General features: G+C 40.3%; 11 protein-coding genes and 2 long non-coding RNA genes across 13 annotated transcripts; all 13 read left to right on the top strand.

Annotated features, from left to right (window-relative positions):
- Window positions 1-64,732: 64,732 nt before the first annotated feature.
- LOC147335402 (obscurin-like) lies at window positions 64,733-71,928 on the top strand. Its single transcript, XM_086278811.1, has 12 exons — window positions 64,733-64,854; window positions 65,096-65,128; window positions 67,204-67,476; window positions 68,460-68,741; window positions 69,096-69,386; window positions 69,528-69,788; window positions 70,041-70,289; window positions 70,450-70,569; window positions 70,822-70,884; window positions 70,965-71,024; window positions 71,354-71,416; window positions 71,635-71,928. The coding sequence occupies exons 1-12, from the start codon at window positions 64,815-64,817 to the stop codon at window positions 71,757-71,759; spliced, it is 1,860 nt and encodes a 619-aa protein (XP_086134937.1). The 5' UTR covers window positions 64,733-64,814; the 3' UTR covers window positions 71,760-71,928.
- A 4,928-nt stretch (window positions 71,929-76,856) lies between these two features.
- LOC147335400 (Fc receptor-like protein 5) lies at window positions 76,857-104,450 on the top strand. Its single transcript, XM_086278853.1, has 6 exons — window positions 76,857-76,916; window positions 77,202-77,234; window positions 99,199-99,459; window positions 100,367-100,633; window positions 103,215-103,490; window positions 104,080-104,450. Exons 1-6 carry the CDS (start codon window positions 76,880-76,882, stop codon window positions 104,433-104,435), a joined length of 1,230 nt encoding a protein of 409 aa, XP_086134979.1. The 5' UTR covers window positions 76,857-76,879; the 3' UTR covers window positions 104,436-104,450.
- On the top strand, window positions 81,319-85,214 carry LOC147335401 (uncharacterized). Its single transcript, XR_015126749.1, has 3 exons — window positions 81,319-81,414; window positions 82,540-82,675; window positions 83,959-85,214. It is a non-coding gene; the product is annotated as an uncharacterized LOC147335401 (long non-coding RNA).
- A 48-nt stretch (window positions 104,451-104,498) lies between the features above and the next one.
- LOC147335398 (Fc receptor-like protein 5) lies at window positions 104,499-132,981 on the top strand. Its single transcript, XM_086286062.1, has 16 exons — window positions 104,499-104,510; window positions 104,552-104,807; window positions 118,934-119,206; window positions 119,977-120,249; window positions 122,212-122,478; window positions 124,052-124,324; window positions 124,430-124,696; window positions 125,654-125,926; window positions 126,128-126,392; window positions 126,876-127,159; window positions 127,275-127,550; window positions 127,753-128,052; window positions 128,200-128,457; window positions 128,712-128,959; window positions 129,118-129,247; window positions 132,914-132,981. The coding sequence occupies exons 1-16, from the start codon at window positions 104,499-104,501 to the stop codon at window positions 132,979-132,981; spliced, it is 3,723 nt and encodes a 1,240-aa protein (XP_086142188.1).
- LOC147335399 (uncharacterized) lies at window positions 105,420-106,967 on the top strand. The gene is made up of 7 exons (XM_086278866.1): window positions 105,420-105,551; window positions 105,994-106,104; window positions 106,205-106,220; window positions 106,312-106,403; window positions 106,531-106,581; window positions 106,666-106,722; window positions 106,837-106,967. Exons 2-7 carry the CDS (start codon window positions 106,080-106,082, stop codon window positions 106,965-106,967), a joined length of 372 nt encoding a protein of 123 aa, XP_086134992.1. The 5' UTR covers window positions 105,420-105,551; window positions 105,994-106,079.
- Window positions 132,982-145,267: 12,286 nt separating the features above from the next.
- On the top strand, window positions 145,268-198,773 carry LOC147335394 (basement membrane-specific heparan sulfate proteoglycan core protein-like). Its single transcript, XM_086286061.1, has 26 exons — window positions 145,268-145,304; window positions 145,651-145,686; window positions 145,896-146,162; window positions 146,950-147,216; window positions 147,339-147,617; window positions 148,850-149,122; window positions 149,321-149,585; window positions 150,067-150,350; window positions 150,443-150,708; window positions 156,520-156,526; window positions 167,753-168,016; window positions 168,139-168,417; window positions 171,105-171,387; window positions 171,851-171,909; window positions 185,081-185,359; window positions 185,466-185,732; window positions 186,111-186,383; window positions 188,321-188,587; window positions 189,944-190,243; window positions 190,415-190,672; window positions 190,917-191,165; window positions 191,332-191,451; window positions 197,442-197,504; window positions 197,612-197,671; window positions 198,001-198,063; window positions 198,278-198,773. The coding sequence occupies exons 1-26, from the start codon at window positions 145,268-145,270 to the stop codon at window positions 198,400-198,402; spliced, it is 5,190 nt and encodes a 1,729-aa protein (XP_086142187.1). The 3' UTR covers window positions 198,403-198,773.
- On the top strand, window positions 151,441-153,907 carry LOC147335397 (low affinity immunoglobulin gamma Fc region receptor III-like). Its single transcript, XM_086278663.1, has 8 exons — window positions 151,441-151,711; window positions 151,953-152,200; window positions 152,371-152,491; window positions 152,630-152,645; window positions 152,725-152,816; window positions 153,196-153,258; window positions 153,355-153,414; window positions 153,761-153,907. Exons 1-8 carry the CDS (start codon window positions 151,441-151,443, stop codon window positions 153,862-153,864), a joined length of 975 nt encoding a protein of 324 aa, XP_086134789.1. The 3' UTR covers window positions 153,865-153,907.
- Window positions 164,963-172,797, top strand: LOC147335396 (uncharacterized). Its single transcript, XM_086278687.1, has 7 exons — window positions 164,963-165,061; window positions 171,826-171,936; window positions 172,037-172,052; window positions 172,142-172,233; window positions 172,361-172,411; window positions 172,496-172,552; window positions 172,667-172,797. Exons 2-7 carry the CDS (start codon window positions 171,912-171,914, stop codon window positions 172,795-172,797), a joined length of 372 nt encoding a protein of 123 aa, XP_086134813.1. The 5' UTR covers window positions 164,963-165,061; window positions 171,826-171,911.
- Window positions 188,792-189,749, top strand: LOC147335395 (uncharacterized). Its single transcript, XM_086287772.1, has 3 exons — window positions 188,792-188,876; window positions 189,071-189,349; window positions 189,466-189,749. The coding sequence occupies exons 1-3, from the start codon at window positions 188,792-188,794 to the stop codon at window positions 189,747-189,749; spliced, it is 648 nt and encodes a 215-aa protein (XP_086143898.1).
- Window positions 198,774-210,438: 11,665 nt separating the features above from the next.
- On the top strand, window positions 210,439-223,626 carry LOC147335393 (Fc receptor-like protein 5). Its single transcript, XM_086286060.1, has 9 exons — window positions 210,439-210,475; window positions 210,731-210,763; window positions 220,167-220,433; window positions 220,917-221,195; window positions 221,296-221,571; window positions 221,774-222,073; window positions 222,577-222,834; window positions 223,054-223,302; window positions 223,463-223,626. Exons 1-9 carry the CDS (start codon window positions 210,439-210,441, stop codon window positions 223,624-223,626), a joined length of 1,863 nt encoding a protein of 620 aa, XP_086142186.1.
- Window positions 223,627-249,234: 25,608 nt separating this feature from the next.
- On the top strand, window positions 249,235-250,926 carry LOC147335392 (uncharacterized). Its single transcript, XR_015126729.1, has 5 exons — window positions 249,235-249,342; window positions 249,961-250,026; window positions 250,317-250,379; window positions 250,624-250,689; window positions 250,795-250,926. It is a non-coding gene; the product is annotated as an uncharacterized LOC147335392 (long non-coding RNA).
- Window positions 250,927-261,647: 10,721 nt separating this feature from the next.
- Window positions 261,648-272,294, top strand: LOC147335391 (basement membrane-specific heparan sulfate proteoglycan core protein-like). Its single transcript, XM_086278649.1, has 11 exons — window positions 261,648-261,684; window positions 261,989-262,021; window positions 264,558-264,830; window positions 264,968-265,228; window positions 266,785-267,057; window positions 268,656-268,907; window positions 270,570-270,686; window positions 270,782-270,797; window positions 270,877-270,968; window positions 271,094-271,144; window positions 271,605-272,294. The coding sequence occupies exons 1-11, from the start codon at window positions 261,648-261,650 to the stop codon at window positions 271,730-271,732; spliced, it is 1,533 nt and encodes a 510-aa protein (XP_086134775.1). The 3' UTR covers window positions 271,733-272,294.
- Window positions 272,295-280,378: 8,084 nt separating this feature from the next.
- Window positions 280,379-288,013, top strand: LOC147335390 (obscurin-like). Its single transcript, XM_086278637.1, has 12 exons — window positions 280,379-280,557; window positions 280,799-280,831; window positions 282,655-282,927; window positions 283,847-284,128; window positions 284,464-284,754; window positions 284,896-285,153; window positions 285,404-285,651; window positions 285,811-285,931; window positions 286,185-286,247; window positions 286,329-286,388; window positions 286,717-286,779; window positions 286,999-288,013. Exons 1-12 carry the CDS (start codon window positions 280,518-280,520, stop codon window positions 287,121-287,123), a joined length of 1,857 nt encoding a protein of 618 aa, XP_086134763.1. The 5' UTR covers window positions 280,379-280,517; the 3' UTR covers window positions 287,124-288,013.
- The last annotated feature ends 345 nt before the right edge of the window (window positions 288,014-288,358 follow it).

Raw genomic sequence — 288,358 nt, 5'->3', positions numbered from 1 at the left:
TTGAATGTGACATTTTGGCTCTGATTTTACCGTTTCCATGCCTCGAACTTTAACGAACTCCTCCTTGGGGGTTGATTTCATAACCTTCATATTTGGTCAGTGCCAACTACACCCTTATGCCATGTTAAATTGCGGAGCTTTTGAGTTTTCACAATACCATGAGGCCGTGGCGCCACGGCGAATTTCGATGACTCGCCATGAAAATCTTATTGCCTCTCATTCTGTCATACATTTTCTGACCTTGACCAAAGTGAACACATATGATAAAGCTCCACCCCTGAACATATTACAACTGCCATATTTTACATCAGGGACAGCGCCACCTAGTGGGAACAGGAAATGTCATGTTTTACACTTTGGGGTACAGTATTGTGATGGGTGACATCTGCAGCCTCAAATTTCTCCAGGAAAGCCTTAAGGAGTTGGTCTTGGGTTACAGTGAAAACTGTGAGTTTTCGCGAAAGGGTGTGACCCCAGCAGCATGGCGAACTTTGATGTCACGCCATGAAGAAAGAAATTAGTATAACTCAATGAAATCCAGTCTGATCAGTACCAGACTTTACAGGCATGATGTCAGACCCACCCTGAACAGATTGATGTGCCCATTGTCGGAAATACGGACAGCGCCACCTAGTGGCAACAGGAAATGTCATGGCTTTAATTTTGTTGTACTGATTTTCACAGGTTCATCGTGGCCACCTCAAAAGCGGTGAATATCAACATCAGTCCCTCGTGATGCTTCAGTGCAAAAATTGTGACTTTAAACTGAACGGCGCACTCTGGTGGTAACGCGGTTCACCATGAAAGATGAAGTGGCTTTTGAGGGGCTTGGAAAGTTTATAGAGGCTTGGAATTTGGCACACACCTCCAAATGGATGAAGGCTTTGTTGTCATGTGATCATTTTCATTGAATAGCGCGAAATTGCTCCACAGCGCCCCCTACAAAATTTCAAAACAACAGCCCCTGCTCTGTGTTTCATCTATGAGTCTGAAACCTGGTAAGCTTATAGGAGATATCAAGATGTACAAAAAAGTCTCTTGGTGCAATATCCCAAATCCAACAGGAAGTCAGCCATTTTAATATTAATGTGTAATTTTGGCAACATTTTCCCCTCTTTCCAGGCACCGTTCTTTGACGAACTCCTCCAAGGGATTTCATCATATTGAACCAATCTCCAGTGTGTGGAATCTAAAGACCTTTGTGATGTTAAATTGCGAAGCTTTTTACGTTCAGTGAAACGGGGTGGTTATGGTGGCACTTAGAGTTTGAATCACTCGCCAAAAAGCAGTAATCTGCTGTCACTCAAAAACACAATGTTCAATCTCTCCCAAAGGTCACAGGCGTGATGAGACTCGAGCTAGGAAATGTTTGTTATGCCATTTGTCAGTAATGGTTAGAGCTCCACCTAGTGGGACAACTATAATCATGATTGAATGAGATGAATTGTTAGCTGGTGGTTAAATGCATGAATTCCATCAATGTGACATCAGATCGGAGGTGCTGGTTTTAGGTGTTGGGCGTGGCTCGACGCGCCGGGGGTGCGAGGGCCCTCATAACGCTGCTTGCAGCTTTAATTATTATTATTATTATTATTATTCAGGCGAAACAAGGGCCTTTTTGAGGGCCTAAACATGCTCAAAAACTCATGAAATTTTGCACACATGCCAGGTCTGGTGAAAAATTTTGTATTTTAATGGTTTTACATATGAGCACTGGGAAATGGCTCTACAGCGCCACCTATGCCTTGTTAAATGCAGCCCTACGACCACATCGTTTGAGCTACATGTATGAAATTTGGCACATATGTGTATCATGCCAAGACGAACAAAAAAGTCTGTGGGCCCATTGACGCAAACCCAACAGGAAGTCCGCCATTTGGAAGAGAAGGTGACATTTTGGCTCTAATTTTGCCATTTCCATGCCTCGAACTTTTGCGAACTCCTCCTTGGGGTTTCATTTCATAACCTTCAAATTTGGACAGTGTCAACTACACCCTTGTGCCATGTTAAATTGCGGAGCTTTTGAGTTTTCACAATACTATGAGGCCGTGGCGCCATGGCGAATTTCGATGACTCGCCATGAAAATCTTATTGCCTCTCATTTTGTCATACATTTTCTGACCTTGACCAAAGTGAACACATATGATAAGGCTCCACCCCTGAACATATTTCAACTGCCATATTTGACACCAGGGACAGCGCCACCTAGTGGGAACAGGAAATGTCATGTTTTACACTTTGGGGTACAGTATAGTGATGGGTGACACCTGCAGCCTCAAATTTCTCCAGGAAAGCCTTAAGGAGTTGGTCTTGGGTTACAGTGAAAACTGTGACTTTTCGCAAAAGGGTGTGACCCCAGCAGCATGGCGAACTTTGATGTCACGCCATGAAGAAACAAATTAGTATAACTCAATGAAATCCAGTCTGTTCAGTACCAGACTTTACAGGCATGATGTCAGACCCGCCCTGAACAGATTGATGTGCCCATTGTCGGGAATACGTACAGCGCCACCTAGTGGCAACAGGAAATGTCATGGCTTTAATTTTGTTGTACTGATTTTCACAGGTTCATCGTGGCCACCTCAAAAGCGGTGAATATCAACATCAGTCCCTCGTGATGCTTCAGTGCAAAAATTGTGACTTTAAACTGAACGGCGCACCCTGGTGGCAACGCTGTTCAACATGAAAGATGAAGTGGCTTTTGAGGGGCTTGGAAAGTTTATAGAGGCTTGAAATTTGGCCCACACCTCCAAATGGATGAAGGCTTTGTTGTCATGTGATCATTTTCATTGAATAGCGCGAAATTGCTCCACAGCGCCCCCTACAATATTTCAAAACCACAGCCCCTGCTCTGTGTTCTATGTATGATTCTGAAACCTGGTAAGCTTATAGGAGATATCAAGATGTACAAAAAAGTCTCTTGGAGCAATATCCCAAATCCAACAGGAAGTCAGCCATTTTAAAATTAATGTGTAATTTTGATGACATTTTCCCGCCTTTTCAGGCCTCATACTTTGACGAACTCCTCCAAGGGATTTCATCATATTGAAGCATTCTTCAGTGTGTAGAATCTAAAGACCTTTGTGATGTTAAATTGCGAAGCTTTTTCCGTTCAGGGAAACGGGGTGGTCATGGCGGCACGTAGAGTTTCAATCACTCGCAAAAAGCAGTAATCTGCTGTCACTAAAAAACACAATGTCCAATCTCTCCCAAAGGTCGCAGGTGTGATGAGACTCGAGCTTGGAAATGTTTGTTATGCTATTTGTCAATAATGGTTAGAGAGCCACCTAGTGGCATGACTATAATCCTGGTTGAATAAGATGAAATGTTAGCTGGTGATTAAAAGCATGAAATCCATCAATGTGACATCACATCGGACGTGCCGGTTTGAGGTGTTGGCAGTGGCTCGACGTGCCGGGGGTGCGAGGGCCCTCATAACGCTGCTTGCAGCTTTAATTAGGGCCCGAGCACTGACAGTGCGAAGGCCCTATTGTAATTGCTCTGTTTATTATTATTATTATTATTATTATTATTATTATTATTTCGGCAAATGAATTGGCCGTTTAAGGGCCTAAACATGCTCGAAAACTCATGAAATTTTGCACACGCGTCAGGTCTGGTGAAAATTTACGTATTTTAATGTTCTCAGACATGGCCAGGGAAAATTAGCTCAGTAGCGCCACCTAGAAAAATGAAAAACGCGAGCCCCCGGTATGGGTATGACCTACATGTTTGAAAGTCGGTACACCTATATAACTTTCAGAGTCGAACAAAAAAGTCTATTATGGCAATGTCCTAAACCCAACAGGAAGTCCGCCATTTTGGATTGAAGGTGACATTTTGGCTCTGATTTTACCGTTTCCATGCCTCGAACTTTAACGAACTCCTCCTTGGAAATTGGTCGTATAAGCTTCATATTTGGTCAGTGCCAACTACACCCTTGTGCCATGTTAAATTGCGGAGCTTTTGAGTTTTCACAATACTATGAGGCCGTGGCGCCATGGCGAATTTCGATGACTCGCCATGAAAATCTTATTGCCTCTCATTTTGTCATACATTTTCTGACCTTGACCAAAGTGAACACATATGATAAGGCTCCACCCCTGAACATATTTCAACTGCCATATTTGACATCAAGGACAGCGCCACCTAGTGGGAACAGGAAATGTCATGTTTTACACTTTGGGGTACAGTATAGTGATGGGTGACATCTGCAGCCTCAAATTTCTCCAGGAAAGCCTTAAGGAGTTGGTCTTGGGTTACAGTGAAAACTGTGAGTTTTCGCGAAAGGGTGTGACCCCAGCAGCATGGCGAACTTTGATGTCACGCCATGAAGAAACAAATTAGTATAACTCAATGAAATCCAGTCTGATCAGTACCAGACTTTACAGGCATGATGTCAGACCCACCCTGAACAGATTGATGTGCCCATTGTCGGAAATACGGACAGCGCCACCTAGTGGGAACAGGAAATGTCATGGCTTTCATTTTGTTGTACTGATTTTCACAGGTTCATCGTGGCCACCTGAAAAGCGGTGAATATCACCATCAGTCCCTCGTGATGCTTCAGTGCAAAAATTGTGACTTTAAACTGAATGGCGCACCCTGGTGGCAACGCTGTTCAACATGAAAGATGAAGTGGCTTTTGAGGGTCTTGGCAAGTGTATAGAGGCTTGAAATTTGGCACACACCTCCAATGTGACGAAGGCTTTGTTGTCATGTGATAATTTTCATTGAATATCCCAAATAGCTCCACAGCGCCCCCTACAAAAATTCAAAACCACAGCCCCAGCTCTGTGTTTTATGTATGAATCTGAAACCTGGTAGGCTTATAGGAGATATCAAGATGTACAAAAAAGTCTCTTGGAGCAATATCCCAAATCCAACAGGAAGTCAGCCATTTTAAAATTAATGTGTAATTTTGGCAACATTTTCCCCTCTTTTCAGGCTTCATACTTTGACGAACTCCTCCAAGGGATTTCATCAGATTGGACCGATCTGAAGTTGTGGAATCTAAAGACCTTTGTGATGTTAAATTGCGAAGCTTTTTACGTTCAGGGAAACGGGGTGGTCATGGCGGCACTTAGAGTTTCAATCACTCACCAAAAAGCAGTAATCTGCTGTCACTCAAAAACACAATATCCAATCTCTCCCAAACGTCGCAGGTGTGATGAGACTCGAGCTCGGAAATGTTTGTTATGCCATTTGTCGGTAATAGTTAGAGCGCCACCTAGTGGGACGACTATAATCATGGTTCAATGAGATGAAATGTTAGCTGGTGGTTAAATGCATGAATTCCATCAATGTGACATCACATCGGACGTGCTGGTTTTAGGTGTTGGGCGTGGCTCAACACGCCAGGGTGCGAGGGCCCTCATAACGCTGCTTGCAGCTTTAATTATTATTATTATTATTATTCACCCCAAACAAGGGCCTTTTTGAGGGCCTAAACATGCTCAAAAACTCATGAAATTTTGCACACATGCCAGGTCTGGTGAAAAATTTTGTATTTTAATGGTTTTACATATGAGCACTGGGAAATGGCTCTACAGCGCCACCTATGCCTTGTTAAATGCAGCCCTACGACCACATCGTTTGAGCTACATGTATGAAATTTGGATCACATGTGTATCATGCCAACACGAACAAAAAAGTCTGTGGGCCCATTGACGCAAACCCAACAGGAAGTCCGCCATTTGGAAGAGAAGGTGACATTTTGGCTCTAATTTTGCCATTTCCATGCCTCGAACTTTTTCGAACTCCTCCTTGGGATTTGGTTGTATAAGCTTCATCTTTGGTCAGTGTCAACTACACACCTGGGCCATGTTAAATTGCGGAGCTTTTGAGTTTTCACAATACGGTGACGCCGTGGCGCCATGGCGAATTTCGATGACTCGCCATGAAAATCTTATTGCCTCTCATTTTGTCATACATTTTTTGACCTTGACCAAAGTGAACACATATGATAAGGCTCCACCCCTGAACATATTTCAACTGCCATATTTGACATCAGCGACAGCGCCACCCAGTGGGAACAGGAAATGTCATGTTTTACACTTTGGGGTACAGTATAGTGATGGGTGACATCTGCAGCCTCAAATTTCTCCAGGAAAGGCGTAAGGAGTTGGTCTTGGGGTACAGTGAAAACTGTGACTTTTCACGAAAGGGTGTGACCTCAGCAGCATGGCGAACTTTGATATCTCGCCATGAAGAAACAAATTAGTATAACTCAATGAAATCCAGTCTGATCAGTACCAGACTTTACAGGCATGATGTCAGACCCGCCCTGAACAGATTGATGTGCCCATTGTCAGGAATATGAAGAGCGCCACCTAGTGGGAACAGGAAATGTCATGGCTTACACTTTGTTGTACTGATTTTCACAGGTTCATCGTGGCCACCTCAAAAGCGGTGAATATCAACATCAGTCCCTCGTGATGCTTCAGTGCAGAAATTGTGACTTTAAACTGAACGGCGCACCCTGGTGGCAACGCGGTTCACCATGAAAGATGAAGTGGCTTTTGAGGGGCTTGGAAAGTTTATAGAGGCTTGAAATTTGGCCCACACCTCCAAATGGATGTAGGCTTTGTTGTCATGTGATCATTTTCATTGAATAGCTCGAAATTGCTCCACAGCGCCCCCTACAAAATTTCAAAACATCAGCCCCAGCTCTGTGTTTCATCTATGAGTCTGAAACCTGGTAAGCTTATAGGAGATATCAAGATGTACAAAAAAGTCTCTTGGAGCAATATCCCAAATCCAACAGGAAGTCAGCCATTTTAAAATTAATGTGTAATTTTGGCGACATTTTCCCCTCTTTTCAGGCTTCATACTTTGACGAACTCCTCCAAGGGATTTCATCATATTGAACCATTCTCCAGTGTGTGGAATCTAAAGACCTTTGTGATGTTAAATTGCGAAGCTTTTTCCGTTCAGGGAAACGGGGTGGTCATGGCGGCACGTGGAGTTTCAATCACTCGCCAAAAAGCAGTAATATGCTGTCACTAAAAAACACAATGTCCAATCTCTCCCAAAGGTCGCAGGTGTGATGAGACTCGAGCTTGGAAATGTTTGTTATGCTATTTGTCAATAATGGTTAGAGAGCCACCTAGTGGCATGACTATAATCCTGGTTGAATAAGATGAAATGTTAGCTGGTGATTAAAAGCATGAAATCCATCAATGTGACATCACATCGGACGTGCCGGTTTGAGGTGTTGGCAGTGGCTCGACGTGCCGGGGGTGCGAGGGCCCTCATAACGCTGCTTGCAGCTTTAATTAGGGCCCGAGCACTGACAGTGCGAAGGCCCTATTGTAATTGCTCTGTTTATTATTATTATTATTATTATTATTATTATTATTATTTCGGCAAATGAATTGGCCGTTTAAGGGCCTAAACATGCTCGAAAACTCATGAAATTTTGCACACGCGTCAGGTCTGGTGAAAATTTACGTATTTTAATGTTCTCAGACATGGCCAGGGAAAATTAGCTCAGTAGCGCCACCTAGAAAAATGAAAAACGCGAGCCCCCGGTATGGGTATGACCTACATGTTTGAAAGTCGGTACACCTATATAACTTTCAGAGTCGAACAAAAAAGTCTATTATGGCAATGTCCTAAACCCAACAGGAAGTCCGCCATTTTGGATTGAAGGTGACATTTTGGCTCTGATTTTACCGTTTCCATGCCTCGAACTTTAACGAACTCCTCCTTGGAAATTGGTCGTATAAGCTTCATATTTGGTCAGTGCCAACTACACCCTTGTGCCATGTTAAATTGCGGAGCTTTTGAGTTTTCACAATACTATGAGGCCGTGGCGCCATGGCGAATTTCGATGACTCGCCATGAAAATCTTATTGCCTCTCATTTTGTCATACATTTTCTGACCTTGACCAAAGTGAACACATATGATAAGGCTCCACCCCTGAACATATTTCAACTGCCATATTTGACATCAAGGACAGCGCCACCTAGTGGGAACAGGAAATGTCATGTTTTACACTTTGGGGTACAGTATAGTGATGGGTGACATCTGCAGCCTCAAATTTCTCCAGGAAAGCCTTAAGGAGTTGGTCTTGGGTTACAGTGAAAACTGTGAGTTTTCGCAAAAGGGTGTGACCCCAGCGGCATGGCGAACTTTGATGTCACGCCATGAAGAAACAAATTAGTATAACTCAATGAAATCCAGTCTGATCAGTACCAGACTTTACAGGCATGATGTCAGACCCGCCCTGAACAGATTGATGTGCCCATTGTCGGAAATACGGACAGCGCCACCTAGTGGCCACAGGAAATGTCATGGCTTTAATTTTGTTGTACTGATTTTCACAGGTTCATCTTGGCCACCTCAAAAGCGGTGAATATCACCATCAGTCCCTCGTGATGCTTCAGTGCAAAAATTGTGAGTTTAAACTGAACGGCGCACCCTGGTGGCAACGCTGTTCAACATGAAAGATGAAGTGGCTTTTGAGGGTCTTGGCAAGTTTATAGAGGCTTGAAATTTGGCACACACCTCCAAATGGATGTAGGCTTTGTTGTCATGTGATCATTTTCATTGAATAGCGCGAAATTGCTCCACAGCGCCCCCTACAAAATTTCAAAACATCAGCCCCAGCTCTGTGTTTCATCTATGAGTCTGAAACCTGGTAAGCTTATGGAAAATATCAAGATGTACAAAAAAGTCTCTTGGAGCAATATCCCAAATCCAACAGGAAGTCAGCCATTTTAAAATTAATGTGTAATTTTGGCGACATTTTCCCCTCTTTTCAGGCTTCATACTTTGACGAACTCCTCCAAGGGATTTCATCATATTGAACCATTCTCCAGTGTGTGGAATCTAAAGACCTTTGTGATGTTAAATTGCGAAGCTTTTTACGTTCAAGGAAACGGGGTGGTCATGGCGGCACGTGGAGTTTCAATCACTCGCCAAAAAGCAGTAATATGCTGTCACTCAAAGACACAAAGTCCAATCTCTCCCAAAGGTCGCAGGTGTGATGAGACTCAAGCTCGGAAATGTTTGTTATGCCCTTTGTCTATAATGGTTAGAGCGCCACCTAGTAGGACGACTATACTCATGGTTGAACCAAATGAAATGTTAACTGGTGGTTAAATGCATGAATTCCATCAATGTGACATCAGATCGGACGTGCTGGTTTCAGGTGTTGGGCATGGCTCGACACGCCGGGGGTGCGAGGGCCCTCATAACGCTGCTTGCAGCTTTAATTAGGGCCCGAGCACCGAGAGTGCGAAGGCCCTATTGTATCTGCTCCGTTTCTTCTTATTATTATTATTATTATTATTATTATTATTATTCAGGCGAAACAAGGGCCTTTTTGAGGGCCTAAACATGCTCAAAAACTCATGAAATTTTGCACACATGCCAGGTCTGGTGAAAAATTTTGTATTTTAATGGTTTTACATATGAGCACTGGGAAATGGCTCTAGAGCGCCACCTATGCCTTGTTAAATGCAGCCCTACGACCACATCGTTTGAGCTACATGTATGAAATTTGGCACACATATGTATCATGCCAAGACGAACAAAAAAGTCTGTGGGCCCATTGACGCAAACCCAACAGGAAGTCCGCCATTTGGAAGAGAAGGTGACATTTTGGCTCTAATTTTGCCATTTCCATGCCTCGAACTTTTGCGAACTCCTCCTTGGGGTTTGATTTCATAACCTTCATATTTGGTCAGTGTCAACTACACCCTTGTGCCATGTTAAATTGCGGAGCTTTTGAGTTTTCACAATACTATGAGGCCGTGGCGCCATGGCGAATTTCGATGACTCGCCATGAAAATCTTATTGCCTCTCATTTTGTCATACATTTTCTGACCTTGACCAAAGTGAACACATATGATAAGGCTCCACCCCTGAACATATTTCAACTGCCATATTTGACACCAGGTACAGCGCCACCTAGTGGGAACAGGAAATGTCATGTTTTACACTTTGGGGTACAGTATTGTGATGGGTGACATCTGCAGCCTCAAATTTCTCCAGGAAAGCCTTAAGGAGTTGGTCTTGGGTTACAGTGAAAACTGTGACTTTTCACGAAAGGGTGTGACCCCAGCAGCATGGCGAACTTTGATGTCACGCCATGAAGAAACAAATTAGTATAACTCAATGAAATCCAGTCTGATCAGTACCAGACTTTACAGGCATGATGTCAGACCCGCCCTGAACAGATTGATGTGCCCATTGTCGGAAATACGGACAGCGCCACCTAGTGGCAACAGGAAATGTCATGGCTTTAATTTTGTTGTACTGATTTTCACAGGTTCATCGTGGCCACCTCAAAAGCGGTGAATATCAACATCAGTCCCTCGTGATGCTTCAGTGCAAAAATTGTGACTTTAAACTGAACGGCGCACCCTGGTGGTAACGCGGTTCACCATGAAAGATGAAGTGGCTTTTGAGGGGCTTGGAAAGTTTATAGAGGCTTGAAATTTGGCACACACCTCCAAATGGATGAACGCTTTGTTGGCATGTGATCATTTTCATTGAATAGCGCGAAATGGCTCCACAGCGCCCCCTACAATATTTCAAAACATCAGCCCCTGCTCTGTGTTTCATCTATGAGTCTGACACTTGGTAAGCTTGTGTAAGATATCAAGATGTACAAAAAAGTCTCTTGGAGCAATATCCCAAATCCAACAGGAAGTCAGCCATTTTAAAATTAATGTGTAATTTTGATGACATTTTCCCCCCTTTTCAGGCCTCATACTTTGACGAACTCCTCCAAGGGATTTCATCAAATTGAAGCATTCTTCAGTGTGTAGAATCTAAAGACCTTTGTGATGTTAAATTGCGAAGCTTTTTCCGTTCAGGGAAACGGGGTGGTCATGGCGGCACGTAGAGTTTCAATCACTCGCAAAAAGCAGTAATCTGCTGTCACTAAAAAACACAATGTCCAATCTCTCCCAAAGGTCGCAGGTGTGATGAGACTCGAGCTTGGAAATGTTTGTTATGCTATTTGTCAATAATGGTTAGAGCGCCACCTAGTGGCATGACTATAATCCTGGTTGAATAAGATGAAATGTTAGCTGGTGATTAAAAGCATGAAATCCATCAATGTGACATCACATCGGACGTGCCGGTTTGAGGTGTTGGCAGTGGCTCGACGTGCCGGGGGTGCGAGGGCCCTCATAACGCTGCTTGCAGCTTTAATTATTAGGGCCCGAGCACTGAGAGTGCGAAGGCCCTATTGTATCTGCTCCGTTTCTTATTATTAGGGCCCGAGCACCGAGAGTGCGAAGGCCCTATTGTATCTGCTCCGTTTCTTATTATTATTATTATTATTATTATTATTATTATTATTATTATTCAGGCGAAACAAGGGCCTTTTTGAGGGCCTAAACATGCTCAAAAACTCATGAAATTTTGCACACATGCCAGGTCTGGTGAAAAATTTTGTATTTTAATGGTTTTACATATGAGCACTGGGAAATGGCTCTAGAGCGCCACCTATGCCTTGTTAAATGCAGCCCTACGACCACATCGTTTGAGCTACATGTATGAAATTTGGCACACATGTGTATCATGCCAAGACGAACAAAAAAGTCAGTGGGCCCATTGACGCAAACCCAACAGGAAGTCCGCCATTTGGAAGAGAAGGTGACATTTTGGCTCTAATTTTGCCATTTCCATGCCTCGAACTTTTGCGAACTCCTCCTTGGGGTTTGATTTCATAACCTTCATATTTGGTCAGTGTCAACTACACCCTTGTGCCATGTTAAATTGCGGAGCTTTTGAGTTTTCACAATACTATGAGGCCGTGGCGCCATGGCGAATTTCGATGACTCGCCATGAAAATCTTATTGCCTCTCATTTTGTCATACATTTTCTGACCTTGACCAAAGTGAACACATATGATAAGGCTCCACCCCTAAACATATTTCAACTGCCATATTTGACATCAAGGACAGCGCCACCTAGTGGGAACAGGAAATGTCATGTTTTACACTTTGGGGTACAGTATAGTGATGGGTGACATCTGCAGCCTCAAATTTCTCCAGAAAAGCCTTAAGGAGTTGGTCTTGGGTTACAGTGAAAACTGTGACTTTTCGCAAAAGGGTGTGACCCCAGCAGCATGGCGAACTTTGATGTCACGCCATGAAGAAACAAATTAGTATAACTCAATGAAATCCAGTCTGATCAGTACCAGACTTTACAGGCATGATGACAGACCCGCCCTGAACAGATTGATGTGCCCATTGTCGGGAATACGGACAGCGCCACCTAGTGGGAACAGGAAATGTCATGGCTTTAATTTTGTTGTACTGATTTTCACAGGTTGATCGTGGCCACCTCAAAAGCGGTGAATATCACCATCAGTCCCTTGTGATGCTTCAGTGCAAAAATTGTGACTTTAAACTGAACGCCGCACCCTGGTGGCAACGCTGTTCACCATGAAAGATGAAGTGGCTTTTGAGGGGCTTGGAAAGTTTAAAAAGTCTTGAAATTTGGCGCACACCTCCAATGTGGTTAAGGCTTTATTGTTATGTGATCATTTTCATTGAATATCCCAAAATGGCTCCACAGCGCCCCCTACAAAATTTCAAAATCACAGCCCCTGCTCTGTGTTTTATGTATGAGTCTGAAACCTGGTAAGCTTATAGGAGATATCAAGATGTACAAAAAAGTCTCTTGGAGCAATATCCCAAATCCAACAGGAAGTCAGCCATTTTAAAATTAATGTGCAATTTTGGCAACATTTTCCCCTCTTTTCAGGCATCGTTCTTTGACGAACTCCTCCAAGGGATTTCATCAGATTGGACCGATCTGCAGTTTGTGGAATCTAAAGACCTTTGTGATGTTAAATTGCGAAGCTTTTTACGTCCAGGGAAACGGGGTGGTTATGGCGGCACGTGGAGTTTCAATCACTCGCCAAAAAGCAGTAATCTGCTGTCACTCAAAAACACAATGTCCAATCTCTCCCAAACGTCTCAGGTGTGATGAGACTCGAGCTTGGAAGTGTTTGTTATGCCATTTGTACATAATGGTTAGAGCGCCACCTAGTGGAACGACTAACTAATCATGAATGAATGAGTTGAAATGTTAGCTGGTGGTTAAATGCATGAATTCCATCAATGTGACATCAGATCGGACGTGCTGGTTTTAGGTGTTGGGCGTGGCTCGACGTGCCGGGGGTGCGAGGGCCCTCATAACGCTGCTTGCAGCTTTAATTATTATTATTATTATTATTATTATTATTATTCAGGCGAAACAAGGGCCTTTTTGAGGGCCTAAACATGCTCAAAAACTCATGAAATTTTGCACACATGCCAGGTCTGGTGAAAAATTTTGTATTTTAATGGTTTTACATATGAGCACTGGGAAATGGCTCTACAGCGCCACCTATGCCTTGTAAAATGCAGCCCTACGACCACATCGTTTGGGCTACATGTATGAAATTTGGCACACATGTGTATCATGCCAAGACAAACAAAAAAGTCAGTGGGCCCATTGACGCAAACCCAACAGGAAGTCCGCCATTTGGACGTGAAGGTGACATTTTGGCTCTAATTTTGCCGTTTCCATGCCTCGAACTTTTTCGAACTCCTCCTTGGGATTTGGTCGTATAAGCTTCATCTTTGGTCAGTGTCAACTACACACCTGGGCCATGTTAAATTGCGGAGCTTTTGAGTTTTCACAATACCATGAGGCCGTGGCGCCACGGCGAATTTCGATGACTCGCCATGAAAATCTTATTGCCTCTCATTTTGTCATACATTTTCTGACCTTGACCAAAGTGAACACATATGATAAGGCTCCACCCCTGAACATATTTCAACTGCCATATTTGACACCAGGGACAGCGCCACCTAGTGGGAACAGGAAATGTCATGTTTTACACTTTGGGGTACAGTATTGTGATGGGTGACATCTGCAGCCTCAAATTTCTCCAGGAAAGCCTTAAGGAGTTGGTCTTGGGTTACAGTGAAAACTGTGACTTTTCGCAAAAGGGTGTGACCCCAGCAGCATGGCGAACTTTGATGTCACGCCATGAAGAAACAAATTAGTATAACTCAATGAAATCCAGTCTGATCAGTACCAGACTTTACAGGCATGATGTCAGACCCGCCCTGAACAGATTGACGTGCCCATTGTCGGAAATACGGACAGCGCCACCTAGTGGCCGCAGGAAATGTCATGGCTTTAATTTTGTTGTGATGATTTTCACAGGTTCATCGTGGCCACCTCAAAAGCGGTGAATATCACCATCAGTCCCTCGTGATGCTTCAGTGCAAAAATTGTGACTTTACACTGAACGGCGCACCCTGGTAGCAACGCGGTTCAACATGAAAGATGAAGTGGCTTTTGAGGGGCTTGGAAAGTTTATAGAGGCTTTAAATTTGGCACACACCCCCAAATGGATGAAGGCTTTGTTGTCATGTGATCATTTTCATTGAATAGCGCGAAATTGCTCCACAGCGCCCCCTACAAAGTTTCAAAATATCAGCCCCTGCTCTGTGTTTTATCTATGAGTCTGAAACTTGGTAAGCTCATGGAAGATATTAAGATGTACAAAAAAGTCTCTTGGAGCAATATCCCAAATCCAACAGGAAGTCAGCCATTTTAAAATTAATGTGTAATTTTGGCGACATTTTCCCCTCTTTTCAGGCTTCATACTTTGACGAACTCCTCCAAGGGATTTCATCATATTGAACCATTCTCCAGTGTGTGGAATCTAAAGACCTTTGTGATGTTAAATTGCGAAGCTTTTTACGTTCAAGGAAACGGGGTGGTCATGGCAGCACGTGGAGTTTGAATCACTCGCCAAAAAGCAGTAATATGCTGTCACTCAAAGACACAAAGTCCAATCTCTCCCAAAGGTCGCAGGCGTGATGAGACTCGAGCACGGAAATGTTTGTTATGCCCTTTGTCTATAATGGTTAGAGCGCCACCTAGTGGGACGACTATACTCATGGTTGAACCAAATGAAATGTTAACTGGTGGTTAAATGCATGAATTCTATCAATGTGACATCAGATCGGAGATGCTGGTTTTAGGTGTTGGGCATGGCTCGACACGCCGGGGGTGCGAGGGCCCTCATAACGCTGCTTGCAGCTTTAATTAGGGCCCGAGCACCGAGAGTGCGAAGGCCCTATTGTATCTGCTCCGTTTCTTATTATTATTAGGGCCCGAGCACCGAGAGTGCGAAGGCCCTATTGTATCTGCTCCGTTTCTTATTATTATTATTATTATTATTATTATTATTATTATTATTATTATTATTATTATTATTATTATTATTATTATTATTATTCACCCCAAACAAGGGCCTTTTTGAGGGCCTAAACATGCTCAAAAACTCATGAAATTTTGCACACATGCCAGGTCTGGTGAAAAATTTTGTATTTTAATGGTTTTACATATGAGCACTGGGAAATGGCTCTACAGCGCCACCTATGCCTTGTTAAATGCAGCCCTACGACCACATGGTTTGAGCTACATGTATGAAATTTGGCACACATGTGTATCATGCCAAGACGAACAAAAAAGTCTGTGGGCCCATTGACGCAAACCCAACAGGAAGTCCGCCATTTGGAAGAGAAGGTGACATTTTGGCTCTAATTTTGCCATTTCCATGCCTCGAACTTTTGCGAACTCCTCCTTGGGGTTTCATTTCATAACCTTCAAATTTGGACAGTGTCAACTACACCCTTGTGCCATGTTAAATTGCGGAGCTTTTGAGTTTTCACAATACTATGAGGCCGTGGCGCCATGGCGAATTTCGATGACTCGCCATGAAAATCTTATTGCCTCTCATTTTGTCATACATTTTCTGACCTTGACCAAAGTGAACACATATGATAAGGCTCCACCCCTGAACATATTTCAACTGCCATATTTGACATAAGGGCCAGCGCCACCTAGTGGGAACAGGAAATGTCATGTTTTACACTTTGGGGTACAGTATTGTGATGGGTGACATCTGCAGCCTCATATTTCTCCAGGAAAGCCTTAAGGAGTTGGTCTTGGGTTACAGTGAAAACTGTGAGTTTTCGCGAAAGGGTGTGACCCCAGCAGCATGGCGAACTTTGATGTCACGCCATGAAGAAACAAATTAGTATAACTCAATGAAATCCAGTCTGATCAGTACCAGACTTTACAGGCATGATGTCAGACGCGCCCTGAACAGATTGATGTGCCCATTGTCAGGAATATGAAGAGCGCCACCTAGTGGGAACAGGAAATGTCATGTCTTACACTTTGTTGTACTGATTTTCACAGGTTCATTGTGGCCACCTCAAAAGCGGTGAATATCACCATCAGTCCTTCATGATGCTTTAGTGCAAAAATTGTGAGTTTAAACTGAACGGCGCACCCTGGTGGCAACGCTGTTCACCATGAAAAATGAAGTGGCTTTTGAGGGGCTTGGAAAGTTTAAAAAGTCTTGAAATTTGGCGCACACCTCCAATGTGCATAAGGCTTTGTTGTTATGTGATCATTTTCATTGAATAGCGCAAAATGGCTCCACAGCGCCCCCTACGAAATTTCAAAACATCAGCCCCAGCTCTGTGTTTTATGTATGAGTCTTAAACCTGGTAAGCTTATAGGAGATATCAAGATGTACAAAAAAGTCTCTTGGAGCAATATCCCAAATCCAACAGGAAGTCAGCCATTTTAAAATTCATGTGTAATTTTGATGACATTTTCCCCCCTTTTCAGGCCTCATACTTTGACGAACTCCTCCAAGGGATTTCATCAGATTGGACCGATCTGCAGTTTGTGGAATCTAAAGACCTTTGTGATGTTAAATTGCGAAGCTTTTTACGTCCAGGGAAACGGGGTGGTTATGGCGGCACTTAGAGTTTGAATCACTCGCCAAAAAGCAGTAATCTGCTGTCACTCAAAAACACAATGTCCAATCTCTCCCAAACGTCTCAGGTGTGATGAGACTCGAGCTTGGAAGTGTTTGTTATGCCATTTGTACATAATGGTTAGAGCGCCACCTAGTGGAACGACTAACTAATCATGAATGAATGAGTTGAAATGTTAGCTGGTGGTTAAATGCATGAATTCCATCAATGTGACATCAGATCGGACGTGCTGGTTTTAGGTGTTGGGCGTGGCTCGACGCGCCGGGGGTGCGAGGGCCCTCATAACGCTGCTTGCAGCTTTAATTATTATTATTATTATTATTATTATTATTATTATTATTCAGGCAAAACAAGGGCCTTTTTGAGGGCCTAAACATGCTCAAAAACTCATGAAATTTTGCACACATGCCAGGTCTGGTGAAAAATTTTGTATTTTAATGGTTTTACATATGAGCACTGGGAAATGGCTCTACAGCGCCACCTATGCCTTGTTAAATGCAGCCCTACGACCACATCGTTTGAGCTACATGTATGAAATTTGGCACACATGTGTATCATGCCAAGACGAACAAAAAAGTCTGTGGGCCCATTGACGCAAACCCAACAGGAAGTCCGCCATTTGGAAGAGAAGGTGACATTTTGGCTCTAATTTTGCCATTTCCATGCCTCGAACTTTTGCGAACTCCTCCTTGGGGTTTCATGTCATAACCTTCAAATTTGGACAGTGTCAACTACACCCTTGTGCCATGTTAAATTGCGGAGCTTTTGAGTTTTCACAATACTATGAGGCCGTGGCGCCATGGCGAATTTCGATGACTCGCCATGAAAATCTTATTGCCTCTCATTTTGTCATACATTTTCTGACCTTGACCAAAGTGAACACATATGATAAGGCTCCACCCCTGAATATATTTCAACTGCCATATTTGACACCAGGGACAGCGCCACCTAGTGGGAACAGGAAATGTCATGTTTTACACTTTGGGGTACAGTATTGTGATGGGTGACATCTGCAGCCTCAAATTTCTCCAGGAAAGCCTTAAGGAGTTGGTCTTGGGTTACAGTGAAAACTGTGACTTTTCGCAAAAGGGTGTGACCCCAGCAGCATGGCGAACTTTGATGTCACGCCATGAAGAAACAAATTAGTATAACTCCATGAAATCCAGTCTGATCAGTACCAGACTTTACAGGCATGAAGTCAGACCCGCCCTGAACAGATTGATGTGCCCATTGTCGGGAATACGGACAGCGCCACCTAGTGGGAACAGGAAATGTCATGGCTTTAATTTTGTTGTACTGATTTTCACAGGTTCATCGTGGCCACCTCAAAAGCGGTGAATATCACCATCAGTCCCTTGTGATGCTTCAGTGCAAACATTGTGACTTTAAACTGAACGCCGCACCCTGGTGGCAACGCAGTTCACCATGAAAGATGAAGTGGCTTTTGAGGGGCTTGGAAAGTTTAAAAAGTCTTGAAATTTGGCGCACACCTCCAATGTGGTTAAGGCTTTGTTGTTATGTGATCATTTTCATTGAATATCCCAAAATGGCTCCACAGCGCCCCCTACAAAATTTCAAAATCACAGCCCCTGCTCTGTGTTTTATGTATGAGTCTGAAACCTGGTAAGCTTATAGGAGATATCAAGATGTACAAAAAAGTCTCTTGGAGCAATATCCCAAATCCAACAGGAAGTCAGCCATTTTAAAATTAATCTGCAATTTTGGCAACATTTTCCCCTCTTTTCAGGCATCGTTCTTTGACGAACTCCTCCAAGGGATTTCATCATATTGCACTATTCTTCAGTGTGTGTAATCCAAAGACCTTTGTGTTGTTAAATTGCGAAGCTTTTTACGTTCAGGGAAACGGGGTGGTTATGGCGGCACGTAGACTCTCAATCACTCGCCAAAACGCAGTAATCTGCTGTTACTCAAAAACACAATGTCCAATCTCACCCAAAGGTCGCAGGCATAATGAGACTCGAGTTCGGAAATGTTTGTTATGCCATTTGTACATAATGGTTAGAGTGCCACCTAGTGGAACGACTAGCTAATCATGAATGAATGAGTTGAAATGTTAGCTGGTGGTTAAATGCATGAATTCCATCAATGTGACATCGATCGGACGTGCTGGTTTTAGGTGTTGGGCGTGGCTCGACGCGCCGGGGGTGCTCGGGCCCTCATAACGCTGCTTGCAGCTTTAATTATTATTATTATTATTCACCCCAAACAAGGGCCTTTTTGAGGGCCTAAACATGCTCAAAAACTCATGAAATTTTGCACACATGCCAGGTCTGGTGAAAAATTTTGTATTTTAATGGTTTTACATATGAGCACTGGGAAATGGCTCTAGAGCGCCACCTATGCCTTGTTAAATGCAGCCCTACGACCACATCGTTTGAGCTACATGTATGAAATTTGGCACACATGTGTATCATGCCAAGACGAACAAAAAAGTCTGTGGGCCCATTGACGCAAACCCAACAGGAAGTCCGCCATTTGGAAGAGAAGGTGACATTTTGGCTCTAATTTTGCCATTTCCATGCCTCGAACTTTTGCGAACTCCTCCTTGGAGTTTCATTTCATAACCTTCAAATTTGGACAGTGTCAACTACACCCTTGTGCCATGTTAAATTGCGGAGCTTTTGAGTTTTCACAATACTATGAGGCCGTGGCGCCATGGCGAATTTCGATGACTCGCCATGAAAATCTTATTGCCTCTCATTTTGTCATACATTTTCTGACCTTGACCAAAGTGAACACATATGATAAGGCTCCACCCCTGAACATATTTCAACTGCCATATTTGACATCAAGGACAGCGCCACCTAGTGGGAACAGGAAATGTCATGTTTTACACTTTGGGGTACAGTATAGTGATGGGTGACATCTGCAGCCTCAAATTTCTCCAGGAAAGCCTTAAGGAGTTGGTCTTGGGTTACAGTGAAAACTGTGACTTTTCGCAAAAGGGTGTGACCCCAGCAGCATGGCGAACTTTGATGTCACGCCATGAAGAAACAAATTAGTATAACTCAATGAAATCCAGTCTGATCAGTACCAGACTTTACAGGCATGATGTCAGACCCGCCCTGAACAGATTGATGTGCCCATTGTCGGGAATACGGACAGCGCCACCTAGTGGGAACAGGAAATGTCATGGCTTTAATTTTGTTGTACTGATTTTCACAGGTTCATCGTGGCCACCTCAAAAGCGGTGAATATCACCATCAGTCCCTTGTGATGCTTCAGTGCAAAAATTGTGACTTTAAACTGAACGGCGCACCCTGGTGGCAACGCTGTTCACCATGAAAAATGAAGTGGCTTTTGAGGGGCTTGGAAAGTTTAAAAAGTCTTGAAATTTGGCGCACACCTCCAATGTGCTTAAGGCTTTGTTGTTATGTGATCATTTTCATTGAATAGCGCAAAATAACTCCACAGCGCCCCCTACAAAATTTCAAAACATCAGCCCCAGCTCTGTGTTTTATCTATGAGTCTGAAACCTGGTAAGCTTATAGGAGATATCAAGATGTACAAAAAAGTCTCTTGGAGCAATATCCCAAATCCAACAGGAAGTCAGCCATTTTAAAATTAATGTGTAATTTTGGCGACATTTTCCCCTCTTTTCAGGCTTCATACTTTGACGAACTCCTCCAAGGGATTTCATCAGATTGGACCGATCTGAAGTTTGTGGAATCTAAAGACCTTTGTGATGTTAAATTGCGAAGCTTTTTACGTTCAGGGAAACGGGATGGTCATGGCGCCACGTGGAGTTTGAATCACTCGCCAAAAAGCAGTAATCTGCTGTCACTCAAAAACACAATGTCCAATCTCTCCCAAAGGTCGCAGACATGATGAGACTCAAGCTCGGAAATGTTTGTTATGCCATTTGTCATTAATGGTTAGAGCGCCACCTAGTGGGACGACTATAATCATGATTGAATGAGATGAAAGGTTAGCTGTTGGTTAAATGCATGAATTCCATCAATGTGACATCAGATCGGAAGTGCTGGTTTTAGGTGTTGGGTGTGGCTCGACACGCCGGGGTGCGAGGGCCCTCATAACGCTGCTTGCAGCTTTAATTATTATTATTATTATTATTATTAGGGCCCGAGCACTGACAGTGCGAAGGCCCTATTGTAATTGCTCTGTTTATTATTATTATTATTATTATTATTATTATTAGGGCCCGAGCACTGACAGTGCGAAGGCCCTATTGTAATTGCTCTGTTTATTATTAGGGCCCGAGCACCGAGAGTGCGAAGGCCCTATTGTATCTGCTCCGTTTCTTATTATTATTAGGGCCCGAGCACTGACAGTGCGAAGGCCCTATTGTAATTGCTCTGTTTATTATTATTATTATTATTATTATTATTATTATTATTTCGGCAAATGAATCGGCCTTTTGAGGACCTAAACATGCTCGAAAACTCATGAAATTTTGCACACGCGTCAGGTCTGGTGAAAATTTACGTATTTTAATGTTCTCAGACATGGCCAGGGAAAATTAGCTCAGTAGCGCCACCTAGAAAAATGAAAAACGCGAGCCCCCGGTATGGGTATCACCTACATGTTTGAAAGTCGGTACACCTATATAACGTTCAGAGTCGAACAAAAAAGTCTATTATGGCAATGTCCTAAACCCAACAGGAAGTCCGCCATTTTGGATTGAATGTGACATTTTGGCTCTGATTTTACCGTTTCCATGCCTCGAACTTTAACGAACTCCTCCTTGGGGTTTGATTTCATAACCTTCATATTTGGTCAGTGCCAACTACACCCTTATGCCATGTTAAATTGCGGAGCTTTTGAGTTTTCACAATACTATGAGGCCGTGGCGCCATGGCGAATTTCGATGACTCGCCATGAAAATCTTATTGCCTCTCATTCTGTCATACATTTTCTGACCTTGACCAAAGTGAACACATATGATAAGGCTCCACCCCTGAACATATTACAACTGCCATATTTAACATCAGGGACAGCGCCACCTAGTGGGAACAGGAAATGTCATGTTTTACACTTTGGGGTACAGTATAGTGATGGGTGACATCTGCAGCCTCAAATTTCTCCAGGAAAGCCTTAAGGAGTTGGTCTTGGGTTACAGTGAAAACTGTGACTTTTCGCAAAAGGGTGTGACCCCAGCGGCATGGCGAACTTTGATGTCACGCCATGAAGAAACAAATTAGTATAACTCAATGAAATCCAGTCTGATCAGTACCAGACTTTACAGGCATGATGTCAGACCCGCCCTGAACAGATTGATGTGCCCATTGTCGGGAATACGGACAGCGCCACCTAGTGGCAACAGGAAATGTCATGGCTTTAATTTTGTTGTACTGATTTTCACAGGTTCATCTTGGCCACCTCAAAAGCGGTGAATATCAACATCAGTCCCTCGTGATGCTTCAGTGCAAAAATTGTGAGTTTAAACTGAACGGCGCACCCTGGTGGCAACGCTGTTCAACATGAAAGATGAAGTGGCTTTTGAGGGGCTTGGAAAGTTTATAGAGGCTTGAAATTTGGCACACACCTCCAAATGGATGAACGCTTTGTTGGCATGTGATCATTTTCATTGAATAGCGCGAAGTGGCTCCACAGCGCCCCCTACAAAATTTCAAAACCACAGCCCCTGCTCTGTGTTCTATGTATGATTCTGAAACCTGGTAAGCTTATAGGAGATATCAAGATGTACAAAAAAGTCTCTTGGTGCAATATCCCAAATCCAACAGGAAGTCAGCCATTTTAAAATTAATGTGTAATTTTGGCAACATTTTCCCCTCTTTCCAGGCACCGTTCTTTGACGAACTCCTCCAAGGGATTTCATCATATTGAACCAATCTCCAGTGTGTGGAATCTAAAGACCTTTGTGATGTTAAATTGCGAAGCTTTTTACGTTCAGTGAAACGGGGTGGTTATGGCGGCACTTAGAGTTTGAATCACTCGCCAAAAAGCAGTAATCTGCTGTCACTCAAAAACACAATGTCCAATCTCTCCCAAACGTCTCAGGTGTGATGAGACTCGAGCTCGGAAGTGATTGTTATGCCATTTGTACATAATGGTTAGAGCGCCACCTAGTGGAACGACTAACTAATCATGAATGAATGAGTTGAAATGTTAGCTGGTGGTTAAATGCATGAATTCCATCAATGTGACATCAGATCGGAGGTGCTGGTTTTAGGTGTTGGGCGTGGCTCGACGCGCCGGGGGTGCGAGGGCCCTCGTAACGCTGCTTGCAGCTTTAATTATTAGGGCCCGAGCACTGAGAGTGCGAAGGCCCTATTGTATCTGCTCCGTTTCTTATTATTATTATTATTATTATTATTATTCAGGCGAAACAAGGGCCTTTTTGAGGGCCTAAACATGCTCAAAAACTCATGAAATTTTGCACACATGCCAGGTCTGGTGAAAAATTTTGTATTTTAATGGTTTTACATATGAGCACTGGGAAATGGCTCTACAGCGCCACCTATGCCTTGTTAAATGCAGCCCTACGACCACATCGTTTGAGCTACATGTATGAAATTTGGCACACATGTGTATCATGCCAAGACGAACAAAAAAGTCTGTGGGCCCATTGACGCAAACCCAACAGGAAGTCCGCCATTTGGAAGAGAAGGTGACATTTTGGCTCTAATTTTGCCATTTCCATGCCTCGAGCTTTTGCGAACTCCTCCTTGGGGTTTCATTTCATAACCTTCAAATTTGGACAGTGTCAACTACACCCTTGTGCCATGTTAAATTGCGGAGCTTTTGAGTTTTCACAATACTATGAGGCCGTGGCGCCATGGCGAATTTCGATGACTTGCCATGAAAATCTTATTGCCTCTCATTTTGTCATACATTTTCTGACCTTGACCAAAGTGAACACATATGATAAGGCTCCACCCCTGAACATATTTCAACTGCCATATTTGACACCAGGGACAGCGCCACCTAGTGGGAACAGGAAATGTCATGTTTTACACTTTGGGGTACAGTATAGTGATGGGTGACACCTGCAGCCTCAAATTTCTCCAGGAAAGCCTTAAGGAGTTGGTCCTGGGTTACAGTGAAAACTGTGACTTTTCGCAAAAGGGTGTGACCCCAGCAGCATGGCGAACTTTGATGTCACGCCATGAAGAAACAAATTAGTATAACTCAATGAAATCCAGTCTGATCAGTACCAGACTTTACAGGCATGATGTCAGACCCGCCCTGAACAGATTGACGTGCCCATTGTCGGAAATACGGACAGCGCCACCTAGTGGCAACAGGAAATGTCATGGCTTTAACTTTGTTGTACTGATTTTCACAGGTTGATCGTGGCCACCTCAAAAGCGGTGAATATCACCATCAGTCCCTCGTGATGCTTCAGTGCAAAAATTGTGACTTTAAACTGAACGGCGCACCCTGGTGGCAACGCGGTTCATCATGAAAGATGAAGTGGCTTTTGAGGGGCTTGGAAAGTTTATAGAGGCTTGAAATTTGGCACACACCTCCAAATGGATGAAGGCATTGTTGTTATGTAACCATTTTCCTTGAAAAGCGCAAAATGGCTCCACAGCGCCCCCTACAATATTTCAAAACATCAGCCCCTGCTCTGTGTTTCATCTATGAGTCTGACACTTGGTAAGCTTGTGTAAGATATCAAGGTGTACAAAAAAGTCTCTTGGAGCAATATCCCAAATCCAACAGGAAGTCAGCCATTTTAAAATTAATGTGTAATTTTGATGACATTTTCCCCCCTTTTCAGGCCTCATACTTTGACGAACTCCTCCAAGGGATTTCATCATATTGAAGCATTCTTCAGTGTGTAGAATCTAAAGACCTTTGTGATGTTAAATTGCGAAGCTTTTTACGTTCAGGGAAACGGGGTGGTCATGGCGGCACGTAGAGTTTCAATCACTCGCAAAAAGCAGTAATCTGCTGTCACTAAAAAACACAATGTCCAATCTCTCCCAAAGGTCGCAGGTGTGATGAGACTCGAGCTTGGAAATGTTTGTTATGCTATTTGTCAATAATGGTTAGAGCGCCACCTAGTGGCATGACTATAATCCTGGTTGAATAAGATGAAATGTTAGCTGGTGATTAAAAGCATGAAATCCATCAATGTGACATCACATCGGACGTGCCGGTTTGAGGTGTTGGCAGTGGCTCGACGTGCCGGGGGTGCGAGGGCCCTCATAACGCTGCTTGCAGCTTTAATTATTATTATTATTATTATTCAGGCGAAACAAGGGCCTTTTTGAGGGCCTAAACATGCTCAAAAACTCATGAAATTTTGCACACATGCCAGGTCTGGTGAAAAATTTTGTATTTTAATGGTTTTACATATGAGCACTGGGAAATGGCTCTAGAGCGCCACCTATGCCTTGTTAAATGCAGCCCTACGACCACATCGTTTGAGCTACATGTATGAAATTTGGCACACATGTGTATCATGCCAAGACGAACAAAAAAGTCTGTGGGCCCATTGACGCAAACCCAACAGGAAGTCCGCCATTTGGAAGAGAAGGTGACATTTTGGCTCTAATTTTGCCATTTCCATGCCTCGAACTTTTGCGAACTCCTCCTTGGGGTTTGATTTCATAACCTTCATATTTGGTCAGTGTCAACTACACCCTTGTGCCATGTTAAATTGCGGAGCTTTTGAGTTTTCACAATACTATGAGGCCGTGGCGCCATGGCGAATTTCGATGACTCGCCATGAAAATCTTATTGCCTCTCATTTTGTCATACATTTTCTGACCTTGACCAAAGTGAACACATATGATAAGGCTCCACCCCTGAACATATTTCAACTGCCATATTTGACATCAAGGACAGCGCCACCTAGTGGGAACAGGAAATGTCATGTTTTACACTTTGGGGTACAGTATAGTGATGGGTGACATCTGCAGCCTCAAATTTCTCCAGAAAAGCCTTAAGGAGTTGGTCTTGGGTTACAGTGAAAACTGTGACTTTTCGCAAAAGGGTGTGACCCCAGCAGCATGGCGAACTTTGATGTCACGCCATGAAGAAACAAATTAGTATAACTCAATGAAATCCAGTCTGATCAGTACCAGACTTTACAGGCATGATGACAGACCCGCCCTGAACAGATTGATGTGCCCATTGTCGGGAATACGGACAGCGCCACCTAGTGGGAACAGGAAATGTCATGGCTTTAATTTTGTTGTACTGATTTTCACAGGTTCATCGTGGCCACCTCAAAAGCGGTGAATATCATCATCAGTCCCTTGTGATGCTTCAGTGCAAAAATTGTGACTTTAAACTGAACGGCGCACCCTGGTGGCAACGCTGTTCACCATGAAAGATGAAGTGGCTTTTGAGGGGCTTGGAAAGTTTAAAAAGTCTTGAAATTTGGCGCACACCTCCAATGTGGTTAAGGCTTTGTTGTTATGTGATCATTTTCATTGAATATCCCAAAATGGCTCCACAGCGCCCCCTACAAAATTTCAAAATCACAGCCCCTGCTCTGTGTTTTATGTATGAGTCTGAAACCTGGTAAGCTTATAGGAGATATCAAGATGTACAAAAAAGTCTCTTGGAGCAATATCCCAAATCCAACAGGAAGTCAGCCATTTTAAAATTAATCTGCAATTTTGGCGACATTTTCCCCTCTTTTCAGGCATCGTTCTTTGACGAACTCCTCCAAGGGATTTCATCATATTGAACCAATCTCCAGTGTGTGGAATCTAAAGACCTTTGTGATGTTAAATTGCGAAGCTTTTTACGTCCAGGGAAACAGGGTGGTTATGGCGGCACTTAGAGTTTGAATCACTCGCCAAAAAGCAGTAATCTGCTGTCACTCAAAAACACAATGTCCAATCTCTCCCAAACGTCTCAGGTGTGATGAGACTCGAGCTCGGAAGTGTTTGTTATGCCATTTGTACATAATGGTTAGAGCGCCACCTAGTGGAACGACTAACTAATCATGAATGAATGAGTTGAAATGTTAGCTGGTGGTTAAATGCATGAATTCCATCAATGTGACATCAGATCGGACGTGCTGGTTTTAGGTGTTGGGCGTGGCTCGACGCGCCGGGGGTGCGAGGGCCCTCATAACGCTGCTTGCAGCTTTAATTATTATTATTATTATTATTATTATTATTATTATTATTAGGGCCCGAGCACTGAGAGTGCGAAGGCCCTATTGTATCTGCTCCGTTTCTTATTATTATTATTATTATTATTATTATTATTATTATTATTATTATTATTATTATTATTATTCACCCCAAACAAGGGCCTTTTTGAGGGCCTAAACATGCTCAAAAACTCATGAAATTTTGCACACATGCCAGGTCTGGTGATAAATTTTGTATTTTAATGGTTTTACTTATGAGCACTGGGAAATGGCTCTAGAGCGCCACCTATGCCTTGTTAAATGCAGCCCTACGACCACATGGTTTGAGCTACATGTATGAAATTTGGCACACATGTGTATCATTCCAAGACGAACAAAAAAGTCTTGGGCCCATTGACGCAAACCCAACAGGAAGTCCGCCATTTGGAAGAGAAGGTGACATTTTGGCTCTAATTTTGCCATTTCCATGCCTCGAACTTTAACGAACTCCTCCTTGGGATTTGGTTGTATAAGCTTCATCTTTGGTCAGTGTCAACTACACACCTGGGCCATGTTAAATTGCGGAGCTTTTGAGTTTTCACAATACTATGAGGCCGTGGCGCCATGGCGAATTTCGATGACTCGCCATGAAAATCTTATTGCCTCTCATTTTGTCATACATTTTCTGACCTTGACCAAAGTGAACACATATGATAAGGCTCCACCCCTGAACATATTTCAACTGCCATATTTGACACCAGGGACAGCGCCACCTAGTGGGAACAGGAAATGTCATGTTTTACACTTTGGGGTACAGTATTGTGATGGGTGACATCTGCAGCCTCAAATTTCTCCAGGAAAGCCTTAAGGAGTTGGTCTTGGGTTACAGTGAAAACTGTGACTTTTCGCAAAAGGGTGTGACCTCAGCAGCATGGCGAACTTTGATGTCACGCCATGAAGAAACAAATTAGTATAACTCAATGAAATCCAGTCTGTTCAGTACCAGACTTTACAGGCATGATGTCAGACCCACCCTGAACAGATTGATGTGCCCATTGTCGGGAATACGTACAGCGCCACCTAGTGGCAACAGGAAATGTCATGTCTTACACTTTGTTGTACTGATTTTCACAGGTTCATTGTGGCCACCTCAAAAGCGGTGAATATCACCATCACTCCTTCATGATGGTTTAGTGCGAATATTGTGACTTTAAACTGAATGGCGCACCCTGGTGGCAGCGCATTTCACCATGAAAGATGAAGTGGCTTTTGAGGGGCTTGGAAAGTTTATAGAGGCTTGAAATTTGGCACACACCTCCAATGTGATGAAGGCTTTGTTGTCATGTGATCATTTTCATTGAATATCCCAAAATGGCTCCACAGCGCCCCCTACAAAATTTCAAAACCACAGCCCCAGCTCTGTGTTTTATGTATGAATCTGAAACCTGGTAGGCTTATAGGAGATATCAAGATGTACAAAAAAGTCTCTTGGAGCAATATCCCAAATCCAACAGGAAGTCAACCATTTTAAAATTAATGTGCAATTTTGGCGACATTTTCCCCGCTTTCCAGGCATTGTTCTTTGACGAACTCCTCCAAGGGATTTCATCATATTGAACCAATCTCCAGTGTGTGGAATCTAAAGACCTTTGTGATGTTAAATTGCGAAGCTTTTTACGTCCAGGGAAACAGGGTGGTTATGGCGGCACTTAGAGTTTGAATCACTCGCCAAAAAGCAGTAATCTGCTGTCACTCAAAAACACAATGTCCAATCTCTCCCAAACGTCTCAGGTGTGATGAGACTCGAGCTCGGAAGTGTTTGTTATGCCATTTGTACATAATGGTTAGAGCGCCACCTAGTGGAACGACTAACTAATCATGAATGAATGAGTTGAAATGTTAGCTGGTGGTTAAATGCATGAATTCCATCAATGTGACATCAGATCGGAGGTGCTGGTTTTAGGTGTTGGGCGTGGCTCGACGCGCCGGGAGTGCGAGGGCCCTCATAACGCTGCTTGCAGCTTTAATTAGGGCCCGAGCACTGACAGTGCGAAGGCCCTATTGTAATTGCTCTGTTTATTATTATTATTTAGGGCCCGAGCACTGAGAGTGCGAAGGCCCTATTGTATCTGCTCCGTTTCTTATTATTATTATTAGGGCCCGAGCACTGACAGTGCGAAGGCCCTATTGTAATTGCTCTGTTTATTATTATTATTATTATTATTATTATTATTATTATTATTATTATTATTATTATTATTCCGGCAAATGAATTGGCCGTTTGAGGGCCTAAACATGCTCGAAAACTCATGAAATTTTGCACACGCGTCAGGTCTGGTGAAAATTTACGTATTTTAATGTTCCCAGACATGGCCAAGGAAAATTAGCTCAGTAGCGCCACCTAGAAAAATTAAAAACGCGAGCCCCCGGTATGGGTATGACCTACACGTTTGAAAGTCGGTACACCTATAGAACGTTCAGAGTCGAACAAAAAAGTCTATTATGGCAATGTCGTAAACCCAACAGGAAGTCCGCCATTTTGGATTGAAGGTGACATTTTGGGTCTGATTTTACCGTTTCCATGCCTTGTACTTTAACGAACTCCTCCTTGGGATTTGGTCCTATAAACTTCAAATTTGGACAGTGTCAACTACACCCTTGTGCCATGTCAAATTGCGGAGCTTTTGAGTTTTCACAATACTATGAGGCCGTGGCGCCATGGCGAATTTCGATGACTCGCCATGAAAATCTTATTGCCTCTCATTTTGTCATACATTTTCTGACCTTGACCAAAGTGAACACATATGATAAGGCTCCACCCCTGAACATATTTCAACTGCCATATTTGACATCAGCGACAGCGCCACCCAGTGGGAACAGGAAATGTCATGTTTTACACTTTGGGGTACAGTATAGTGATGGGTGACACCTGCAGCCTCAAATTTCTCCAGGAAAGCCTTAAGGAGTTGGTCTTGGGTTACAGTGAAAACTGTGACTTTTCGCAAAAGGGTGTGACCCCAGCAGCATGGCGAACTTTGATGTCACGCCATGAAGAAACAAATTAGTATAACTCAATGAAATCCGGTCTGTTCAGTACCAGACTTTACAGGCATGATGTCAGACCCGCCCTGAACAGATTGATGTGCCCATTGTCGGGAATACGTACAGCGCCACCTAGTGGCAACAGGAAATGTCATGGCTTTAATTTTGTTGTACTGATTTTCACAGGTTCATCGTGGCCACCTCAAAAGCGGTGAATATCACCATCAGTCCCTCGTGATGCTTCAGTGCAAAAATTGTGACTTTAAACTGAACGGCGCACCCTGGTGGCAACGCTGTTCAACATGAAAGATGAAGTGGCTTTTGAGGGACTTGGAAAGTTTATAGAGGCTTGAAATTTGGCACACACCTCCAAATGGATGTAGGCTTTGTTGTCATGTGATCATTTTCATTGAATAGCTCGAAATTGCTCCACAGCGCCCCCTACAAAATTTCAAAACAACAGCCCCTGCTCTGTGTTTCATCTATGAGTCTGAAACCTGGTAAGCTTATGGAAAATATCAAGATGTACAAAAAAGTCTCTTGGAGCAATATCCCAAATCCAACAGGAAGTCAGCCATTTTAAAATTAATGTGTAATTTTGGCGACATTTTCCCCTCTTTTCAGGCTTCATACTTTGACGAACTCCTCCAAGGGATTTCATCATATTGAACCATTCTCCAGTGTGTGGAATCTAAAGACCTTTGTGATGTTAAATTGTGAAGCTTTTTACGTTCAAGGAAACGGGGTGGTCATGGCGGCACGTGGAGTTTCAATCACTGGCCAAAAAGCAGTAATATGCTGTCACTCAAAGACACAAAGTCCAATCTCTCCCAAAGGTCGCAGGCGTGATGAGACTCGAGCTCGGAAATGTTTGTTATTCCCTTTGTCTATAATGGTTAGAGCGCCACCTAGTGGGACGACTATACTCATGGTTGAACCAAATGAAATGTTAACTGGTGGTTAAATGCATGAATTCCATCAATGTGACATCAGATCGGAGGTGCTGGTTTCAGGTGTTGGGCATGGCTCGACACGCCGGGGGTGCGAGGGCCCTCATAACGCTGCTTGCAGCTTTAATTATTATTATTATTATTATTATTATTATTATTAGGGCCCGAGCACTGACAGTGCGAAGGCCCTATTGTAATTGCTCTGTTTATTATTATTATTATTATTATTAGGGCCCGAGCACTGACTGTGCGAAGGCCCTATTGTATCTGCTCCGTTTCTTATTATTATTATTATTATTATTAGGGCCCGAGCACTGACAGTGCGAAGGCCCTATTGTAATTGCTCTGTTTATTATTATTATTATTATTATTCCGGCAAATGAATCGGCCTTTTGAGGGCCTAAACATGCTCGAAAACTCTTGAAATTTTGCGCACGCGTCAGGTCTGGTGAAAATTTACGTATTTTAATGGTTTTACATATGAGCACTGGGAAATGGCTCTAGAGCGCCACCTATGCCTTGTTAAATGCAGCCCTACGACCACATCGTTTGAGCTACATGTATGAAATTTGGCACACATGTGTATCATGCCAAGACGAACAAAAAAGTCTGTGGGCCCATTGACGCAAACCCAACAGGAAGTCCGCCATTTGGAAGAGAAGGTGACATTTTGGCTCTAATTTTGCCATTTCCATGCCTCGAACTTTAACGAACTCCTCCTTGGGATTTGGTCGTATAAGCTTCAAATTTGGACAGTGTCAACTACACCCTTGTGCCATGTTAAATTGCGGAGCTTTTGAGTTTTCACAATACTATGAGGCCGTGGCGCCATGGCGAATTTCGATGACTCGCCATGAAAATCTTATTGCCTCTCATTCTGTCATACATGTTCCGATCTGGACCAAAGAGCACACATATGATAAGGCTCCACCCCTGAACATATTTCAACTGCCATATTTGACATCAAGGACAGCGCCACCTAGTGGGAACAGGAAATGTCATGTTTTACACTTTGGGGTACAGTATAGTGAAGGGTGACATCTGCAGCCTCAAATTTCTCCAGGAAAGCCTTAAGGAGTTGGTCTTGGGGTACAGTGAAAACTGTGACTTTTCGCGAAAGGGTGTGACCCCAGCAGCATGGCGAACTTTGATGTCACGCCATGAAGAAACAAATTAGTATAACTCAATGAAATCCAGTCTGATCAGTACCAGACTTTACAGGCATGATGTCAGACCCGCCCTGAACAGATTGATGTGCCCATTGTCGGAAATACGGACAGCGCCACCTAGTGGCAACAGGAAATGTCATGGCTTTAATTTTGTTGTACTGATGTTCACAGGTTCATCGTGGCCACCTCAAAAGCGGTGAATATCAACATCAGTCCCTCGTGATGCTTCAGTGCAAAAATTGTGACTTTAAACTGAACGGCGCACCCTGGTGGCAACGCGGTTCACCATGAAAGATGAAGTGGCTTTTGAGGGGCTTGGAAAGTTTATAGAGGCTTGAAATTTGGCACACACCTCCAAATTGATGTAGGCTTTGTTGTCATGTGATCATTTTCATTGAATAGCGCGAAATTGCTCCACAGCGCCCCCTACAAAATTTCAAAACATCAGCCCCAGCTCTGTGTTTCATCTATGAGTCTGAAACCTGGTAAGCTTATGGAAAGTATCAAGATGTACAAAAAAGTCTCTTGGAGCAATATCCCAAATCCAACAGGAAGTCAGCCATTTTAAAATTAATGTGTAATTTTGGCGGCATTTTCCCCTCTTTTCAGGCTTCATACTTTGACGAACTCCTCCAAGGGATTTCATCATATTGAACCATTCTCCAGTGTGTGGAATCTAAAGACCTTTGTGATGTTAAATTGCGAAGCTTTTTACGTTCAAGGAAACGGGGTGGTCATGGCGGCACGTGGAGTTTCAGTCACTCGCCAAAAAGCAGTAATCTGCTGTCACTCAAAATCAAAATGTCCAATCTCTCCCAAAGGTCGCAGGCGTGATGAGACTCGAGCTCGGAAATGTTTGTTATGCCCTTTGTCTATAATGGTTAGAGCGCCACCTAGTGGGACGACTATACTCATGGTTGAACCAAATGAAATGTTAACTGGTGGTTAAATGCATGAATTCCATCAATGTGACATTGGATCGGAGGTGCTGGTTTCAGGTGTTGGGCATGGCTCGACACGCCGGGGGTGCGAGGGCCCTCATAACGCTGCTTGCAGCTTTAATTATTATTATTATTATTATTATTCACCCCAAACAAGGGCCTTTTTGAGGGCCTAAACATGCTCAAAAACTCATGAAATTTTGCACACATGCCAGGTCTGGTGAAAAATTTTGTATTTTAATGGTTTTACATATGAGCACTGGGAAATGGCTCTACAGTGCCACCTATGCCTTGTTAAATGCAGCCCTACGACCACATCGTTTGAGCTACATGTATGAAATTTGGCACACATGTGTATCATGCCAAGACGAACAAAAAAGTCTGTGGGCCCATTGACGCAAACCCAACAGGAAGTCCGCCATTTGGAAGAGAAGGTGACATTTTGGCTCTAATTTTGCCATTTCCATGCCTCGAACTTTTGCGAACTCCTCCTTGGGGTTTCATTTCATAACCTTCAAATTTGGACAGTGTCAACTACACCCTTGTGCCATGTTAAATTGCGGAGCTTTTGAGTTTTCACAATACTATGAGGCCGTGGCGCCATGGCGAATTTCGATGACTCGCCATGAAAATCTTATTGCCTCTCATTTTGTCATACATTTTCTGACCTTGACCAAAGTGAACACATATGACAAGGCTCCACCCCTGAACATATTTCAACTGCCATATTTGACACCAGGGACAGCGCCACCTAGTGGGAACAGGAAATGTCATGTTTTACACTTTGGGGTACAGTATAGTGATGGGTGACACCTGCAGCCTCAAATTTCTCCAGGAAAGCCTTAAGGAGTTGGTCTTGGGTTACAGTGAAAACTGTGACTTTTCGCAAAAGGGTGTGACCCCAGCAGCATGGTGAACTTTGATGTCACGCCATGAAGAAACAAATTAGTATAACTCAATGAAATCCAGTCTGTTCAGTACCAGACTTTACAGGCATGATGTCAGACCCGCCCTGAACAGATTGATGTGCCCATTGTCGGGAATACGTACAGCGCCACCTAGTGGCAACAGGAAATGTCATGGCTTTAATTTTGTTGTACTGATTTTCACAGGTTCATCGTGGCCACCTCAAAAGCGGTGAATATCACCATCAGTCCCTCGTGATGCTTCAGTGCAAAAATTGTGACTTTAAACTGAACGGCGCACCCTGGTGGCAACACGGTTCAACATGAAAGATGAAGTGGCTTTTGAGGGGCTTGGAAAGTTTATAGAGGCTTGGAATTTGGCACACACCTCCAAATGGATGAAGGCTTTGTTGTCATGTGATCATTTTCATTGAATATCCCAAAATGGCTCCACAGCGCCCCCTACAAAATTTCAAAATCACAGCCCCTGCTCTGTGTTTTATGTATGAGTCTGAAACCTGGTAAGCTTATAGGAGATATCAAGATGTACAAAAAAGTCTCTTGGAGCAATATCCCAAATCCAACAGGAAGTCAGCCATTTTAAAATTAATGTGCAATTTTGGCAACATTTTCCCCTCTTTTCAGGCATCGTTCTTTGACGAACTCCTCCAAGGGATTTCATCAGATTGCACTATTCTTCAGTGTGTGGAATCCAAAGACCTTTATGTTGTTAAATTGCGAAGCTTTTTACGTTCAGGGAAACGGGGTGGTTATGGCGGCACGTAGACTCTCAATCACTCGCCAAAACGCAGTAATCTGCTGTTACTCAAAAACACAATGTCCAATCTCACCCAAAGGTCGCAGGCATAATGAGACTCGAGTTCGGAAATGTTTGTTATTCCATTTGTACATAATGGTTAGAGTGCCACCTAGTGGAACGACTAGCTAATCATGAATGAATGAGTTGAAATGTTAGCTGGTGGATAAATGCATGAATTCCATCAATGTGACATCGATCGGACGTGCTGGTTTTAGGTGTTGGGCGTGGCTCGACGCGCCGGGGGTGCTCGGGCCCTCATAACGCTGCTTGCAGCTTTAATTATTATTATTATTATTATTATTATTATTATTATTATTCAGGCAAAACAAGGGCCTTTTTGAGGGCCTAAACATGCTCAAAAACTCATGAAATTTTGCACACATGCCAGGTCTGGTGAAAAATTTTGTATTTTAATTGTTTTACATATGAGCACTGGGAAATGGCTCTACAGCGCCACCTATGCCTTGTTAAATGTAGCCCTACGACCACATCGTTTGAGCTACATGTATGAAATTTGGCACACATGTGTATCATGCCAAGACGAACAAAAAAGTCAGTGGGCCCATTGACGCAAACCCAACAGGAAGTCCGCCATTTGGAAGAGAAGGTGACATTTTGGCTCTAATTTTGCCATTTCCATGCCTCGAACTTTTTCGAACTCCTCCTTGGGATTTGGTTGTATAAGCTTCATCTTTGGACAGTGTCAACTACACACCTGGGCCATGTTAAATTGCGGAGCTTTTGAGTTTTCACAATACGGTGACGCCGTGGCGCCATGGCGAATTTCGATGACTCGCCAAGAAAATCTTATTGCCTCTCATTTTGTCATACATTTTTTGACCTTGACCAAAGTGAACACATATGATAAGGCTCCACCCCTGAACATATTTCAACTGCCATATTTGACATCAGTGACAGCGCCACCCAGTGGGAACAGGAAATGTCATGTTTTACACTTTGGGGTACAGTATAGTGATGGGTGACATCTGCAGCCTCAAATTTCTCCAGGAAAGCCTTAAGGAGTTGGTCTTGGGTTACAGTGAAAACTGTGACTTTTCACGAAAGGGTGTGACCTCAGCAGCATGGCGAACTTTGATATCTCGCCATGAAGAAACAAATTAGTATAACTCAATGAAATCCAGTCTGATCAGTACCAGACTTTACAGGCATGATGTCAGACCCGCCCTGAACAGATTGATGTGCCCATTGTCAGGAATATGAAGAGCGCCACCTAGTGGGAACAGGAAATGTCATGTCTTACACTTTGTTGTACTGATTTTCACAGGTTCATCTTGGACACCTCAAAAGCGGTGAATATCACCGTCAGTCCTTCATAATGCTGCAGTGCGAATATTGTGACTTTATACTGAACGGCGCACCCTGGTGGCAACGCTGTTCACCATGAAAAATGAAGTGGCTTTTGAGGGGCTTGGAAAGTTTAAAAAGTCTTGAAATTTGGCGCACACCTCCAATGTGCATAAGGCTTTGTTGTTATGTGATCATTTTTATTGAATAGCGCAAAATGGCTCCACAGCGCCCCCTACGAAATTTCAAAACATCAGCCCCTGCTCTGTGTTTTATCTATGAGTCTGAAACTTGGTAAGCTCATGGAAGATATTAAGATGTACAAAAAAGTCTCTTGGAGCAATATCCCAAATCCAACAGGAAGTCAGCCATTTTAAAATTCATGTGTAATTTTGGCGACATTTTCCCCTCTTTTCCGGCTTCATACTTTGACGAACTCCTCCAAGGGATTTCATCAGATTGGACCGATCTGAAGTTTGTGGAATCTAAAGACCTTTGTGATGTTAAATTGCGAAGGTTTTTACGTTCAGGGAAACGGGGTTGTCATGGTGGCACGTGGAGTTTCAATCACTCGCCAAACAGCAGTAATCTGCTGTCACTCAAAATCTAAATGTCCAAATTCTCCCAAAGGTCGCAGGCGTGATGAGACTCGAGCTTGGAAATGTTTGTTATGCCATTTGTCAGTAATGGTTAGAGCGCCACCTAGTGGGACGACTATAATGATGACTGAATGAGATGAAATGTTAGCTGGTGGTTAAATGCATGAATTCCATCAATGTGACATCAGATCGGAGGTGCTGGTTGTAGGTGTTGGGCGTGGCTCGACGCGATGGGGTGCGAGGGCCCTCATAACGCTGCTTGCAGCTTTAATTATTATTATTATTATTAGGGCCCGAGCACTGACAGTGCGAAGGCCCTATTGTAATTGCTCTGTTTATTATTATTATTATTATTATTATTATTATTATTATTATTATTATTAGGGCCCGAGCACTGACAGTGCGAAGGCCCTATTGTAATTGCTCTGTTTATTATTATTATTATTATTATTATTATTATTATTATTTCGGCAAATGAATCGGCCTTTTGAGGACCTAAACATGCTCGAAAACTCATGAAATTTTGCACACGCGTCAGGTCTGGTGAAAATTTACGTATTTTAATGTTCTCAGACATGGCCAGGGAAAATTAGCTCAGTAGCGCCACCTAGAAAAATGAAAAACGCGAGCCCCCGGTATGGGTATCACCTACATGTTTGAAAGTCGGTACACCTATATAACGTTCAGAGTCGAACAAAAAAGTCTATTATGGCAATGTCCTAAACCCAACAGGAAGTCCGCCATTTTGGATTGAATGTGACATTTTGGCTCTGATTTTACCGTTTCCATGCCTCGAACTTTAACGAACTCCTCCTTGGGGTTTGATTTCATAACCTTCATATTTGGTCAGTGCCAACTACACCCTTATGCCATGTTAAATTGCGGAGCTTTTGAGTTTTCACAATACTATGAGGCCGTGGCGCCATGGCGAATTTCGATGACTCGCCATGAAAATCTTATTGCCTCTCATTCTGTCATACATTTTCTGACCTTGACCAAAGTGAACACATATGATAAGGCTCCACCCCTGAACATATTACAACTGCCATATTTAACATCAGGGACAGCGCCACCTAGTGGGAACAGGAAATGTCATGTTTTACACTTTGGGGTACAGTATAGTGATGGGTGACATCTGCAGCCTCAAATTTCTCCAGGAAAGCCTTAAGGAGTTGGTCTTGGGTTACAGTGAAAACTGTGACTTTTCGCAAAAGGGTGTGACCCCAGCGGCATGGCGAACTTTGATGTCACGCCATGAAGAAACAAATTAGTATAACTCAATGAAATCCAGTCTGATCAGTACCAGACTTTACAGGCATGATGTCAGACCCGCCCTGAACAGATTGATGTGCCCATTGTCGGGAATACGGACAGCGCCACCTAGTGGCAACAGGAAATGTCATGGCTTTAATTTTGTTGTACTGATTTTCACAGGTTCATCTTGGCCACCTCAAAAGCGGTGAATATCAACATCAGTCCCTCGTGATGCTTCAGTGCCAAAATTGTGACTTTAAACTGAACGGCGCACCCTGGTGGCAACGCCGTCCACCATGAAAGATGAAGTGGCTTTTGAGGGGCTTGGAAAGTTTATAGAGGCTTTAAATTTAGCACACACCTCCAAATGGATCAAGGCTTTGTTGTCATGTGACCATTTTCCTGGAATAGCGCAAAATGGCTCCACGGCGCCCCCTACAATATTCCAAAATATCAGCCCCTGCTCTGTGTTTTATCTATGAGTCTGAAACTTGGTAAGCTTATAGGAGATATCAAGATCTACAAAAAAGTCTCTTGGAGCAATATCCCAAATCCAACAGGAAGTCAGTCGTTTTAAAATTAATGTGTAATTTTGGCGACATTTTCTCCTCTTTTCAGGCCTCATACTTTCACGAACTCCTCCAAGGGATTTCATCAGATTGAACTATTCTTCAGTGTGTCGAATCCAAAGACCTTTGTGTTGTTAAATTGCGAAGCTTTTTACGTCCAGGGAAACGGGGTGGTTATGGCGGCACGTGGAGTCTCAATCACTCGCCAAAACGCAGTAATCTGCTGTCACTCAAAAAAACAATGTCCAATCTCTCCCAAAGGTCGCAGGCGTGATGAGACTCGAGCTCGGAAATGTTTGTTATGCCATTTGTACATAATGGTTTGAGTGCCACCTAGTGGAACGACTAACTAATCACGAATGAATGAGTTGAAATGTTAGCTGGTGGTTAAATGCATGAATTCCATCAATGTGACATCAGATCAGAGGTGCTGGTTTTAGGTGTTGGGCGTAGCTCGACGCGATGGGGTGCGAGGGCCCTCAAAACGCTGCTTGCAGCTTTAATTAGGGCCCGAGCACTGACAGTGCGAAGGCCCTATTGTAATTGCTCTGTTTATTATTATTAGGGCCCGAGCACTGACAGTGCGAAGGCCCTATTGTAATTGCTCTGTTTATTATTATTAGGGCCCGAGCACCGAGAGTGCGAAGGCCCTATTGTATCTGCTCCGTTTCTTATTATTATTATTATTATTATTATTATTATTATTATTATTCAGGCGAAACAAGGGCCTTTTTGAGGGCCTAAACATGCTCAAAAACTCATGAAATTTTGCACACATGCCAGGTCTGGTGAAAAATTTTGTATTTTAATGGTTTTACATATGAGCACTGGGAAATGGCTCTACAGCGCCACCTATGCCTTGTTAAATGCAGCCCTACGACCACATCGTTTGAGCTACATGTATGAAATTTGGCACACATGTGTATCATGCCAAGACGAACAAAAAAGTCTGTGGGCCCATTGATGCAAACCCAACAGGAAGTCCGCCATTTGGAAGAGAAGGTGACATTTTGGCTCTAATTTTGCCATTTCCATGCCTCGAACTTTTGCGAACTCCTCCTTGGGATTTGGTTGTATAAGCTTCATCTTTGGTCAGTGTCAACTACACACCTGGGCCATGTTAAATTGCGGAGCTTTTGAGTTTTCACAATACTATGAGGCCGTGGCGCCATGGCGAATTTCGATGACTCGCCATGAAAATCTTATTGCCTCTCATTTTGTCATACATTTTCTGACCTTGACCAAAGTGAACACATATGATAAGGCTCCACCCCTGAACATATTTCAACTGCCATATTTGACACCAGGGACAGCGCCACCTAGTGGGAACAGGAAATGTCATGTTTTACACTTTGGGGTACAGTATAGTGATGGGTGACATCTGCAGCCTCAAATTTCTCCAGGAAAGCCTTAAGGAGTTGGTCTTGGGTTACAGTGAAAACTGTGACTTTTCGCAAAAGGGTGTGACCCCAGCAGCATGGCGAACTTTGATGTCACGCCATGAAGAAACAAATTAGTATAACTCAATGAAATCCAGTCTGATCAGTACCAGACTTTACAGGCATGATGTCAGACCCGCCCTGAACAGATTGATGTGCCCATTGTCAGGAATATGAAGAGCGCCACCTAGTGGGAACAGGAAATGTTATGTCTTACACTTTGTTGTACTGATTTTCACAGGTTCATTGTGGCCACCTCAAAAGCGATGAATATCACCATCAGTCCTTCTTGATGCTGCAGTGCGAAAATTGTGACTTTAAACTGAACGGCGCACCCTGGTGGCAACGCTGTTCACCATGAAAAATGAAGTGGCTTTTGAGGGGCTTGGAAAGTTTAAAAAGTCTTGAAATTTGGCGCACACCTCCAATGTGCATAAGGCTTTGTTGTTATGTGATCATTTTCATTGAATAGCGCAAAATGGCTCCACAGCGCCCCCTACAAAATTTCAAAACATCAGCCCCAGCTCTGTGTTTTATGTATGAGTCTGAAACCTGGTAAGCTTATAGGAGATATCAAGATGTACAAAAAAGTCTCCTGGAGCAATATCCCAAATCCAACAGGAAGTCAGCCATTTTAAAATGAATGTGTAATTTTGGCGACATTTTCCCCTCTTTCCAGGCATTGTTCTTTGACGAACTCCTCCAAGGGATTTCATCATATTGAACCAATCTCCAGTGTGTGGAATCTAAAGACCTTTGTGATGTTAAATTGCGAAGGTTTTTACGTTCAGGGAAACGGGGTGGTCATGGCGGCACGTGGAGTTTCAATCACTCTCCAAAAAGCAGTAATCTGCTGTCACTCAAAAACACAATGTCCAATCTCTCCCAAACGTCTCAGGTGTGATGAGACTCGAGCTCGGAAATGTTTGGTATGCCATTTGTCGGTAATAGTTAGAGCGCCACCTATTGGGACGACTATAATCATGGTTCAATGAGATGAAATGTTAGCTGGTGGTTAAATGCATGAATTCCATCAATGTGACATGAGATCGGACGTGCTGGTTTTAGGTGTTGGGCGTGGCTCGACGCGCCGGGGGTGCGAGGGCCCTCATAACGCTGCTTGCAGCTTTAATTATTATTATTATTCCGGCAAATGAATCGGCCTTTTGAGGGCCTAAACATGCTCGAAAACTCTTGAAATTTTGCGCACGCGTCAGGTCTGGTGAAAATTTACGTATTTTAATGGTTTTACATATGAGCACTTGGAAATGGCTCTACAGCGCCACCTATGCCTTGTTAAATGCAGCCCTACGACCACATCGTTTGAGCTACATGTATGAAATTTGGCACACATGTGTATCATGCCAAGACGAACAAAAAAGTCTGGGGGCCCATTGACGCAAACCCAACAGGAAGTCCGCCATTTGGAAGAGAAGGTGACATTTTGGCTCTAATTTTGCCATTTCCATGCCTCGAACTTTAACGAACTCCTCCTTGGGATTTGGTCCTATAAGCTTCAAATTTGGACAGTGTCAACTACACCCTTGTGCCATGTTAAATTGCGGAGCTTTTGAGTTTTCACAATAGTATGAGGCCGTGGCGCCATGGCGAATTTTGATGACTCGCCATGAAAATCTTATTGCCTCTCATTCTGTCATACATGTTCCGATCTGGACCAAAGAGCACACATATGATAAGGCTCCACCCCTGAACATATTTCAATTGCCATATTTGACATCAAGGACAGCGCCACCTAGTGGGAACAGGAAATGTCATGTTTTACACTTTGGGGTACAGTATTGTGATGGGTGACATCTGCAGCCTCAAATTTCTCCAGGAAAGCCTTAAGGAGTTGGTCTTGGGTTACAGTGAAAACTGTGACTTTTCACGAAAGGGTGTGACCCCAGCGGCGTGGCGAACTTTGATGTCACGCCATGAAGAAACAAATTAGTATAACTCAATGAAATCCAGTCTGATCAGTACCAGACTTTACAGGCATGATGTCAGACCCGCCCTGAACAGATTGATATGCCCATTGTCGGAAATACGGACAGCGCCACCTAGTGGCAACAGGAAATGTCATGGCTTTAACTTTGTTGTACTGATTTTCACAGGTTGATCGTGGCCACCTCAAAAGCGGTGAATATCACCATCAGTCCCTCGTGATGCTTCAGTGCAAAAATTGTGACTTTAAACTGAACGGCGCACCCTGGTGGCAACGCGGTTCATCATGAAAGATGAAGTGGCTTTTGAGGGGCTTGGAAAGTTTATAGAGGCTTGAAATTTGGCACACACCTCCAAATGGATGAACGCTTTGTTGGCATGTGATCATTTTCATTGAATATCCCAAAATGGCTCCACAGCGCCCCCTACAAAATTTCAAAATCACAGCCCCTGCTCTGTGTTTTATGTATGAGTCTGAAACCTGGTAAGCTTATAGGAGATATCAAGATGTACAAAAAAGTCTCTTGGAGCAATATCCCAAATCCAACAGGAAGTCAGCCATTTTAAAATTAATGTGCAATTTTGGCAACATTTTCCCCTCTTTTCAGGCATCGTTCTTTGACGAACTCCTCCAAGGGATTTCATCAGATTGGACCGATCTGCAGTTTGTGGAATCTAAAGACCTTTGTGATGTTAAATTGCGAAGCTTTTTACGTCCAGGGAAACGGGGTGGTTATGGCGGCACGTGGAGTTTCAATCACTCGCCAAAAAGCAGTAATCTGCTGTCACTCAAAAACACAATGTCCAATCTCTCCCAAACGTCTCAGGTGTGATGAGACTCGAGCTTGGAAGTGTTTGTTATGCCATTTGTACATAATGGTTAGAGCGCCACCTAGTGGAACGACTAACTAATCATGAATGAATGAGTTGAAATGTTAGCTGGTGGTTAAATGCATGAATTCCATCAATGTGACATGAGATCGGACGTGCTGGTTTTAGGTGTTGGGCGTGGCTCGACGCGCCGGGGGTGCGAGGGCCCTCATAACGCTGCTTGCAGCTTTAATTATTATTATTATTATTATTATTATTATTCCGGCAAATGAATTGGCCTTTTGAGGGCCTAAACATGCTCGAAAACTCATGAAATTTTGCACACGCGTCAGGTCTGGTGAAAATTTACGTATTTTAATGTTCCCAGACATGGCCAGGGAAAATTAGCTCAGTAGCGCCACCTAGAAAAATGAAAAACGCGAGCCCCCGGTATGGGTACGACCTACACGTTTGAAAGTCGGTACACCTATATAACGTTCAGAGTCGAACAAAAAAGTCTATTATGGCAATGTCCTAAACCCAACAGGAAGTCCGCCATTTTGGATTGAAGGTGACATTTTGGGTCTGATTTTACCGTTTCCATGCCTTGTACTTTAACGAACTCCTCCTTGGGATTTGGTCCTATAAACTTCAAATTTGGACAGTGTCAACTACACCCTTGTGCCATGTTAAATTGCGGAGCTTTTGAGTTTTCACAATACTATGAGGCCGTGGCGCCATGGCGAATTTCGATGACTCGCCATGAAAATCTTATTGCCTCTCATTCTGTCAAACATGTTCCGATCTGGACCAAAGAGCACACATATGATAAGGCTCCACCCCTGAACATATTTCAACTGCCATATTTGACATCAAGGACAGCGCCACCTAGTGGGAACAGGAAATGTCATGTTTTACACTTTGGGGTACAGTATAGTGATGGGTGACATCTGCAGCCTCAAATTTCTCCAGGAAAGCCTTAAGGAGTTGGTCTTGGGTTACAGTGAAAACTGTGAGTTTTCGCAAAAGGGTGTGACCCCAGCAGCATGGCGAACTTTGATGTCACGCCATGAAGAAACAAATTAGTATAACTCAATGAAATCCAGTCTGATCAGTACCAGACTTTACAGGCATGATGTCAGACCCGCCCTGAACAGATTGATGTGCCCATTGTCGGAAATACGGACAGCGCCACCTAGTGGCCACAGGAAATGTCATGGCTTTAATTTTGTTGTACTGATTTTCACAGGTTCATCGTGGCCACCTCAAAAGCGGTGAATATCAACATCAGTCCCTCGTGATGCTTCAGTGCAAAAATTGTGACTTTAAACTGAACGGCGCACCCTGGTGGCAACGCTGTTCACCATGAAAGATGAAGTTGCTTTTGAGGGGCTTGGAAAGTTTATAGAGGCTTGAAATTTGGCACACACCTCCAAATGGATGTAGGCTTTGTTGTCATGTGATCATTTTCATTGAATAGCGCGAAATTGCTCCACAGCGCCCCCTACAAAATTTCAAAACATCAGCCCCTGCTCTGTGTTTTATGTATGAGTCTGAAACCTGGTAAGCTTATAGGAGATATCAAGATGTACAAAAAAGTCTCTTGGAGCAATATCCAAAATCCAACAGGAAGTCAGCCATTTTAAAATTAATGTGCAATTTTGGCGACATTTTCCCCTCTTTTCAGGCTTCATACTTTGACGAACTCCTCCAAGGGATTTCATCATATTGAACCATTCTCCAGTGTGTGGAATCTAAAGACCTTTGTGATGTTAAATTGCGAAGCTTTTTACGTTCAAGGAAACTGGGTGGTCATGGCGGCACGTGGAGTTTCAATCACTCGCCAAAAAGCAGTAATCTGCTGTCACTCAAAGACACAAAGTCCAATCTCTCCCAAAGGTCGCAGGCGTGATGAGACTCGAGCTCGGAAATGTTTGTTATGCCCTTTGTCTATAATGGTTAGAGCGCCACCTAGTGGAACGACTAACTAATCATGAATGAATGAGTTGAAATGTTAGCTGGTGGTTAAATGCATGAATTCCATCAATGTGACATCAGATCGGACGTGCTGGTTTCAGGTGTTGGGCATGGCTCGACACGCCGGGGGTGCGAGGGCCCTCATAACGCTGCTTGCAGCTTTAATTAGGGCCCGAGCACTGACAGTGCGAAGGCCCTATTGTAATTGCTCTGTTTATTATTATTATTATTATTATTATTATTTCGGCAAATGAATTGGCCGTTTGAGGGCCTAAACATGCTCGAAAACTCATGAAATTTTGCACACGCGTCAGGTCTGGTGAAAATTTACGTATTTTAATGTTCTCAGACATGGCCAGGGAAAATTAGCTCAGTAGCGCCACCTAGAAAAATGAAAATCGCGAGCCCCCGATATGGGTATGACCTACATGTTTGAAAGTCGGTACACCTATATAACGTTCAGAGTCGAACAAAAAAGTCTATTATGGCAATGTCCTAAACCCAACAGGAAGTCCGCCATTTTGGATTGAAGGTGACATTTTGGCTCTGATTTTACCGTTTCCATGCCTCGAACTTTAACGAACTCCTCCTTGGGGTTTGATTTCATAACCTTCATATTTGGTCAGTGCCAACTACACCCTTGTGCCATGTTAAATTGCGGAGCTTTTGAGTTTTCACAATACCATGAGGCCGTGGCGCCACGGCGAATTTCGATGACTCGCCATGAAAATCTTATTGCCTCTCATTCTGTCATACATTTTCTGACCTTGACCAAAGTGAACACATATGATAAGGCTCCACCCCTGAACATATTTCAACTGCCATATTCGACATCAAGGACAGCGCCACCTAGTGGGAACAGGAAATGTCATGTTTTACACTTTGGGGTACAGTATAGTGATGGGTGACATCTGCAGCCTCAAATTTCTCCAGGAAAGCCTTAAGGAGTTGGTCTTGGGTTACAGTGAAAACTGTGAGTTTTCGCGAAAGGGTGTGACCCCAGCAGCATGGCGAACTTTGATGTCACGCCATGAAGAAACAAATTAGTATAACTCAATGAAATCCAGTCTGATCAGTACCAGACTTTACAGGCATGATGTCAGACGCGCCCTGAACAGATTGATGTGCCCATTGTCGGAAATACGGACAGCGCCACCTAGTGGCAACAGGAAATGTCATGGCTTTAATTTTGTTGTACTGATTTTCACAGGTTCATCGTGGCCACCTCAAAAGCGGTGAATATCACCATCAGTCCCTCGTGATGCTTCAGTGCAAAAATTGTGACTTTAAACTGAACGGCGCACCCTGGTGGCAACGCTGTTCACCATGAAAGATGAAGTGGCTTTTGAGGGTCTTGGCAAGTTTATAGAGGCTTGAAATTTGGCACACACCTCCAATGTGACGAAGGCTTTGTTGTTATGTTATCATTTTCATTGAATATCCCAAAATGGCTCCACAGCGCCCCCTACAAAATTTCAAAACCACAGCCCCAGCTCTGTGTTTTATGTATGAATCTGAAACCTGGTAGGCTTATAGGAGATATCAAGATGTACAAAAAAGTCTCTTGGAGCAATATCCCAAATCCAACAGGAAGTCAGCCATTTTAAAATTAATGTGCAATTTTGGCGACATTTTCCCCTCTTTTCAGGCTTCATACTTTGACGAACTCCTCCAAGGGATTTCATCATATTGAACCATTCTCCAGTGTGTGGAATCTAAAGACCTTTGTGATGTTAAATTGCGAAGCTTTTTACGTCCAGGGAAACGGGGTGGTTATGGCGGCACTTAGAGTTTGAATCACTCGCCAAAAAGCAGTAATCTGCTGTCACTCAAAAACACAATGTCCAATCTCTCCCAAACGTCTCAGGTGTGATGAGACTCGAGCTTGGAAGTGTTTGTTATGCCATTTGTACATAATGGTTAGAGCGCCACCTAGTGGAACGACTAACTAATCATGAATGAATGAGTTGAAATGTTAGCTGGTGGTTAAATGCATGAATTCCATCAATGTGACATCAGATCGGACGTGCTGGTTTTACGTGTTGGGCGTGGCTCGACGCGCCGGGGGTGCGAGGGCCCTCATAACGCTGCTTGCAGCTTTAATTATTATTATTATTATTATTCCGGCAAATGAATCGGCCTTTTGAGGGCCTAAACATGCTCGAAAACTCATGAAATTTTGCACACGCGTCAGGTCTGGTGAAAATTTACGTATTTTAATGTTCTCAGACATGGCCAGGGAAAATTAGCTCAGTAGCGCCACCTAGAAAAATGAAAAACGCGAGCCCCCGGTATGGGTATGACCTACATGTTTGAAAGTCGGTACACCTATATAACGTTCAGAGTCGAACAAAAAAGTCTATTATGGCAATGTCCTAAACCCAACAGGAAGTCCGCCATTTTGGATTGAAGGTGACATTTTGGGTCTGATTTTACCGTTTCCATGCCTTGTACTTTAACGAACTCCTCCTTGGGATTTGGTCCTATAAACTTCAAATTTGGACAGTGTCAACTACACCCTTGTGCCATGTTAAATTGCGGAGCTTTTGAGTTTTCACAATACTATGAGGCTGTGGCGCCATGGCGAATTTCGATGACTCGCCATGAAAATCTTATTGCCTCTCATTTTGTCATACATATTCCGATCTGGACCAAAGAGCACACATATGATAAGGCTCCACCCCTGAACATATTTCAACTGCCATATTTGACACCAGGGACAGCGCCACCTAGTGGGAACAGGAAATGTCATGTTTTACACTTTGGGGTACAGTATAGTGATGGGTGACATCTGCAGCCTCAAATTTCTCCAGGAAAGCCTTAAGGAGTTGGTCTTGGGTTACAGTGAAAACTGTGGCTTTTCACGAAAGGGTGTGACCTCAGCAGCATGGCGAACTTTGATATCTCGCCATGAAGAAACAAATTAGTATAACTCCATGAAATCCAGTCTGATTAGTACCAGACTTTACAGGCATGATGTCACACCCGCCCTGAACAGATTGATGTGCCCATTGTCAGGAATATGAAGAGCGCCACCTAGTGGGAACAGGAAATGTCATGTCTTACACTTTGTTGTACTGATTTTCACAGGTTCATAGTGGCCACCTCAAAAGCGGTGAATATCACCATCAGTCCCTCGTGATGCTTCAGTGCAAAAATTGTGACTTTAAACTGAACGGCGCACCCTGGTGGCAACGCGGTTCATCATGAAAGATGAAGTGGGTTTTGAGGGGCTTGGAAAGTTTATAGAGGCTTGAAATTTGGCACACACCTCCAAATGGATGAAGGCATCGTTGTTATGTAACCATTTTCCTTGAATAGCGCAAAATGGCTCCACAGCGCCCCCTACAATATTTCAAAACCACAGCCCCTGCTCTGTGTTCTATGTATGATTCTGAAACCTGGTAAGCTTATAGGAGATATCAAGATGTACAAAAAAGTCTCTTGGAGCAATATCCCAAATCCAACAGGAAGTCAGCCATTTTAAAATTAATGTGTAATTTTGATGACATTTTCCCCCCTTTTCAGGCCTCATACTTTGACGAACTCCTCCAAGGGATTTCATCATATTGAAGCATTCTTCAGTGTGTAGAATCTAAAGACCTTTGTGATGTTAAATTGCGAAGCTTTTTCCGTTCAGGGAAACGGGGTGGTCATGGCGGCACGTAGAGTTTCAATCACTCGCAAAAAGCAGTAATCTGCTGTCACTAAAAAACACAATGTCCAATCTCTCCCAAAGGTCGCAGGTGTGATGCGACTCGAGCTTGGAAATGTTTGTTATGCTATTTGTCAATAATGGTTAGAGCGCCACCTAGTGGCATGACTATAATCCTGGTTGAATAAGATGAAATGTTAGCTGGTGATTAAAAGCATGAAATCCATCAATGTGACATCACATCGGACGTGCCGGTTTGAGGTGTTGGCAGTGGCTCGACGTGCCGGGGGTGCGAGGGCCCTCATAACGCTGCTTGCAGCTTTAATTATTATTATTATTCCGGCAAATGAATTGGCCGTTTGAGGGCCTTAACATGCTCGAAAACTCATGAAATTTTGCACACGCGTCAGGTCTGGTGAAAATTTACGTATTTTAATGTTCTCAGACATGGCCAGGGAAAATTAGCTCAGTAGCGCCACCTAGAAAAATGAAAAACGCGAGCCCCCGGTATGGGTATGACCTACATGTTTGAAAGTCGGTACACCTATATAACGCTCAGAGTCGAACAAAAAAGTCTATTATGGCAATGTCCTAAACCCAACAGGAAGTCCGCCATTTTGGATTGAAGGTGACATTTTGGGTCTGATTTTACCGTTTCCATGCCTTGTACTTTAACGAACTCCTCCTTGGGATTTGGTCCTATAAACTTCAAATTTGGACAGTGTCAACTACACCCTTGTGCCATGTTAAATTGCGGAGCTTTTGAGTTTTCATAATACTATGAGGCCGTGGCGCCATGGCGAATTTCGATGACTCGCCATGAAAATCTTATTGCCTCTCATTCTGTGATACATGTTCCGATCTGGACCAAAGAGCAAACATATGATAAGGCTCCACCCCTGAACATATTTCAACTGCCATATTTGACATCAAGGACAGCGCCACCTAGTGGGAACAGGAAATGTCATGTTTTACACTTTGGGGTACAGTATAGTGATGGGTGACATCTGCAGCCTCAAATTTCTCCAGGAAAGCCTTAAGGAGTTGGTCTTGGGTTACAGTGAAAACTGTGACTTTTCGCAAAAGGGTGTGACCCCAGCAGCATGGCGAACTTTGATGTCACGCCATGAAGAAACAAATTAGTATAACTCAATGAAATCCAGTCTGATCAGTACCAGACTTTACAGGCATGATGTCAGACCCGCCCTGAACAGATTGATGTGCCCATTGTCGGAAATACGGACAGCGCCACCTAGTGGCCACAGGAAATGTCATGGCTTTAATTTTGTTGTACTGATTTTCACAGGTTCATCGTGGCCACCTCAAAAGCGATGAATATCACCATCAGTCCCTCGTGATGCTTCAGTGCAAAAATTGTGACTTTAAACTGAACGGCGCACCCTGGTGGCAACGCTGTTCAACATGAAAGATGAAGTGGCTTTTGAGGGTCTTGGCAAGTTTATAGAGGCTTGAAATTTAGCACACACCTCCAAATGGATGAAGGCTTTGTTGGCATGTGATCATTTTCATTGAATAGCGCGAAGTGGCTCCACAGCGCCCCCTACAAAATTTCAAAACCACAGCCCCTGCTCTGTGTTCTATGTATGATTCTGAAACCTGGTAAGCTTATAGGAGATATCAAGATGTACAAAAAAGTCTCTTGGTGCAATATCCCAAATCCAACAGGAAGTCAGCCATTTTAAAATTAATGTGTAATTTTGGCAACATTTTCCCCTCTTTCCAGGCACCGTTCTTTGACGAACTCCTCCAAGGGATTTCATCATATTGAACCAATCTCCAGTGTGTGGAATCTAAAGACCTTTGTGATGTTAAATTGCGAAGCTTTTTACGTTCAGTGAAACGGGGTGGTTATGGTGGCACTTAGAGTTTGAATCACTCGCCAAAAAGCAGTAATCTGCTGTCACTCAAAAACACAATGTCCACTCTCTCCCAAACGTCTCAGGTGTGATGAGACTCGAGCTCGGAAGTGATTGTTATGCCATTTGTACATAATGGTTAGAGCGCCACCTAGTGGAACGACTAACTAATCATGAATGAATGAGTTGAAATGTTAGCTGGTGGTTAAATGCATGAATTCCATCAATGTGACATCAGATCGGAGGTGCTGGTTTTAGGTGTTGGGCTTGGCTCGACGCGCCGGGGGTGCGAGGGCCCTCATAACGCTGCTTGCAGCTTTAATTATTATTATTATTATTATTCAGGCAAAACAAGGGCCTTTTTGAGGGCCTAAACATGCTCAAAAACTCATGAAATTTTGCACACATGCCAGGTCTGGTGAAAAATTTTGTATTTTAATGGTTTTACATATGAGCACTGGGAAATGGCTCTACAGCGCCACCTATGCCTTGTTAAATGCAGCCCTACAACCACATCGTTTCAGCTACATGTATGAAATTTGGCACACATGTGTATCATGCCGAGTCGAACAAAAAAGTCTGTGGGCCCATTGATGCAAACCCAACAGGAAGTCCGCCATTTGGAAGAGAAGGTGACATTTTGGCTCTAATTTTGCCATTTCCATGCCTCGAACTTTTGCGAACTCCTCCTTGGGATTTGGTTGTATAAGCTTCATCTTTGGTCAGTGTCAACTACACACCTGGGCCATGTTAAATTGCGGAGCTTTTGAGTTTTCACAATACTATGAGGCCGTGGCGCCATGGCGAATTTCGATGACTCGCCATGAAAATCTTATTGCCTCTCATTTTGTCATACATTTTCTGACCTTGACCAAAGTGAACACATATGATAAGGCTCCACCCCTGAACATATTTCAACTGCCATATTTGACACCAGGGACAGCGCCACCTAGTGGGAACAGGAAATGTCATGTTTTACACTTTGGGGTACAGTATAGTGATGGGTGACACCTGCAGCCTCAAATTTCTCCAGGAAAGCCTTAAGGAGTTGGTCTTGGGTTACAGTGAAAACTGTGACTTTTCGCAAAAGGGTGTGACCCCAGCAGCATGGCGAACTTTGATGTCACGCCATGAAGAAACAAATTAGTATAACTCAATGAAATCCAGTCTGTTCAGTACCAGACTTTACAGGCATGATGTCAGACCCGCCCTGAACAGATTGATGTGCCCATTGTCGGGAATACGTACAGCGCCACCTAGTGGCAACAGGAAATGTCATGGCTTTAATTTTGTTGTACTGATTTTCACAGGTTCATCGTGGCCACCTCAAAAGCGGTGAATATCAACATCAGTCCCTCGTGATGCTTCAGTGCAAAAATTGTGACTTTAAACTGAACGGCGCACCCTGGTGGCAACGCGGTCCACCATGAAAGATGAAGTGGCTTTTGAGGGGCTTGGAAAGTATATAGAGGCTTTAAATTTAGCACACCCCTCCAAATGGATGAAGGCTTTGTTGTCATGTGATCATTTTTATTGAATAGCGCGAAATGGCTCCACAGCGCCCCCTACAAAATTTCAAAACCACAGCCCCAGCTCTGTGTTTTATGTATGAGTCTGAAACCTGGTAAGCTTATAGGAGATATCAAGATGTACAAAAAAGTCTCTTGGAGCAATATCCCAAATCCAACAGGAAGTCAGCCATTTTAAAATTAATTGTAATTTTGGCGACATTTTCCCCTCTTTTCAGGCTTCATACTTTGACGAACTCCTCCAAGGGATTTCATCATATTGAACCATTCTCCAGTGTGTGGAATCTAAAGACCTTTGTGATGTTAAATTGCGAAGCTTTTTACGTTCAAGGAAACGGGGTGGTCATGGCGGCACGTGGAGTTTCAATCACTCGCCAAAAAGCAGTAATCTGCTGTCACTCAAAGACACAAAGTCCAATCTCTCCCAAAGGTCGCAGGCGTGATGAGACTCGAGCTCGGAAATGTTTGTTATGCCCTTTGTCTATAATGGTTAGAGCGCCACCTAGTGGGACGACTATACTCATGGTTGAACCAAATGAAATGTTAACTGGTGGTTAAATGCATGAATTCCATCAATGTGACATCAGATCGGACGTGCTGGTTTCAGGTGTTGGGCATGGCTCGACACGCCGGGGGTGCGAGGGCCCTCATAACGCTGCTTGCAGCTTTAATTGTTATTATTATCATCTCAGCACTGCTGTTTCTGATACATTATGTCTGCAGAATGTGTCTGAGGACTAGATAGATTCAGTGGCGTGTCTAGAAAATTTTTGTTGGGGGGGCCAGGTAGGGGCACAGATTTGGAGAAGGGTGGCAGATTTAATTGGCAGATAATGTTTTAAAAAAAAATTCTACCAACCCTTAACCATAATTCAATAATCCTATAAACCTAATAACCAAATGCACTTTTAACTCTTATTAGAATGAGATTTTAACCACTACGGTGCAAAGTTTTTAGATACTGCGTTGATAAAGTACAAGAGATACAATCAGTGCTTTGTCAGTGTTTACTCAGCATTCAAGGACAGCAATATTTGCATAGTATTTTTACTGACATATACTGCACATATGTTTTGGGCAAAAACATTTTTGAATATTAAAATACGAACATTTGTAGCAAACAATTGACAAATTAGCCAGTTCCAATGTAAAACTTTCTCTGCCTGTTAAAAAAAGAAGATAATCTTCTCACAAACTGGTGTTTGATTTTGAAACAGGAAAAAAGTGGAGAAACAACTGAAAAGACTAATATTTGAATAAAACCTGAAAGCAAGTAAATACTTTCTATGTTGCCTTATGGTAAACTTTGGTAATATTGATAAAGAACAACACTGGCTGATGATGAAATACATTCAGCTGGCATGGTGACACTGCCAGTATAACCTGCAGGGCTGGACTGGGACAGAAAATCGGGCATTTTGACTACACACCGACCCACCAGGTATTAAAGCCATAAAGCCTTTGAATGAAAACAAACCCTGTGGTGACAGTGATGTACAGTCTTTTTGGTATATGTATGATTTCTATACATTTTACGTCAGATAAAAACTTTGGTTGTAAGATTTAGATAATTATTTAATAAAAGCTAGATATTTTAAATGAGAATAAGAAAGAAAAGTATTTCTTTGTGCCCCCTTTCCCTGTTAATGCCCTACCTGGCCCCCTGGCAAAACTTTGCTAGACCCGCCCCTGCACAGTTACCAGCTGTCAGCTACATAAAAAAGGATCCTGGTGGGTGGTCTTCACGTTTCCCTCTCACCAGATATCCAAACCGACATCATGACCAGCAGCTTTACAGCTGTGGCTCCAGCAAACATCAGCTGATACTAGAAATTAATATTAAATAAATTCTAACAACAGCCGATCAAGCTTAAACGTGCTGCTGTTGTTTAGCGCGACATCTGCTGGTTTCGTCTTTCTGGCGCAAAGTGGGCGATAAACAAACAAGAGAGAAAAGCCGATCAGCTGATCATCGATCAGTTTCATGATTGAAGTAGCAACAGGAGAGGCAGGATGAGAGAAGAGGCAGCTGTGCAGCGTAAAGACAGAATAAATCCAGCTTTGTGTCTTTTTCCATTCTAGCTGAAGTTCGGGACAAACGTCTCTTCTCAGCTCAATACGAAACGTGTAATATTTTCTCTGATTGAGGGACCATTCCATTTTTTTAAGGAGCCGTTGGCAACTCTACTAACTAACCTTATGAATAAAATAAAGTTCACTATCAGTAACATCATAGCAACCGAACAGCTGTATAAAAACTCCAAGCTGGCTAGAACGCAGTATGAGTTATTGCAACTGACAGTAAAAAGTCAGCACAACGAAAATAAACTCCACCTAAACTTAGTTCATATCTGACCCAGATAGACTGCAGGTCATAACTTCTTACCTGAAGTTCAGTTCACCTGACACTCGGACTGGCGGCTGCCTCGGGGCTCTCCTCTTGCCTCCCCTTCCCTCATCCACCTGCTGCCTCTGTGGAAGCCCCGCCATAGCCACCACCAAACAACGGAGTTATTTCTACACATCGACCTGCATCTGGCCAATCCACCACCTCTCATTGTTCATGCCGTTACAAAAAAAATAAAAAATAAGTCAAATAAGCCCGATGGCCAGTCCAGCTATGTTAACCTGCAACCAAATTTGCAGCTCCATACAGCAATGTTACGACTTAGATTACATCTTATAACTCATAACTCTTATGTTAGCTCCCCTCTGTAGCATACTGTCTGAAATATTCCACGGCTGCAATAATTCTTTAAGTGTTATTTTTTCCTTGGTATTCTAATTTCGCCGAAGTTTACTAAACTCAACAAACTTAATATTACTTACCGGGACATTTATTCTGTCCTCATTTTCTTTCACCGAAAAATTGTTTCCTGTAGTGCCGTCTTTCGTGCTTGGCTCTCCTACCTTTGCTAACGTGATGCACATAGCGCAGAAGCGATGCTGCATTCACTTACACTCGGATATCTGAGCGTCACCGTGAAAACATAATCGGACATTTGATATTTGATTGAATTTTATTGTTTTGCCTTTGGGGTGGCACCTGGGGTGGCCAGTCTGGTTGGGGGGGTGGCCTGTGCCCCCCCAGGCCACCCCGCTGGACACGCCATTGGATAGATTTGCATGGCGATTGACTAACATTTATGTAGCTTTGGGCTTCAGAATGTTTATTTAGTATCCTTATTTCAGTTACTCTTGCGCCATCTTGTGTCAGTACAGAACGTGACATCACTGGGTGCTTGCTGCTAATACATTAGTTTATGTTAGTTAACTAATAACAGAACCAATAACTCGGTGCAATATGAGCAAACTAAAAATCTGTTTAAGGGGATCACTGTCACTGTCCCTGCCTGCAACAATGAATTTTATGTTAAGAAACTAAGGATATACTGTCCACTTTAACTCACTGTCTCTTAAGGTCCTTTGTGATTTGTCTGGCCTGTTAAGCCCCAAAGGGGTTTCGGAGCTTCCTGCTCGAAAATGAAATGCCCAAAATTAATTGACTATTTCTCTGCAATTACAAACCCTGAGTATACAATCTTGGTATCACAATAAAGCTAACACTTGTGAAAATTAATCAGAGGTGTAAATATTGTAACAGATATTACTGTGTCAAAGTTACTGAGACTGGAAGACAGAAAAAGTAAGTAGACTTTTTTCCTCTCCTAATTTATTTCTTTATTTTTTTTTAGCATATAACTCTTTTAAATTATGCTTCAGTTGAGATTTTATTCCAGAAATTCAGTAACCAACATGTAAACATCATCTGTGCAAAGATTTAGGTTTCTAAACTGAAACAGTGAAAAATTACAGCGCTGTCAATACATAAATATCCAGTCGTACAAAGATGTCCAATTTTGGCACACATTGGACACCATATTGAATTTTTTAGATATTAAAGAGCAGAAATGATTTAATTTTATTAACAGGCCTAAAACTGCATGTTTTTGAATATTTTTGAAGAATGAACCACACATTCACATAGCAATGGGCCTTTTGTGCTGTGCGCATGGAGCGTTTAATTGGCCTCTGAGGGGCTGTAACTTTGGTTTCTTTTGTCCAATGTGAATGATTGACACCTCTTTTTAATTGTTTGAGCCAATAGAATCACAGTAATGATGCCCATTCGGGTCACTGCAACCAATCAGAAGTTGCAAGGCCAAACCGCACATGGGCCCAAATTTACTGCATGTGACGTCTGCCCAGTCACGTGTCTGTAGCTGGATTTAAAATGTTTTTGAGAGAACTGGCTCTGATGCGGCTAGTCAGCCATGGTAACTGCTGATAATCACGGGGCTATTGGCTACCTACGAAAATAACGGAGATAATCGGGATGGTAAGCCAATTCCTGTCTTGACGTCTGTTTTCAAACTATTGCTGAAATAGATGCTCCCGCTAAGTTCTTCTTCAGTACGGAGACGAAAAATGGACAAAAGCACCTTATTCACTGTATTCAATCTGAGGATGGAAAAGAGCTGGAGATTATTTTTCAAAGCTGCATTTTAGTGAGTTTAGAGAAGATTCCGTGTCAACTGAAGAGTTTCTTAATAACTTGCCCGAGGTTTCAGAGCAAAGAAGAAAGGAGGATTGGAAATGCTTGCTGGCAGAGTTGCTGTCAAGTGCCAGACTGGAGACAACAGATTCTGAGTCACGCTTACAGAAGGCCTTCAAAATACAGGGAAGCAGAGCCAGTTGTTTATACCGAAATCTGCAAAATTGGATATAAACCAAATATAAATGTGAGGGGTAAGCGGTCGAAGTTCTCTTAGTCAAACTGATGGAGTGTTTTTATCATATGATACATGTTTAATGCACTAATGGAAGAACATGCGACACCATCCTGTCAGATCCCTTTGCTGTTTGGGGTCAGTGATGAATCAGGTGAGGAGGATTCAAGACTGAGCTGAGAGATAAGTTGGAGCCCCTAATGCTGGGTGCCTTTGTTTGGTTGGTGTGTTCTCCTGAGGGGACAGGCTGACGGTCTGTATGACCCAGTAACTGACCAAAGGAGGCAGACAGCTGAATTAGCACCGACTTGAGCACAGGACTCCACTTGAGGTAACGCAGAAAGCTGGAAAGGCTGAGTATCACACTGGATGGGAAGCTGTGCAAGCTGAACAAAGCGCCTGTTCTTTTGATTCACACATAAAATACGTTTGAAAGGAGGGATTTGTTAGGATTAAAATGATTAAATACATTTGTTTTTTATGATTTCTATATACACATTACTATGTACTCATTAAAGAGTCGGAAGCTTCATTCAGCTCTATGACTGAATTGAATTTTTGAGATTGACATGTAGAGTGCAGAGGGTTTTGCAACATGCTTACACATCATACTAGTTAGCAGTCTTGTCTAAAGTCGAGGTGGTAGCCAGGGGAGAGGAATGTTATTTTCATCTGGATCTAATGTTTTCAGTGGGAGAAACATTTGGTCATTCATCCAAGTGGCGTCTTCAGTCTCAGCTGACACCAGGTTTCCCTAACATTATAAACAGTACATGTGCATAATGACTGAAACCAGCCCACTGAATGAACAATGGGCTTTAAGGTCAGTTCCTTGATCGTTAATATGCAAATTGACATGACCATTGATCAACAATCACTGATCAAAGACCATTGATCAGTGGCTATCAGTACCATTCACAGAGAGTCGGAGAATGGCTGCAATCACAGCATTGTAAGATGGTGAGAGGAAGGTCTTTGCATCCTTGCTTGTGCTGTTGCACCTGCAACCCAGCCCTGGATAAGTGGAAGAGGCTGGATGGATGCGTGGATTAAGGAATAATAAATTCATCTACTTGGCTGGGTGTTAAATATTTCCCACACCTCTGATGGTAAGTGATAAAGACTTTGACTTCAGAATGTATTATTTGCATCATGGCATGTTACCATGTGATAAGTCTATTAAGTGAAGCATTATTTTGACAGAGTATCACTGAATCCTTACAGAATGGTTATGATTGGACTGTGTGAGCACCAACATCACTGTACAGAGTTTGTTTGTACCTCTTCACTGCAGTTTGATTCATCAAGAGAAAGTATCGACCCATCTGTGACATTAAAAGGTGGCCACGAGTATAAAATGAAGGCGAGTGTATTAGAGGAGGTAAAACATATTTTCAATGTCTGTGAGAAACTGAGGGCTCATGATTGAATCTAAGTGTATAAACAAGCTTTTGCACAACAATTTTTGTTGAGAGGGGGCTGAACACATACATACAGGCAATATGGAGATATTTTTTTGTCACTGGTGTAATGCAAAGAATGGTTAGTAGGAGGCAGTGTGGTTCATAACTGAAGCTCTTCTTCAGAGTTTGTCTTCTTTGAACTACACCCTTTCTGGGCTTCCTTCCTTTTAAACTTAAGTCAGCAGCTACAAGCTACACTCAGCTGTACACCGCAAACATATCAGCTTTTTTCTTGTTCAGACGTTTAAAATAAAACCATATCCTATTATGCTTCTGTAACTATTTTCAGATTTTGCCCAGTGTTCTTAAAACCACTGTGCCTGTCATGTGTGCTGTGGATTCAATAGTATGTGGATAAATATACTGTAAAGGCTTGCACAGTACAGTTCATCCTCTAAGTCTGCATGTAACCGGCTATGTTTTGGCTGTATGGCTATATCTTCTGATCAGATATATTTAATTACACAGTCTAAAGGCAGCATTTTAACCCTTGTGTGGTGTTCATATTTTTGTTACTCAGCCAGTGTTCACGGGTCTGGTGGACCCGCTAGAGTTTTGGCTTTCTAAATTAACACTATCAAACAATTTTATGTTAAATTACTCAACAGATGTTTACTTCATCCCAATTACAAGCCATATGAACAGCAAACATGGTTAATTTTTTCCCTTTACCTTTGTTAGATCACATTTATGAATTAATGTGCTTCTCGTTTTTTTTTTTTTTTTTTTTTTTTTTTTTCATAAAATGTTATAAAAAATTAATCAGTTATAATCAAGTGGAGTGAGTGGAAAGACACAACACATTTACATGTGAAGCAATATGTTTCACAACTAAATGGGATCAGCTGCTCATCAATTGTGACATTATGCCCAGGGTTGTAAAACAGGGGGAGGTGGTGCACACACTTATCCCACACTGTCCTGATGGCAGCTAGCTTGTCTCTCTGCCGTCGAGCTAGTCTGTCGTCTCTGTTATGAAAACGGATAATCCTGGAAATTTTGTGGAAGTTTTCCAGAGACATTGATGCACGGAAAGGTTCTTGCCAGTTTCTGCATCCCACAGGGATTCTGTGGATTCCCCTTTGGACCTGAAAACTCCTGCAAGGATAAGAACCCCAAAGTAGGCCTTTGGGGTTCTTAGATGAATTTGGTCTATCTCCTTCCACTTCTCTCCAAAAACACACCTTCCTTCTAGATTATTGCAATCCAGAATAATTTTCTGGATGGAATCTGTGATGAAAATCTCAAATGAAGACTTGATGTCCTGCACATGAGTAACTGTCAGCCATGTTGGCCCTGGCTTATCACAGTAACAGCTCTGCAGGGTGGCTCATTTCTTGGGCAAGAAGACCATTCAATTTCACCAGTTATTGACATCCATATTTCTTCACTTGCTGTCTGGTGGGCTTGTTCTGGTCCTGGAGCTGACTGCTGATGGGGTACTCGTCTTCGTTTTGTTACTAAATGGTGCTCAACCTCATCCTCTTCTTCAAAGTCCCTGTCAGACTCTGAATTTTCAGAAATGTGAAATATTCTGAAACCTCTTTGTCAACATCATCATCCGAAGCTCCTGTCTCTTCCAATTGGATGGCCCTCGCAGAAGATAATCTTTTGCCATCTTGATCAGTTGTGATAAAGAACCACACTGGCAAAGTCTTATTTATAGTATTATGCCCCTAATTTGCAGGTGGGACAGGGTATGAGAAAATAAAATTTGGATCCCTCAAGAAAGAGGGTAAAATGTGTGGGAATGTAAGAGCAGACGGTGTTGATAGTTGAATTTTCAACAATGTTGCAACTTTGTGCGCCAGCAGGAGGGGAAGAAAACACTATCAGCAGCACCAGAAAGGAGGAAGACAGAGTGTGGGAACACAGGACCTACACTTTCAACACTTTTACTAGACCTGGGTCCAGTGGACCCGAACACCTTGTATGTAATGTAAATGCGTGGGGGGAGGTACAGTATGAGGTCATTGAAAATTAGTTCGGATTTATGTTCTTCACAGAAAATAAGCCAAAGCCAATGAATTTCAGGTTGAAAAAATAATTCATTGTTTAATTTTTCTTTTGAAAAAAACTGAAAACGGGTCTCACAGACCCGAACACCATACAAGGGTTAATAACTGCATACAAAATAAATTGATTTGAGGATGGAGGCCCTAGATTAGACACTCTCAAGCTATTGACATTCAGTGGTGTGTTGCTGTTTTGACAACACAAAACCACATGCATTCATGGGAAACCTGCAGCAGCAACACAACAGACAGCAGCGACAAACACTATGACATAATCTGAGACAAAATTAGCGTGCAAACTCAGCGATGGGTGGCTATTTGTAAAAATACAAATAGGTGCTGGCAGGCCAAACAAGGTTAAACAGCACATAAGATTTCACGTTCGGATATGTACAGCAGGAGAGTTTCAGGTCCGCCATCTGCAGGTGCGGGATGACATCGAGATCCGCAACACAAAGCCTGAGGTTAGCTTTGTGGCCTGCCTGATCAGCACTGTGCTTCAAACTGAAAGCAGTTTCTATCAGTCGTTTGGAGAATTGTATTATTTATTCTTTTTCTGCTGCTGTGTTGATACACAGAGTGAGAGGATGAGACTTGATCTTGTTTCATAACATGTTTAATAAACAGAGCACAAAACAATGGAATAAAATTAACCTTTTTATCTTTACTGATCCATTATTTAGCACATTGGTACAGCAGCACTCATCCCTCCTTTTGAACATTAAACCTCACTTTACATGTTCTTTATTAAACCGACAGTATTTCCTTCATGTTTTGGTCTCACTCAGTCTCTGCACATTAATCAAAGCTCGGCTATACACAAAAGAGAGATCCAAAGCCACTCTCAGATTTACTCCTCTCTCCTTCATGATCAGCCACCAGATAATGATGATTATAATTCTAATTTTTATTCTTATTTGTTATCCTTTCACCAACTAATCAAGATGTAAATCCAGTAAACAGTAAACACAATAAATGTCGTAATGCTCTTTTAAGCAATAAATTGCAAAAAAAGTTAAAATAAAAAAAAAATAAAATAAAATAAAACTTAAATAAAAAATTAATGTTTAAGTTTTAAAAATATATATCAGAAGGTTCAATAAATGTTCCATTTAAAATAAAAAATAATTTTGTGGCAATTAATTTCATGATTCAAACTTGAAAGAGTTAAAGACAAATCTGGAACAAAATCAGGGTTTTTAAAATGTGAGGTCATATTTTGAATGATGGAGAAATTTGCTGTTGATATCAACTCGCACACTCAACAAAAACCTCAGTAGAAGATTTGGTAACTTTAAAGCTCTTGAATGAAGCCCAGCAGATTGTTTTTGACATATGTTGATGTCTTTGAATAAACTTCTTTGAAAATTGAGAATGTTGTACAATTTCTGACAGATGTAAGACTTTGAAAACATTTTTCAAACAAAAAAAAATCTAATAAATTCCAAGAAGGAATAAAAAAAATTCTATATTGGCCCGAGTAGCCTTTAAGACTTACATGTAGAACTTACGTGTTTTGTTTTGTGTTTTGTTTTGTTTTGTTTTGTTTTTTTGTCACAGGTTTGTTTTTATCTACTGAAAGATTTCTGGGCGGGCCACCAAGGAAAGAGGAAATGCAGCTTGTGGTTCAAGTCAAAAGTCTTCCGTTCAGCAGATGTCATGCTTTATGTTATCAGCACACAGCAGAGAGTTAACAAGGAACGCAAGCCAAATTTGACTTTGCTCTTTGTGCACATTTGTATATGATTTGCCTGTACTTGAATAATATTAATGATTTTTCTGAATTTATATTTATAAAGGACAAAAACAACTGACTGTGAAATGTAAACTGAGCCTGGCTGACATGAAGTGTCTCTACTTTTAAACTACTTTTAAACAGGACAATGATGCTGCAGCTCTGAAACCACAAAGACTAGTTTTTTATTTGAGTTTGGACAAAGGTCCCAAAAAAGAGATTGAATAGTATGATTAGGAAATAAAACTGTAAATAACATAAATAATTTAATCGAAACTAATATCTAAACTCAATCATGATTTGTTTTATTTTAAAAAAAATAAAGGTATAGGTATAGTATTCTACCAATAGTAAAAAAAAAAAAAATTTCTTTATGCTTTGTTCTCATTGTTTACATTAAAAAAAATTATTAACTGAACTAATGAAATCAAAACAAGAAGCATCGCTGAATAATTTATGAACATGAAAATAGACCCTTGTACATTATTGTCCTTTCAGATTCACAAGTTTTGAAACCATGATAATTACACTCAGTATCACCCAAATAAACTAATGTGCTAATATTTTTGTGTGGTATAACTGTAAGTTACCACATACCTACAAGCTTATCTGTACCATCTCTTCACTAGGCAAAAAAAATCAGATAACTTGCTTCAGAGTGATAACTGTTATCAGAGAGAGCTCGACTGCTGTACACATGAAACTCTAACCAACCATTCCCGCATGCAAGTAGTTTTATTAAAAACATGTTATATGAATTGTCTTCTCATTTATTAGGGTTGCATGATTATGGTCAAAATTATTTTCACAATATTGATGATTGATTGAACTGCTTTTATGTAAACATAAAACTGCTTTCACATTCATGTTGTGTCACATTCCTGTTAGTGTACAACTCTTAGCTTCTAAATACAAACACAGTTCTTAAAATGTCAGCACACTGTTTAAAATAGAAATGAAAAAAAAAACATAATGCTGTAATTTGCAAATCTCATAAATCCATATGTTCAAAACAAAATGTAGAAAGCGTATTAAATGTACCCACAAAGCTGGGACAGAGCCATGTTTACCACTGTGATGCAAATATCTGAATCTTGGATTGTCTCTAATCAAGAAGTCATACATGTGCACCAAGTTCCTGTTTTTTAGTCATGAAAGATATATGCTGTACAATTTCACCCTGGAATAAGAACAGTTCACATAAACAATTAAAAGGACAAAATTACCATCACAGTCATGCCGATGTATATAAAAGTGTGTAAACATCTGCCAATTGTAACGTTTTTTGGACTTTTTTCATGTCATTTTCAGGTTGTCTTTAGATTTTATGTCTTAATGCCATATGTTCCTTCAATAAGTTAAACTAGAAATTAGAAATTGAATGAATTTAAATGTTGCCTTTAGTTTGTGAAATATGAAAGTCTGCTGTTTCAGTTCAACCACACAAATTGTTATTTCCTGCGATTGGGGTGACAAACAAATTTAAAACAGGAGCTCAACCACAACATGATAAGATTTACAGATCTATGCTGAGGTTAAGGGAGCTTTGCTCACTATAGTACTGCATGATAATACCTGAGCTCACAGTGAAACACAATATAAGCATACATATTTGCATATTTCTCTGAAAATACAGGCTCCAAAGTAGAAACTCAGTCTAGCAAAGGTGCTATTGTTATTGTTATTCCAAATGACTGAAATATTTGATTGACACATTTCAGAAAGATGGAAAAAAGAAGAAGCATTTTGTGAACGACTAACAGCAAATCAGGTGGTATATAAATAATACACCATACTCATAAAATGAACCCAAGGACAATGTAAATATGAGGTCAATCCAGCTCTGAAACAGAGAGAGAAAACTTCAGACTAATCTATCAGTGTTAGGGAAACAAAGTGTCAGGTCAGACAAGAAATATGTCAGCTGGCAACACAAAAATAGAGAAATATAACAACACAAGAAACAAATGGCGTCCAGGTACACACCGGCTCACTCCTTGGCGGCCGTTTATCGGGGCCTGGAGCCTGGGGCTCGCTCGGGCCACTTCGGAGGTGGGGTGCCCCCGGCCTCTCGGCCTGGGGCTCGGTCACTCAGGCACGGCTGGCTGCCGGCGGAGCTCACGGGCGCGTCACTGCAACCCCCTCTGGCTTCTGCTCCGTGGCTGCTGAGCGACCCCTCATCAGGGACTCTCCTCAGCTACAGTGGCACGGCTGCCCCTCTGTTGGTCTTCCTTGGTCTCTTGTGTTCTGGGGGCCTCTGGATGTCTGGAGTTTTCATCTCCTCCATACCTGCTTCATGCCCTGGAGGACGGGGCAGTGGCCCCCCCACACCCTCTAGCAGATCATTACATGAAGGAACCTTTTAAAAAAAAAACAAAAAAAACAAGCGCGTCCATGCTCACAGGTGTACACACGGGTGATCACACCCACAAACTACACCCTTTTTGGCTCCTACCTCAAAGCACACTGTGTTCTGTTGATCTTATGTGCTGCACAATAATGTTTAACATTTAGTATTTACTGTCATATTCCCATAAATCATTGTGATGTTGTTTATTCTATTGCTCTCGTTTTCTTCTGCTTGTTTTCTTTTTTCCTTCTCAGCAGGTGATCCAGGTGATTGATATATGCATTTTTTTTCTTTTTTTTTTTCTGCCCATTCTGTTGGTTTTTGGTTTTTGCCCTTCTCCCCCGTCCCTCTTCTCAGCTGCTTCTCTTTCCCTCTTTCTTTCTCCCCTTCTTTCCCCCAGTCAAGTCTGTCCCGTATTCAGCAAGTGAAAATAAAATAAACAATAAAAGGTGAATCAAATAGACCATTATGGCAAGGCTGGGATGGTCAATTTGGTAAAGTAAATCCGTTGGGCATCTTTCTTTGCCTTTAGACAACAATTCTGATGGCAAAAGAGCCAAACGGGACAGGCAAAAAAAAAAAAAAAGAAACAAATGTTTATGCTTACAATAGACAGGAAATGCAAACACGTCACACAGCTGCTGTGGTCAAAGCTACAGAAGCTGTGTGAGGTTTGTATAAAAAAAGGAAGCACAGAGAAGCAGCAGCCAGAAGAAGAAGCTGAGAGCTCTGCTCTTGTCTGTATTAAATGCAGCTTCTCATCATTCTGCATTTTTTATTTATAATAAATATATTTTATATTAAGTAAACAGTCAGATTGAGATTGGCGAGGATCCAAGTGGGGCACGGCTAGATGTGAAGATGGGATACACTTTGCACTGCATAACGGGCTTATTATTGTGTAAGTACATTTCTAGCTTCGTTTGAATGGCACTAGTTAATAAAAAAAAGCTTCTAATCTGTGAGCATTATAGTCTATAACTGGTTAAAACGGTTTAATTTTATGATTCTTAAAGCAAAATGTTGCTGGTGCCTTTGCTCGGTTTAATCTGGAGCATTATGTTGGATACATGGTTGTTTTTATTGCTTGTCTTGTTTGATTTTCTAACAGTTTGATTCTGATGTTTCAATCTTTATTTTAGTGCTCAGTACACTCTTCTACATAAATGCTGATGGTGAGAAATTTATTTTTCTTTGCTTTGCATTTATAGAATATGCATGATATTGCTTTCCAGATTCACACCTCCTGTACCACTCTAAATGATTTCTTAACACATTTTTATACAGTTTATATAACATTTTAAAATACTAAAATCTGGTGCAGTTGCCAAAATTGTCGGGAAAAAAGACTATACATGAGATGGACAGATAACAAATAATATTAAATACAAATTTTCATTATGTTAAAATGTTGGAACACTTTAAACGTCCAGAACCAATTCAATTCCCTTTTGAACAGGCTCATAAATATTACATATTTAACTTTTCTGTGCAGTGTTGTTTCGGTATTTTCTTTAGTTGTGGGGAAATAAATAAAACACATAAGCAACAAAGTTTTTATGCTTCTATTTGGATTTGTAACTGAATATTTTTATGTGAACATTTGCTGTAAGAAGAATTTTGTTATAGAAATTATTACACATTCACTCAGTGATTTATTTGGTGCTTCTGGCACATTAGACTGAGTGTCTTCATACAAAACTACACTACAGATCCCCTCTAATTTATTCTTCGTCTATTCATAGACCACTTAAATCAATTCAGTTCAGTTAACAGTTAGTAAGGTAAAGACCCTAGAATAATAGAAAGTCTAACTAATCTGATGACACAGAAAACTGACTTTAAAGATCAACATTGCTTTCTAATCCACCAATGTCAGCTTGTAGTACACCTGTTGGATAGAGCAGTAACACTGATGGTCACATGCTCTACCAATAACAGAAATAGTACCTACAGTGTTCTGAATCTCCCTGTTTTCAAACAGTGTGTGAAATACTGTTTTTGTATTTTATGTGATGTTACTGTCATTTCCATATGACAAAGGCAAAGGGAGAGTAGGCTCTGTGCAAATATGATGCAGCCCCCACAGGAATAACAGACACCATTCAGTGTCATGTTACCTTTGAGTGTTATTAAAGGAAAATGTAGAGAGGACACAAAACATCTAAAAGTAATTTGTTTGTGTAACATTTGTCTTTGAATAGATGAAGAATAAATCAGAGGGCATCTGTAGTTTTTGCATGAAGACATGTGTCACATGCAAGTAAATATTTTCTATTTGGTGCTAGAAGCTAAATGACTGAGTGAATGTGTAAAGTGTGATCTTTTCTCAGAATACTCAGAGCTGACTATGGTCTTCTCAACATTCTTGTCCTTTTGGATGTGAGCTCAGCCTTCGACACTATCTCTCACGCCATCCTTCTAAACAGACTTTCCTCTCTTGGCATCTCTGACGCACTTATTCTCACTCAATATTGATGACTCCACATTTTCCCTTCACCTCAGGTTAAGAGCCTTGGTGTCATCCTAGACAGTTTATTATCCTATAAATCTCACATCAATAATCTCACTCATTCTGCCCATTTCCATCTACGCAACATTAACCAATTATGTCCTTCTCTTTCCACCCAGTCTTGTCCACAGTCTCATTACCTCCCACATTGACTATTGTAATTCTCTCTTGCATGGTCTCTCCCAAAACTCCCTCCATATGCTTCAACTGGTTCAAAAGTCCACTGCCCGCATTATTATTATTATTATTATTATTATTATTATTATTATTATTATTATTATTATTATTATTATTATTATTATTATTACCAGTACCCCCTCCTACCATCACTCCTGTTCTTCACAAACTTCACTTCCCTGTGAAATTCCGAATAGTAAACAAAATTCTTCTGCTCACCTTCAAGGCCCGTCATAACCTTGCTCCTCCATAACTTTCTAACCTGATAAGCACCACCTCTTCTGCCTGCTCACATCCGACTTGTTGTGCCTTCTTTTGATCTCAGCACCATGGAAACCAGAGCTTTCAGTTGATCTGCTCCCAGGCTGTGGGAATCTCTCTCTCTCTCTAAGTTGTTCTTCGTTTTGTCATTGTTCTCTTACGTGTTTTATTCTATTGTTAAGTGTCGTTAGGTGTTTGAAAGGCACTTTTAAAAATAAGTTGTTATTATTATTTCTATAACAAAGTTCTTCCTGAAGCGAGTGAAAATCTGATATTTCTCTTTTCCTGTAACCTCAACAGCAAGTAAACCCAGAGCCACACTGACAGCACAAAGTTCAATCATACCAGCAGGGGGCAGTGTGACACTAAACTGCTCTGTGGAGGGCTCTGCTGGCTGGAATGTTTATTGGTTCAGAAGTGATTCAGTCTCCTCTGAAATCCAGCTCATAAGAGAAGGTGAAACAAACAGAGTTATTAGTGTCTCACAAGGAGGTCTGTACCGCTGCAGAGGAGGGAGAGGAGATCCAGTTTACTACACAGAAGAGAGCAATGAAGTCACCATTACTGAAACCGGTAATTTCCAAAAGTAACAAACTGAAAGACCTGAATCTGTTTGTTCTGTTTCTAGAGTGGTCTGAGTTGAATTTTTAGTTTTCTGTTAAACTGAAATGGATCATTATGTGATCTGTGCTAACAACATTCTCTGTAAGCTGTGAGACCCTGGGTTTCTGTTCCAGAAAGACAGTTAACTTACCCTAACTCTGAGTTAGGTTACCAAGTTACCATGGTAACAGGCTTCTGACAGGTTTTCTTTAACAAACTCAGAGTTTCTCCCTGACTCATCCTCTTCTGCTCCAGTTGAACCAGCTGACTAACACTGGGTTTCATTTCCTCATTCACAAAATCAAACCTCAGAGTGGAGCCAGTTAATCTGCAGTAGTTTGTGTTTTTAAAAGCGTGAAAATCAGAATTCAATATTAGTTTGCCATTTTGTGTACTTATTAAGTGCTTTTACATTTATTCAGAATCTGAACATGTTTTCACTGAAAATCATCTATATCAGTGTCTCAACCCACATAACTGTGACACTGATCCAGATCTGTCTGAAGGTGTTATAGGCTCTGTAATGGAACAGAAAACTGGGTCTGCATCACAATGCATTTGTACAGCAGTTCGATCTAAAATGGATAAGAATGACAGATTCAGACTGGAAAGGGCCTTCTTTTAACACGTTTGTCTGATGCAAATTTGCATTAAGACTTGGAAAGCTGCACTTTTGAGCTAAATGTGAAAGTTACTATCTGTGAACTCTGACTATTAATGGTAACTTTCTTCTTCTTCTTCTTCTTCTTCTTCTTCTTCTTCTTCTTCTTATTATTATTATTATTATTATTATTATTATACAAATATATAAATAAATACATGGGTCTGCATCAGATGCTATTCACAAGGCAGGAAAAATCCAACACAGGACACAAAATATCTAAAAGCAATTTGTTTGTGCAACATTTGTATTTTGTGATGTACTGATGTACTTTTTCCTGTCACCTCAACAGCAAGTAAAGCCAAAGCCAAACTGACAGCACAAAGTTCAATCATACCAGTAGGGGGCAGTGTGACCCTGACCTGCTCTGTGAGCCCATCATCATCATCTGGATGGAAATACTACTGGTACAGAGATGAGAAATCCTCTGAAGCCCTGACCACACAAGATGCAGTTTTCCACTCAAATGGACAAATCAGTGTCTCACAGGAAGGACTCTACAGGTGCAGAGGAGGAAGAGGAAACCCAGTTTACTACACAGAGGACAGCCAGTCAGTCAGGATTGGGAAAACTGGTGAGTTTGTATTCACCAACAATGTTAAATAGATTGATGACTGAGGATTACTATGAAGGAAAAACAAAATTATATTTCACGGTAACCTCGTTGGCATTGTAATAATGCTCTTATTGGAAATTGTTGAACATGAACAGTCATGTAAAATGTAGAGTCCATGGGAACTGACTAAAAGTGCTCTCTAGTCAAGTAAAATATATTAATTTTCACAAGAATACAAATATGAAACATAAATATCACAGATTAACAGAACATAAAAGAGGGAAACGTATTGGGGGAAAAAAACACTGAGAAAAGCATTGAGAAAAAATGGAGAGTGAGCCTGACGAAATAATATTCATTACTTTCCAACAGGATCTGTCCTCACTGTGTCTCCATCATGGCTGAGTCCTGGAGCCTCAGTAACTCTGAACTGTGAGGTTGAACATCCGTCTGCAGGATGGAGCTTCTACTGGTATAAAGCTGTTCCTGATCTATCAGAGAAATCCTCCAGTTATGAGCTGCTACCTGATGGCAGTGGGACTGCACAGGACTCCTACATCATTCATGGACAGACACACACAGCAGGATATGTGTGCAGAGCTGGAAGAGGAGACCCAGAGTATCACACTGATCACAGTCAACCAAAGTTTGTCTGGTCTGCAGGTCAGTTTGTTTCTGTTTAATAAGTTGTGTCATCACTGTAATCCACCAAGATTCAACTCATCATTTTTTTTCTAATACTAATTTGACATTTTGAATGCTAACATCTGTGAGCTTTGTGTCTTCACTGCATGTTGTTTCCAGATGTTCATTCAGCAGCGTCTCTCACAGTGAGTCCTGACAGAGTGCAACACTTCACCTCTGACTCTGTCTCACTGACCTGTGAGGGAAACTTCACTGAGTGGAGAGTGAGGAAGTTCTCTGAGGACGGCCGACTGTACTCTGACTGTAGGAGAATGACTGGATCCACATGTGACATCAACACATCAAAGTCAGATACTGCAGTGTACTGGTGTGAGTCTGGATCAGGAGAGTTCAGCAGTGCAGTCAACATCACTGTACAGAGTATGTTATTATACATTTACTACTTGGATGTTAATCATTTAGACGTGACATGAACATTTGTCCCAGCTTTGCTGTATGTGAAGTCATTTCATGTGGAGAAAAATAAAACACATACAGCAATTTTTAAAGATACAAGATCAGATCTTCATGATGAACATTTGTACAATCTGTTCTTATTATTGTTTGTCAGCTTTTTCTAAGAATGTGCACCAGCTGATGTGACTGAAACAATTGTGTGTGATTGTGTCACAGATGATGGTAATGGTCCTATCCTGGTGAGTCCTGTTCATCCTGTGACTGAGGGAGCTTCTGTTAGTCTGAGCTGCAGTTTGAGAACACAAAAAATACTTTCCAATGTGTTTTTCTATCACAATGACAAACTTATTCAAAATGATACCCGAGGGGAGCTGAAGATCTCTGCAGTGTCAAAGTCTGATGAAGGTTTCTACAAGTGTCAGTACTCAGGAAGAGAGTCAGCACAGAGCTGGATGTCAGTTAAAGGTGAGCAGGATCAAAACATGCGATTGAGTTTTATAAACCAATGACTGAGAAGGAACGTTAGATTGTCTGATTTAAGTCTCAAAGTCACTTGGCTCCATTTTATGAATGTATTTATTCATAAGATTATAATTTATTAATTAATTTTTGTTTGTTGTTACAGTAACTGTGTCAGGAGCTGACAGCTCTTCATCTCCTGTGTGGTTGATGGTTGGACTGGTTTGTGGAGTCTCTCTCATTATTATTCTCTTGCTCTTGTTGTATCGCTGCAGACAGTCCAAGTGTAAGAGCCTCTTCTTTTCATCCTGTATTAGAGAGTTTATTTACTACACACACTTTAATTATTCACACATATACTAATACTACTGTTATCTTTATGTATTCACACAAGTTGAATACAGTGAAATTGGTGTACTCCAGTTTGAAAAGCACACAACAGCTAGATATGAAAAAGGTGTGAGATTTAAGAAGACTATCTCGTGATATGTTTATAAACATTTAACTTTTTCTTTGTCTTTTCTTTTTTTTATTGCAGTTCCAGATGAAACCCAAGATGTCACATATTCTCTCATTAAGCTTAAAGATTTTGAAAAGAGGAGTATGCAAAGCACACATTGTGTGGGGGAAAAAATTGTATTAATTATTTTCTTTTGTGAATTAATCTGATCATCTTAACAGGGAAGCATCACAAACCAAAGGAGTGTGTTATTTACTCTGAGGTGAAGACGGGAGCTGCAGGTACAGTCACAACAGTGTCATTCAGTGTTTGTACTTGAACGTGTCATCACATCATTATATTGCAGGTAATTATAGGTCAACATGGAGTTTAGTTATTCACTTACTAATCAGTGTTTCAGCTTTACTGAATCACAGCATCCACAGATTCTGACCCAGACCTCAATCACAAAACACACACCTGCAAAGCTGAAGTGTCACAGGCAACAAATGATTTTTACTTAGATTTCTTTCACTGTAGTTGCAAAAAGTTTAAAGTTCATATGTATCCAACATGTTTGTATCATATCTGTGCTGAACAAATGTGTCCTGAGCTCTGACGTCTCTTTTAGAGGACAGTCTGATGTATGCTGAGGTCAAACAGCCCAAAAAAGAAAAAGCCAAGAAAAACAAAGGTGAGCAAAGTCTGCCATCATCTCCACTGAATATTGTTCAACATGTTTATCTGCTCTTAAAATGTAAATCTGTTTATTTTATAGTTTATATTTAGGTATTCACAAGTATTCATTACTTGGATTATAAAATCTATCTTACTCTTTACATTAGTGGAGACATCAAGTTTCCTCCTGATTAATGATATTATTGTTTTCAATGATCTTCTCTTCATTCACAGGAACATCAAGTCCTGCAGCTGATGCAGCAGTTTATTCTGAAGTCACATCAGGAAGCTCTCTCAGTAATTCTGCTGCCATGCAGGCTGATTTATTCTTCACATTATTAAATGTCTTCAGCTCATAATATCTTTACATGTTGGAAATCACTTTGTCTCTTTGTGCTTGTCTTACAGGTCAGTGAGGAGAGCTGTAGCAGCAAAGCCAAGAAGAAGCTTGTTATGAAGCCACTCTTGCTCCTCTGATATTTTTTAATTTAAATCTATGCTCTCATTTTTATGAAGATTATATATTTTTAAAACACACTTTAAAAAAAAAATATTCATTGTTAAAGGTTTTGTATAAAACTTTGAATTTATCCTGTTCCAAAAGCTGCAAAATAAATAAATAAATACTTTGAAATATGTGATCATATATTTAGTTTCTTATATAGCGCAACTTAAAGTCAGAGTTGTTTGCCATGACTTTTGTTGCCATGAAAACAGGATACTGCTGGACTTCAAGCTTGCTCTGTCCATTTTACTTTAGTTATTTTTATTGTCCTGTCTTATTTTTATCATCTTTTGTTATTCTATTTGAGAAGGATTTATCTTTTAGCTCTTTTTAGAGTCATTTTATATATTGTGAATGAAATAAATGTTCTTATTTGCTACTCTATTGGGTGTAAAAGACTTTTATTGGTTACTTTCTATTTTGCCTCTGCCTTATTTTTATCAAGTGAAAAACCTCATGATTTCCCCAAAATGGGGAAACTAAGCATGCGGTTTCAGCGAAAAGCCTTCTGTTTATGAGATGTCTTTTTTCATGGTATCAGCACATAGCAGAGAGTAAACAAGGAGTTCAGACAAAGAGTACAGTGGAAATTTCTCTTTGATAATTATCACTGTTACATTTAAGTATGCAAGATACTGTGAAAAGCAATGAAAAATAATTGTGGTCACTGTCGTGTTGAGACATGGAAGGTGGAAAAAATCCAACAAAAAAAGTGACATGTTGTGAAACTGAAATTACTCACACTGAAACAGCCTGTATGAGTCTGTTTAAAATAAATACAAAAAAATAAATACTATTTCCCCATGTTTCAAGTTTTTATTTTTATTTTCAAACCTTTATATGTCAAAGCCACCCTGCTGAATAGCTATTGAAACTTGTATAGGCAGTATATAAAAAACAAATAATATACCATAAACAGCAGGTTACATTTAAATGTATTTCCCCATTTCTATTGTTGCCAACAAACAAACCCAAACATCACCAACAGCAAAAATCAGTATTTGGAAAATCTGTATGTTTCCGTCCCTCCTTTACTTGCTGGCAGCTGGATTGCAGGTTGTGTCAGATACCTCAGCTATTATTATGCCAGCAAGAACAGCACTTAAGTCAGTGAAGTATCATTTTGAATTTGTGTTTGAAAAGGACAAAAAAGAACACCACAGTGAAAAGCAAACTGAGTCTATCTGATATGAAGTGTCTCTACTTTTAACCTGGAAAATCTCCTGTTAAAACACTCATACAGTGATTTCTATGCCAGATTTCAGCCTTGTCCTTGTATGCAGAAGTTTCTACAGCCTCTCAATTAAAAAAAAAAAAAAAAATTATGTATTGTTATAATTAGAGATGGCACGATACCACTTTTTTATGTCCGATACCGATACCGATATCACAAATTTGGATATCTGCCGATACCGATATGAATCCGATATAATGTTTTTTAATCAACAAAACTGTTTTTTTAAATATCTTGCTGCATTTTGTATAAGTTCATACTCAAGTTTAAAACAACAACTACACTAAAGCTATAATAGTGCTGGAACTAGACGTTGTTACACATAAATCCTGATATTTGGTGTCTCCTTTAGAGTCGAGAACCTGGTGCTACAAAATATTTTGAAAGTGCAAACAAGGAACATGTGGACAAACGGTACATGGTAGAATATCGCAGAAGCATGGCAATCGGCTTCTTTGCTCTTCAATAGATTCAGTTGACAAAATGTAGTTTTCAACACAAACATATTGAGTATTGTGTTTTTGCATTTTATTTGGTGTATTTTCCCACCAAATTTATAACAGAAGCTGTAGCTATGCAATTTATAGCAATATATGTGTGATATCTTTGCTCTCTGGTCAGTGAAAAAAATCAGTGGTTCAGTTCTGCCACATAAATACTCTGGTCACAACCACCTTCTAACCAGAATTAAACCACAAGATGAAAACATTTACAGATGCATGCAGAAGTGAAAGGATGCTTTTCATTGTAATAATGCCAAAAAAAAAAAAAAAAAAAAGAGTTGAGCAAAAAGTCAAAATCTTTTTCTGCAGCGTAATGGGAGCATTCTTTAGTCAGATAAGACCAAACCAAGTGTGTTCATTTCAGCTAGGCCAGAGCATGTTTTGCATGAACCCTCTCAGGACTGTCAGATTCAAATAGCATGCTGCCATTCAGCCACAAATAAGTATGACAACAATCCATGGGTCACGGCAAAAATCTGAGTTTCAAAAAAAGAAAGAAGTAAATCTATAACCTGGATGAAAATGTTGCCTGAGAACAGTTTTTTTTACAGTTTTTCTCGATTGCTAAAACACATTTCTTGAAACTATGCCTCATATTCTCACAACAGTAAACACAAATCCATAACATCTCACTCAATTTCCCAAATATCCTATTTTCAGGTCAAAATAAAGCTCTACACTCAAAACTATTCACTCTTGCTGAAAAACCAAACTTTGCCCTCAGACATCAAACACAAGCCCTCAAAAACACACACACTACAACAGAGTTTTGCACACTGGTACAATTAATTCAAAACAATAGTTCCAAAACAATTAGGTTGCTTATGGTTCTCCCCTTCAAAAACCTTTTCACATGATAAACACAAAAGACGCAACCAATGTATGTACAGTGGCACATTTTTATTCATGTACTATACAGTACAACACACACCAAAAAACATTATTCCACCTCAGCATCTTGTCTTTGGTCTGGGTCAGGCCAGAGAATCTCATCCACATCACAGGCTATATTGGCCCTAGCCAGGCAGCGGGGGTAAAATCCTCTTGCATGCCTGATCCACCCCTGGCATGCATCTACTGATATGTCTAGGCAGGCCTCTTCCATGGCCTGAAGGAGGTGAACACGGACATAAGGTTCTCGGTCATACACTTTCCACCGCCATGCCGAAAATAACTCCTCTATCGGGTTTAGAAAGGGAGAGTATGCAGGCAGAAAGATATTAGAAAACCTTGGGTTATTGGTAAACCAGTCACGAACCAGAGCAGCGCGATGGAAGCTGACGTTATCCCACACAACAACGTAGTGAGGCTGCTCTGGCTGTGCTGGTTCCCTGTAGTCCAGCTGGAACATATGTTGTCTTAAACCATCAAGAAAAGCAAGGAGAAGCATAGTGTTATAGGGTCCTAGTACGGCATGGCGGTGGAGTACCCCTCGTTGGCTGATGGCTGCGCACATAGTGACATTCCCCCCACGCTGACCAGGGACATTTACAATAGCCCGATGGCCAATTATGTTCCTCCCCCTTTTCCTTCTTTTGGTCAGGTTAAAACCTGCCTCATCCACAAAGATTATTTCATGGGGAACAGGCCGTCCTTCAATCTCAAAGATTCTCTGCAAAACACATAACACAGTAGAGTCAATCGGTACCCTGAACCACAGTTCAAGAGTGCTGAAATGGCAGCATAAACTGCCATGCTGTGATGGTACACAATACTTTATACAATATCCAAACTCATACCTGAACATATTCCACACGTTGGTTTTTCACTCTGTCAGAGTTTCGTTCGAAAGGGACTCGGTATGCCTGTTTCATCCGGAATTGATTCTTTCGGAGGATACGGTCAATTGTGGAGAGGCTGATGGCATTTATGCCTCGAAAAAGATGGACATCCTCAATCACTCTCCTTTGAATCTCTTGCAGGCGGATTACATTATTTGCAATTACCATGTTTACAAGTTCCCTCTCTTGCCCCTCCGACAAAAGCCTTAACCTGCCTCCACCAGGTGGTCGTCTCTGTGTCCTACAAAAATAGAAGCACTCATTACTGTAACTGTCACACATTCTTTTTACAGGAAAATAATGGAAACATACTGAAACTCAAGAAACATAAGTTCAGTAACTTAAAAGTTACTGTACAAAGCAGTCTTACTGCAAGTACACCTACCTGTTTTCCTCCCTGAAGGTTCTGATGATGGAGGCAACAGTGAAGCGACTCAAATTTGGTTGTACTCGTTGCCCAGCCTCCCTCATAGTCATCCCATGGACAAGGACATGGTCAACTAAAGTGGCTCGAATTTCATCCGAGACTGACTGTCTTCTTGCCCTTGCTCTTCCCCTTCCTTGTCGCCGTCGTTCTCCACCTCCACCTCCTTCACCACGTCCTCCTCCTCCTCCACCTCTCCCTTCTCCTCCACCACCTTCCTGTTGTCCTAGACCACCTCCTCCTCCTCCTCTTTCACCACGTCCTCTTCCTCCACCACGTCCTCCTCTTTCACCACGTCCTCCTCTTTCACCACGTCCTCCTCTTTCACCATGTCCTCTTCCTCCACCACGTCCTCCTCCTTCAACACGTCCTCTTTCTCCACCACGTCCTCTTCCTTTGCATCTCTTTGGATCCATTGTTTCAAACCTGAATGAGCTGACTTTGGCCCTTTTATCTATCCATCGAAGGTTCTGATTGGTGTGTGATAAATTTTGACTCCTAGTGTTTCCACCTGGTTAATTGTGTGCTAATTGAGCTCAAGCTATGCTGACTTAAGTTAACATTATTGAATGCTAGTGCTTTCTAAATGACTACATGGTGTAAGCACTGAAAAATGTAGGGATTTGTGTGTAGAGTTTTGCAGTAACAGTTCACCAAATTTGACTCATGTGTCAAAGCAGGGAATAGTGTTTATAGTTCAGGGAAATGGGTGAGCTTTTTGAAAAATAGCGTTACGGTTTTGAAATTTTAGTTTAAAAGCCTGGTTATAGTGTTTAAGCAATCGAGAAAAACTGTAATAACACAGAGAAAGGGAACAACACAAGAAACATGCTTGTATATTCTGAACAGACAGGAAACGCAAACTCTGCTGCGGTTGAAGTTACAGCAGATGTTTGAGCTCAGTGTAAAAGGGAAGGAAGAAAGAAGGACGGTCTTAAGTACATCATCTCTTTCTTCTGCTTAATTATTTTTGAAAACCGAAACACTTAAAGCTTAGCTGTGGATCAGAGTGCAGCAGAGCTGGATGTGAGGATGAGGCGCTCTTTGCTCTGTGTACTGGGGCTATTCTGTAAGTACATAACTAATTGTAACTGTTTATATGGCACTGATTAAATAAAAAACTGTTTTTCATTTGTGTAAATTAGAGTTTTTGAGTGGGGGAACAACTTTGTCTAAGAATTTGATGCTACATTGTGTTCAATTGTTTTACACTACCAGTTTAAAGTCTAGAAAGCAAAGAAAATGGAGAATGAGCATGAGCTGTGTCATCTGAAAATTCACCTTTTTATAAATGTTTTAGTTCATAATGAGATGATTTTCTGTCACTTTGATGATGTTTCAATCTTGATTGTAGTGCTCAGAACATTGTTCTATGGAAATGCTGAAGGTAAGATGTGTTTTTTTTCTTTTGTTCCTCTTTATTGAATATTACAGTTTTTTAAAGACGCTAGGACACATTTCTCAATACTTAGGTCACGTTTGCAAAACTCCTCACACAGTGAGCACAACAGAAGTCTATGTGGGCTAAACTGAGGACCAGTTATCACTGTTTTGGCACAAAATGCATTCAATGACTACATCTCTCAAATTTCATGAATTATCTTCTCACTCAGACACAACTGCCAAAAATCTTTGTACGGACAGGACATTTTGCATGTGCTTACATACTGTTTTCAAAACTGTTAAACTTATGGCCAAAACAATAACACAATGCAAAACTTGAAAAGACAGCAAAATCCAACAGCAATATTTTATTGAAACATATTTTAAATCTAAAATTGCAGTTTAACCAGCCACAGCTTATTCTCATTGTAGATGAACATCTACACAGGTGTTACTCCTTCAATTTTTCAACTCCTTCAATTCTGGCAGCCAGAAGATTCTTTCCTAGGTGTATTGCCCTAGATGACATAAGATGTGATGTGGATGAGAACCTGTGGCCAAATGGAGGAGACTGAGTAGATTAGCATTACTATTGTATGTGTATCAGTGGATGGTGTGTATACAAATTCTTGTATTTTGGGATTACTTAGTGCAAAAACAATAAAAATACATAAACAAATATTAACGAATTCTGCATGATGTCTGATTCATTCCAGTAACATATATTGAAATTATAAAGAGAGATGTGTCCTTGTTTTACACAAGAAAACACTGTGTAATGCTACATGTTGTTAGTGTTTTTTAGGTCATTGTTTTGTGGGTGACAAAGTGTGTTTGTCGGCTGTCAACCTTTGCTAGTGTTCTGGAAGAATGGGTTTATTTGAGACCTGAATGAAGTGTTTTGGTAGTTGTAGTGCATTTTGAATGTGAAATGAACTGCTTTGCCAAGCTGACGGTCAGTTAGGAGGATTGTGTGAAGAGTTTTGCAAAAGTGACCTAAGTATTGAGAAATGTGTCCTAGCGTCTGTAAAAAACTGTAACAGTATTGATCTTCTATCTTCTATCTTCTGTAGCACTCAAAATTACTCTTCATTTTTATACTTTTTTGTCACACTTGAACCAAAACCCAGAAACAGAACACAACCAAGAACTTAAATTATCAGGCAGTATGTTTCTAAAGATACTAGTAACTGAGACAAATAGGTTACTGTGATAGTGTGTGATAGTGTGTGTGTGTGTGTGTGTGTGTGTGTGTTACAGCACATGTACATGTTAATACACATGAAGACATGCTATGTAAAGCTGGCTCTGTTTTAGAACAAATTACGTGTAAAAAATCTTAACTTTAAAAAACTGATGAATTGATGACTTTTTCAGTACTTAACATGCATCAACACTTTGGAAAAGTGGCAAGAGGGAATCTCTCTCTCAGATCATTTCATGCACCTTCGTGAGCAACATTTTAGACTTCCATCATAGCTAAAGGACACCTCATTACAGTTTTTTCTGATTGCTTAAGCCCTTTTTTTGCAACTATTGGCTAATTTTGCAAAACTCTTCACACAAATAAGAAAACCTGTCACCCAATCATCAAAACATTGTAGTTCTCTTGCAAAAGCAAACACAGCTAGATTAACTCTACACACCTTCGTAAAAATGGTGTTTCCGTATCAAACAGTACACACAAGCCATCATCTACTAAGCACACAATGCGCCAACTGCACACTGATGGTATGAATACAAAACACATCTGGCTTTTGCTTTCTCTGTGCACAAGGTAGGCTATGTCAGTTTGAGCTCATACTTCTGTCATAGATCCATAAGCATAGAGGGATCCAAACTTCAAGTACTGGTGTTTATTCAAACACATCAAAACAAACACAAGTGTTTATTTCCAAGTATAGGATTATTTGCAATCGCCATAATGACTATATGGGTTACTTGGTCTGCAGTGAACATGCTTCCTCTGCCCCCTCCTCGTCTACCTCTTGCTCCTCCTTGTCCTTGTCGTCCTCTTCATCCTACTTCTTCACCTCCACGTCCTCTTCCTCGGCCTCCTCTACTTCTCACTCTTTCTGCTCCCTCCATTGTACTCCGCACACACAGCTTACCTGTATTATAGTGCTTAGGCTGATTGCAAAGTGAACTAATTATCTAAGAAAGTCTTCACATGTGAAAGTGTGCCAGACAGTTGGCAAATTAGTGTTAATGATAGCCATACATGTGTGTACTTTTGCTAGGAGTGTGTTGGAAATTTGGAAATTGAGTGTTGTGCAGTGAATTCTGCCTACAGTTTTGCAAAGTGTGTGTTACGAAATTGCAAACTGAGTGCAAAGCAGTTTTTGTGCTTTTAGTTTTGCAAACTCAGTGAGTGGTTTTGCTATATGTCTGCATAGTTTTAGGAATTGTGCTACAGGAATCACAGTTTGGGTTTAAGCATTCAGAAAAAACTGTAATTTGATCGTATTTGATTCATGTCCTGGGATTCATCTATTTCCAGGATGATGACAGTGTGAAGTAATTCCTGGGCACATGGCTTTGGGTAACTTGCATCAAAAACAAAAAATGCTTCGAAGCAGCCATCAACAGGCCTTTAGATTGCTGCAAAAAAGCAGAAACAAATCTATCTTCTAGTACCAGGCAAGATGAACATTTTCTTGTGGTTCCTTTGGTGCTGAATTTATTTCCCTGTTAGAACAAAGCATTTTCCTGACATTGCATAGACATTCCTCCAGAAATCCAGTTGCTGGCCTATGAGTTCTGCCAGGGCTGAAATATGAAATCTTCTGAAATATAAGAACCTCTCCTGGTTTTAATGGCACTTTGGATTTCTTTACTTTCTGTTCCACTTCCAAACCCAAATAGATGCTGACAAGCTGACACAGTAACATGGAAGAGGGAAAGACGTTGCAAAGGACTACTACAAATAAACCTAATGCCTAACAATGAAAAGTGTAAAATAAGAACAATAATAATAATAAAGATAAAAGATGAAGTAACACGTTTTTAGTATTTTATTTATTCCAAATGATCATCCAGATGTCTGTGACATGTGATGACAAATACCATAATGGAAAGCCTTAGTCATCACATGCTTAAACTCATCATATATTTTTGCATATGCTGAACAGGTAGTCAGACATGCTGTAACTGTGTGGTAGAAAACAGCATGAACACCATACGGCAGGGGTCTCAAACTCCAGTCCTCGAGGGCATGGAAAAGTTGCATGACACTTTGACCCTTGAGGACTGGAGTTTGAGACCCCTGTCATATGGAGTATGACAGGTGTGGTTGAACTGCATGAAGACTCTGAAGTTTCTCTTCTCTTCTGGCAGGACAAGAATGTGGCCTTGTCCTGTGAGCCACTGTAAGGATGTACTTAGAGTAGAACTGGACTGTCACCGGCCTCAGGCTCTTCACCCTTTTCAAAGACAAAGCAGTCATTTAGATAAAATATTAGATATTGTTTACCTGTAAATGCACAAAGTAAATTTAGAAATGTAATTATTGTCAAGAGTGAACAAGCACTGATAGTGTAATCTACAGCTGTGGCCAAACATTTAGAGAATGAGAAGTGTTGTTTGCTTATTTACAAAGTTTGCTGTTTCAGTGATAGTTGTATATCACATTATATCACTTCAAACAGAGATGATCCAGTAATGCTGCACTAATGAATTAGACTAACTATTCACTTTAGCTAAAGTTATTAAGTTAGCTAAAGAGTTGGGATGCTGTGTAAGGCATAAATAAAGCTAAAATACAAAGGTTTGGGCACCGTTTTGCATGTTTCCCTACTGCAGGGGTCTCTGCAAGCATACAGAGGGGGTACTCTGAGAGGGTACAAGATGACAACTTTGGAATTCTACTAGAAACAGTCGATCATGTTTGTTTGTCAAAGCTGAATTCAGAGCAAACTACGCTAAATTACCGTTTTTAGCTAACAGCTACACTGTAAAAAAAATCCGTAAAAATACAGTACAATCTACTGTATAAACGTGAAGGAATTTTCCGTATTAGTCATTTACAGGTATTTTTCTGTATTTCTCAACTACTGCAATGCATTGTGGGAAAATGAACCTGAAAAGGAGGGAAAAGTAAGCGCAAGAGCAGCCATTAGGCTTCTTTCAGGCTTCATCTGGATTTTGGATTCTGAAGTTGGAGAAACTGCCTTCAAATTTCTGTGGTAAGTATTAAAACTCATGTTTCGTTTTATTAAAATAATGTTTTTCAAAAGACTCCGTGTTTTTATTTAGAAAGAATTGTTAATTTATTTGTTAACTGGTTTCGGCTGTCTCCAGACAAGTCAGGAATATTTTGCGGACTCATTTTTTAAAATAATTGTTATTTAGGTTTAACATGACTTAAGCTTTATTTTAGTTAATGTTAAAATAATTTTTACTGTGATACCACCAGTTTTGCCCTTCAGTGGCTGAACCAGTTTTCATAAATATTATAGTTAGCTGTCTGTGTCTCTCTGGGTATTACACAGCTGTGACTGCTAACTAGCTAATTAGCGAAAGTCAGCGATGTGGATAACTGGGAAAGTGAGAACTTCATGGTTCTAGAAATTATTCTAGGACTCTAATAAGTACTGTATCAATACCTGTGTTTTACAGTTGGCTCTACTGTACACTTTAAAGGGTTTCAGGCAAAGTTACACTAACCCTAGTTTAAGCCTCAGACCTTCCTGGCTGACGCTAGCAAATGCTAATGTTAGCCTCTGATTTGGGCTGCTAAAGTAAAGACTTTTAGCTAGCTGACCAGCATAGATTATTTCGGTGGTTAACAGACTGTAGTGGTAAAATTATTGAAAGTATAGTTTCACCTCAGCACATTTACAATTACAGTATGTCTATTTTGTAGCACATAGAAATGTTTAGTTAATATTTACAGACAGACACATTTTCCCTGTAACTGTGTTTTTACTCCAACATTTGTTGAAAATGTAATTTATGAAATGCTGAGCAGTATTTCTTGTATGTGGAATATTTTTGTCACCCCACTGTGCTAATGTGATTAAATACTAAAAATTATTACTAAAAAAATTCAATAATAAATCAATAATAACTATTTCTTGATTGAACTATAATGTACGTGCAGTGCTGGTGTGCAGGGGCTCTATATGCCTTGTCTATATCAAGCTTTTAGCCAAATATAAGCAGAGATATTTGTATCTTTCTTAAAAATCCAGATCCTTACAGATTATTTGAGAAATGGATCAACAGCTATCACTACTTGAAGCACTTTAAGTCCTGCAGTGGAAAAATATCCCTTATTTCACCTTTGATCACACACTTTGGTTTTCCAGTGCAGAGCAATGGCCAAGAAAAGGAAAGACTTCCCCTAGTGGAAAAAAAAGATGAAGATACAAGCTGGTGATGATCCAGAGCAGCTGGTCTCAGGAAATGAAGAAAAACCCTGATCACCTTCTCTACAAACACAAGGTGAGTTTAATGTTGTGGTTGATTTAGTTTTTCAAGGTATGTATGTTACTTTAATTATAAACTGCTTTTGTTGCAACAGAATGGTGTTATGTGTATGCAACTCTACGTGAATTATAATCCTTTGTAGGGCTGCGTGATATGACCAAAATCTCATATCCCAATATAAGACGTATCTCTCCTGATAACGATATATATCACAAAATAGTGCATTTTCTGTAAATTCTGTGATTCTCGGGCAACTCGACTTATGTGAAATGTTTTCAGTTGGGCGTCGTGTACCTGGAGTCGAGTGTTTTGACCGATGCATGAAACTATACATTTTTAGACATGAGTTTAAATGGCCGCCATTTTCTTTCTGAGTATTTATTACACGGCGTGCTGCAAGGAAAAGCCTGTTCTAACGTTTGAGTCTAAGGATTATTTTGAGCACCTGACGACTCTTTTTTGCTTTTCATTCGTAAACTCTCTCGAAACTCTTTCATGTGATTCTTGTGTAGGTGGTTAAAGAGGTTTGTCGTGTTCGAGTGGTGGTGGGGACCAGTTTGTGGCATAATTTGCATAGTACAGTTTTCTGGGGCGTGTCAGACTTTTCATAACCAAACCATGTCCATGCTACAGAGGTAGCCCCTCATTTAACAATAAGGTCCTCGATTTCTTTTGACTGGTCCTTCTGGTTCTGCCTCATCCTTGCTGGCCATGCTGGTATTCTCTGTGCCTTCGTCTGCGTGGTGACTGTAAGCGCCATTTATAGTTACTTGATGTTTTTATTTGAGGTCATTTGTTTGATGCATATTCTGAAATTTTATGTTTGAGAATAATGTATATAATTTCAGTTTAGTTTGAAAAGTCTCAACAGAAACTTGAGCTTTATTGTGAAAGGTTTATGTGGAAAATAAACAAGCGGACGGCGGAGCCACACGATGGTTTTATCCTCATTGTTGGTAACGAAAGTACGCGTAAAAACAGTCACTTGTCCGTCCATAGTGTGGTTATTTTAAGTATAAGAGAAGGAGAGAACTTTAAGAAATAATATAGCAACTACAGTGACCATCAAAACCATGAAAAAAATATTGCCGTAAACAGTTTATTTTGCAACACCACAAAACAAAGAATAGTGTATAATATGAAACGATAGACATTTTTATATCGTAATCTGATATATATCGTCATATCGCACAGCCCTAATCCTTTTTTTGTTTATGTTGTTTATGCTCTAGGTAAAAAAAAATTATAAAAATACAAACTTTTTAAAAATGTCTTGTTGTTTCTCTTTTTTTCCTCAGAATAAATTGCAACTAGTCTCAATGGCTGACACGGAGGAGCAACACAGCGACACGTTAACTCCGACTGCTGCAGTTCCTGTATGAACTGAGCAACTCTTAAAATCCAAGGAAAAGCTGAGTGTATTTTACTTAAAGCTCAGATGGACCTTGATGTACTAACATGCAGGCTGCATTCAGGACTTTGTCACACTGTTATATGAAGAGCGGTAACAAGACTTTGTAGTAATTTGTCTTACTATTGTCTTATTGTTTGTGATTTAGGGTCTGTGCGCACTAGCAGAGGTTTTTGTTTGTAACTGTAACCTCGTTTTCAGAGCCTTGTCTAACATTTAATGGTCATGAAATATGTCAGACTTTTTCCTCTACTTAACCAGCTTAGAGAATTTGAACACCGTGGAGAAAAAGGTGTGCATTAAGGATTTTGAACTATGATGTTTAAGTGTTGTCACTGCTGAGGATTCGTGGACACAGATCCTTATTCACTATGCTGCTGTTTACAGTTTAACTTTTCATCAGAACAAGCACTTCTAATTATACTTTGCTCCTCACTGACAAAACAAGTCCCGTAAATACACTTTTATCTTTAAGTTTGGGACAGTAATCTGTCTTAATTTATTATGTGTTGTAGTTATCATATGGGGAAAAGTCCTGTGGTTATCCATCAGTCCTGTTCGAATAAACCCAAAGTTCAGGAACACCTTCTTTAGATCTGTTCAGTTGTATTCATGTGGCACCACTTAAACAGTCAACAAATTTTGACTCAAGTATGTTATATTGTAAGGTAAAGAGCCCAAAGAGTTAATCTCAGACAAATGTTCACACAAATGTGAATTACATTCACTTCATTAATGAAGTGAATGTAATTCAGTAATCAAAGGTGTTTGGCTATAACTGACTACATGTGTATACTGTATCATAAGTGGACAGAGATGGATGTAAACCACACCTTAACCATTTGGCTGAGGCAAAACTACCACAAGGCAGTGATTCTAACTAAAAGGTACTCTGGATATTATTAAATGTGAACATGTCGTTAAATATGACATTTTTTGTTTGTCAGGTGTCCTGTTTGAAGAAAACACTTGGTAGCCACTTGAATGAATGTAAATAAACACATTTACATGAGGGCAACCTGATTTCAAGGAAATAAAAATGCTCAAATTTGAAAGCTTGTGAGTTATTTTGTTCATGTATCAGCTGTTTAGTAGTTTTATGACAAGATGGATGCTGTCATTATATTTTAGTATAGTGTTTGAGTTAAGGAGAATAAAAGAATATTTAACATTAATTGTACCAATGTTGTTGTGTACGAAGCACAAATTAATTTAAGTTTTAATTTATGAATTTTTGAGTACATGGTGTACTAGGTTGTAATTTCATAGAAATGTACGTTTAAGGATATAAAGAACTATATTTAATGAGTTACAGTGAAAAGAAGTGCTTGGAAATAGTAATATAAACAGAAATTTCAATTTTTCTATTAACGGAAAATATCAGTTAATGATACAGAAAATATACTGTGAATAAACGGAATTTTCTGTTTTATAGCTGAAGGAAATGTCCGTAAATAGTACAGAGAGTATACTGTAAATCTACAGAATTTTCCGTTTTATCATTTACAGAAAGGTCCGTCAAACCTCCGTAAAAAAACAGAAAATGTACTGGCAGAAAATTACCAGGACATTTTCTGTTTTTCTACGGAATATTTTTTTACAGTGTACAATAAGCATAACAGTTACTGTACGGCTATCATTTGTTAACATGACGCTTGTTCTTATACATGTAATACATTTATTACCAACCTGAGAGTTTATCCGCTGGTCATTCGACATGACGAATGACTTCTGAAGTCTTAATTCAGCTCAAGACGCTGTAGATTCCCGTCAGTAACACTTTCGGTCCGCTAGTAAAACGTAGTTCTATTAATCTGCGCTTGAACAGGAACCGGATGTAAGTTCCAAAAAACTGAATTTTGGAACTGAAATTGAATTGTAGAGCTGAAACTGAATGTTGAGAAGTGAAACTGAAATTATTCGAGAGCTGAATTTTTAAAGGATAAAATGCAGTTTCAAAGCAAATCAATTCATTTTCAAAATATAAAATTCAATTTCAATTTAGTGATGATCATTTTCAAACCATACATTCAATTTCAAATTAGACTAATTCAAATTCAGTTTTCAAAAGCATTTATTCAAGTTACAATTCAGATTCAATCTGAGCAATTCAAATTCAAATTGAACTTATTCAAATTCAGTTTCTGATGGCACAGATTTCTGCCCATACGGTGTGCTCTATTAAGCTCCAGTGGAGGTTGAAGTATTTCTTTGCCCAATAACTCACGTGGTTACTCACGAGTTACGTGGATGTTCTGATGCCTACTACGGCTCTCCAGGTCTGTAACTGATTTCTTTAGCTGGCTGTTATCTTCACGAACAGCGGCACACGTGCTTTCAAGGTCAGCGACTTGTTGGCTCAGGTCTTCAGTTGCAAGCTCCAAGGACGAAACTCTCTCGACCTTTTCCTCTAGGGCTTGTCGTACTTGGTCCAGTTTTGAATCGAGGGTGTTAAATGAGGATTTAAATTCAGATGCTAACTCATCTTGGTGCTGCTGGAGCAGGGTGGTGATAGCCTTCAGTGTTAAGCGAGCGTCCTCCTTTTTATTTGCTTTTTGCACACTTAAAAGCCATTGGAAAGCATAAAAAGTGTTCAAAACACAAGAAAAGTAGTTGCGAGTGTAAGCGACTTAATGGTGGTAATTGGAGGGGTGAAACTGGTTGAAGTGGAGTTAAATTCACCAGAGCAGTTCGTTCCTGCGTCTACTCAGGTCACACACTGACTGGAAGTCCTGGCCTGTTATTTTAGATCGTTTTTCACCTATTTCTCTACCTGAGCTGGTAAGATTAGTGAACTCTATGAAAGCATGCTTCTATTCACTGAACATTTTACCTGCATCTTTATTCAAAAATGTCTTGCTTTCTATTGGTCCCTGTGTGCTCACCATAATCAACACTCCACTGGTGTCTGGCAAAGTCCCTGCTTATTTTAAAAATGTTGCCATACACCCCCCTTTAAAAAACCAAAGATAGACCCTTCTCTAGCAGTTACAGACTGTTCTCAAAATTGCCGTTTATTGCTAAGATTTTCGAAAATGTTGTGGCTAAGCAGCTTACAGCAGTTTTGGACAAACACAGCATTCTTGACATACTTCAGTCTGGCTTTCGTAGAGCTCACTGTACTGAAAGGGCCCTTCATGCTGTTTCCAGTGACATTTTGATGCAAAACAATGCAGGAAAATGTTCTCTTCTGCTGATGGTGGACCTCACGTCGGTCTTTGATATATTTGACCACCACATTTCGTTTGAAAGGCTGAAATATTGGGTCGGTGTAACTGGATCTGCCTTAGAGTGGTTCTCCTCATTTGTCTGAACAATGCTTTTCTGTGGTGGTTTCTAAGTACAGGTAATGTCCCACTATGGTGTGCCAAAAGGTTCTGTGGGGCCTTTATTGTTTCTAATATATCTACTTCCTCTTCAGCATATTTTGAGGACATTTGCTATCACTGCTATGCAGATGACATTCAGTTATACGTTTCTTTTAGGCCCCAAGATGTTTCCAAGCTGCAGATTCTGAATAAGTGCTTAGACTCTATTAAAGGTTGGATGACTGACAACTTTCTCAACGTAATGAAAGAAAAACTGAAGTCCATCTATGTGCTCCTGACAGATTTGTACCTAAGATAATGAAAGCTCTTGGTCCCCTTGCAACATTTGTGAAATCGTCTATCAGAAGGCTTGGGGTAACACAGTGCCTCAGTGATTCACAAAACTGTTTCACAGATCACAGAACTATGTCAGGGTGTCACTTCGCAGGCAGTAATGTAGATAAAAATAATGAAATCCTGTTCCCCAAACAAGTACAAGAACCACAGAATAGGTTAAATATATAAAGGCATAGCTCAAGCTATGCTGACTTAAGTTAACATTATTGCATGCTAGTGCTTTCTAAATGACTACATGGTGTAAGCACTGTAAAATGTAGGGATTTGTGTGTAGAGTTTTGCAGTAACAGTTCACCAAATTTGAGTCATGTGTCAAAGCAGGGAATAGTGTTTATAGTTCAGGGAAATGGGTGAGCTTTTTGAACAATAGCGTTACGGTTTTGAAATTTTAGTTTAGAGGCCTGGTTATAGTGTTTAAGCAATCGAGAAAAACTGTAATACGATCAATATAAAAATAAAGCTAGTGTCTGTGGACAGTATGTTCAAAATAGTACAGGCACAACATAGCTATTAATCATAAAACAGCTCAAGTTATTTGAAAATTCTGAGGACAAAGAACACACAAGCACACAGTGCCTCAGTGATTCACAGAAGTATATCACAGAACTACATCAGGGTGTCTCATGCAGCACTTTCAGTGGGGTTGCATAGTTTATTTGACTCCTGATACCTGGCATCTTTTAGCTTTCACCAGCTCATCAATATCAGGCTTCACATCCTGAGCGGCAGCTAACTTCAGGATGTGATTCAAGTGCCTGTGCATGAGCCTTGAGCGCAGTTTTGTTTTATTTATGCTCATTACAGAGAAAACTTGCTCACAAAGATACGTGGTTCCGAACATGCACAACAGTTTCGCAGCGAGGGCTGTCAAGTTGGGGTAATCTGGCAAGAGATTCTGATAGAATGTGTTCAAGCCAGCTGCGGCAAATTTGCCCTTCAAATCCGAGTCACACTGCAAGTCTATTATTTCAATCCGTCAGGATCCGGACGGGCAGATCAAAGGGATTCACGGTGAACGGCGAGCAAAAAACTTTGAAGTCTTTCTCCAGCTCACCAAATATCTGGAATCGTTGCTCAAACTCTAGTAACAGTCCCGTTATTTTATCTTTAAACCGCTTCATATCTGCCACACTTTGGAAGTGAGCTGCATCACCACCAGCGAGCTGCGTCTCCCACAATAACAGCTTCAACTTGAAAGAACGTATGCTGTCATAATACTGCGTGATAGAGGTGGGAATCACCATACATCTCACAATACGATATTATCACAATACTTAACGCACTGTAGAGGCTAAGCCTACGCTTGAAGCCACTGAGGTGGTCGTTAACGGGGGTGACGCGATGTCACTGGTATGCATGAATTAAGTAAACAGTCCAATAAATCCAGCAGTATGCATCTTGTCATTTTTGGTCTTTATTCCGTATCAACTTAGCATAACAGCGCAACGGTCACAAACTGTTTGCCTTCTCAATGACACACCTGACGCCGATTACGTGCGTCTACCTTAAATACCGTTACATTACATAATCAAAAAGAAAAAGGTGACCTCTAGTGACCACATAAGGTATTAACCCAAGAATGGCTCCTACACCCCGGCCCCTAATTGCAATGGCTATCAGACATGGCAATTCTAATCACAAAGAAAATAAGGAGCCACTAATACGTCTACTTTAGACCTATACATTCACATAAATAAACATAAGTAACACACTTTTAGATCACAGTCTCATGTAACAAGCAAAGTTTAGTTACAGGTCTTTCCAAAATATTAGTCTTTGTTTTTAAACGTGCAGATCGCACAAGTCCTTTTTTGTCACGAATGGCTTCCAGAACTCTTCCAAGTGGCCAGGAACCACGTGGTGCAGAAGAATCCATTATAATGACTATATCTCCAGGTTTTAGATTCTTCTTCTTTTGGTTCCATTTTTGTCTCTCCTGTAACAAAGGCAGGTATTCGCGTATCCATCGTTTCCAAAAAAGATCTGAGATGTACTGAGCCTGTTTCCATCTTCTCTTCAGATACATATCCTGAGGGTCAAATAGTCCGGGTGGTAAAGATGGTTTTCCTTTCATCAGGAGGATGTGATTTGGTGTAAGTGGCTCTAGGTCTTTTGGATCATCAGAAAGCTTTGTGATGGGTCTGTCATTTAAAATTGCTTCAATTTCACATAGAACCATATTTAATCCATCGTCGTCTAACTGTTGTTGCTGAAGAACGGATCTCAGAATCTTTCTGATCATACGAATTATCCGTTCCCAAATTCCACCATGATGTGATGCTCCAGGCGGATTAAAACTCCATCTTATTCCAATGTGTCGCAAAGCATCCGCTATTTGGGTATGTTTCAGCAATTCAAGAGCCTCCCTTGACAAACCCTTTTCCTCTGTAACCCTTTCATTAAAGTCATAGTTATATTGACTTTTCAGCATTTCCTCCAGCTTACAAACGGATATCCTATTTACAACTGTTGGTGGGTGCTCGCTGTCCAAGTTGCTTTTACCATCTTCCATGGGCCCATTTATGACCCAACCCAATGCTGTTCTTATAGCATATGGGCCATTCCCCTGGCTATGAATGACCTCCCATGGTTCCAATAACTTGGGAGCGTTGCATCCAATCAACAGGTCCACATTAGCCATTATGTGGGGAATTTGAACCTTTGACAGATATGGCCACCTGATCAGATCTTCTTCCTTTACAAAGTTATCCGTGGTGACAGGCATCCTTTCCTGTGTTAGGAGTTCTGGAAGTTCATAGAAGGCATTGCTGCCTAAACCAGAAACTTCAAGACCAGTAAGTGAGTGGGCAGAGACTACCTTTTCTTGACTCATCGTTTGTAACAGGAAGTGAGTTCTTTTGCCCATATGTCTGTATGACATGACTACCTTTAACAGACTTTATTTGAACTGGCAGAATGGCAAGCAAACCGCTTTCTCTTCCGGCCCCTGTATGACCACAAGTTTTTACATTCTTTGAAGAGGAGGGCTCTCCATAGCATTCAGGGGTTATGCCATTGTTATCAATATGGAGGACAGTGGGATGACCTTTACCACACGTTCTACATATCAAACGCTTAGCACAGTCCTTGCTTATGTGCCCAGCACCTAAGCAACCAAAACACAGCCCTTTCTCCTTTAGAAAAAGCATTTTGTCTCTGTGCTTCTTCCGCTGAAACTGTTGACACTCCTCCAGTGTGTGTCGTTGAGTACAGCAGACACAAGATGGCTTTACTGTAAAGTCATGGCTTGTTGTAGTAATCAGCCTTTCCGTGCTGTAGGTTTTATTCATGTTCATGGGTGTGGCTGTAGCAGCAAAGCTGTTCCCTTTAATTTGTTTGCTTGGTTGTGACTTCAGTCTGTTGTCAACCTTTGAGACAGGGATTGTTGACGTTACATTCTGAATGTCCCCAAACAAAGGATCCGAAAGAATTTTCACCTGCCTTTCAATAAATGCAACCAAATCTTGAAACCGAGCTCTGTGTTTAGAGGTTTCCAATTTATCATATGCAAACGCTCGCCATTTCTCTCTCATTTTATATGGCGACTTACACAAAAAGATTTTCATGTTCACTGGCATGTCCAGTTCCTGCATATGTTGCAATGTTTCCATGACATTACAACTCCCACGTAAGAAAAGGGGATATGCTTGCAATGATTTCACATCTTCATTTTTAATTGCAGGCCAAGATAATGCCTTGTCAATGTAAGCAGTTGCAATTTTATATTCATTTCCAAAGTGTTCTTTGAGCAGTTGCTTTGCTTGTATATAGCCTTGTCCTGCAGCCATATGTTGACAACTGCGTACCAGCTCTCTCGGCTGTCCTGTTGTAAACTGCTCCAAATAATACAAGCAGTCCCTCTTATTGGCCTTTTCTTCCACTCCTTGTTCAAACGCATTAATGAAAGAGATGTACTGAAGAGGATCACCATCGAATACAGGTATTTTCCTGAATGGTAATAACGATGCACGCTGATGCTGAACAAGGGTTGCAGTTATTTCATTTTGTCTTTGTAAAATGGTACAAATGTCCTCCGACCGTCCTTCTGCCGCTGTAGGAATTGACCTGGGCGATGGAGGATCCACATTGTGAAAATGCGTTGTGATGACCGTTTGAGCTTGTGGCTCACTTTCAACTTCCGTTCCTGGCAGGATCATTGCAGATATGTTGCTTTCAGTCTGTACTAATTGCACTGCAGGTTTATCTTCATTGACTGGTGTACTAGGCTTGACTGTGGCTGAAGCAGCTGTTTTCTTGATTTCCCTTTCATAATATGAATTCATAGCATTGGACGATATGTTAGATTTACTTTGAACTTCAGCAGCTTGGAGAACCGCTAACTTTGCAGAAGAGGCAGAAAGCAACGCTTCAAGCTCAAGCTGTTCACGTTTCCTCCTTAGCTTTAGCTCTTGCTCCTCCAAAGCATGCTTCTCTTTTAAGACTGCCATACGAGCGAGATGTTGCCTTTTCTGCTTTTGCTTTGATTTTGGCAGAAGAAGTTGTGCTCACTTTATCACTAGATGAGCTTTTAGTGACTGAAGATTTACCAACAACATTTGAAACACTGTCCTCTGGCTTAACACCATCATCAACACCATGATCACCCTTTAAATGTAAATGTTCGCAACCTGACAACCATTCTTTCACTTCATAAGTGAACTCATCATAATGCATTGTTTTTGCTTTAAACCATGTTTCATGCTTTTCCCTTTCATCATCTGGTAACAAACACATCAATGAACCATGAATTGTTTTTGCTTCATTACACAAACCAACAAAATCATTGAACGATGCTTGAACCATAGAAGTTTCATTTTTTTCCATTGAGACCCTTTTAAATTATTAGCTTTATTTAATTTAGCTTTTCTATCACGTTGCAGTCTGTCTAGTCTCTCTGCAAGTGCCTTAGCAGTCAATTTCACCACTCGTTTTTCCTTTTCTGGATGTGTCCCAGCCTTGCTGGCGTTGCTACTTTGCACAGCTGATTCTGCAGCCGGGGGCCTGCCAGCAGCTTTATTTATGTCCATAGTTCAAATGTTCCAAAACTCAAATATTTATCAAGTATTGAGGGTTTGTGCGCACATGCGAAAGTTTGTTTATAAATCAGTTTTATTTGGGTTGACCACCAATGCATTGGAATTACGCCTTCTTAAATAAGTGTGCACACTTTTATAAATGGCCATTTATTAGTAGCGCTACTCATACCTTGCGTTGGGCGCCGTACTGATTCCGATGAAGAATTCTGAGTCCTCATCCAACATCCACGGAACAATCGCCAAGCATTCCACGTCGTCAGCTGACAGACCGCTAGTCCAGCTGTCCGCTCCTCGTGAACCCTCCACGGTAACTTTTCCAAACGGCATTCAGCTCTCCGCGGCGATCGATCACTCAGACTTTAATTGTCCTGTTTGCGACGAGTCTCCAAAACACCGCGGCGAAGTTGGCCCAAACCTTTCCCCAAAGAAAAGCAGTTTGTGACTCTAATGTAGAGGCTAAGCCTACGCTTGAAGCCACTGAGGTGGTCGTTAACGGGGGTGACGCGATGTCACTGGTATGCATGAATTAAGTAAACAGTCCAATAAATCCAGCAGTATGTATCTTGTCCTTTTTGGTCTTTATTCCGTATCAACTTAGCATAACAGCGCAACGGTCACAAACTGTTTGCCTTCTCAATGACACACCTGACGCCGATTACGTGCGTCTACCTTAAATACCGTTACATTACATAATCAAAAAGAAAAAGGTGACCTCTAGTGACCACATAAGGTATTAACCCAAGAATGGCTCCTACACCACGATACGATATTATTGCGATTTTTTTAAAATATCTGCGATATTCAGATTCTGTACATAAAGGTAAACTTTATCAGTATTCATTTTATCTAATATCAAAGTCTCACACTCAGTCTTTCTCTCATTTCAGTCAGTTTTATTGTTGACAAACTGAATGGTTTGTATTACAGTCTAGTCCAACTTAACTGAATGCAACCATCTGGTACAATTATAGCTATTCTGAACTATGCAATTTATGAAAACTATCCAGCCCCTTCAGCAAGTGAAGAATTTGAAAGTAAATTAAAACAAAATATAATTTTACATTAAATAAAAAAGTTTTAAACTTAATTAAAATAAAACATGTCTTAAATTAAAATAAGTAAACTGTCATGTTTATTGCTGCCAAAAACAAGTTAAACACATTTGGACAGTGAAGGAATGTCAGGATTCTTGCTCAGAAAAAGGAGCTGATCAACATGCTCTGAAGTCAGAGCACAAAAACCTTTTTTGTAACAAAATATCGATTTCTGCTGTCCCTGTATCGATACATTATTAGCAAACAAAATATCACGATACTACACAGTATCGATTTTTTCCCCCACCCCTACTGCGTGACAACTTGCAGCTGTTTGTTCAGGTGCTCTGTAACATCCACCATAAATGCAAGGTGCTGCATCCATTCTGCGGAATGAAATTCTAACACTGGTTTCCCCTTTTCTTCCATAAACTGTTCAATTTCTTCTCGTAAATCAAAGAAACGGCTCAGCACAGCACCTCGGCTGAACCATCTTACCTCAGTGTGGTATGGCAGGCCATAGATGTGGTCTTTCTCTCTGAGAAGACTGTCAAACTGACGGTGATTGAGGCTTCTGGATCGGATGAAATTAACAGTTTGGATGACCACCTTCATGACGTTATCCATTTTCAGTGACTTCCAACACAAAGTCTCCTGGTGCAAAACACAGTGAAAAGTCCAAAAACCACGTCCTCCATTTGCAGATTGCACTTTATCTCTGAACTTTTTTACAACGCCTGCTTTCTTCCCGATCATTGAGGGCGCACCATCTGTAGCCAGGCTGACAGCGCGGGACCAGTCCACTCTGACCCTGTCCAGTGCGACGACGAGTGCGGTGAAAATATCAGCTGCGGTCATTGAATCTGTCATTGGTACCAACTCCACGAACTCCTCGGTGATGGTCAATGTGTCATCAACTCCGCGGATGAAAATTGCCAGTTGTGCAACATCTGTAATGTCCGTGCCTTCATCAATTGCAACTGAAAACACAATAAATTACTTTATTTTTTGCTTCAACTGGCTGTCCAAATCCGCTGAAAGGTCAGAAATCCTGTCGGCAACTGTGTTTCTTGTCAGGCTGATATTTGCAAAGGACTGGCGCTTTTCAGGGCACACAATCTCCGATGCCTTCATCATACATGTTTTTACAAATTCACCCTCACTAAATGGTTTTGAAGCTAGTGCAATTTCGTTAGCAATGAGGTAGCTAGCTTTCACTGCAGCATCACTGATGTCTCGGCTGTGAGTAAACACAGACTGCTGTTTCTTCAGACCCGCCAACAGTTCATTCACCTTCTCTCTTCTCCGCTGTCCTTGAAAGTTGTCATATTTGTCGGCATGAAGACTCACATAGTTTTGACGGAGGTTATATTCTTTCAGCACTGCAACATGCTGGGAACACACCAAACATACAGCTTTCCCATTCACTTCCGTGAATAAATAGGAGGATGACCATTTTTCTTGGAACACTCTGCACTCTGCATCCACTTTTCTCTTTTTTTACAGAGACATATTGGGGCAATGAGGGTGCCAAAGCACATCAGGTTTAAATTTCGCGGGCAAAACAAAGTAGCTCACAATTGCTATTGCGCCATCCAATGGACACAATTGGAACAGCAGTTTCTTTATTGAAAAACTGCTGCTCAAATTTTATACTTTACAAAATCATCTCACGGGCCGGATTAAACCCGTTTGTGGGCCTGATCCGGCCCGGGGGCCGTACGTTTGACACCCCTGATCTAAGTAATCACGCGTGACACTGTTGCTAATACAGCTGCATTGGCTCCCTACTGAATTCAGTCCATTTTAAGATTCAGGTTCTGACTGCTCTTCTTGGACAAGCATTAGCTTACATTATTGAACTTCTACAATCCTATGTGATACCTACAAGTAATCAGTTGTAAATATTTAGTAATGTAAAAGGCATTGCGGTATTGCCCTTTTAAGTTAAAGTGATGAAGATGTAATTGCATGGGATCGCCACAAGGGGGAAGTAGCTATGAGTGCAATAGGCCATTGCAACGCTCTCGTACCTCAGACAAAGAAAAGCCTGCAGCCCAAAAGCAACTCATATTGGAGGCTGTTTCTCAATTCTCAAGTAGAGAACACAAGTCCATACTTGCGTTCTTGCTAGTGCGGACTTTGTAAGTTTGCACGGGAGTGCAAACATGAAAAAAATTAAACATGATGTAGTACATTTGTTAAGAAAAACATCATAATTTAGAAAAGTATCGTAAGCACTTTGGCAAAATTTGCTTTTATGTATCATCTGTTTCATAATGTCTATTAGGCTTCATACAGTTAAGCACAGTCACTACATGACTAAAACACAAGCTTAATCTCTCTATGAATAAAAATAGTATACACGTTTGCCTCAATAGAAACAAACAGTTGAGATGTTAGAACACTTTTATATTTATTTTAGTAGACACTCAAAAATTACAATAGACAACTGGTGGGGTTTGGAAGATAATGGAACAAATATTTAAAATATAATCTGATCATTTTTGGAGCAGCCTTCAGAATCTCAATGTATTAACATGTCGTTTTTGCTCCCAGTGAAAATGTTTTGTATTGAATTTAAATATTTTAATGTTAGATTTAATTCAGCTGTTTAAATAATTTTACATCAGCGGATATGACGTGTGAAACTCAAAATATATTGACAGCTCTGACCGACCAGTTTATTTTGTTTCCCAGAAACAGTAGTATTTCAAACTTTTTAGCCACTCTCCTCCACCATTGCCGCATTTGAGTTTTGGATGAAATGTATTCTGCTATATTTGGCTGCACCAGGTCCACACAAGTCACCACTGATGTATGCTCAATAAAACGGGAGGAGCAAGGACACATCCGTGAATTTTGAGCGTACTTGGCTTGATGAGTACTTTGAATTGAAACAGTACTTGGTCTGCGACTGATGAAGTATCACAAGTGCACGAGAACACACAAGTGTGCATATTGAGACATGGCCTCCTGTCTCTACTTTTCTGTATAAAACAGGTTATTAGTTCGAGTTAGCTAACTGCGATGCACATATAAAGGAAAGAAACCTTTTTCTGACTTAGTTTAACCCTTTAAAGCCGGTCGGAGTGGGCATGCTCTGTTTTCCATAACTATTTTTAAATCCCTGTAGAACCGGGAACCACGTAAGCTAGCACAATAATTTTTTTTGCATATGAAACCAGAGGAGTTGTACTTACATCTTATGCCATCAGCTTGTCCTAGGTCACGGTTTCCATCCACATATAGCTTTGTAAAAATTGCATAAAAAACACTTGCAGCAACAGAAACATAATATTCCAGAAACAGCTTTGCCGATCCGATCAGCTGTTCATAACACTTCCTATGTTGGAATAAATGTCAGTGTGAACTATTGCATGTCGGCCATTACCTGCCCGAAACCGGAAGTGATGTCATTTTTGCAAAAAATGTAGTTTTTTTTAGCCTCGGGACCTTATAAGCCTATACTGGTGTTTTTAAAAGTTATGTTTGACTTCATGCTTTTCTGAATAGTTTCTGGGATGCTTAGAACTAAAACTGCACTGCTGGAAATAGTTTATTTTGATGTACATGCTGGGTTTTTTTTGCAAATTTGCATTTTTCCTGCGGTATACAGAAATTGGTGTATCTCAAAAACAAACCTATGAAGACACTCAAAATAAATTTCCTGTTGTTGGAAACTATTTTGTACATCTTTTTTGTATTTAAAGTTTTGAGGGATAAACCTCTTAAATTTCTTTAACTAGAAATATATGTAAAAAAAAACAAACAAAAATGATTTTCAATTTTTTTGTACTTTATTGTACTTTTTTGCAATTTAGTTACTATGAACTTAATGCATACATATTATTAAAATTTGGGATATAACGGTTGTATTGATGTATAGACACTTGAAATGCTCCCAAAAAATGGCACTACAGCATGTAAAATATAAAGATAAGCTCTGGCGGATTTGTTCTATGGTAGGTCTTAAAGGGTTAAAGACCACAAATGTTGGAAGAAAGTGTGTTTTGACAGTTAGATTAAAAGGATGCAAACTCTCCCCCCATTTGTAATGGAATTTGCAATTCCACCTGTAGTGTAAAAAGGTAGCTGGTCTCATTACATATGTTTTATTTTGTTACAAATGTAGCTCTGAGACACACCTCTCTTATCCTGATGTTACTGGAAGGTTTAAAGTTGATAAAAATTATTTTAACATAACCCATTTCTTACTCATGTTGTTAAACGTAAGTAGTCTAATGTATACTGCTTTGCGGGCAAAAGGGGGAATGTTTGTTTATTGTTTGCCAATGCAATTTAAGGTTGAATCTGTTAAGGCATAAAGAGTTTACAATGGGACTGATAAGCAGGTTAATTGCAGTGTTGGCATTACTGCTCAGAAATATTGTTGAAGCTTGACAGCAGCAGAACTTAGTTACAGATGTATTGTAAATAAGGAGGCTGATATAAGACAATTATTTTGTAGATGTATACTTGTGAGAAAAACAAGTTAATCAATGGGTTTAACCTGTGAATCTGATTGAATGTGATATTTTTTGTTACAAGAGGAATGTGTCTGTCTAAACGAACAGAAAAGGATGGTGTGAAATTCTGTTTAATAAAACAGACAAGGAAGAGCCTGTAGACCAAATGCAACTTCCGTCTCCTGTTTCTACTTTTCTGTATAAAACAGAAAGCATAGAAGGCCTGTAACACCTATGTCCCTAGCAGGTCCCTGAGGTCATGTGATCAGGGCTTACTTGTTATACACCATACAAGGCTGAGAACTAAGGGAGACAGAGCTTTTGCCACAGTGGCTCCCAGACTGTGGAACACTCTTCCTCTGAGTTTAAGATCTGTGGACTAAGTAGTCTCTTTTTAAAAACAACTAAAAACTCACGTTTTTGGAATTGCGTTGGTTAATTTTTTGTCTGTTTTCTTTTAAATGCCTTGTGAAGAAGTTTGTGATGTTTGTTTTGTAAGGTGCTATATAAATAAAATTTTACTTACTTACACGGGATGCAAAGTAGTTACTTTGCATCCCGTGGGACTCCAGTCCCAATGCAGGTTCTCTTACTGAGCTCCTTGACAGTCTGACATGCAACCTAGCATTCGATCGACTGAATTTAGATCATGTGATTCCATCGATTGGGTGGCAATCAATTCCTTCATCCTCCAGGAACTGCCTGTATAGGCTCACTACAGGAAGTCAATCACTGTCGTGCACCAGACGGGAACCAAGACAAGGTGCACCCACACAGGGTCTGTTGCCTGGCCTTTAGAGTTCTGTTTGTCCCTTCATGGATATGCCTCCCATCACTGACACTGAAAAAGTGATATAACGTTATTCACATTTTATATTAAACAGGAAAATAATGTTGTATTTTGTTGCATTTCTAACTTGCAGAATTTGGAGGGAAGGCCACTTTGACAGCAGTCAACAGAACCCTACCAGCAGGGGGCAGTTTGACACTGACTTGTGATGTAAATGAATCTGCAGACTTAAAATATGAATGGTTCAGACAAACCTCATCTGAAAAGAAGTCCATAATAACTGATAAATCAGACGGAGTGATCTCTGTCTTTGAAGGAGGAAACTACACCTGTAGAGCTGAAGGGAAAAATGTCACCGTAATAGAAAGTGACTCAGTCACGGTTCAGGAAACTGGTGAGTTTAAACATTTCATTTGGAATAAAACAACAAAGTCTTGAAGAGCTCAGTTTGAAACTGTGTCTGTACAGGCACAGATGGAGGAGTTAAGTTTTCTGTCTTATTCTTGTTCAGTATATTTTTTAAACATTTGTTATATGTGTAGAAAGATTGCATAAAGTATTTATACACCTTTTCTTGTTACTGAAAAAACATTAAATCATATATCATCCAGTGTAATCATTGAATTAACAATGTATTCATGTATTGATCTGAACAGAAAAGTAAATAAATCAATAAAATACAATAAAACATAAAAATAACATATTCATTATAGATCCCTGCATCAGATCTTAAGTTAATAAAATAATATATAATAATAAGTGTTATGGAAACCTACGGAAGAGGATTAGGGCCACCGGAAAAAAATGAAAAGTGGGTACGTCGTTTTTCTTTCTTCTTTTCCTGAATTCTGAGAAACAAAGTCAGAATTCTGAGGAAAAAAAGTCAGAATAGCCAGATTAAAGTCAGAATTCTGATTTTAATCTCAGAATTCTGACTTTAATCTCAGAATTTTGAGAAAAAAGTCAGAATTCTCAGATTAAACTCAGTTTTTCTCAGAATTCTGGAAAAGAAGAAAAAAAAAGACGTACCCACTTTTCTTTTTTTCCCGGTGGCCCTAATCCTCTTCCGTAGAAACCATTTGTCTTTTACAATTTGCAATCACCTTGCAGAGGGACCATCACAGAGTCAGCAATAGCTTGTCAGAATGTTAAAGTACTTAAACAGCTGAGAGTCTGCACACTGAATTAATCCAAATATTAATATTTGAATTATTTTTTAAAGATTGCTGCACAACAAATCATTCTTTCACATAATTATTTAAAAAGTTGCTGCTGGAAATGGTGATGTTTTTCTTTCTTAGTTCGTAACAGGATCGAAGTGAATCTGCAGCACAGCTGGTCTCAGATATTCACTGGTGACACAATCACTCTCAGATGTGAGATTCAGGGAAGTGAAGGAAAGGTGTGGAAATATGAATGGACAGCACCCAACACAAACAGCCCTCCAACATCCAATGAATACAGGATCAGCAGAGTTTCAGTGTCCCACAGTGGAGACTACAGATGTCGGGGTAGCAGTGACTATCTCTTAACAGGATGGAGTGATGCCTTCAGACTGACAGTTTCATGTGAGTTGGACCATGATTCATGCTGACATTTCATGTTTTCATGTTTACATCTGTCTTAACAGGAAAACTCCAACAATGATCCAGCTGTCTGCAGGCAGCTCAGGACAACAGTTTTTCTCACTGTGCAAACAGAAAGGAGAGACACCATGGAGGCTCTTAAAATATCAGCAATGTAAAGAGGAATGTACAGAGATGACAGTTTGATAAGAGAATGATAAATCAGTGAAATCTTTAGCTTGTTAAATAGTCTAATGTGTCAAATACAGTAAACATTAATTTCTGTTTGATGTTAAACTTTAAAGGTTGATAATCATTTTGTCCTGAGACAAAATTATGATTACAATGTTTTTCTTTTTCCTCTAAACGCAGCAGGTAAATTTAGAGCCACACTGACAAATGTCACTTTTGATAAATCAACAGATAACCAAGACTGCAAATTACTGATGTGTAGCACAGAACAACTCTTTTATCCAGTCTTTAAGTCTGACGTAATTAGTCGTTTCCGGGTCCAACTTCAGCTTCAGGTCCCAAAGTCAAAAGAATACTGCAGCATCACTGAGAGTTACAAACTGATTACATTCTTTTATCTTTAATAAAATGATCAGTGTGGCTGCCCTACCAGGTGTAACAATTAAGTTTAACATCCAGCCATCCATGAAAACAGAATTTATGAAATTTAACGGAGTTGGAAGTTAGCAGGACGTTAGCTCCCTAGTTTCCACCTCAACATTATATACCATGTTCTATTTAATTGAATTCAATTCAGTTCAGTTTTATTTATATAGCACCAAATCACAAAAACAGTCGCCTCAAGGTGCTTAGTATTGCAAGGTAGGCCTACAATAATACATTCAGAGAAAAAACCCAGCAATCATATGACCTCCTATGGGCAAGCACTTTGGCGACAGTGGGAAGGAAAAACTATGAAGCCCATCTTTTTTTGGACACCACTCAGACAGACAGCAATTTAAGGAGAGCATGCAGCTAAACATGTCACTCCTGGTCTGATTGGGGAGGGGACCAGATAATGTTACAGTCTGACATTGTTTTGGCAAAGTTGCACACCAATTCAATATTGATTTGAGTGACCTCCGATTGGTGTAACCGGGTGTCATTACTGCTGACGTGAATTATGATTTTACTGAATTTGCATTTACCCTTAGCCAGCAGTTTTAAATTTCCCTCAATGTCGCCTGCTCTGGCCCCTGGAAGATAATTGACTATGGTTGCTGGCGTCTCTAGCTTCACGTCTGAGAACAGAATTGCCAATTACCAGAGTTTGATCCCCAGCGGGTGTGTCGCCGAGTGGGGAAAAACAATTAGACAGGTGAACAGGTTGGTGGTGTACCTGGAGCTTCTGTTTAAGACTATGCTTCCTCCTCACCATCTACCAGCTGTCCTCTTTACCCAGCTGCTTGGGGTCTGCCGGGGAACAGCTAGCGTGGCCTACGCTACCTCGGCTGCACCGGCTACAGGGGCCTGGCTAGCTACGGGTGTAACCGAGTCTCCAATTCAGTGGCTTCCAGAGTTTCTACATATATTATATGTATCATTACTGCTAAACGAGCCCAAAGAGTAACTAAACATCTGACACAATGAGCAGGAAAGTGCAGGAGAAATAAACGCGAGTCCATACTCGCGTTCTCCTGTGCATTCTCGGCAAGTCCGGACTCGCCGAGAATGCACAGGAGAACAGACTTGCGATTTGTACAATTGGAACACCAGCGTACTTGATGATGTCAGAGGTCTGGAGTTTTTACTGCCATCCCCTCTTAATTTAACTGTGATTAATAATATGTTATGAAGCTTAACTTTAATCTCAGCCAAACCGATTTACTCAGGAACAAATAAAACACGGAAATAAACCAAACATTGACATTTAGAAGTGATCTAAGTGACTTATATATCATGTTTAACCTCAGTAGCAAAATCTCTTTTAATAAAAATAATGTACATGTATGCCTTAATAAAAACAAACAGGTGAGATGTTAGAACACTTTTATATTCATTTTAGTGGACACTCACAAATTTCTATAGACAGCTGCTGGGGTTTTGAATTGATGGATTTCTTGATTTATTCATAAAAATGCACGACACAAAGACAAATAATTTACTGTAAACACCATTTAGATTTAAATAATATAAGCAGATGGTAAGAGGGAGAGAATGGTTGGATAAAATATAAATCAGTTAATAAATTTTGTCATGATTTAGCTACAGCAAATTGGTTCCAGCTGTGGTGTTCAATTTAAGGACTCAACAATTATAAAGTTTAGTAGTAATAGTAGTAGTATAGTATATTTTAATATGGATTTTTGTACTTTTACTTCAGCAAGGATACCACATGTGTAAAAAGTTGATAATCAGCATTTGATCAGAGCATCAGCAGTTTTACTAATAACTACAGATATGTGCCTACCAGAAACAGCTCTTTGATCTTGATCTTGCTCTTTATGAGCTGAATTTATTAATAACCAAGTATTCAAATTTATGAATTTAAAAAATGTTTAAAATGTGAAAAGTGTTTCACCCTGAGACAAAATAATGATTTTAATGTTTTACTGTTTTGTAAACTCAACAGCAAGTAAACCCAGAGCCACACTGACAGCACAAAGTTCAGTCATACCAGCAGGGGGCAGTGTGACACTGAGCTGCTCTGTGGAGGGCTCTGCTGGCTGGAAGTTTGACTGGTTCAGACGTGATTCAGAGTTTTCTGGAGCTCAGAAAATAGGAGCTGGAACATCAGAGCACACAATCAGTATTTCAGAAGGAGGCATCTACTGCAGAGGAGGGAGAGGAGATCCAGTTTTCTCCACAGAGGACAGTGCTGCAGTTACAATTCAGAAACAACGTGAGGGCTAAGTTTTGTTGTGAAGTAAAACAAATTCATGTTTAAATTAGAGTAAGACTTAATATATTTAAATTTATTTTTGCTCCCACTTGGTTTGTTTCTGTTTAATGTTTCTTTTTATTTGTTTGTTGAACAGTTTGGGCTGCTGTGAAACTGCATCCCAGCTGGTCTCAGATATTCACTGGTGAGACAATCACTCTCAGATGTGAGATTCAGGGAGGTGAAGGAAAGGTGTGGAAATATGAATGGACAGCACCCAACACAAACAGCCCTCCAACATCCAGTGAATACAGGATCAGCAGAGTTTCAGTGTCCCACAGTGGAGACTACAGATGTCGGGGTAGCAGTGACTATCTCTTAACAGGATGGAGTGATGCCTTCAGACTGACAGTTTCATGTGAGTTGGACCATGATTCATGCTGACATTTCATGTTTTCATGTTTATATTTGTCTACTACTCTTTGGTGTTCATTCTAAACTGAACTGGTATTTGAAGTTTGAATATTTATTTTCTTATTAATTAATTAATTTTGTTATTGTTATTTTCCCTGAACTAAATGATAACATGATGTATGTTTTCCTGTATCTTCAACAGCAACTAAACCCAGAGCCACACTGACAGCACACAGTTCAGTCATACCAGCAGGGGGCAGTGTGACACTGAGCTGCTCTGTGGAGGGCTCTGCTGGCTGGAAGTTTGACTGGTTCAGACGTGATTCAGTCTCTTCTAAAGCTCAGCTCATGAGAGGAAATGAAGCAAACGGAGTTATTAGTGTCTCACAAGGAGGTCTGTACCACTGCAGAGGAGGGAGAGGAGATCCAGTTTACTACACAGAGGACAGTAGTGACGTCACAGTTGTGGAAACTCGTGAGTTTAATTATTTTATTTCTGCCAAACTGAGAGATGTTTTTTTTTTATTCTGTGCTAACAATTTCATTCAACAACTGTGAGTTTATTAACCGTTACATGAGAGACAACTCCTGACAAATAGAAGAATTTGAATTTTTATCTTCATGTTTCTATTTGTCTCTAACTGGATATTTTTCTGTGAACAGTTCCCAGTAAGCCCACTGTGACCCTGCAGCCATCCTGGACTCAGATATACAGCGGTGAGACAGTCACTGTCAGATGTGAGATTCGGGGAGGTGAAGGAGCTCAGTGGACGTATGAATGGAGAGCAGCCAAGTTAAACACACCTCCAACATCCAATGAATACAGAATCATCAGAGCTACTGAGTCTGACAGTGGAGGATACAGCTGCCGGGGCAGAAGGGACTATTTCTTCTCAGAGTGGAGTGATATCATCACACTGACTGTATCATGTAAGATCTTTCATCCAGAATATCTAAATAAGGAAAAAGCACTTCTTCTTTCTTACAGCTTTATAACTGTCTTTCATGTTGGTCAGTAAAATGTTTTGTTTTTATTCCAACAACAAAAACCTGAACAGCAGCTTTTTATTCACAGTGAAGAGAACAAAACATATGAGAGTAACTTCTCTGCTGTCCAGCTCTAATACATGAAAGATGAAATGCAGAACAAATGCTGAATCTGTCTCAGCTGCTCCACCACATCCACTAAGAAACATTAAATCCACTGATTGTTCCTCATGTGTGTTTTTAACTTAGAAATGCAGCAAATTAAATATGAAAGATTAGTGTTGTATTTGTGTGATAGATGTACAGTTTGTTGTAGCTTCACCATTAAAGTTATGTGATATTTATTATTTCCATATTTCCACCAAGTTATTTCAACTGGTTTGATTCAGTCATTGACTTTTGTTCTTTTTCTAAACTGAACTGCAGATAAACCAAAGGCCAAACTGAGAGCTGATAACACAGCTGTTCCAGTAGGGGGCAGTGTGACCCTGACCTGCTCTGTGAACCCATCATCATCATCTGGATGGAAATACTACTGGTACAGAGATAATACCACAGTGGATGTTGTCCCCACATCAAATGGACAAATCAGTGTCTCACAGGAAGGACTCTACAGGTGCAGAGGAGGAAGAGGAAACCCAGTTTACTACACAGAGGACAGCCAAGAAGTTCAGATTAACACAACTGGTGAGTTTAGATTCAACAACAATGTTGAATAGATTGATGATTGAGGATTACTATGAAGGTCAAACAGGATTATATCTCATGGTAATCTCTTTGGAATTGTAATAATGTTCTTATTGGAAATGGTTGAACATGAATAGTCATGTAAAATGTGGAGTCTAGAGAATCAGTGTCAGGAATGTGATCCAAGGAGGGGAGACTAGGTGGGATTATGAATGTGAAACAATCATTTTCAGCAAATCTCCAAATCAACATAAATTCACAATTAGTTCTGTAACAACTCTACAAGTAACACAACAAGTAGTGTAGAACAGGAGTCACAACATCAAACCACAGAGCAGAGTCATGCTGACAGTTTCTGACAGGAAACAGAAAATCTCAATGTAAACATCAGTTTTTGTTTCTTTATATTAAGATTTCAGATCCAAAATCTGACATTTTCTAGTTTCAGGTTTTGGATGTGAAAGAAGTTCATTTATCGTTCCGTTCATCATCGGACTTGTTAGTGGAATTATTGTCGTGCTGCTGCTGATGTGTTGCTATAAACAGATAAAGGGTGAGAGACTTTCTGTTTGAAAATTTACAAGAAAAATATTTATTTTAATGCTGTGACACTTTTAAACAAACTGATGTAATAATCTTTGTGCTTTTTACAGAACCCTGTTGTAACAGGTTGGTGCAGCAGTTTAGTTTCATTTATATAACTTCAAATGAAGCTAACTTTGAATTATCCCTCATTAAACTTACATTTTTTTTGTTTCAGTCTCACTCAGTCTCAGAGCACCAATCAAAGCTCTGCTTCACAACAAACATCCAACCAGAATGAAGCTCAGGTTTACTCCTCTCTTCTTCATGGTGAGACCAGAAATTATTACCTTTCTCTTTAATACAGTTTTCAACACTCAGTTTTCCAGCAAACAGTGACAAAAACAAAAAGAAATAATATTTTTCTTCCTTCTTTCTTATTTTCAATGACTTGTAGGTGATCTTTCAGTCTATGAATCAATCAGAGGCTCTGGAAACACTGGAAGTGGTACAAACAGTATAAACTTTGATAATAGCAGAGCTGTAAGAAATGTAAATATTTATTCTGACTGATCAAACTTCATTATTTCAGCAGATGAATACAACAACGTCACATCTGGATTTCAGCTTGAAGGTCTTGATAAATGGAGTGAGTACAAGAAACATGAAATGTAATAATTGGTCGAATGTTTTTGTAACTTGTGTAATTTTAGAGGAAGACAGTCTCCATGTTATTAAACACAATAATCCATCATCACAACAGGCAGACATGATGGCACAGAGGAGAGCTCTGACTACAATAATGTGAATCCTGAATCAGCCTCAGGTACAAATGCGAAGTCTACACACACTGAATCATTAGTAATCAGATTACATGTGCAGTTAAATGTGTGACATCATTGCTAAAGTTTGTGGAGCTGATGAGCTGAATCACTTTTTATACGATTGGCTTTAGTTGTGTTCTGCTGCTGTTGTGATGTCTGAATAAAATAGATGAGATCAGTTCTGTGTGATTAAAGCATGAACGTGTAAAAGGTCAGAAAGCATCATCACATCTTTGGCAACATTATTTCTTTGTTTTTCACTTTCAAACTCGTATTTGTTCTGATTTTGTTTCAGGTCCATAAAAAGATTATTTCAACAAAACTCAAGACTCACGAACAACGTCAACAACGTCAGTGTAAACAATGACATGCTCTTGGTTTAATATCAACACTGGAAGACTGATTATATGGTTCATCTTTGTATTAAAATCCTATTGTGTTTATTTCTGTTGTAATAAGTGGAGGGTGGATGGTGTGGGACATTGTTTCCATCAAGACACAATTTCATGATTTGGTTCTGTGAGTTTGTTTCAGTCTCTTTGTTTTATTTCTATAAGATGTTCACTCACTTCCTGCTGAATTTTACATGTTATCTTTAAAGTGTAAGAATAGATTATTTTACTATTAGGGATTTAGTTGTATTAACGATAGTAAAGCATTATATTCGTTATTCATTTAAGTAGGCCATAGGTCAAGCTGCTAAACACTCACACATAGAGCAGACACACAGAATTGGGAGAATAAGTCAGAGGTGTATGTGAGAAGCAGAGGCGACAGAAAGGAGAACACAGTGTGCGAAGAAATGGGCAGCAAGGACACGAGAAAGGGAGACAGCAGATAGAGAGACATTAGTAGGCGCCTAGTTTTGAGAAGACAAAGGTTGTTGACCTGTTTGCGCTGTTGGGACTGCCCCAGCAGATTTTGATGATTGATGCTGAACTGTGAAAATCCCCATGTACATGTAATAAAATTAGTTGATCATTTGTTCTGAGAAAAAACAGGGATGAAATATTACACTGTCTTATGATGCATTATAGTGCTGATTTATAAGAACACAAAAACTTATTGTCAATGTTCAGATTTTACAATGTTATTCATGTCATCACTGAGGCCATGACAGAGAACATTTTGTGTGTGATCAAATTGTTTTCTGTAGGTGATGTTTGTGTCTTTTATGCTGTTTACAGTTTGATGTGTGTAAAATAATTGTGGTGCTTTTAAAAATAATCAAATAATATCACGACAAAACGACTTTGTTCTTCTGAGTGACCCGTGATGCTTATATGTGGATAAAAATGTATTTTCTAACTGTCTGCTATATCCTATTTATTAATCTGCTGAAAATGACTCATGATTTCTGCCTGAGCCCCCAGAAAAGAGGAAAAGCAGCCTGTGGTTGAAGAGAAAAAGTAAATGACTTGTTTTAGCAAAGAGGCAACAAGAAATGCAGACAATAACAGCACAGTGTTGTTCTCTTGACAGCTACATGCTGATATTGTCAGATATAAATATAAAGTATTTCCTTAGTTGAAGGGATACAAAAGTGTCAGGTGTGCCCCTGTAGCACTGCACTTGTTCTCTGTGTGGACTGCACATTTTATATGATCTACCTGTACTAGGAAAAATACCACACTGTGACAACTGATGAAAACTCTCATTTAGAAAAATATCAGACAAAAATACAGTGCCGAACGGTACAGACAGAAAACAGCAGATATCATTGTTCAAAGGTCCTTTAAAAGACCCTTTACCAGGTATCATAATCTTGGCTGTAAAAGTGTCAGAAATCATACTGTAAGTGACAGCTTTTGGCCTTTTTTTCCCCAGAAAATCCAAAGCTTTCAATACCTGGCAGTCGTTATACTTTATTGTATTCGTATGACAGTGGAACAGCAGTGGGGAAAAAACAGACTCTGTTTTTTCAGATTTATAGTTAAGTGGAAACAGATTTAACATAAATGAAATGTAATACAACATCAACTTTAAATATGAACTATACTAATACAAAAAAGGATTTGAGCCTAGCCCACTCATTTTTTTGTATATCCTTCTTTTTATATTGCAAATCTCTCTTTATTGTGGAGAGCCAAGTGCTCCATGTGTCATCATTACTTACCTGTGATTAGACCGTGCTTTCTAATGATGCACCGTAAAGTTTCGTAATGTTTTTCTTCTCATCTTTCAGTAACCGTTTCTCTCGAGCCCAACTAGTCGAGAGATACAGTAGTGCGAGTCACCCTGGTAAAACCAGCCGGAGTTGACTTTTCTGTGTTAAGACAGCGATAGCGTGTGATCTAGGGTAACCAACCGTCCTCTTTTCCCCGGACATGTCCTCTTTTCACGTTCTGTCCGAGGGGATTTTCGAGACTGATGAAAATGTCCGGGTTTTTCTATAGGCCTGCAGGTGTGACATCACAAATATGGGTCATATGTGTGATGTCACATGCCGAGCTGCTGCTTTGTGAGTGGTTGTTCTGCCTCACAGATGGAACAAATGATCTTTAAAAGATGCCAAAGCGCAAGTGCAGCTTTTCAGACGAACTGCAAAAGAAATTTCCCTCGTACCATCGCGGTACAGGTAATTTTTCTTATACAGATAAGGCCTTCTTTCTGTACCATTTTCTTTTAATTCCAGAGGTTTTTAAGTTATTTTTTGTTTTGCACTTCTTGCCTAAAAGCCTATATCACATTTTTTATTTCACCATTCATTGATCGCACAGAGAAGGCATCGTTTAAATATGTTAAAATTTTCTTTAAACAAACAGTATTAAGAAAATTCTTCATGACTGGGCGAAGTGTTTTGGAAATCAAACTATACTTACACCATTGTGATTGTACCGTAATACACCAAATATCCCTGTAAATCTCAGCTTCTCTTCTTTTCTAAACCGCATTCTCCGCTGGTGGGCCCATGGTAAATAAAGGTAAGTGTCAGTGTGGACATACAGATATAGTTCCTCTCCCATATTTCTCATGTCAGACTCTGAACACAGCTTCCAAGTACAATCACTTGACTGTGTTTACAGCTGGTGGCCAATAGAGGGAGACATTAATCCATTTATAATTTATTGTATCTGTCATAGTCTCCCAGTCCTCCTGGTCAACCAACACGTTCTTTTTCCTTACGAGTGTAATGAACTCGATACTTTACTTTCTGTTTCTTTCCTGTACGCACTGCTGCAGTTTCATCTAAGAAGCAACCTGGCTGTCTTAAAGGTCATGAACATTCATTCAGAATTAGCAACACTGATGATGGTAATTATTAAAAAGTATTGGTACTGGTATCAGTATCAGCGATATAGGCCTGGTCTTTACTTGGTATCAGATTGATACCAAATCTTGCAGTATTGCACACGACTAATAAGTAGTGATATTAAATTCATTAAACTGATATTATTTCAGCACCATGGACAGCACACAAGGTTTTCACTGCATGAGCTGTGCTCTCTAACACGTGACTGTTTGTAGTGGTGGACAAATTTAGCTGCATGCACACATAGCTCTCTCTGTGATAGGTTAATAATTTTAATTAAAAAATATATGTATATTGATTATTGGCTGAAAGTGATTAAAATTTTTAATATTGTGACACAGTGGGTCCGCACTCTGGAAGGGAGGGGAACATCCGAAGAGGCATACGCCTGCTGAATGGCCTCCACAACCCTGTGGGACAATCGAGACTTAGACAAGGGTCTGACCAGAATTCCATAGTGGAAGCTCACAAACGGCTGGTCTGACTTCCTGAACGGCCGGATAAGTAAGAAGTTCTGTGCCAAAGCACAGAGATGGCACAGGGCAACCTGGCTCCCAGCTGCCTCCTTGTGCAGGTCCCCTGTGAGGAATATTCATAACTCCACTGACTTGGACAGGTGAAATTCAGATGGGGTCACACAGGCCGCACACCAGGAGGCAAACAGCCCCCGAAGAAAGCAGTAGGCAGTCCTGGTGGATGGCACACAAAACTCCTGCAGCATTCTCACTTTTAGATCAGGCCAGGCATGGAGCCTCTCACTCTCAGGGTACAGGCTGTCACCCTGAGCCCTACTGGGAAAAGATGGAACAGTGACCCCCTCACCTGGGACAGGAGGTCCCTCAGAACAGGGAGCTCCGGGGGTGTCCTGGTCATGACTGGCAGGATAACTGAAAACTAGCATGTGTGGCCAAAGAGGGGTCACCAGGATCAACTCCTCGGTCTGGACCTAGTGAAGGAATAACTGGAGGAGGGGTATGGAGGGAAGGCACAGAGAAGAGCCTGTGGTGAGGAGTGCACCAAGTTGTCTGCAGGGAGAAGAACAGATGGCAATGTGTCGATTCTCTGGGGGAAAAAATCTTCTGCCCCTCTGAAGCGACTCCAGATCTGGTGGACCACCTCTGGATGGAGTCTCCACTCCTCTTGGATCGGGCTCCCCCTCAACATATTGTAATGTCCACTGTCACGTTCAATGGTCCTGGCACATAAACTGCTTTCAGTGAGTAGAACGGGGTGAGCCCACTGCCACAGTCTGGTAGCTATCGTGCAGAGGAGGGGAGACCCTCGGCCCCCTTAGCTGTTGATGTAGGCTACTGTGACCATGCTTTCTGTCTTGATGATAACATGGTACCCTAACAGTCATGACAGAAACTGCTTGAGTGCCAGGATGACAGCTTGCAGCTCCAGCATATTTATGTCAGAGACGCCCAATGACTGATATAACACCTATTGACCGTAGAGCCCTCAGCCTCAGGAGCTGACCCCACGAGTGAAGCCCAAATGGGTCTAGGCACACCCCGAAGGCCTGCTGTCAATTCGGGGTGAGGGACATGGAGGCTCTGTTGGACTCCACAGTCATGCCCAGAAATTATGTGATGTGGGAAGGCTGCACGTGACATGAGCAGAGCTACATGGCTGCAAAACTGTCCTTTAGTGCAGCAGAAGGATACGGCCCAATGCAGTGGGAGAAACTCTCACTCACTGGGTTAACAGCCAGTCAGCCACAGAGAGGACCCACTAGCCACGTGAATGCACTGACAGAGGTGTTCTGACTTTCATGCATGTTTCTCACACAGCATGCTGGTGCTCTTGGCTTCTTGGTCTTATGGGGTGCAGATGCTCTCTCAGCACAATTTACCACACTGCTGGGTGTTATATACACTAGTGTATTCAGCTTTGCTGTAATGTTTTGATTCTGGGTCTCATCATGATGCACTTTGCTGGTGTTTTTGATTATTGATTTTGATGTTATGAAGATTAAGGGCACAACTTCACAAATCTGAATACAAACACACACACAAAGAAGAAAAAAGGAGGGTGATGATGTTTCAGATTAATATTAATTGACAGATGCCTCAGCGTGTAGACAAGAGTACATATGACATGTGAACCTAGTGGTTCGGGTCACCCTTTAATTCTTTTCTGACCCCCCTTTGTTTCTCTGAGCAGACTGTGATGACTGCATGTGTGTAAAAGACTGTTGTAGGTTTATTTTTATCTGCTGAAAATCTGATACCACAAAATTTCTGTCTGGGCCTCCAAGAAAAGAGGAAATGCAGCCTGTGGTTTCAGCCTGAAGTCTAACGTTTGTCTTCTTTAATCTCAACACAGCACAGTGGAAATGTGCAGGTATGACAATGTGTGAAAACAGGTTAAAAGTAGCTTTATTGTGGTGATGACACATGCTGGACTAAAGGATAAATAAAGCATGTGGGCATCAAGAGAAACGGTGAAAAGCTTGTTTCTCACGCTCATGTCTTTAAGAGTCTCTGCATGGACGTGCTGTAAATGTTCATTTATCTCTGAAATAAATAAAATCATCCATCACTCTCTCTGTCCACAACATCATATACAGACATGTTTTTCTTCTTACTGCAACTTCCAAACAGGCCAGTTCCTCACAGTATAACACAAAACTCCAAAGTATAATCACTGCTTTGTAACCAGCAGAGGAGCCAGTAAATCATCTAAACCTACTGATACTAATGTGTCTGTTTGGCTGCTGTTACAGAAATGGTTCCTACACCTGTGATGATGACGTCAGTGTTTGACTCCAAACTGTCTGCTGGACTCTGCAGTATCACAGAGACTTCCTGTCTTCAAGCCTCATGACATATTGATATGTACTGAAACTTTTGCACTTATGTTTACACATAAACTGCAAATAACATAAAAACATGAAGTAACATCTTAATGTATTTTACCTTTCCCACAGAAAAGTGGAGGGAAGGAAAAACACACCTGCTGTTCAACAATCTAAAACACTTCGATATCAACATGTTTGTGAGTGTGTGTAGATGATACTGCAACAAACCTTAATCGAAGGTTATCTTTGTAAGAAAGTGTTTGACAGAATAAGGATAGATGCTGTGTGTGCAGGCTTTAACTATTACTAATATTATAGACTGTATATTGAGAATGAGAAGTGAGAAACTGAGGTACACCTTATGCTCATATGGAGGGGACTACCCAATTGCAAAGTTACCACACCTTAAAGCTTTCACTGCTGTGTTGTCCTTTTGGAGTCTAATGTGGGCGGAGCCTATAGTAGCTTTCATAGTGTGACAGATGAGGTCCAACTAGACAGGTTATGGAGAGACAGACAACCATTCATGTTCACATTCACACCTGCAGGCAATCACCTGAATCACCAGTTAACATAATAATATATGACTTTGGAGAGAACCCAGACAGGTGGAGGGAGAACATGCAAACTTCACACAAACAGCCCAGCTGGTGGATTCTAACCAACAACTTTCTTCCTGTGAGGCAACAGTATGAACCACAGTCATCCAGCTCATGGTGGTCTAAGAAGTTTGGAAGGAAAGTGACTAAACTTCTTTAGCTTTCTTGAAGACGTGTCACCTCTCATCTAAGAGGCTTTTTCATTTCTAAAAGCAAACAGTAGAGAGTCTCAGGTATTTTAACCTCAGTGAGGGTCAAAGGTAGGGATGGGTATTGATAAGATTTTAATGATTCCGATTCCATTTTCGATTCTGTTTAACGATTCGATTCCTTATCGATTCTCTTATCGATTCTTTTTTTTTTTAAAAGGAGAACACTAAAGTCGATTAGCTTAGAACTGTGTTTTATATCTTCTCTTTGAACAAGATAGAAATTTAGGAGTAACATGGCCTTACAAACCCAACAGTGAGATCTTAAGAGATCCACAGCCTACGGCTCTTCAATGGGGTGTCACAGGGTCCCCAGGAAAAAAAATGTATATGTAAAATAATAAAATAAATATTCTCCTGTAGCAATAACAAAGTTTAACATAAATTATTCTGTAGCAATTACACAAGAATATCCAGTAATGTCCTGCCTACAATTAAACACATTCACTTACCAAAGTGAAATCGGGGGCATCTGCTGTGGCAAATGGGTGCAAACCTTTGACCACAAACTTAGTCACTGCTCGGTGACATTCGTCTATCCTGGCCTGAAAGGAGACGCTAACGGTAGACTGCAGCGAGAACTGCCAGCATCTGAGCCAGCCAGACTCTGTCTCTCTCATCATGGTTCTCTAAATGCAACGCACAGTAATAGCAGGTTTTGTAATAAGGTAAATCGCGCTAACATAATATGCAATGCTAATTGATTAGTTACCTGCAGTATTAACGGGAGAGGACGTGGAAACGCTACCGCTGCTACTGGGTTGAGCTTCGCTAGTCCGGAGCGGATCAAAAACACGACATTCGTTGAAAGCAATCGCGTGTTTTTTGAGCAAATGCTTTTGCATATTCGTAGTGTTTCCTCCCTCTGATGAAATCTCTACTTTGCAAGTATTGCACGTTGCCCTGTTGTCATCCTTTTTCATAAAGTGTAACCAAACTTTTGAGCGTTTGTGCCGCTCAGGCGCCGTGTTTCCTACTGGGTAAAAGACGCTACTCAACGTGATGACGTCATTCGGGGCGTCTGGAATCGATAAGGGAATCGTTTTTAAAAGTGGCAAACGATTCCAAGGAATTGAAACAGTGGGAACCGGTTCTCAACAAGAACCGGTTTTCGATACCCATCCCTAGTCAAAGGAGCTTGCAGAGAAAAGCGTCTGGACTTCTTTAAGTTGCTTGAAGACGTTTCACCTCTCATCCGAGAAGCTTCTTCAGTTCTAAGGTCAAATGGTGGAGAGTCCCAGATATAAACCTAGTGGGGGTAACCCTTGGCTCAGGCGATTAGAGGATCATCAGGGGGTCCTTTTGTCCCTCTGTGGGGGGATACTCCCACTAGGTTTATATCTGGGACTCTCCATTTGACCTTAGAACTGAAGAAGCTTCTCGGATGAGAGGTGAAACGTCTTCAAGCAACTTAAAGAAGTCCAGACGCTTTTCTCTGCAAGCTCCTTTGACTACGATGACCTGGATGACTGAGAACCTTCACAGTGAGGGTTTTACTTTAAGTTGGTCAAAGACTCACAATTAATGACGTGAGTCATCACATGAGCCAAGCTGTGAAAAAAGGTGTGGGTCATTATAGACCTATAAGTTTTTGGACTTAAAAAACACATTCATGAATCAAAGCTAATCAGTGCTCTGTGTTTGGCTTATTTAGTGATTCAAAAATACAAAAGAGTGGCAGCACAAATAAAAGTTTACAGTTTGACTGTCGTTTTAGGTTCAGTGCTGCCATCTTGGATTGTTAACTCACAGTATGTGTGTCTGCTCAGACTTTCCAAGCGGTAAATGTGAGTTTAGTTCCACTAAAAAAACAAAAAAACTTCTGGCTTATTCAGAAATTATCACCGGAGATTTTGGGTGAGAATGCTGTGAGAGGTTGCCTCACCCCATCATGTGATGTATTGAGGTCACTTGAAGAAAGATACTAGTGGGGGTTGATGTGCCTGGGAAGAGATCTCAAAACAGGATTGTAGTTGGCTGACAGCTGACACCATAAGGCACCACCTCTGGTTAATGATGGTCATTCACAGTAGAGACGGCCTCTTTCACTCCTCTTTCAAACCATACTTGTCTGTTCAAAATGTGAACACTGGCACCTTCGTATGAGTGATATTTGATATGATATTGGAAGCAGATGAAACCAAATAAATATTTGGAGATCATTGTCTGTGCATAATCCTGGAGAGTGAGTGAGTGTGGTGGCCAGAAACTGAAAACAATACATTTTGGGAAGACAGCATTCATGTATGGCACAATAAATGTCTGTGGATGTTCAGAAACATTTGCTGATAAGATGACTCGAGATAAAATATCGCAGCTTTATGATGACCACACAGGACACTGCACAAATCACATAAAAGAATAAAAATAAATAATAATAAAACATGACTATGAGCTGGTAAATATGTCACCTGACCTGAAACAACAGAAGGTAAGAAGCAAACACAAGAAGCAAGCCTGCATGTTTGCAGTGGACAGGAAATGTGAACACGTCACACAACTGCTGTGGTCAAAGCTACAGGAGCTGTTTGAGGTTTGTATAAAAGGAAAGGAAGCACAGAGAGGCCACAGTCAGAAGAAACACTCTGCTCTTATCTGTATTAAATGCAGCTTCTCTTTTTATTATTGATGTAAAGTCAAAGTGTTTGAGATCAGCTGAGGATCAGAGTGCAGCAGGGCTGGATGTGAGGATGGGGCACTCTTTGCTCTGCATGACGGGGTTATTGTGTAAGTACATTTGTGACATTGTTTGAATGGCACTGATTAATGAAAGTGTTTCTCATGTGTGAGAATTAGAGTGTATCACTGGTTTGAAGTGTTTATGTGAGAGTTTGAACAAAGCATATTTGTGATGTTTATGAAAGTTACAGACAAATGTTGGCTGGTTCCTTGGTTCAGTTTAGTCTGAGTATCGTGTTGGATACATCGCTGCTTGTTGCACTTGACTCATTGTTGTGTACAAGTTCATATATTAATAGTGTTTTATGCACAGAAATATTTTGATGAGCAGTAACTGTGTCATGTGAAAATTAATCTTTAAAAACACTTTTGTTCATTTTGAGTTTGATTTTCTGTCAGTTTGATCCTGATGATGTTTAATCTTTACTTTAGTGCTCGGTTCTCTCTTCTACGTTAATGCTGAAGGTGAGAAATGGTTCTTTCATTTCTTCACATTCATATAATATGTATAATTTTAATCTGATATTTTATATTTCATGCACCATTTGAAATCACATCCTGTTTCTCTGTTTGTGCATCGTTTTATTTAAGATACTAAATGGGTTTATAAACAGTGAGTGAGTTAAATCCTGCAGGTCTGTGCAGTCACTCTGTGGTTTTACTCAGAATATTAATTAACTGCTTTAATTTGTTTCATAAAAACACATCTTATTGTTTTCAAGTCCAAATGTCACCAGGATGCAGTAAATCTTTTGACTCTTAACAGCAGCAATAAAAATCAGTTCAGCTTCAAAATGACTTGATGCTTCCATCAATCTCTAACTTGATGTGTTTATGTGAACAGTTCCCAATAAGCCCACCGTGATCCTCAAACCATCCTGGCCTCAGATACACAGCAGTGAGACAGTCACTGTCAGATGTGAAGGAAGTCAGTCGATGTTTGTATGGAGAGATGGCACAGTAATCAGACCTCGAACATCTGAATACAGAATCAGCAGAGCTACTGAGTCTGACAGTGGAGGATACAGCTGCTGCACCATGAGTCTTTCAGTCTGCAGTGACATCATCACACTGACTGTATCATGTAAGTTGGACACATTTCATTGAGTCATATTGTTCTTTGTTTTAGTTTAGTAACAAAATCAGAGAAAATCGTAACAAACATTAAACACAGATGTGATGATCTCAGTTTCTTCAGTACCTGCACATGTGTAGTTTCCACCACTGCAGCTCAGAATTATACACAATTATTTTGTTTTTATAATTTATTTGAAGTTGTGGATCAAACATAATCAATAAATACAGAATGAGCAGAGCTGCTGTCTGATGATGGAAAATACAGATGCTGAAAAAAGAAAAGGCTGATCATCAACAGAGAAGAGTTCTGTTATCACATCACAGCCCTGGTTGGGGTCGGGGATAGCATATAGGGGTGGCTGTAGCTCAGGTGGCAGAGCAGATCAGCCACTAATCAGAAGGTCGGTGGTTCGATCCCAGGCTGCATCCTGGCTGCATGCCAAATATCCTTGGGCAAGATACTAACCCCGTGTTTGCCTACTGGTGGTGGTCAGAGGGCCCGGTGGCGCCTGTGTCCGGCAGCCTCGCCTCTGTCAGTGCGCCCCAGGGCAGCTGTGGCTACAATGTAGCTTGCTATCGCCAGTGTGTGAATGTGTGTGTGCATGGGTGAATGACTGAATGTAGTGTAAAGCGCTTTGGGGTCCTATGGACTAGAAAAGCGCTATACAAATGCAGGCCATTTACCATTTACAGTATGAAAAACATCTGTGTAAATTATGACTGATAAATGCTGCTGACTGTGCACTGGTTATGCATCTTTATGCATATATATTTATGTGATCATGATCCTTAAAACAAACATTTAAATAAAAAACAGATTAAAAAATCTGATAATAAGAGCGACCACAATCAACTGGCCTCAGATCAGCTAACAGTGTATAGTTCACCTGTCTCTGCATTTAGGAGTACAGTTTGGTGACAGAGCATAAAAACAGTCTCACCTGATTCTTGATTCACTCTGATAAAGTTACCATCATGTTATATACATCCAGCGTTAGCTCCTGGCTCTCTAGCTGGCTAACAGTTAGCTGAGATACCTGTGCTGTCCTCATGTGTGCTGCTGCCAGTTGTTGATTCTCATCAAATTTGCTTTGAATACACTTTTTTTTCTTGTGCTGTTTGTGCCTGTTTGCATCAAGTGTGATGATCACACTGAGATCAGGGACCGACCTACCTGAGAAACCTAAGATCTATTATTGAACTCCATCCATCTTCTTAACCCATCATCCAGGGTCGTGACCTATTAAGCACTTACTGAATTAAAAAAAATACATAAATTGTAAATTAATAAAAATAAATTGGATTTTTTTAAAATTACTATTGAGCTTTTATGTTGAAATCTTTATTTGTTATATAGCAAAGTTTTTCCTGAAGCAACTGACAGTCTGATGTTTGTCTTTCCTGTAACATCAACAGCAAGTAAACCCAGAGCCACACTGAGAGCACAAAGTTCAGTCATACCAGCAGGGGGCAGTGTGACACTGAGCTGCTCTGTGGAGGGCTCTGCTGGCTGGAAGTTTGACTGGTTCAGACGTGATTCTGAGTTTTCTGGAGCTCAGAAAATAGGAGCTGGAACATCAGAGCACACGATCAGTATTTCAGAAGGAGGCATCTATTACTGCAGAGGAGGGAGAGGAGATCCAGTTTTCTCCACAGAGGACAGTGCTGCAGTTACAATTCAGAAACAAGGTGAGGGTGAAATTTTGTTGTGAAATAAAACGAAACATCATGATTAAACTGAAGTAGCAATTAATTTATGATTTTTTTTCAGTTTAATATTTGTATTTATTTGTTTGTTAGGGAAAGTTTGGGCTGCTGTGAAACTGTAGCACAGCTGGTCTCAGATATTCACTGGTGAGACAATCACTCTCAGATGTGAGATTCAGGGAGGTGAAGGAAAGGTGTGGAAATATGAATGGACAGCACCCAACACAAACAGCCCTCCAACATCCAGTGAATACAGGATCAGCAGAGTTTCAGTGTCCCACAGTGGAGACTACAGATGTCGGGGTAGCAGTGACTATCTCTTAACAGGATGGAGTGATGCCTTCAGACTGACAGTTTCATGTGAGTTGGACCATGCTTCATGCTGACATTTAATGTTTTCATGTTTACATCTGTCTTAACAGGAAAACTCCAACAATGATCCAGCTGTCTGCAGGCAGCTCAGGACAACAGTTTTTCTCACTGTGCAAACAGAAAGGAGAGACACCATGGAGGCTCTTAAAATATCAGCAGTTTAAAGAGGAACGTACAGAGATGACAGTTTGATAAGAGGATGATAAATCAGTGAAATCTTTAGTCTGTTAAACAGTCTAATGTGTCAAATGCAGGGAAACTAATTAATTTTTGTGTTTGTAGATAAATTACTCTGTGAATGTTTAAAGTGTGATTATTTCTGTAAGAAATGTATTCATGTTGATGATTTAATTTGTTTAATGGTTTTGTTTCTTCAACAGCAAGTAAACCCAGAGCCACACTGACAGCACAAAGCTCAATCCTACCAGCAGGGGGCAGTGTGACACTGAGCTGCTCTGTGGAGGGCTCTGCTGGCTGGAAGTTTGACTGGTTCAGACGTGATTCAGTCTCTTCTAAAGCTCAGCTCATGAGAGGAAATGAAGGAAAAACAGTTATTATTGTCTCACAAGGAGGTCTGTACCACTGCAGAGGAGGGAGAGGAGATCCAGTTTACTACACAGAGGACAGCAGTGACGTCACAGTTGTGGAGACTTGTGAGTTTTAAACTTTCTGTTATTTAAGTTTCTCATGTGTTTCATACAAATGTAAAAATAAACATTGTGGCATCAACTCCAAAAAAACCTGCATATTTATCGCTCATTAGCTGCTGTTAGTCTTTAAATTGTGTTTTATTAAATATTTTTGGCCTCTCTCTTTAAATGCTTCTTCACCTTAAACTGACTTTAAGTGGACATGAAAGACTGTGTATTAAGCCACAGAGCCATTAAACAAACAAATAAACAAACAAAAATAAAGGTTAATCCTGAACATGTTGTTATCCGAGGTCATCAACAGCTCAGCTAACATCAGATCAGATCAGGGTCGGTAACCCGCGGCTCTTCCGCCCCTCAGCTGTGGCTCCCGCAAGCTTTGGGTGAAAAAATGAAAAATAAAAGTCCCACACAACATCCCCAACATCTGCAGGAGGAAGTTTACAGAGTGAGAAAAAGAAAAGTGTGTTTATAGCAGCAGCTACTGCAGCCAGAGAGAGTCTGACAGGCCCAGCTGTGAGCCACATGTTAGTATCCAGCTGTTCACTGTGTTCACCGCCTCCAGAGGAAGAAAGTGTGCTGCTGTGACCTTCCCACGCCTCCCTCCATCTCTGCACTTTGCCATAAGTTGACCCAGAGCAGAAAGCTAGTTAGCAGCTACGAGCCAAACTCAGAACACGGAGCATCAGCCAGAGGTCTCCGTGGGTCAGAGCCGTGGATCTGGAGATAAACCTGCCGTTCTGACACTCATGTCAACACGACAAAGTCTGCTTTCCATAAGGAGACAAATTTGTGTTGAAAGTATGACAAACACACACGACATGATCAACAAGCAATGATTTGTGGCTTGAAAGCAGCTCACATTTGTGGATCTGTGTGAAGCTGGCAGTTAAATTAGACTCAAAACCCCACGTGGGCACGAGACGTGATCTGTGGTGTCAGGTGATTTGTCCACATGTATTTAAGGTGTTGTGAGCTGTGTATTATCACCAGATATGCTGTTATTGTGCAATAAATATCTTTATGTTTTCGACCCTGAGCTGATGTATTTTATACTCAGGGCTGCCCGTGGCTGCATGAAAACAACAGAAGATGATCGCTCATTGAAATGGACTGAAGACATAATTATATACAAATAGTTTTCATGATTATTCTTCTTATTTTACAATTATTGGACCACAGCTACATTTTATTTACTTATTCTGAACTCAAACAGACCTGCAGAATGATGCTTTATTTAAAGTAGGCCTGCACAGGCCTGTGCTGTTTTTCTCCTCTTTAAAGTTTTTGTTAAAAAGTTCTTAAAAGGTAAAAAAGCTCTTCTTCTTATTAAGACATCTTGTATTGTATTAAGTATATTTATTATCATCTCTGAATTCTGGACGATGAATTTTAAAGAAAGAAATCTGAAAAACAATCCAGACGTTAAAATTTGTGCCTCAATGATCAGCAGTTACTCAGGTTTGTGTCGACACATTTGTACAATAGTTTGTGTGAACTGGAGACCTGAAAAGTTGCACACAAATCACTGCACACATCTGTAAATCTTACTTTCTGCTTGTGAATCATATTATACACAGTTGCACCACTTTCAAGGTAAATTTGTTGCCATAAAAACAAGGATATACTGTCCACCTTCACTCCCTGTCTCTGTAGCAGTAAGTGGTTCTTCAAAGGGAAAATGCAGCTGTTTGCTGTAATGTTAGGATTTGTAGATCACTTTATAAATGTGGAGTGTGTGGAGAACAGGCTGTGTGAGTCAGATACACCAGTGGGCCACCACACACGTGTACCACACGGTAAATAAATGTAAACACTGATTTTTAAATACAACTTCATTTAAAGTCAAAGTGTCACCAGGATGCAGTAAATCTTTCTCCTCTGAACAATAGCAAAAAGAAAGTCAGGCTTCAAAATGACTTCATGTTTCTATTTGTCTCTAACTGGATATTTTTCTGTGAACAGTTCCCAGTAAGCCCACTGTGACCCTGCAGCCATCCTGGACTCAGATATACAGCGGTGAGACAGTCACTGTCAGATGTGAGATTCAGGGAGGTGAAGGAGCTCAGTGGACGTATGAATGGAGAGCAGCCAAGTCAAACACACCTCCAACATCCAATGAATACAGAATCATCAGAGCTACTGAGTCTGACAGTGGAGGATACAGCTGCCGGGGCAGAAGGGACTATTTCTTCTCAGAGTGGAGTGATATCATCACACTGACTGTATCATGTAAGATCTTTCATTCAGATTATTTCAAATTACTTATTGTGTTAATCTAACCTTTAATTGGGAAAATTAGTCATCTGCCTATTAAATAAAATCACAAATCAGATGTTAATTTATTTATTTTTTATTCTAGTAAACTTTCAAACGTGATAACAGACAGTTTGTGTTTATATTACAAAACATATCATTTAACCATTTGTGGACAGGCTGCAGTCTTCAGTGTCCATGAACAGCATCAACATGCTGGTTCAGACGTTTCTTCTCAGGGTAGAAATTATTTCTTTTCTTCTTGTATAAAAATATTTTAATGTTAGTTTTAATTCAAAATTAACATGTAACACATATAAACATCAAAGAAAAAGCAAGTGAATGTTTCAGTTCAACAAGCGCTCCAGTCAGACATTAAACTTCAGTAACACTGTGCAGTTATGAAACTTTAATCTGAGTCAAACTGATTTAATCAACATTAAATAAATCAATGAAATAAACATCACCCCGCAGATACAACCTCAGTGAATTATGTCCAGTGTTCACTCAGTGTGGGTGTTAAACTGTGTGACCGGAGTCGTGCTTTGTGGCATCGAGAGCTAACAGCTAACAGTTAGCCAAGCTAACATTGAAGCACTTTTGCAAATAGGCTCGAACAAAATGAGTATGGATTAAAAAAGTACACTTGGTGACAGACAAACAGGGTATTTTAAAACTTTACTTATACTCTATACCACTATAATTGCTGCTTGTGAATTGAAATGCATTCTGGGATACCTGGCTGCCCCACGTCCACAGTACCACCAGTTCATCGCAGTCCATTTTCTAGTATTGATCTGTGCTGACTTACTCTACATGGTAACCAATCAGATGTTAGACGAGCTGCAGTGGCAGCGTTAAACAAGACCCTCCACAGGTTTTTCACATTTTGGCAAGTTTGGTCTCACGAGGAACACAAACTCCATCTTTAGCTGAATTAAACTCAAAGGACTCCTGTGTGGTTTTATTTTATTGGAGACTTCATTGGAGTCTGTCAGCCTCTCTGATTGTTCAGTTTTCCTCTGTAAATAAGGTGTTTACATTATTCAAAATTACATTTAAGATCATAGAAAACTACATGAACTTGATGTTGGAACCATGTCAGCGATGGTCACGGTGCTCGAACAATAACAGACACCGTTCAGTGTAGTGTGATTTTAGACTATTATTAAAGGGAAAAGTAGAGAGGACACAAACAAACTGACCATGGATTAAACATGGATAAAGTACTTTGTATTTGTGACATTTGTCTTTGAATAGATGAAGAATAAATCAGAGGGAATCTGTAGTGTAGTTGTGCATGAAGACAGTCTAATGTGTCACATGCAGGTAAATGTTTTCTGTTTGGTGCTAGAAGCTAAATGACTGAGTGAATGTGTAAAGTTTGATCATTACTATTAAGCACTTACTGAAAAAAACAACAAATTGCATATTTCTAAAATGATTCTTGAATGTTTTACTTTCTCTTTAAAATCTTTTATTTATTGTAACAAAGTTTTTCGTGAAGCAACTGACAGTCTGATGTTTGTCTTTCCTGTAACATCAACAGCAAGTAAACCCAGAGCCACACTGACAGCACAAAGTTCAGTCATACCAGCAGGGGGCAGTGTGACACTGAGCTGCTCTGTGGAGGGCTCTGCTGGCTGGAAGTTTGACTGGTTCAGACGTGATTCAGAGTTTTCTGGAGCTCAGAAAATAGGAGCTGGAACATCAGAGCACACGATCAGTATTTCAGAAGGAGGCATCTATTACTGCAGAGGAGGGAGAGGAGATCCAGTTTTCTCCACAGAGGACAGTGCTGCAGTTACAATTCAGAAACAAGGTGAGGTTGAAATTTTGTTGTGAAATAAAACGAAACATCATGATTAAACTGAAGTAACAATTAAGTTGTGATTTTTTCATTTTAATGTTTCTGTTTATTTGTTAGGGAAAGTTTTGGCTGCTGTGAAACTGCAGCACAGCTGGTCTCAGATATTCACTGGTGAGACAATCACTCTCAGATGTGAGATTCAGGGAGGTGAAGGAAAGGTGTGGAAATATGAATGGACAGCACCCAACACAAACAGCCCTCCAACATCCAGTGAATACAGGATCAGCAGAGTTTCAGTGTCCCACAGTGGAGACTACAGATGTCGGGGTAGCAGTGACTATCTCTTAACAGGATGGAGTGATGCCTTCAGACTGACAGTTTCATGTGAGTTGGACCATGATTCATGCTGACATTTCATGTTTTCATGTTTACACCTGTCTTAACAGGAAAACTCCAACAATGATCCAGCTGTCTGCAGGCAGCTCAGGACAACAGTTTTTCTCACTGTGCAAACAGAAAGGAGAGACACCATGGAGGCTCTTAAAATATCAGCAATTTAAAGAGGAATGTGCAGAGATGACAGGTTGATAAGAGAATGATAAATCAGTGAAATCTTTAGTTTGTTAAACAGTCTAATGTGTCACATGCAGGTAGGGATGGGAATGGATAAGAATTTATTGATTCTCATTGGCTCCACTTTGAGAGTCGCCACCATCTCTAAGCAGAATATCAAAGACATTCATGCAGATTAGAGGCTGTGAGGTCAAATGTTTGTGCATGTTGGAGGTATTTCCCCTCTTTGTTGGGATCATTACTAGAAAAAAGTAAAGAAAAAAGTTCTTACACAAAATCAGCACAAAGAGACTTTAAAGCGGTCGTCATGGTGATTTTACAGTAGAAACTTGAACAGGTAGAAACGGAGCTGCAGCCTGACTGCTCATCAGTTTGTTACCTGTTGAATTTCAGCAGCAGCTTTACTGTAAATCACAACTCATTTCTCACAGTGCTGGTCTGGGGTCAGCATTCACTCAGCTTTAACGTCACTAAGGGTTCTTGGCTAGCTTAGCGTTAGCATGCTGTGCTTTAAAGAGCCAAAGTTGTGTTAACAGGTGATTATTTGAATGCAGTTGTTTCTGTCCTAGAACAGTTTCCACTTTACCATCACTCTCATCCTGTATGCTGTAATCCAGTTCTCTACTCCCATCCCTACATGCAGGATTACTAATTACTGTTTGTGTTTGTAGATAAATTAATTAGTGAATGTTTAAAGTGTGATCAGTACTGTAACAAGTTTATTCTTGATTATGTTTTAATGTTTTACTTATTTTGTTTCTTCAACAGCAAGTAAACCCAGAGCCACACTGACAGCACAAAGTTCAGTCATACCAGCAGGGGGCAGTGTGACACTGAGCTGCTCTGTGGAGGGCTCTGCTGGCTGGAAGTTTGACTGGTTCAGACGTGATTCAGTCTCTTCTAAAGCTCAGCTCATGAGAGGAAATGAAGCAAACAGAGTTATTAGTGTCTCACAAGGAGGTCTGTACCACTGCAGAGGAGGGAGAGGAGATCCAGTTTACTACACAGAGGACAGCAGTGACGTCACAGTTAGAGAAACTCGTGAGATTAAAAATTTTATTTCTGCCAAACTGAGAGATGTTATTTTGTGTTCTGTGCTAACAATTTCATTCAACAACGGTGAGTTTATTAAACCTGATATTAGAAACAACTCCTGACAAATAGAAGAATTTATTCCGTCTTATTTTTTTTTTTATCTTCATGTTTCTTTTTGTCTCTAACTGGATATTTGTCTGTGAACAGTTCCCAGTAAGCCCACTGTGACCCTGCAGCCATCCTGGACTCAGATATACAGCGGTGAGACAGTCACTGTCAGATGTGAGATTCAGGGAGGTGAAGGAGCTCAGTGGACGTATGAATGGAGAGCAGCCAAGTTAAACACACCTCCAACATCCAATGAATACAGAATCATCAGAGCTACTGAGTCTGACAGTGGAGGATACAGCTGCCGGGGCAGAAGGGACTATTTCTTCTCAGAGTGGAGTGATATCATCACACTGACTGTATCATGTAAGATCTTTCATCCAGAGTATCTAAATAAGGAAAAAGCACTTCTTCTTTCTTACAGCTTTATAACTGTCTTTCATGTTGGTCAGTAAAATGTTTAGTTTTTATTCCAACAACAAAAACCTGAACAGCAGCTTTTTATTCACAGTGAAGAGAACAAAACATATGAGAGTAACTTCTCTGCTGTGCAGCTCTAATACATGAAAGATGAAATGCAGAACAAATGCTGGATCTGTCTCAGCTGCTCCACCACATCCACTAAGAAACATTAATAAATCCACTGATTGTTCCTCATGTGTGTTTTTAACTTAGAAATGCAGCAAATTAAATATGAAAGATTAGTGTTGTGTTTGTGTGATAGTTGTACAGTTTGTTGCAGCTTCACCATTAAAGTTATGTGATATTTATTATTTCCATATTTCCACCAAGTTATTTCAACTGGTTTGATTCAGTCATTGACTTTTGTTCTTTTTCTAAACTGAACTGCAGATAAACCAAAGGCCAAACTGAGAGCTGATAACACAGCTGTTCCAGTAGGGGGCAGTGTGACCCTGACCTGCTCTGTGAACCCATCATCATCATCTGGATGGAAATACTACTGGTACAGAGATGAGAAATCCTCTGAAGCCCTGACCACACAAGATGCAGTTTTCCACTCAAATGGACAAATCAGTGTCTCACAGGAAGGACTCTACAGGTGCAGAGGAGGAAGAGGAAACCCAGTTTACTACACAGAGGACAGCCAGTCAGTCAGGATTGGGAAAACTGGTCAGTTTAACATAAAGTCAAATAAACTCCTGATTAAGGAGGAAGATGAAGAACAAAAGGCATTAACATTTTTGACATTCATGTGTTTTTATTGTACTTTCTTGAACAGTAACAGCCTCAAACAGGCCTGTTGTGACTCTGTATCCAAACTGGTCTGAGATATACAGAGGAGAGACGATCACTGTCAGATGTGAGATCCATGGAGGAGACACTGAGTGGGATTATGAGTGGGAAACAAACAGCATGATAAAAGCTCCAAATCAAAATGAATACAGGATTAGATCTGCTTCATCATCCAACAGTGGAAACTATCGCTGTAAGGGCAGAATGAAAAGTTCACAGCATGAAACAACAGAGTGGAGTGATTCAGTCACACTGACAGTTTCTGACAGTAAGTAGAGTCATAGTTCATTTAACCTGGAAATAGAAACAGTTTGTAAAAATGTGTTTTTATTAGTACATGTTGAGATATTTGACATGTTTAGATAGTCTCACTCTTAAAGTTCATCATAAATATTTGTGAGTCAACATTTTAGCGACATTGAATTCAGAGTTAAGAGACGAAAGATTGAGAGAAAATCTTTGTTGAACAGATGAACCCCGTCCTGTCCTCACTGTGTCTCCATCATGGCTGAGTCCTGGAGCCTCAGTAACTCTGAACTGTGAGGTTGAACATCCGTCTGCAGGATGGAGCTTCTACTGGTATAAAGCTGTTCCTGATCTATCAGAGAAATCCTCCAGTTATGAGCTGCTACCTGATGGCAGTGGGACTGCACAGGACTCCTACATCATTCATGGACAGACACACACAGCAGGATATGTGTGCAGAGCTGGAAGAGGAGACCCAGAGTATCACACTGATCACAGTCAACCAAAGTTTGTCTTGTCTGCAGGTCAGTTTGAGGAATTTTAATTTTCATGTTGATAATTTGAAAGTCTGTAAATCTGGCTGCATGACTATCAGGACTCCTGTGAACCACACAGAAGTTTTTAATGCTAACATCTGTGAGCTTTGTCTCTTCACTGCATGTTGTTTCCAGATGTTCATTCAGCAGCGTCTCTCACAGTGAGTCCTGACAGAGTGCAACACTTCACCTCTGACTCTGTCTCACTGACCTGTGAGGGAAACTCCACTGAGTGGAGAGTGAGGAAGTTCTCTGAGGACGGCCGACTCTCTGACTGTAGGAGAATGACTGGATCCACATGTGACATCAACACATCAAAGTCAGATACTGCAGTGTACTGGTGTGAGTCTGGATCAGGAGAGTTCAGCAGTGCAGTCAACATCACTGTACAGAGTATGTTATTATACATTTACTACTTGGATTTGAATGATTCAAACATCACATGAACATTTGTTCCAGCTTTGCTGTATGTGAAGTCATTTCATGTGGGAAAAATAAAACACATACAGCAGTTTTTAAATACACAAGATCAGATCTTCATGATGAAAAACATTTGTACAATCTGTTCTTATTATTGTTTGTCAGCTTTTTCTAAAAGTGTGCAGCAGCTGATGTGACTGAAACAATTGTGTGTGATTGTGTCACAGATGATGGTAATGGTCCTATCCTGGTGAGTCCTGTTCATCCTGTGACTGAGGGAGCTTCTGTTAGTCTGAGCTGCAGTTTGAGAACACAAAAAATACTTTCCAATGTGTTTTTCTATCACAATGACAAACTTATTCAAAATGATCCCCGAGGGGAGCTGAAGATCTCTGCAGTGTCAAAGTCTGATGAAGGTTTCTACAAGTGTCAGTACTCAGGAAGAGAGTCAGCACAGAGCTGGATGTCAGTTAAAGGTGAGCAGGATCAAAACATTTGATTGATTTTGTAGATGAGTTTAATGACTGAGAAGGAACATTAGATTGTCTGATTTAAGTCTCAAAGTCACTTGGCTCTATTTTATAAATGCATTTATTCATAAGATTATAATTTATTAATAATTAATTGCTATTTGTTGTTACAGTAACCATGTCAGGAGCTGACAGCTCTTCATCTCCTGTGTGGTTGATTGTTGGACTGGTTTGTGGAGTCTCTCTCATTATTATTCTCCTGCTCTTGTTGTATCGCTGCAGACAGTCCAAGTGTAAGAGCCTCTTTTCTGTTTTTATTATTATTCATATTACATTAGGAATCTATTAGTATTAGTATTTTACTAATTTTATTTTCTTTCATCTCCTTTATTTAAACGTTGTTTTCAAGCTCTGAATCAGCAGACATGGCTTTAAAGTTCAGATTATAGTGCCCCCTGTTGGTGTGACATTGTCTTACATCGTGTTGAGACTTTTTCTGGTGGACATTTTTTTTATGATGGAAATCCAGAAATTATACCCAACCCTTTTGCTCTTTCCTATCCTCCTGATAACCACCTGACCTTCCTGATCCCCGCCCCTCTGCTTCCCCCTCATACTCTGCTGGTTAACTTGGTTGTTTGGACACCATACATTGCACTCGTACAGAGTGGAGAAAACTGTAGACTATTTTGATAAATGCAAATCTTTTTTTAAATTAATATAGTGATCTGTTTTATTTAAGAAGCAATAAGCAGTAAAACTAAAAGATCAAACTGTAAATAAGACAATACAGAATAACGTCTTTCTTCCTCTGAACAGACTTTGATGCCTACATGTGTAAGAGATAGTTGTTGGTTATGTCTTTTCTCCAACAGGTTTATTTTTATCCTCTGCAAGTCAGATACCTCATAAGAGGAAATGAAGCCTGCGGTTTATTTTCTTTAAAGTCAACACAGCAAAGTGGAAATGTGCAGGTATGACAATGTGTGAAAACAGGTTAAAAGTAGCTTTATTGTGGTGATGACACATGCTGGACTAAAGGATAAATAAAGCATGTGGGCATCAAGAGAAACGGTGAAAAGCTTGTTTCTCACGCTCATGTCTTTCAGAGTCTCTGCATGGACGTGCTGTAAATGTTCATTTATCTCTGACATACATAAAATCATCCATCACTCTCTCTGTCCACAACATCATATACAGACATGTTTTTCTTCTTACTGCAACTTCCAAACATGTCAGTTCCTCACAGTATAACACAAAAATGTATAAGCTGCAAATAAGCTAAAAACATGAAATTATATGTTAATGTATTTTACCTTTCAAACACAAAAGTGATGGGAAGAAGAAACACGCCTGCTGTTAAACAATCTAAAACACCCGGATGTCAACATGTTTGTATGTGTAGATGATGTCATAGCGCAGTGGCCCGTGGAAATAGGATGGACTCAAGTGCAGATCAAAAACCGGAGGCCAGAGGTGTGGTGTAACGAAAAGAGACTTTATTTTACAAAGCTCAGAGGCTAACAGAAATTGCAGACTAGAATCAATGAACATAGATGTCTGAGGCGAGAGAAAATACTGTGATGATAACTAGATGGCAGGGATAACTGGGTGTAGGTACTGGGCAGGGGAAACTGTGGCAGGCCAGGGCACTGAAACAGAGGAGAGAGCAGTCAGGGGAATCCCACAGAGGGTTGCGAGTGAATCTAAGGATAGTACACTGAGCTGTCTTACAAGCTTGCAGGTGGGGGTTGTGTGGAGGGGGGAGGCAGGAGAGGTCCAGGTGGGTGCTGCATGCAATGCAGGGAGGCAGGCAGGAGAGAATGGCAGTTCCAAAACGGAGAGGGATTACCGGCGGCAGCAAACTGGTATCCAGGAGAACTTGGTAGGTGGGTTTCAGAGGCTGACGAGAAAAACAGAGGAGATACGGTTAATACACACGAGGAGTCACCAAGGAATGGACATGAGGCCGAGAACTGACAAAAGTTGGCAGATAATCTGGCGAAAACCAGTTGAGTGCGCCGGTCATAAATACTGCTGGTATGATTGCCATCAGGTGAGGAACAACAAAGACTCCACCCAGTGGGGAGGAGCCGATGCTGTGGAAAACCACCCAGACCACGACAGATGATACTGCACCAAACCTTAATTATAACCTTTGTAAGAATGTGTTTGACAGGATTAAGGATGGAGGCTGTGTTTGCAGGCTTTAACTTAGATTGATTTTATAGACTGTATATTGACAATGGCCACTGTCTTGTTTTTTGAGTGATAAACTGAGGTACACTGCATGCTTATATGGAGGGGACTAGCCAATCGCAAAGTTACCACACTTTAAAGCTTTCACTGCTCTGTTGTCTTTTTGGACTAATGTGGGCGGAGCCTATAATAACTTTTATAGTGTGAAAGATGAGTTCCACTTAGACAGGTTATGGAGAGACAGACCACCATTCATGTTCGCATCTATACCTAGTTGCAATCACCTGAATCACTAGTTAACATAATAATATATGACTTTTGACTGTGTGAGGAAGCCAGAGTACCTGGAGAGAACCCAGACAAGGAGAACATGCAAACTCCACACAAAAATCCTCAGCTGGTGGATTCAAACCTGCAACCTTCTTAATGTTTAATGTCTGTGTAGGTTCTCAGTCATCCATCTCATGGTGATCTAAGGAGTTTGGAAAGAAAGTGACTAAACTTCTTTAAGTTTCTTTAAGACGTGTCACCTCTCATTTAAGAGGCTTCTTCACTTCTAGAGGCAAACAGTGGAGACTCCAGAGTATTTTAACCTTAGTGGGAGTTGTCTCTTAAAAAGGCTCGTAGACCCAATACTAATCATATGTGTCATCACATGAGCGAAGGTGTGAATAAAGGTTTGGGTCATTATGCTGCATTCCAGACACCTCTGAACTCGGATGTTGGAAATTGGGAGTGACGTCACTCCCGAGTTAGAAAAAAAGCTAGGAAACAGGATTTGTTTTGGTTCTTGGTAAATTAGAGCCACGCAGGTATGAATAGTAGTGCAGCATAATACTTGTTTTTTTGACTAATTGGTGCTCAAACCTAATCATGGCGTTTTTAGTGAGTCAAAAATACACCACAGTGGCAGTACAGACTTTGTCGTGGCCAGATGACTGGAGAGTGGCGCGAGCCCAAAAGCGGACGGTTGAGACAGGAATGAACTTAACAAAAAACAAGCCGTTTACTTTAGGCTGGATCAACAATATAAACAAAAGCAAACAGAAACTAGGACGATGTTAACAGTAAACTAAACTGGGGAAAACTAACACTAGACACAGTGAACATGAAACCTGAATGTGGCTAACATGGACATGAATACCTGAGACTTGACTGAACAGAAACATGGCACATGGTGAAAAGATGACCTGCCAACGAACGAATGAAAACTCACACCAAAAATACACAAGAGGCTGACGAAGGAAGTGGAACACACGGGAAACACAACTGCAATAAACATAATGACGCACAAGGAAGACAAACCAAACACAGGACGTGATACTGTCAAAATAAAACAGAAAAAATGGAAAAAGACACCTGAACCAGGGAAGAAACAGACATGGGGACATAGAAGCAGAAATGGGAGGTGAAAACAGTGACATGACTGGACACAACACACGTGGACATACAAGACTGACAGAGGCGACATGGAAGTACGAGGGGAACGTGGCAAGGGAACAAGGAGACGAGACACGGACATGACTAAGGAACAAACACAGAAGACATGACTCAGACAGGAAACAGGGAATGACACAGCGACAAGAAAACATCGATCAGAAATATGACTAAACTTGGATGCAAAACCAGGTCTAACCTCAATACTAACTAATAGAAAACTAAAAGATCACAACACAAAGAAATCACAAAAACACAAAAAACTCAAACTGCTGGGTCAAACGACCTCGAACCATAACAGTTTTACTCCTGTTTATGTTCAGTGCCGCCATCTTGGATCGTTAACTCAGAGTACGCTGGTCTGCTCAGACTTTCAGAGTGGGAGATCTGAGTTGAGGAAGCGTTCCACAAAAAAAAATTGTGAATGGCAACTTACTTCGACTTATTCAGGAATTCTAACCAGAGATTTCAGGAGAGACCTTGCCTCACCCTATCATGTGACCAGTTCAAGGTTCAAGATAGGTACTGGTATCCGGTGCTATCATGGCACCATTTCTGACATAAACAGGCCGAAAAGCAGCGCACATTGTTGTGATGTGTCATATCGTGTCGTGTTGTGTTATATGTAGTGCCAACGTAGGACAGTTTTTCCAATTTCATTGTACTACTGTACTATGTATGACTGTGCAATGACAATAAAGAGTTATCTTATCTCATCTTATCTTATCTTACATTTCGGTGCTTTATTTCGGTGCTTTTTTTTTTTCCTGAGATGTGATACACTTCAGATTCTAGCCAATCATTTTACCTTTCCAAGGATAGTAGGCTGGCCCAGGTACACACGTTCTTTTAGAGCAGGGCCCTGTTTCAGGAAGCCGGTTTAGTGGAAAAACTGAGTAAGTATACCCTGAGTTAACGAAAACTCTGGGTTTTCGGTTTCACAAAGCGAGTTCAGCTGCAGCCTGAGTGAGTCACTATGACGACACACTCCGTGAAGCTAACCTGCCCCCTAGCAGGTTTACTACAACTAACCCTGACTGTCTCCGCCCCTTTGTCGGAAACCTGACAGTAGGAAGTGTCGGACATGGCGTGCCACTTCCTTGAAGAGCCAGTAGATCGTGAAGCCCAAATTCTCCGCAGAGAGTGATTAGAGCGCGTTTGGACATTTTATCATTTCCTGATGATTTCCTGTGTGAACGTTACCGTTTCTCAGCACAATCTATAATTTATTTGGATAACATCCTCAGGCCATATATTACGCATGTGACACATCGCGGACATGCTCTCAGTTCATTGCATATTATTTGTATTGCACTTCGGTTTCTTGCAAACGGGAGCTTTCTGTATAATATTGGTGACGCTGAGCACGTTTCCAAGGCTACCGTCTGTCGGGCAGTCAGGAATGTTACAGTTGCACTGAAACGTCTCCTGTACTCGTCTGTGGTGTTCCCCGGTCACAGACCCACAAGATTTATCAAAGAGGGATGCCACAAAATTGCAGGTATCAGGATGACCAAAACTTAATGTATGATGTGGTGATACTTGAACTACTACTTAAATTGCACATTTATTTTCAGGGTTCCCAGGCGTGATTGGCTGTACAGATGGCACTCACATTCCAATCATTGCTCCTTCAGTAAATGAAGGAGACTATGTGAACAGGAAGTCTTTCCACAGCATTAATGTGCAGGTACATAGTTCCCTGTAGCATGTCAAACTAACAAATTATTTCATTATAGTAATGGATGCTAATTTGTGTTCTCTGCACTGTGAAGATCATATGTGATGCTGCCAACATTATCACAAATGTGGAAGCCAAGTGGCCAGGCTCTGTCCATGATTCACAAATATTCCGTGAATGTACACTGAGCACAAAATTTGGACATGGTGAGTTGAGAATACTTTAAAATATATAAAGACCAATTGCTTCAGGGACATTTGAACTGAAGTGTACCCTTCTGTCTTAGGAGAGTTCACTGGCTACTTGCTTGGTGATAGGGGGTATCCATGTTTACCCTATTTGCTTACCCCTTACTCTGACCCTGAACCGGGCCCACAGCAGCGATATAATCTGGCTAATTGCAGGACAAGAGCCAGAATTGAAATGACTATCGGAATGCTTAAGGCCCGGTTCCAGTGCCTGCAAAGACTCAGGGTCACCCCAGAAAGGGCATGTGACATTATTGTGGCATGTGTGATTCTTCACAACATTGCCACAATTAGAGGAGAACACTGTCCTTCTGAACCAAACATCAGCAGTGATCCAAACCATGAACATCCTGACCCTCCCACGGACATACAAGATGGGAGCGCAGTCAGAGACACCATATGTCACAATCATTTCTTTTGACCCATCACCTCAACATGTTGAAAGAAGAATAAACAGATTTTTTGTTCAACTGGCTTTATTGGTCGCCTGTGTTTCCTGTACACAAAGTATTAAAAGATGTAAACCTCATAAAGTGTCTCTGTTGCTTCCTCCTCTGTAACAGCTGTCAATGTTTCTTCATTATTTTCCTGTAGTAAAGAAATAAACAACATTGCTGTTCTACTGTAAACTCATATAATCTGTGGAGTATTACTCACAACTGCATGTTGGTCTGGCTCAACAGGAGGCTGCACCAGATGCAGTACACCATCACCATCAACTGATAGAATATGAGGTTTATACAGGTCACTTATAACTTACAAGGGACCAAATGGCAATTAACAAACATACCAATCACCTTACACTTCATTGTCATTATGCTCTCAAAGACAACCAAGACTGAGGCAAGGCAAAATCAGTAGGAAAATAACTTCACTACAAAATAATCCATTATGGTAAAGAGTTTATCAAATGAATGAGTAGCACTGCAAAGGTGACTGTGAAGAAAGGATGTATGCACATCATGTATTATTTTGAATTTACCCCCTATGAAGGCACTTGTGTCTTGCGGGGTTATTGACTCAGAGGATGTCCCCGCAGAGATGCCTTCGGCCACAGGGCGCCCACTGTTTTGGCTGAGGGCCAACTGCTCAGCCTCTGTGAGTGGTGGTGGTGGAGGACCCCCACCTGTTTTTCGGGCCTCCGCTTTTTTTCTGTTGGCTATAACGGGCCACATTTGAGCATACAGAGTAAGCAAATATGTACTTGTAATGTGCTCAGATAATTTCAATAAGTGCTTACAGAAAGAAAATTAATGTAGCCTCTAACTGCAATTGATTTACATCGGACAAACAGACCAAGCACTATGGCTCATAATACAATTACACCTCACCTGTTTGGACTATATTTTTATATTTAATTTTTACTTGCTGCCAGGCACATTTGGGGCCTGTTGGGTTGCACCTGCGCTCACATCACATCACAAAATAAAATGTATAAAATAACAAATAAAATAACATATGATAAAATAACGTGTTAAATGGGTGGAAATCCCTCGATCAATGTTTATATTAAGACTCACGCATTGACTCTGTCGGCTATGTTTTGCCATGCATGCTCCCTTTCTTTTGCAGCTGTGGCTGTGTTACTTTTTTCCGCGGAATTTGCATGTTATCGGCATATACTGCCATCAGAATTTCGGCCTCAAGCGCTGTGAAATACATTGACCGCGCCTTCTTTCCCTCCGTCTCCATGGTGACTCGCTTAATCTGTGCTCCGCTTATCAGGGCTTTATGTATCCTCGTCCGCGCGCTTCACTTGGGGTTAAAGCAACTCCGCGTTGACTGAACTAATTGTTATCAGCCTTTCTGAAACCGAATATTCCGAGTTGGACAGTTCGGGGTTACTCAACCGTGAGTGTCGTTTTTCACTCTGAGTTTTCCAAACCAGCTTCCTGAAACAGGGCCCAGAACTACAGATTAAAAATGCCCAAGGCGAAGCGGTCAAAAGTCTGGCTGTACTTCACAGCCAAAGATGCAAACTCAGCAGCCTGCAACAAGTGCTTTAAGGTGATACTGTGCAAAGGAGGTAACACCGCGATTCTGATGAAACACCTGGCGACGCATAGCATTTTTTTTTAAAGCCGAGAAATGCACCGTACCTACTATGGGTGTGATGCCTGTCATCGGACCGGAGTTAGTAACATCCCGCAAGAACCCGAAGAGGAGAGTCCTGGCCCCTAGCCCTGCCAGTGTAGCAGAAATGATGAGGATGATGATGCAGCAGCAGCAGTTCTTCTCTGCGTGAGTAGCTTAATGTTGTTCGTGTGTAATTTACATTGAGTAGGCTAACCACGTTATTACATTAATTCATGTAAGGTGAACTAGCAAACGCCGTCGTAGTTACATGCGGCTGTCTTCTTGTTTGATGGCAGATACTCCCTTCACCCTGGCCAAAAAGGCTAAAATGACCAAAGAAAAAGTGGGAAACACCTAAACATGAGAGGTTTTTGGACAAAGTTTGTGTTTTTTCCATTGTTTAAGCACTGCTTCCAGCCAAGAGTGATACCATATATGCCCCATAGCTGCAGAAAAGGCTAACATTGTTATCTTTTTGCAAAAAAACTGTCATGGTCTCCGTGCCTGCCCGGTCGGCCCCACAAGGCTACAATTGCTGTTGCTGTTTTCTCCCTCTCTGCCTGGGCGGAGCTCACTGTGGGCTCCCGCCCTTGGCCCACACACACACCTGACAACACTCACCCATCATCACCGGGAGCACTATTTGAGGCTGGAACACAGATCCTCTCGTCGCTGGATGATTGTACCCCTAACGTTAGTGTTCTCACAGCTCTTGTGCTTCATATCCGTGACTTGTGATTTGTTGGTGACCTGCCTTCTCGTCTGCTTCAGATCTCCCCCCCCCGGACCTGCGACCTCCCTGCTACGGGAAAGTGTGTGAGTGTGAGCGGAGAAGACGTGAGCGAGTTACCCTGTGATTCCCCCCGGAGTTTTTGGATCCCTTCACTGTACATATATTGCACTGCACTGTAAATAAACCACACCTTGGAGATACCTTATCGCTCTGCGTTGAATCCCTGTACCAGATCGTGACAGAATCATCCAGCCACGGAAATGGATTCAGCAGACCCAGCGGTCTCGACTCCCACCCTCGCCACTTTGGCCGCGATGCTGGCACGCCACGAGCAGATGTTCATTCACCTTCGAGCAGAGCTCGCGAACCTCACACAGGCCGTGGCTCAGCTAACACCGCTACCGGCCGCTCCTCTGGTCGCCGCTCCTCCGTTGGAGGCGCCAGTTCCAGCTGTAAGTGTCGCGCCACCTGTTCCCTCACCTGTTCACGTTGACAGATTCCTCCCTACTCCCAGGGCTTTCACGGGAGAGATTGATAAATGTGCTGGTTTTCTCACTCAGTGTACCCTTCAGTTTCGCCAGCAACCGCAAGCCTTTTCTACTGATGGTGCTAAAATCGCTTATATCGTCCAGTTACTCCAGGACCGTGCTCTAACCTGGGCTCAAGCTGCGCTTCAGGCGGAGCCGGACATCACCTTTTCTGACTTTCTGACTAAGTTTAAAGGTGTGTTTGACAGGAAAGCCACAACTGCCACCGCCGGCCAGCGCTTGCTTGCGCTTAAACAAGGTAAACGCAGCATGGCTGATTTTTCTATTGACTTTTCTACCTTGGCTGAACAGGCGAAATGGGGGGAAGAGGCCCTTAAAAGTGCATTGCTCACTAATATTAATGAGGAAATAAGGAATGAACTTATGCTCCGAGAACTACCTTCCTCCCTGGATGCGCTTTTGGTTTTGTGTATGCGGGTGGACGATCAGGTGCGCGCACATCGGAGCATGGGAGCGCAGTCAGAGACACCATAAAAATGAATTATTTTAATGAAAAGAATTCATTTGATAATAGTAAAACGATTCTGTGGACAAGGCAGCAGCTGGACTTTTGTGGGACCCCTACTGCGGCCCATGGGTTGTGTGACGCCGACGCCGGGGATGGGGAAGAGCCCATGCAGCTTGGGCGCTCGCGGCTGTCGCCCGCGGAGCGCCAGCGCCGCCTTGCCTCCGGTGAGTGCGTTTACTGCAGCCGTAAAGGCCACTCTGTCTCCTCCTGCCCAACGCTGGCAAAAGGGCGCGCTCACCAGTGATCGTGAGGGTGCTGGTGGGCGATCTGTCGAGTGAAAGCCCTCTCCCCAGACTTCTTTTACCGGCTACTCTGCGTGTTCGGACTGTTTCTCATTCTCTCTCCGTTCTCATTGACTCTGGGGCTGAGCAGAACTTTATTGACACCTCACTCGCCGCCAAACTGAACATCGCCTTGGAGCCCCCTCCGCGTTCACGCACTGTCGGGCCAGCGCCTGCCTGACATCACTCATGTTTCTGAATTCCTTTCATTATCTCTCTCTGGCAATCACACAGAAAGGATTTGTTTTTTTTCGTTTAAGGCTCCTCTCACTCCGCTGGTTCTGGGTCACCCCTGGCTTGTCCTCCACAACCCGCATATCGACTGGGAGAAGGGTGCCGTACTAGGTTGGAGTGTGGCCTGCCATATGAACTGCCTCCGGGCTACGGCTTCCCCCGTTTCGCTCCCACCCACGGCCTCGCCGTCGGACGCCCCGGACCTCTCGATGGTTCCGCGGGTTTATCATGATCTGCGGGATGTTTTTTGTAAGGATCGGGCGCGGTCCCTTCCCCCGCACCGCCTGTACGATTGTGCCGTCGATCTTCTTCCTGGAGCTCCGCTGCCGTCTAGCCGCCTGTACAGCCTCTCCCGGCCTGAGAGGGATGCTATGGAGCGCTACATCTCGGAGTCGCTGGCGGCGGGGTTGATTCGCCCCTCCTCTTCCCCTGTCGCGGCTGGGTTTTTTTTTGTGGATAAGAAGGATGGTTCGCTGCGGCCGTGTATTGACTTTTGGGGCCTTAATCAGATCACTGTCAAGAACAAATACCCTTTGCCGTTGCTTTTCTCCGCCTTTGAACTGCTTCAGGGCATGACCGTCTTTACCAAGCTGGATCTGCGCAACGCTTACCACCTGGTGCGCATCAGGGAGGGGGATGAGTGGAAGACCGCGTTCAATACGCATCGGGGCCACTTTGAGTATCTCGTGATGCCGTTTGGGCTGACTAACGCCCCCGCGGTGTTTCAGGCGATGGTTAATGATGTCCTTCGTGATTTTGTTAACCGTTGTGTGTTTGTGTACTTAGATGACATCTTGGTCTTTTCTAAGACGCTCGAGGAGCACAAGGTCCATGTCCGGCAGGTCCTGCTACGCCTTCTGGAGAACCGGCTCTTTGTGAAGGGGGAGAAGTGCGACTTCCACGTGTCGTCTGTGAGTTTTCTGGGCCACATTATCGAGAAGGGGGACTTGCGGACAGATCCGGAGAAAGTGCGAGCTGTGGTGGAATGGCCTACTCCTCCTGATCGCCGCCAAGTGCAACGTTTTTTGGGATTCGCCAACTTTTACAGACGGTTCATTCGTGATTTCAGCAGAATCGCTCTCCCTCTCACTAAACTCACCTCTCCCAAGGTTCCCTTCCAGTGGGATTCTGCCGCTCAGCGAGCCTTCGCCCTGCTCAAGGACAGGTTCACCACCGCTCCCATACTCCGGCAACCGGACCTTACACGGCAGTTCGTTGTGGAAGTGGACGCGTCGGACTCCGGGGTTGGGGCAGTTCTGTCTCAACAGATGGACGGTAAGCTGCACCCGTGTGCCTTTTATTCTCGCCGTCTCTCCCCAGCAGAGTGTAACTATGACATCGGGGACCGGGAGCTTCTGGCCGTCAAGCTGGCCCTGGAGGAGTGGAGACATTGGTTGGAGGGAGCAGCGCAACCATTCATCGTCTGGACGGATCACAAGAATCTGGAGTACCTGCGCTCGGCTAGACGTCTCAATTCCCGGCAAGCCAGGTGGGCACTGTTTTTCGCTTGTTTTGACTTCACTATCACCTACAGGCCAGGAACACGGAACGTAAAGCCAGACGCCCTGTCCAGGCAATTCTCCATCATTGGGGAGGACTCGGACCCTGAGCCTGTCCTCCCGGCCGCCTGCGTAATTGGAGCCATCTCCTGGGAGATCGAGGGGCTCATCCAAGAGGCGCTGGAGACCGAACCGGATCCTGGCACTGGTCCACCTGGTCGCCTCTTCGTTCCTTCAGCCGTCCGCTCTCAGGTTCTCCAGTGGGCTCACACCGCCCGCTTTTCATGCCATCCTGGGGTCCTCCGCACCTGCTCGTTCCTCCGACGTTACTTCTGGTGGCCTGCTATGACTAGGGATGCCAAGGAGTATGTAGCCGCCTGTTCGACCTGCGCCCGGAATAAGCTTTCGAACCGCCCTCCACCGGGTCTTCTGCAGCCTCTCCCTACACCAGCTCGACCATGGTCCCATGTTTCTTTGGACTTTGTCACGGGCCTGCCGCCCTCCGCTGGTAACACCGCCATACTTACCATTATCGATCGTTTCTCCAAAGCTGCACACTTCGTCGCCCTCCCGAAGCTCCCCTCGGCCTTGGAGACGGCCCGGCTCCTCACCTCCCATGTGTTCCGTCTTCACGGGATCCCCGAGGACATCGTCTCGGATAGGGGGCCGCAATTCACGTCCCGTGTTTGGAGGGAGTTCTGCTCCGCACTGGGGGCCAAGGTCAGTCTGTCTTCCGGTTTCCATCCACAGAGTAACGGGCAATCGGAGCGGGCCAACCAGGAGCTGGAAGCTGCCCTCCGCTGTGTCACTTCGCACAACCAATCGACCTGGAGTGAACAGCTTCCATGGATCGAATACGCCCACAACAGCCACACATCCTCCGCCACGGGCAAGTCTCCCTTCGAAGCGTCCCTGGGCTATCAACCACCATTGCTCCTGGCCATCGAAGGTGAGCACTCCGTTCCTTCTGTACAGGCTCACCTCCGCGGGTGCCGTCGTGCCTGGCGGACGACTCGGGCTGCCCTGCTCCGTACTAAGGAGCGGAACAAGACCCTCGCTGACCGTCGCCGGACACCGGCCCCCGTGTACACCATCGGTCAACAAGTATGGCTGGCTACCCATTTTGTGCCGCTACGGACTGAGTCGAAGAAGCTGTCTCCTCAGTTTATTGGCCCTTTTCCCGTTGAGGCCATTGTGAACCCTGTGTCTGTCCGCCTCAAGCTGCCGCGCAACATGCGCATTCACAATGTCTTTCATGTGTCTCAGGTCAAGCCGGTGCTCTCCAGCCCGTTGTGCCCTCCCTCCAGGGCCCCGCCGCCCCCCCGGCTCGTGGATGGTCAGCTGGTCTACAATATCACCCGCATCATGGACTCCCGGCGCCGGGGTCGGGGTTTTCAGTACCTGGTTGACTGGGAGGGCTACGGGATAGAGGAACGCTCCTGGGTGCCTCGAGCTGCTGTCCTGGATGTTCCTTATGATGCTCCGGGACTTCCACCGCAGGCGTCCAGGTAAGCCTGGTGGGTCACCGGGAGGCTCCCGTTGAGGGGGGGGTACTGTCATGGTCTCCGTGCCTGCCCGGTCGGCCCCACAAGGCTACAATTGCTGTTGCTGTTTTCTCCCTCTCTGCCTGGGCGGAGCTCACTGTGGGCTCCCGCCCTTGGCCCACACACACACCTGACAACACTCACCCATCATCACCGGGAACACTATTTGAGGCTGGAACACAGATCCTCTCGTCGCTGGATGATTGTACCCCTAACGTTAGTGTTCTCACAGCTCTTGTGCTTCATGTCCGTGACTTGTGATTTGTTGGTGACCTGCCTTCTCGTCTGCTTCAGATCTCCCCCCCCCGGACCTGCGACCTCCCTGCTACGGGAAAGTGTGTGAGTGTGAGCGGAGAAGACGTGAGCGAGTTACCCTGTGATTCCCCCCGGAGTTTTTGGATCCGTTCACTGTACATATATTGCACTGCACTGTAAATAAACCACACCTTGGAGATACCTTACCGCTCTGCGTTGAATCCCTGTACCAGATCGTGACAAAAACTAGCTAAACATGAGAGGTTTTTGGACAAAGTTTGTGTTTTTCCATTCTTTAAGCACCGGTTTGAGCACCGTTTAAGCACCGGCACCGTTTCAAAAGTACCGGTTTGGTACTGGTATCGGATAAAACCTAAACGATACCCATCCCTAGTCATGACACGACACTGCACAAATCATATAAAAGTCTCTGAGAATAAAACATAAATATGTCCCCTGACCTGAAACAACAGAAGATAGGAATAAAACACAAGAAGCAAGCCTGCATGTTTGCAGTGGACAGGAAATGTGAACACGTCACACAACTGCTGTGGTCAAAGCTACAGGAGCTGTTTGAGGTTTGTATAAAAGGAAAGGAAGCACAGAGAGGCCACAGTCAGAAGAAACACTCTGGTCTTATCTGTATTAAATGCAGCTTCTCTTTTTATTATTGATGTAAAGTCAAAGTGTTTGAGATCAGCTGAGGATCAGAGTGCAGCAGGGCTGGATGTGAGGATGGGGCACTCTTTGCTCTGCATGACGGGGTTATTGTGTAAGTACATTTTGTGTAATAACTTTTATAAATATTTTTTGTAAACAATAGTTATTTTTATAACTATCATTTTAAAACAGTTTTTCATGTTTCAAATAAAATTGTTGCCAAATAAAATTCTGTATTCACAGAAATATTTTGCTGAGCAGCAACTGTTATATGAATAAGAATCTTTTAAAACAATGCTCTAAGTTTGTTTGTTTTGTTTGATTTTCTCTCAGTTTGATCCTGATGCTGTTTAAACTTTACTTCATTACTCAGTACTCTTTTCTACGTTAATGCTGATGGTGAGACATTGTTATTTTTCTCTTTACTCAATAAATAATTAGACTTTTTATTTTTACTTTTTAATGTTAAGAAGAGGAAAGATCACTGCAGATGTTTACATTTTAGAAATGCAAATATCTGCAGTGAAACTTCAGAGACTGAACATATCAGAGTAGTTTTATCATTGTACGTGTGTAGAGTAGGGTTGTCCAAAATTGACACTTCCTTAGTAATCATTACTAAAACAGAATGAAGATGCTCATTCTGCTCATTCTGCTCATTCAACATTGATATCAACATATCAATGTTGATATCAGTAGTCTTGTCTTGGCTTCCTCCAGCTGAGGCATAATTTGACAGCACTGCTGCAGACAGACAGGCACGCAGCTCCTCCCCTCACTAACAGCTGAATGATCATAATGTTCAACACTTTAGTAGGAAAGGTCAGAGGTCAGCAAAGCTCCTGTTTAAGACGCTGACATCATCAACTTCAAACAGCGTGCAGTCAGGACCTTAGAGGATGCACGAAGCATGTGTTGGGTGGGTGAAAGTCCCTCCCCCTCTCTGTCCCAATGAAAAGTCTACACAGTCGACACATTTGCAGGACTCTGCTCTCGAAGCTGAATCCTGCTTCTGTGAATCAGCTGCGCTTTGATAGTTTGGAGGGACACATAGTGCCACCTGCTGCAGAGATATTGTTAAATAGTGGTTAAAAATCTGTAAATGATATCAAACATAAGATATGAATGCAGTAGAAACTCATTAACCTGAAGATGTAGAGCACAGAGCGATGAATCAAACATTTTTATTCCCATTAATTGTTTTATTGTTGAGTGCGCTCTCAGTGCAGCTGTTGATTTCTGAGGCTCTGAAACTTTAAATTGGATCAATTTAAACTTTAAAGGTTACAGTCCCACAGCCTAAAAAAGGAAACATGGACATAACTTTATTTGCAGATGAAAGTGAAATAAATTTGATTTACATGATCAGACACTCTTGCATCTGTTCTCTGTAAAAGACACTTAGTATCAGTCAGCCTAATTTCTGATACAATGGATCCATGCTTTCATGATGTTATGCCAAATTCTGACCCTACCATCTGAATGTTGCAGCAAAAACTGAGACTCATCAGATCAGACAATGTTTTTACAAACTCATGTTGTCAGGTTTTGGTTTTGAATTATAGCCTCAGTTTCCTGTTCTTAGCTGACAGGCATGGCAGCTGGTGTGGTCATCTGCTGCTATATGACATTTACTTCATGTTGTGCATTCAAAGACACTGTTCTGCATATCTCGGTTGCAATGAGTGGTCTGGCCATTCTCCTCTAACATTGAGTTATTTTCACCCAGTGAACTGCTGCTCACTGGTTATTTTCTCTTGTGACTATTCTCTGTAAAACTTTGCTGCAGTGTTAAATCTAAAAACAGACATAGATCAGGAAACTAAACTAAACTAAACTAAACTAAACTAAACTAAACTAAACATGGTTTAAAGCACAAATGTTAAAACTACATTCTTCCTGTTTCACCACTTACAACATTCATATAACTGCTGTGTTTGTGGCTGTGCTGTATCCAAATATTTAACCTTCCAAATGAGTTATTATCATCTGATTTTACTGCAGCTGTTCTCACTGAAAATATTTTATGAGAATTATTAGTATTATTATTTTATGTTAACAATATTTAAATAAAATAAATGTTTTTCACACTTAAAACAAGTCTTGGACTTGTGTTCTCCTCATTTCCTCTTTAACCCTCAGTCAGCTCACATATGTGTAATGAAACTTACTGTCTGTCTGTTATTGGTCAGTTTAGTCTGTGTGTTAAAGGCCTTTTCATAAAAATCTGGCAGACATGGTCAGACCTTGTTAAGTTATTATTTCTGTGTAAAAGGAAGGAAGCAGAGAGAAGTTTTAAAACCTCTTTGTTTCCTTCTCAGCTCTTTGGTATCTGCTGTGCTGCTGCTTCATTCTCTCTCTTTACAGAAAGTTGTAGAAGTTTTCAGACGTGTCACTGCTGGATGTGAGGATGGGAGCCACTTTGCTCTGTGAGCTGGGCCTATTCTGTGAGTACATCACTGACTTCTATTGTTTGATTCATACTGATCCATAAACATGTTTTAGTAAGAAGAACAGAGCATCAGTCATTTGTACCATTTCAGGTCATGTGATCAGAGGACTCTCATGTTTGTTACCAACGTGGTTGTTTGTAGACTGGATTAGATTTGAGTGCACTGACTCAGATCAGAGTGGAGCTGCTTTAGTTTATCTAAGAAAGGTTTGTTTCTCCATCAGTGATAATTTGATGCATACAAATCATAGCAGCCACTGGTACAACTGCAAGTGTTTGATTTATTTTATATTTGAGTGTCTTTAGTTTGATCATGTCTGAAGTTTCTGTCTTTATTGTAGTGCTCTGTACACTCGTCTGCACTGGACACGCTCAAGGTGACTGAACAGTTTTCACTTTTTTTCTGTCTTTTAATTTATTTGGTAAAGATTAATCGCAAAATACTGAATAAATCTTAATCACAGTTGACTTATGTTTTATATTTATTAACTAATCAATGTATGAACAGTGTATGAACATACTGTCACAGATTGTGTCGTGCAAAAGTGTTTCAGATTGTTAACTTTGTGTTTGTGTTGGATTCTAGCTGCTCTGCTAACTATTGAACCCAGGTGGTCCAGTTTTTTCATCGGAGAGTTTGTTACCTTCAAATGTGACATGAATGAAGGAGAAGACACTGACTGGTATTACACAGTAAACATGGATGGTCAAGCATTTATCCTCTACAGTGAACACACAGACCACAGATCACAAATTACAACAACAAGTCAAAGTGGTGAATACCAGTGCTCTGGTCTCAGGAAGCACCCACGTGTTACAAAGAACAGTAACACTGTCTCTATAACTGTGTTAGGTAAGCCCTCAGTGACCAATAATGTGATGATTCCTGTTGAAAAAATTATAAAATTCTGAATACATTTAATAATTGTTGTCCTTGAAACTTGAAACTTTAACAAGAACTACTGTACATTACTGGTTACTTGCTCACAAGTACTACTATGCTCACAGCCTGTAATTTATTATTACGACATGTGTTTATTTAATGTATAACAAAAAAAAAATTGGATTAAATTGATTTTAAGTAGGGAAAAGAAGAAACATCAAAAGCTTCATAAAATCTAAGGTGATGATGTTTCTGTTGTCTAAACCTGAAACTAGGCAGATCCCTCTGAACCCATCATTGTGTTTCCTTCAACAGTGAACTGCATTAGTTTACATTCAGTGTGACTGTGCGGGGCCTGCGGTTCTGTGCAGGGAAGGCGGACGCACCACACAACATCCACAATCACACCCCGACGACTTAAATATTGTACTGGGTCCTGTGGTTGGGGTGTTGATGTGCACAGAACAATAAAAATGATCAAAATGCCACTGGGTCTGCCGTGGTCGTTTACAGTGACTTATTCAGGCCTGAGATTGGACAAACATTTATACTGTGTTTATTTAGAGATCTACAACCTGAATTACTGCAGATCTGAGACAGAAAAAATGCAAACATCTGAAGTTTATGAAAGTGAAGAGAAATTTGTTGATTTTATTTTGTGGGAATTTGAAATGAAAACATATTATGAAAACATAAGCAGTGTTTTCCCTGTATATTGGATCAGGTAAATATTTTCTTTCCTTCTTTTTCATAACAGCAGATAAACCCAGGGCCACACTGACAGCAGGAACAACAATCATACCAGTAGGGGGCAGTGTGACACTGACCTGCTCTGTGCAGAGCTCTGATGGATGGAAATATGAGTGGTTCAGACGAATCCAAACAACCTATGAAGGTAAAATCAGAGATCAACAAAACAGAGATATCAGAGTATCTGAAGGAGGAATCTACCGCTGCAGAGGAACAAGAGGAAACCCAGATTACTACACTGATATAAGTGATGATGTCATCATTGAGATAACCTGTGAGTTCAGTAATTTAGTTTGAAATATACATTCACTCATGATTATCAAACATACAATGTGAAGTTTTCTGTGTTGATTTCATGTTTCTGTTTGTATCTCAACTGTTAATATGTGTGAACAGTTTCCAATAAAGTTGTTGTAAAACAACAACCCAACTGGCCTCAGATATTCAGAGGTGAGACGATCACTCTGACATGTGAGGTGCAGGAAGGAGGTGAAACCACTGAGTGGTGGTATGAATGGAGAGGACCCAGCACACCCACACAGTGGACACACAATAATGATGTGACATTCAGAGTTTCTGAGTCCAGCAGTGGAGACTACATGTGTAAGAGTCGACGCAGAGATGACTCATATTCTTCAACAGAGTGGAGTGAAGCCTTCACATTGTCAGCATCAAGTAAGTCATGTTTGTTGTGTGATCTCCATTTGACAAATGTCATAATGGTCAGCACAGGATGAATTCAATGGTCTACAAAGCATGTTACATTGTTAGTCAGACAAAGAGCTGCAGCTGATAGTAGCCTCATTGTAGACAGTTTGTCACCACTTTGTGTCATGAACCTTCAGCTGGTATAGAGACGCCAATGCTGACCTGCTGCTCCATCACCTGAGGACAAGAATGGCACAAACAGGATACAAATATAGTTCTTCAAACTCCCTCAACAAATGAAAACAAATATGAAACTTCTTTAAAAAAAGAATAAAAGTCATTCAATCATCTCATCAAATACTGGCGTAGATTAAAATTAATCTGAAGCACACACACACGAGTGGGTTTGATAGAAAGGTTTTTGATTTTATTTCTATTGAACTCATTGATTTGCATGTTAACCTCAAAGTGATTTTATGAAAGCAAGTCAAACTCATTCCAACTTCTTCCTGAAAAAGTCTCATATGTACAGATAACGACTTTGTGGAGAAAAGTGTGTTTATGTTCATTCTTTAAAAATAAGTTTCTGTCTGTGATTCAGCTGTTTTTCACTCACTTTATTTAAAAACAAAACAAAACAAACAAACAAACACAGGTAAACAACAGAAGCTCAGATGTCCCAGTTTTACTGCTGGGCTCAGATCACTAACAGTTAACAGTTCACCCATCTCTGCATAAATAAAAGAATTAAAACAAATAATGTGTTATAATTTTAAAAATTGTACAAATACATGAAAGTGATGAACGTCAGCTTAACATTTTATTTTGCTGTTGTAGTAGCTGCGTACAACATTTAAAATGAAATGTTAAATGATAGAAAATAACTTCCAGTCAGCTTTTGTGTGTGAACTTGATTTTTTCAAATAACTTTTTAATAATATTTGTAGTAAGACGACTTTAAAAACACACACATACTTCTCTTTCAAACACTCTCCTCCCACTCCGATAGAAAGTAAAGAAGTTGTTCACGGCACTGTAACTATTAAAACAGTAATGAACAGAAAACAGAGATGAGGCATTCAAACTATTTTTGATTTGAAAAAAAAAAAACTTTTCTCGGCAGTCGAAGTCTCACATGCAGAAAAATTACACATTGTTTTCTAAATTGGTCAATGTTTAACACATAATCAGCGCTGTAAGAAATTTCCTCCTTAGACAACCAACAATTTAAAGATGAACTTTTTCTGTATCTTATACAGCAAGTAAACCCAGAGCCACACTGACAGCACAAAGTTCAGTCATACCAGCAGGGGGCAGTGTGACACTGAGCTGCTCTGTGGAGGGCTCTGCTGGCTGGAAGTTTGACTGGTTCAGACGTGATTCAGTCTCTTCTAAAGCTCAGCTCATGAGAGGAAATGAAGCAAACAGAGTTATTAGTGTCTCACAAGGAGGTCTGTACCACTGCAGAGGAGGGAGAGGAGATCCAGTTTACTACACAGAGGACAGCAGTGACGTCACAGTTACAGAAACTCGTGGGTTCAATTATTTTATTTCTGCCAAACTGAGAGATGTTATGTTGTGTTCTGTGCTAACAATTTCATTCAACAACTATGAGTTTATTAAACCTGAAATGAGAGACAACTCCTGACAAATAGAAGAATTTATTCAGTCTTATTTTTTTTATCTTCATGTTTCTTTTTGTCTCTAACTGGATATTTGTCTGTGAACAGTTCCCAGTAAGCCCACTGTGACCCTGCAGCCATCCTGGACTCAGATATACAGCGGTGAGACAGTCACTGTCAGATGTGAGATTCAGGGAGGTGAAGGAGCTCAGTGGACGTATGAATGGAGAGCAGCCAAGTTAAACACACCTCCAACATCCAATGAATACAGAATCATCAGAACTACTGAGTCTGACAGTGGAGGATACAGCTGCCGGGGCAGGAGGGACTATTTCTTCTCAGAGTGGAGTGATATCATCACACTGACTGTATCATGTAAGATCTTTCATCCAGAGTATCTAAATAAGGAAAAAAGCACTTCTTCTTTCTTACAGCTTTATAACTGTCTTTCATGTTGGTCAGTAAAATGTTTAGTTTTTATTCCAACAACAAAAACCTGAACAGCAGCTTTTTATTCACAGTGAAGAGAACAAAACATATGAGAGTAACTTCTCTGCTGTGCAGCTCTAATACATGAAAGATGAAATGCAGAACAAATGCTGAATCTGTCTCAGCTGCTCCACCACATCCACTAAGAAACATTAAATCCACTGATTGTTCCTCATGTGTGTTTTTAACTTAGAAATGCAGCAAATTAAATATGAAAGATTAGTGTTGTATTTGTGTGATAGTTGTACAGTTTGTTGCAGCTTCACCATTAAAGTTATGTGATATTTATTATTTCCATATTTCCACCAAGTTATTTCAACTGGTTTGATTCAGTCATTGACTTTTGTTCTTTTTCTAAACTGAACTGCAGATAAACCAAAGGCCAAACTGAGAGCTGATAACACAGCTGTTCCAGTAGGGGGCAGTGTGACCCTGACCTGCTCTGTGAACCCATCATCATCATCTGGATGGAAATACTACTGGTACAGAGATGAGAAATCCTCTGAAGCCCTGACCACACAACATGCAGTTTTCCACTCAAATGGACAAATCAGTGTCTCACAGGAAGGACTCTACAGGTGCAGAGGAGGAAGAGGAAACCCAGTTTACTACACAGAGGACAGCCAGTCAGTCAGGATTGGGAAAACTGGTGAGTTCAAAGTTAACTAACCAAAAATCACTACATTTGATGGAAATTGACCCATTTTTTCATTCATTTACTCATTTTGTGAATACATACAGTCCCAATCAGACCTGTTGTGACTCTGTATCCAAGCTGGTCTGAGATATACAGAGGAGAGACGATCACTGTCAGATGTGAGATCCATGGAGGAGACACTGAGTGGGATTATGAGTGGGAAACAAACAGCAGGATAAAAGCTCCAAATCAAAATGAATACAGGATTAAATCTGCTTCATCATCCAACAGTGGAAACTATCGCTGTAAGGGCAGAATGAAAAGTTCACAGCATGAAACAACAGAGTGGAGTGATTCAGTCACACTGACAGTTTCTGACAGTAAGTAGAGTCATAGTTCATTTAACCTGGAAATAGAAACAGTTTGTAAAAATGTGTTTTTATTAGTACATGTTGAGATATTTGACATGTTTAGATAGTCTCACTCTTAAAGTTCATCATAAATATTTGTGAGTCAACATTTTAGTGACATTGAATTCAGAGTTAAGAGACGAAACATTGAGAGAAAATCTTTGTTGAACAGATGAACCCCGTCCTGTCCTCACTGTGTCTCCATCATGGCTGAGTCCTGGAGCCTCAGTAACTCTGAACTGTGAGGTTGAACATCCGTCTGCAGGATGGAGCTTCTACTGGTATAAAGCTGTTCCTGATCTATCAGAGAAATCCTCCAGTTATGAGCTGCTACCTGATGGCAGTGGGACTGCACAGGACTCCTACATCATTCATGGACAGACACACACAGCAGGATATGTGTGCAGAGCTGGAAGAGGAGACCCAGAGTATCACACTGATCACAGTCAACCAAAGTTTGTCTGGTCTGCAGGTCAGTTTGATTCTATCTTTTTTCAAGTAATGCAACAGCAAAAAAGTGTAAATTGATGGGGTTTTTTTTTTTGGGGGGGGGGGGGGGGTGTTTAGCATTGAAGGTGAAAATTATACGAACACTGCGTCTTTTAGCACTGACCTTTAAACATTAAAGTAAAAGAATATTTTCACTGTGATATTTTGAATCCTAACATCTGTGAGCTTTGTCTCTTCACTGCATGTTGTTTCCAGATGTTCATTCAGCAGCGTCTCTCACAGTGAGTCCTGACAGAGTGCAACACTTCACCTCTGACTCTGTCTCACTGACCTGTGAGGGAAACTTCACTGAGTGGAGAGTGAGGAAGTTCTCTGAGGACGGCCGACTCTCTGACTGTAGGAGAATGACTGGATCCACATGTGACATCAACACATCAGAGTCAGATACTGCAGTGTACTGGTGTGAGTCTGGATCAGGAGAGTTCAGCAGTGCAGTCAACATCACTGTACAGAGTATGTTATTATACATTTACTTCTTGGATTTGGATGATTTAAACGTCACATGAACATTTTTCCCAGCTTTGCTGTATGTGTGTAATTTATCTGGAGAAATAGCGTTTTTTTAAATACACGAGATCAGATGTTGATGATGAAAAGCATTTGTACAATCTGTTCTTATTATTGTTTGTCAGCTTTTTCTAAAAGTGTGCACCAGCTGATGTGACTGAAACAATTGTGTGTGATTGTGTCACAGATGATGGTAATGGTCCTATCCTGGTGAGTCCTGTTCATCCTGTGACTGAGGGAGCTTCTGTTAGTCTGAGCTGCAGTTTGAGAACACAAAGAATACTTTCCAATGTGTTTTTCTATCACAATGACAAACTTATTGAAAATGATCCCCGAGGGGAGCTGAAGATCTCTGCAGTGTCAAAGTCTGATGAAGGTTTCTACAAGTGTCAGTACTCAGGAAGAGAGTCAGCACAGAGCTGGATGTCAGTTAAAGGTGAGCAGGATCAAAGCATTTGATGGATTTTTATAAATGAGTTTGATGACTGAGAGGCAACATTCGATTTTCTGATTTAAGTCTCAAAGTCGCCTGGCTCAATTTTGTAAAATTATATATATATATATATAAATACATATCATTCATTAATGAATACTTATTGTTTCTTGTAACTGTGTCAGGAGCTGACAGCTCTTCATCTCCTGTGTGGTTGATGGTTGGACTGGTTTGTGGAGTCTCTCTCATTATTATTCTCCTGCTCTTGTTGTATCGCTGCAGACAGTCCAAGTGTAAGAGCCTCTTTTCTTTTCATGCTGTATTACAGAGTTAATTTACTACACACACTTTAATTATTCACACATATACATGTATTCTGATCGAACAATTCACATCACAAAGATGTGTAATAACATTTGTCTCTTTCACAGGTTCCTGCTTCACCAGGTTGGTAAAATACTTTTTATTATTATTTTAAACAAACATCAGTTACTTTTGAGTTTATTGTGTTTATTTCCTGTTTCAGGTGTATCCAGTCTGAGAGTCACAGTCCGGGCTCCTCCACAAATCATGGAGTCAACCAGGATGAAACTCATGAACACAACTCTGTTCATCCTGGTCAGCACTTAAACCGATCTTTATTATCATTGTTAATATTGACTTTTCATTTAGTCTCCATTAACAGGAACATTTCTTAGGTTCAGTTTGTGCTCAGCAGGTTCTCAAAGAACATTTATCAAAATCCAGTTGGACAAACATCCAAATAACCAACTGACTACATGCACAAAAGATCAGAAACAAACAGGATTTTACAACCTGATTGTATCTTTAACTCGACTGAAAGAATCCACAAATGTTATTGTTTCATATCAGACCAACACAAACAGTAACACCATGATGGGTTCATGCTCTGAAAATATCTGACAGTCCTGGATTCGACTTAAACACAACTAATGAAATTGAATGTGATGTGTTCACAAACATTTTTACATTTCAGGTGCAGATGAACCGCGAGACGTCACATACTCTCTTATTAAACTTCAAAACCTTAGAAAGAAGAGTGAGTACACAAAACACGGTGTAGAAAAAAGCCTGGGAAGTTTTTAAAGTGTTTAAAATGTTTTAATTATTTTCATTAATCTGATCATCTTCACAGAGAAGCATCATAAAGCAGAGCAGAGTGCTGTTTACTCTGAGGTGAAGACGGGAGCTGCAGGTACAGTCACAACAGTCTCATTCAGTGTTTGTACTTGAACGTGTCATCACATCATTATATTGCAGGTAATTATAGGTCAACATGGAGTTTAGTTATTCACTGACCAAGCTTAGCTACTACATACGACCACTACACATCAGCAGGCTGAATCTTATACACATCGAGGGCCGTTCAGAGTAAGTTTGTCTGCTTCATATACAGAATGATATTGTTATTGTACAGTATGGTATTGTCCATCTATATGTCCCCAAACTAAATAGTTTCTCTCATGTTTTTTACTCTGTAATGTTCTTGTCATCATATCTGTGCTGAACAAATGTGTGCTGAGCTCTGACGTCTCTTTTAGAGGACAGTCTGATGTATGCTGAGGTCAAACAGCCCAAAAAAGAAAAAGCCAAGAAAAACAAAGGTGAGCAAAGTCTGCCATCATCTCCACTGCATATTGTTTAACATGTTTATCTGCTCTTACAATGTAAATCTGTTTATTTTAATATTTATGTATTCACACTTTGTCAGCTATTTAAAATCTTCTTTTTTATCTTTGTGTGACCCGTGGTAGGTACCTATTTAAAATAGGACAGAGCCGTAGGCGGACAGTCAGTTTAAAAGAGTTTAATTTTTGATACAAAATAAAAGAAACAGTGTAACAGCGGCACCTAAAAACAATTAAAAACGTTACCTCATTAAAAACGATAAAACTGTACGATTGCCCGTGAGACAGGACAAGCGCTGCGGGGAACCGTTTAAAAACAAATCGACATAGCACACAGGTTAAAATGGACGGCAACTCACACATGACCCCAAATGGGTAAAACACTATAGAAAAAAAGTCAAATCTTCGGTGCCGTCTTCACTCGAGCCCACCGCTGTGCATGCAAAAGCGGGGAGACAAAAAAGGATTTGTTTTCCCTGCAGCGCCTTCACCGTCTGCGACATATACACATATATATATATATATATATATATATATATATATATATATATATATATATATATATATATATATATATATATATATATATATATATATATATATATATATATATATATATATATATATATATATATATATATATATATATAAAAATAGGGTTAAAATACTAAAAGAATCCATATCTGTGGTGCCTACTGATACAGAGAAGATTTAAACAAAAAAAAACACAAAAACATCGACAGCCGCAACAGTCAGTCTGTCGACTTACACCAGTTTAAAACAAATTAAAACACACTGAAGTGTCGGGTCCTTTGCCCGCAGCCAGAGATCCACCTGGCAAAGCAGCAGCTCGGTACTCTGTAAATAAAAGGCAGGAGATCACTTAGCTGGACAGTAAAACACAGGAATATTCCTCAACTGAATGGGTTTTGTTACCTGTCCACAAGTTCGTGTCACACCCTAATAAATGTGGGTCAGTGGCGATGAAGTCCACTATACCGTTCTCGCGGGAGCAATGTTTCCCACCTACAAGGGTGCAAATAACTGTAAACCTCTGCCAACAGCCAGAGCTCAAGTGGTACATTTTTGTGTAACCTACCGTTCTAACAGAAGTTTAGGGGAAGACCCGTATCAGACTTTCATAGTTAAGAAACACCAACTTGCCCAACTCGGACCAAGCACTCGCAGTTTCAGGTTTGCAGAGGAATACCCAATTGCCCACACCTGCGCTTATGAAAGGAGCAAAGACCAGCTCCGCCCACCAGGGGCGGTCCCGAGTCTCCAGGTCTCACCTGTCACATTTGCATCAGTGGAGACATCCAGTTTCCTCCTGGTTAATGATATTATTGTTTTCAATGATCTTCTCTTCATTCACAGGAAAATCAAGTCCTGCAGCTGATGCAGGAGTTTATTCTGAAGTCACATCAGGAAGCTCTCTCAGTAATTCTGCTGCCATGCAGGCTGATTTATTCTTCACATTATTAAATGTCTTCAGCTCATAATATCTTTACATGTTGGAAATCACTTTGTCTCTTTGTGCTTGTCTTACAGGTCAGTGAGGAGAGCTGTAGCAGCAAAGCCAAGAAGAAGCTTTTTATGAAGCCACTCTTGCTGCTCTGCTGCCCAAATATCAGACATGCTCAGCTTTATGTGCAGTTACAATATTACATCATAATATCATATAATTCAGTATAAACCAAATGGAGGTGTATTCATAGTCAATATTCATGCTCTTTATCTTCGGTTACTTTTATAAAAAAAATTGTAATAAACCTTGACTGTATCTAACATGTTCCAACAGCAGTGAGAAATATGTGATGTTTAGTATCTGACAGCACAATTTACAGTCAGTGTTTGCAGTGTAAATACTGATATGGGCACCAACAAATACTTTAACTGTGTTTGTTTACATTATATAAATAAGAATTATATCATAGGCAGTGAATACATTTGAATGTATTTCATGTATATTTTTGTGTTTCTGATCATTTTTTGCATCTTTTAGTTAGAAGGTAGAAATAAAATCTTTTTACATTTGAACATTTTATGTTTATTTTTGATTTTTGTTTCCTGTATGAAATTATCCACAAACTAACCAGATCATCTCTCTATGTGCTGATAGTTAAATGAAAAGATAACTTGTACATGGGCTAAATCTCATATGACAGATTGCATGGAGACAGAACATCACCGAGAATTAAAGCTCTGCATCAATCACGGTCAGCACGACTCAGAGAAGTAGCAGTATTATAATTCATTAATACGACACAAACCTCAGAGCTAAAAATCCAGACAGGTTCAACCAAGAACAAGACAACAAAAAAAAACATCTGTCTGACCCTGCAGAGCCTGATTGTTTAGTCACAGTGAGGAGGAGGCACAGGTCAGTCAGGTGTAAACTTAACCAGCTGGGTTGAGCCTGGTTGGCATTTTTCTGCAAAATCAGCATGACGGTGATAAACAGTGCTGATCATATCCTCTAATACAGGGTGACCATAATTTGATTTCCAAAAAAGAGGACACTTGTGCCAGTCATGAAGAACCTTTATAATACTGTTTACATGAAGAAAACATATTTAAACAATAACATCTCTGTGCAGTTAATGAATGGTGAAATAAAAAATGTCATTTAGTCTTTTACAAGTCAACAAGTGGTCACCGTACTCTAATAGCTCAGCTGTGCTGTAGATGGGTTTCCCTCTTCACTATCAATCATGTCTTTGTCCTATAAAGTGGGAGAGCAACTACAACTACACTGGTGACTTTTCATTTTGTCCTGTTACCATTTGTAACTAATTTGTTGACTTTATGTCATTTTAGTTTCTAATAAAATGTCACGCAGTCCTGTGTTCCCTGATTTAATTAAATCTGTGAATTAGGATGCAGAAGCAGAAAGTTTAGAGGTTTTATTGCAGGGTTAATAAATGGTGGTGTGAGAGAAATTCTGCACAGACTCTGAGTCTGAAAGACGAACAGTGTTTGGAGTCTGCTGTTACCATCACAGCTGTGTAGGTGGCAGTAATACAACTTTATGCTGGTTCTCAGCTACTAATGAAAAAGAAGTGAGCTTCTTACAGCTCTTCATAACTTACTGTTATTACTGTATTTTTATTTTATCTGATCAGCAATAATTCAGGTCGTTAAAGTGTTTGAAATGTTATTAGTGTTATTGCTCATTATTATTACTGTGATTAGTGTAACGGCTTTAGGACCCAGGGGATCAAACAGAGGGTATAAAAAAGGAAGTAGCAGCAGGTGCTCTTCTTCTTCTCTCCTTTGTTCTGGTATGAGGCTGTGGACTGTGGTGTTTTTGGGATGCTGCAAAGTTTTGGAGTGTGAACAGAGTGTGCTGAGGAGATCGTGTCACCATATAAGTGAGCATACTGCCCTTTAGCAGAGATTCAAGGTATAGACTGAATGTTTTTAAGTTATCTTTCTTTAAGCCTTTAAATTAGATTAATTTAAATTAATCTTTAAATTACCGGTTAAAATATTATCCTACAGGATCGAGGCCTCAGTGCTCCTGTGTTTTTGATTATTATATTAGTGTATTTTTGTTTATTTGATCAGCAATAATTCAGTTTATTATGTGTTTGAAATAAATTGAATGACTGAATCACAGCTGAAAGTGTTTTTTGTTCTTGTTGTTTTATGCATTTACTCTGAGTGTGTGATTATTGTGCTGCTGTTACAGTCTTTCTGTTTTACTTCTCAGCACTGCCATCATGTGTCTGAATACACAGCGCACAGTCAAACTCAACAACCTCAGTTAAAGATTTGATAGCATTTAAAGCTGTTGAGCACCAGTGCAGGTTATTTTTGACCTGTGTTTGTGTTTTTGAATAAATCTCTTGAAGTTTTTGCAAGTGGAAAATGTTGTATATTTCTGATGGATGTAAAACTTTTAAAACACTGAAAGAAATTTCAAATAAATTCAGATCTGCAAAGAAATGCATTGATTATGTTTTATTCAAGAATCAATATCAAACAATATCACAAGATCAAACTGCAAAGAATAACGTCTTTACTCTTCTGAGCAGCTTACATGTGTGTGAAAGACTGTTGGTGGTCACCATCTTTTCTGCCACAGGCTTATTTTTATCCACTGACAGGCCTCATGGTTTCTGGTTGGGTCACCATGAACAGAGGAAATGCAGCCTGTGGTTTCAGCCTCAAGTCTTCAGTGTAGCTGATGTTTAGTTTTATGTTATCAGCTCACAGCAAAGAGTTAACAAGGAGCACAGACAAAGAGCACAGTATGAATTTCACTTTGACCTCTGTGTGCATGACACATGTTTACATGATGTGCCTGTACTGGAATATCAGTACTGATCATCAAATATTCAGTTATCTTTATAAAATAGTGCCTCTTCTTCATCATTTTTCATTAATCAATGTAATAAATCCGTAAATCAAACAATCATTTGCACCAAAGTTAATTTATTCAAAGCTAATAACTGAAAACAAAATGAAATTTCTTCATATTTTTGTTCATTTTTTGCACTTTAAGAAAAGTTTTTTCTTTAACGTGTGAATATTTCTGTAACTGTTGGTGACCTCATAGCTGCAGGCTTATCTGCACCATCTCTGCACTTAAACATTACAGTGACTTCATTATTTCCATCAGCCTGCAGAACTAAAATGAGGAAGAACAATTGAAGCTAAATATGAGCTGTCTTCCAGATCACATGCTTTAGCTCTGACAGCACAGACAGATGATGAGGAGACTGTGAGACGTTAAACAGGCAGAATACAGAGCTCAGAGTTTTACACGTTCTGGTTTGTTGTCTTTCACACTCCTTAAAACATGAGAAAATATTTACTGATCTTCATTTTACTATAAATAACACCTCGGTGTGTAAATTGCCTTGATTGCTAATTTACTGTTAATAGTTAATATTTATTATTATCTGAAAAAGAAAACCATAAGAATCTAAAATCTAAAACAAGATGCTAAAACAGGGCCAACTTTCTCTAAATGTAATCACACAGAGCTCAGATGAGTAGAGAGTGAACAGGCAGGTGTGTGTTTGCACAACTGAAGGTTTGCAGGTTGAACACTGGAGAAGATCAGAGACAGAAGAAGACTGGATTAAGTGGATAAACTACAAGGGTGATTCTCTGCAGTCAGGCTAGTTTCCTCAGTGTGCTGTAACTCAGTGAGTGGATGAACAGTCGGTCCTTTTATGTGCAGCTATTTGAGGATGGAGAACAAATGTGCCAACCTGAGCTGACTGGAGCAGGTGAGGAAGATGACTAACACATCCCACTGACAAGGAAGAGCTGTGGAGCTGTGACAGACTGTGGCAACATCAATGAAAAAAGGCAGAAATCTAATAATTATTTTATTACAGTCCTGATATCAGACCTCTGTTTATTTGTTTATTAGAAGCTCAGATATTAACCCTCTAAAGCCTGAATCATTAATAAAATGAAAACTTTTTAAAAGCTGGTGTGTTTTTTTGAACCTTCTGAGAAATAAATATTTTTCACATGAGGTGGAAAAAATCTTTTTTAGCTGCATCTGGCATTTTTTGTACAATTTGTTTCTCAGTTTATCTTCAAATAAAAACATTAACGTTTTTTTTAACACATTAAACTTTGAGTTTCCTTTCAAAATGTTCAAAAATCTTTTAGAAAACTGGTAAAAATATCTTTGAGGAATCGTTGAAGGCTCGTTGACTGATGTCAGCCATGTTGGATGTCTCAGCTGAGGGCTCTGCATGAGTTGCTGATCCCCGCTGGTTAATCTGTGCACTGCATGTGTGTCTGTAGACATCAGGTTCTTTAACGTGAGCAGAAAAGGCCAAGCAACAAACTTTGTTAAAGAGGATGAAAAGAAACTTGATGAATGTTGGTCGGATATTCTTCTGTCAGAGGAGACAAAGATAAATTTGTTCACATTCAGTCAGACAGATCAGTGAGTCTGTAGTTGTGATACTGAAGGGTGGAGGCAGGACACGACAACAAAGATAAAACTATGACCTGCAAAGTGTGTCAGTAACTAAGCAACAGAGCACCTTTGTATATCACAGAGAAAGGTAGGAACACTAAACAGGAAAGAAACTTAAATGTTTGCAGTGGACAGGAAATGTGAACACGTCACACGACTGCTGTGGTCAAAGCTGTTTGAGGTTGGTGTAAAAGGAAGGAAGCACAGAGAGGCGATAGACGGAGGAGCTGAATATAAACTCTGGTCTTATCTACATTAAGTGCAGCTTCTCTTTATCAAGGCAAAGTCGAAACCTTTGAGATTAGATGCAGATCAGCGTGCAGGGCTGGACGTGAGGATGGGGCACTCTTTGTTCTGTTTGCTGGGGTCAATCTGTGAGTACAATACACACCTTTACTGTTTGAATGGCAGTGATGAAGGAAAATGTTTCTCACTAGTGACAATTACAGTGTATCACTGCTTTAACCTGTTTACCTGACAGCTTCAACACAGCAGACTAGTTTTTTTTCATGTTTCCAGCCTGTTTCACAGCTAATAGAAACACATAAATTTGATGATAACTGTGCCATGTGAAGATTTAAAAAGCCTCAGTTTATATATTTATTGTGATTTTGTCAGTTGTATAATGTCTGATAATGCTTCATTCATTATTTTAGTGCTCAGTACAGTCAAACATGGAAACACTGAAGGTGAGAAATAGTTTTTTCTTCCATTTATATCATACGTGTTGATCTTAACTAGTATTTAGCTTCTCCTGTGTTGCTCTAAATGACGTCCTCTGTGTTATATTTTGTATCATAAACCAAACATTTCATTGAGATTATTGGTTAAAATGTTAATATAACCATGTTAAGTGTGTGAGCACTCAAGCACACACCCACGATACAAACTGTATATTTACTGAAGAGCTGTGGCTTCATACATGTAGATTTTCTTTTCATGTTTATCTGATCTGAAAATATCAGCAGTGTGTGTAGTGCAGATTATCTCACTGAGTTATGTTGTTGGATTGTATGTTGTTTCATATAGTGGGATTTTTTGGATTGATTTTTGGATTATAAATTTTTTATTAAATTTTATTAAATTTATTATTTATTTATTTTATTTATTATTAATTTTGTTGCTGTTTTTGTCTTCTTAGTGGATTTTGTATTTATCTAACTCCTCTGGTCTGTTAGTGCCTCTATTCTGTCTGTGCTGGTGCCCAATCTGTACCCTGTTGTTGACTTATGTTGATTCTCCATATTACTGTGAAGCACTTTGGTGTGCCTTCGGGTTTTTAAATGTACAATATAAATAAAACTGTATTGTATTGTATTACCTCTTGGAGCTATAAAAATGCTTATTATCAAAAGCTCCACACAGATGACAAATTAAAGGAAAAACCAACATGAACATGGTAACCAAATGCTGCTCTGAGCTCAGCATAGAGTTTGTTTCCTTCATCCCTCATTTGGTGTTTTGATTAGAAGCTGTTTAACACGTCACTCCAAAGTCTCTGTAGATGTTCAGTGTGTTGAATTGTGTGGCTGCAAAAGATGATTCACATTATTTAAGTTTGCTTCAAACATTCAGAGCAACAATTTTATTCTTTTGATCTTTTTCTAAATTACAGACCTTGGAGTGAAGGCCACTCTGACAGCAGACAGATTAACTATACCAGCAGGGGGCAGTGTGACACTGACCTGTGATGTGAAGTACTCTGCTGACTTTGAATATGTGTGGTTCAGAGAACCCCGTTTAAACTCTAACCAGAAGATCGCAGTAGCTGGTGAATCAAAGAGAGAACTGGTGACCTCTAAAGGCGGCATCTACAGCTGCATAGGAGGTATAAATGGGACAAATTCAGTCACAAAAGAAAGTGATGCAGTCACCATTCAGGAAACTGGTGAGTTTAAAAATGTCATAAGAAATAAAATAACATGGATTCCCCAAAGTTTGGAGATCAGAGGGGGATAATATTATGACAAAAACTTATGTTACAAAGTGATTCATGGCCCCAACCTGCCAAGTTATTTATGATAATATAAAATGTTGTAAAGTTAATAAATAATAAACAATAATGGGGTTATAATATTTGATAATACTGTTTTTATTTTTAATGATAATATGTTAATCAGTCAGAAATTAAATGTGTGGCTCAGTCATTCATAAACGTGTTTTGTGATTTGGCCCCTGATGCTCCAGTTGTCACGGTTCAGCATTTTGAGTCTCGTGTGTTTTGGTATTTTATAATATGTTTTATGTTCTGAGTCCTTTGCTGTTTTGATTATTGTAGTTATTATTATTATTATTATTACCCCAGGATCAGTTATGGCTGTTACGGTTTTAGTTCTTAGGTTTTGTTTTATGTGTTCATGTTGTGTTTACTCTGTGCCTTTCTGTCCCACGTTTCAGGTCTCTATGTTCTGTCTCAGTCTCTGTTAAGTTTACATGTCTAGAGTTCAGTCGGTGTGTTTCCTGTTTTATTTTGAAGGTCTGCGTCTCATGTCAGTGTTTCTAGTTTTGTTTCCCTTGTCTCGTCCTGCCTAATAGACCCTGTGCACGAGAAAATGATAACTTCCTGCTTTGAGACCGGATGTGAGGTTGTAAATTTCTGGTAGCTTTACTTTGCGGTCAATCGCTACTGTGAAGATATCCTCCAAAATCATGTCCAGAACACAAAAACTGAAAGATCGCGTTAAGTTATAAAGAGCAGAAGGTGGGAACACTCACCACTGTGTGTCATAAAAAAATCTAATGATCAATTTTGACGTTTAAAGAGTTTAGATCAATCAGTTGTTTACATCACTCAAAAGAAGAGGAACTGCATCACTGCAGCAGAAGACACATCGTCCACATTCAGAAGCACATCTCTGTATAGTGACTGGTCTCATGATTTAAACAGGCAAATGTTCAGCATTCAAACTACAGGTGAAGAATAGTCAAACCAGATGTTTCCCTGTTATGTCCTGTTATGTCAGATCAGCTAGTCAAGTACACACCTACACAGCATGTTAACAAACCGTGAAAAAAGCCACACAAAAAATGAATGATTGCTGGTAAGGGTTTCTATACATTAGTATTTATGAAGGGTATGTTGTGACTTACCTTCAAAATTACAGTGGTCCTTCGCTATGACGCGGTTCACCTTTCAACTCGCTGTTTAGCAGATTTGTTAGTGCAAGTTTGCACGTTTTTTTTTTTACTTCACATTGTGTCCTGCGTCCTGATCGCTGCAGACGATCTCCTCCGTGCCGTCTCTGCTGCACAGTACACAATCGCTGCATCGATGGCTAGCAGTGTGACTCTGAAGTGCAGTCACACTGCTTTTTCCCCAACAAACACAACAATGTCGACGAAACGTTTACCACCATCAAAAAAATAAAATTGGCTACTTGATTTCACCTATCGCTGGTTATTTTTAGAACATAACACCCGCGATTAACGAGGGACCGCTGTTTACAAATACTGAGAAATATAGAATTTAAATCCTTTCTCTGTTCTGCTCTGAGGCGCGGGGGAAAAATATCGACAGGTCTATGAACAGCATCTACATACATATTCCGTAAATGCCCAAGACATCTCGAGAAATGTAAATCTCACCTCGATTCATCAATTTGGTTGACTTGTTTTGGAAAAAGCGGCAGTAAACAAGGAGCGAATATAACACCGGAAACGAAGCGCCCTACAGGAGTTTCCCCACCGGAAGTAGCATATGCTAATGTGCACATAGTCTATTACTCCCAGCTGTGCTCTCCTTCTGTGTCTCATTCCCTTCATTATACTGCAGCTCTGTTACCATGTTGAGACAGAAATCAGAGAAAATTTGAAATGTCTTAAACTGAGAAGAAAGAAAAAAACAATATAAAGAAAATATTTGTGTAGATTTTGTTTTGTTGGAATTTGAGTCACTTAAAGAAATCTTTTAAAATTTAGGATATTTTACATTTACATTGTATCAGGTGTATATTTTCTTACCTGCTTTTTCATAACAGCATATAGACCCAGGGCCATATCCATTTACCCAGAGTCACTAACTGAAAATCTTCAGATCTGTTTTAGGTATGATTGATTGTTTTTATGCAATTTTAATGAATCATCTGCATATTTATATAATTTTCCTCCTTTTTCATAACATCAGATAAACCCAGGGCCACACTGACAGCAGGAACAACAATCATACCAGTAGGGGGCAGTGTGACACTGACCTGTAATGTGAAGTACTCTGCTGACTTTGAATATGACTGGTACAGAGAACCCCGTTTTAACTCTGAGAAGACCACAGTAGCTGGTGAATCAAAGAGAGAACTGGTGACCTCTGACGCCGGCATCTACAGCTGCAGAGGACGTATAAAAGGGACAAATTCAGACCCAGAAGAAAGTAACTCTGTCTCCCTTCAGGAAACTGGTGAGTTTAAAATTTTAATCTGGAATAAAACAGCTTGTATTCTCCAAAGTTTCTCCATTTCTAAATATGTGAAACCTCTTAATGCAGAGTTTGTGACCTTTGATTGTCTTTAAAATTTAGTTCTGTGTTTTATATTTAATTAGTGGATAAATCATTAAACCTAATACAGCTGATTAAAGTTATTGACCTGAACTGCAGAAAAGAAAACATCAAACTTCTTCATCCTGTCATGTGATGAAAGATGAGGACCTAAATGCACAGGAGGGTGAGACTGGCAACACTGAAGGAAAAAATTAAACTCTAAGACTAAATTATAAGAAGAACTAAAGGTGCCAGAAAATACTCAAGAATAAATTAGATCAATAAACAAAAGTACAAACACGAACAAACAAAGAATTTAACCTCTAAAAACTCAGAAACACAAAGTCAGACCCGGGATCATGACACATCCATGTTTGATGTTTTGATGGAACAAATTGAAATTACAAGCTCACTAATATGTAGCTCCACTAACTTTCAGTTTTGTTGTGATATTTTTTTTTTAATTCATTTACATGAAATACTTTCACTTTTTTTTTCATTTCTTTTTATTTCTTAATTACAGGACATGGAGTGAAGATCACTGTAACAGCAAACAGCACAACCATACCAGCAGGGGGCAGTGTGACACTGACCTGTGATGTGAAACACTCTGCTGACTTAAAATATGAGTGGGTCAGAGAAACCTCATCTGCAGTGAAGTCCACAGAAGCTGTTGGATCAGATAAAGTGATCAGGATCTCTAAAGGAGGAAAATACCAATGCAGAGGATGGAGAACATACCCAACTTCACTCATAGCACAAAGTGATCCAGTCATCATTCAGGAAACTGGTGAGTTTAAACATTTAATCTGAAAGTAATTATGGACCTGTCAAGCATCTAATAAGGGCTAATAAAACTGTTATAATTTTATGATGTAATAATAATAATAATAATAATAATAATAACAATAATAATAATCAGTTAGAAAATAAATGTATGGCTCAGTCATTCCTAAGCATGTTTTTATGTCACTAAAAAAACATTTAATATTATATTTATTTGTATTTGAAAATCATAACTGAACAATGAGTGGGACAGACTTTGTGACTTGTCCTTACAACAGAAAGGTAACAATGAAGGCTGGGAGATGCAGGCTTCACCAGAAGTCTGCATTTAATTTTATTCATACATGTTTAAATGGTAAAAACTGAGACTTAGACATTCTTCTCTGTGGGAGTCTGACCGCCCAGAGCGAGTGAACAGAGATTCTCACCTGCTCGACATCAACCAAGATTTGAACCATTTTAGCACTTTTACTGTGCTTAACCTCTGTAACAGGATCATTACAGGGAGTGCAGAATTATTAGGCAAATGAGTATTTTGTCCACATCATCCTCTTCATGCATGTTGTCTTACTCCAAGCTGTATAGGCTCGAAAGCCTACTACCAATTAAGCATATTAGGTGATGTGCATCTCTGTAATGAGAAGGGGTGTGGTCTAATGACATCAACACCCTATATCAGGTGTGCATAATCATTAGGCAATGTCCTTTCCTTTGGCAAAATGGGTCAAAAGAAGGACTTGACAGGCTCAGAAAAGTCAAAAATAGTGAGATATCTTGCAGAGGGATGCAGCAGTCTCAAAATTGCAAAGCTTCTGAAGCGTGATCATCGAACAATCAAGCGTTTCATTCAAAATAGTCAACAGGGTCGCAAGAAGCGTGTGGAAAAACCAAGGCACAAAATAACTGCCCATGAACTGAGAAAAGTCAAGCGTGCAGCTGCCAAGATGCCATTTGCCACCAGTTTGGCCATATTTCAGAGCTGCAACATCACTGGAGTGCCCAAAAGCACAAGGTGTGCAATACTCAGAGACATGGCCAAGGTAAGAAAGGCTGAAAGACGACCACCACTGAACAAGACATACAAGCTGAAACGTCAAGACTGGGCCAAGAAATATCTCAAGACTGGTTTTTCTAAGGTTTTATGGACTGATGAAATGAGAGTGAGTCTTGATGGGCCAGATGGATGGGCCCGTGGCTGGATTGGTAAAGGGCAGAGAGCTCCAGTCCGACTCAGACGCCAGCAAGGTGGAGGTGGAGTACTGGTTTGGGCTGGTATCATCAAAGATGAGCTTGTGGGGCCTTTTCGGGTTGAGGATGGAGTCAAGCTCAACTCCCAGTCCCACTGCCAGTTTCTGGAAGACACCTTCTTCAAGCAGTGGTACAGGAAGAAGTCTGCATCCTTCAAGAAAGACATGATTTCCATGCAGGACAATGCTCCATCACACGCGTCCAAGTACTCCACAGCGTGGCTGGCAAGAAAGGGTATAAAAGAAGAAAAACTAATGACATGGCCACCTTGTTCACCTGATCTGAACCCCATTGAGAACCTGTGGTCCATCATCAAATGTGAGATTTACAAGGAGGGAAAACAGTACACCTCTCTGAACAGTGTCTGGGAGGCTGTGGTTGCTGCTGCACGCAATGTTGATGGTGAACAGATCAAAACACTGACAGAATCCATGGATGGCAGGCTTTTGAGTGTCCTTGAAAAGAAAGGTGGCTATATTGGTCGCTGATTTGTTTTTGTTTTGTTTTTGAATGTCAGAAATGTATATTTGTGAATGTGGAGATGTTATATTGGTGTCACTGGTAAAAATAAATAATTGAAATGGGTATATATTTGTTTTTTGTTAAGTTGCCTAATAATTATGCACAGTAATAGTCACCTGCACACACAGATATCCCCCTAAAATAGCTCAAACTAAAAACAAACTAAAAACTACTTCCAAAAATATTCAGCTTTGATATTAATGAGTTTTTTGGGTTCATTGAGAACATGGTTGTTGTTCAATAATAAAATTATTCCTCAAAAATACAACTTGCCTAATAATTCTGCACTCCCTGTAGCATAATCTCATCTCTCCCCAGCAGGGCCTCTTTCAAAACTACAGGAAGTGACACGTGTGGGAATGTCACAAAGAAAATTAAAGCTTTCAAATATAAAATAAATAAATAAATAAATAACTAGATACATATGTATGACTTGGGTATAAAAATAATGACAAAACCAAATAACAGAGGATGGATTCTCTGTGAAATATAAATAAATGTCTTCTAATGCACGTCTTACATGTGGATGCAGGTCATAGAAGCCGAACCCAAGAGCAGAAAATGGCCTCAGTTCATTACAGACACATTACCACAGTAATCTTTCTCATTACAAAGTTTTCCTCTCAGGAAGCACTCAGGCGGACGGAAAACAAATATTTTATGTTGAGTCTAATGAATCACATTCTCCAGTCTTCAGTGTTTGGTCCATCCTTCACTGTTGTGTCTAAACAATGCCACAGTTTGATACCTCAGACAAACAGTCTCTAAGTGGCTAAATACAATAATATAAGTAGAGCAAATCCATTTACCCAGAGTCACTGACTGAAAATCTTCAGATCTGTTTAGGTATGATTGATTGTTTTTATGCATTTTTAATGAATCATCTGCATATTTATATAATTTTCCTTCTTTTTCATATTTGCAGATAAACCCAGGGCCACACTGACAGCAGGAACAACAATCATACCAGTAGGGGGCAGTGTGACACTGACCTGCTCTGTGCAGAGCTCTGATGGATGGAAATATGAGTGGTTCAGACGAACTCAAACAACCTCTGAAGGTAAAATCAGAGATCAACAAAACAGAGATATCAGAGTATCTGAAGGAGGAATCTACCGCTGCAGAGGAACAAGAGGAAACCCAGTTTACTACACTGATAGAAGTGATGATGTCACCATTGAGAAAACCAGTGAGTTCAGTCATTTAGTTTGAAATATACATTCACTCATGATTATCAAACACACAATGTGAAGTTTTCTGTGTTGATTTCATGTTTCTGTTTGTATCTCAACTGTTAATATGTGTAAACAGTTTCCAATAAAGTTGTTGTAAAACAACAACCCAACTGGCCTCAGATATTCAGAGGTGAGACGATCACTCTGACATGTGAGGTGCAGGAAGGAGGTGAAACCACTGAGTGGGAGTATGAATGGAGAGGACCCAGCACACCCACACAGTGGACACACAATAATGATGTGACATTCAGAGTTTCTGAGTCCAGCAGTGGAGACTACATGTGTAAGAGTCGACGCAGAGATGACTCATATTCTTCAACAGAGTGGAGTGAAGCCTTCACATTGTCAGCATCAAGTAAGTCATGTTTGTTGTGTGATCTCCATTTGACAAATGTCATCATGGTCAGCACAGGATGAATTCAATGGTCTACAAAGCATGTTACATTGTTAGTCAGATAAAGAGCTGCAGCTGACAGTTTGTCACCACTTTGTGTCATGAACCTTTAGCTGGTATAGAGACGCCAATGCTGACCTGCTGCTCCATCACCCGAGGACAATAATGACACAAATAATCAGAGTTATTAACAACAACAACAAGAACAACAACAAGAACAACAACAATAACAACAACAACAACAACAACAACAATAGCAGCAAATCTACAATTTTATAAGAAAGAATAAGTCATTGTGGCCTCTCATCCTTTAAAACACTGCCATTTGTTAAAATAAAACACACAAACATGACTGGATTTAATACAAAAGTCCTAACGAATAACAAAAGGAACTAGAAATACAAAAGGTGAAACCATGAAAAAACAATAAATAACAGAACCTTAAAGAATCAAAAACATTTCTCGTTTGGCTCTGACGGAGGCGGTCGCATTTTTCTCCCTCCCTTATGTTTCCTGCTTAGCTTCTCATATCTTTTATCTAGTCTCGTCTATCTCTCACCCTCAGAGAGTCTCTCAGTCTTGTTCTCTACAACCTAAAGAATTGTGGATTTGATCAACTGGTTCGTGACAAAATTCTCGATGAGAAGCCTGGGCCCGGGAGAGCAGAGATGATAGATGATGGGCAGGCCTGTGAGTACTCAGACTGTGTTTATTGAACGTAATATGGGCAAGATCTTGACCATCTTCACTCATGCGGCTTTCCCCATGGCATCAGCTGACTGGAACAACAAAAATTCTTCCCTGATAACAAAACTGTTTTTGGAACTCTTTGTCCCTCCTTCAAGGCCACCTGGGTCCACTGGAGACTGCTGAGCTTAACCGGGCATGGTGACACTTTCTCTCAGCTGAACATGAGATACACACACACACACACACACACACACACACATTTTTTTTTCTTGTTCTCTGGCTCTTGACGAAGGCGGTCGCACTTTCTCCCTCTCTCTTCCCTTATCTTTCCTCCTTGGCTTTCTCATGTCTCTGTCTATTCTCTCCCTCTACCCTGGAAGAGTCTCACAGTCTGTTCTCTAAAACCTAAAAGAGGAACTATGGATTTGATCAACTGGTCCCTGAATGCAATTGACACCCTCTTCTCGACGAGAAGCCTGGGTTCCAGAGAGCCCATTGAAGACATCTATCTTTTTGGAACCATGATAACAGCCTTCTTGCTGATCGGCGCTGGCTTGGCCCTGGCTTGGCCCTGGCTTGGCCCTGGCTTGGCCCTGGCTTGGCCCTGGCTTGGCCCTGGCTTGGCCCTGGCTTGGCCCTGGCTTGGCCCTGGCTTGGCCCTGGCTTGGCCCTGGCTTATCGAAGAATAAAGAAAGCGGGGACAGCTGTTCAAATCCCCACAAGGCTTCCCGCTAGGTTGATTGGAATGATGGAGCGAGAATGGGCTCATTAGACGCAGCACGGATGACATCTTGGAGAAGCTTGCAGCTGCTGTGAGTGCTGAGACTCTGACAACATCTGACAACATCTTGGAGAGGCTCACAGCTGTCGTGAACACTTATGCTCTATGAGCAAACTGGATAACATCTCGGTGTAGCTTGATAACATCGTGGAGAGGCTCACGGCTCTCCAACGAGAATGGTGAGGAACCAGTGATGGACATTAGATTGACTGTAAAGTTGACATGCAGTGGTTCATACTAAAGCAAGAACACCACCATTATTTCATGCTGCTACCACATCGGTCCCAGCTGTGGTCTCAAGGCTGGAGCTGAACATAACAAACAATTTCTCCCCTGATGACAAACTGTGTTTAGACTCTTTGTTCCAAACACCCTCATACGCTTATCTCCAAGGCCGAGTCAGATGACGGGTCTGGGCCCAGCGCTGGATGAATAGCTGCAAGGATGGCTGTGTCTGCATCGGCTTACTTCTCACTCCTTACCCACCCCTGTTGCTTGTCACGTGCTTCATGATGTCGTGATGTGGACATTTATGTGCTCTTTGTGCAGAGGAGGTTTTTTTGTTTTCTGTCCCCCCATAGGAGCCCAGCATGAGTAGAGGTCTCTTTTTTCCCCTCCTCGACTTGCCCATTGTGTTGTACATTTCAGTGTTTTTCCATAATGCTGTCCATTTCACTGCAGGGCAACTTGCATGTGACAAATAAAGGCTTTCTTGATTCTTGATTGTTGACATATGCGTGTAACTGACACAGACACACACAGACTGCTCTCCTAGTGGAACGCAGTCTGAGTCGAGTCCTTTTTTTCTCCTTCTGTCTCCAATATTGTATATTTTCATTGCCTTTCTTAAATGCTACCTATTCTGACCTGCAATGTGATGTTTGTATAATATATGTAAGGTGGGAAGGGTCCATTTTCACTGCAGGCAACTGGAAGTGACAAATATGGGCTTCATTCATTTGTTCATTCATAAACACGGAGTCACCAGACCATGACAATTTTCTTTTTAAATACTGCAAAGAAAGTATAAAACTTTCACAGTGTTGATAAAAATGAGTTTAAAGTTTATTTTATCTTGTCATCAAGATTTGGTCATGTTCACCATTTCCATCTAGATTTTAAAATTATTTAGATTCAGTCATTTATTTGTTTGTTCTTTTTCTAAACTGAACTGCAGATAAACCAAAGGCCAAACTGAGAGCTGATAACACAGCTGTTCCAGTAGGGGGCAGTGTGACCCTGACCTGCTCTGTGAACTCATCATCATCATCTGGATGGAAATACTACTGGTACAGAGATGAGAAATCCTCTGAAGCCCTGACCACACAAGATGCAGTTTTCCACTCAAATGGACAAATCAGTGTCTCACAGGAAGGACTCTACAGGTGCAGAGGAGGAAGAGGAAACCCAGTTTACTACACAGAGGACAGCCAAGAAGTTCAGATTAACACAGCTGGTGAGTTTGTATTCAGCAACAATGTTGAATAGATTGATGATTGAGGATTACTATGAAGGTCAAACAGGATTATATCTCATGGTAATCTCTTTGGAATTGTAATAATGTTCTTATTGGAAATGGTTGAACATGAATAGTCATGTAAAATGTGGAGTCTAGAGAATCAGTGTCAGGAATGTGATCCAAGGAGGGGAGACTAGGTGGGATTATGAATGTGAAACAATCATTTTCAGCAAATCTCCAAATCAACATAAATTCACAATTAGTTCTGTAACAACTCTACAAGTAACACAACAAGTAGTGTAGAACAGGAGTCACAACATCAAACCACAGAGCAGAGTCATGCTGACAGTTTCTGACAGGAAACAGAAAATCTCAATGTAAACATCAGTTTTTGTTTCTTTATATTAAGATTTCAGATCCAAAATCTGACATTTTCTAGTTTCAGGTTTTGGATGTGAAAGAAGTTCATTTATCGTTCCGTTCATCATCGGACTTGTTAGTGGAATTATTGTCGTGCTGCTGCTGATGTGTTGCTATAAACAGATAAAGGGTGAGAGACTTTCTGTTTGAAAATTTACAAGAAAAATATTTTTTTTAATGCTGTGACACTTTTAAACAAACTGATGTAATAATCTTTGTGCTTTTTACAGAACCCTGTTGTAACAGGTTGGTGCAGCAGTTTAGTTTCATTTATATAACTTCAAATGAAACTAACTTTGAATTATTCCTCATTAAATTTTCATTATTTGTTTCAGTCTCACTCAGTCTCAGAGCACCAATCAAAGCCCTGCTTCACAACAAACAGCCAACCAGAATGAAGCTCAGGTGTACTCCTCTCTTCTTCATGGTGAGACCAGAAATTATTACTTTTCTCTTTAATACAGTTTTCAACACTCAGTTTTCCAGCAAACAGTGACAAAAACAAAAAGAAATAATATTTTTCTTCCTTCTTTCTTATTTTCAATGACTTGTAGGTGATCTTTCAGTCTATGAATCAATCAGAGGCTCTGGAAACACTGGAAGTGGTACAAACAGTATAAACTTTGATAATAGCAGAGCTGTAAGAAATGTAAATATTTATTCTGACTGATCAAACTTCATTATTTCAGCAGATGAATACAACAACGTCACATCTGGATTTCAACTTGAAGGTCTTGATAAGAGGAGTGAGTACAAGAAACATGAAATGTAATAATTGGTCGAATGTTTTTGTAACTTGTGTAATTTTAGAGGAAGACAGTCTCCATGTTATTAAACACAATAATCCATCATCACTACAGGCAGACATGATGGCACAGAGGAGAGCTCTGACTACAATAATGTGAATCCTGAATCAGCCTCAGGTACAAATGTGAACTCTACACACACTGAATCATTAGTAATCCGATTACATGTGCAGTTAAATGTGTGACATCATTGCTAAAGTTTGTGGAGCTGATGAGCTGAATCACTTTTTATACGATTGGCTTTAGTTGTGTTCTGCTGCTGTTGTGATGTCTGAATAAAATAGATGAGATCAGTTCTGTGTGATTAAAGCATGAACGTGTCAGAAAGCATCATCACATCTTTGGCAACATTATTTCTTTGTTTTTCACTTTCAAACTCGTATTTGTTCTGATTTTGTTTCAGGTCCATAAAAAGATTATTTCAACAAAACTCAAGACTCACGAACAACGTCAACAACGTCAGTGTAAACAATGACATGCTCTTGGTTTAATATCAACACTGGAAGACTGATTATATGGTTCATCTTTGTATTAAAATCCTATTGTGTTTATTTCTGTTGTAATAAGTGGAGGGTGGATGGTGTGGGACATTGTTTCCATCAAGACACAATTTCATGATTTGGTTCTGTGAGTTTGTTTCAGTCTCTTTGTTTTATTTCTATAAGATGTTCACTCACTTCCTGCTGAATTTTACATGTTATCTTTAAAGTGTAAGAATAGATTATTTTAGTATTAGGGATTTAGTTGTATTAACGATAGTAAAGCATTATATCCGTTATTCATTTAAGTAGGCCATAGGTCAAGCTGCTAAACACTCACACATAGAGCAGACACACAGAATTGGGAGAATAAGTCAGAGGTGAGAAGCAGAGGCGACAGAAAGGAGAACACAGTGTGCGAAGAAATGGGCAGCAAGGACACGAGAAAGGGAGACAGCAGATAGAGAGACATTAGCAGGCGCCTAGTTTTGAGAAGACAAAGGTTGTTGACCTCTGTGTGCTGTTGGGACTGCCCCAGCAGATTTTGATGATTGATGCTGAACTGTGAAAATCCCCATGTACATGTAAAAAAATTAGTTGATTATTTGTTCTGAGAAAAAACAGGAATGAAATATTACACTGTCTTATGATGCATTATAGTGCTGATTTATAAGAAAACAAAAACTTATTGTCAATGTTCAGATTTTACAATGTTATTCATGTCATCACTGAGGCCATGACAGAGAACATTTTGTGTGTGATCAAATAGTTTTCTGTAGGTGATGTTTGTGTCTTTTATGCTGTTTACAGTTTGATGTGTGTAAAATAATTGTGGTGCTTTTAAAAATAATCAAATAATATCACGACAAAACGACTTTGTTCTTCTGAGTGACCCATGATGCTTATATGTGGATAAAAATGTCTTTTCTAACTGTCTGCTATATCCCATTTATTAATCAGCTGAAAATGACTCATGATTTCTGCCTGAGCCCCCAGAAAAGAGGAAAAGCAGCCTGTGGTTGAAGAGAAAAAGTAAATGACTTGTTTTAGCAAACAGGCAACAAGAAATGCAGACAATAACAGCACAGTGTTGTTCTCTTGACAGCTACATGCTGATATTGTCAGATATAAATATAAAGTATTTCCTTAGTTGAAGGGATACAAAATTGTCAGGTGTGCCCCTGTAGCACTGCACTTGTTCTCTGTGTGGACTGCACATTTTATATGATCTACCTGTACTAGGAAAAATACCACACTGTGACAACTGATGAAAACTCTTATTTAGAAAAAATGTCAGACAAAAATACAGTGCCGAACGGTACAGACAGAAAACAGCAGATATCATTGTTCAAAGGTCCTTTAAAAGACCCTTTACCAGGTATCATAATCTTGTCTGTAAAAGTGTCAGAAATCATACTGTAAGTGACAGCTTTTTCGAGACTGATGAAAATGTCCGGGTTTTTCTATAGGCCTACAGGTGTGACATCACACATATGGGTCATATGTGTGATGTCACACGCCGAGCTGGTGCTTTGTGAGTGGTTGTTCTGCCTCACAGATGGAACAGATGATCTTTAAAAGATGCCAAAGCGCAAGTGCAGCGTTTCAGACGAACTGCAAAAGAAATTTCCCTCGTACCATCGCGGTACTGGTAATTTTTCTTATACAGATAAGGCCTTCTTTCTGTACCATTTTTTAATTCCAGAGGTTTTTAAGTTATTTTTTGTTTTGCACTTCTTGCCTAAAAGCCTATATCACATTTTTTATTTCACCATTCATTAATCGCACAGAGAAGGCATCGTTTAAATATGTTAAAATTTTCTTTAAACAAACAGTATTAAGAAAATTCTTCATGACTGGGCGAAGTGTTTTGGAAATCAAACTATGCTTACACTATTGTGATTGTACCGTAATACACCAAATATCCCTGTAAATCTCAGCTTCTCTTCTTTTCTAAACCGCATTCTCCGCTGGTGGGCCCATGGTAAATAAGGGTAAGTGTCAGTGTGGACATACAGATATAGTTCCTCTCCCATATTTCTCATGTCAGACTCTGAACACAGCTTCCAAGTACAATCACTGGACTGTGTTTACAGCTGGTGGCCAATAGAGGGAGACATTAATCCATTTATAATTTATTGTATCTGTCATAGTCTCCCAGTCCTCCTGGTCAACCAACACATTCTTTTTCCTTACGAGTGTAATGAACTCGATACTTTACTTTCTGTTTCTTTCCTGTACGCACTGCTGCAGTTTCATCTAAGAAGCAACCTGGCTGTCTTAAAGGTGATGAAAATTCATTCAGAATTAGCAACACTGATGATGGTAATTATTAAAAAATATTGGTACTGGTATCAGTATCAGCGATATAGGCCTGGTCTTTACTTGGTATTAGATTGATACCAAAGCTTGCAGTATTGCACACGACTAATAAGTAGTGATATTAAATTCATTAAACTGATATAATTTCAGCACCATGGACAGCACACAAGGATTTCACTGCATGAGCTGTGCTCTCTAACACGTGACTGTTTGTAGGGGTGGACAAATTTAGCTGCATGCACACATAGCTCTCTCTGTGATAGGTTAATAATTTTAATTAACAAATATATGTATATTGATTATTGGCTGAAAGTGATTAAAATTTTTAATATTGTGACACAGTGGGTCTGCACTCTGGAAGGGAGGGGAACATCCGAAGAGGCATACGCCTGCTGAATGGCCTCCACAACCCTGTGGGACAATCGAGACTTAGACAAGGGTCTGACCAGAATTCCATAGTGGAAGCTCACAAACGGCTGGTCTGACTTCCTGAACGGCCGGATAAGCAAGAAGTTCTGTGCCAAAGCTCAGAGATGGCACAGGGCAACCTGGCTCCCAGCTGCCTCCTTGTGCAGGTCCCCTGTGAGGAATATTCATAACTCCACTGACTTGGACAGGTGAAATTCAGATGGGGTCGTCAGCAGCAACCCAGAGTAAGGCCGGAGGATAACCCCTGTGTCACCTTCATCATTGCCTTTGGACCGACAGAGTGTGCAGCTCACAAAGAATCATGTTAACTGTGGTCTGGTGGGGGTCCAGCTGGTGGGCCGCACACCAGGAGGCAAACAGCCCCCGAAGGAAGCAGTAGGCAGTCCTGGTGGATGGCAGAGAGTTAATCCCATACAGCTTATGACAAAATTTGATCCGAAGTGATTGATGGCCCTAATCACGACCTTTTGACCTCCCGCCCCTCCCCCCCGGAAGCGTGTAATGAGCGTGACGAATCGCATCCGGAGAAGGGGGGTGGGAAACCCCCCGCGTGACGAATCGCATCCTGAGAAAGGGGGGTGAACCCCGGAAGCGCGCCATCTGTTGCTAACCGTGTCGAATTACACCCTGAGAAGGGGGGTGAACCCCGGAAGAGCGTCATCTGTTGTTGGGGAAAAAAAAGTTTTTAGAGGGGGGGGGGGGAACCTCCGGAAGCGCGTCATCTGTTGTTGGGAAAAAAAGTTTTTAGTGGGAGGGGGAAACCTCCGGAAGCGCGCCATCTGTTGGAGGGGAATAAAAAAGCAGAGAGGTGGACCCCGTCACAATTTCTAAGTCACACACACAAGATGGATTTCCTTCTGCAGCCCCGCAGCGTTCCTGTGTCCGATGAGATCTGCTCTCCCAAAGAAGAAGGCTTTGAATATGACATATTCAATCTCGATCCGGACCTTATAACCCTACCGGAAATACTCCGGAAGTGTCTAGTCATTTTCAGACCTGTTGCGTCATGTTCCCTAAGCACAGCGGTGATGCAGCAGATGATTCTGTGATGTATAGAGAGACAGAGCGGATGTAATTTTACTTTCTTAAGCTGCACCGGCGTTTGTAATGGGAATAAAGAGTGACTTCCTGTAGAGATTTCAATAGTGTTTTATTTTCCTATAATACAGACGCTGTAAAAAAACCTTTAAGATACACCATAGCTTGTGATGAAAAGAAGAACTTTCTATCCGCTTGTAACCTACAGGCTGCCTATGTGTAAAAAACTACTTTTCCTTTTGAGAGATTGAAAAACAAACCAGCGACAGGCGATCTTGTTTCACACACACACACACACACACACACACACACACACACACACACACACACACACACACACACACCCCGCGGGCCAAGGAGGAGTTTTTTTCTTCAATACTTTAACAATACGTTTTCTCAATAGATAGAAAATGATGACGCTGAGGAGTCAACATCCGATATTATCATTGCTTGTAACCCGGTTTCTTACATCTCCCCATAAAACAAGTCTTAGCGGGGAAAAAAGCTCATATTCGAATAAGTTTATTAAAGCACCCCCCTCTGTGGGAAAGAGTCAACCATGAGGCGAGTTTTGTCAACAGCAATTGTCCATTTGGTAAAACAAATATCCGTCTCAAAGTCATATTTTACCGTTGCAGAATGTGGAAAACAGACGGCGTTCGCAAGAAGGCAATCAAAAAACAAAAAACAAAAAAACAACCCTCTCTAACTATTGGTATTGTCAAGAGAAAGATGCGAAAAACAGATGCTTCGCTAGACTAGGATAAAATGAGAGAAGAAACGGGAGGGGAGTCGATATCTGCTCAGCCCCTACTGTGACAGTTCTACCAATCGCGAGGAAGAATCCGTGAATATTATGTCAGCATTCCGTTCAAACAACGCCGCCGATCACACACACACACACACACACACACACACACACACACACACACACACACACACACACACACACACACACACCGCGGGTCAAGGAGGAGTGAGACGGCAGAATAGTTTTTTTCTTCATTACTTTTACAATGGGATTTCTCAATAGATAGAAAATGATGACGCTGAGGAGTCAACATCCGATATTATCATTGCTTGTAACCCGGTAAATAATTTCGTACATCTCCCCATAAAACAAGTCTTAGTGGAAAAAAGCTCATATTCGAATAAGTTTATTCCCCTCTGTGGGAAAGAGTTTTTTTCTCAGAGTCAACCATGAGGCGAGTTTTGTCAACAGCAAGAACAACTGTTGCCCATAAAGTAAAACAAATATCCGCCTCTAAGTCGTATTTTACCGTTGCAGAATGTGGAAAACAGACAGCCCTCACAGGAGGCACCATAGTTAAAATATTTAAATTTCAACTAAATTTGTAGTAATGATCGGATTTCCTCACTTATCTACACCACACTCCTTGTCCTTGATTTCTTATCGTTCCTCTGTCCCTTAATAGAAACCACATATATAGAAACTATCCTCCCTTTCAGTTGTCTTTTGCACTTCCATATCGCAAAGCAGTTACTGTAGGTTATTTTCTGCTTATGCATTAATGTAATTAATTAACTTATTTATCCTTAAGTAAGGTAATGACTTGAGTTCTAATGCTTTTTGTCTCTTGAGTTAGCTGTCAATGTGGGATTTTTTTCCCCCTTTTGTCCAGTTAAAGCTGCCTTTCATTTTTCAACACAGCTTAAACTCTAATAGGTAAGCTTTCTTGTAATTTCTTAGTTCTGCAGGCTTCTTGAAAGACATCCGAGACTCTTCTTTGGATGCTGGCTGCCTTTTGTTTTGTTTTCTGTCAAGATGATCCCACACTGCTTCGATTATCTTGAGGTTCGAACCCTGGAGAGATCAATCCATGACTGATGCGTTGTTTCATCCAGGCATACTTTGACTACATTGGCAGTATGTTTGCGATCATTGTCGTACTGAAAAATGAAGTTGAAGCCAATCAGACACTACGTGGTATTACATGGTCGATCAAAATCTGGTGGAACTTTTCTACATTCATAATTTGATTAATTTGGATAAGAGCTCCAACAACACTGGCTGAAATCCAGCCTCAAAGCACGGTAGAGTATCCACGCTGTGTTAAAGACAGCTATAGACATTCACTGTTGTATCTCTCTTCGGACCTCTTCCATGCATATTTCAAATTTGGATTCATTACTCCATAAGACATATTACAGCTGATTTCTTTTTCCAGCCAATTTCTTGTGTAATTTGGCACACCTCAGCCTTATTTTTCTCTGTTCTCCTTCCTTAAGAATGGCTTATTAACAGCCACCCTTCCAACTCAGATAACTTTTGATGAGGTTTCATGAAATGTTTACAGCACTTGAGTTACTCGCCACGGCCATCCTAAATGCTAAAAACACTAAACTTTAATTCTAAATTACATAATTAACGTTAACCAGAAAAAACAAGCCAAAGTCGAAATGTTGCTGAGCTGACCTGTGGTATGCTATGTCTTCTAAAGCATGTATAATGTAAACAGAACTGGTCTTTGCACAGAAGCCTGTGGAGCTTCATAATTAACCTCAGTGTGTGAAGAGGACTCTCCATTTAATAATAGCTGTAATAAAATGTTCTGGCCGACGGTGTTAAACGCTGCACTTGGGTCTAGCAGGGAAGATTTCAACTTTTCAATACGAATGAAGGCTGCAAACTGATTAGATTAATGTCTGATGATCTTTTCCGTGCTTCTTCAAGTTTGTAACACCAAACATATTAAAGGATGATGTAAGGCTCACAGGAAGAGTTTAATTAGACACACATTTACTATTTTTCTTTATACTCTTTCTTTCTTGACATGTTTAATATGCTTACTATCAGAGGAGAAAATGACCCTTGTGTAGTTTAAAAACTTTTTATTTAATCAAACTGTAATGTTGTTGAACTCTGACGGACGTGTCTTTTAATCTTGTCAACAAATCCTTAATCATCTAAATCTGCCATTTATCATCTTGTAAAATGTTCCCTCTGCTTCTGTTGCACATCTCCCCCGACACTCTCTGCTTCACCTGTCCTGTGCAGGTGGTCCAACCCCTGCCTGCCTCCTTAAACTGGGGTGTTTAAATCTCTTTACCTCTGTTGTGAACTTCACACAAAGTTTGTGGTAACAAAATCAAACTGACGAGGATCTCGTTTGAAAAACACACACACTCACGAGACAAAATAAAAACAGACTGCTCAAAGCAAAAGCAGAGCCCTCACAGCTGGTAGTACAAACACAGTGACAACATGCGTATCAGATACCCTCAGTGCCAAAAGCATAAATATGAAAAAAATGTGATCACCAAGAATATCCTAAAAATGGCATTGAGGTGCGTGTTACAGTAAAGAAAAAAAAAGTAGCCAAATTTTCATCGGAAAATGTTGAATTTTAGTAAAAACAATGCTCTGTAGTTTGATACTGTCGTTACAGACAAAGCATATGTTTAAAGCCTTTGGACGCACATTTGAAATGCACTCATTCTCCTTATCAGCTGGAAACATTAAAGCCGTAAAATGACTTTTTCAAACGGATAAAAACTATTGAACAGCAGCAATGTTGAGCCTGTTCCAAAATTTGAATGTACATGTGTTGAAGGTGCGGGTCTTGTTGAATTATTAAACATACTTTCTTTAATTTTTCGAGCCACAAAAACAACAACTTTTAATTTTCTTCTGCTTGAGTATCGGCCTCGGGTAGCTCTACTTATCATTGCTCAGTCAGTCGTCTGTTTGTGCTACTTTTTTTCAAGGAGCAGCGGATTATTGGTAAGGGTGACTTTATGTGTTTAGTTACTTAAGTGGAAGTACTGTGGAAAGTTTTACCTTACATACATAGATCTACCAGTACAGCTTCTGAGGTAACTGTTTACAAAATGTTATAATCTATTCAAAGGTTCTTTGCAATTTTACATTGATAAACATTATCCTTAACACATTTGGCCCACATAAAGTACTATGGCCATCACACGGTCATTTAGAATTGTTTAAATAACTCGTGTCTTAAGTCCTTCCATCAAACAGAAAATTAAAAAAAAAAAAACATGGTTCACTTTTATATCACAAAACGTTAGAAATATAAGCCGTTCATAACAACCTGAAAGGCTGGGAGTTTAAAATGCAAACCGATGGAAGCAGAAGTAGAAGACTATAATGTCTCAGAGCACACGGTGTCTATTAATGTGTAGACATGTATAAATAAGAGTTTAATAAAGATGCTTAATTTCTTAAGAAATAAACAGGTGGAGTGATCTTTATCAAAAGTGGATGTTGCATCTGTGGCTAAACCACTGTACCCAAAAAAACTTTAAAAATCTACTGTGTGTGAGGCTGTGTAAGTAAAGCTTGCCCTTCACACCTGCGTGTAATAAACCATTTGTTTGGGGTTGTGGATTTGGCACCTCAGCATTGTGAAAGTGGGGAAACATGTTTCTGGCTGTGCATAAGATTCCTCCTTACAACTTAGAATCTCAGTTCTAAATGAAATTCAGATGTTTTTTTAAGTATGGCTAATGTATTATTTGACTTCTAAGGCACACACACACACACACACACACACACACACACACACACACACACACACACACACACACAAGAACAACACAGAGAAGAAGAAGAGGGGGTCGTTTTACTACACATCATAAAAACGCAATCATTCATCTTCCAACTGTATCTTTCTGTTCTGGCTTTAGAATCATAGGTTGTTTACTGAGCCGTACTTTGGGAGTCATACTGTTGTGATACTGAGGAGAAAAGGGTAAGGTTTGATAGACTAAACCATTACACACACAAAACTTGAATAACCTAAAGAGTGTGTGAGACTGCTAGCTGTGTTGTTCAGCATTAAACTCATCTACAAATGTGTTAGTAAAGAGCGACTTGTACTTCTGTCCCATTAAGCAACGGTTTAACAAATTTCACTGCAAACTATAAAAGGAATCTGGATTTATATAGAACATAGTAGTGATGGATTAAGTGCAGGAAACACTAGTATAAGGTGTCTATTGAACAAATCTCCTTCAGCGTTCAAAATGACCAAAGTGAGGCCTACAGGCGTTTCTCTCGGTTGGTTGTGTTCAGGGAAAAAGCAGCTAAATACACTGAGATTGCTCCCCATTGTTAGTGAGTTAACTCTGGATATCTGTAGGTTTTGTCAAACTTGGAGTGAACAAAAGCAGAAAAACAGTAAAAGATGCAGACAGTGAAAGTCTGGTTTATTTCATGAACACAATGAAACATTTTACAGTCCACAGAGCAAAGTAGCATACATGATAAATAGATACACATAACATGAGAAGTAAAACTCGTCGTCTTACCACATGTTATATTCTGTAAACTTAAAATAACCACAGAAATTAGAGTTTAGTGTTTTAAAGTCATTATTAAAAACATGAGTCAACATTACTGAAGTGACGCTTTAACGATGCGTCTTATCACCGTGTTTATGATGATAAAACATGTTCTCTCGTTAGTAGTTGTCTGCGCTGTCACTTGTCATGAAAATGTCCAGAGCCAGGGTTCCTCTTTAATCAGCATTGATCATTAATAGGGTCACAAAAGATTTGTCACATTATCCCCATAAACAAAATGCTTTTATAGAAATCATTGTGATACAAATATTTAGATTCTTGATTCACAATGTGCACGAACTCAAAATCTTTAGAGGTTCATATTTATAAAGTATCGCAAATAATACATTTATACCATTGTATGAGCTACACTTCTTGTAAAAAACTGATTGAAAAAAGCTCCTGTCGTGACCTTCCTTCTGTGAGGACACACACACACACACACACAGAGAGAGAGAGGGGGAGATCATTAGGATTGGAGGCGTTTTTGGATTTTCACTTATTGTTGGCTTTACAGTCACATAAAATTCAGTCCAATTTTTTTGCCTTTGCTTCAATTAAGGTGTTTCTTTAAATCTACAGCAGCTTCCTTTTCAAAAAGTTTACTGACATAGTAAGGAAGTAGCTAGGGAACTCAGTAAGTATGAGCAACAACAGCTTAGGGACTGTTTCTACAATAAAGAGGAATTCATCATCATCTGCAGTTCATCAAAAAAAAAAAAAAAAAGTGCCATTAAAAACAATTCAGCAGATCCTCAAAGTATGGATACAATCTGTTTTCAGCTGTAGAGGTACGCTTCATGTACTTATCAACATGCAGTTTAGAGGCTTGCATTAGAGTGCTTTGGTACTTGGGCCTCTTTTATTTAGCACGGTTATACCATTGTGTATTTAGCTATATAAATATGCTCAAGAGTCTATTGTATGTTTGTCATGCAATTAAAAATTCAAAAATATAATTTTTAAATCAGTAACTTTGCAAATTTAGAGGAAATGTTTTTGGATAACAAATGTGTCACATTTTCAACAGGGTTTGAATAATCAGCGTTAACACAGAGACATTTATGCGCTGGGTATAACAGACATCCTTACCTTGGAGCAGAGAAACACGGTGTATTGTTGCTTTTCTCTATTGTATAAGCAGCGCCCGACTGTCAGAAACGCTCTGTGCGGGTAGCAAAGTCGGATCCAACGCACATCCAGGAATCCGTGTGAAAGAAAGGTCTCGCTGCAGCTAGGCTCTCAGGATAGTCAGGCTTTTATTTATATTTGCATTCTGGTGCGTTAAAGCAGCCTCTGTGTCCCGCTTGGATCCTCATTCCGAAAATTCAGATATTTAAATAAAATGGTGAATTGGCTAGTGATGAGGAGCCACTTAGATCCGTAAAATGAGGTTTGATTAAATTAAACTCTTGTGAACAGCTATGAACTCTACCTCTCTGCTGATGTGTTCCAAACAAGCAATGTTTTCTACACGTCCAAACTGTGTGCTAACTACCTCACACCGCTGTGTCTGGGATCCGAAAAAATAAAAAGTTAAAACGCTATACCTTGGGGGGAATTGTGAAGTGCTGAGGAAACTACTGTGTGTCTGATGGGGTGTTTTTATATAGGTGGACTTGGTTTCAGTTGGCCTCTGACATGATAAGATAAAATAAAGGAAACTGATTGTAATGGAACTACAGTGCTGGGATGCTCTTGATAAGGCAGCCTCTTTTATTGTTTTATGACTTGTTTTGCTGACTGTTGAGGGCCTAACTGTAACCAACTCTGTCTAACTGTTGCAGAGTTAAGAATCTGTAGTTTTTAGAAGTAACACAAGAAAAGTTTATTTTCTCGTACTCCTGTGTGTGTTGGCTCTGCTTTCTGGGTCCAGCTTGTGCGCTGAACTTCGGTTCATGACACTAATAGTTTTAAATAGAGCACCACAAACAACAGGTATTCCTTTAGAAATAAACTACAGATTCTTAACTTTGTTTTTATAATTTATTTGAAGTTGTGGATCAAACATGATCAATAAATACAGAATGAGCAGAGCTGCTGTCTGACGATGGAAATACAGATGCTGAAAAAACAAAAGGCTGATCATCAACAGAGAAGAGTTCTGTTATCACATCACAGCCCTGGTTGGGGTCGGGGATAGCATACAGTATGAAAAACATCTGTGTGAATTATGACTGATAAATGCTGCTGACTGTGCACTGGTTATGCATCTTTATGCATATATATTTATGTGATCATGATCCTTAAAACAAACATTTAAATAAAAAACAGATTAACAAAAAATCTGATAATAAGAGCGACCACAATCAACTGGCCTCAGATCAGCTAACAGTGTATAGTTCACCTGTCTCTGCATTTAGGAGTACAGTTTGGTGACAGAGCATAAAAACAGTCTCACCTGATTCTTGATTCACTCTGATAAAGTTTTCATCATGTTATATACATCCAGCGTTAGCTCCTGGCTCTCTAGCTGGCTAACAGTTAGCTGAGATACCTGTGCTGTCCTCATGTGTGCTGCTGCCAGTTGTTGATTCTCATCAAATTTGCTTTGAAGACACTTTTTTGTTCTTGTGCTGTTGGTGCCTGTTTGCATCAAGTGTGATGATCACACTGAGATCAGGGACCGACCTACCTGAGAAACCTGAGATCTATTATTGAACTCCATCCATCTTCTTAACCCATCATCCAGGGTTGTGACCTATTAAGCACTTACTGAATTAAAAAAATACATAAATTGTAAATTAATAAAAATAAATTGGATTTTTTTAAATTACTATTGAGTTTTTATGTTGAAATCTTTATTTGTTACATAACAAAGTTTTTCCTGAAGCAACTGACAGTCTGATGTTTGTCTTTCCTGTAACATCAACAGCAAGTAAACCCAGAGCCACACTGACAGCACAAAGTTCAGTCATACCAGCAGGGGGCAGTGTGACACTGAGCTGCTCTGTGGAGGGCTCTGCTGGCTGGAAGTTTGACTGGTTCAGACGTGATTCACAGTTTTCTGGAGCTCAGAAAATAGGAGCTGGAAGATCAGAGCACACGATCAGTATTTCAGAAGGAGGCATCTATTACTGCAGAGGAGGGAGAGGAGATCCAGTTTTCTCCACAGAGGACAGTGCTGCAGTTACAATTCAGAAACAAGGTGAGGGTGAAATTTTGTTGTGAAATAAAACGAAACATCGTGATTAAACTGAAGTAACAATTGATTTATGATTTTTTTTTCAATTTAATATTTGTGTTTATTTGTTTGTTAGGGAAAGTTTTGGCTGCTTTGAAACTGCAGCACAGCTGGTCTCAGATATTCACTGGTGAGACAATCACTCTCAGATGTGAGATTCAGGGAGGTGAAGGAAAGGTGTGGAAATATGAATGGACAGCACCCAACACAAACAGCCCTCCAACATCCAGTGAATACAGGATCAGCAGAGTTTCAGTGTCCCACAGTGGAGACTACAGATGTCGGGGTAGCAGTGACTATCTCTTAACAGGATGGAGTGATGCCTTCAGACTGACAGTTTCATGTGAGTTGGACCATGATTCATGCTGACATTTAATGTTTTCATGTTTACATCTGTCTTAACAGGAAAACTCCAACAATGATCCAGCTGTCTGCAGGCAGCTCAGGACAACAGTTTTTCTCACTGTGCAAACAGAAAGGAGAGACACCATGGAGGCTCTTAAAATATCAGCAGTTTAAAGAGGAATGTACAGAGATGACAGTTTGATAAGAGAATGATAAATCAGTGAAATCTTTAGTTTGTTAAACAGTCTAATGTGTCACATGCAGGGAAACTAATTTTTTTTATTTACTCTGTGAATGTTTAAAGTGTGATTAGTGCTGTAAGAAATGTATTCTTTATGATGATTTAATTTTTTTAATGGTTTTGTTTCTTCAACAGCAAGTAAACCCAGAGCCACACTGACAGCACAAAGTTCAGTCATACCAGCAGGGGGCAGTGTGACACTGAGCTGCTCTGTGGAGGGCTCTGCTGGCTGGAAGTTTGACTGGTTCAGACATGATTCAGTCTCTTCTAAAGCTCAGCTCATGAGAGGAAATGAAGCAAACAGAGTTATTAGTGTCTCACAAGGAGGTCTGTACCACTGCAGAGGAGGGAGAGGAGATCCAGTTTACTACACAGAGGACAGCAGTGACGTCACAGTTGTGGAGACTTGTGAGTTTTAAACTTTCTGTTATTTAAGTTTTTCATGTGTTTCATACAAATGTAAAAATAAACATTGTGGCATCACCTCCAAAAAAACCTGCATATTTATAGCTCATTAGCTGCTGTTAGTCTTTAAATTGTGTTGTATTAAATATTTTTGGCCTCTCTTTCTAAATGCTTCTTCACCTTAAACTGACTTTAAGTGGACATGAAAGACTACATGTATGAAGCCACAGAGCCATAAAAACAAACAAACAAACAAACAAAAATAAAGGTTAATCCTGAACATGTTGTCATCCGAGGTAACATCAGGTCAGATCAGGGTCGGTAACCAGCGGCTCTTCCGCCCCTCAGCTGTGGCTCCCACAAGCTTTGGGTGAAAAAATTAAAAATAAAAGTCCCACACAACATCCCCCACATCTGCAGGAGGAAGTTTACAGAGTGAGAAAAAGAAAAGTGTGTTTATAGCAGCAGCTACTGCAGCCAGAGAGAGTCTGACAGGCCCAGCTGTGAGCCACATGTTAGTATCCAGCTGTTCACTGTGTTCACCGCCTCCAGAGGAAGAAAGTGTGCTGCTGTGACCTTCCCACGCCTCTCTCCATCTCTGCACTTTGCCGTAAGTTGACCCAGAGCAGAAAGCTAGTTAGCAGCTACGAGCCAAACTCAGAACACGGAGCATCAGCCAGAGGTCTCCGTGGGTCAGAGCCGTGGATCTGGAGATAAACCTGCCGTTCTGACACTCATGTCAACATGACAAAGTCTGCTTTCCATAAGGAGACAAATTTGTGTTGAAAGTGTTACAAATGTGCACGACATGATCAACAAGCAATGATTTGTGGCTTGAAAGCAGCTCACATTTGTGGATCTGTGTGAAGCTGGCAGTTAAATTAGACTCAAAACCCCACGTGGGCACGAGACGTGATCCGTGCGTGTCAGGTGATTCGTCCACATGTATTTAAGGTGTTGTGAGCTGTGTATTATCACCAGATATGCTGTTATTGTGCAATAAATATCTTTATGTTTTCGACCCTGAGCTGATGTATTTTATACTCAGGGCTGCCCGTGGCTGCATGAAAACAACAGAAGATGATCGCTCATTGAAATGGACTGAAGACATAATTATATACAAATAGTTTTCATGATTATTCTTCTTATTTTACAATTATTGGACCACAGCTACATTTTATTTACTTATTCTGAACTCAAACAGACCTGCAGAATGATGCTTTATTTAAAGTAGGCCTGCACAGGCCTGTGCTGTTTTTCTCCTCTTTAAAGTTTTTGTTAAAAAGTTCTTAAAAGGTAAAAAAGCTCTTCTTATTATTAAGACATCTTGTATTGTATTAAGTATATTTATTATCATCTCTGAATTATGGACGATGAATTTTAAAGTAAGAAATCTGAAAAACAATCCAGACGTTAAAATTTGTGCCTCAATGATCAGCAGTTACTCAGGTTTGTGTCGACACATTTGTACAATAGTTTGTGTGAACTGGAGACCTGAAAAGTTTCACACAAATCACTGCACACATCTGTAAATCTTACTTTCTGCTCATCAATCATATTATACACAGTTGTACCACTTTCAAGGTAAATTTGTTGCCATAAAAACAAGGATATACTGTCCACCTTCACTCCCTGTCTCTGTAGCAGTAAGTGGTTCTTCAAAGGGAAAATGCAGCTGTTTGCTGTAATGTTAGGATTTGTAGATCACTTTATAAATGTGGAGTGTGTGGAGAACAGGCTGTGTGAGTCAGATACACCAGTGGGCCACCACACGGTAAATAAATGTAAACACTGATTTTTAAATCCAGCTTCATTTACAGTCAAAATGTCACCAGGATGCAGTAAATCTTTCTCCTCTGAACAACAGAAAAAAGAAAACCAGGCTTCAAAATGACTTCATGTTTCTATTTGTGTCTAACTGGATATTTTTCTGTGAACAGTTCCCAGTAAGCCCACTGTGACCCTGCAGCCATCCTGGACTCAGATATACAGCGGTGAGACAGTCACTGTCAGATGTGAGATTCAGGGAGGTGAAGGAGCTCAGTGGACGTATGAATGGAGAGCAGCCAAGTTAAACACACCTCCAACATCCAATGAATACAGAATCATCAGAGCTACTGAGTCTGACAGTGGAGGATACAGCTGCCGGGGCAGAAGGGACTATTTCTTCTCAGAGTGGAGTGATATCATCACACTGACTGTATCATGTAAGATCTTTCATCCAGAGTATCTAAATAAGGAAAAAGCACTTCTTCTTTCTTACAGCTTTATAACTGTCTTTCATGTTGGTCAGTAAAATGTTTAGTTTTTTTTCCAACAACAAAAACCTGAACAGCAGCTTTTTATTCACAGTGAAGAGAACAAAACATATGAGAGTAACTTCTCTGCTGTGCAGCTCTAATACATGAAAGATGAAATGCAGAACAAATGCTGAATCTGTCTCAGCTGCTCCACCACATCCACTAAGAAACATTAAATCCACTGATTGTTCCTCATGTGTGTTTTTAACTTAGAAATGCAGCAAATTAAATATGAAAGATTAGTGTTGTGTTTGTGTGATAGTTGTACAGTTTGTTGCAGCTTCACCATTAAAGTTATGTGATATTTATTATTTCCATATTTCCACCAAGTTATTTCAACTGGTTTGATTCAGTCATTGACTTTTGTTCTTTTTCTAAACTGAACTGCAGATAAACCAAAGGCCAAACTGAGAGCTGATAACACAGCTGTTCCAGTAGGGGGCAGTGTGACCCTGACCTGCTCTGTGAGCCCATCATCATCATCTGGATGGAAATACTACTGGTACAGAGATGAGAAATCGTCTGAAGCCCTGACCACACAAGATGCAGTTTTCCACTCAAATGGACAAATCAGTGTCTCACAGGAAGGACTCTACAGGTGCAGAGGAGGAAGAGGAAACCCAGTTTACTACACAGAGGACAGCCAGTCAGTCAGGATTGGGAAAACTGGTCAGTTTAACATGAGGTCAGATAAATTCCTGATTAAGGAGGAAGATGAAGAAAAAAAAAACTTCAACATTTTTGACATTCACGTGTTTTTATTGTACTTTCTTGAACAGTAACAGCCTCAAACAGGCCTGTTGTGACTCTGTATCCAAACTGGTCTGAGATATACAGAGGAGAGACGATCACTGTCCGATGTGAGATCCACGGAGGAGACACTGAGTGGGATTATGAGTGGGAAACAAACAGCATGATAAAAGCTCCAAATCAAAATGAATACAGGATTAGATCTGCTTCATCATCCAACAGTGGAAACTATCGCTGTAAGGGCAGAATGAAAAGTTCACAGCATGAAACAACAGAGTGGAGTGATTCAGTCACACTGACAGTTTCTGACAGTAAGTAGAGTCATAGTTCATTTAACCTGGAAATAGAAACAGTTTGTAAAAATGTGTTTTTATTAGTACATGTTGAGATATTTGACATGTTTAGATAGTCTCACTCTTAAAGTTCATCAAAAATATTTGTGAGTCAACATTTTAGTGACATTGAATTCAGAGTTAAGAGACGAAAGATTGAGAGAAAATCTTTGTTGAATAGATGAACCCCGTCCTGTCCTCACTGTGTCTCCATCATGGCTGAGTCCTGGAGCCTCAGTAACTCTGAACTGTGAGGTTGAACATCCGTCTGCAGGATGGAGCTTCTACTGGTATAAAGCTGTTCCTGATCTATCAGAGAAATCCTCCAGTTATGAGCTGCTACCTGATGGCAGTGGGACTGCACAGGACTCCTACATCATTCATGGACAGACACACACAGCAGGATATGTGTGCAGAGCTGGAAGAGGAGACCCAGAGTATCACACTGATCACAGTCGACCAAAGTTTGTTTGGTCTGCAGGTCAGTTTGAGGATTTTAAATCTTCACGCTGATGATTTGAAAGTCTGTAAATCTGGCTGCATAACTATCAGGACTCTTGTGAACCAAACAAAAGTCAAACGTATATTTCCACTGTGATATGTTGATCCTAACATCTGTGAGCTTTGTGTCTTCACTGCATGTTGTTTCCAGATGTTCATTCAGCAGCGTCTCTCACAGTGAGTCCTGACAGAGTGCAACACTTCACCTCTGACTCTGTCTCACTGACCTGTGAGGGAAACTTCACTGAGTGGAGAGTGAGGAAGTTCTCTGAGGACGGCCGACTCTCTGACTGTAGGAGAATGACTGGATCCACATGTGACATCAACACATCAAAGTCAGATACTGCAGTGTACTGGTGTGAGTCTGGATCAGGAGAGTTCAGCAGTGCAGTCAACATCACTGTACAGAGTATGTTATTATACATTTACTTCTTGGATCTGAATGATTTAGACGTCACATGAACTTTTGTCCCAGCTTTGCTGTATGTGAAGTCATTTTATCTGGAGAAAAATAGCAGTTTTTAAATACACAAGATCAGATCTTCATGATGAAAAACATTTGTACAATCTGTTCTTATTATTGTCTGTCAGCTCTTTCTAAAAGTGTGCACCAGCTGATGTGACTGAAACAATTGTGTGTGATTGTGTCACAGATGATGGTAATGGTCCTATCCTAGTGAGTCCTGTTCATCCTGTGACTGAGGGAGCTTCTGTTAGTCTGAGCTGCAGTTTGAGAACACAAAAAATACTTTCCAATGTGTTTTTCTATCACAATGACAAACTTATTCAAAATGATCCCCGAGGGGAGCTGAAGATCTCTGCAGTGTCAAAGTCTGATGAAGGTTTCTACAAGTGTCAGTACTCAGGAAGAGAGTCAGCACAGAGCTGGATGTCAGTTAAAGGTGAGCAGGATCAAAACATCTGATGGATTTTTATAAACCAATGACTGAGAAGGAACGTTATATTGTCTGATTTAAGTCTCAAAGTCACTCGGCTCCATTTTATAAAAGTATTTTTTTTTTATAAAATTCTAATTTATTAATAATTAATTGCTATTTGTTGTTACAGTAACTGTGTCAGGAGCTGACAGCTCTTCGTCTCCTGTGTGGTTGATTGTTGGACTGGTTTGTGGAGTCTCTCTCATTATTATTCTCCTGCTCTTGTTGTATCGCTGCAGACAGTCCAAGTGTAAGAGCCTCTTTTCTGTTATTATTATTGTTATTATTAGTATTAGTATTGATATTGACATTTCATTGAGTATCTGTCACGGTTAGTAAACTAAAACACAACTTTATAAAATTATCCAAATAAAAAAAACTAGGAAAACAAATTTCTACAAATCTTATTAAAACAAACTTTGATGAAGGATGTGACAGTAAAGGAAGATTGAGACAGTCTATAAAACACAATATAATGAGATGATGGGAAACAGGTGGGAACACAGTGATAACTAATGCCCCTTTTCCATTAGTACATTGGTGGACAACTCCAGGCTTCGAGGACCGGTGTCCCTGCAGGTTTTAGATGTGTCCTTGAACCAACACAGCTGATTTAAAAATTAGGTCCTCAACATGTCCTGAAGTTCTCCAGAGGTAACAAACTAATAATGTGATTCAGGTGTGTTGACCCAAGGTGAGATCTAAAACCTGCAGGACACCGGCCCTCGGGGCCTGGAATTGCCACCCCTGCATTAGTACCTACTTGGATCAACTCACAACTATTCGAATCGTATTGACTGGTTTTCTATTACAGTCAAGTACCACCTAATGTGTGTGGTCGTCCTAATAGCAACGTGGCTGAGCATCCTGTGACGTAATTAGGATGCGTCAAACACACTACAATGAAGGTGGACGTTGAGGCGATGATATACCTGCTGCTCAGTCTGTGAATTTTCGTCACACTCTGGGACCACGGTGTTGCTTTTGTAGCTGTTTTCCTCATTGTTGGGTTTCAAAAATGGCTGTTTTGATTCTCATCAACAAAATACTCTCATAAGTCATTGAGTGACGCCACTGAGCAGTCAATCAGTGGGATGCAGGCTGTTGACGTCACATTTTGGGATCGCCTCGGATCGCCTGGAACTCCGGCTGAGTAAATACTGAAAAGTACCTGGTAACAGGAACAATGACCTGATGGAAAACCCTGAAAACCATGGTGACCTGACCTGAGTAGTTACTAATGGAAAAGAGGTTAACAGAATGACTATGGAGGATGTAAAACTAGACCCACGATACAGACGAGAACAGAGTCCAAAATAAAACAGGAAATGAGTGACACTGAGACCTGGAGTAAGACACACGAGCTTGACGCAGACAGTAAACAAAACATGGAGACCAGAGAGAAAGAACAGAGTGAGAACACAAGGGGATAAACAACCTCTCATTAACCAAATAGACAGATAACTGTAATGTAAACATAACATCATACGAGAAAATGAGAATGTCAACAATACAAAATACAGAACTATGAAACTAAGAATGATCAAAAATAGAAAACCAGAGAAACCAAAACATCAAACCCCGGGTCAACCATTCAGGGACCTTGAAGGAAGCACAGGCAGGAAGTTACCTGCTACACATTGTTACCTGTTGCACCTCCAGTGTTGGGAAGGTTACTTTTAAAATGTATTCCATTACAGAATACAGAATACATGCCCCAAAATGTATTCTGTAACGTATTCCGTTACGTTACTCAATGACAGTAACGTATTCTGAATACTTTGGATTACTTAATATATTATCATGCTTTTTACAACAACGTGAATGTACTATTGCTGTGTGATTTATTACTATTACTGAAGGTGCGCGACTCCGAACTGTAGTAAAGGGACCTCTGACTAATACGGCGGGGTCCCTGTCGGCTGGCAGCCAAAAAATAGCTTTACTTTGTTGTCTGGGTCAACTTTTCTTGCGAGAGACAGAGAGAGGCGTTGAAAGGCTGCTCCAACGGAACTTATTGTTTTCGGAGGAAAACACGAACACGGTGTACAGTCGAATCTTAATAGCTTACTTACAACTGGGCTCGTCAGGCACTCTTCTTGGCTGAAGTGGTTATTATTATATTTACATGCTTCCAGCTCCCGTTTTTCCTCGATGACAACTTGTACCTTTCTACTCCCCTTTTTCTCCCTCCTCGCGCTCACAGACACATAGCGTGTATGGCAGTCCATTCTCCCTGCAACACGGACTACACTGCCCATGATGCTACATTCTTTAGAGCTATGCTTGTAGCATTCTGCCTGTTAGCTTAGCACAACAACAACAACAACAACAACGAAAAGGCTCTCTCTCTCTCTCTTTTTTTTTTTTTCTTTTCATTTTTTGTCCCGTTTGGATCTATAGCCATCAGAATTGTTATCTTGAGGCCAAGAAAGATGCCAAGCGGATTTATTTTACCAAGTGGATCATCATGGCCTTGCCATATTGGTCCATTTGATTGACCTTTATTATAATTATGAATTTATTTTATTTTTAGTTGCAAACGGGACAGACATGACTGGGGGATAGGACAGGGGGAAAGAATGAAAGAAAGAGGGGGAGAGAAAGAAAGAAAACCAAAGGGGAGAAGAGACGGTGAGAAGGGGGGGAAGAGAGAAAAAAACAAACAAACAAAAAAAAAAAAAAAAAAAAAAAACTCCTGGGTCACCTGTATGGAGAAAAAAACAGAGGAGACAGCAAACAACAAAGAGCAACATAATAATAGAAAAAAAAAGCACCATCACAATAAACTAGCTAGCCATAGATATCAATAGTTGCTAAATAATAAACGATATTGTGCAACACTCAAGATAGACAGCGCACAGTGTGCTTTGACGCAGCAGCCAAGAAAGCTGTAGTCCGCGTCTGTGAATACCCATGTGTACACCTGTGTGCACACCTGTGTGGATCAGCATGCTTGCATTCCAAAGGTTTCTCCATGTAATGATCTGCTAGGGAGTGTGGGGAGCCACAGCCCTGTCCTTTATGGTATCAAGCAGGTATGGAGGAGATCAAAACTCCAGACATCCAGAGGCCCCCAGAACACAAGAGACCAAGGAAGACCCACAGAGGGGCAGCTGCGCCACTGTCCCAGTAAGAGCTAAGGAGAGTCCCAGATGAGGGCTCATTCAGCAGCCGCAGAGCAGAAGCCAGGGGGAGTTGCAGTGACGCGGCCATGAGCTCCGCCGGCAGCCAGCTGTGCCTGAGTGACCGAGCCCCAGGCCGAGAGGCCGGGGGCACCCCACCTCCGAAATGGCCCGAGCGAGCCCCAATAAGCGGCCGCCAAGGAGTGAGCCGGTGTGTACCCGGACGCCCACCCCCAGATACAAAGAACGCACCGACACCTGAGGGAGTCCGCCACCGGTAGGGGAAGTGGTGGTGGGTGGAGATAGGCCTCCAAACCTTGGAGGGCCCGAGATGTCCCCAGAGAGGTGGCGTCTGATACCCAACCTGACATATAGACACAAACATACAGGCACACACATCCATTCCCACCCTCATGCTCTCATATGCACTTCACACTCAACCGACGTGGAGACAGACATAAAGAGACGCTGTATACACGATCACACTCCCCAAGCGTACTCTACAAACCGGGTCTAGGTACCCTTGCCCCTGGAGGGGGGAACCGCACCCAGACCCAGGTGGTGTTACTCTTTTCCCTGCGGTGGGGAGAGGCAGACCGCCCCGACTCCGCAGCAGCAGGGAGGCCCCACACCCCAGACCGCAGCCGGATGGCCAACTCCTCCTAGCCCCCCCGCTCCAGCAGGCCGCAGAGAATGGGGGTGAGAGAAGACTCCAAACCTCCCTCCACCCGCTCATTGTAGTGTTGATGCATGTGTGTTCTAAGGTGCAATTAAAACCCAGGAGGGCATGGAGCTACCTGCCAAGGAGCAGCAGGTAAGCGCATAGTTCCTCCTGCTAGCCCTCAATGTCTACGTGCATAGCTGGACTGGCCATCGGGCATACCGGGCATTTGCCCGGTGGGCCGCTGGCGATTTTTTGTTTTTATGGGCCGATCGATTTTTTTTTTTTGGAAGGGTATAAATAATGAAAGGTGTTGGATTGGCCAATTGGTCATGATCGACTCTGGGCTGGACCAATTACAGCCAAGGAGGTCGGATGCACCCGCCCCCTTGTTTAGCAATCTTATAGACGAACTAAAGAAAATGGAGAACAAAAAAGGAAAGGAGGTGCAGAAAAAATTAGGGCCAAAAAGAAACAAGCCCTTCAGGCAGACGCTGCCAAATGTGTAAAAATAACTGAATTGTTTGGCGGTGGCTATGACAGAGCTTCCACAGATTTAGCAACATCAGCAAGTGGCGGAGGCCAGCAGGTGGATAAGGGAAAGGGGAGGCAGGAGGAAGAGAGACCGAGGTGGCCGCCGGTCATAGTGGCAAGTGAACTGAACTTTAGGTAAGAGGTTATGACCTGCTGTCTATCTGTGTCAGATATAAACCAAGTTTAGTTGGAGTTTGTTTTCGTTGTGCTGACTTTTTACAGTCGCTTAGAATAACTGGTACTGCGTACTAGCTAGCATGACGGCGTTTATATACTGCTGGGCGGGTGCTATGAAGTTACTGATAGTAAATTGTATTTTATGCTTAAGGTTAGTTTCTCAAACTCCTCACAATCTTAACAAATTGTGCCAATCCTTACATGTTGCACCAGGCTGATTTATCATCAAAAGTGGAGAAGTCCGTGACAGGAGACAGAAGAGCAGCAGAGAGAGATGGAGAGATGACTTTATGTCATCCATGAGGGATGCATTTGACATATGTTTCACATATTATAGCCCAACAAGTTACTCATAGCAATTTAAATACGAGCAATCAATTTTTGGCAAATACCGGAAATCACTTTTTGGCACAACACCGGCTATTGCAGTTAATAATACAACAGCTTCTTGCCATTTTTTGTGTTTCTTTTTATAGCTGTGTAACTGAGTTCAATTGAAAGCCTGCATGCGCTAGTACCTGTTTGCCACAAGTTCCCAGAATCCTTTGCGGTTTCTGAATGACGTCACATTTTTGGTGGGCCGGTCTCTAGTCAAAATGCCCGGGCCGATTTTTTGTCCCAGTCCAGCCCTGTCTACGTGTATTTAAAATTGAGAGGTGGGCAATGATTCTTGGGTTGAGGTGTACACCCTGATGGTAACTTGGACTCCGTGTATTGTGCCCACCCCCAAGATCCTATATGTATGTGTAATGAGGGTGTGAGTAATGTGAATGTCTAAGTTGTGGGATCGCCCAGGAAACACACAGTCGCAGAGAGAGAGAGAGAGAGCGTCGCCCTGTAACCATGGCAACCGTAACGCTGCCGCCTGGAACAACAGAACGTAGCTGTCAAACAAAACCCAATCAGTCCTGACCCGCGACAAAATGAAACAGGAAAGTACCGCAGTGTAATCCATTTATTTCAACAAAGTAACTGTATTCTAAATACCACCTTTTTAAACGGTAACTGTAACGGAATACAGTTACTCATATTTTGTATTTTAAATACGTAACGGCGGTACATGTATTCCATTACTCCCCAACACTGTGTACCTCCAACAGTTACATCATGGTAGCTGAAGGGTCATCAGCTGGGAGCCACCCTTCATTGATGTTTTGCTCCATTAATCATGGAACATCTTGTGGTGGTGGAGCAATGGGTGGAGGTCTCCCTACTGTCCCTGCAGCTGACCCTAGAACGCTTGTCTTCCCCACAGCTGGTCTTTCCAGATCTCCATTAACTTTCACATGTCTTAGATTCAGTTTGTGCTCAGTTTTTATTAAAATCTAGTTGCACAAACATCTAAATAACCAACTGACTACATGCACAAAAGATCAGAAACAAACAGGATTTTATAAACTGATTGTATCTTTAACTCGACTGAAAGAATCCACAAATGTTATTGTTTCATATCAGAACAACACAAATAGTAACACCATGATGGGTTCATGCTCTGAAAATATCTGATAGTCCTGTTGTTGATTTAAACACAACTAATGAAACTCTGTAAAAGGTTTTTCTGTTTTTTCATTTATCTTTGAAAAATGTGTCATGTTGGTTTTCATGTGTGAGCCACTGAAACACTGGTGCAGTACATCATGTGAAAAGCACAGAATAGCTAGAGATGAAACAGTCTTTTAATTTAAGGAAACTGGCACCATGTCATTGGTTTACAATTGTGTAACTAAAATATGAACATTTCAGGTGCAGATAAACCCCCAGATGTCATTTACTCTAATATTGAACTGGAAAACTTTGGAAATAAGTGTGAGTATAGAAAACATATACAATGTAGAAGAAAAGCCTGGAAAGTTTTTGAAAAGTTTAAAAATATATTAAATGTTTTTCTTTTGTGGATTCGATCATCTTCACAGGGAAGCATCATAAAGCAGAGCAGAGTGCTGTTTACTCTGAGGTGAAGACGGGAGCTGCAGGTACAGTCACAACAGTCTCATTCAGTGTTTGTACTTGAACATGTCATCACATCATTATATTGCAGGTAATTATAGGTCAACATGGAGTTTAGTTATTCACTTACTAATCAGTGTTTCAGCTTTACTGAATCACAGCATCCACAGATTCTGACCCAGACCTCAATCACAAAACACACACATGCAAAGCTGAAGTGTCACAGGCAACAAATGATTTTTACTTAGATTTCTTTCACTGTAGTTGTAAAAAGTTTAAATTCCATATGTATCCAACATGTTTGTATCATATCTGTGCTGAACAAATGTGTCCTGAGCTCTGACGTCTCTTTTAGAGGACAGTCTGATGTATGCTGAGGTCAAACAGCCCAAAAAAGAAAAAGCCAAGAAAAACAAAGGTGAGCAAAGTCTGCCATCATCTCCACTGAATATTGTTCATCATGTTTATCTGCTCTTACAATGTAAATCTGTTTATTTTAATATTTGTATTTATGTATTCACAATCCATCAGCTTTTAAAAATCTACTATTTTATCTTTGCATTAGTGGACACATCCAGTTTCCTCCTGGTTAATGATATTATTGTTTTCAATGATCTTCTCTTCATTCACAGGAAAATCAAGTCCTGCAGCTGATGCAGCAGTTTATTCTGAAGTCACATCAGGAAGCTCTCTCAGTAATTCTGCTGCCATGCAGGCTGATTTATTCTTCACATTATTAAATGTCTTCAGCTCATAATATCTTTACATGTTGGAAATCACTTTGTCTTTTTGTGCTTGTCTTACAGGTCAGTGAGGAGAGCTGTAGCAGCAAAGCCAAGAAGAAGCTTTTTATGAAGCCACTCTTGCTCCTCTGCTGCCCAAATATCAGACATGCTCAGCTTTATGTGCAGTTACAATATTACATCATAATATCATATAGAGTTAGTACTCTCTTATAGCATAAAGCATACTGTGTTCTATATAGTCAGCTGTTTTTATATTCTTAAAGCTTTCTGTATATAAAACTTAACTGAATGTTTCCTGTTTCAACATCAGTGAGAACAAAGTGTGAAATATGTGATCTTTAGTAGCTGATAGCACGACTTTAAGTCAGCAGTGTTACATTAAAAAGTACTGTTATGGGCAGCAACACATACTTTTACTGTATTTGTTTAAAAATCTACATTATTTAACCCTTGTGTTGTCCATGGGTCATTTTTGTCCTCTAAAGAAATCTTTTGCTATCAAAAATGTATTTGTTATTCATCAAATGGGCTGAAAATAACAGAAGTTATTCATTACTATACTATGAATGATTGGAATAAGTTTCAAGTAATTTGATTTATTTATGTGGTTTTTATTGAATTTTATAACGTTGTTGGCCCTCGTGGACAAAAATGACCCCAAAGTACAAAGTGTTGCAAAGAGCCGTATTTTCACACCATACTGTTTTCAAACATCTTTGATCTTGGATCACTGATGTGTGGGGTCAAGCACTGGTCATAACAACCACAACAGGCAGCACAATGAGGAGGCAGGTGCTCTATATTCAATGAAATTTTATTTATACAGCGCCAAATCACAACAACAGCCGCATCAAAGTGTTTCGTATTGTAAGGTAGACTCTACAATAATACATACACAGAAAGTATCCTCAAAAGCCTCCATTGCACTGGAGATTTGCATACTTTGATGAGCATACTTTTTTTTACCATGTTGTGCAAAGCAATGACCAGTAGGACAAAGCACATATTGTCCTCTAGTATAATGAGGAGGGAGAATCAATGTTCAGGAAGATCCAGGGTTAGAAGATATAGAAAATATTGTCAATATTTAGAGCACATGCTACCCTTTCTCTGAAAAAGCACATCAGCCACCTGCAGAAGTGGAAGAAGGCTATGAAGTGAAGAAAAGTGATGAAGAATCTGAACTATGTTCAAGTAGGTTCTCAGGCATCCAGGACATGGTAGTCTGAGGAGCTTGGAGAGAAAGTGACTGGGCTTCTTGAAGTTTCTTGAATTTTCAGAATGTGAAACTGAAATAGAAGATGTGTCAGAGGACTACACATCATCCATTTCAATTATGATGAAGACAAAGAATCAAGCAGGAAAGAGGAATCAGCTGAGACAGAGGAATATTTGCAGTAACGTGAGGAAACACTGATCTGGTCTTCTAACCTTCCCAGTGACAGACGATGCATGACTCTCTCATGTGCCTCAGAGAAAGATGATCTACCACAGTCCAAGCACATGTGCCAGGTCCCATACTCCTTCAGTGGCTTTTCTACTCGAGTACTGAAAGCATTATACACAGTGTATTCTGCTTGTATTCTGCTTTTTAACGTTCACATGCCAATGGATGCATCAGAGACCAAGTTGGGGTTCAGTAACTTGCCCAAGGACACCTTGGTAAGAACTCCAGACTAGAGCACACAGAGATTGAACCAACAACCATCCAATTAGCAGATGACCTGCTCTACAGCCAACTCAATGATGAACAAGGAGGGACAACAAGAGAGGAAGAAAAATGGACCGAATGCAGCTGTAGGCATATGTGGGTGTGTTGATTCTTACTGCCGTGCATCCAGTAGAGTCGCTACGGCCAGTTTATGACATCCTGAGTCTGGTAGAGAAGTTTTCATGCTGACACAAGATTAATCATAGAAGCACAAAAAGGACATAATTTCTTGATAAAGACACAATAGATGATCGTCGTTCATGACACAAACGTGCTCCCATTTGAGGTGTATGATGTGTGTTGGTGTTGACTTGACTTGAAACACAAGTGGGTGTTCCTCCTGCTGTGATGTAAGATCCTGGTACTGATGTGACTGTATGAGCACCAAGTCCCCTTCAGAGGACTCTGTCCCCTCCAACAGAACATCCAAGTAAACCAGGGAACTTTGAGACAAAAACATGGGCAGCATGTGATGCAGGTCCAGCTGTACATGGAACATGCTCGTGTGCGATGGCAAACCGTCTGTCCTGCAGTCAGGACACGAGTTGTCCCTAACATTGCAGGTTTCCAAAAGAAAACAATCACCTGTAACAGCTTGTTTACTGTATATGCCCCTTGGCCTGCAACTGCAGAAAGAATGCTGTCCATGATGGGACCAGTGCAGAGGAATAAACCTGAGCTTCCTCCTGCACTTGGGTCAAATATGGACACGCCTTTGTCCTCATGAAAGTTTGCCTTCACTCAGACTCATGCCCTCCTACCATGCCAAAATATAGAAAACTGTCAGGCAATGAGTTGGAATAAAGTTGAATAAAACCTTGAAACACAGAGATGGATGATATTTTATACTTGTTGCTTCAAAGCAAACGGGGTCATTTTTGAGCCCTGAGGACCACAGGTGTGATTATGTGCTGCCATTTAAAATTTATAAATGGTTCAAAAAAAGAATTCTCACTAAAGTTCAACATACAGCACTCTGTATGTTGAACTTTAGTGAGAATTTTTAAAAAAAATTTCTTTTTTAAATGTTTAATTTTATTAAATATTTAATTTTCTTGTTTTATTTTCGCTAAAAAACAGGGTGTATTTTTTGTAAACAAGGTCTGGTGGCCCTAAAATGTAAAATGTTGGGTAAATTATGTGTTAATGTGTTGGTCTTAAGTAAAACTAAGGTGTAACACTGAATTGATTGACAATTTATACTTTATACTTTAAAAAAACAGTCAAATGAAGTGGGGACATTTTTGACCCCTGAGGACCACCAGTGTGATTATTTGCTGCCATTAAAAATTTTCAAACGCTTGAAAAAAAACTTTCTCACTAAAGTTCAACATACAGCACTCTCTAGTTATTCAGATAGTCAAAATTATCTAAACAATTAAATATTTAATTTTCTCAATTTGTTTTCGCTAAAAAACAGGGTTTATTTTTTGTAAAGAAGGTCTGGTGGCCCTAAAATGTAAAATGTTGAGTAAATTTTGTGTTAATGTGTTGGTCTTAAGTAAAACTAAGGTGTAACACTGAATTGATTGACAATTTATACTTTTTACTTTAAAAAACAGTCAAATGAAGTGGGGACATTTTTGACCCCTGAGGACCACCAGTGTGATTATTTGCTGCCATTAAAAAAATTTAAATGGTTCAAAAAAAAAATTCTCACTAAAGTTCAACATACAGCACTCTCTAGTTATTCAGATAGTCAAAATTATCTAAACAATTAAATATTTAATTTTCTTTTTTTATTTTCGCTAAAAAACAGGGTTTATTTTTTTGTAAAGAAGGTCTGGTGGCCCTAAAATGTAAAATGTTGAGTAAATTTTGTTTTAATGTGTTGGTCTTAAGTAAAACTAAGGTGTAACACTGAATTGATTGACAATTTATACTTTATACTTTAAAAAACAGTCAAATGAAGTGGGGACATTTTTGACCCCTGAGGACCACCAGTGTGATTATTTGCTGCCATTAAAAATTTATAAACGCTTGAAAAAAAAAATTCTCACTAAAGTTCAACATACAGCACTCTCTAGTTATTCAGATAGTCAAAATTATCTAAACAATTAAATATTTAATTTTCTCAATTTGTTTTCGCTAAAAAAACAGGGTTTATTTTTTGTAAAGAAGGTCTGGTGGCCCTAAAATGTAAAATGTTGAGTAAATTTTGTGTTAATGTGTTGGTCTTAAGTAAAACTAAGGTGTAACACTGAATTGATTGACAATTTATACTTTATACTTTAAAAAACAGTCAAATGAAGTGGGGACACTTTTGACCCCTGATGGCTCACATTGTATGCAAATCGGGAGGACATCACATAAATGATCTGATCAGTACTGTGTGAATTTGAATGTAATGAATGTATTTCTTGATTTCTTTTCTTTTTTGTTTTGTTTTGGGGGTTTTTGCTTTATCTTAAACATTTTTATTCATTTTCATGCATTTATAGTTAGATTGAATCTGAATTGCTCAACTTGAATAAAAGCTTCTAAAACTGAACTATATTTTTGACATTTAAAACAGATTTGAAGGATGGGTCGGGTGTATCCTTCGTGGCCCAACCTATCCCAAAATTCATAGCGCGGCCCAGCCAATTCCAGTTTCCAAGAATGGCGGCAGCTACTTAGTTTTAATATTACTCTTATTACTCTTTCTGGGTTACAAAATAAACTTTTAAGATATTTTCAGCTGAGAATGTAGCTGTGTGCACTTCAAATATCTGCTCTGTTTATCAAGACATCACATATTGGCAAAAGTGCTCCTTTTTGTTACCCACCAGCTCGATAGCTAGCCGGGGTTTCAAGGCTCACAAGAGCCGGCGAGAACACTGAACTCCCCGGCACATCATTTTCAGATCCCTGCGGTCTTTGGCTACTCAGGTTAAACATGATCTAAGTCACTTAGATGACTTAAAAAAATATATTTTTTTGGCTTTTCTCAGTGTTTTATTTGTTCCTGAGTAAATCGGTTTGGCTGAGATTAAAGTTATAGTTTTTACACAGCTGAATAAACATCACACAAAACTGATTAAAAAGAGTGAGATGGTAGAATTTACTCCAGTGTCCTGTTATATTTTAGATAGCAAGGAGCAGACGGCTGAGTTTATTATTAAACTTTACTGAGACAATCTGCAAATTTCATTAAAGTTTAATAAACTATCATCTAGTCTTTATTTTTAGTTGGCACATATCTTAAACACTTAATGCTGTAAGCTAATGATAGTTATATAAGAGCAGATGCTGCTGGTGCAATAAGCTGCACGTTTTACGATCCAATGGATGCATGATCTGATTAGTCAACTATCAAAATAAGCATTTGTGGCAGCCTTAGTCTGAAGTCATAAAACAAGAATTGTGTATATTTTTTGATGGGTGTATTTTAAAACTGGAAACATGACGATAGAGAACAACCTCTTTGTTCTTCTGAGCGGTCTGTCGTCCTTACACGTGTGTAACAAACTGTTTATTCTGCTGTTTGTCTTTTTATCAGAGGAAACTGAAACATCTCATGATTTCTGGCTGTGCCTGTGGGTTGAGCCACAAATCTTCTGTTCAGCAGGTTTGATGTTTTCAGCAAACTTCACACAGCAGAGGAAACAAGGAATTCAAAGAGCACCGTGGGAATTTCATAAGCAGCTGTTTTCCTGATTGTTGAGTTGTGATTTGCTCATTTAGTGCTTCTGTGTTCAGTTTGTTTGCTACCTGATGTGTTACTACAATATTTTAAGTTATTTATTGCAAGTATTCATTATCAAAAATACATTAAGTCATCGTTTAAGGACGTTTTGTGTAGTACTTTAGTACAAAATATAATCACTGGGTTGTGTTTGGAGTTGGTTGCCAACAGAGGGAGTCATTTTATTATGACTTCATCTGCTTGGCTGGATGTTAAATATTAGAAGATAAAAGTTGAAGACTTTGACTTCAGAGTCTATTATTTCCCATGTCATGTTGCAATAAATAAATACAATACACACAGTTTTCTGTCTATAAAAACCAAAGTGTGATGAGCCTTAAAAGTGAAAGAGGATGAATTATTTCTTCTGAGCAGCCTTCAGTGCTTTTGTCACTTGGTGGAAATGATTTTAGTATCACACTCTGTGTTAGTTAGTACACTTTTGCAACATATGTATTTTGTTTGTATGCTTTTATTTTGAAAAGTAGTTTTGTTACTTCCTAACCTCATCCTCGCAATGAGGTAAACTTAAACTTAGAGCAAAGAGGACATAAAGGAAGTCGCGGCAGGAGGCCGTGGAGCTGTTTCTTTGGAACCAGTGTCAGACCTGGAGGAGGAGCCAGACCCAGTAACAGGTGATATACAACTGATAGACGACAGAGTATATCTTTACCATATTATTCTGATTTATTTTACGGCTGTTGTCACTTCATGCATAGTATTCTCTTTCATTGCTAGTTTGCTCTGTGTGATTTTATTTTTCATTGCATGGCTTGTTTTTATTGTTTTATTTAGGAAGAGTTCATCTTTTAGTTGGCTTTAAAATACAGGAATTAACTGTAAATAAATATAATTTTATTAACTACTGCTCTGTATGCCTTTACTGCCACCCCTTTAAGCTGTTCTAGTCTTCTGTATCTCTTTTTACACCTACATGGTTGGTGGTTACTTTCTATCCTCTCAGAGGCTTTTTTTTATCCACTGAAAGGCCTCGTGGTTTGTGACCACCTAGAAAAGAGGAAATGCAGCCTGTGGTTTCAGCCTGAAGTCTTCTGTGTTACAGATATGCTGTTTTATGTTATCAGCTCATAGCAGAGAATTAACAGGGAATTCACACAAAGGTCACAGTGGGAATTTCACTTTGTTCTCTGTGTGCATGACACATGTTTATATTTGCTCCCTGTACCCGAATAACAGTAATAATTTTCTCTGGTACATTTAAGTATGGATGACAGTGTGTGACAGCAGATTAAAAATGGTGTCACTGCAGTGATGACACATACTAAACTAAAGGGAAAAAAATGACGTGCTGTGAAACCATGAAAATAAATTTCTCACACTGCCTTCATACAGCTGCCTTCAACTGTCACCACAAAACAGGCGTTTCAAAACTTTTGCTCCAGGTTTTTGGTATTTTTAGGTTCATCTCAAAGTATCACGTCTACCCTGTGAATGTTAATAACTGTTAATAAGTTCACTACATCACCACCATCACTCCTATTAATGGAGCCCACTCATCCCCAGACTCTGAATCCTCTATGGAAGGCTTTTCAATCAGATCTTTGAAGTATTCCTTCTACTGCTTACAATATCCTTGGTTGACATCAACAGTGCTCCAGGTGTACTATAAACTTTTTACTCTCCTACCACAACTGAGTTTTAGTTTCAGCTGCAGCCAGGGTTGCAGTATGCTTGGCCTGCCTGTACCTGTTAGCCTCCTCCAAGGTGCCACAAGCTAATAAAGCCTGAGAGTTTGACGTCTTCAACTTGATGGCTGTCTTTACCTCTCAAGTCTACCATCTGGAATACCACCACGACAGGCACCAACAACCTTGCAGCAGCAGCTCTGTGCAGCTGCCTCAGTAATAGAGAAGAAGAACACGATGCAGTCAGATCCCCAGCCTCCTTCAGAATCCTGATCCAACTGACAACCAGGTGGCGATCATCTCAGCTTCTTGCTTCATCTGAGAGTCCAGAACATGGGGCTGCAGATCTGATTATATGATTACAAAAGTGATCATCCTTCGATCTAGGGTGTCCTGGTGACATGCGCTCCTCAGGTTCAAAGTTGGTGTTCATTATGGTCAAACTGTGATTAGCACATTAGTCTAATAACAAAACATCACACAGGTTCAGCTGATGCAGAAGGTGAGATGATTCTCACATTATGGACATGTGGCAAAAAGCAAAAACTGGTCTGGTGCTGATTTTTGCTGTCCGCTGTTACCTGTTTAGCTCTGGGGTAATGATGCATCAGCTTCATGTATTCTTGAAGTCAACCCACCATGTGTCATTACACAAGGAAGGCACTTAAAGCTCAAGTCGAGTGAGGTGGACCAGAGAATAGGGCTGTACCTGACTTGCTTCTAAACATTTCTCACAGTGAACTAGCAACAAAAATCTCATCTAAGTACTTAAAAAAAACAATATTTATTTATTTATTTTTGTTTTGCTTTATTTTCTTTCTGATACAGCTTACCGTGATTGTGCCAAGTAGATTTCATCACAAAGTTTTGAAGACATCCCACAATCAGAGCATTTGGGTGTTCATAAGGCTTACAGTTATATTCAGAACTATTTCCTCTGGCCTTGACTGAAGAAAGATGTATCTGGTAACATTACAACACGTCACATGTGTCAACCAGACTAAAAAGCTGTCTCGTATTCCAGGGATTTAAACGTTGTTGTCACGATTAGTTAACGGACTCAGGCTCAGACCAGGGAAGGGAGAGGTCCGGGAAAGAGCTGCACAAAAAATCTTCAGTAAGAGATGAACTGACAGAAACAACTCACTGATTCAGATTTTCAGCCTACTGAGCAACTGACGCTGATAGCTCAACGATCCAGCGACGAGTAGCACAGTGCTGCCTATTTAAGTAGGACTCGGGATTACGAAGATAGGCAGCAGGTGTGGAAATGGCAGGTGCGTGGACCAGGGGCGGGAGCCTGTAATGTGCACCCCCTCTGGTAGGAGAGAGAGAGCGAGAGAAAGAGCAAAACAACAAAAACACATGTTGCCTAATACGTATCAGCTGGTGAGGCACAGGGACCATGACAGTTCTGCTGTCCATGCTGTCCATGTGCCCATTTCCACAGTGTGGAAATAATGATGGTTTTTTGAAACAGGAAATGTGTAAAAAAAAAACCTTTCCTGTTCCACCTGTGCTGATGGCAGAGACTGCAGAGATTCAATCATCTGCTGCTCTGTGAGTTCCACCTGTTGACATCCTTTTGGGAACTCTGCCACTGATCAGTACCCATTGGTACTTATGTGGTTCCTGGCCTTGGTTGGGTTCTGTCATCATGAAGTTCATTAAAAAAATGTTTCATGAATATTTGCTCTGACTGAACTTTTGAAGGCTGGACCAGTGTGAAGTTTGTCTCATTTTAAGCTTTAGATGATAAAACTTTCCTGTTTTATTCTGTTTTCTCTTCTGGTCCTAGAAGCACAATATTTGAAAGTGGAATCAGCTCTGTTTCACCAAACTTGTGATACTTGTATTTTCAAACTGAATTTCAGCCCACCTGTGTTACCTTCATGGCCCACGAGGGGGCCCTGGCCCACACTTTGGGAATTACTGGAGCCGACAAGGTGGTAACTCAGAATACAGTAGTTTATTTGTAAAACATGTATGAAAATAACATGTTTGTCAGCATCAGTGGTGTGAAGCATGTGTGGCAGAGCTGAGAGAGATTCTCTGTTTGTTTCGATACAATGTGATGGTAAAATAATGTTTGCCTGCTGGCTTTCACAGAGGTGTTATATCTGTCACTGTGAGTCAGCACTGAGCTGCCGAGCTCGCTTCAGTAACACAATGATGACTTAACTATCTTTTTCTTCTGCTGCAGAATTAAAATGAGGAAGAACAATTTAAGCTAAATATGTGTGTTGCCTTCCAGAAAACATGTTTTATCTCTGACAGCTGGCAGCAGAGAGAGCAAGATGCAAAGTTTTAAAAACTCAGTTTTTTGTCTTTGCTGGTTGTCATCTCTTGTAGGAATGAATTTTTATTGATTATCCACTTCCTCTTTCCTCTCTCAGTTATGTTAAAAGCATCTTGCTAAATATGTAATATGTTATGTATGTCTATGTATGTCATGTATGTGGGCATATGGCAGCACGGTGGTTAGCACTGTTGCCTCACAGTAAGAAGATCCTGACTTCAATTCCACCATCAGGACGGGGTCTTTCTGTGTGGAGTTTGCATGTTTTCCCCATGTTTGTGTGGGCTCTCCTCGGGTTCTCCAGCTTCCTCCCACAGACTAAAGACATGCGTTCTGTGGTTGATTGAAAAATCTAAATTGCCCATTTAGATTGTGAATGTGCGACTGGTTGTCTGTCCCTGTGTGTTACCCCTGCAACAGACTGGTGACCTGTTCAGGGTGTTCCCCACCTGGGATAGGCTCCAGCACCCCCAGCGACCCCGAAAAGGATAAGTGGAAGCGAATGGATGGACACATGTATTCAGTTACCAAGTATATTTTAGTTTGTACAAGATGTGCATTCAGATTATTTTTTTTAAGTTTCACAGTGTGATGTTATATATGGCCAAAAGTATTCACTCACATCCAGATCACTGAATTCAGCTGTTCCAGCTTCTTAAATTCTAAAACCAAATGGTGGAGTCCCGGGTATTTACACCCTAATGCAGGTCGTTGCTTAACAGGGCTGTTGGCCCACTATTAATCATGTGACTCAAGGTATGAAAAAAGGCGTGGATCACTATCGCCAGAGGTTTTGGGTAAACCATAAAATTGTTGTGACCTTGCCTCACAATTTCATGTGAGCTATCGTCACCTAATGCAAGATGTGCCTGGGCATATGGGAAGGGATCTCAAAACTAGATTGTAGGTGGCAGATGGTTGGTGTCATAAGTCATCCTCTCTGTTCAAAGATGGTCGTTCACAGTGACATAGATGTCCTGTCTCAAACGATCTGTCTTGTCTGTCCAAAATGTGAAGATTGGCGTCCTCATTGGCATCGTTCATCTGACCTTGAAGTGCAGACGACGATCTGAGGCCGACATCATATTAAACCCTATGGTTTAAGAATGGGATATCACTCATGTTTATATGTGTGTAAAAGCAGACAAGTGACTACTTTTGGTATCAGAGGCTATGTCTACACTTCGACCTGTTGTTATTTCTGTCTGCTGTTTATTTACTTTCCGGCTCTTTGAAAGGTCGTGTCAAAATGGCCTAACAATGAGGTGGAGTTGTTGCTGCAAATAACACAAAAGTACAAAATTGCAAAAGCAAGTGAGAATTAAAGAATTTGAAGAAAAGCTATCTGAAGCATGTACAAACAGATATTAATCTTTAATAGGGCTGTCAAAACTGAGAGCAAACAAAATGCCCTCCGCTAGCTTAGTTTAATTGGTCACATGACTGCATCACATGACTAAAACGCGTCATCGTTTTAAAAACTCTGAGTTTGCGCCGACCACACTGTGCCGCGAAAACTGTGTTTTTCAAATTGATCCACTTTAGAGAGCGTTTTCAATTTTCCTTGATTGAAAAGGCTGTCTCAGTGTGGACGGAAGGCCAAAAGTGAGAGAAAAAGTTGGTTTTGTGTTCCATCCCCATCCAGGAGAGCATCCTTGACGGCGTTTTCAGTCAAGGACAGCTGAGCTTTTTGAAAACGCTCTCCAAAGCGGATACATTTAAAAATGCCGTTTTCACGACGCAGTGTGATAGCTTTTGTTCAAATTCTTTAATTCTCACTTGCTCTTGCAACTTTGCACTTTTGTGTTACTCGCAGCAACAACTCCACCTCATTGTTAGTCCATTTAAAAAACTCTGTGCTTTTCCTCTGTGCTGGGCCTCAGTTTGCCGCGACGTTTCAAAGAGCTGTAAAGTAAATAAGTGGGAGACAGAAATTTCTTGCTTTTCACGCATGCGCAGTAGTGGAACGTAAGTGTTTTTGGCCGTTTCAATGTAGATGAACAACTCATGAAAACACATGAAAACAATATGGACGCAGAGCGTTTTCAGACGAAAACACAGTTTTTAAATTTATCCAGGCTAGTGTGGACGTAGCCTTAGTGTGGACATGGCCAAAGTGAATTTACTGTCTGCTCACTGCTCTAGTGAGTATGTGGCAGCTATTACACCTCTTTACGTGTAAACGGGGAACAGGAAGTTCAGTCAAATAAAACTGTTTAACACAATAAAGCAATGCACGGTTGTTGCTGTGCTTTGTATAATTGCTCAGTATGCATCATTCACTCAAGTTACTGTTGCTACAGGACTTAAAACCAAAGTTAAACATCAACTTTAAAAATAAATAAACTTTAATTAATGTAACAGTGCTGGAGTCATTAGGATGGCTGTAGCTGAGGAGGCAGAGCAGCTAGAATCTTCTAATAATCAGAAGGGTTGAGGTTCAGTTCCTTCAAGTCAGAACAACTTTGGGTTTAGTAACAGAACAGGTTTGAATAGAAAACAAAAATGGAACCACACAAGAAGCAAGCTGATCTGTTCTGAATATACAGGAACTGCTGCAGTCGAAGCTACAACTGCTGTTTGAGCTCAGTGTGAAAAGGAAGGAAGCACAAAGAGTCAGAAGAAGAAGTTACACTCGTATCTATATAAATAACAACATCTCTTTCTTCTGCTTAATTTTTAGTACAAAGTAAAACAGTTAAAGCAGCAGAGCTGGATGTGAGGATGAGGCGCTCTTTGCTCTGCGTGCTGGAGTTATTCTGTAAGTACATCACTGACTTTCTCTGTTTGCATGTTACTGATTAAAGAAACTATTTAAATATCACGAGGAGGTGAAAAGGTTTGTCTAAGAATGTGATTGGTGCTGACTTGGCTTGTTTTAACACTGTGTGGGATACACTGCTGTTTTACATTTAAAGTTTATACTTTATGAGCTCAGAAACTGATTTGAGGATGAACATAAACTGAAAATGCACATTTTTCAAAGAGTTGGATGATGTTTCAATCTTGATTTCAGGGCTCAGTACACTCTTCTATGGAAATGCTGAAGGTAAGATTTTTTTTTCTTTTCTTCCTGTTTATAAAATCTGAACAGTATCGATCTGTATCTGTCATGATCCTGGATTTTAGACCAAGAGTTTTAGTTTTGGACTCTCGGCATCTGTTTGATATTCTCTGTTTCACTTGGTTTGTTGTAGTTTTTCAGTTTTTAGTTTTTCTAATATTAAACTTTTTCTTAGTTTATGTTTTCATTCATATTCTGTGTGTATAGTTATCTTTTCAGTTATTCTTCAAGCTTGTTTCCCATCCTCCTGTGTTCCCTGAGTCTAGTCTGTGTTTCTGTTAGATCTCCTGTGCTTAGTCAGACTTGTCTTCCTGTTTGTTTACCCTTTGTCTGGGTCAAGCTTGTGTCTTAGTCTCTGCTTCAGTGTTTATGCTTCCTGTTTTATTTTGACAGTCCCTTGTCCCGTGTCTTGTTTTCGGGTGTTTCTTCCCTCTGTCTTGTCTCCCTGATTTAGTTCCCTAATTACTACATGTTAGAGCCAATCTGTAGAGAAATATTAGTTTAGTTTAATGTGATGGGTAAGAAAACATTAGATCACATGTGTGGTAGCAGGTTAGAATGAGCCAGGACGGCAATGGAAATGTGGACTGAGGCAGCAAATCGTTTTTTGACCGTGACATCGTTTGTTTGTATGTACGAGTCAGAAATAAATCTGAATATCTCACATTAAGAAGTGGAAAAATTATGTTTTCAAAGCTTGGGAGAGAAATTCACCACTACAGTACATGTGTGTACTTCAGCCTTTGTCGTGATTTGTCTCATAGTTATTTTCCCTGTTTGTTCTGTATTTCTTGGTTAGTATCCGAGTTTTTTGCACTCAGCCCTCTCTGGGTTTTTGGTTTTCATGTGAAGTTTCATCAGTAAAGCTGTTTTGAGTTTAGTTCTGCTTCCACTGAACTAACTGTGGTTAGAAATGGCTGTTATTCTAAAACAATTCATGATTTGTTTTTGTTTTTTTGGTGAAACTCATCGAGTAAAAGCTTAAAGTCTGCACTTCAGTCACATTAATTATTTGATTTACAATTGACTGTGGTGGTGAACAGAAGCAGACCTACAAATCTAGTAAAACATAATGGTCTTTTTAAAATTCTCACTAAACCTGCAGTGACAATAGTTCTCTTGTTTTGGGGGGAATTATTTTTTTTTTGTATTTCTAACTTACAGTACATGACAAGGCCACACTAACAGCAGACAGTACAACTATACCAGCAGGGGGTAGTGTGACACTGACCTGTGATGTGAAGGAATCTGCTGACTTACAATATGAGTGGATCAGACAAACGTCATCTGAAGAAAAGTCCATAATAACTGGTGAATCAGGCAGAACGATCTCTGTGTCTGAAGGAGGCACGTACACCTGCTGGGCTAAAGGGAAAATTATCATCATTACAGAAAGTGACTCAGTCACAGTTCAGAAAACTGGTGAGTTTAAACATTTCACTTGAACTAAAAAAAAAATTCTGTTATTATTATTATTATTGTTTTTGTTGTATTTGAGGTATTTTTAAAGACAAATCAGCATTTATTCACATAATTATGATAAAACCTGCTGCTGGAAACAACTTTTTGTATTATCTTTTTTTTGTTCCCTGTTTTGTTGTTGTTGTTGTTTCTTTTTTTAACCATATTTGTTGAACAGTCTTGGCTGCTGTGAAACTGCAGCCCATGTGAGTTTATCTACAATTCAAACTGAAGTTTCCTGTTTTCATTTATACGTCTGTTTAAACAGGACATCAGGAAACAATTATCTTCCCACCAACAGTTAAAACCCTCTAAAACCTCGAACAATGATCCAGCTGTTTCCAGGCAGCTTACTATTTTATATTTGGTGTTTTTGGCCAATTGTTTGTTGTTGTTTATTAAAATTTTTGTAAAATCAGTAACCTGAAAGTTGCAAGACCCTTTACCCTTTGTTTTATTAAAGCTATCAAACCACATTTCACAGTGAGCAGGTGGCGCAAAGAAAAAAGATCATTCATGTAAACTAAGTGTCAACAAATGCTTTAAACATGTTTTATGCTCGTTTTAGTTCTTCTGATTTTAGCGAGGATATTTTGGAACTGAAACAGAAACTGAGAGATACTCAGCACTTTATTATTGAACTCAGCGATGTTAAAAAGGCCTTTCATACAGTCAATGTGAACAAGAGCCAGGGTCCTGATAATATTAGTGGCCGCCTAATTAAATCTTGTGCTGATGAACTCAGTCCTATATTTCAGGTTATTTTTAACAAATACTTGCAAACACAACATGTGCCATCTCTTTGGAAAGAAGCAGTCGTGGTTCCTGTCCCTAAATCTAGTCGTCCAAAAATTCTAAACGACTTCAGGCCTGTTGCCCTCACTTCAGTTGTAATGAAAGTCTTTGAAAAAATCATCAGAAATGTGATTATGAAAGAGACTGAAGGTCAGCTGGATCCAATGCAGTTTGCATATAGGCCCAACAGAGGAGTGGAGGCCGCACTTTTGACTTTACTAAATCTAATTCTTAAACATGTAGAGAGTAAAGGGACTTTTGCAAGACTTCTTTTCATTGATTTTTCTTCGGCTTTTAATACAATACAGTCCCATATTTTAATTAAAAGACTTTTAGAACAGTTTGAAATCAGGAAAAACCTGGTGGGCTGGATTTTAGATTTTCTAACTGACAGGTCAGTGAGAATAAATGGGGTTCTGTCTGACCCAGTGTTCTCCTCCACAGGTTCTCCTCAAGGGTGCGTCCTATCGCCCTTATTATTCACTCTCTATACAAATATGTGTCAGGGCAGACATGAAAACAGGGTCATTATTAAATATGCAGATCTGTTATTGTCAGCTTACTGAAAGAGGGTGAAATTAACTACGGTCCAGTCATTGATGACTTTGTTCAGTGGTGTGAGGAGTCTTATCTCCAGCTGAACATATCTAAAACAAAAGATATGGTGATTGATTTTAGGAAACAACAAAATGGGCACGGAGTCACTTTAATTAAAGGTCACAAAATAGAGCAAGTACAATCATATAAATATCTTGGGACCATAATCAATGAAAAACTGAACTTTGATCAAAATTGCAAATCAGTTTGTAAAAAGGGTCACCAGCACCTTTATTGCCTTAGGAAACTTGTTCATTTCCACATTGACCAAAAAATTTTAACTTTGTTTTATCGTTCTTTTATTGAGTCTGTTTTATCCTTTTGTTTGGTGGCATGGTTTGGTCAGACCTCTGTCACAGAGAAAAACTCTCTAAATCAGATAGTGAGATGGTCCAGTCGTCTGATAGGTGAGGCACAGTCTTGTTTAGCCTCCCTGTACTCTAAGCAGGTACAGAGGATGGCTTTATCAATCCTTAAAAATGGTTCCCATCCTCTAAGGGGTGAATTTCAGCTTCTTCCCTCAGGACGGAGGTTTCTATTTCCGAGATGCAGGACAAAGCGTTATAAAAATAGCTTTGTCCCCGTTGCTGTCACTGAATTAAATAAGAACTGTTTTTGATTCGAAATATTAAAGTATGTGTCACAGTGAGTTTTATATATTTACTAGGTATGTGTGTTTTTAAAGGGATGTCAAATGCTGTCATTTTTCTGTAAAGCAAATTTACCTTGCCTTTGGGTATAAATAAAGTTAACTTACCTTACCTTACGGTTCTGGGTCCGTTGGACCCAGTATTTTGAGTTTATCATGTTTGGTTTATTTTTGCATTATGGATTGTTTTCTGATGTTCTGGTGCTTTGTTTATTATTATCATTATGGATCTGTTTCTGTTATTCTTGGTGAGGGATCAGTTCTTAGGTTTTGGGTTCTCATGTGTATTGCAGTTTCTGTTCAGTGTCTAGTCTGTCTCTCAGTGTCATGTCTGCATCTGGTTTAGTACTTCTTGTTTCCTGTCTTATTGTGAAAGTCTTTGTCTTATGTTAGTGTGTGCAGCTTAGCTCCCCCGTCTCGTTAGCCCTGATCTCCCCCAGCTGTGTCTCCCTTCTCTGGCCCATTCCCTCATTACTACCCTGTGTATTTAAGCCCTGTGTTTTCCCATGCTCAGTGTTGCGTCGTACCATCAGATTATGCCTGTGTGTTCCTGTTCTCTGGTTTCAGTGGTCACTTCATGTTTTGTTTTCGTACCAGCAATAAAGCTGAGGTTTTTGGGTTTCACGTTAGTGTCTGAGTTCTGCGTTTGGATCCTCCTCTCCGCCTGCCCGCACACAGAGCCCTGACACTAAGGTTGGGCGAGTATTTATCGACCATCGATGACAGGCTGAGGGTGACACTGGTCGTTTTTACAAGAGCGATTTATTTATCTGCCCATGAGTAAGTTTGCTAATAATGTTGGTTAAAGATAAGAGAAGCAGTCAACAGGAGAAAAAAATAACAGGGCTGTTTTAACAGCATCTTCTTCCAGCTGCAAGCAAATGCACTCTCGTCAGTGTGCCCAAATGCAGCAGCCACTTTGTATTTTTTTGGCAACTAGTTCCTCCATGTTTAGATTTCTTCTGTGTTCTAAATGCACAAATCAGTCCGTGCATGATTAATTGCTCAGCCCATCAAAAAGTCACCTGTGTGTATTTATCGCTTATTGTTACTTACTGGACAGATGAATGTTGGTTGGAAAAATATATGGCTGAAAAAGCCATTAAATAAATTTCCCCTTTTTTCTTCATTCTCATCAAACATGCATTGACATTAATTTTCTTGGTTTGTCGTATGTCCGACTTACAGTACAGGACAAGGCCACACTAACAGCAGACAGTACAACTATACCAGCAGGGGGCAGTGTGACACTGACCTGTGATGTGAAGGAATCTGCTGACTTAAAATATGAGTGGTTCAGACAAACGTCATCTGAAGAAAAGTCCATAATAACTGGTGAATCGGGCAGAACGATCTCTGTGTCTGAAGGAGGCACGTACACCTGCAAGGCTGAAGGGAAAATTATCATCATTACAGAAAGTGACTCGGTCACAATTCAGAAAACTGGTGAGTTTAAACATTTCACTTGAACTAAAAAAAATTCTGTTATTATTATTGTTTTTGTTGTATTTGAGGTATTTTTAAAGACAAATCAGCATTTATTCACATAATTATTATAAAACCTGCTGCTGGAAACAACTTTTTGTATTATCTTTTTTTTGTTCCCTGTTTTGTTTTTGTTGTTTCTTTTTTTTAACAATATTTGTTTGTTGAACAGTTTTGGCTGCTGTGAAACTGCAGCACAGCTGGTCTCAGATATTCACTGGTGAGACAATCACTCTCAGATGTGAGATTCAGGGAGGTGAAGGAAAGGTGTGGAAATATGAATGGACAGCACCCAACACAAACAGCCCTCCAACATCCAGTGAATACAGGATCAGCAGAGTTTCAGTGTCCCACAGTGGAGACTACAGATGTCGGGGTAGCAGTGACTATCTCTTAACAGGATGGAGTGATGCCTTCAGACTGACAGTTTCATGTGAGTTGGACCATGATTCATGCTGACATTTAATGTTTTCATGTTTACATCTGTCTACTACTCTTTGGTGTTCATTCAAAACTGAACTGGTATTTGAAGTTTGAATATTTATTTTGTTGTTAATTAATTAATTTTGTTATTGTTATTTTCCCTGAACTAAATGATAACATGATGTATGTTTTCCTGTTTCTTCAACAGCAAGTAAACCCAGAGCCACGCTGACAGCACAAAGTTCAGTCATACCAGCAGGGGGCAGTGTGACACTGCGCTGCTCTGTGGAGGGCTCTGCTGGCTGGAAGTTTGACTGGTTCAGACGTGATTCAGTCTCTTCTAAAGCTCAGCTCATGAGAGGAAAACAAGGAAAAACAGTTATTCGTGTCTCACAAGGAGGTCTGTACCACTGCAGAGGAGGGAGAGAAGATCCAGTTTACTACACAGAGGACAGCAGTGACGTCACAGTTAAAGAAACTTGTGAGTTTAAGCACCGCATTTAGAGTAAAAAATGAAGTCTAAAGTTTAAAACCCAGACTCATTATGAGATAGTTCCGTCTTATTATTATCATGATTGCAGATTTTTAATGCAAAACAATTATTTTTAAAATAAAATACTTAAAAATCTCTGTTACTGAAAACAAATCAAGTGTCCTGCAGAGTAATCAGCAATGATAATGTCTAATGTTATTGATCTGAACAGGAAATTTTATATAACTCTCAAGGCTGCAACAGCAGTAGTTGGAAGGTGAGAGAAAGGACCGAAGAGCAGGCACTGACTAATGACTTATTGGGAGAGAGCTGTATTTACAGTCGTGAGATACAAACAGAAGCAGTGCAGGGACAAAAGAAATACCTAAACTGGGAAAACTAAAAATCATACAAAATGGCCTGCATGTGTATAGCACTTTACTCAGTCCCTAAGGACCCCAAAGCGCTTTACACGACATTCAGTCATTCACCCATTCACACACTGGCAATAGCAAGCTACGTTGTAGCCACAGCTGCCCTGGGGCGCACTGACAGAGGCGAGGCTGCCGGACAGGCCCTCTGACCACCACCAGTAGGCAAACACGGGGTTAGTATCTTGCCCAAGGATATTTGGTATGCCGCCAGGGTGCAGCCTGGGATTGAACCACCGACCTTCTGGTTAGTGACTGACCTTCTCTGCCATCTGAGCTACAGCCACCCCATACAAAGAAACAAAAAACCTGGGACATAAACCCAGTACATGACACATAAAGACCTGAGATATGGAACAGGGAGCCTGGAATGCAGAAAGACAGGTGGATAACAGACACACAAACCAGCAAGAAACAGAGGAAAACACTGATCTTAAATACACAGGCAGTAATGAGGGAGTGAGAAACAGGAAGGAAGAACAGTTGGGAATAATTAGAGATAATGAGGCAAGTGGAAAGCAAAACTAGACACACTGCACACAGGACGGGCTATCAAAAAACCAAAAAACATGTAGCATGACATTCATAAAGATGCAGAATAGACACTGAGACATGAAACACAGGGAAGACGTAGAGACAGAGAAACAAGACAAGCATTTAACACATGGAGACAAAAGGAAAACAAGGATACAGAACAAAACTTTCACTAGAGACATGACAACAAGAACACAGCGAACGGCACAGAACAGAACAGGAAACCAGAAATATGAAAAATCCCAGAAAACAATAATTCAAAGAATATAACTTAAACCAAAACACAAACAGTGGGTCACCAGAGCCAGGACTGTGACAACAGCACATTCATTTCAGGTTGCCAAATCTGCTTTCTTTAAGATTTAAAATTTAATATAGTTTAAGCTTTGACGTTGACATGTTTTTATAGAAATCATTTTGCTTTGACATTTCCATTCAGCTCACAGAGAAACCAACACACACACAGAAAACTACAGCTTATCAAAATGTCAAAGTACTCGAGCACTACGGCTGCAACTGTTCATCGAGTAATTCTCATAAAACGATTATAAAAAATCTTTCACAGTTTTTTGCTTTGATGCTTTGTTTAACAAACAGCTCTGTAGAGTTCAGTCGTCACCATGTGAACTCGAGTGTTTCACCCACATTTGCATCTATAAATAGACCTGCAATAGAAACATTAAGAAGCACGCCTGTTGATAAAAAGTATGACAACATTGAACGCATGCAGACCCAGTTTTCCAACAAAAACAATCATAAAAAACAGCAGCAGTGATGATGATGCTGACAGTTTAACCTGCAGTCAGTCTGCACACATGGAGCAAAGAGGTGGAGCTGTTCCAGAGACGGTGAGCTCAAGCTGAGTGAAAGAAAATGTGTTTCTAGTGTGTAAAACAGGAGCGCTGTCCCTGTCTTCAGCATTAAAACCTTTCCTGGGAAAAAGCTCAGAAGTCCTTCATCACCTGATCAATAAACTCTGACTTGAGGAAAAGTGAACTTTTTAGCTGCTCCATCCACGGCTGTTTGTTTTGCACAGGAAAAAAAATCTGCATTAAAGATACAGAAGTCACATTAAAATATGCAGATGAACTGTTAACTTGCCCGGTGTCATGTTTAAATCAGGCAGCTCACAGAAGGCTCACGGCAGCTCTCCAACATTTTATACCAGTGATAACTGCAACAAGAAGGGAGGAGTCTAAAGGGGGGCGTGGGGTGTACCATGACCATATTTATTCCAAGGCTTTCATTACATTATTTTTCCAATTTAAAATAAAGTAATACAAAATATTAATACAAATGCTGTAATATTTAAAATTATAAATATAAAGGCTTTTTGCAGGCCAAAATAAATATTCATGGGCCAGTAAAACTCAGACACTGACCTGGGGCTGTTAGGTTGGACACTGCATTATTATTAACATCTGCATCAGCAGAACCTCGTTTACATCAATGCAAGAATTTGCCTGAAAGGACAGAGTAAACCTCATTACGCTGACTTTTTATCATTGCAACCAACACGTAGTCTGCACACTGAAATTAATTCTAACACTAATCATTCAAATAATTATGATAATAAGCTGCTGCTGGAAACAGTGATGTCTTTGTTTTTCTCAGTTCGTAACAGGATCACAGTGAAACTGCAGCACAGCTGGTCTCAGATATTCACTGGTGAGACAATCACTGTCAGATGTGAGATTAAGGGAGGTGAAGGAAAGGTGTGGAAATATGAATGGACAGCACCCAACACAAACAGCCCTCCAACATCCAGTGAATACAGGATCAGCAGCGTTTCAGTGTCCCACAGTGGAGACTACAGATGTCGGGGTAGCAGTGACTATCTCTTAACAGGATGGAGTGATGCAATCAGACTGACAGTTTCATGTGAGTTGGACCATGATTCATGCTGACATTTAATGTTTTATGTTTACATCTGTCTACTACTCATTGGTGTTCATTCAAAACTGAACTGATATTTGAAGTTTGAATATGTATTTTCTTATTAATTAATTAATTTTGTTATTGTTATTTTCCCTGAAGTAAATCATAATATGATGTATGTTTTCCTGTTTCTTCAACAGCAAGTAAACCCAGAGCCACACTGACAGCACACAGTTCAGTCATACCAGCAGGGGGCAGTGTGACACTGAGCTGCTCTGTGGAGGGCTCTGCTGGCTGGAAGTTTGACTGGTTCAGACGTGATTCAGTCTCTTCTAAAGCTCAGCTCATGAGAGGAAATGAAGCAAAAAGAGTTTTTAGAGTCTCACAAGGAGGTCTGTACCACTGCAGAGGAGGGAGAGGAGATCCAGTTTACTACACAGAGGACAGCAGTGACGTCACAGTTAGAGAAACTCGTGAGATTAATAATTTTATTTCTGCCAAACTGAGAGATGTTGTGTTCTGTGCTAACAATTTCATTCAACTGTGAGTTAATTAAACCTGAGATGAGAGACAACTCCTGACAAATAGAAGAATTTATTCCATCTCATTTTTTTTATCTTTATGTTTCTATTTGTCTCTAACTGGATATTTATCTGTGAACAGTTCCCAGTAAGCCCACTGTGACCCTGCAGCCATCCTGGCCTCAGATATACAGCGGTGAGACAGTCACTGTCAGATGTGAGATTCAGGGAGGTGAAGGAGCTCAGTGGACGTATGAATGGAGAGCAGCCAAGTTAAACACACCTCCAACATCCAATGAATACAGAATCATCAGAGCTACTGAGTCTGACAGTGGAGGATACAGCTGCCGGGGCAGAAGGGACTATTTCTTCTCAGAGTGGAGTGATATCATCACACTGACTGTGTCATGTAAGATCTTTCATCCAGAGTATCTAAATAAGGACAAAGCACTTCTTCTTTCTTACAGCTTTATAACTGTCTTTCATGTTGGTCAGTAAAATGTTTAGTTTTTATTCCAACAACAAAAACCTGAACAGCAGCTTTTTATTCACAGTGAAGAGAACAAAACATATGAGAGTAACTTCTCTGCTGTGCAGCTCTAATACATGAAAGATGAAATGCAGAACAAATGCTGGATCTGTCTCAGCTGCTCCACCACATCCACTAAGAAACATTAAATCCACTGATTGTTCCTCGTGTGTGTTTTTAACTTAGAAATGCAGCAAATTAAATATGAAAGATTAGTGTTGTGTTTGTGTGATAGTTGTACAGTTTGTTGCAGCTTCACCATTAAAGTTATGTGATATTTATTATTTCCATATTTCCACCAAGTTATTTCAACTGGTTTGATTCAGTCATTGACTTTTGTTCTTTTTCTAAACTGAACTGCAGATAAACCAAAGGCCAAACTGAGAGCTGATAACACAGCTGTTCCAGTAGGGGGCAGTGTGACCCTGACCTGCTCTGTGAGCCCATCATCATCATCTGGATGGAAATACTACTGGTACACAGATGAGAAATCCTCTGAAGCCCTGACCACACAACATGCAGTTTTCCACTCAAATGGACAAATCAGTGTCTCAAAGGAAGGACTCTACAGGTGCAGAGGAGGAAGAGGAAACCCAGTTTACTACACAGAGGACAGCCAGTCAGTCAGGATTGGGAAAACTGGTGAGTTCAAATTTAATGAAACCCAAATCACTACCTGATGAAAAGTATCTGATGGAAATTGACCCCTTTTGTCATTCATTTACTCATTTCCTGAATACAGTCCCAATCAGACCTGTTGTGACTCTGTATCCAAACTGGTCTGAGATATACAGAGGAGAGACGATCACTGTCAGATGTGAGATCCATGGAGGAGACACTGAGTGGGATTATGAGTGGGAAACAAACAGCAGGATAAAAGCTCCAAATCAAAGTGAATACAGGATTAGATCTGCTTCATCATCCAACAGTGGAAACTATCGCTGTAAGGGCAGAATGAAAAGTTCACAGCATGAAACAACAGAGTGGAGTGATTCAGTCACACTGACAGTTTCTGACAGTAAGTAGAGTCATAGTTCATTTAACCTGGAAATAGAAACAGTTTGTAAAAATGTGTTTATATTAGTACATGTTGAGATATTTGACATGTTTAGATAGTCTCACTCTTAAAGTTCATCATAAATATTTGTGAGTCAACATTTTAGTGACATTGAATTCAGAGTTAAGAGACGAAACATTGAGAGCAAATCTTTGTTGAACAGATGAACCCCGTCCTGTCCTCACTGTGTCTCCATCATGGCTGAGTCCTGGAGCCTCAGTAACTCTGAACTGTGAGGTTGAACATCCGTCTGCAGGATGGAGCTTCTACTGGTATAAAGCTGTTCCTGATCTATCAGAGAAATCCTCCAGTTATGAGCTGCTACCTGATGGCAGTGGGACTGCACAGGACTCCTACATCATTCATGGACAGACACACACAGCAGGATATGTGTGCAGAGCTGGAAGAGGAGACCCAGAGTATCACACTGATCACAGTCAACCAAAGTTTGTCTGGTCTGCAGGTCAGTTTGATTCTCTTATAACCAGTGCAGCTGTTGTTTACCTTTAAAGGTCACCCAAAGGAGAATTGAATCTTTTCATTTCTGATTGTGATTAAAGTCTTTATTTAAAACTTGTTTAATGTTAAGCTCAGTGAAATAAGTAGGCGACCCTATATGCCGTATGGCTAGGCAGCAGTCCGACCTGTGTCCCTTTGCTGCTTGTCTTCCCCTTTCACTCTCCTTGCTTTCCTGTCCCTCTACACTGTCACTATGAAAAAAGTAAGAAGCTTTGTGTTTATTAATTGTAATTATTTTCACTTAGATAAAAGTGCATGTACAGATAAAACAGCCAAAAATATGAAATTTAAAGAAAAAAGATCAAGAGAGAATGCTTACTAGTTAACGGCTCTGACAAATATGAGGACAACACTGAGAGATAAGGAGATTATAATCGTTGCCATTAAAAAAATAAATAAAATCCTGACTTCTGTGAGCTTTGTTTTTCGACCGCATGTTGTTTTCAGATGTTCATTCAGCAGCGTCTCTCACAGTGAGTCCTGACAGAGTGCAACACTTCACCTCTGACTCTGTCTCACTGACCTGTGAGGGAAACTTCACTGAGTGGAGAGTGAGGAAGTTCTCTGAGGACGGCCGACTCTCTGACTGTAGGAGAATGACTGGATCCACATGTGACATCAACACATCAAAGTCAGATACTGCAGTGTACTGGTGTGAGTCTGGATCAGGAGAGTTCAGCAGTGCAGTCAACATCACTGTACAGAGTATGTTATTATACATTTACTTCTTGGATTTGAATCATTTAGACGTGACATGAGCATTTGTCCCAGCTTTGCTGTATGTGAAGTCATTTCATGTGGGAAAAATACAAGATCAGATCTTCATGATGAAAAGCATTTGTACATTTGTATTGTCTGTCAGGTTTTTCTAAAAGTGTGCACCAGCTGATGTGACTGAAACAATTGTGTGTGATTGTGTCACAGATGATGGTGATGGTCCTATCCTGGTGAGTCCTGTTCATCCTGTGACTGAGGGAGCTTCTGTTAGTCTGAGCTGCAGTTTGAGAACACAAAAAATACTTTCCAATGTGTTTTTCTATCACAATGACAAACTTATTGAAAATGATCCCCGAGGGGAGCTGAAGATCTCTGCAGTGTCAAAGTCTGATGAAGGTTTCTACAAGTGTCAGTACTCAGGAAGAGAGTCAGCACAGAGCTGGATGTCAGTTAAAGGTGAGCAGGAGCAAAACATTTGATGGATTTTTATAAACCAATGACTGAGAATGAACGTTATATTGTCTGATTTAAGTCTCAAAGTCACTTGGCTCTATTTTATAAATGTATTTCATCATAATATTATAATTTATTAATTAATTGCTATTTGTTGTTACAGTAACTGTGTCAGGAGCTGACAGCTCTTCATCTCCTGTGTGGTTGATTGTTGGACTGGTTTGTGGAGTCTCTCTCATTATTATTCTCCTGCTCTTGTTGTATCGCTGCAGACAGTCCAAGTGTAAGAGCCTCTTTTCTTTTTTTTATTATAATTATTATTATTAGTAGTAGTAGTCATAGTATTAGTAGTATTGACATTTCATTGAGTATTTGTCACAGTAAACTAAAACACAACTTTATCACAGAACCTAGAAAGTTATCCAAATAAAACAAAAACTAAGAAACCAAATTTCTACAAATTTTATTAAAACAAACTTTGATGAAGGATGTGACAGTAAAGGAAGATTGAGACAGTCTATAAAACATAGGATAATGAGATGATGGGAAACAGGTGGGAACACAGTGATAACTAATGCCCCTTTTCAATTAGTACATCGGTGGACAACTCCAGGCTTCGAGGACCGGTGTCCCTGCAGGTTTTAGATGTGTCCTTGAACCAACACAGCTGATTTAAATGTCTAAATTAGGTCCTCAACATGTCCTGAAGTTCTGCAGAGGCCTGGTAACGAACTAATCATGTGATTCAGGTGTGTTGACCCAAGGTGAGATCTAAAACCTGCAGGACACCGGCCCTCAGGGCCTGGAATTGCCCACCCCTGCATTAGTACCTACTTGGATCAACTCACAACTATTCGAATCGTATTGATTGGTTTTCTATTACAGTCAAGTACCACCTAATGTTTTTTTTTTTTTTTTTTTTTTTTTTTGCCTGTCCCGTTTGGCTCTTTTGCCATCAGAATTATTGTCTAAAGGCAAAGAAAGATGCCCAACGAATTTACTTTACCAAATTGACCATCCCAGCTTTGCTGTAATGGTCCATTTGATTCACCTTTTATAGTTTATTTTATTTTCACTTGCTGAATGCGGGACAGACTTGACTGGGGGAAAGAAGGGGAGAAAGAAAGAGAAACAGCTGAGAAGAGGGACAGGGGAGAAGGGCAAAAAACAAAAACCAACAGAATGGGCAGAAAAAGAAAAAAAAATGCATCTATCGATCACCTGGATCACCTGTTGAGAAAGAAAACAAGCAGAAGAGAACAAGAGTAATAGAATAAACAACATCACAATGGCGGATTGGCGTCCTTGCGGTGGTGCCGTAATGTTTGGTGATAAGAAAAAATTCCAAATAATTCTGGCTATAGATTTTGTTTGGGCAAACAAAGGTACTAATAATTGACATCAAAGAGAGACAAAATGGCAAAGATGAAGAAAGTCGAAGAAGATCTGGAAGAGATTAAGCATTCACTTAATTCGTTAACGTCGGAAATTGAAAAAGTAAATAAGCAACAAGGAATATTAATGTCGATGATGGAGCAAATCAAAGAACTAAAAGATCTGGTCAAGGAGAAAGATAAGACAATCCATTTTTTGGAAAGGAAGGTGGACGACCTAGAACAGCAGGCTCGACTTGAGGAAATGGTCATTACAGGTCTGGAAACTAAACACAGAACATATGCGAGAGTTACCGAATCTGGGACTGGTGCAAAACGAGGAGAGGACGTGCCCCCGATGGAGGAGCTACAATCGTTGGAACGGCAGGTTGTGGAATTCTTTTCGAGTAAAAATCTTCCCCTGCATAGTAACAATATATCTGCATGCTATACTCTTCCTAGAAGGCACAAAAATGCTCCTCCAGCAATTGTAGTGAGATTTGTTAATCGAAAACACAAAGTAGAATTGCTGAGACGGTCCAGCCTTTTGAAAGGAAGTGGAGTATATCTGAATGAACATCTTACAAAAAGAAATGCAGATATTGCAAGACAAGCTCGTATTTTACGGAAGGAGAAAAAGATTCAAGCAACCTGGACCAGGAATTGCAAAGTGATGATTAAACTGAATGGAACACCAGAAGAAGCCAAGGTTGTAACGATTAAGGAACTTGAGGAATTGGACAATTATACGTGATAATATGATTAAGATAGACAAATGGTTGCGACCAATTATGGCTATAACTAGTTTATTTTTGGTAAGGTCAAATGCTACCTCGGGAGGAAAAGGACAAAAGGAAATTGTAAAATTGGATATGGAAGATAACAAGATCAACGGACTTTAAAATATGTTGATAAATGAATGTGAGATTGCTTAGGATCTTTTCTTTCCTTTTTCAGTTTTTTTTTTTTTTTCTCCTTTTTTTCTCTTTTTTGTTTCCTTCTCTTTCTTATGAGGTAATAGATAGCGCTAGAATAATTTATGCATTATGTTTGACGACACAGATTATAAATCATATGATTTTGAAGTAGGTATTGACCCTGAAAGGAATGTGCTTAATACAATTAATGTCACATGTGATTATTTTACAGAGGAGCAATTCAGGGATAAGGTTGATATAGCCAATACATTTTCTTTAATTCATATTAACTGCAGAAGTCTTTATAGAAGTTTTGCTTCGATTGAAGATTTTCTGTATAGTCTGAGAGGCAAGTTTCAAATAATTGCTCTGTCTGAAACATGGTTAGATGAGAATAAGGGTTGTAACTTTTGTATTGAAGGATACGATTTGTACTTTGTGAATAGAATTAAGACAAAGGCAGGAGGGGTGGCACTTTTCGTTAATTGTGATTTGAAATGTAAAAAAGTTGAATGTATGTCTGTTGTTATGGATGATTTAATGGAGTCTGTGACAGTAGAATTGGATATAGAAAAGAGAAGTAATATAATTGTAACGTGTATATATAGGAAACCGGGATCACAGATTGAGTTATTTACAGAAGCAGTAGAAAATTTATTGAGTAAGGTTAAGGGAAATAAGACTGTATGTTTGTGTGGTGATTATGATATTGATCTTTGTAAAGTGACAAATGATAAGGCTTCGTCAGATTTTTTTGAATTATTATATGGTAAAGGATTTTATCCTTTAATTATAAAGCCGAGTAGAATAACGGATAAATCAGAAACACTAATTGATCATATTTTTATTAATAGTTTGGAGAATAATATTGAAAGTGGCCTCATCATAAATGATATAAGCGATCATCTACCAGTCTTTTTTATTTTCGATTTAAATATGAAAAGAAAGAAAGAAGCTAGTTTTGTGAGTTATAGAAGGTTAAGAAATGATGAAGCAATTAATAGGTTTAGACAAGACCTCATGGAAACGGACTGGAAGGAGGTTTATGTTAATGAGGTCAACATTGCATATGGAGTATTTCTAAATATATATTTGGCCTTGTATGATAAACATTGTCCATTGATATCATTTAAGCATAAGAAAAAGAATATAAATATGAAACCTTGGATAACTAAGGGTCTTGCAAATGCGTGTAAAAAGAAAAATAATTTATATAGGGAGTATATAATATATAGAACTAAAAATGCGGAAATGAAATATAAACTATATAAAAATAAGTTGGTATTAATATTGAGGAAAGCTAAGAAAGATTACTATAATAAAGTTTTTCAGGAAAACAAAAATAACATTAAGGGCATTTGGAATATTTTTAAAGAGGTATTGGGTAATAAGAACACACCCATAGTTCGGCCTAATTATTTTATTAATAATAATCAAGTTGTTAAAGATAAGACCGAAGTAGCAAACGAATTCAATTCTTTTTTTGTAAATGTTGGACCTACCTTAGCAAATCTAATCAGGAAAAATGATGATCCAGGAGATGAGGAAGCCTGGATAGGTGATAATAGAATGGTTAATTCCATATTCTTAGCCGATACTACCATAAAAGAAATAGTAGCAATCGTAAAAAATTGTAAAAATAAAAAATCTACTGATTGTGAAGGTATAGACATGGTCATAATTAAAAAGACAATAGATTGTATAAGTACTCCTCTTTGTTATATTTTTAATCTTTCGCTACAGTCAGGAGTATTCCCTGACAGAATGAAAGTGGCAAAAGTAATACCATTATATAAATCAGGAGATAAGCATAGTTTTAACAATTATAGGCCAGTGTCTCTTTTATCACAGTTTTCAAAATTGCTAGAAAAACTCTTTGCACAAAGACTTGATAGTTTTATTGAAAAATATCAACTAATACATGAAAACCAATTTGGATTTCGTAAAAATAGGTCAACGGCATTAGCGTTGTTGACTTTTATTGAAGATATTTCATCTGCAACACATAATAATAAATACACAGTGGGAGTATTTGTTGATTTAAAAAAAGCTTTTGATACGATACAACATTCTATTTTGATTTCTAAATTGTATAACCATGGAGTGAGAGGAGTAGCATTGAATTGGTTAATGAGTTATTTAGAGAATAGGTTGCAATATGTTTATTATTTTGGCAATACTTCTGAAAGACTGAAGATTGTATGTGGTGTTCCTCAAGGTTCTATTTTGGGACCTAAACTCTTTAATTTATATATTAATGATATTTGTGACGTATCTAAAAGGTTAAATTCGATTTTATTTGCAGATGACACAAATTTTTATTGCTCTGGAGAGAATTTGAAAGACTTGGTTGAAATTATGACTTCTGAGATGTTAAGAATAAAAAAATGGTTTGATGTAAATAAATTATCTTTGAATCTGACAAAAACGAAATATATGATATTTGGCAATCGTGTAAAGGAGGATAAAGTCATTATGTTTATAGAGGAAGAATTGATTGAAAGAGTTACTGAATTTCGTTTTTTGGGTGTAATAGTGGATGAGAATTTGACATGGAAATCTCATATTGAACATATTAGAAAGAAAATGGTCAAAAGTATTTATATTTTGGGTAGTATAAGAGATTTATTAAATTATAAAACAATGCGTATTTTATATTTTTCTTTGTTTTTTTCATATATCAACTATTGTGTTGAAGTTTGGGGAAATACATATGAGAATACTATAAAACCTTTAAACCTATTACAGAAGAAAGTTATATGAATAATTCATAATGTTAAATATAGAGAACATACAAACAAATTATTTATAGAATCAAAATTATTAAAATTAGGAGATTTAGTGAAATTACGGACATTATTAATTATGTTTAAGGCTAAAAATAATATTTTGCCTTTTAAGTTACAAAGAGTATTTTTGATGTGTTCAAGGGGAGAAGAGAATAGAAGGAAATTTTATTTTAAACATCAGTTAGCCAGGACTACACAAAGATTAATGAGCACAACGGTTAGGGGTATAAGACTGTGGAATTCACTTCATTATAATTTAAAGAATTGTATAAATCTACAATGTTTTAAAAAGTGTTATATGTTTAAAACGATAACTCAGTATGAAGAATGCGAATGAATGTGATGTTGGTTTGGGATTCGACCGGAGAGAAATGTCAATATTAGTTTGTTCTTGAGTTTTGGTGCCCATCGGTGATATAAGTTCGATGGTAGATAGGGGGCAGGGTTTAATAAGAATATTTTCTTCTTCCTGCTCCTTTTCACACATGGTTGTTGTGTTTTGTTGATAGAAGATGTGGTTGTTTTGTTTGATTTGTAGAACCAAGTGTGAAATAAATAAAAATGAAATGAAATGAAATGAAATATATGGGAATATGACAGTAAATACTAAATATTAAACATTATCGTGCAGCACGTAAGATCAACAGAACACAGTGTGCTTTGAGGTAGCAGCCAAAAAGGGTGTAGTTTGTGGGTGGGATCACACCCACAAAGTACCACCTAATGTGTGTGGTCGTCCTAATAGCAACGTGGCTGAGCATCCTGTGACGTAATTAGGATGCGTCACACACACTACAATGAAGGTGGACGTTGAGGCGATGATATACCTGCTGCTCAGTCTGTGAATTTTCGTCACACTCTGGGACCACGGTGTTGCTTTTGTAGCTGTTTTCCTCATTGTTGGGTTTCAAAAATGTCTCTTTTTATTTTCATCAACGAAATACTCTCATAAGTCATCAAGTGATGCCACTGAGCAGCCAATCAGTGGGATGCAGGCTGATGACGTCACATTTTGGGATCGCCTCGGATCGCCTGGAACTCCGGCTGAGTAAATACTGAAAAAGTACCTGGTAACAGGAACTATGACCTGATGGAAAACCCTGAAAACCATGGTGACCTGACCTGAGTAGTTACTAATGGAAAAGAGGTTAACAGAATGACTATGGAGGATGTAAAACTAGACCCAAGATACAGACGAGAACAGAGACCAAATTAAAACAGGAAATGACTGACACTGAGACCTGGAGTAAGACACACGAGCTTGATGCAGACAGTAAACAAAACATGGAGACCAGGGCCCTGTTTCAGGAAGCCGGTTTAGTGGAAAAACTGAGTAAGTATACCCTGAGTTAACGAAAACTCTGGGTTTTCGGTTTCACAAAGCGAGTTCAGATGAAGCCTCAGTGAGTCACTATGACGACACACTCCGTGAAGCTAACCTGCCCCCTAGCAGGTTTACTACAACTAACCCTGACTGTCTCCGCCCCTTTGTCGGAAACCTGACAGTAGGAAGTGTCGGACATGGCGTGTCACTTCCTTGAAGAGCCAGTAGATCGTGAAGCCCAACTTCTCCGCAGAGCTCTCCGCCGGGAGAGAGTGATCAGAGCGCGTTTGGACATTTTATCATTTCCTGATGATATTCTGTGCGAATGTTACCGTTTCTCAGCACAATCTATAAGTTATTTGGATAACATTCTCAGGCCATATATTACGCATGTGACACATCGTGGACATGCTCTCAGTTCATTACATATTATTTGTATTGCACTTCGGTTTTTTGCAAACGGGAGCTTTCTGTATAATATTGGTGACGCTGAGCACGTTTCCAAGGCTACCGTCTGTCGGGCAGTCAGGAATGTTACAGTTGCACTGAAACGTCTCCTGTACTCGTTTGTGGTGTTCCCCGGTCATAGACCCACAAGATTTATCAAAGAGGGATGCCACAAAATTGCAGGTATCAGGATGACCAAAACTTAATTTATGATGTGGTGATACTTGGACTACTACTTAAATTTTACATTTATTTTCACGGTTCCCAGGCGTGATTGGCTGTACAGATGGCACTCACATTCCAATCATTGCTCCTCCAGTAAATGAAGGAGACTATGTGAACAGGAAGTCTTTCCACAGCATTAATGTACAGGTACAAAGTTCCCTGTAGCATTTCAAACTAACAAATTATTTCATTATAGTAATGGATGCTAATTTGTGTTCTCTGCACTGTGAAGATCATATGTGATGCTGCCAACATTATCACAAATGTGGAAGCCAAGTGGCCAGGCTCTGTCCATGACTCACAAATATTCCGTGAATGTACACTGAGCACAAAATTTGGACATGGTGAGTTGAGAATACTTTAAAATATATAAAGACCAATTGCTTCAGGGACATTTGAACTGAAGTGTATCCTTCTGTCTTAGGAGAGTTCACTGGCTACTTGCTTGGTGATAGGGGGTATCCATGTTTACCCTATTTGCTTACCCCTTACCCTGACCCTGAACCGGGCCCACAGCAGCGATATAATCTGGCTAATTGCAGGACAAGAGCCAGAATTGAAATGACTATCGGAATGCTTAAGGCCCGGTTCCAGTGCCTGCAAAGACTCAGGGTCACCCCAGAAAGGGCATGTGACATTATTGTGGCATGTGTGATTCTTCACAACATTGCCACAATTAGAGGAGAACACTGTCCTTCTGAACCAAACATCAGCAGTGATCCAAACCATGAACATCCTGACCCTCCCACGGACATACAAGATGGAAGAGCAGTCAGAGACACCATATGTCACAATCATTTCTTTTGACCCATCACCTCAACATGTTGAAAGAAGAATAAACAGATTTTTTGTTCAACTGGCTTTATTGGTCGCCTGTATTTCCTGTACACAAAGTATTAAAAGATGTAAACCTCATAAAGTGTCTCTGTTGCTTCCTCCTCTGTAACAGCTGTCAATGTTTCTTCATTATTTTCCTGTAGTAAAGAAATAAACAACATTGCTGTTCTACTGTAAACTCATATAATCTGTGGAGTATTACTCACAACTGCATGTTGGTCTGGCTCAACAGGAGGCTGCACCAGATGCAGTACACCACCACCATCAACTGATAGAATATGAGGTTTATACAGGTCACTTATAACTTACAAGGGACCAAATGGCAATTAACAAACATACCAATCACCTTACACTTCATTGTCATTATGCTCTCAAAGACAACCAAGACTGAGGGAAGGCAAAATCAGTAGGAAAATAACTTCACTACAAAATAATCCATTATGGTAAAGAGTTTATCAAATGAATGAGTAGCACTGTAAAGGTGTCTGTGAAGAAAGGATGTATGCACATCATGTATTATTTTGAATTTACCCCCTATGTAGGCACTTGTGTCTTGCGGGGTTATTGCCACAGAGGATGTCCCCGCAGAGATGCCTTCGGCCACAGGGCGCCCACTGTTTTGGCTGAGGGTTTGGCTGAGTCTTTGCAGGCACTGGAACTGGGCCTTAAGCATTCCGATAGTCATTTCAATTCTGGCTCTTGTCCTGCAATTAGCCATATTATATCGCTGCTGTGGGCCCGGTTCAGGGTCAGGGTAAGGGGTAAGCAAATAGGGTAAACATGGATACCCCCTATCACCAAGCAAGTAGCCAGTGAACTCTCCTAAGACAGAAGGGTACACTTCAGTTCAAATGTCCCTGAAGCAATTGGTCTTTATATATTTTAAAGTATTCTCAACTCACCATGTCCAAATTTTGTGCTCAGTGTACATTCACGGAATATTTGTGAGTCATGGACAGAGCCTGGCCACTTGGCTTCCACATTTGTGATAATGTTGGCAGCATCACATATGATCTTCACAGTGCAGAGAACACAAATTAGCATCCATTACTATAATGAAACAATTTGTTAGTTTGAAATGCTACAGGGAACTTTGTACCTGTACATTAATGCTGTGGAAAGACTTCCTGTTCACATAGTCTCCTTCATTTACTGGAGGAGCAATGATTGGAATGTGAGTGCCATCTGTACAGCCAATCACGCCTGGGAACCGTGAAAATAAATGTAAAATTTAAGTAGTAGTCCAAGTATCACCACATCATAAATTAAGTTTTGGTCATCCTGATACCTGCAATTTTGTGGAATCCCTCTTTGATAAATCTTGTGGGTCTGTGACCGGGGAACACCACAAACGAGTACAGGAGACGTTTCAGTGCAACTGTAACATTCCTGACTGCCCGACAGACGGTAGCCTTGGAAACGTGCTCAGCGTCACCAATATTATACAGAAAGCTCCCGTTTGCAAAAAACCGAAGTGCAATACAAATACTATGTACAGAACTGAGAGGATGTCCGCGATGTGTCACATGCGTAATATATGGCCTGAGGATGTTATCCAAATAACTTATAGATTGTGCTGAGAAACGGTGACGTTCGCACAGAAAATCATCAGGAAATGATAAAATGTCCAAACGCGCTCTGATCACTCTCTCCCGGCGGAGAGCTCTGCGGAGAATTTGGGCTTCACGATCTACTGGCTCTTCAAGGAAGAGGTACGCCATGTCCGACACTTCCTACTGTCAGGTTTCCGACAAAGGGGCGGAGACAGTCAGGGTTAGTTGTAGTAAACCTGCTAGGGGGCAGGTTAGCTTCACGGAGTGTGTCGTCATAGTGACTCACTGAGGATTCATCTGAACTCGCTTTGTGAAACCGAAAACCCAGAGTTTTCATTAACTCAGGGTATACTTACTCAGTTTTTCCACTAAACCGGCTTCCTGAAACAGGGCCCTGGTGTTGATTTAAACACAACTAATGAAACTCTGTAAAAGGTTTTTCTTTTTTTGCACTTATCTTTGAAAATTGTGTCATATTGGTTTTCATGTGTGAGCCACTGAAACACTGGTGCAGTACATCATGTGAAAAGCACAGAACAGCTAGAGATGAAACAGTCTTTTAATTTAAGGTAACTGGCACCATGTCATTGGTTTACAATTGTGTAACAAAAATATGAACATTTTAGGTGCAGATAAACCTCCAGATGTCATTTACTCTAATATTGAACTGGAAAACTTTGGAAATAAGTGTGAGTCCACAAAACATATAGAATGTAGAAAAAATGTTTTTGAAATGTTTGAAAACGTATTAATTATTTTTCTTTTGTGGATTCGATCATCTTAACAGGGAAGCATCATAAACCAGAGCAGAGTGCTGTTTATGCTAATGTGAAGACGGGAGCTGCAGGTACAGTCACAACAGTCTCATTCAGTGTTTGTACTTGAATGTGTATATACAGGGTGGGCCATTTATATGGATACACTGTAATAAAACAGGAACGGTTGGTGATATTAAAGTCATGTTTGTGACACATTAGTATATGTGAGGGGGCAAACTCCTCAAGATGGGTGGTGACCATGGTGGCCATTTAGAAATCGGCCACCTTGGATACAACTTTTGTTTTTCCAATAGGAAGAGGGCCATGTGACACATCAAACTTATTGGTAATATCACAAGAAAAACAATGGTGTGCTTGGTTTCAATGTAACTTTATTCTGTCATGAGTTATTTACAAGTTTCTGACCACTTATAAAATGTGTTCAATGTGCTGCCCATTGTGTTGGATTGTCAATGCAACCCTCTTCTCCCACTCTTTACACACTGATAGCAACACCGCAGGAGAAATGCCAGCACAGGCATCCAGTATCCATAGTTTCAGGTGCTGCACATCTCGTATCTTCACACCATAGACAATTGCCTTCAGATGACCCCAAAGATAAAAGTTTAAGGGGGTCAGATCGGGAGACCTTGGGGGCCATTCAACTGGCCCACAACGACCAATCCACTTTCCAGGAAACTGTTCATCTAGGAATGCTCGGACCTGGCACCCATAATGTGGTGGTCCACCATCTTGCTGGAAAAACTCAGGGTACGTGCCAGCTTCAGTGCATAAAGAGGGAAACACATCATCATGTAGCAATTTCAAATATCCAGTGGCCTTGAGGTTTCCATTGATGAAGAATGGACCCACTATCGTTGTACCCCATATACCACACCAAACCATCACTTTTGTTGTTCCAACAGTCTTGGAGGGATCCATCCAATCTGGGTTAGTGTCAGACCAATAGCGGTGGTTTTGTTTGTTAACTTCACCATTCACATAAAAGTTTGCCTCATCACAGAACAAAATCTTCTGCGTGAACTGAGGGTCCTGTTCCAATTTTTGTTTTGCCCATTCTGCAAATTCTGTGTGCCGATCTGGGTCATCCTCGTTGAGATGCTGCAGTAGCTGGAGTTTGTAAGGGTGCCATTTGTGAGTAGATAATATCCGCCGAAGGGATGTTCGACTAATGCCACTCTCCAGTGACATGCGGTGAGTGCTACGCTGTGGGCTCTTGCTGAATGAAGCTAGGACAGCCACTGATGTTTCTTCATTAGTGACAGTTTTCTTGCGTCCACATTTTGGCAAATCCAACACTGAACCCGTTTCACAAACCTGAGCAAGCAGTTTGCTAACTGTAGCATGGGAGATGGGTGGTCTCGTAGGGTGTCTTGCATTGAAATCTGCTGCAATGACCCGGTTACTGCGTTCACCAGATATCAACACAATTTCGATCCGCTCCTCACGTGTTAACCTCTTCGACGTGTCAATGGCTGTGAACAAAGAGAAACTTGGAAATAACTCATGAAAGAATAAAGTTACCAATAAGTTTGATGTGTCACATGGCCCTCTTCCTATTGAAAAAACAAAAAGTTGCATCCAAGATGGCCGACTTCTAAATATTCCCCATGGTCACCACCCATCTTGAGGAGTTTGCCCCCTCACATATACTAATGTGCCACAAACATGACTTTAATATCACCAACCGTTCCTGTTTTATTACGGCGTATCCATATAAATTGCCCACCGTGTGTGTGTGTGTGTGTGTGTGTGTGTATGTATGTATGTGTGTGTGTATGTATGTATGTATGTGTATATATATATATGTATGTATGTGTATATATATATATGTATGTATGTATATACATACGCATATACTGCGCTCTTCTGGACAGAGATCTCCGATGTTATTCCCGGGATCTGCTGGAGCCACTCGCCTAGCTTGGGAGTCACCGCACCTAGTGCTCCGATTACCACGGGGACCACCGTTACCTTCACATCCCCTCGAGCTCTTCTCTGAGCCCTTGGTATTTCTCCAGCTTCTCGTGTTCCTTCTTCCTGATATTGCTGTCATTCGGAACCGCTACATAGATCACTACGGCCGTCTTCTTCTGTTTGTCTACCACCACTATGTCCGGTTGGTTAGCCACCACCATTTTGTCCGTCTGTATCTGGAAGTCCCACAGGATCTTAGCTCGGTCATTCTCCACCACCCTTGGGGGCATCTCCCATTTTGACCTCGGGACTTCCAGGTTATACTCGGCACAGATGTTCCTGTACACTATGCCGGCCACTTGGTTATGGCGTTCCATGTATGCCTTGCCTGCTAGCATCTTGCACCCTGCTGTTATGTGCTGGATTGTCTCTGGGGCATCATTACACAGCCTGCACCTGGGGTCTTGCCTGGTGTGATAGACCCCAGCCTCTATGGATCTTGTACTCAGAGCTTGTTCTTGTGCTGCCATGATTAGTGCCTCTGTGCTGTCTTTCAGTCCAGCTTTGTCCAGCCACTGGTAGGATTTCTGGATATCAGCCACCTCCTCTATCTGCCGGTGGTACATACCGTCCAGGGCCTGTCCTTCCATGATGGTTCCTTGTCTCCCTCCTCTTTCTTCGGTTTCTGCTGCCTGAGGTATTCACTGAGCACTCGGTCAGTTGGGGCCATCTTCCCAATGTATTCTTGGATGTTCGTTGTCTCATCCTGGACTGTGGTGCTGACACTCACCAGTCCCCGGCCCCCTTCCTTCCGCTTAGCGTACAGCCTCAGGGTGCTGGACTTGGGGTGAAACCCTCCATGCATGGTAAGAAGCTTTCTTCTCTTTATGTCAGTGGCTTCTATCTCCTCCTTTGGCCAGCCTATTACCCCAGCAGGGTACCTGATCACGGGCAGGGCGTACGTGTTGATGGCCCAGATCTTGTTCTTACCATTCAGCTGACTCCTCAGGACTTGCCTGACCCTCTGCAGGTACTTGGTGGTTGCAGCTTTTCTAGCGGCCTCTTCATGGTTCCCATTCGCCTGCGGGATCCCCAGGTACTTGTAACTGTCCTCTATGTCTGTAATGTTGCCTTCTGGTAGTTCAATCCCCTCAGTTCTGACTACCTTCCCTCTCTTTGTTACCATCCGACTACACTTCTCCTGTCCGAACGACATTCCAATGTCATTGCAGTATAGCCTGGTAGTGTGGATCAGTGAATCGATGTCTCGTTCACTCTTGGCATACAGCTTGATGTCATCCATGTACAGGAGGTGGCTGACAACTGCTCCGTTCCGTAGTCGGTATCCGTAGCCAGTCTTGTTAATGATCTCACTGAGGGGGTTCAGGCCTATGCAGAACAGCAGTGGGGACAGAGCATTTTCTTGGTAGATCCCGCACTTGATGGTGACTTGTGCTATGGGCTTGGAGTTTGCCTCTAGTGTTGTACGCCACATCCCCATTGAGTTCCTGATGAAGGCTCTTAGGGTCCCATTGATCTTGTACAATTCTAGGCATTCCAGTATCCAGCTGTGGGGCATTGAGTCATAGGCCTTCTTGTAATCAATCCAGGCAGTGCACAGGTTGGTCAGTCTGGTCTTGCAGTCTCGGCTGACTGTTCTGTCTACCAGTAGCTGGTGTTTTGCGCCTCTGGTATTCTTGCCAATTCCTTTCTGTGCCCCGCTCATGTATTGACCCATGTGCCTCTTCATCTTAGCCGATATGATGCCTGACAGGAGCTTCCATGTAGTACTGAGGCAGGATAATGGTCGGTAGTTGGAGGGGACCGGTCCCTTCTTGGGGTCCTTGGGGATCAGGACCGTCGTAGCTCAGTGTTCCAACATATATATATATATATATATATATATATATACACACACACACATACACACACAGACACACATACACAGTGGGGCAAAAAAGTATTTAGTCAGCCACCGATTGCGCAAGTTCCCCCACCTAAAATGATGACAGAGGTCAGTAATTTGCACCAGAGGTACACTTCAACTGTGAGAGACAGAATGTGAAAAAAAATCCAGGAATTCACATGGTAGGATTTGTAAAGAATTTATTCGTAAATCAGGGTGGAAAATAAGTATTTGGTCAATAACAAAAATACAACTCAATACTTTGTAACATAACCTTTGTTGGCAATAACAGAGGTCAAACGTTTACTATAGGTCTTTACCAGGTTTGCACACACAGTAGCTGGTATTTTGGCCCATTCCTCCATGCAGATCTTCTCGAGAGCAGTGATGTTTTGGGGCTGTCGCCGAGCAACACGGACTTTCAACTCCCGCCACAGATTTTCTATGGGGTTGAGGTCTGGAGACTGGCTAGGCCACTCCAGGACTTTCAAATGCTTCTTACGGAGCCACTCCTTTGTTGCCCGGGCGGTGTGTTTTGGATCATTGTCATGTTGGAAGACCCAGCCTCGTTTCATCTTCAAAGTTCTCACTGATGGAAGGAGGTTTTGGCTCAAAATCTCACGATACATGGCCCCATTCATTCTGTCCTTAACACGGATCAGTCGTCCTGTCCCCTTGGCAGAAAAACAGCCCCATAGCATGATGTTTCCACCCCCATGCTTCACAGTAGGTATGGTGTTCTTGGGATGCAACTCCGTATTCTTCTTCCTCCAAACACGACGAGTTGGGTTTATACCAAAAAGTTCTACTTTGGTTTCATCTGACCACATGACATTCTCCCAATTCTCTGCTGTATCATCCATGTGCTCTCTGGCAAACTTCAGACGGGCCTGGACATGCACTGGCTTCAGCAGCGGAACACGTCTGGCACTGCGGGATTTGATTCCCTGCCGTTGTAGTGTGTTACTGATGGTGACCTTTGTTACTTTGGTCCCAGCTCTGCAGGTCATTCACCAGGTCCCCCCGTGTGGTTCTGGGATCTTTGCTCACCGTTCTCATGATCATTTTGACCCCACGGGATGAGATCTTGCGTGGAGCCCCAGATCGTGGGAGATTATCAGTGGTCTTGTATGTCTTCCATTTTCTGATGATTGCTCCCACAGTTGATTTTTTCACACCAAGCTGCTTGCCTATTGTAGATTCACTCTTCCCAGTCTGGTGCAGGTCTACAATACTTTTCCTGGTGTCCTTCGAGAGCTCTTTGGTCTTGGCCATGGCGGAGTTTGGAGTCTGACTGTTTGAGGCTGTGGACAGGTGTCTTTTATACAGATGATGAGTTCAAACAGGTGCCATTCATACAGGTAACGAGTGGGGGACAGAAAAGCGTCTTACAGAAGACGTTACAGGTCTGTGAGAGCCAGAGATTTTCCATGTTTGAGGTGACCAAATACTTATTTTCCACCCTAATTTACGAATAAATTCTTTACAAATCCTACCATGTGAATTCATGGATTTTTTTTCACATTCTGTCTCTCACAGTTGAAGTGTACCTCTGGTGCAAATTACTGACCTCTGTCATCATTTTAAGTGGGGGAACTTGCACAATCTGTGGCTGACTAAATACTTTTTTGCCCCACTGTGTGTGTGTATATATATATATATATATATATATATATATATATATAAATTATTTATTTATTTATTTATTTTTTCCTTTCCTTTGTGGATTTCATTATCGTAACAGGGAGGCTTCATAGAGCAGAGGAGAGTGCCATTTACTCTGATGTAAAGATGGGAGCTGCAGGTAAGGTCACAACAATCTCATCCAGTGATCCGGTCATTGCATGTAGTAGTACTGATCACTAGATTTGAATCTTGCGCACATGTGGAAATTCGTATCCAAAAAACAAGAAGTCTACTTTGTTTTAAGTATGTTATTTTTATTGCATCTAAAGTATGATTTTAGAAATGGTTTCCAACTGTTTCTTAGAGATATTCCCCCATATTTGTTTTTGGGGGGTTTTTTGTTTTGTTTTTTTGCGTGTTTTAGGGGAGACCAGGTATGGTTGTAACACATTTTGTTCCAGCACCCATAACGCAATAAATTTTTGTGCTAGAGGTCACAAACCTTTACACAAATTACCCATTTTTTCCCTATAAATGTCAACCATTCAAAGCCCTGCAAGAATACCACAGACCTTGTGTGTTAATGTTAAATACATGGCGTTCCTTTGTTATCCCCTACTCCACAATCAGGGTGGGTTGTAACACATGCTGGGGAGAAGTGTCAGTCGAAACCAGAGAATGTGCTTCAAAAATGTATTGGAATAAAATAACAGTTTTTGTCTCTATTTCTCTGTGACTGATGTTGGGTCTAAACTCAGACCCCGCTGTATCCAGGACTTATTCCCATGAAAGAAAAACAAAGCAACAGTGTTCGATCGATTTCTTGCGCAAGGGAGGCCTCTCATCTGTGACCAGCACGTCGAAATGACCACAATGGTGGCCTCCTCTCGCTGCCTTTTATTGACAAACTTCAAACAATAGTTTACAAAACACCTCCCCTTGCAACCCCCCTTTGGTTACAAAGACAAGGCACTGTATGTAAATGTATACATTGAGTGTGTATGTGTGTGTGTGTGTTATGTGAGAATGTGAGAATGTGTGTGTGAGACCTCCTGCTGACCAAAGGGTCATAAACCCAGGAAGCTTACATCAGAAGAAACAGATCTTTCAGATAGGATGTATCTACAATAAAACCTCCCCCAGCACAGAGTGGCTGGAGAGGTGGTCAGGATCAAAGGAATGGCTTTGATCCTACTGCTTAAACTAAGACTGTACAAATTTAAGAAACACAATGGCAACATTCAACAATTAGACTTAACATTTCCCTCCTTTTTGTCATTGTATACTTAAATTTCAACTTATGCACCCTTTGTTCAGACAGTGTCAGTGTAGATTTCATTCATGCACAGTAAACTACATCCTATACATAAGCAAATCAGTATCAACAGTTCAAAAACAGGAATTAATATTTTCAAAAGAAGATGCCACCAAGGACCAGACGGTAACCAAGCTATCCAGTCTTGTGGCGGATCTACTCCTGTCGTGCAATTCATTATGTATTTCTTCAAGTAAACAACTGAATGTCAAAGGTCAAACAAGAAGAATCATCATTCTCAAAAATCATATGTCACTACAATCCAACTATATATAGACATAGGTATTTAAACGCATCAGTTGACTTTAATGTTTGTCCATGTGGCTCTCAGCTAACTTCAAAGCTGCAGCAAGTCAACACCCTTCTTTATTGACTCCTATCAACCCCCCAAATCTTCTCACTGTAGGCATCCTGTGGGGGTTAGGGTCAACTGGTGAATTATCTGCATTTACAACTCTTCTCCTGTCCTGTTGTCACCACAGAAAAAGCTTTGTAAAGGAAAATGGATCAAGGTGTTTTGATCTTCTTGGCTCAAAACCTCAAGTGTTCATGATGTAAATGTAGACAAAAGGCTTCTCTGTTTACATCCTTCTTGCAAAAGACAAAAGAATAGGTGATGTTGCCATGTTCCATGGTTAATCTCCAACTTGGGCTAATCCATTGTCCTTCGTACACATAGGCAATTGGCCTGTTTCCAGTTCGTTTAACTGTATAATGTCCTGCAACAAGTCATATTCTTTGAGTCAGACGAGCAGGTCTGTCCTACCAGAGCAGTTAACCTTCCCAGCTACTGGTGAATCAACCTTCCATTCAGGTTCAGAGCAGTTGAAAAGTTGGCAGTGTTCCTGGATGTGTTGCTAAAGCAACCAAACAAACTGTCTCGCTCTCAGTGATGCTATAGGGCCACAGTCCAGAAGAATGTGTAGCCAGTGGCATCACAAGCATAACCATTGGTCTCGTTGTTTATGTGAGCGGTTGTGTTCTTAAACTGCCACCAGTAGTTGTTGAAAACCCATGCGGCACTTGGTGTGGTTTGCTCTGTTCCAGTGCGTTCCCTGTCATCCCACTCAGGGTCCACAGGCACAAGAAGATGCACAGCACATTCCCAGCCATTCTGATGAGTACCTGTGGCTCAGTTGGTTTCTTCACCGGATTGAGACGAGGGGCCCTGGAGGCTTTCCCCCCCCTTTGTTCCCGGTCTTCCTGCCACTTACTCCGAGCTGGCCCGGATGTGTGTCACCTTCTTGCAGTGCGCTTGATATATCCAAGTGTTCCTTCCAGCAATCTTCACTGCTGTGGTCGTCGTCAGCAGCATCCGATATGGACCTTCCCACCATGGACTGGACCAGCACTTCCTCTCCATGGCCTTATCATCATCCAATCTCCAGACTTCAGGCTCTGCTCCTGCGAAGAAACAGAATCATCTGGCAGATCATTTGTTCTCATAACTACTTTACTTTTAAACATTTCAAGCATCTATTCTGCTAATATGCTCTCTCTTCTGCTTTTCTATCATCACTACAGAAGACTGGAACTCTAAATGCTCTAACATGTGTAATCTCAAAGAGTCAGACCATTCTCTGTTGGAGTAATCCTCATGTACTTATTCTATACAGTCTAACCATGTCCTGCCTGTCTTCCTAAATCTTAACTTTACTGTTCCATTAGTTCTCTCTGCAAAAAAGTTTTTTTAAAAGTATTTAATAATCCTAGAGTGAGTATAACGACTGCTCATCTCCCTCCTGTTTGAGACATGGTATAGCCAATGGCTCAAAATAGCAGCAGTCGTTTACAAATTATTAGGCAGTACTGGTTTATCACACAGATAAAAAAAAATCATCCTGCAAGCTTGCTCCCTCTGTAAGTCACAACTGTTTTCCTGCTGTAGGTGAGTGGGCCTGCATGTCTGCTGATGCTGTACTGATAAAAGGTTAACACCATGTTTAACTACAGCTGCTTCTCTTGCAATCTTATCTGCAAAAACTTTCCCTAATGCAACTGGATCTTTCCCTCACATGTGTGCTGCACATTTACAAACGGCAATTCCACTGGTTAATAACGCTGCCTCCAGCAGATTTTGCAAGAGTTTGGTGTGTTCTGCAGGTTTCCCTGTAGAGGTTGTCTCACCTCGTCTCACTCACTGCACTACAAAGAAATGTACAGTAGCAAATGTATACTGCCTATCAGTGTATATTGTCTCTCTACAGCTTTACACGCTTCCGTTAAAGCTAGCATCTCTGCTGCTCAAGCAAATATGAAACATGCTAGTTGTCCTACATAGATAACTCTCTCTCACTGTCTGCTACAGTAAAACCTGTTCTAGTCTGTCCCTCTGCTATTGTAAAACTCAAATCATCAACAAACCAAACCTTTCCCTCAACGAGTGGCACATCTATTAAGTCATCCCTCAGCTTACACGTCTTCTCCTCGCGCTCTCTACACTCATGAGAAGTGCCCTCCTCCATTGGCAAAAAGGGTTGGACAGATTCAGAATTGTGCACCACTTTATGGTAATATGTGTGGTTGTGAGAGTAACAGTAACATTAAAGACAAGTGTCTTGTAGATGACAGAAATGTAAGTTTAGTCTGCAATAGTAAACATCTACCTCGTGTGGAACTAACAATGTCAAAAGGTGAAATAAACTATTTCCTGAAACATTGTACAGCTTAAGCTGCTGCACATACTGATCTCACGCATGGAGGTAAAGCACAAGCAACTAGAGCTAATCTTTTAGGATAGTAAGTTACTGGCTTCACTTGTGGAAAAAGTGCTGTTAGTTATTTTACAGTCACCTGGCATTTGTGCTGTTCAGAGAACCACAAGTCCATTGCTGGACCTCCTCTGCGCTGTCACTTTTTGGAGCTTGGCACGCTCCCTCAGGTTCCATTTTGTGGGCGATCCTCTCAGTCACTCCTTCTCGTCATGGCACCTCACGACATCTACAAATTGAAAAAATGACACTCCTCTCGCCACACGGCTTTCGCCATGTGTCAACTCCCCAATGAGACATGTACAAGAGTGTCGCAAAGTCTCCCTAAAACAATCTCCAGGGTTGGTCCCTTGGAGCAGCTTCACTCCAAGCTGTAACCCCGTGTAAAAACATTAATCAGCACTTAAATGTTCAGCTTGTTTAACTCCCAGCTCCTGTATCACAGAAGACAAAGTCTTAAATTTAAACAACTTCACATTTGCAACCAACTGTAGATCATAAGAGTAATAAAGTATTCAGCATCACAGAGACAAGTATCATTGCAGCTTCATTCTAAACTCATTAAACTCCTACTTTTTCCATAATTTGTTCCAAATTATTTAACATCTCAACGTTATTCCACATTGTAATCAGTGAACTTCACTTATAGGCCATCAAAGCCTCATCTGAACATGGATGCACCACTTGCATAGGTTTAATACTTGTAAATAAACAGCTAATCACACAAATCACTGCAACAATAATATAAAACATTGTTTAATGTTACTTCTGGACCCCACCTCTTGACGCATGGACACTCTCATGCATCAACTCACCAAACCTGGATCCCTGCCTTAAAAACTGGCTCCACCAGGAGCCTGCATACTCACCATCATGGCCTGGAAAACAAGATCTGGAAGTAAAATCAAACTTCACACTTATAAACAAGTATATCACAAGGGTAACAAGCATTCAGCATCAGCAAGACAAGTGTCATGTGCAGGTTTTCTCAAATCATTAAATCACTATTATTACCATAAGTCGCCTCAAACATGGAGCATCCCATGTGCTCAGTTAACATTAATGTAATCGGTGACTTCCCTTAGGCAAGGTCACTCCACTCATATATTACTATGGGCTCAAAGTGGCCAGCTAAGAGCCCATATTCAACTTTTCCATAAACACCGTAATCTCTTATTTCTTTTACTCATGTCACTTGTCCGCTTCTGCCGAATCCTCCACAGCATTCTCAAAGAAACAAACATTAGCAATACCCATTGACTGTGGTCAGACGGAGGTCAGACACAGGTCAACAGGTTCCAGAGGTGCCATAAAAACACCATAAAGTTAGCCATCCCTAGCCGTGGAAAGAATGTCATTCACATATAAACCCAGAAATCCTGTAGTGGGAAAGAACATCAACCAGTTGTCCTGGTATAAATCGCATCATCAATTCACATGAAGAACTGGCATGCTGTAAGAAAAGAAAATGCAAATATTAGCGCTTGTGCAGGCGTATGCATACTTTGTCACAGTTATCTCTGTGAGCAACACAAGCCTATGAATAACACACACATGGTAAATTCACAGACAGAGAATTTAAACTAAAAAGGTTAAATTTTCAGAGTTCACATAGTCATGTGACCCAAGTTTCCTCCTGTGGTCTCCTGCTCCTGCAACAGAGACACACACAGAGATACATCCACACCTTTGTCAGGTGGGGGTTAACTTCACACAATGGTGTTAAGTCAGTCAGTCAGTTGCCCATTTATTTTAAAATTCTTACTCATTCACTCAGTGATTCCTTCTTTTGCTAATTGTGGTAATTATCGTCACATTCGTTTCCACGCTCAGCAAAACAACGTCATTTCAAAAAGAAAAATAATTTAGACTGGATTTCCTCGTTGAATCCTTTTGGACTGGAACTTGTTTCCTGATTGTCCCAAATAAGAGCCCATTTTAATTTTGGAGAAGCTCACTTTGCAACAGTTTTCTCGACGACGCTTCGGTTCTAATCGTGCAGATCTGCTCAAACAGAGATCATCAAACAAAACTTTCAGTGCACCATGAAAGTAACAAAATAAAAGAAAGAAAATAAAAGAAATCAAAGAAAATAATGGAAAGAAAGGCCTTGTTTAAATCATGACACGTGTTCTTCATGCCAGGGGGATAAATCGTAACAACCCAATTGGCAGGTTCAACTTTAGTAATAAAAGACAAATCAAACAGCCAGTTTAATCTCAAACATTCATCCAATCAGCCATACACACAACATACAGCATAACCCTGTTGTCTTAGCACATAATAAGTTTTAGTTCTCATGTAACTAAATGTGTGCCATGGTAAAACTTCTTCACACACCAGAAACTCACAATCAGCTCACTCAACTCACTCATTTAAGACCTCTCATCAGCATTCTGTTTTCTCCTCTATGATGCAACCATCTGTCCTCCTATAATATTCAGTCCACTAGTCTATGTATCACTTTCATCTTACTAGTGACTTGGACAAGATGGCAAACAGAATCTCATGCTTAAGATGCTGTCTGGTCTCATGAGTATCATTGTATGTGTATATGCATCTAGGCTTAGTATAGTTAATGCATTTTCAGTATGTTTTTGTGTTCATCTCTCATCACACTTTCATTATTCTCATCACTGCTTAAAACAACACACATCTCTCTCTCTGTTTTTTTTTCTTTAACCCTTTAAGACCTACCATAGAACCAAGTCCGCCAGAGCTTATATTATATTTTTACATGCTGTGGAGCCATTTTTGGGAGCATTTCAAGTTGCTATACATCAATACAACCATTATAGCCCAAACTTTAATAATATGTCTGCATTAGGTGCATAGTAATTACATAAATTGCTAAAAAGTGCAATAAACTACAAAAAAAATTGAAAATCGTTTTTGTTTTTTTAACATATATTTGTAGTTAGAGAAATTTAAGAGGCTTATCCCTCAAAACTGTAAATACAAAAAAGTTGCACAAACTAGTTTCCCACCAAAGGAAATTTATTTTAAGTGTCTTCATAGTTTTATTTTTGAAATACACCAATTTTTATACTCTGCAGGAAAAACGAAAATAAATATTATAGTGCAAATTTGCAAAATAACAGCATATGCATCAAAATAAACTATTTCCAGCAGTGCAATATGAGTCCTAAGCATCCCAGAAATGACACAGAAAGTCATGAAGTCAAACATAACTTTTAAAAACACAAGTATAAGCTCTTGAGGCCACGATGGTAAAAAAACTACATTTCCGCAAAATGACGTCACTTCCGGTTTCGGGCAGGTCATGCGGTCATGTGATAGTTCTCGCTGATGGACGTAGGAAGTTTTACAAACAGCTGATCGGATCGGCGAAGCGTGTTTCTGGAATATCATGTTTTTGTTGCTGCAAGTGATTTTTATGCAGTTTTTGCAAAGCTATATGTGGAAGGAAACTGTGACCGAGGACAAGCTGATGGCATAAGATGTAAGTACAACTCCTCCGGTTTCATATGCAAAAAAAATGATTGCGCTAGCTTACGTGGTTGCAGAGCTACCGGGATTTAAAAATAGATACGCAAAGCAGAGCGTGCCCGCTCCGATCGGCTGTAAAGGGTTAACTGTACTTTTCTCCAAAACAGAAAATAGCATTACAGCTGTTTCAGACTGAGAAACACCAAACACTCTTCATGCTATCATTCATCCACACAACTATTTTATTTCTTTTTGTCCACTGGGCAGGTGACCTGCAGAATCACGTCTGCCCCAGCTGGATACCTTTCACACACACCATGACGTCAGACACTCTCACACTCGCGGAATTGATCAGGAGAAAAACTTTCTTCATCTTCACACTCTGTTACAGAAACACCATATGTTTTTTGTTTTTGTTTTTTTTGTGTTGTGTCAGGGATGGATATGTAGTTGTAACGTTTGTGTTCACTTTCTTTCCTTTCTGTCTCCTCTCTTGCCTAGTCTGTCTTGGACTCAATGCTGCTCCTAATATGCCTTTAATCTCTCCTCCACTTCTGCCTCTGCTCTCTCACGCTCTTCTCTGACTCTACTTTCTGCTAACATTCTTGCTTCTCTCCTCTTCTGAACCTGCTCCAGCCACAACTTAGCAACTGCTAACTGCAATTCCTTCCTCTGCTTCGCTTTCCCTGTTTTACCTGCTACACTTACAGCTATTCTTTCTACCAGCATTTTAAACTTAACTTCCACTAATGTCCCTTCAAATCCACATTTCTTACGCCAACAACCTACATACTGCGTGCTGCCTGGTAAAACTTTCTGCATAAATTTTACATCTTCTTCTAAGACAGACTTACACATTTTATTCTCCATTACAAGACAACAATCAGCCACACTCACGCAGACCACGTCTGGCCCGCACACACACACAACATAGGCCTATCGCTTGCGTCTGCACGCACAGCTAGCGCCTGCACGCACAGCTAGCGCTCTCTGTTGAAAACTCTCAAACACCCCATATGGCGGAGAATTCAACCTTCGGACACTCTCCAACACCCCAAATGGCGGAGATTCCGGACTCCGAACCTAGGTTCTCGCCACGCCCCAAATGGCGGAGAACTCTCTACGCCCCAAACGGCGGAGAAGCCTGCGTCTCTCTCACGCGGCTAGCGCGCTCCCGGACTCACGTTTAACGCACAGCCCGTAGCCGCTCTCTATTGTTTTGGGTCCACGTGCGCTCTCGTGACCAGCGCTCCCCCGGACTCAAACGTTTCACGCAGAATCACGGTGACGCGTTTCTAGGATCCCACATTCATTCACACGGTTATAGAGACGCTCTCTGATTGCTTACCGTTGTGTTGCGTTTCGTTCACAGGAGAGTCCTAGAATCCCATCAGTCGCCGTCCACGAGGGGAGTTCAGACGCTATTCCACCGGCCTGGTCGCGAATTTAACACTCCAGGGCTTTGTCAGGCGTCCTAACGGCCTGGTTGTCGACAGTCTGCGGCGTGTCCTCTCTCCCCTCAGTGTGCGGCGAAATTCTTGGAATCCGGCTTCCAAGGTGGAGGTGGTCAGGATCAAAGGAATGGCTTTGATCCTACTGCTTAAACTAAGACTGTACAAATTTAAGAAACACAATGGCAACATTCAACAATTAGACTTAACAACTGACCATAACTCAAACACACCCTGGCAGGTGCGGCTGTGTACATTAGTTTAGTAGAGCAAACTTTCATAATACGACAGACACTTAGTAAAAAGTTAGTACAATGCAAGTCTGTGTGGTGGAGTGTGGTCTGAGCATAAGAGAGGAAGAGGCAACTGCACAGCAAAGACACATAATAACTCCAGCTTTGTGTCTTTTTAATTTCAGCTAAGGTATGGAACAAATCGCTTCCTTTTCAGCTCAATACTAAACGGGTAATATTTTCTCTGAATACGGGACGAAACTCCGTCATGCTAGCTAGTACACAGTACGAGTTATTGTAACTGACTGTAAAAAGTAAGCATAACGAAAATAAACTACACCTGAACTTGGTTTATATCTAACCCAGATAGACTACAGGTCATAACTTCTTACCTGAAGTTCAGTTCACCTGACACTGGGACCGGTGGCCACCTCCGGTCTCTCCTCCTCCTGCCTCCCATTTCCCTCATCCACCTGCTGGCCTCTGTGGAAGCTCCGCCATAGCCACCACCAAACAACTGACTCATTTTTACACATCTGCCAGCATCTGATTATACCATTACAAAAAAACCCCAACAACAAAAAACCCATAAAGACGAAACATGACCATCAGCCCGCCGGGCAAATGCCCGATGGCCAGTCTAGCTATGGTCCTATCATCATAATCATGTATCCACTATTTTTACAGTAGCTGCCAGGGCCAGAAAAGGAGACTGGTAGCTTTGCATGGGCCAAATTTGCTACACAAAACAAAACAAAAAAACTTTTGTATGTCACAACCAGTTTGTTCTCAATAAAATCTGCATACACTTGCAACCATGACAAGCACCATGTGAAATCAGGGATGGAAGTGGGTAAAAACTGAAATCGTCATATGACTCCTATCTCATCCCTGAGATAGATAGGATGAGATTAGTGGCATTACAACTCTCCCCATGTTACATGTTCCTCTACATGAACTTATCTATATCTTTAAATATAAAACACATTGTATGTCTTTTGTCTAAGACAGCTAAGCATACATAAAGACAACAGTTGATTTTCATTTCGGTTTCAGTCAACCTCTTGTCCCTTCAGTGAATAGCTACATATCATATTTCTGCTGAATAAATATCACTTCTCTTTTAGAGGACAGTCTGATGTATGCTGAGATCAACCACCACAAAAAACAAAAAGCCAAGAAAAACAAAGGTGAGCAAAGTCTGCCATCATCTCCACTGAATCTTATCTTAAAGATGTAAATCTTCCTATGTTACAATTTCTATTCACAGTTTACATAATTTAATAAAAGCTTATTTTTTTTATCTTTTTTAATTGATACAATCTTTTTTTATATGAATTGTTCATCTAAGTACAAGTACATTGATTTTTTTTAAGTATAAAATATATCTTATAGATTACTGTTGTAGCAGTGTAGCAGTAGCAGTGCATAAATAATCACATTAGGAAGCACTTTTATTAGTAGTAATAGTAATAATAATAAGAAGACGAAGAATCAATTCCATTCTCTATTTCAGCACAAGTAAAATCAGGTGCATTCATATCTAATGACTAATCATTTTTTTTAATTTAATTTGTTTTAATTATTAATTTATTTTATATTTCAAGGCGTCTATATAAAACTTTGATTTGATTTCTCTTCCATGCAGCAAAAAAAGCCCATGTTTTTTTTTTTGGTTTTTTTCTATTTATTTATTTTTTTGTGTTATTTTATTTTCTAATTTTTGGACAACTATGATATAAAAAACAGTTATTGATTTTAATTATGAGAATATGAAGAAGTTTAAATAATTGTCTTTCTACTTACAGGAAAATCAAGTCCTGAATCAACCAATGAAGCAGTTTACTCCGAAGTCAAATTAAAAAGAGCTCTAGGTAATATGAAAATATAATTATTAAATCTAACTATATCCTCACTTAACATTTTTTGCATAAAACTTTGAAGGCAAAAGTTAGATATGTCATCTTTAGTATTTGAGCTTTAAAGTTAAGATTTTGAACATTTTTGCAAAGATATATGTAAAAATGTTGTATGTAATGACTGTTGTAATGACTGTTGTAAATTTCTTATATTTTACCTCCATCCACCTTTTTCCATTGATCCATCAGCTGTATGTGATATTTGTGTTGCACAAATGTATGCTGAGATCTCATATCTCTCTTAGAGGACAGTCCAATGTATGCTCAGGTCAACTGCCGGGATAAAGGAAATACTAAGACAGACAAGGGTGAGTAAATCCTGCAATCATTTACAATGATGACATGGATAATTTATTATAACGATTTATGATTAAATTTAAAAATGTAAATGTGTTTGTTTGTGTGTGTGTGCATTTTTGTTTATATCACTAATAAAAACAGTGATAAAGAAAACTTTATTAACCTGTGGTTTAAGAAAATTATTGTTGTTTTTGTTGTTGTTGTTGTTATGAGACTACACAAGTCTTTTAAGTAAACTTCTCTCCATTACAGGAAAATCAAGTCTTGTGTCAGCTGATGAAGCAATTTACTCTGAAGTCAAATGAGGGAGCACTCTAGGTATTTATGCTGACATGATGGAGTATGATGTGATGATTTATTCTTGTTCTTTAGCTCATAATATTGTTTCAAATTGGAAATCTTGTTGTCTTTTTTGCTTTACAGATCAGTGAGGAGAGCTGTAACAGCAACCCCAAAATGAAGCTTTTTATGAAGCCACTGTTGCTCCTCTGCTACCCAAGTGTCATACACACCCAATAAGTATAAGAGTTATAGGTCATCGTCATTATGAAATACAACATCTGTATTAATAACTGTAGACATATTACTGTATTTTAGCACACAAAAGTACAAACTGGTGTGCTTCTGTTTAGTTTTGTGCTCTCTCTATTCACTCAGTGATAATAACAGCATGACTTACAGTCAGCTTTTTCAGTGTTACATATGGATTATTAATGTTTGGGCAATAAACACGGTATACTTTTGTATGCAATAATCTTCTACATTATTAAAAGAAGACTGATATAATATGATATATATCTGACTGTATTTGTGCAAAATACTAATGAACCTGTTGATGTCAATTATGGAATAATTTGCTTTTTCTCCATGAAAATATGCGTTCATATTATAATATGTGTGTCTGTGGTTGTGTGTGTGTGTGTGTCTGAGAGAGAGAGAGAGATACATACATATAAACATACAGAATGTGAGATGCTGTGTTTGCTCCAGTTCAGTGTCGTGGCAAGGCCCAAAAATAATATCTGCCTGGGACTTTTCACAGAGTCATGAAAGACCTTATCTTCATCTCTTTGACTACAGAACTAAAACGACAAAGAACAATCTAAGCTGAATGTGTGCAAGTGTACTTAGGTACTTACAAGCGTATGGAAAATATATTTTAGCTCTGACAGCTGGTAGACAGAGAGCATAGACACAGAACAACTGTCTGTGACTAATCGGCTGAAGAAGTGGCAGAGTGAGAAACTGAAATGTCCAATCTGTGTTCTTTTTGGAGTCCGGAGAATTGCTGGGAGCAGAAAGGCAGAAACAGAGTTGTCCCCAGGAGGGACAGACCAGGATTCAGGGACAGGAACAGAAAAACAGCACAACATGACACTCAGTCTGGGCCTGTATAGGACCTCATATGGGTATTCTTTAATTAGTGTTGCCAACTGTCCCATTTCAGCTGGCACATCCCATATAATGAGCAAAATTGGTTTGTCCCTTATTCTACCAAATATCATGAAAATTGATGGTTACCCGCAATGTCACACACAGTGCATTTTTACACTATGCCCAGCTTGTTGTGCACTGTGCTTCTGGCACGCCACAGTGTCCCTTATTTGATATTTAAAAGTTGGCAACCCTATATGTAATTGACATATCATTTACATATCCACGTAGGCTGCCCTACATCAAATGACCAGCATATCTCTGTACTTCCAAATGAGCTGTTAAAGGGGTCTTTGTGTGATCTGTCCTTGGTGAACCAAATGGACGAAAAGATTTAACACATTGACAGAGCTTCTCTCCACCACTGCAGCACCAATGTAGAAAGATGTCCTGGGCCACCACTTCTCCTCTGCTAAGGCTTAGCCTTTCACCAGCCCCTCACTCTTCATCCTCCATGCTCACCCTTTCTTTTTCTCTGCCAGTACTTGCATCTCGCACGATGAAGAAGCTCTTGATGGTGAAGTAGTAGTTACCAGCCCAAGACCTGCAGCATGTCTGGGGGCCTCACCTTTGCCCATTTTTTGGGAAATTCCTGACTCAATGTTGGCCAGCTCTTCTGCCTTGATGATACCAAGCAGTTCATTGGTGGTTCTGCACCTAGTTAGTCTGAGGCATCTGCAACCTTAACTCCTCGAGCTCCCTCTTCCAGGTAGAAGCTCCCACCTATGTTATTATTTTTTTTGTGTGTCCTGTTTGGATCTATAGCCATCAGAATTGTTGTCTTGAGGCCAAGAAAGATGCCAAGCGGATTTATTTTACCAAGTGGATCATCATGGCCTTGCCATATTGGTCCATTTGATTGACCTTTATTATAATTATGAATTATAATTCATAGAATCCAAGATGGCGACACGTAAACTCTCGGTGTAGCGTCTCCCTCTGGACTGAAATAGGGCTTTGGACAAAGCGGGCCGGTCTAAATACTGACTCTGGGTAGGCAAACCTGTGTCTACCGTGTCCGCCTCCACCTGGACTCTGGATTGACGGGCCGGAGCCTGCCGGTCCCTACTGCGTCTACTAGACTTGGAGCTAGCAGGTCGGGGCCTGTTGTGTCCCCCAGACTCGGAGCTAATCAGGCCTGGAGCCCGCTGCATTCCCCGGACTTGGAGCTGGCAGGCGGGAGCCGGCTACATTGTCCATATTTTGAAGCTAACGAAGCCGGAGTCTGCTACACCGCCCGGACTCGGAGCTAACAGGACGGAGCCTGCTATACTGCCTGGACGCAGAGTTAACAGGCTGGAAACTGCTACACTGTCCGGACACGCAGCTAACAGGCTGGGCTGGAGTCTGCTACGACGCACCTCCATCTGATCCCCGGATTGCTTAGTCCACCTCTGCTCGGATTCGGAGCTAACAGGTTGGAGCTTTTTGTATTCACCCCCATTTTGGACTCTGGGCTATCATTATGAAGACGAGGACACTTATCGAAGCTTTATTGTGTGTATTCGTGGTTTGGGACTTGGGACATTGCGGTGCTCCTTGGGTGAGAACTGCAAAATATGAGCTGAGTATGGGTGAAACTTATTTTAGTGGCACTAGGTCAACTGTAGCAGTGCACCTGGAGTCACCAACGATTCATCTGGCTCTGGTTGCTAGCTTAAATCGATATGAAGTATTACCCAAATTACAAGGTTCCCTTGTTCTGTATAATCTTTCACTTTCACTTAAGAAAAAGCAGTATTTGTCGTTAACATCTGCAAAGTACGAAAATGCTTTTAAATGTAATATGAAACGAAGGTTAATGATGATTGTTTTACTTTTACTTATATCCGGAGATGTGCAACCAAATCCTGGACCTGAATTGAAAAGTGTCCAGACCCCTGCCGATTTTAAATCTCAGCCAGGGTTAAAATGTGTTCATCTAAATGTACGCAGCTTATTACACAAGATGGACTTGGTCAGAATTTGGGCGAAATCGACAAACGCGGATATTGTGATTATCTCCGAAACTTGGTTGTCCAAATCTATTACAGATGATGACATCAACATAACGGGATACAATCTTTATCGCACAGATAGACCTAGGAAAGGTGGAGGCGTAGCAATTTATGTTAAATCAAGATATGAAGTATCCATTGTTTTATCTGTATCTATTCCTAAACAAATGGAATTCTTGGCTTTGGATATTAAAATAGTAAAGTCTCTTTCTATAACAGTTGTTGGGTGCTATAGGCCTCCGTCTGCTGTAAAGGAAACTTTATTATCTCTAAAGCATCTTCTGTCCAAATTAAAATATAACGAACTTCTATTGGCCGGAGACTTGAACTGGGACTGGCTGAATATAGCTTCTGATGAATTTAAATCCTTCTGTGACTCTGTTAATCTTAGCCAGTTGGTCAACCTACCTACAAGGCCAAATATAAAGAGTCCTGACAAATCTACTTTGATTGACCTAATTCTAACAATTGTCCCTCATAAGTTTCTGTCTCTAGGCGTGTTTTGTAATGATTTGAGTGATCATTGTGTAGTTGCTACCAGTAGGAACACTAAAATCCCTAAATGTAAACCGCGTATCATCTGTAAAAGAAATTTTAAAATATTTAATGAGCAAGCGTTTCATTATGACTTGTCTATGGTAAATTGGGAAAACTTGAGTCTGATACCAGACATCCATCTGGCTTGGGCTTATTTTAAAGAAATTTTTATGAAGATTTTAAATAAGCATGCACCTGCCAAAAAATTTAGGGTCAAGGGACGGGAGAACCCTTGGTTTTCATCGGAACTATCAGAGTCCATCCATCAGCGTAATGTGGCATGGGCAAAAGCTAGGAAAAACGATTCCCTGACTGACTGGTTAGACTTCAGGAAATTAAGAAACAAATGCACGACACTTATCAAGAAGGCTAAGTCAGAATATTATTTATCTGTTACTACAGAAAACCTCAATAACCCTCAGAAATTTTGGAAAGTAATTAAGTCCTTATCTATAAATAAAATATCACAGGCTCTTCCAAAATTCATTTTAAAAGATTCTGTCCCAGTTTATGACAGAACTGAGGTCTTAAACAGCTTTAACAAGCACTTCGTAGCTACTGGTTTTTTATTTAACTCTGTTGGAGCAGCCCCCATGATTCCCTGCACAGAACCCCAAACATATATTGGGGAGCTTTTTGATTTTTCTCCTTTTTCTGTCCAGGAAGTGCATAAAGCTCTTAAAGCCTTAGATCACAGGAAACCCCCAGGGCCAGACTTAATAGAGCCCTATTTTCTGAAAATAGCAGCTGATTACATTGCACAACCTCTTACGATCCTTTTTAATCTTTCAATCCAAAATAAAGAAATTCCACTTGTTTGGAAGTCTGCTTTTGTTACGCCAATATTAAAAGGAGGCGACCCGGCCATTTTGACTAATTACAGGCCAATATCAAACTTGTGTGTTTTGGCAAAAGTCCTTGAGTCTCTCGTCAGTGAGCAATTAAAAGAGTTCTTGTACTCTAATGAAGTTCTTTCAAAACTACAATCTGGGTTCAGAAAACAGCATAGTGCTGTCACGGCTGCCACAAAAGTGATAAATGACATACTTGTTGCTCTTGATAAAAAACAGCACTGTGCTTCTCTCTTTATTGACCTGTCAAAAGCTTTCGACACTGTGGATCACACCATTTTAAAGCATAGGCTTCTTTCTTTGGGGCTGTCTAGACATGTTGTCTCCTGGTTTACTAATTATTTGAGTGACAGGACTCAATGCATTAAATGTGAAAATCTGTGCTCAGAACTTTTGAATATTCACACTGGGGTGCCACAGGGTTCAATTTTAGGACCTCTGCTGTTCATCATGTATATAAATGATTTGGGACAAAATGTGTCCAATGCTAGTATGCATTTTTATGCTGATGACACAGTTATTTATTCCTTTGGCTCAAACTTTGAAAAGGTAATAGAATCGTTGCAGAAAGCTTTTGACGTGGTTCAGCACACACTTCTGGAGCTGAAATTGGTTCTCAATGCTGAAAAGACAAAGCTAATGTTGTTTTCAAACATGAAGAGATTTCCTCAAACTGTCCCCTTGGTGTCCACTCTTGAGGGAAACCTCATAGAAGTGGTGCATACGTATAAATATCTTGGCTTTTTAATTGATGATTCTCTGACCTTTAAACCTCACATAGACAATCTTGTGAAAAAACTCAAACTAAAATTGGGATTTTTCTTTCGAAACAAATTTTGCTTTTCTTTTGAGACAAAAAAGCGTCTTGTAAATGCTACATTTTTATCTGTTTTAGATTATGGTGATCTGCTGTACATGAATGCTTCCGCCCAGTGTCTTCATAAGATTGACTCAGTTTATCATGCCTCTTTACGGTTTATTACAAACTGTAGGGCCTTGACCCATTGTTGTGATCTGTACGCTCGAGTGGGATGGCCTTCGTTGTCCTCCAGGAGGTTTGCTCACTGGTGCATCTTTATTTATAAGGCCCTGCTTGGACAAATGCCCACCTACATTTGCGATCTGCTCACACGGAGAAGTACTGTTTCTTACAGCCTGCGTTCAAGCGATCTTTTTTTGCTCAATGTTCCATTTGCCAGAACTGAACTGGGAAAGAGGGCTTTTACTTATGCTGCCCCTTTCACATGGAACATGATGCAAAAAGACTGGAAGATAGCAGATCTTATTTCATTAAATGCTTTTAAGTCCAGATTGAGAGAGCCAGAGAAAAATGTTTTTAAAATGTAATTGTTATTTATAATATGTATGTAACTTTGTAATTTCAACGTGTTGTCGCCTCTTGGCCAGGACTCCCTTGCAAAAGAGGTTTTTAATCTCAATGGGACTTTTCCTGGTTAAATAAAGGTTCAATGAAAATTATTTTATTTTCAGTTGCAAACGGGACAGACATGAGACATAGATAGGATAGGGGGAAAGAATGAAAGAAAGAGAGGGAGAGAAAGAAAGAAAACAGAAGAGACGGTGAGAAGGGGGGGAAGAGAGAAAAAAAACAAACAAACAAAAAAAACAAAACTCCTGGGTCACCTGTATGGAGAAAAAAAAACAGAGGAAACAGCAAACAACAAAGAGCAACATAATAAGAGAAAAAAAAACAAAAAGCACCATCACAATAAACTAGCTAGCCATAGATATCAATAGTTACTAAATAATAAATGATATTGTGCAACACGCAAGATAGACAGCGCACAGTGTGCTTTGAGGCAGCAGCCAAGAAAGCTGTAGTCCGCATCTGTGAATACACATGTGTACACCTGTGTGCATACCTGTGTGGATCAGCATGCTTGCATTCCAAAGGTTTCTCCATGTAATGATCTGCTAGGGAGTGTGGGGAGCCACAGCCCTGTCCTTTATGGTATCAAGCAGGTATGGAGGAGATCAAAACTCCAGACACCCAGAGGCCCCCAGAACACAAGAGACCAAGGAAGACCCACAGAGGGGCAGCCGCACCACTGTCCCAGTAAGAGCTAAGGAGAGTCCCAGATGAGGGCTCATTCAGCAGCCGTGGAGCAGAAGCCAGGGGGAGTTGCAGTGACGCGCCCGTGAGCTCCGCCGGCAGCCAGCTGTGCCTGAGTGACCGAGCCCCAGGCCGAGAGGCCGGGGGCACCCCACCTCCGAAGTGGCCCGAGCGAGCCCCAATAAGCGGCCGCCAAGGAGTGAGCCGGTGTGTACCCAGACGCCCACCCCCAGATACAAAGAACCACCAACGCACCAACACCTGAGGGTGTCCACCACCGGCAGGGGAAGTGGTGGTGGGTGGAGATAGGCCTCCAAACCTTGGAGGGCCCGAGATGTCCCCAGAGAGGTGGCGTCTGATACCCAACCTGACATATAGACACAAACATACAGGCACACACAGACACAAACATCCATTCCCACCCTCATGCTCTCATGTGCACTTCACACTCAACCGACGTGGAGACAGACATAAAGAGACGCTGTATACACGATCAAACTCCCCAAGCATACTCTACAAACCGGGTCTAGGTACCCTTGCCCCTGGAGGGGGGAACCGCACCCAGACCCAGGTGGTGTTACCCTTTTCCCTGCGGTGGGGAGAGGCAGACCGCCCCGACTCCGCAGCAGCAGGGAGGCCCCACACCGCAGCCGGATGGCCAACTCCTCCTAGCCCCCCCCCCGCTCCAGCAGGCCGCAGAGAACGGGGGTGAGAGAAGACTCCAAACCTCCCTCCACCCGCTCATTGTAGTGTTGATGCATGTGTGTTCTAAGGTGCAATTAAAACCCAGGAGGGCATGGAGCTACCTGCCAGAGAGCAGCAGGTAAGCGCATAGTCCCTCCTGCTAGCCCTCAATGTCTACGTGTATTTAAAATTGAGAGGTGGGCAACGATGCCAAGGGTGAGGTGTACACCCTGACGGTAATTTGGACTCCGTGTATCGTGCCCACTCCCAAGATCCTATATGTATGTGTAATGAGAGTGTGAGTAATGTAAATGTCTAAGTTGTGGGATAAAATTGAGGCAGAGGCAGCCAGAAGGGGACAGAGGGGGGGGGGGGTAGCCTCCTCTGCACCCTGGTGACATACCCCTACTCCAAGGACCTGCATGTGTGGGTGGTTGTGGTGGAGCGGGAAGAGGGAGGCAGCTGGAGATGGGGAGGGAAGGAAGGGAGGGGCAGGTGACCCCTCCCTGGGGCCAGCTCCCCCGCTGACCCCAGTAGGCACTCCCACACTCTGCGACCCGCCAGGGAAAGGGGGCCCAGGCCCATCCAGACCGGGGCCCAGCGCGGCAGCGCCCCCCGGCCCCACAGAGCCCGGGACAGTCCACCCAACCCCACCACAGAGAAAACTGCACCCACCCCACCATCCACTCGTCTTCCAGACTACATGAGACAATAGACGCCCAGGCTGAGATCTTCCTCCACCTCTCCTGTATCTCCCCCTTATCGAGGAAAACATCTTATTTTACTGTCACTATATATCATTCATAAAGCACCGTCATTATTTCATCATTACTTCATTAGTCCGTGTTACTTATCTTCAGTTCATCATGTATCATTTATCATTTATTTCAGAGCACGCAGGATAAAACTCATTCTAGATGTAATACTCTATTATGCAAAAACCACCAGTTTCGCTGTGTGGTCCAGTCAGGCCGCAGTAAAAAGTCATATGAGGACACGGTGAACTTTTGTTGGCTTGGACCTACACTCACAAAACTACACAACATATCACACACTTGTTTTTCTCTAAAGTAGCAGCTGATGTCTATATAAGGAGAACTTTTGGAGTGAGGGGAACTTCCTGAGTTCTGAGAACTGACTGATACTTATCATGTGACTTGACGTCATCATTGCAATAAAAACCTTGTGAAGAGATTGTTCGGGGGAGATCAGCTCTTAAAGGCTTGTGATGCTCATCTTCCCCATATGTAGGGGAGACCGGGGATAGTTGTAACATTTTTGACATTTCTGTCTGTAAATTGGAGCTCTTTTAAGGTAGTGGATTCAAAATGTAATGCAAAGTATTTACATGTCTCGGCTATTAAATAGTGCAGCTATTTTCTCTGCAGCACAATTACCCATTGCATGGTATGGTCTCAAACACGAAGAGTGAAATGTTACGATTAACCCCGTAGTCTGGGTTAGTTGTAACATATCCTGGGGTGAAATGTAACACAATGAAATAAGGGTACTAACAAAACATTAACATGCAATCTTTGTTTATTCAACACATGAATGCACTTGGAGCCATTTATGTAGCTCTGTGTGTGTGTGTGACAGAATGCAGAAATCTAGCTTTTGAACATATTCCAACCCCCCAAAAAAGACAAATTATGGAATTTTCTGCAACTGAATATTTCATTAATTTTGGTTGGTCTTTCTTGAGTTTGGCCTCATTGGCTCAGTGGGCATTATAACCTACAACTCTTGCACCAACTTTGAACATAACAATGAAGCTGAAAAAATGTAGTTGTGCACCAGCATCGCAATTCCATTACTTTTTATCATGGCTTACCTTGGTGTGGTTTGCAAAGTGCTTCAGAAAGATGAGGAAATCTGTTTCTTGCACCCATCCTGATTTATTTCCACTACCAGTACTTCCTACTGGTCCATCTCTGACACAGTGGTCTGCATAATGTATGTGTGGGAACACAAACAGTGGAGGAATTGTGTTGCCAATGGCATTAACCACATATACAAAAGCGACCAGTGAACCTCTCTCTGCTGATGTCGTTGCCCCAACTTGTTTAATATAAGTTAAAGTAATAGTGTGGTAAGTTGTAACATCTGCATTATTGTTACAACTAACCCAGACTGTTGCTGTTACAACTGACCCAGACTCCTATAGCCACGAACTAGCTAACATTACAGCCAACGGCTAAAACATTAGCACTAAAGACCTACACAGAATATATCCCCATAGACATACAAATAATATAATTTAAGTTTGATGAGTTTAACTGAAAAGCAGATAATGCTATTACAAATTGAAATAAAGTAGAAAAACTTACTTTTTGGCATACAAATTACTTTCTTTCATGTTAAATTGTCTGTGTTTGACAAAATGTGCTGATTTTCACATGTGATAGCAGAACTGAATTGGGCATGCACAGGATGAGTCACATCATTTGAAACTTAGCCCTGATTGGAGAAATTAGAAGTGTTACAACTGACCCACGTTACAACTATCCCCGGTCTCCCCTACATATGTATAATAAAAATCACTATTTTGACATCTACTGAGGACCATGCAGTCGTTTGTCTCCTCCTCAAAAACTCGAACCTTGACACCCTCCTGCAGAGAGTTCCTGAGGGGAGGAAAGCTCCTGCAAGGTGTGACAATCTCCCCCACCGGTTGAAGAGCCCCACAGGCGGCTCGACACACCGGCGGCACCCTGCGCCAGGGATGTTACTGTTTTGACAGTGTTGCACTCTCTGACTTTTGATGGGAGCACTGTATCACTATACACTGTGATCATGTCAGCAACAACAACTTCACCTGTAGAGTTCAAGACTTTGCAGATGATAAATGCTGTATTCTTTTTAATAAAAGTAACATAATCAGTACAGTAAATTGTACTACTTTCTTTTTGTGTCAGCTTTGCATATGTGCATATGTAGTTTCTGTCCATTCTGCTATACTTATTTTTATGTACTGAAAGTGACCTGATGAATTACGTCATCTAGAGAAAAGGAAATGCAGTCTGTAGCTTAGAGCTGCTTTTATGTTCACCAAATGTTTAAGCAGACGATCAAAAATGGATTCTAGTCAAGAAGAGCACAGTGGGAATTTAATGGTGCTCCTTTTGCACTGCACTACCCATAGTGTTAATGCAAGGATATGAAAAATTTGAGAGAACTGGAGTGACTATGGACATGACACATATCTTTGTGTGTGTGCGCGTGTGTGTGTGTGTGTGTGTGTGCATAGATGTGTAGAGAAGCTGCAAAGAGTGCGTTTGTCAGGCAAACAAATGGCAATTTTTCCTCATTGTTGACTGATGTTTAATATTGTAATGAGGAAACAAATGTAATCACACTAGTCCACGTAGTAGTTTCGATGATGCATGTATTTCATAGTGAATTACCAATGATGGGAACCACTGCAACCAGAAAGTAGTGCTATGATCACTGTAAATGATAATTACATAAATAAATGCAGAACATAATGTGACTGTTTTGACCTTTCTTGGCACAAGAAGCAAGCTGATGTGGACAACAAATGTCAGCAGTGGAACGGTGCTGCTGTGGTTTGTGTAGCTGTTTATAGTTCTATGAGCTCATTATAAAGGGGAAGGAAGCACAAAGACACTTTACAAGAAAACAGCTTCACCGTTAGAACACGTTGACTTTAGCACTGCAGCAGGGTTGGGTATGACAATGAGGCACTCTTTGTTCTGCATGCTTGATTTATTATGTGAGTACATTCATAACTGTGTCTTATGAGTATCACAAATTATTGAACATGTTTCTGTATTATTGTAGGGTCTTTATCTTACAATGTAAAGTACCTCGATGTGGCTGTTGTTGTGATTTGAAGCTAAATAAATAAAACTGAACTGAACTGAATTATGAGAATTACAGTAAATTTCCAGACAATACAGTTTGTCTTGAATGTAGCACATTTAAAGTTTATTTCAATATAATTATATTGAGTGATTCCTTAACTTCATCAAAAACAGGTTTAACAAAATCTGATCAGGTTTCAATCTTCATTTCAGTGCTCAGTACGGTCTTCTATGGAAATGCTACAGGTGAGATTTTTTCTTTCTTTCTTGTTTTCCTCAAATGTAATTCAGTCTTTATTTATTTATTTTCGTATTTATTGCCATTACCTCTTGAATGAAATTAATCTCTTGAATTTGCCAAATATCCTAATAATGAGATACTACACATATAAAGTACTTTGAATATTAAGAAGAAGAATCGAGACTTTTTAAAATCAAGAAGAAGAGGAAGCGACTGAAGGCAAAGGGAAGAATTAAATGGTGAAAGTTGAAGGAGGAAGAATGCTGCACAGGGAGGAGTTGAGATAGATCTGGGTGGTAGGCAAGAATTACCAGACGACTGGGAAAGTACAATTGTAGAGGTGAGGGAAACCATGAGGAACATATTCGATGTATTCTCTTGACAGAAGAAAAAGGACAAGGAGACTTAGCAGTGGAATCATGAAGTATAGGAAAGTCAAGTCAGCTTTATTTGTATAGCACATTTAAAAGACATCAAGTATCGGCCAAAGTGCTGAACAGGGATGATGTAATCAAATAAAAGAAATAATTAAAATAAATGAGTAAAAAACATTACAAAACATCCAAATATATCCACACACCCAAGCAGACTCTTATATACATTTGTTTATACAAGTATATATGTACCAGTACATATGCACATACGTATACATGCATATATGCACACACACACACACACACACACACACACACACACACACACGAGTACGCACGTGGACATAAATACATATATACATATACATGTGCATAAATGATCCAATGAGATAAAACACCAGAATAGCTAAAATGTAACAAAAGCGGCATCAGATCCGAAAGTCTTTGAAAATAGGTCTTCAAATTTGATTTGAAGATTTCCAAAGAGGAAGACAATTTTATAAAAGAGGAAGACTGTTCCAGAGTCTCGGAGCAGCGATGGAGGAAGCCCTGTCACCTCTGGATTTTATCTGGGTGCGTAGAACCAGTAAAAACATCTGACTGGAGGAATGCAGAGTTCGAGTGGGTAGGTAAAGGCTAAGGAGATCTGAAATGTAAGCTGGAGCCAAGCCATGGAGGGCTTTAAAAACAAATAATAAAACATTGAAATCAATTTGGTATTTAACTGGCAGCCAATGTAAAGATGTGAGTATCGGAGTAATACTGTCTCTCTTTCTCGCATCCGTCAGGAGCCTTGCGGCTGTATTTTGAACAAGTTGCAGGCGGGACAGGCTTCATTGACAGACGCGTAAATAGAGAGAGTTACAGAAATCAAGATATGATGAAATGAAGGCATGGATAACAGTTTCCAGATCTTTAGATGACAAGATAGTTTTGAGGATAGAAATGCTCCTGAGCTGGAAGAAACTGCCAACAACAACTCAATTTATTTGTTTGTACAGCTTGAGGGTAGAATCCTCAATATTTTTAACATGGGGATGTAGATTAGCTGATCGTGGGCCCAAGTCATTTCTTGTGAGACTAACAGAGTCTTGTTGGCCAAAAATTGTAATGTCACTTTTGTCATGGTTTAGTTTGAGAAAGTTCAAAGACATCCAGCAATTTATGTCACTAAGACAATCTGAAACTTTCTGCAATGTGCTATCAACACCTGGTTTTAGGGAGAGGTAGGACTGTGTATCATCTGCATAACAAAGAAAATCAAAAATGAGAGACGAGGACAGGTGGAGGAAGTGAAGAAAGGTATGAAGAGGTGGAAAAGATCCTTAAAATGCACAGAAGGATTTAGCTGTTATTCTGCACCTCCATTGCTGGAGTGGATATATAGAGCTGGGGAAAACAAGATGGTTGTTGCCTGTTGTTGCAGTAATTCCAGAACCAGACTCTTGTATGTGAAAATAATAGCAGTCCTATTGTGCTTGGTTAGCCTGTACCTGACAGGTTCCAATAAATGAAGGGGAGTGCAACTCTGGCAATCGCTTAATTACAAACTCAGGTGTGGTAGAAGTTTGGTTCCATGTCACAAAACCTTTGGTTGACTTAAAAGTGATCCTGGCAAACGACCATGTGACTCAGGAAGCAAAGCAGTGCAACCATGGAAATATGGCAACCTTAGTTCAGGATACAGTTGGATATAGAAGTAATACTTTAAAGAAATCCTCAATCACACTGGCATTAACCACAAGGTGGTTCAGATGTCCTGGGAGCCTCCTCAGTGAGGTGTTCCAGGCATGTCCTACCGAAGGTAGCCCCAGAGCAATCCCAGGACATATTGAGAATAGATAGGATATCCATACCAGGGAGATTTGTGACATTCAGGTCTCTCTTGAAAAAAGGAATCTCTAATCTCAATGTTGCTTTTACCTGCATAAATAAAAAAACAATGAATAACTGGGGACTCTGCCAGATGCTCCCAGCACAAATTACCTATATGGCTGACTGATATCACATAAAACTCTACTGCCTTAATAAGTTATTAAGGAAAACTTAATAGCTTCAGTCCATAATAGCTAACAAACCAGATAATGATTTTTTAAAAATTTCTATAACAAATGTATTGCAAGTCATATCTTTGTGTTTTACTTGTTTTATATTTTACTTTAAACAGCCAGTAAACCTCGGGCCTTAATAACAGCACATGAGGGAGTCATACCAGCAGGGGGCAGCGTGACACTGAGCTGCTCTGTGGAGGGCTCTGCTGGCTGGAAGTTTGACTGGTTCAGACGTGATTCGCAGTTTTCTGTGGCTCAGAAAATAGGAGCTGGAACATCAGAGCACACGATCAGTATTTCAGAAGGAGGCATCTATTACTGCAGAGGAGGTAGAGGAGATCCAGTTTTCTCCACAGAGGACAGCGTTCCAGTTAAAATTAAGAAACGGGGTGAGTGTTACATTTTGAAATAACAAATATTAATCACTGACATCAAAGTAACACTTCATAAACCTTTTACCTATTAATTTCTTTTCTCTTTTTATATTTGTGTTTTTCTTCACATTGTGTTTGTTTTTTGGGAACAGTCCTGTATGTTGTAAAGTTGCAACACCGTTGGCCTCAGATGTTCATTGGTGAGACAATCATCCTTCAATGTGAGATCCAAGGAGGGGAAGACAAGGAGATGACATATGAATGGAAATCGCCAAACCCAAACATCCCTGAAACATCCAGTGAATACAGGATCAGCAGATTATCAGTGTCCCACAGTGGAGACTACAAATGTCGGGGTAGCAGTGACTATCTCTTAGCAAAATGGAGTGACCCCTTCACACTGATTGTCTTGTGTGAGTTGAACTGTCTAGCATACATAAAAAATAGATTTAATGTACACATGTGAAAGACAGGAAAGGGAGACCTAATATTATTTCTCAAAAGGGAATGTACAGTGGTAAGAAATCAGTAAAATCTTTTGATAATTTTAGTCAGTCTATGTGTGCCTCTACGTCACGTAGCTAAAATACTGAGGGGATGTTTAGATTGCACCGAGTCTGAATACCGAGTCTGAGGCAGTGGTGGTGACGGTGATGGTAAAGGGACCTAATGACTTTCACCCCACCCCACTTTCCAAAATTATGACTTTCCAGAAAAAAGTATTCTTAACAACAGCACTAAAAAAACAAAAAACAAAAAAAACAGCTTTATAATGATTCCATGTGTCTATCATGTGCTTAATCTGATTTTTTTTTTTATATGAGCACAGGTCATTTTTTACTTTGCAAAGATACATGACCCTATAAAGTGGTGAGATGTAATATATATAATAAACTCCAAAAACAGTTTGAAAAATCAGGTTCAGTAAAAGGACTAGATGTTACAGTCCCAGATAATGCATTGCTTTAAATGGAGAAAATCTTGAGGAATGGCTGTTATGAGAAGCGGCACTCACTTTCAGTCTTTTACCCGGCCGTTTAGCCTGCCGTTGCACCTGTCCTTTGATCCCAATCTCTCTAAGCAGTTTTGCTGTTGTACTGGCAACAAAGCCCCTGCACCCCACTTCCACTGGGCACACCTTGATCTTCCAGCCTCTGTACTTTGAGCTTCTTAAGCTCAAAAGCTTCCTCAATTGCTTCCTCCCATGGTACCATTTTTGGGGAGTTAGACCAAAGGACGAGTAGTTGTTACGATCTCGGTGGGAAAAATTAGCCTCTGATCCAAGTCCACGTGCATCTGCCAATCCCTGGCAACCTTCAGTGGGCCCAGGTCTGGGGTTGAGGGGCTTGGCTTCAGCTTGTCTCCCTCCCGGATAAATGCTGATGAAAACTGACGCTCCTCTTGGTTTGTGAAAGGTTGAGCTTTGATGGATTTTCTTTTATACTCAACTTTCTCGGCTAAACAACTGAGGACCTGGTTGTGTCTCCATGTGTATCTGCCCTGAGTAAGGCTAGTCCTACAACCAACCAAGATGTGCTTGAGTGTGGCTGGGATTGTACAAAGGGGCCGGATGGGTCCTTTCCAAACCACAGCTGCAGATTTATTGGGGAAGGTAGCACATCGTATGTCGCTCGGATGATGAAACTCCCCAGAAGAGTCTCCTCTTTTTGACACTCTCCCACTTGTTAGGGTGGGAGCAGTGCCTCTCTGTGAGTGACATCTCAAGCCTCACTTTGGCACATTTAAACTCCTCTACCAGGCCAGGGATAGGCAATGACAGTATCCTGTCGCTATAGAGTCCAAAGCTGATGAGGCATTTGGGAAGTCCGAGCCACTTCTTAACGTAGGAGCTCACTACAATTTAAATGACTGACTGAATGTATGAAGTGTGATTGTTTTCATAACAAAATTCTTGTTAAAGAAAATTGACATCAATCTACTGTTTTTTCTCTTTCTGTATCTTAAACAGCAAATAAACCCAGAGCCACACTGACAGCACACAGTTCAATCCTACCAGCAGGGGGCAGTGTGACACTGAGCTGCTCTGTGGAGGGCTCTGCTGGCTGGAAGTTTGACTGGTTCAGACGTGATTCAGTCTCTTCTAAAGCTCAGCTCATGAGAGGAAATGAAGCAAACAGTGTTATTAGTGTCTCACAAGGAGGTCTCTACCACTGCAGAGGGGGGAGAGGAGATCCAGTTTACTACACAGAGGACAGCAGTGAATTCATTGTGGAGGAAACCTGTGAGTTTAACTGTTACAGTATTTCTGACAAGGCACAGTGACTCATTGTATTTGTGATCTGTGCTGTTTGTCTGTCATTCTATACTTTAATACTTTCAAAGCCAATTGAATGTATTTCCATTATATTTTGATTCTATCTTGTTGTTCAGTCTTCCAGTTTGTTTATTAACTAGCTAGTTGTTTCCAAACCAGTACACTCATATGTTTGAAATAGCATAATCTATCAGTATATGTTTTATTTTTGATAAAGATAAGGTGATGATAAATGGCTAATAGTAAACTCAAAAAGTTAAAAAACACAGAACAGATGGCTGTGATGAGAATAATGGTCAGGGTATGTTCGAGGGAGGAATCCTGAGGAAGGAATAAATTTAAAACTCAGAATACTGGGACACCTGACCAGATACCATGACACAAAGTCACAAAGTGCTAAGGTGGAGTGCATAAAAGGAAACCAATAACTGCAGATCTCCAAACCTCCTCCTCTCCTCACCCGTGAAATAGACCCCAAGATACTTAATCTCCTCTACTTGGGGCAGCAACTTATCCCTGACCTGGAGTGGGCATGCCACCCTTTTCCAGCTGAGGACCTCAGGCCTCAGACTTGGAGGTGCTGATTCTTATTTCTGCCACTTTAAACTCAGCTGAACAGCCCAACATGACTCCTTCCTCTGCCTGATGGCTCCCTTCACCTCTGGTGCCCACCAGTTGTTTCGGGGGTTACCACCACTACAGGCACCAACCACCTTGCAGCCGGAGCTCAGTGCAGCAGCCTCAGCAATGGAGGTGCTTAAAATGGTCCATTCAGACTTAATGTCCGCAGTCTCCCTCAGAATGCTGTCAAAGTAAGTAACAGTACACCACTCAGGTTCAGGTCAGGCAGGCCATTGTTCCCAATCAAACCCCTCCAGGTCTCAGTGTAGTTTCCCACATGAGTGTTGAAGTCTCCCAGTAGACGACAGAGTCCCCAGGTGGAGCACTCTTAAGCAAGCCACCCATGGATTTCAACAAGGGCAGGTACTGTTGTTCAGTGCATAACTGCAGATCACAGTCAGGACCCTTTCCCCAACCTGAAGGTGCAGAGAACAAACCATCGGTTTGCCAGGGATCTGTCTGCCATGGTTATGCCATTGACTGCCACCAAGCACACACTGCAGTCGCCCTTTTGCCTGCCTCCTGTGGATGGCAGGTCTACAGGCGGGTGGTCCCATGTCCTTTTTTTGGGCTGCGCCCAGCTGGGCCCCATGTGCTAAGGCCCAGCAAGTAGGTGCTCAACTTGTGCACCCTCCCCAGGTCTGTCTCCAGGGCATCAGCCTGGCGACATCTCCATGGTGTACCTTGCATCTTGCCTTGTGGTAACTCGGATAGAAATTCAGCCCGCCTATGACCTTGATAAGGATAAGTAATTAGCAAATATTTTTATTTAAATTGTACATGTTATCACTTTAAACATTTTGATAGGTTTTCTATCTTATGTCCATGTTATGGATTACATGTATAATAATTAACAATATTGGCATTCTTTTCTATTAAGATGTAATAAAGTAACCATATTTTTTCTACCTTAATGCTTTACTTGTGTTTTCCAAACTGACCAGCACAAACTGAAAAACCTCGGGCCTCACTGGGGGGCAGCGTGACCCTGAACTGCTCTGTGAACGACTCTGCAAGATGGAGATATTACTGGTTCAGACGTACCTCAGAGTCTTCTGCAGCCCAGAGAATAACAAACGGAACATCATCCCACACTTTCAGTGTCGCAGAAGGAGGCATCTATTACTGCAGAGGAGGAAGAGGAGACCCAGTTTTCTTCACAGAGGACAGTGTTTCAGTCACAATTGAGACAAATGGTAAGTGTTGTATTTTGTTCAGATATAAAACAAATGAAATCCATAATTAACATCAAATTAACAGCTGACACAATTTTCTTTGCTATTGATTCATTCATTATTCATTATTTTTGTCCCATGTCTTAAACTACTTGGTCAAAAGAAGGGATATATATATATATATATATATATATATATATATATATATATATATATATATATATATATAAAATTGATTGTGAAACTGCTAAAATTCTCAAAACCTGGGGAGCCAAAATGAGAATCTGTTATATTTTGTTGCACAATAGATCTGAATTACTTTTGTTTCGATTTACAGCAAAATCCTGACAGGAATAGAACACCAGATACAACTTTTCTGTTTATCGCTCTCAAAAGATGAATATAGGTACTACCAACAAAAGAAATAAGTAATAAATAAAAGTAATCTGTTAACAAAACAATATTTAGATGCCAGCAGCTCATACTGCTGATGAAGGGGCTGATTCTTCTTTATTTATCAATTACTATCGCTCAACATTTTAATACACCAACGATAGCCAGGTCCTGCTACCTGTGGGTTTGGAGTCAATTTGGCATCTCACAACTTTTATTTATTTATTTATTTTGGCATGGTGTACGCACACAAAACCATGCTATGACCGTCTGGTGTGGTGAAACACATTAACCAACTCGGGGTTCATACCTCAAAGCCAATGATGGCTGTCTCTGCAGCATTTTCCATATGTGTGGCTCCAGGTCCTTGCATGCTACTGCATTTCCTCAACTTCCTGCTTGTGAAAATTTTTGCCCAGCCATGAAAAATATCAAGCAACAAAAGCTAACTCAGGCATCTAATATAAATTCCTAATTTAATAAATCATTTTATATATTTTCAAAAAAATTGTAAAAATTAAAATTCAGTTTTATTTATACAGCATCAAATCACAACAACAGTTGCCACAAGGTGCTTCATATTGTAAGGTAAAGACGCTACAATAATACAAAGAAAACAGAGGAAAACCCAATAATCATATGACCCTTTATGAGCAAGTGCTTCAGCAAATGTGAGAAGGAAAAACTCCTTTTTAACAGTAAGAAACATCTAGCATCTAGCCCCCTGCGTGGGGGTGCACGGCATCAACGTGTTAGCGCAGTTATCTCGTTGACGCGTTAGCGCCATCCAGCCCCACGCATGGGGCGATCCGCTCTAATGGAATGATATGGTACTATAAGGTCCTTAAGATAAGATGGGGCCTGATTATTTAAGACCTTGTATGTGAGGAGCAAGATTTTGAATTCAATTCAGAATTTAACAGGACGCCAATGAAGGGAAGCCAATAATATAGGAGAAATATGTTCTCTTTCTAGTCCCTGTCAGTAATCTAGTCCCTAGATTGCTGCTCTTGCTGCAGCAATTTGGATTAACTGAAGACTTTTCAGGGAGTTTTAAGGACATCCTGCTTGGATTTATGTTCATATTTCTTTAATTTACCAACTTACTCTTACTCAGTAGTATTTATCACATTTCTTGTCTTTAAAAGATACATGTAGTTTGACTTCTTCATTTTAGTCTGACTTTAGCTGTAATCTATGCTTTTCTGTCACTGACCACTCAGAGTTTGTGCTCTCTACATCCAAAATGTTATTCCATCGTTTATGTTGTTTTATATTTTATAATTTAAGGTTTCAGATGTGAAAGCCACTCGTTTCTTGTGCCTTTCATCATTGGACTTGTTTTTGGAAGTTTACTCACTGTTCCCGTGTTGTTGTGCTGTATATGCTGCCACACAAGGATAAGAGGTGAGACTACCACATATTTATATTAGACTGAAGGGTTTATACATTCTGGTGCTTTAAAGGGATTACAGTATGCATTTCTTTCCCTTTTTTGACAGATCGCTGTAGAAACAGGTTTGTACAGTACTGTTTCTGTTCTTTTTAAGCATGACAATGTTACACATGAGTTTTACATTTACACGACATGTTTTAGGTTCATGCAGTCTCCAAACATCAATCAATCCTCTGCTGCACCCCAAACTCCTAACCAAAGTGACACTCAGATTTACTCCTCTCTTCTCCACGGTCAGCGCTAAAAATGATAACTTTTGTAACTATTAAAAGTCATTTAGCACTAAAGATACAGACATACAAAAACAAACAAAAGAAAACTAATTTTACTTTATTTCTTGTATTTTACTCTCCTGTAGGTGATCTTTCTGTCTATGAATCGATCAGAAACTCTGGAATCACTCGAAGTGGTACAGTATAAACTTTAATAGACTTCTTAGAGGTTAACGGTGTAGAGAGACCAGCACATGAATACATTAATGTAGCATCTACTATTATTCTTGATAAGAGAAGTAAGTACATAAAATAAAATATATAATTATTTTATTTTTATTTTTTTTACTTTTCATCAGCAGTGTCAGAGGAAACAGAGTGTATGGGTTAGTACATGTACTAATACCATCACCTTTATATGGAAATGTGACACTACAGAGAGCTTTGACCACAATAATGTGAATCCCAGTCAATGATGCTATAAAATGATACTTAGAGAAAAAGATATCGTTTTACTGTTAAAGCTACAGAGCTTTGGATACATGTGTCCTAAATCTGACGAAGCCTTTATTCTGAAATTGAAATAGGAACTGATGACAAGTAAAATATGTGTGCATGCTTTGGATGTCAGTGCTCTTATATCGTTCTCCCTTGCAGACTTTCATTCGCGTCACCCACATCCTCCCAATCTCCACCTCACTAACACCTCAGTCAGAGCTCCATCCAAGCCTCAGTCTTCATCTTCACCACCACCAGAGTTTAGACTCCAGGGGAAACTCTCCTAAGTCCTATCACTGTTTGGATTCTGTTCTGCCATGATGGGTCATTGAAGTTGAATTGCCAAAGGCATTAATTCATTTCTCAATCTTAATAAATTATGTTCAATTCCTCCAAGTTATACTTCTTATTGAACTAATAGAGTCTACCTTTGTATTAGTCCATATTATTTTTATTTTTGTTGAATGTAGTTTGTATATTAAATAGGGTGAGAACATATATATATGCATGTATAGAAATGTGTGTTGTGATGTTTACTTCATTAGATGCTGTAAATTTTAAGTATGATGCTGATTTCACATCAGATCACTTTGAGTAGCACAAGGTTTCCTTTTTGCCTTTATCTGATGGTCTGTTTTACTTCTTTGATTACTTGTTACTTACTGGTTACTTTAATAAATCTAACAAAGAAACCTGGTTATATGTACATAAGTGTGTTTCAGATTTACATAAGACATGATCTCCTTTCAAGCTTCTGATTGGTCAACATGGTTTTAGGGCAATGTCAGACAATATTTTCACGGACCTGCAATTAAGGTGTCGCCGATAAATACAACAAAATAAAATGATACGACCAAGACAAAAACTGTGGCATTTTGTAAATATAATAATAAACATGAATTCACTGTGTAATTGTGTAACTTTATCAGCAGCATCCTCCTGAAATGTGCCAACTACATTTAGAGTAACATCCTTCTCTCTGCCCCTTAAGGCTCTCTGGTCACTATGGTAACACGTAAACATTTCTTTCAAAATAAGACACACAACTACAACATGGGAAAAGACCCAGGGAAGCCGAGTTAATGATAAAAACACTGAAAACTATACATTTCACACCTGAGCCTCAACTCTCAAGGCCCGGTACCAAACGACTCACAGACCGGTACCGGTCCGAGGCCCGGGGGTTGAGGACCACTGTTTTAGGGAACTATTGAAATACATCAGATGCATCTTAGTCTCTCATTTCTCTTCTTCTCTCAAGCTTTGTCAAGATGCACAGAGCAGGTAAAAGGGGCAGAGGTCATGCATTCAAATGTTTAATAGAATTTAGTGCGAAAAAAAGTTTCCCAGTAACACTTTTGGTGTGATCTGAAGCCATGGAAATAAAGTGAAGGTGTACCGTCACAGAGAGAGACTGTATAATTGAGACATTAGTTGCATTTTGTTTTGACATGTTCTTGACAGCTCAGCTAATTTTTTTTCAGGCTATACTAGATTTTATTTTTTTTGTTAAGATGAAAAAACACCAGTAGACACCAGACCTTGTAAACTGAATTTAATATGTGATAGAACCTTTCAAAACTTATTGTAAGCAGCAATATACTGCTTGTGTTTCCTGTAGGTATTGGGGGGGAAAGCAATGTGCAGAGACTTCATTTATTTATCATGATAGACTAAGATTATATTATATTATATTATATTATATTATATTATATTATATTATATTATATTATATTATATTATATTATATTATATTATATTATATCCTACAACCTCTTTTACAGTGCTAGTCACATATTCATGGATAATGACCAAATATGAACAGTTCTGTAGGAGTAAACATGCAATTAATTTGATATTATATGAGTGTGTGTTTGTTATTTGTCACAGCTAATAGGCTAATAAGTGAACTGAATCATCAGTGCACTTTATGGGGGAGTTTTGTGGTGGTAGACAAGGAACAGTAGACTGCAGTTGTGGTAGATGTGGCTACCCAGCAGACAGCAACAGTAGGAAGAAGGAGCACGAGAAAACAGAGAAATACCCGGGCATGAAGGAGCAACTGGAGTAGATGTGGAATATAAAGTCGAAAGTAGTCTCAGCAGCAATAGGAGCAACAGGAGCTTTAACTCCGAAACATACAATACAAAATATATGTATGTTTATATGTGTATATATATATATATATATATATATATATATATATATTATTATTATTTACTTTTATGTTAATTATATGCAACAAAATTCTAATCTCCAGGCACAGACATCTGCTGGTCTGTTATTGCAGGGGGGAGGAGGCACAGGCACAACTCGAATCTCATGTCTGTGCAAAATCCTCTTGTCAAACTGAGCTCACTTAGAGTTACTGGTGAAAATAAATAAATAAATAAACACATGTTTTTAGAGTTTATTTTTTCATTTAAAGGGTTTTGCTTTGCTTAAGATCAACCATCTAAAGGGTCATTTCCTGTGTTTAGTGTCACAGCAAACCTTAAAAAACCACCACAAAGTGAACGACGCATCACCCACACCCACACACTGTGAGGGGGTTGGGCACACAGATGGCTATTTGATGACCATAACCATATCAAGTAAATTGCTGCATGAGCTGACATCAGTACAAAGCAAAAGAAGAAAAAATGTACAGTTTAGAGAGCTTTTTAAATTAAGTAAGAGTAAGATCATATGTGTGTGTTGTTTTTTTTTTGTTTGTTTTTTTTTAACATAAACTCTCTGTGCTTTGTAGCTTTTAACATATTGTTAAGTTCAAATTTGACCGATTTTTGACCTGTTAAAATTTAGATATATTGAGGTTGTTCCAGGTCACATTTGACCCATATTAATAAAGAATTTAGATCGACCAAATCGGGGAAAATGATAGTTTAGACAATCTTAGAGAGTGAGGGGATGTATGAAGAATGGAGAAGAAAAGGGTGAAGTGCATAGTTCTGATACCTCCACAAAGATACGGTTGATGAGCCACCATAAAGAAATGGAAAAGAGTTGTTGAAGCTAGGCTAGGATTGCAGCAAGAGTGAAAAGGAAAATTTGCCAGATGGTAGAGGGACCTATATTGCATTGTTGATAGATGTAAAACATTCTTGAAAATTATATTCTATTCAAATCTGCAAAGAAATACAGTGATAAATTTTCACCATGAAGCAACTTTAAGCAAGAATAACACAACATCAAACTGCAATGATGGCATTACAGAATTAAGTATTTGTTCTTTTAAGCAGCCTACATGTGTGTAAAATACTGTTGGTGGTTACTGACTATTCTCCCACGGGCTTATTTTTATCACTGTAAGGCCTCACGATGTCTGTTTGGGCCACCTAGTAAAGAGGAAATGCAGCCTGTGGTTTCAGCCTGAAGTCTTCTGTGTAGCAGATGTCTTGTTTTCTGTTATCAGCTCACAGAAGAGAGTTAACAAGGAATGATGACAAGAGTACAGTGAGAAGACTTTGACTTTGTTCTGTTTGTGTTTGACAAATGCTCATATGATCTGCCTATATTGAAATAATAGTAATAATTCTCACTGGCACATTTAAGTATGCATGACACAGTGTGAAAACAGATAGAAAGTCAATGTCCTGCTGTCTGGGCTTCCTCTGATTATAGGGGAAGCAGACACTCCCTCTGCTGGCCACTTATAGGCCAGCTTTGGTCCAGTTCACTCTTAAAGTGTTTTATACAATGAAGCAGTATCTGATTTATTGCTTTGCTTTCATTCGAATATTATCCCATTACTGCAACAGTAGTAAAAGGTGACACCAAGATTTTAACCAAGGAATTTAGAAAAAGCTGGTATATATATATATATGTATATGTTTTTTGTAGTTTCTAAGATAGATTTAAAATCTATAAAGAATATATCAAAAAATGTTAGCAGTCTTGTCTAAGCTCGAGGTGGTAGCCAGGGGAGAGGAATGTTATTTTCATCTGGATCTAATGTTTTCAGTGGGAGAAACATTTGGTCATTGGTCATTCATCCAAGTGGCGTCTTCAGTCTCAGCTGACACCAGGTTTCCCTAACATTATAAACAGTACATGTGCAGAATGCCTGAAACCAGCCCACTGAATGAACAATGGGCTATAAGGTCAGTTCCTTGATCGTTAATATGCAAATTGACATGACCATTGATCAATTATCACTGATCAAAGACCATTGATCAATGGCTATCAGTACCATTCACCGAGAGTCGGAGAATGGCTGCAATCACAGCATTGTAAGATGGTGAGAGGAAGGTCTTTGCATCCTTGCTTGTGCTGTTGCACCTGCAACCCAGCCCTGGATAAGTGGAAGAGGCTGGATGGATGCGTGGATTAAGGAATAATAAATTCATCTACTTGGCTGGGTGTTAAATATTTCCCACACCTCTGATGGTAAGTGATAAAGACTTTGACTTCAGAATGTATTATTTGCATCATGGCATGTTGCCATGTGATAAGTCTATTAAGTGAAGTATTATTTTGACAGAGTATCACTGAATCCTTACAGAATGGTTATGATTGGACTGTGTGAGCACCAACATCACTGTACGGAGTTTGTTTGTACCTCTTCACTGCAGTTTGATTCATCAAGAGAAAGTATCGACCCATCTGTGACATTAAAAGGTGGCCACGAGTATAAAATGAAGGCGAGTGTATTAGAGGAGGTAAAACATATTTTCAATGTCTGTGAGAAACTGAGGGCTCATGATTGAATCTAAGTGTATAGACAAGCTTTTGCACAACAATTTTTGTTGAGAGGGGGCTGAACACATACATACAGGCAATATGGAGATTTTTTTTGTCACTGGTGTAATGCAAAGAATGGTTAGTAGGAGGCAGTGTGGTTCATAACTGAAGCTCTTCTTCAGTTTGTCTTCTTTTTTACTACACCCTTTCTGGGCTTCCTTCCTTTTAAACTTAAGTCAGCAGCTACAAGCTACACTCAGCTGTACACCGCAAACACCATATCCTATTATGCTTCTGTAACTATTTTCAGATTATGTCCAGTGTTCTTAAAACCACTGTGCTTGTCATGTGTGCTGTGGATTCAATAGTATGTGGATAAATATACTGTAAAGGCTTGCACAGTACAGTTCATCCTCTAAGTCTGCATGTAACCGGCTATGTTTTGGCTGTATGGCTATATCTTCTGATCAGATATATTTAATTACACAGTCTAAAGGCAGCATTTTAATAACTGCATACAAAATAAATTGATTTGAGGATGGAGGCCCTAGATTAGACACTCTCAAGCTATTGACATTCAGTAGTGTGTTGCTGTTTTGACAACACAAAACGACATGCATTCATGGGAAACCTGCAGCAGCAACACAACAGACAGCAGCGACAAACACTATGACATAATCTGAGACAAAATTAGCGTAAAGATACAAATAGGTGCTGGCAGGCCAAACAAGGTTAAACAGCACATAAAATTTCACGTTCGGATATGTACAGCAGGAGAGTTTCAGGTCCGCCATCTGCAGGTGCAGGATGACATCGAGATCCGCAACACAAAGCCTGAGGTTAGCTTTGTGGCCTGCCTGATCAGCACTGTGCTTCAAACTGAAAGCAGTTTCTATCAGTTGTTTGGAGAATTGTATTATTTACTCTTTTTCTCCTGCTGTGTTGATACACAGAGTGAGAGGATGAGACTTGATCTTGTTTCATAACATGTTTAATAAACAGAGCACAAAACAATGGAATAAAATTAACCTTTTTATCTTTACTGATCCATTATTTAGCACATTGGTACAGCAGCACTCATCCCTCCTTTTGAACATTAAACCTCACTTTACATGTTCTTTATTAAACCGACAGTATTTCCTTCATGTTTTGGTCTCACTCAGTCTCTGCACATTAATCAAAGCTCGGCTATACACAAAAGAGAGATCCAAAACCACTCTCAGATTTACTCCTCTCTCCTTCATGATCAGCCACCAGATAATGATGATTATAATTCTAATTTTTATTCTTATTTGTTATCCTTTCACCAACTAATCAAGATGTAAATCCAGTAAACAGTAAACACAATAAATGTCGTAATGCTTTTTTAAGCAATAAATTGCAAAAAATGTTAAAATAAAATAAAAATAAATAAAATAAAACTTAAATACAAATTAATGTTTAAGTTTTAAAAAAAAATATATCAGAAGGTTCAATAAATGTTCCATTTAAAATAAAAAATAATTTTGTGGCAATTAATTTCATGATTCAAACTTGAAAGAGTTAAAGACAAATCTGGAACAAAATCAGGGTTTTTAAAATGTGAGGTCATATTTTGAATGATGGAGAAATTTGCTGTTGATATCAACTCGCACACTCAACAAAAACCTCAGTAGAAGATTTGGTAACTTTAAAGCTCTTGAATGAAGCCCAGCAGATTGTTTTTGACATATGTTGATGTCTTTGAATAAACTTCTTTGAAAATTGAGAATGTTGTACAATTTCTGACAGATGTAAGACTTTGAAAACATTTTTCAAACAAAAAAAAATCTGATAAATTTCAAGATGGAATAAAAAAAATTCTATATTGGCCCGAGTAGCTTTTAAGACTTACATGTAGAACTTACGTGTTTTGTTTTGTTTTGTTTTGTTTTTTTGTCACAGGCTTGTTTTTATCTACTGAAAGATTTCTGGGCGGGCCACCAAGGAAAGAGGAAATGCAGCTTGTGGTTCAAGTCAAAAGTCTTCCGTTCAGCAGATGTCATGCTTTATGTTATCAGCACACAGCAGAGAGTTAACAAGGAACGCAAGCCAAGAGCAGAGTGGAAATTTGACTTTGCTTTTTGTGCACATTTGTATATGATTTGCCGGTACTTGAATAATATTAATGATTTTTCTGAATTTATATTTAAAAAGGACAAAAACAACTGACTGTGAAATGTAAACTGAGCCTGGCTGACATGAAATGTCTCTACTTTTAAACTACTTTTAAACAGGACAATGATGCTGCAGCTCTGAAACCACAAAGACTAGTTTTTTATTTGAGTTTGGACAAAGGTCCCAAAAAAGAGATTGAGTAGTGTGATTAGGAAATAAAACTGTAAATAACATAAATAATTCAATCGAAACTAATATCTAAACTCAATCATGATTTGTTTTATTTTAAAAAAAATAAAGGTATAGGTATAGTATTCTAGCAATAGTAAAAAAAAAAAATATTTCTTTATGCTTTGTTCTCATTGTTTACATTATTATTAAAAAATTATTAACTGAACTAATGAAATCAAAACAAGAAGTATTGCTGAATAATTTATGAACATGAAAATAGACCCTTGTACATTATTGTCCTTTCAGATTCACAAGTTTTGAAACCATGATAAGATGGTGAGAATTACACTCAGTATCACCCAAATAAACTAATGTGCTAATATTTTTGTGTGGTATAACTGTAAGTTACCACATACCTACAAGCTTATCTGTACCATCTCTTCACTAGGCAAAAAAAATCAGATAACTTGCTTCAGAGTGATAACTGTTATCAGAGAGAGCTCGACTGCTGTACACATGAAACTCTAACCAACCATTCCCGCATGCAAGTAGTTTTATTAAAAACATGTTATATGAATTGTCTTCTCATTTATTAGGGTTGCATGATTATGGTCAAAATTATTTTCACAATATTGATGATTGATTGAACTGCTTTTATGTAAACATAAAACTGCTTTCACATTCATGTTGTGTCACATTCCTGTTAGTGTACAACTCTTAGCTTCAAAATACAAACACAGTTCTTAAAATGTCAGCACACTGTTTAAAATAGAAATGAAAAAACAAACAAACATAATGCTGTAATTTGCAAATCTCATAAATCCATATGTTCAAAATAAAATGTAGAAAGCATCTTAAATGTACCATTTTTAAGAAAAAAAATATTGACCTGTTTCGAATTTCTCACAAAGCTGGGACAGAGCCATGTTTACCATTGTGATGCAAATATTTGAATCTTGGATTGTCTCTAATCAAGAAGTCATACATGTGCACCAAGTTCCTGTTTTTTAGTCATGAAAGATATATGCTGTACAATTTCACCCTGGAATAAGAACAGTTCACATAAACCATTAAAAGGACAAAATTACCATCACAATCATGCTAATGTATATAAAAGTGTGTAAACATCTGCCAATTGTAACGTTTTTTGGACTTTTTTCATGTCATTTTCAGGTTGTCTTTAGATTTTATGTCTTAATGCCAATAAGTTAAACTAGAAATTAGAAATTGAATGAATTTAAATGTTGCCTTTAGTTTGTGAAATATGAAAGTCTGCTGTTTCAGTTCAACCACACAAATTGTTATTTCCTGCGATTGGGGTGACAAACAAATTTAAAACAGGAACTCAACCACAACATGATAAGATTTACAGATCTATGCTGAGGTTAAGGGAGCTTTGCTCACTATAGTACTGCATGATAATACCTGAGCTCACAGTGAAACACAATATAAGCATACATATTTGCATATTTCACTGAAAATACAGGCTCCAAAGTAGAAACTCAGTCTAGCAAATGTGCTATTGTTATTGTTATTCCAAATAACTGAAATATTTGATTGACACATTTCAGAAAGATGGAAAAAAGAAGAAGCATTTTGTGAACAACTAACAGCAAATCAGGTGGTATATCAATAATACGCCATACTCATGAAATGAACCCAAGGACAATGTAAATATGAGGTCAATCCAGCTCTGAAACAGAGAGAGAAAACTTCAGACTAATCTATCAGTGTTAGGGAAAAAAAGTGTCAGGTCAGACAAGAAATATGTCAGCTGGCAACACAAAAATAGAGAAATATAACAACACAAGAAACAAATGTTTATGCTTACAATAGACAGGAAATGCAAACACGTCACACAGCTGCTGTGGTCAAAGCTACAGAAGCTGTGTGAGGTTTGTATAAAAAAAGGAAGCACAGAGAGGCCACAGCCAGAAGAAGCTGAGAGCTCTGCTCTTGTCTGTATTAAATGCAGCTTCTCATCATTCTGCATTTTTTATTTATAATAAATATATTTTATATTAAGTAAACAGTCAGATTGAGATTGGCGAGGATCCAAGTGGGGCACGGCTAGATTTGAAGATGGGATACACTTTGCACTGCATAACGGGCTTATTATTGTGTAAGTACATTTCTAGCTTCGTTTGAATGGCACTAGTTAATAAAAAAAAAGCTTCTAATCTGTGAGCATTATAGTCTATAACTGGTTAAAACGGTTTAATTTTATGATCCTTAAGGAAAATGTTGCTGGTGCCTTTGCTCAGTTTAATCTGGAGCATTATGTTGGATACATGGTTGTTTTTATTGCTTGTCTTGTTTGATTTTCTGACAGTTTGATTCTGATGTTTCAATCTTTATTTTAGTGCTCAGTACACTCTTCTACATAAATACTGATGGTGAGAAATTTATTTTTCTTTGCTTTGCATTTATAGAATATGCATGATATTGCTTTCCAGATTCACACCTCCTGTACCACTCTAAATTATTTCTTAACACATTTTTTAACAGTTTATATAACATTTTAAAATACTAAAATCTGATGCAGTTGCAAAAATTGTCAGGAAAAAAGACTATACATGAGATGGACAGATAACAAATAATATTAAATACAAATTTTCATTATGTTAAAATGTTGGAACACTTTAAACGTCCAGAACCAATTAAATTCCCTTTTCAACAGGCTCATAAATATTACATATTTAACTTTTCTTGTGCAGTGTTGTTTCGGTATTTTCTTTAGTTGTGGGGAAATAAATAAAACACATAAGCAACAAAGTTTTTATGCTTCTATTTGGATTTGTAACTGAATATTTTTATGTGAACATTTGCTGTAAGGAGAATTTTGTTATAGAAATTATCACACATTCACTCAGTGATTTGTTTGGTGCTTCTGGCACATTAGACTGAGTGTCTTCATACAAAACTACACTACAGATTCCCTCTAATTTATTCTTCGTCTATTCATAGACCACTTAAATCAATTCAGCTCAGTTAACAGTTAGTAAGGTAAAAACCCTAGAATAATAGAAAGTCTAACTAATTTGATGACACAGAAAACTGACTTTAAGATCAACATTGCTTTCTAATCCACCAATGTCAGCTTGTAGTACACCTGTTGGATAGAGCAGTAACACTGATGGTCACATGCTCTACCAATAACAGAAATAGTACCTACAGTGTTCTGAATCTCCCTGTTTTCAAACAGTGTGTGAAATACTGTTTTTGTATTTTATGTGATGTTACTGTCATTTCCATATGACAAAGGCAAAGGGAGAGTAGGCTCTGTGTAAATATGATGCAGCCCCCACAGGAATAACAGACACCATTCAGTGTCATGTTACCTTTGAGTGTTATTAAAGGATAATGTAGAGAGGACACAAAACATCTAAAAGTAATTTGTTTGTGCAGCATTTGTCTTTGAATAGATGAAGAATAAATCAGAGGGCATCTGTAGTTTTTGCATGAAGACATGTGTCACATGCAAGTAAATATTTTCTATTTGGTGCTAGAAGCTAAATGACTGAGTGAATGTGTAAAGTGTGATCTTTTCTCAGAATACTCAGAGCTGACTCTTGTTTTCTCAACATTCTTGTCCTTTTGGATGTGAGCTCAGCCTTCGACACTATCTCTCATGCCATCCTTCTAAACAGACTTTCCTCTCTTGGCATCTCTGACACACTTATTCTGACTCACTATTGATGACTCCACATTTTTCCCTTCACCTCAAGTTAAGAGCCTTGGTGTCATCCTAGACAGTTTATTATCTTATAAATCTCACATCAATAATCTCACTTGTTCTGCCCATTTCCATCTACGCAACATTAACCGATTATGTCCTATGTCCTATGTCCGGATAGTAAACAAAATTCTTCTGCTCACCTTCAAGGCCCGTCATAACCTCGCTCCTCCCTAACTTTCTAACCTGATAAGCACCACCTCTTCTGCCTGCTCACATCCAACTTGTTGTGCCTTCTTTCCATCTCAGCACCATGGAAACCAGAGCTTTCAGTTGATCTGCTCCCAGGGTGTGGGAATCTCTCTGTCTCGAAGTTGTTCTTCATTTTGTCATTGTTCTATTATGTGTTTTATTCTATTGTTAAGTGTTGTTGGGTATTTGAAAGGCACTTTTAAAAAGAAGTTATTATTATTATTTCTATAACAAAGTTCTTCCTGAAGCAAGTGAAAATCTGATATTTCTCTTTTCCTGTAACCTCAACAGCAAGTAAATGCAGAGCCACACTGACAGCACAAAGTTCAGTCATACCAGCAGGGGGCAGTGTGACACTGAACTGCTCTGTGGAGGGCTCTGCTGGCTGGAATGTTTATTGGTTCAGAAGTGATTCAGTCTCCTCTGAAATCCAGCTCATAAGAGAAGGTGAAACAAACAGAGTTATTAGTGTCTCACAAGGAGGTCTGTACCACTGCAGAGGGGGGAGAGGAGATCCAGTTTACTTCACAGAAGAGAGCAATGAAGTCACCATTACTGAAACCGGTAATTTCCAAAAGTAACAAACTGAAAGACCTGAATCTGTTTGTTCTGTTTCTAGAGTGGTCTGAGTTGAATTTTTAGTTTTCTGTTAAACTGAAATGGATCATTATGTGATCTGTGCTAACAACATTCTCTGTAAGCTGTGAGACCCTGGGTTTCTGTTCCAGAAAGACAGTTAACTTACCCTAATTCTGAGTTAGGTTACCAAGTTACCATGGTAACAGGCTTCTGACAGGTTTTCTTTAACAAACTCAGAGTTTCTCCCTGACTCATCCTCTTCTGCTCCAGTTGAACCAGCTGACTAACACTGGGTTTCAGTTCCTCATTCACAAAATCAAACCTCAGAGTGGAGCCAGTTAATCTGCAGTAGTTTGTGTTTTTAAAAGCGTGAAAATCAGAATTCAATATTAGTTTGCCATTTTGTGTACTTATTAAGTGCTTTTACATTTATTCAGAATCTGAACATGTTTTCACTGAAAATCATCTATATCAGTGTCTCAACCCAGATAACTGTGACACTGATCCAGGTCTGTCTGAAGGTGTTATAGGCTCTGTAATGGAACAGAAAACTGGGTCTGCATCACAATGGAAAGGGCCTTCTTTTAACACGTTTGTCTGATGCAAATTTGCATTAAGACTTGGAAAGCTGCACTTTTGAGCTAAATGTGAAAGTTACTATCTGTGAACTCTGACTATTAATGGTAACTTTGTTCTTATTATTATTATTATTATTATTATTATTATTATTATTATTATTATTATTATTATACAAATATATAAATAAATACATGGGTCTGCATCAGATGCTATTCACAAGGCAGGAAAAATCCAACACAGGACACAAAATATCTAAAAGCAATTTGTTTGTGCAACATTTGTATTTTGTGATGTACTGATGTACTTTTTCCTGTCACCTCAACAGCAAGTAAACCCAAAGCCAAACTGACAGCACAAAGTTTAATCATACCAGTAGGGGGCAGTGTGACCCTGACCTGCTCTGTGAACCCATCATCATCATCTGGATGGAAATACTACTGGTACAGAGATGAGAAATCCTCTGAAGCCCTGACCACACAAGATGCAGTTTTTCACTCAAATGGACAAATCAGTGTCTCACAGGAAGGACTCTACAGGTGCAGAGGAGGAAGAGGAAACCCAGTTTACTACACAGAGGACAGCCAGTCAGTCAGGATTGGGAAAACTGGTCAGTTTGTATTCACCAACAATGTTAAATAGATTGATGACTGAGGATTACTATGAAGGAAAAACAAAATTATATTTCACGGTAACGGCTCTTATTGGAAATTGTTGAACACGAACAGTCATGTAAAATGTAGAGTCCATGGGAACTGACTAAAAGTGCTCTCTAGTCAAGTAAAATATATTAATTTTCACAAGAATACAAATATGAAACATAAATATCACAGATTAACAGAACATAAAAAAGGAAAACATATTGGGGGAAAAAAACACTGAAAAAAGCATTGAGAAAAAACGGAGAGTGAGCCTGACGAAATAATATTCATTACTTTCCAACAGGATCTGTCCTCACTGTGTCTCCATCATGGCTGAGTCCTGGAGCCTCAGTAACTCTGAACTGTGAGGTTGAACATCCGTCTGCAGGATGGAGCTTCTACTGGTATAAAGCTGTTCCTGATCTATCAGAGAAATCCTCCAGTTATGAGCTGCTACCTGATGGCAGTGGGACTGCACAGGACTCCTACATCATTCATGGACAGACACACACAGCAGGATATGTGTGCAGAGCTGGAAGAGGAGACCCAGAGTATCACACTGATCACAGTCAACCAAAGTTTGTCTGGTCTGCAGGTCAGTTTGATTCTGTCTAATAAGTTGTGTCATCACTGTAATCCACCAAGGTTCAGCTCATTATTTTTTTCTAATACTAATTTGACATTTTTTGTTCCTAACATCTGTGAGCTTTGTCTCTTCACTGCATGTCGTTTCCAGATGTTCATTCAGCAGCGTCTCTCACAGTGAGTCCTGACAGAGTGCAACACTTCACCTCTGACTCTGTCTCACTGACCTGTGAGGGAAACTTCACTGAGTGGAGAGTGAGGAAGTTCTCTGAGGACGGCCGACTCTCTGACTGTAGGAGAATGACTGGATCCACATGTGACATCAACACATCAAAGTCAGATACTGCAGTGTACTGGTGTGAGTCTGGATCAGGAGAGTTCAGTAGTGCAGTCAACATCACTGTACAGAGTATGTTATTATACATTTACTACTTGGATTTGGATGATTTAGACGTCACATGAACATTTGTCCCAGCTTTGCTGTATGTGAAGTCATTTCATGTGGGAAAAATAAAACACATACAGCAGTTTTAAATACACAAGATCAGATCTTCATGATGAACATTTGTACAATCTGTTCTTATTATTGTTTGTCAGCTTTTTCTCAAAGTGTGCATCAGCTGATGTGACTGAAACAATTGTGTGTGATTGTGTCACAGATGATGGTAATGGTCCTATCCTGGTGAGTCCTGTTCATCCTGTGACTGAGGGAGCTTCTGTTAGTCTGAGCTGCAGTTTGAGAACACAAAAAATACTTTCCAATGTGTTTTTCTATCACAATGACAAACTTATTCAAAATGATCCCCGAGGGGAGCTGAAGATCTCTGCAGTGTCAAAGTCTGATGAAGGTTTCTACAAGTGTCAGTACTCAGGAAGAGAGTCAGCACAGAGCTGGATGTCAGTTAAAGGTGAGCAGGATCAAAACATGTGATGGATTTTTATAAACCAATGACTGAGAAGGAACGTTAGATTGTCTGATTTAAGTCTCAAAGTCACTTGGCTCCATTTTATGAATGTATTTATTTATAAGATTATAATCTATTAATTAATTTCTGTTTTTTGTTACGTAACTTTGTCAGGAGCTGACAGCTCTTCATCTCCTGTGTGGTTGATGGTTGGACTGGTTTGTGGAGTCTCTCTCATTATTATTCTCCTGCTCTTGTTGTATCGCTGCAGACAGTCCAAGTGTAAGAGCCTCTTCTTTTCATGCTGTATTACAGAGTTTATTTACTACACACACTTTAATTATTCACACATATACTAATACTACTGTTATCTTTATGTAATCACACAAGTTGAATACAGTGAAATTGGTGTACTCCAGTTTGAAAAGCACGCAACACCTAGATATGAAAAAGGTGTGAAATTTAAGAAGACTATCTCGTGATATGTTTATAAACATTTAACTTTTTCTTTGTCTTTTCTTTTTTTTTATTGCAGTTCCAGATGAAACCCGAGATGTCACATATTCTCTCATTAAGCTTAAAGATTTTGAAAAGAGGAGTATGCAAAGCACACATTGTGTGGGGGAAAAAAATTGTATTAATTATTTTCTTTTGTGAATTAATCTGATCATCTTAACAGGGAAGCATCACAAACCAGAAGAGTGTGTTATTTACTCTGAGGTGAAGACGGGAGCTGCAGGTACAGTCACAACAGTCTCATTCAGTGTTTGTACTTGAATGTGTCATCACATCATTATATTGCAGGTAATTATAGGTCAACATGGAGTTTAGTTATTCACTTACTGATCAGTGTTTCAGCTTTACTGAATCACAGCATCCACAGATTCTGACTCAGACCTCAATCACAAAACACACACATGCAAAGCTGAAGTGTCACAGGCAACAAATGATTTCACTTAGATTTCTTTCACTGTAGTTGCAAAAAGTTTAAATTCCATGTGTATCCAACATCTTTGTATCATATATGTGCTGAACAAATGTGTCCTGAGCTCTGACGTCTCTTTTAGAGGACAGTCTGATGTATGCTGAGGTCAAACAGCCCAAAAAAGAAAAAGCCAAGAAAAACAAAGGTGAGCAAAGTCTGCCATCATCTCCACTGAATATTGTTCAACATGTTTATCTGCTCTTACAATGTAAATCTGTTTATTTTACAGTTTATATTTATGTATTCACAATTCATCAGCTGATTAAAATCTATCATACTCAATTGTCTTTGCATCAGTGGAGACATCCAGTTTCCTCCTGGTTAATGATATTATTGTTTTCAATGATCTTCTCTTCATTCACAGGAAAATCAAGTCCTGCAGCTGATGCAGCAGTTTATTCTGAAGTCACATCAGGAAGCTCTCTCAGTAATTCTGCTGCCATGCAGGCTGATTTATTCTTCACATTATTAAATGTCTTCAGCTCATAATATCTTTACATGTTGGAAATCACTTTGTCTCTTTGTGCTTGTCTTACAGGTCAGTGAGGAGAGCTGTAGCAGCAAAGCCAAGAAGAAGCTTTTTTTGAACCCACTCTTGCTCCTCTGATATTTTTTATTTAAATCTATGCTCTCATTTTTATGAAGATTATATATTTTTAAAATATACTTTTTAAAAAAAAATATATATATATATTCATTGTTAAAGGTTTTGTATAAAACTTTGAATGTATCCTGTTCCAACAGCTGCAAAAAAAAATAGTTTGAAATATGTGATCATATATTTAGTTTCTTATATAGCGCAACTTAAAGTCAGAGTTGTTTGCCATGACTTTTGTTGCCATGAAAACAGGATACTGCTGGACTTCAAGCTTGCTCTGTCCATTTTACTTTAGTTATTTTGTTTGTCCTGTCTTAGTTTTATTATATCTATTTGAGAGGGATTTATCTTTTACCTCTTTTTAGAGTCATTTTATATATTGTGAATAAAATAAATGTTTTTATTTGCTACTCTTTTGGGTGTAAAAGGCCTTTATTGGTTACTTTCTATTTTGCCTCTGGCTTATTTTTATCAACCGAAAAGCCTCATGATTTCCCCAAAATGGGGAAACTAAGCATGTGGTTTCAACGAAAAGCCTTCTGTTTATGAGATGTCTTTTTTCATGGTATCAGCACATAGCAGAGAGTAAACAAGGAGTTCAGACAAAAAGCACAGTGGAAAAATCACTTTGATAATTATCACTGTTACATTTAAGAATGCATGACACTGTGAAAAGCAATGAAAAATAATTGTGGTCATTGTGGTGCTGAGACATGGAAGGTGGAAAAAAAGCAACAAAAAATGTGACATGTCGTAAAACTGAAACTCCTCACACTGAAACAGCCTGTATGAGTCTGTTTAAAAAATAAAAATAAATCTGGTCTTTTCAATATTTTCCCCATGTTTTTTTTTTTTCAAACCTTTATATGTCAAAGCCACCCTGCTGAATAGCTATTGAAACTTGTATAGGCAGTATATAAACAACAAATAATATACCATAAACAGCAGGTTACATTAGTGTATTTCCCCATTTCTATTGTTGCCAACAAACAAACTCAAACATCACCAACAGCAAAAATCAGTCTTTGGAAAATCTGTATGTTTCCCTCCCTCCCCTACTTGCTGGCAGCTGGATTGCAGGTTGTGTCAGATAGCTCAGCTATTATTATGCCAGCAAGACAGCATT

This window comes from Aulonocara sp. 'chitande type north' Nkhata Bay, linkage group LG3 (genome assembly GCF_057382095.1).
Source record: "Aulonocara sp. 'chitande type north' Nkhata Bay isolate Kocher_YH1m ecotype deep benthic linkage group LG3, A_spYH_male_GT1.1, whole genome shotgun sequence".
Taxonomy (NCBI): Eukaryota; Metazoa; Chordata; class Actinopteri; order Cichliformes; family Cichlidae; genus Aulonocara; species Aulonocara sp. 'chitande type north' Nkhata Bay.
This window is presented reverse-complemented; position numbering and strand designations above follow the sequence as displayed.

Coding starts and splice junctions, on each gene's coding strand:
- LOC147335402 (XM_086278811.1), top strand. CDS start 64,815: ATGGGATACACTTTGCACTGCATAACGGGCTTATTATTGT. Junction 69,789..70,040: donor AGTCAACATCACTGTACAGA/GTATGTTATTAT, acceptor ATTGTGTCACAG/ATGATGGTAATGGTCCTATC. Junction 70,885..70,964: donor TAAAGATTTTGAAAAGAGGA/GTATGCAAAGCA, acceptor TCATCTTAACAG/GGAAGCATCACAAACCAAAG.
- LOC147335394 (XM_086286061.1), top strand. CDS start 145,268: ATGGGAGCCACTTTGCTCTGTGAGCTGGGCCTATTCT. Junction 145,687..145,895: donor CTGCACTGGACACGCTCAAG/GTGACTGAACAG, acceptor GTTGGATTCTAG/CTGCTCTGCTAACTATTGAA. Junction 198,064..198,277: donor AAAAGCCAAGAAAAACAAAG/GTGAGCAAAGTC, acceptor CTTCATTCACAG/GAAAATCAAGTCCTGCAGCT.
- LOC147335390 (XM_086278637.1), top strand. CDS start 280,518: ATGGGATACACTTTGCACTGCATAACGGGCTTATTATTGT. Junction 284,755..284,895: donor AAAGTTTGTCTGGTCTGCAG/GTCAGTTTGATT, acceptor TGTCGTTTCCAG/ATGTTCATTCAGCAGCGTCT. Junction 286,248..286,328: donor TAAAGATTTTGAAAAGAGGA/GTATGCAAAGCA, acceptor TCATCTTAACAG/GGAAGCATCACAAACCAGAA.
- LOC147335396 (XM_086278687.1), top strand. CDS start 171,912: ATGTGTTGCTATAAACAGATAAAGG. Junction 172,412..172,495: donor CTCTGGAAACACTGGAAGTG/GTACAAACAGTA, acceptor TCATTATTTCAG/CAGATGAATACAACAACGTC. Junction 172,553..172,666: donor TGAAGGTCTTGATAAGAGGA/GTGAGTACAAGA, acceptor TCATCACTACAG/GCAGACATGATGGCACAGAG.
- LOC147335395 (XM_086287772.1), top strand. CDS start 188,792: ATGAAATGCAGAACAAATGCTGAATCTGTCTCAGCTGCTCCACCACAT. Junction 188,877..189,070: donor ATCCACTGATTGTTCCTCAT/GTGTGTTTTTAA, acceptor ACTGAACTGCAG/ATAAACCAAAGGCCAAACTG. Junction 189,350..189,465: donor AGTCAGGATTGGGAAAACTG/GTCAGTTTAACA, acceptor GAACAGTAACAG/CCTCAAACAGGCCTGTTGTG.
- LOC147335393 (XM_086286060.1), top strand. CDS start 210,439: ATGAGGCGCTCTTTGCTCTGCGTGCTGGAGTTATTCT. Junction 210,476..210,730: donor CTGCGTGCTGGAGTTATTCT/GTAAGTACATCA, acceptor TCTTGATTTCAG/GGCTCAGTACACTCTTCTAT. Junction 210,764..220,166: donor CTTCTATGGAAATGCTGAAG/GTAAGATTTTTT, acceptor ATCTGTGAACAG/TTCCCAGTAAGCCCACTGTG.
- LOC147335399 (XM_086278866.1), top strand. CDS start 106,080: ATGTGTTGCTATAAACAGATAAAGG. Junction 106,404..106,530: donor TTACTCCTCTCTTCTTCATG/GTGAGACCAGAA, acceptor AATGACTTGTAG/GTGATCTTTCAGTCTATGAA. Junction 106,723..106,836: donor TGAAGGTCTTGATAAATGGA/GTGAGTACAAGA, acceptor TCATCACAACAG/GCAGACATGATGGCACAGAG.
- LOC147335397 (XM_086278663.1), top strand. CDS start 151,441: ATGTTGTTTCCAGATGTTCATTCAGCAGCGTCTCTCACAGTGAGTCCT. Junction 151,712..151,952: donor AGTCAACATCACTGTACAGA/GTATGTTATTAT, acceptor ATTGTGTCACAG/ATGATGGTAATGGTCCTATC. Junction 153,259..153,354: donor TCAAAACCTTAGAAAGAAGA/GTGAGTACACAA, acceptor TCATCTTCACAG/AGAAGCATCATAAAGCAGAG.
- LOC147335391 (XM_086278649.1), top strand. CDS start 261,648: ATGAGGCACTCTTTGTTCTGCATGCTTGATTTATTAT. Junction 267,058..268,655: donor ATTCATTGTGGAGGAAACCT/GTGAGTTTAACT, acceptor CAAACTGACCAG/CACAAACTGAAAAACCTCGG. Junction 271,145..271,604: donor CTCTGGAATCACTCGAAGTG/GTACAGTATAAA, acceptor TCTCCCTTGCAG/ACTTTCATTCGCGTCACCCA.
- LOC147335398 (XM_086286062.1), top strand. Junction 127,551..127,752: donor CACACTGACAGTTTCTGACA/GTAAGTAGAGTC, acceptor TTTGTTGAACAG/ATGAACCCCGTCCTGTCCTC. Junction 128,960..129,117: donor AGAGCTGGATGTCAGTTAAA/GGTGAGCAGGAT, acceptor TAATTGCTATTT/GTTGTTACAGTAACCATGTC.
- LOC147335400 (XM_086278853.1), top strand. CDS start 76,880: ATGAGGCGCTCTTTGCTCTGTGTACTGGGGCTATTCT. Junction 77,235..99,198: donor GTTCTATGGAAATGCTGAAG/GTAAGATGTGTT, acceptor TCTAACTTGCAG/AATTTGGAGGGAAGGCCACT. Junction 103,491..104,079: donor AATTCAGAAACAACGTGAGG/GCTAAGTTTTGT, acceptor TATCTTCAACAG/CAACTAAACCCAGAGCCACA.